Source organism: Perognathus longimembris, chromosome 13 (genome assembly GCF_023159225.1).
Source record: "Perognathus longimembris pacificus isolate PPM17 chromosome 13, ASM2315922v1, whole genome shotgun sequence".
NCBI lineage: Eukaryota > Metazoa > Chordata > Mammalia > Rodentia > Heteromyidae > Perognathus > Perognathus longimembris.
Genome location: NC_063173.1, coordinates 11,323,482 through 11,608,466, shown reverse-complemented (window position 1 = coordinate 11,608,466; position 284,985 = coordinate 11,323,482). Strand labels below are relative to the sequence as shown.

General features: G+C 47.7%; 4 protein-coding genes, 2 long non-coding RNA genes and 1 pseudogene across 14 annotated transcripts; 6 read left to right on the top strand and 1 right to left on the bottom strand.

Moving 5' to 3' along the window:
* The first annotated feature begins 16,307 nt into the window (after positions 1–16,307).
* Positions 16,308–23,998, top strand: LOC125361644 (annotated as a pseudogene).
* A 3,299-nt stretch (positions 23,999–27,297) lies between these two features.
* P2ry6 (pyrimidinergic receptor P2Y6) lies at positions 27,298–38,359 on the top strand. The gene is made up of 3 exons (XM_048360215.1): positions 27,298–27,671; positions 34,548–34,635; positions 36,300–38,359. The coding sequence occupies exons 2-3, from the start codon at positions 34,589–34,591 to the stop codon at positions 37,321–37,323; spliced, it is 1,071 nt and encodes a 356-aa protein (XP_048216172.1). The 5' UTR covers positions 27,298–27,671; positions 34,548–34,588; the 3' UTR covers positions 37,324–38,359.
* A 6,308-nt stretch (positions 38,360–44,667) lies between these two features.
* Positions 44,668–119,960, top strand: Arhgef17 (Rho guanine nucleotide exchange factor 17). 3 transcript variants are annotated; one of them, XM_048359812.1, is made up of 22 exons: positions 44,668–48,327; positions 85,516–85,593; positions 90,497–90,679; positions 92,971–93,087; positions 93,297–93,389; positions 93,599–93,775; positions 94,066–94,116; positions 94,344–94,453; positions 94,559–94,644; positions 96,475–96,593; positions 96,788–97,001; positions 97,530–97,603; positions 98,083–98,282; positions 98,470–98,771; positions 99,211–99,460; positions 99,695–99,781; positions 100,080–100,147; positions 100,385–100,533; positions 101,344–101,614; positions 112,642–112,648; positions 117,708–117,712; positions 119,950–119,960. In XM_048359812.1, coding segments are annotated over exons 1-20 (5,826 nt in total). In that variant the 5' UTR covers positions 44,668–45,132; the 3' UTR covers positions 112,644–112,648; positions 117,708–117,712; positions 119,950–119,960. The 3 variants fall into 3 exon arrangements, with proteins under 3 accessions (XP_048215769.1, XP_048215768.1, XP_048215770.1); XM_048359811.1 differs by lacking the exons at positions 112,642–112,648; positions 117,708–117,712; positions 119,950–119,960 and adding exons at positions 101,628–101,897; positions 104,469–105,238 and having other exon boundaries at positions 101,344–101,518; XM_048359813.1 differs by lacking the exons at positions 100,385–100,533; positions 101,344–101,614; positions 112,642–112,648; positions 117,708–117,712; positions 119,950–119,960 and adding an exon at positions 100,224–100,378 and having other exon boundaries at positions 100,080–100,188.
* Relt (RELT TNF receptor) lies at positions 115,855–133,480 on the top strand. Of its 2 annotated transcripts, none has more exons than XM_048359816.1 (11): positions 115,855–115,974; positions 127,086–127,156; positions 128,489–128,563; positions 128,646–128,812; positions 129,005–129,084; positions 129,626–129,880; positions 130,913–130,993; positions 131,230–131,311; positions 131,470–131,727; positions 132,026–132,224; positions 132,362–133,480. In XM_048359816.1, the coding sequence occupies exons 2-11, from the start codon at positions 127,109–127,111 to the stop codon at positions 132,407–132,409; spliced, it is 1,293 nt and encodes a 430-aa protein (XP_048215773.1). In that variant the 5' UTR covers positions 115,855–115,974; positions 127,086–127,108; the 3' UTR covers positions 132,410–133,480. The 2 variants fall into 2 exon arrangements, with proteins under 2 accessions (XP_048215773.1, XP_048215772.1); XM_048359815.1 differs by lacking the exon at positions 115,855–115,974 and adding an exon at positions 117,677–117,791.
* A 2,815-nt stretch (positions 133,481–136,295) lies between these two features.
* Positions 136,296–267,335, bottom strand: Fam168a (family with sequence similarity 168 member A). 6 transcript variants are annotated; one of them, XM_048359817.1, is made up of 10 exons: positions 267,086–267,332; positions 194,814–194,901; positions 177,461–177,535; positions 163,434–163,514; positions 157,484–157,510; positions 152,714–152,839; positions 145,350–145,492; positions 144,216–144,387; positions 142,181–142,311; positions 136,296–141,625 (listed from the first exon to the last, which is right to left on the bottom strand). In XM_048359817.1, the coding sequence occupies exons 2-9, from the start codon at positions 194,881–194,883 to the stop codon at positions 142,199–142,201; spliced, it is 807 nt and encodes a 268-aa protein (XP_048215774.1). In that variant the 5' UTR covers positions 194,884–194,901; positions 267,086–267,332; the 3' UTR covers positions 136,296–141,625; positions 142,181–142,198. The 6 variants fall into 6 exon arrangements, with proteins under 6 accessions (XP_048215774.1, XP_048215775.1, XP_048215776.1 ...); XM_048359818.1 differs by lacking the exon at positions 157,484–157,510 and having other exon boundaries at positions 267,086–267,327; XM_048359819.1 differs by lacking the exon at positions 177,461–177,535 and having other exon boundaries at positions 267,086–267,325.
* On the top strand, positions 183,693–205,812 carry LOC125361382. Its single transcript, XR_007212942.1, has 3 exons — positions 183,693–183,702; positions 189,198–189,203; positions 204,909–205,812. It is a non-coding gene; the product is annotated as an uncharacterized LOC125361382 (long non-coding RNA).
* LOC125361383 lies at positions 212,084–238,406 on the top strand. The gene is made up of 2 exons (XR_007212943.1): positions 212,084–212,134; positions 238,291–238,406. It is a non-coding gene; the product is annotated as an uncharacterized LOC125361383 (long non-coding RNA).
* Positions 267,336–284,985: the final 17,650 nt, after the last annotated feature.

The window sequence follows — 284,985 nt, the reverse complement described above, 5'->3', positions numbered from 1 at the left end:
TAATCTTTTATGTCCATGTAAAAATACTGCTGTGGTGAATTATCATCCAGTGAGTTGACTCAAGGCCTGGTGGCACACTGGATTGATCCTGTGGTGTAGGGAGCCCCTGCCAGTCTCAGTGACATTCAGTGAAGAGGCAGGAGAGCTGGGCTTCTGACGTGGATACTGACTGTCAATAAGGTTCTCATCTTTACTTCAAGTATCCCAGGGGACCATGGGGAAGGGGCTGCCCCCCAGGATTGTCAAGGTGGCTTTGATATCCCAGAGTAGTTCAGACCCCAGCTCTGGTACTTCATCTACAGGGCCGGGAGTGACGAAGCCCCTGTGTGTTTCAGTCCCTTCCTTTGTAGAATGGGGATGTTGAAGGATTTGCCTTAAAGGTTTATGATGACTTCTTGGGCTTGGTAGCCTCTGGCATGTAAAAATACTTGCATCTTTTTTTTGCCAGTCCTGGGCCTTGAACTCAGGGCCTAAGCACTGTCCTTGGCTTCTTTTTGCTCAAAGCTAGCACTCTCCCAATTGAGCCACAGTGCCACTTCTGGCTATTTCTGTTTATATGGTGCTGAGGAATCGAACCCAGGGCTTCATGTATGCTAGGCAAGCACTTTACCACTAGGCCACATTCTCAGCCCTAAAAATTCTTTAACCATGGGGATATTGAGGGGGAGCCTACATAGATGTGGGTCCTTGCACACCTGAGGAACTCATTTCTCACAGAGCTGGGCAGGTGGAAGTCTGAGAGCCTCCCATTGGGTGGCCTGTCCCCAGAAATGTGTCACTAGGGCTGGGAATATGGCCTAGTGGCAAGTGTGCTTGCCTTGAAATGTGTCACTATTCCATTCTCAATGGCTCTGTGACAACTGGGAAGATGAAGTTGGACAGGGAAAATTTTAAGTCTCCAGCAAAGCCAGGGCGGAGCGTGGGAGAGCAACGAAGGGGGAATGCAGGGCAGCCTGGGCCTTGGGGGGGGGGGGGCTCTTTGTCCTGGTAACCATCAAGGGCACAGAGACACACACTTGAGCCACACGGGTTTAGCCACACTTGGGTTTATGAACTGTCAAAGGCTAGGGCTAGGATCTTTCTGCTTGAATGATGAAAGTCAAGATGAGCAAGATGAGGGATGTTTGGTCTCTGGACACAGGCAAGTCCCAGGAGGGTAAGAGAGAGAGGTTGGAGTTGAGCTGTTGGCCCAAAGTGGGCAGCAGACCCCTCGGGCTAAGCTTTGTTTCTGAGGCTTTAATGTTTGTGTTGGCAGAGCAAGAGCCCCTATTCCCGGTGACTTCATTGGATCAGCTTAGAGAAGGTGCCCGGAGGCCTGGGAGGACAAGGGGACATAAAAGGCAGTGTTGGAGCTGTGGAAACACTGGAGGGGAGGGCACCTAAATATATCTCCTATGGCAGTGTGCTGTGATGGGCAGAAGGAGGCTTGATGGAGCAAGGTCTACCCTTGTCCTTGCTGTCCATTGTCACTAGGTAAGAGTGCTTCTGCACCCTTGAGGCCCCGAAAGGCAACTCTACCAGACTAAAGGATGAGGGATGGATTCCTGCAGGCCAGAGGGGCCTGGCCTAGGCCTGACACGCTAAGTTCTTTTGTGTTGACTATTAAGAAGGGAGACTAAGAGCCGGGCTCTGCACCGGTGGTTCACACCTATAATCCTAGCTACTAAGAAGGCTGAGATCTGAGGATCACGGTTCAAAGCCAGCCCCAGTTGGGGCTGGGAATATGGCCTAGTGGTAAAGTGCTCACCTCGTATACATGAAGCCTTGGGTTCGATTCCTCAGCACCACATATATAGAAAAAAGCCGGAAGTGGCGCTGTGGCTCAAGAGGTAGAATGCTAGCCTTTAGCAAAATGGGATAGTGCCCAGGCCCTAAGTCAAAAAGGGATAGTGCCCAGGCCCTAAGTCCACGCCCCAGGACTGGCAACAAAAACAAAACAAATAAACAAAGCCCTTGAGACTCTTATCTTCAATTAACCACCAAAAAAAAGCCAAACCGGAAGTGGTGCTGAGCCACTAGCCTTGAAGTAAATAGCTCAGGGACAGTGCCCAGGCCCAGAGTTCAAGCCCCACAACCAACAAAAAGTAACAGTGTCATTCCTAGCCCTGATTTCTTTTGATCTATAATTCTGGTAATAATTGTTTATGACTCTAGTACTAGCCCTGAAACTCAACAGCAAGTCAAATATTCTAAAAGTCTATAATCCAAAGTCCAATTTTCTACAGTCCAACTGTAACATTCCGTGATTTCTGCCCAAATGCTCAAGGATTTGGACCCTGGCTTTGGCAATCTGATCCTTTCAAGTTTATAAACCACCAAGGAAGATATACTGGAGGTAACACTGAAAGAATTATTTGAGGAGTCTCAGGGAAGGCCCTTTCACGTTCAGCCAGACCGGAATAAGGCAAAGTCTCTGGAAAAATGGCTGTGTGCTCCAGGGGTAGTGACACTGAGCTCAGATTCCTCCTGTGAGGAAGTAGAAGTGGTCACAGTAGCTGGTGGGTCTCAGGGAAGGAAAAGGTTGAGATACTAGAATAAAGGCACCTCTCAGGATGAGGGAACTATGGGAGCACTGGGTACCTACCGGCACTATTGAGAGGAAGCTTTTTTTCTCCATTGTTAAAAATTATCTTTAAGTAGTTGTACAAAGGTGTTTCAATCAACATGTCAGTTTATGAGTTCAATGCATCTTGATCAATGTTACCCCATCCATGGTTCTCCCCCATCTCTTCCAATATTAATTTTTTTTTTTTTGGTGGTACTAGAGTTTGAACTCAGGGACTTGTGCTTGCTAGGCAGGTGCTTTTACCATTTGAGCCACGAATCAAGAGGAAAAAGAGAGAGAACAAGAAATAAGATTGACAAGGCCTCAAAGGGCAAGCCTCATTCTAAGACACCCTCCTTCTAAGATGCGCAGGCAGACTTGAATTTAGCCAGGGCCCTAGCCAGAGCCAGCTTTAACTGCATGACTTTGAATACACCCCTTCTTTCCTCCAGACCTCGCCGTCCTCACCTGGAAAGCTGACACGCAGGACCAAAGTGGCTTGCCCTGCCTCTCCCATACTGAAGAAGCCAGGAGTGCAGTGACCATAGCTGAATGAGTGACTAGTGAATGAATGAATGAATGATCTGATGAGTAAAGACACTGTAAATAGAGTACTGGTTATGGTCTCTCTCTCCTCACCCTCCTCCAGCCTCAACATAAGAAGCCAGTCTCACAACTAAAAGACTGGCAGGCAGCCTGGAGGGCTTGTCCTGAGGGAGAGCCCAGGACGGATGGAGACTTACCATGGAGGCAGGAACTCTGTGAGCATCACCTCTTGCCCAGCAGCGTGTAGGCCAACCAGCCCTGAGCTTGAAGGAACTGTAGCTTCGGGGGCAGCTGGGGTGGCTGGCAGGCGCCCCCAAAGGTGGTAGAAGAATGGATATGGGAGTGGGCCACATTGAAGCGGGTATTAGGATGGATGGGAAGTGCACGTTCGTCAGGCCTCTACTGAGAGGTGCTGTGCCCAGTCCCCCCTCTGTGTGCTCTGTCCTCACAGCCGCTCAGGCAGGAGGGAGAAATTTGGGCACATCTGGATTTCTTCCTTCATTTCCTCCATTTAGTTACCAAATCCCATTGTACCTGTCTGTCTCCCTCCCGCCCCAATATCTCTCCACTGGTCCCCCGGTCTCCACTCCCGGGCCCTCAGCCCAGCTCTGGAATCTTCCTCAGCCTCCCCTTCTCCGCAGAGTGGCTTCCCCTGTAGAGACCTGTCTGCTCTCTCCCAGCCTCACAGCCATCTCACGGCTCCCCATGACTCCAATTTCCAAGGGTCCAGGGCACCCCCAGGTGACCCAAGTGAACCTCTCCAGCCACTGGTGGCTCTGGCTCCCTCATAGCCATACCTGACTCCCGCTCTTTCCTTCCTTCTGCTCTGCCTTTTAGAAGCAGTGGTACCCCAGCCTCGGCCCTTGTGAGCTTTGGTCATGCTCAGGCCCCTCTCAGACGTGTCAGAGATCCCCGGGGTTCCTCCTGCTATCACACGCGTCCCCCTTCAGCCCTGTGCGAGGGAGTTACAACTGTTTCCCCACCACCTCCTTTCACCGTGGCTCAGCCTCCATTTCCCTCCATACAGTTGGCCTTACCAGAGGTCTGCAGAGCAAGGACGACATACAGAGCTCATGAAAGACAAAATCAGTTTTCACAAAGAGCATCTCCCCCACTCCCAGGGAACCCATTCTGCCCATTCTCTAGTTCTTCCCTTAACTCCTACTAACTGTCAGGTTGCAGGGTCCCCCAAAAGAGTCTCCTCAACCTATCATCCCTGTCCCAGTGCCCAACACCTCAGCCAGAAGGAGGAAAGCACACTGCCCTCGTACTGTCCACCACAGCCGGTTCCAAAGAAGAAAGCCTGTGCAAGTCACCTGACTCTACTTCCTCAGTCACGGAGGCAAGGCCAAAAGATGATGTCTCCTCCACAGGGCTCTGCCCCCAAGGGCGTGAAACGCAAAGGCCTATCAGAGCTTGGCGAAGACAGCTTTTTCTCATGCTCTTCAATGTGCTCTTAGGCTCAAAGCTTCCAACCTACCTCAAACACACATGGCCCTAATGGTGTATGGCTTGTGTGAGGGTCTATACAGCAGGCTCCAAAAGGTCATAGCCTTGTTCTTTTCTGGTACCCTGGGGTGATCTCATTGCTTTTGTTTCTCTCCTCATCTTGAGAGGAAGCCCCTGAAATACCAGAATCACAAAAATTTTAAAACCTGTTATATGTATATTTCCATGTCCCCAGTGCTGTCTGAACACAGTTGGCGCTCACTAATGCGTACTGAACTGGATTGCTCCATCCCCCATTCTCGCTACCAGGGAAGATCAATCAGGATTATCCCTGGAATTGGATCCATTCCCCAGGCAAATATTTGCCCCCTTCTTATCATAGAGAGAGAGCCATAAATCCTCCTCTGCTCTTTTTCAGTTGGCTTTTAGGAAGCTTAGTCATCATCTTAGCCTTGGTTTCTGCACCTGTTTGTATTTATTTCCTGCCCTTTCTCTAATAGGATCGTGTGACATATACGACAATTATCTGAGCTGTCCAGTTCCTGGTGACCTGAGGTGTAAATTCTTAAGCGATCAATGAGTAAATCCCAGTATTTCCTAAGGTCCTGGGGTTCCACTTGCTTCTTGGGATTTCTCTGCTATCTCTTCTGCCACATTGCATAGACATGGAGACACTACTGCTATACCAGGCAGTGTGCTGATCTGAAGCACTGGGTTCAAATCCTGATTTTGCTACTACTGGTTGTGGGAATATCCAACAAGTTTCTTAACCACTAGGAGCCTTGTTTCTCACCTGTAATATGGGAAACTAGGTGTACCTATCTTAGATGATGTGGAATGATAAGTAGAGCTAATCTTAGTGTTCAGAACAAACAGCTCCAGGCTGACAATGAGAACTGTGCAAATGTTTGCCATGTGTAGGACCAACCTTAACAGGCTGGGGCCCTCCTGAGCCGTCCCCTGGGAGGGTTCTGTATCTGAACTCCTCAAACGTGGGTGAGTACAGAAATTGTTGGAGAGCTGATCAGTAGGTCAGGGTGGGGCTCGACCTGCGGTTCTCAAACTCTTCCACTTCCATGTGATGTCCGTGTTCCAGGTACGAAGTGCACACCTCAGTCCAGACTCTGAAGGGTTAGGTGGGGTTGGGGCCAGGAGTGGAGGAGCCAGCCTGGCCTCCTTGCTCCTATGCCCGTGCCAGGAGCGGAGCTGACAATGAGAGCCTTGGTTCTCTTATCACCAGCATCCAGAAGACCCGGGCACAGGGTGAAGGATGCCAAGGCTGAGGATGTGGACAGCGCCCTCTGCCTGGGAATGGCCCTGGTCCCTCGAGGACTCCTCCTAGCCCAGCTTATGCCCTTTCCCAGCAACTAGCCTGAAGCCTCATTTTGAGCTGGTGGCAACTGGGCCTGGTGGCTCATTGGATACACTGGGGGTTACACTCCCAAAGGGACCTCTACCTGCTTTCTTTGAGTGTCCTGGGCTGTGTAAGATGACCCGGGTTGGGGGGGGGGTCGGGGTGGAGGGGGGGGGGTCACCAAACTACTGCAGGGCCTGAATCCTTGGGAAACCCCCTGATTTCTCTGAGAAGGAGCAGGAAGCCCTGCATTTGTCTAAGGACTCTACTAGTCTCTTTCCATCTCTTTAGTGGTTCTGGAAGTTTCTCCCGTGCCCCTTGTGACTGAGGGAAGCTCCGGTGCAGGGGAGATGAACGCCGCTGGTATGGATCAGTGTGTGGAGGTCTGGGTATGGTGTACGAGCCTCTGCGTGGTGACATTCATTCGGGCACATGCTCTTTGCTGGTCTGCCAGGTGTCGAGGGCTCCTCTCTGGCTGGGTTGTTGTTGTTGTTGTTTGAGGAAGAGAGAGAGAGAGAGCAAGAGCGAGAGCAAGAGAGCTTGAACTCAGAGCCTCCCACTGTTGCTTGGCTTTTTTGCTTAAGGCTTGTGTTCTACCACCTCCACTTTCAGATTTTTGGTGTTAATTGGAGATAAGAGTCTCTCAGATTTATCTGCTTTGAACCTTGGTCCTCAGACCTCATCCTCCTGAGAAGCTGGGATTACAGGTGTGCACCACTGGAACTTGGCTCCCTCTGCTTTTCTGTGATGGTCAACAGCTGTCCTCAGACTCTGGCCGGTCCTAGGCTGGTCTCAGCCCTCGTCCCCTGTGAGGGAAAGAGCTCCAGGCTACAGAGGGTGGGTGGGGCTCAGGAAATGAGAGATCCACCACAGGAGGTGCTAGTACTGAACAGTGAGCCCCGCTCCGCTTGGAGGGGTCTCTGAGACAGCTCGCAGTGGCTGCCAGAGGCAGGGTCTTCAGAGGCCAGGTTATGAGGGTGGCCTGGCTGGTATGGGGTGTCATCACCATGACACTTGATTTATTGCTACAGAGACCCTGGAGATCCTGCAAGGGACTGGGGGAAGGGGAGTGGCTGAGGGGGGGCCTGGGCTCACAGGATCTGAGGACAGTGGGGCTTTGACCTTGAGCACCCCTCCCCCCTTCCCTACAGCCTACACCCAGTGCTGAGCTGGGAGGACCCAGTTAATCCGCTAAGCCTTCCTCCTCCTCTTGCATAACTACTTTTGTTGTGGGGAAAGATCAGGAGCCTGCGATGCCCACGAACACAAATCTCCCCTGGTATCCAGGCTGACCTGGGGTTGTGGCAAGGATTGTGGGCTGGGGAAACACAGCTTACGCACTGGAGTGACTGGTGTGCATGACACAAGCAGAGAAGCAGCCATGGATAAGCGTGCACGAGAGAAAGCGTGTGTCCCAGAGCCGCTCGTGTGGACATCATGCTTCACAGCCCCCCCCAATGGTGCACCCCATGAATACCCAGTCACCTTCATGCGCAGGGACCATCCGAGGACCTAACCCTCAGCCACTGGGGGGCTCACGCCTCTTCCTCCCAGGCCTGCCAGTCTGCCCCTCTCCTGTCTTTCTCCCCTCACCTCATCTCAGTGACAGAAGAGGGGTCTCCCTATGAGCAGCCTGGTTGGAAGCAGAGAGGGTTTTGTCTTTTCTGAAGAACAGGCTCTATAGAACTTCCATCGATTTCCCACTGGGCACTGAGCCCATACTAGGGGTTTTCTAAAGCTCCAAAATATAGAGGGGGCTAGTTTTCAACCTCACATATAACAACCTTGATATCTGATGGCACTTCAAAGTGGCAAGCTGCCTTCTTACCACTATCCTGTGCATTCTTCATGACACCCTCAACATAAAGCTGCCTTTGCTTCTTCCATTTGACAGATGAGGAAACTGAGGCCCAGGGAGGGATGAGAACTACCTGAGATCATAGCAAATTAAGAACTAAGCTGATCAGTGGCTTACAATGCCTGTAATCCTAGCAACTCAGGAAGCTGAGAGCTGAGGATCATAGTTCAAAGCCAGCCCCCTCAGAAAAGTCTGTGAGACTCATCTCCAATTAAGCAGAAAGAAGCTACAAACAGAGGTATTGCTCAAGTGGTAGAGCATCAGACTTGAGCAAAAGATCCAAGCAAGAGCGTGAGGCCCTGAGTTCAAGACCCAGTAATGTGCCACACACGCACGCGTGCATGCACACACACACATACACACACAAGAATTGACCAAAACCTTGAGCCTGGGTTAGGAGAAGGTGTTTGGAGGGCTCGGCCTTCTTCTCTCCACAATGGGGTGCCAAGGTTTCTCTGGGTTCCCAGGACCTAGAGCAGAAGGCGGGCTCATGATGCTCCAAACCAAACCCCTGGCAATCTCGAGCTGCTGCTGTCCCATCGGTCCCTGCCCTGCGGCTGCGATTCTGGCAAGGCTGGGCCTGGCACCGAGCTGGGGCTCCGAGCCTGGTGCGGCATTTCCTCCAGGCTGGGTGGGCTTCTCTAGAGAGAGAGCGGAAGCCGTGTGAGGAGGGGGCGAGCTAGCAAGCCCAGATGGGGCCTGTCTCACTGATGTAAGGTTTAGCTCTTATCACTCTCTGTTCTGCTATTTGTTATTTTTTTTTGTTTTTCTTCTGAGACTGAGACTTGGTACCGACCACTTTGTTTTGCTCATTGGCTGTTATTCTACCACCTGAGCCAGGTCTCCGACCCAATGTTGTTCGTTAACAAGTACATTCGTGTCTTCTGCTAGACTGCAGGCAGTTCCAGACCAAAGACTTGGTTTGGGGCCTTTAGGTAGGGTTGACCACCTGAGGACATCGGATGCCCAGTGAGTACTGGTAAAGAAAGGCAGAGGAAGAGATGGAAAGATCTGGGGCCCATTGGGAACACCCCTGCTGCCTTCTCTTCTTCCAGAATAAGCTCAGGAAAGGATTGGGGCTGGAGAAAGCAACCCTTCCCGCCATCTGAGGGCGGGTTGGATCTTCAAAGGGTGTCCGGACCCACAGAGTCGGACCCACAGACAACAGAGCCAACATCCTAGTCTTTCTTACTGGCCGAGAAAAAAGGGTAATTGTCCCTTGTGTCAGTGATGAGAGGGAGCAGGGCTCTGTTCTGATTTGAGAGAGGCCAGAAGAGGACTAGGATAGGACAATGGGCATCGGGTCCATGCTATCCCTCTGCCAAGCCCTGGACCTTTCATTATCCCTTCCTTTCATTCTCCCAGCAGCCCCCATGGCTAACCCATACATGAGGGTGCCCATCTTTGCATGCACACACTTGCAGGGGTCAGTGACTGGTTCCCAGCTGGGTAGTGACTGAGTCAGCTTTGGTGTAGGCACTTGCGCAACAAAGGTTCTCAGGAATCGAGTCCAGGCCCTTCCTTTGGGAGCTGAAGGCTGCAAGGAGTCACTTCCCCTCCTAGGAGAAGTTTCTTCATCTGCCGCGTGTGAGACATGTGCGTGAGGCAGTCTGTGACACTGGACCCCACAGCAGTGGGGGGCTGCTCCGGGGCTCAAGATCTATTCCAGCACTCGCAGTTGGCAAGCGGGGAGCCAGGGGTGAGTTTGCTAGCTGGCCCTCATCTGGAGGCTTCTTCCTTCCCTTTGGCTTGGGTTGCGTAGCATGGAGGTGCAAGGCATACAGGACAGGGAAGGAGGGAGTGGACACGGGGACCTCAGTGGAGGAGTGGAATAGTGAGGTGGGATTTGAAGCCCTGTGGGTCTGAGTTTGAGTCCTGAGTACACAAGGCACATTTTCCCTCCAAGCCTCAGTTTCTTCTTCTTCTGTAAAATGGAAGTAGCAATGATCTTTACTGAGAATTTGTTTTTTTTTTTTTGTTTTTTTGGTTTTTTTTTTTTTGGCCAGTCCTTGGCCTTGGACTCAGGGCCTGAGCACTGTCCCTGGCTTCTTTTTGCTCAAGGCTAGCACTCTGCCATTTGAGCCACAGCGCCACTTCTGGCTGTTTTCTGTATATGTGGTGCTGGGGAATCGAACCCAGGGCCTCATGTATACGAGGCAAGCTCTCTTGCCACTAGGCCATACCCCCAGCCCCTTTACTGAGAATTTGAAAGCTTACAGACAGGTAGGAGACAGAAGTGGGTCCCTCGGGATGGAGGCTGGGCTGGACACTCGGAGCTCCCGGGACACGGGCAGGAAGGACAATGTAACGCAAGACAGCCTGGAGCTGAGCCCATGTGAACAGGGCGAAACCAAGACTCAGAGTCCAGGCACGACTTGTTAAGGGAGGGCAAAGCAATGTTGCTGTTGGACTCTGCTGACCGTCGGGTAAAGACCTGTGGGCTGCAGGGGGATTCACACCTTTTGTCCACTCCCGAGTAGCTGTTTGCTGACTCTGGGGCGATTTGATACCCTCAGTATCAAATGAGATTTAAAAGTAGAGAAGATAAACTTTATAAACTAAGGAACATTGTGCCCGTACGTGTGCGTGTAAGCCCTCTGTGTGTATGAGTAAGAATGTGCAGCTTGTGAGAGTGTGCACACCTGTGTGCACATGTGTGTCTGTCTGCACTTGCTCCGGGACTGGGCGAGCGAACTGACTTATTCCACACTGCCCAAGACCCCCATGCATCTGGGCTGCTGCTCCTTTTTTTCTCTTCTCCTTGCTTTTGGTTTTGTTTTGTTTTGTGCTGGTACTAGGGCTTGAATTTAGGGCCTAGGCCAATGTCGCTTAGCTTTTTTCTCACTCAAGGCTGGTGCTCTACCACTTGAGCCACAGCTCCATTTCCAGCTTTAGTGGTTAATTGGAGATAAGAGTCTTATGGAGGGCCGGTAATACGGCTTAGCAGTAGAGCGCTTACCTAGCATGTATGAAGCCCTGGGTTTGATTCCTCGGTACCGCATACACAGAGAAAGCCAGAAATGGCACTGTAGCTCAAGTGGTAGAGTGCTAGCCTTGAGCAAATGAAGCTCAGGGACAGTGCCCAGGCCCTGAGTTCAAGCCCCATGACTGGCAAAAAGAAAAAAGGAAAAAAGAAAGAAAAAGAGTATTATGGAGGGGGAGGAGGTAACAAACAGTGCAAGAAACGTACCCAAGGCCTAACATATGAAACTGTAACCTCTCTGTACATCACTCTGGCAATAAATAAGAAAAAAAATGTAATTCAAAAAATAAATAAATAAAATGAAAACAAAAGAGAGTATTATGGATTGTCCTAACCTGGCTGGCTTTGAACCTCAGTCCTCAGATCTCAGCCTCCTGAGTAGCTAGGATTACAGGAGTGAGCCACTGGCGGCCCAGCCTGCTTCCCTTTTTAAAAATCCTCACTTTGTTTTTTTTTCTCATTTCCTCACTATTTGTTAGTTTACCAGAAAGGGAGGGGGCACGGGCCCGGAAACTAGCAATTATGTCGGAGCTGTTCTCTGTCTCATTCTGTGACTGTCCTTGGAGACCACTGCCCGGAGACCAGGCACCAGGCCAGGAGCCGGCCAGGCTTTCCTCTGTGTAGACCACCTGCCTCTGCTTTTTCCTCTGAGGCTCTACACAGGCAGTTTTCATTTGCATCATTGTCCTGTTGCCTTTTTTTTTTAAATGATACTAGGGTTTTGAACTCAGGGCTTTGTACTTGCTAAGCAGGTGCGCTATCACTTGAGCCATGCCACAGCGCTATTGGATTTTTTTTCAATAAGGTCCAGACTTTGATCCTCCTGTTTATACTTCCTGCATAGCTGGGATGACAGAGTGTACCATAGTCTCACTAACTTTTTGCCTGAACTAGATTTGAATCCCTATCCTCTCCATCTTTACCTCCTCAGGAGCTGGGATTCCAGACATGAGCCACCATGCCCAGCCTCCTACTGACTCATCATAATATCCCAGTGTCTTCCGGAGAAGCCATATCTTTCCCATTTCCTAGGCAAGGAAATGATGTCTCCGTGAGGAGCAATGGCTTTCCCAAAGGACAGAGGTGCAAGTCAACTGGCAGCAGTGCTGAGAGTTCAACTCCTAACTCTACGACTTTGTTGTTTACCATGGCTGGAGTGTACAAGTGCTGGCTGGTGAGCCGAATGAGCAAACAAATGAAAGAGCAAATGAGCACCTCAGTCACTGAATATTGAAGCAAAAAGAGGTTAAGCAACAGCCACCATGGCTACTGGTATAGAGCACCTGCCTATAACTCCAGACCCAGACCCTAGCTCTCCGCCGGGCTTTCCTGACTCCCTAGAAAAAGAATGAGTCAGGAGAATCTGGTGCCAGGTGGCTGTTCCAGCTGAGGCCACTCGAGATTCTCAGAAAACTGAGGCCCCAGGCCCCTGCTGTACGACACCCCACCATAGCCCCTCCTGCCATGGGGCCATTTCCCCATTTGTCTCTGAAGCAAGTTTCTATTTTGGTTTGGTGATCTGGAGGCTCAGGCTCAAATTCCTCCACTCTCACTGCTATGGAGTCTAATTTGGGCCGGTGACATGGCCCAGGCATATGGAGGCGTCTCCCTGCTCCCCCTGGGCAGGCCGCCAGCAGCAGCAGGTCTGTGGGCACCCATGCACGATGCATCTGCATCTGTGGAGATGGCCCAGGCTCCATCCATGGAGCTGAGAAACGCAGTTTCCTTTAGGAACTCCTCGACTAGGGAGGAAACCTAGATGCAAGAGGTCTTCAGTAGTGAGACAGTGCCAAGCAGCCGGACACCCAGAGCACCCCTGGTTTGATGGGCTGGGATGGAGTAGGGGTTGCTGTGGCCTCTGTGGGGCAGATCTCTGCTCAGGATAAGGGAAATGTTGGTCTATGGAGTCAGATGAATAGGAAGTAGCTATTCAAATCATCCCACAGCTCCTGAGTGCCTTGTGCCACCTGTTTGTGGGTGGGTGGGGGGGTATGAGAAGGAAAGGAGGGGATTCTACTCTCAGGGGTAAGAATCAGTCTCAGAAATCAGAGTTGTGCTTAAAGCCAGGCACTAGCATTTGTGGGCGGTATGGTCTCAGACAAGTTATTGACCTCTTGGAATTTCTGTCTGTAAAATGAGATAATAAAACCTACCTGACCAGCTGCTCATAAAGTAGACAAAATAAGGTCATGTGTATATTATTACTTGTAAGTTCTGAGGCTATCTAATTCTCTCCCCCTCTGTACCCTGAGCACCTGCCTCTGACAGAGGAGAAAGTCCCTTGGGCCACTGACAGCCTGAGGGTTGAAGCGGGAGACAAGACTGGTGAAGTGTTAGAATCTACCCAACAGATTCACCAACACTTGACGTTCTGCTGCTAGTGTCACCCTGAGGGCCTCGCCTTGCCTGCCACCAGGCTCCCGAGGCGGACCGACCACACCACAGAGGAGAAGAGAAGCTGATGTCTAACACGCACAGGTCTCTTGTAAAAAGTTCCTGGGGTGAAGCAGCTCATAGGTTAAGCATGAAACACCCCTAAGCTGGAAATGTTCCTTTCCAGAATCACTGGTGAGATGTTTTTGTTGCTTTGTTTCTCAACTTTTAGGGTTGTGTTTTTTTCAGGGGGGTGAGGAAATTGTTGTTTGAGACAGGGGGTCAACAAGTAATCCAAGCTGGCCTGGAATTCACTAAGTAGCCTAGATTGGCCTCAAAAGTCACAATATTCCTGTCTCTGCCTTCTGAGTGCTGGGATTCTAGGTATGAGCTACGATACCAGTGTCATTGCTGAGATGGCTCACACAAGGGCTTTGTTACAGATTTATCAGCATTAATAGTGGAACTTACATTTAGTCAGTGGAGCCACGAACAGTGCTAAACAACTGGCTCAAGGTTATGCAGCTAATAGAAGTATTAAGAACAGAGAAAAGATTTGAATACAGGACTACCTATGCCCTGAAGCCCAAGACACTCTGTGTGTGTGTGTGTGTGTGTGTGTGTGTGTGTGTGTGTGTGTGTGTGTGTGTCCGTCCTGGTACTGGGGCTTGAACTCAAAGCTCATGCTATACCATTAGAGCCACCCCTCCAGCTCCAGAGTTTTTGCTGGTTAATTAGAGATAAGAATCTCCTGGATTTGTCTATCTGGACTGGCTGCAAACCATGATTTTCAGCTCTCAGCCTCCTAAGTGGTTAGAATGAACAGAACTCTCCTATTCTAAGGAACACTTGTTTGTTTGTTTTTGTTTTTGTTTTGTTTTTTGGCCAGTCCTGGGCCTTGGACTCAGGGCCTGAGCACTGTCCCTGGCTTCTTCCCGCTCAAGGCTAGCACTCTGCCACTTGAGCCACAGCGCCGCTTCTGGCCGTTTTCTGTATATGTGGTGCTGGGGAATCGAACCTAGGGCCTCGTGTATCCGAGGCAGGCACTCTTGCCACTAGGCTATATCCCCAGCCCCAACACTTGTTTCACAAAAGGTGTCAGTCTTCAGAGCAGAAAAACATCCGATCAAATGCCAAAAACAAGGATGACAATACATTCAAAAGACTGATTAGTCGAAACCACAATACACCACTTGAATACGTAGCAGGTTGGCTATAAGCAATTTTTTTTGTTAGTCATGGGCCTTGAACTCTGAGCCTGGGCTCTGGCCCTGAGCTCTTCAGCTCAAGGCTAGCACTCTACCACTTTGAGCCACAGCCCTACTTCTGGTTTTCTGGTGGTTAACTGGAAATAAGAGTCCCACAGCTTTTCTGCCCGGGGTGGCTTTGAACTGTGATCCTCAGATCTCAGCCTCCTGAGTAGGTAGGATTACAGGCCGGCTATAAGCAATTTTTAAAATTGTTGACAAGGATGTGAAGAAATTGGAGTTCCTGTACTGCAGGGAAGATGATGAAATTATACAACCACTTTGTTTTCTGTTTTTGTATTTTAGGGACACTAGATGATTGAACCCAGGGCCTGGAATGCTAGGCACATCCCCAGCCCATTTTGCTCTAATTATTTTTTCAGGAAGATTCTGTCTGTGTTTGCCTGGGCTGGTCTGGGCCACAATTCTCATCCTTATTCCTCCACTATAGCTAGGATAAGGATACATACTGCCAAGATTTTTGGCTGAGATGAGTTCTTGCTAACTTTTTGCCTGTACTGGCCTTAAACTCATGATGCTCTGCTTCTGCTTCCTGAGTAGCTTGGATTATAGTGGTATGCTACCACATCCGTCTTTTGCAGCCGCTCTGGGATACAATTAAGCAGTTCCTCAAAAAGTTAAACATAGAATTACCATATGATCCAGTAGTTCTGCTCTTCAATTTATACCCCCCCCCAAAATGAAAATGTGCAGCAACATCAAAACTTGTATACAATGTTCACAGCAGCATTAGTCATCATGGCCCAAAAGAGAAGATAGCCTAAATATCCATCAATTGATGAATGGATACACAAAACATGGCACAGGCATACAATGAAGTATTATTCAGCTATGAAATTAGAATTCTGGGGTCTGGAAATATTGCCTAGTGGCAAGAGTGCTTGCCTAGTATACATGAAGCCCTGGGTTCAATTCCCCAGCACCACATATGCAGAAAACGGCCAGAAGCGGCGCTGTGGCTCAAGTGGCAGAGTGCTAGCCTTGAGCAAAAAGAAGCCGGGGACAGTGCTCAGGCCCTGAGTCCAAGCCCCAGGACTGGCAAAAAAAGAAATGAAGGAATCTGATCCATGCTACCTAAATAGACCTCAGAGACACTATGTGATATGAAATAAGCCAGACCTAAAAGGATACATTTTATATAATCTCACTTGCATGAAATGTCTAGGCATAATTATAAATACAAAAAAGGGAAATGACTTGTTTTGGGGAGACTAAGGGAGGTGTAGAATAGGGGATAACTGCTAGAAGGTACAGTTCTTTTTGTGGTAATAAAACTATTCTGAAATTAGGTACATAATGCTAGTTGATTTTGAAAGTATGTGAATTACATCTAAACATTTAAAAACCTAGGTGCAGTAATACAGATGTATCTGTCAGCCTTCCATTGCTGTCACAAACGAATTGTAAAAATCATCTTATGAAGAGGAAAGGTTTAGTTTGGTTTCAGAGGCCTTAGTCCATGGCTGCTTGTTTCCTTTGGGCCTGTGACAAGGCCAAGCATTGTGCTGGAAGTCTGTGCTGAAGGAAACTGCTTATCTCATGGAGGAAGGAAAGCAGAGAGGAAGCAGGGGAGAGACCCAAGTTCCAATACAACCCCTCAGGGGCACATCCCAAATGATCTACTTCTTCTAATGAGGCTCTAAAGTTTTCACCACCTCCCAATAATGCCTTCAGCTAAGGACCAAGATTTCAATGCACGAAACTCTGGAGAACATTTAGGATCCAAACTGTAACAACTGATATTCTACAGAAGGTTGAGACTGACATTGGTCCTGTGGTAGGGAAGAAGGAAAACTTGACCAAGTTTCCTGGCATCTGAAGTGAAAAGAGAGAAGCAGCCTTCAAAAGGTCTGGGTTCTTAGAGAAACCAGTTCTTTAGAAGCTTAGCTGGAGGAAGTGGCTTGTGGCTCCTACCTAGACGGCTTCTCTCTTTTGCTCGGGCCCATGGCACCGGCAGGATGGGCAAATGTCGCGGTCTTTGTACGGCCAGAAAGCTCCGCAGTCACCTACAGGACCAGAAGTGGCATGATAAACAATCCAAGAGAGCCCATTTGGGCACAGCCCTGAAGGCCAACCCGTTTGGGGACACTTCCCATGCAAAGGGAATTGTGCTGGAAAAAGTAGGAGTTGAAGCCAAGCAGCCAAGTTCTGCTAATCAGAAAATGTGTCAGGGTGCAGCTGATCAAGTATGGCAAGAAGATCACAGCTTTTGTGCACAATGATGGTTGCTTGAATTTTATTGAAGAAAAATGATGAAGTTCTGGCTGCTGGATTTGGCCGAAAAGGTCATGCAGTGGGTGACATTCCCGGGGTCCGCTTCAAGGTCGTCAAGGTAGCTAATGTGTCGCTTTGGGCTCTATACAAAGGCAAGAAGGAAAGACCAAGATCCTAAATTTTAATGATAAAGACACAATAATAAATTTTCATAGTAAAAAAAAAAAAAAAAGAAGCTTAGCTGGAGGCTAGTTCAAGCCCCAGTACTAGCACAAAATCTTTCCCCAGTAAATAATTCCCTGTTCTCTTGGCACCTGGAACCACCTATCTCTCCCGAATTTGTCTCTTCCACATACCTCTTATAACTGGAATTATTCAGTATCTATCTTTTTGTGTATGGCTTATTTCATAATTCCAAAGCATGTTACCAGAATCTTTATTCCTTTTTAAGGTTGAATAATAATATATTGTGTGCATATCATATTCTATTTATCCATCCATCTGTCAATAGACATTTGGGTAGTTTTTACCTTCTGGCTATTGTAAAAATGACTGCTATGAACACTGCTGTGTAAATATCTGTTTGAGTCCCTTCTTTTAATTCCTTTGATTGGAATTCTAGAAATGGTGATTCTGTGGTTTTTGTTGTGGTGTTCGCTTTCTTTCTTTCTTTCTTTCTTTCTTTCTTTCTTTCTTTCTTTCTTTTTGTTAGTCATGGCCTTGAACTCTGTCTGGGACTAGATGCTGTCCCTAAGCTCTTTTGCTCAAGGCTAGCACTCTACCACAGTGCCATTTCTGGTTTTCTGGTGGTTTATTGAAGATAAGAATCTCATGGACTTTCCTCTCCCGGCTGGCTTTGAACCGCAATCCTCAGATCTCAGCCTCCTGTGTAGCTAGGATTACAGGTGTGAGCCACCAGCACCCAGCTTGTATGTTTGTTTCTCTTTTGTGGTTCTGACTCTCAGCCTCACATCGCGGCTCTTGCTAGGCTAGTGCTCTACCACCTGAGCCACTCCACCAGATGGTCACTGATTTTCAAATTGGTTACCTTCTGTTGTTGCAAAAATGAGTCATCTATTTTGGATAGTAACTCTTCATATGAGACATACGATTTTCAAGTATTAGCTCCCATTCTGTGGACTGTCTTTTCACTTCGATGATAGTGTCCTTTGATGCACAAAGGTTTTAATTTTTACAAAATTGAATTTGTTTATTTGTTGTTGCCTGTATTTTTGTTGTCATAGTGGTCAGGGTTAGGTTTTTTGTTGTTGTTGGATTTTTCTGTTGGTTGTGAAGCTTGAACTCAAGAGTCTGACCATTATCCCTGAGCTTCTTTTTGCTCAAGGCTAGCGCTCTACCCTTTTGAGCCACAGTGCTACTTCTGGTTTTCGGGTGGTTAATTGGAGATAAAGAGTCTCACAAACTTTACTGCCTAGCCTGGCTTTGAGCCATGAACCTCAGATATCAGTCTCCAGAGTAGCTAGGATTATAGGCATGAACCTCTAGAGCCTGGCTAAGGGATGTTTTGATTACAAATGTTAAATGCTATTAGCTTGGGCAAGAAAAAATATATCCGTTCATGCAAATATAGATCCAAGATAGACCTACATCTGACATGGACTACACCTAACAGTTAAAATGATGCCATCACATTCTCCTTTAGTATCCTTTCTCTTGCCTTACTGCTGGGTTTCTCACTTAAGTTCATTCTCACTTAAGGTCTTTCCATAAGTACCAAGCTTTAATAGTCCTCACCTCTAGTAATCTAGGAGAAAAAATAAAATAAATTTTAAAAAAACTTTTCATGCTGATTCCAGCAAAATTTCTGAGACAAACTCTATTAGTTGTCCCAGGACCAATCACTGGTGAGAGGGTCTGGATTGATGTTCTGATTGGTCAATGACCACCTTGAACGAAACAAATGAACAAACCTTAGACAGGTAACCAATTCCTCCCAAGAAGAACTATGGGACTCTGATGGACAGCCAGGGTCAAGAAGCTCTGCTTAAAAGGACATCTCTCGCCTTGGCTTTCCATGAAAGGCCTGAGTGGGGCAAAGAGCATCCTTCTGGTTTGTCTGTGAAGACTTCTTGGTAGCGGTAATGAAATGGTCAAGCATTTATGCAGGCCAAAGAATGAACAGTGAAGCCAGAAGCTGGGTGAGGCCCTGGAAGGTGGTTAGCAGAGCTAGCATTGCCAGTATGCTGGTGACTAGCACTGCAAGGAGTCATGATTGTAAGACAACAATTAAACACTTACTGTATGACAGAGGTGCATGGTCCCTTCCCATCCTCATGAGGACCCTGTGAGGTAGGACTAGGTATTATCTCTATCTTCTACCTCAATGAGGAAACCAAGGCACCGAGAGGTTAGCTCAAGGTGGCACAGGTAGGAGGAATGGCCACTGGGCTACAAGCCCAGAGTCACATTTTTAGCCACTATAGTACACAAGGCTGGCCTGGAGGGCCACCCCTCCCTGCCTGGATGCTTAGCAGACTCAGTCACAGATCCAGGTATTTGTTCCTGTCCAATGAACCCCTGCAGACTGGTCCTGGTTGTCCTCTGTCATTGAGTTTTCAGTGGTAGACTTCCAGCTGCAGATGTTGGGAGAAGACAGGCCAGGATCAGAAACAGTGCCAACCAGAGAGCAAACAAGATCACAGCTGGTCCCAGGAACTGAAAGTAGATCTGGGTCTGGCAGATTGCATGCAAGGAGCAGGGTGTCTGCTAAGAACAAAGAGGTCAACAAAAGCCTTTATCCTTAGACACTGGGAAACTAAAGACGACTTTGAAAGGGGAGAGATGAGATCAGATTCCTCCTGAGCAGAAGTCCTACGGGCTACAGAAAGGGGATGGACTGGCAAAAGATGGGAACAGAGGTAGAACATGGTGGTGAGTGTAAGCAACAGTGATGGTTACATTTTCCCACCAGGGAAAGAGTAGTGTACAAGTCTTGCTCCTCTAGCCTGCCCTGGAGGGATTGGAGGACAGCAGGCCCCTGGCCTGACCTCTTTATAAACAGTAACCCTGTCTACCATATGCTTTCTCAACCCATTCCCACCCTGGGTAGGACCTAGTTCAAGGACAAGAGCAAACACTCGATCTTAGTCAATTCTGCAAGCTTAGCAGTCTAAACTAGGCTTCTCTACCTTGAAAGCCTGAGAGCTTGAGGACCAGGGCATAGCCTGGCTGAGCTGCAACTGGGCTCCCTCAGGCAGGAAGAAGCCTGGCCTCCTCCACCCAGGAAGAGACCAGCCCAGATCCTCAGTATTCCAGAGCAGATGGCACATGATTCCTTCCTGTTACATTCTCTTGAGTTATACCCGGCAGAGACACAGGATGGAATGAAAGAGAAGTGCCCCTTAGGGACAGTGCTGAGCAGGAGGGCCAGGAGGGAGGCAGACACTTGGTCTCATTGGAGCTCCACCCTGCAGCAGCTGAGTGACCTCAGGACTCATGAATCCAGTTGCCTTGACACACACACACACACCAACTTCTGTGCTCAAATAGACGTGCTAGCCCAGGGCCAAATGCCTCTGTTTCATCTATGGCCAAGAAGTATGGGGGGGGAAAAAAGAGTTTTAAGGGCTCCCCTCCCCAGTCCAAATGCAAGGGCCTGTGAGCATCTGGCAGGTGAAGAGAGTCATCTTCAGACTCCTCCACGTTCCCAGCCATCTCAGCCTGGCCTTGCATCTCCAGAAGAGGAAAGCCAGGCAGTTGCACTGAGCTCGAGCATGGGACATGGACATGGAGTCTTCCCAGCAGACACACTGAGGGCCTGCACCTCATCCTGCCTACTCTGAGCCTCAGCTTCCATCTGTAACCCAGAGGCTGGAGTTGGGCATTTCTGACTCCCCTATCTGGTCTGGCTTTCTAAAGTCTCCCTGCCCCTGTCCAGGGTTCCACTTCAGGCTCCATTTTCTCTGACTTGGACTCTACACACACAAGCAGTCCTCCAATCATAGCCCAAGGGACCTCCCAGTTCTCAAATTTGAAGGGCCCTGCACTGCTTCAGAAACTCTCAAGGGCCTTCCTTATCTGACACCCACAATGTGGGGACCAAATGCACAGCCCACTAGTCAGAGGCCTGTTGGGAAATGGATCTGGTGACTCCCCTCCTCTTCTCCTCCTGCCATGCCCTTTACCACCTGAAGACAAAACTCTTGCACTTGCCCGGGCCTCACATCTCCAACAAGCCTTTGCCCAGAACACCTTCCCCTTTCTTGTCCACCTCTACCAAAGCATCATCTCTTCCAAAGAGCCTGTCTTGATATCCCAGGCAGGAACAGGGACCTCTTCTGTCTGCCTGGGGACCTCTATTCCTCCATCTTCACCTATCTTTCCCACCAAGTGGGGGGATCCTCAAAGGACCGAACCAAGATTCCTGAGAAATCCTCATACTCAGGAAGAGACTCCCTGCAAATACACATGAAATGAGTAAATGTAGAACACAGCAAAATAAATGAGAGAGTAAAGGTTGCAAAGGAGGTCACTTCTCGTGAGTCAAGCTAACCACTGACATAACTAAGAGCACTATTAAGTTGTTGGCTGAGTGAATTCTTGCTGTGGGTCCATCCTTTCATTTGAGCCTCAGATAATGCTGTGGTTGTTCATAGGATTTCGTAGTTAGGGACTCTGGCACAGAGAGAGGTAAAGTCACTGCTCATGAACTACTGAGCCAAGCAGAACCAGGTCTGGGAGGCAGAGAGCTTTGCCAAAGCAACCGTGATGTGTGACCAGTGATGGGTAATGAGTGTGATTGATCAATGATGGGTGGCTGATCGATGATTGGTGATCAGTGACGAGTAATAGATCATGGGTGTTGATAACAGGCGACTATGAATACCAGGAACTGATGTTCAATCCAATTGCATCGGCTGGAGTTCTGAGAAGAGACAGCTTCCAGGACCAAATCCTTACATTTTTGTATCCTAGGAAGTTCTGCCAAAGTATTACCCTCTCCTGCCACTCTATGATAGAAATAATTGATGCTTTCCCGATCCAATGTCATATGCTATGCAAAAGTACCACCCAAGCCAGCCCCTCCTACCCCCTTGAGGATCCCCCAGTCCCTCAAAACAGGTTTTCCAGGGGGGCTGCTGCCCCTCCTAGGCCCTGCCCACCTTCCATCCCTTTCCTGGAAGCCACCAAGGCGGCTCCCCTCCTCCAGCCAGGCACCAGCCTTAAGTGGCCTGGGAGTGTCCAGACGGCAGTCACTGCCAGTGGCCCTTCTCCAGGCCTGGATGGCAAGTCGCTTTGGAAATTTCCTTACAATGAAGCTCAGATGGCGGCTGGCTCCTTGGTCCCCTCTTGCCAGCCTCATCCGGGGACAGATGTCTAGAACTCTTTCCTCCGCTGGTTCCAAAGGCTCTCTGCTCTGCCCTGGCTTGAGTTCAAGAGTGTGAGAAGTGGGTGCAGAGAGGAAGTGGAGGACTCTCCCAGAGTTGGGGGGAGATGGAGGAAGAGACACAGCTGGAGAGGCACGAGGGCTCAGGAAAGAGGTTTTGCTGAGATGGGTGAGTGGGCTGAGGGGAAGGAACCAGCTGCCTGGAGCTGAGGAGGAGGGATGCATGGGGGTAGAAACAGAAGGGTTGGTTAGGCAAGAGGAAGTTGAAGGTGCCCTGAAAGGGCTCTGTTCTGAAGAAGCTGAATGAGGTCTCCTGGGGTAAAGGGTGTCGGGTTGACCACAGAAATATGGCCAAGGCATAGAAGACAGAGAAACGAGGCTGACCCAGGCCGGGAAAAGGTTGGGAGCAACCAGGCACTGGTGGCTCATGCATGTAATCCTAGCTTACTCAGGAAGCTGAGATCTGAAGATTGAGGTTCAAAGCCAGGCAGGCACGAAAGTCCAAGAGATTCTTATCTCTAAGAAAGCTGAAAGTGGAGCCATGATGGAGTCCCAGCCCTGAGGAAAAATGAAAAAGCTAAGGGACAGCACCAAGACCCTGAGTTCAAACCCCAGTACTGGCATACACACACAAAAAAGAAAGAAAGAAGGAAAGAAGAGAGGAAGGAAGGAAGGAAGGAAGGAAGGAGGAAGGAAGGAAGGAAGGGAGGAAGGAAGGAAGGAAGGAAGGAAGGAAGGAAGGAAGGAAGGAAGGAAGGAAGGAAGGAAGGAAGGAAAAAGATTAGGAGCAGCCAGTGGGCAAGTAGCCTGTTCAGTGGGACAATAGAACTGTGTAAGTCACTTCCTCCAGCCACACTCTGAGCACAGTGAGGATGGACCAGGGTGATGGCGCCATGTATGGGGACGCGTACGTCCCAGAGGAGTCTGGGGTACTTGGGTAGAGGTGCAGGCTGGCATGGTAGAGGAGAGAAGCCAGGAAGCTTCTAGACCAAGGGAGGCTGAGTGAGAGGGCCTGATACAGAAGGAGTGATTCTGTGCAGGCTGGAAGCCCTAAGCCTCCCACCACTTGTGGATGCTGGGAAATGAAGATGGGATTCGGGAGGAGGGGGACTCAGGGAGGACCTGGGCTATTGCAAGAGGAGAGACAAGCAGTTCAGCCCCACCAAGCTGTCTGTTTATCCCCCCAGGTGGGATCATTCACAGCTCAATTCTCTAAGCATCCAAAGAGCCCCAAGGGGTGACTTTGGCCCTTGAAGTTCCATCTATCTGCTCCCAATCCCCAATAAACACACACTGAGAACAAATTCCATCTTGCTCTACAAACAGCCTCAAGCCAAGTCTTCTATGTTTGCCACTAGTCTTCGATGTTTTTCACCTCTGGGTCTTTCTCTTGAGCCAGCCCAAGGAATCCATTCATTCATTCATTCATTCATTCATTTTTGCCAATCCTGAGGCTTGAACTTTAGGTCTGGGAACTGTCCCTGAGCTTCTTTTTGCTCAAGGCTAGCACTCTACCACTTGAGCCACCGTGCCACTTCCAGCTTTTTCTGTTTATGTGGTGCTGAGGAATTGAACCTAGGGCTTCATGCATGCTAAGCAAGCACTCTACCACTAAGCCACAAACCCAGCCCACTCATTTATTTATTATCTACAATGTATCAGACTCTTCCTAGTCATTAGACATGCCACAGGGGGCTGGGAATATGGCCTAGTGGTAAAGTGCTCACCTCATAGACATGCCACAGTAGGGTAAACATGTAGAAATTGGTGGAGGTTGTGTTCTGGTGGAGGAAGAAAGATAAAACAAACTAGCAATTAGGATATTTGTGAAACGATTATTTTAGCAGGTGCGGGTGGCTCAAATCTGTAATTCTAGCTACTCAGATCTGAGGATTGTGGTTCAAAGCCAGCCCCAGCAGGAAAGTCTGTGAGACTTTTATTTCTATTAAACTACCAAAAAAGATGGAAGTGGAGTTGTGACTCAAGTGGTAGAGTGCTAGCCTTGAACAAAAGGAAGGTCAGGAACAGAGCCCAGGCCCAGAATTCAAGCCCGAAAAGTAGTACATGTGTGTGCGCGCGCGCACGCACATGCGCACACACACACATACATGATTCTTAAGGTCTGTAGATGTGGCTCAAGTGGAGAACATTTGCCTAGCAAGCATGAGGCCCCGAGTTCAAACCCCAGTGCACTTTCTCTCTCACTGTCTTTGTTTCTCTCTCACACACAGAGGCACACATACACAAAGAGAAGTGTGAAGGAGGGGAAAATGGCAAAGAAAAAGAGCTAGGCGTGTGTGTGTGTGTGTGTGTGTGTGTGTGTGTGTGTGTGTGTGTGTGGCTGGGATGGAGTCTCTGTTTTAGGAGGGTGGCAGAGGATGTCTTCACAAGCAGGTGTCATGGACATCAGCCTCCTAGCCTGCACCTGGAAGCCAAAGTTGACCCTGGCTTTGGTCTCCTATTCTCCTCTCAAGCCACGCCTCAGATGCCTAAAAAGCCCCGTTCCTCCCACAATGAGTTGACCGCAAATGAGACCACTATCCCACATGGTTCACCCAGAGGCTTTGAGGTTTGGTAGAAGGTGATCCAGCTCAGTGGAAAGAAGACCATAGGATACTTAATGGTCCTAGCAAGTAAGCTTTGAGTGCTCCCATTTCCTTCTCTCAAAACGGTAAAGAGCTGGGCATCAGTGGCTCACAGATGCAATCTTAGCTACTCATGGGGCTGAGATCTGAGGATCTCTGTTCAAAGCCAGCCTAAGCAGGAAAGTCCTTAGGACTCTTATCTCTAATTAACCAGAAAAAAATAAGCCCAAAGTGGAGCTATGGCTCAAGTGATACAGTACCAGCCTTGAGCAGGAAAAGCTAAGTATCAGTATCTAGGCCCTGAGTTGAAGGCCCAGTAATGGCACAATAATAATAATAATAATAATAATAATAATAATAATAATAATAATAATAAATTCCCTTCTTGCAGGTGTCAGAAAATAAACCAGGACTAGGTAGTCAAGGGTTTGTCTTCAGATTTGAGAGTAGTCAGAACCCTGCCTGCTGACTTGGTATGTATGGGCTCCACTGCCTAGTTTCCTGTAAACATGGCATCGTTCCATGGGAAGTTAATAAACTGATGAAGACAGATGGGACAATGTCCACAGGGACATTGGTCTCTGGCAGGCCCACTTCGGAAGGGAGTCAGCGACTCTTTGCAGATCTTCAGCCCAGCAGGCAGAAGTCCCAGAGAGCTTTCTTGAAGTGACAAACAGCAGCCTGGGAGGGAAGTGAGTGCCCTGTTGTGGGGAGGATGTGAACCCCCCCCCCGGGGGCCTGCCAAGCCATCAGGTGGCTTCATGAAGCTTCCTTCTCTCAGGGGAGAGGATGAGCTCCACGTCCGGGACCTCAGGCCTCTCTAAGCCTTGGGTATCCAGAAGTCAGCCACTGACCATGAGTTGCAGTCCAATGGGATGAATTGTTTCTGCCAGATGAGCTCAGGCCCAGGATGTGTCAGGGATGGCCAGAGACAGGGAGGTGCCTCTTCTAAGAGGTGAGGGGTCCTCTAAGACTCTCTGGCAGACAGAGAGTTGTAGATTTCGCCGGCTACTTGGGACCTTGCCTCTGCCTATGGAATAGGCCATAAACACTTGGGCAGTGCTGGTGCTCCTCCCTTTCTGAGGTCAGAGTTGGGGATGCAGCCAGGCTCAGGGGTGCTTATTCCCTCAGCCATGCCCTTTAATCCTCTGATGATGTCAGTCAGGACAGAGATTTTTGCCTTTTTTTTTTTTTTAAGTGGTATTAGGGTTTCAACTCACATTTGCGCTACTGGTGCCCTGCCTCTTGAGCCATGCTTCTAGCCCTGCTTTTTGCTGGTTATTCTGGAGATAGAGTCTTATGGACTTTTCTGTCAGGGCACAGTCATCTGGATCTCAGCTTCCTGAGTAGCTATGATTATAGGCATGAGCCGTCAGTCCTTGAGCTAAGGCAAAAAAAAAATCTTTAAAAAAAAATTAATTGAATAGGCAGCACCAAGGACAGAGCCTTATGGCTCATCTTTATGGACTGGATCCAATCATTCAACATTTCCCAGTGCTTCTTGGAAGTTGGAGTCTGTGCTGGTCTTTGAAACCCTAAAAGCAGACAAACCCTGTCCCCAGATCCAAAGCAAGCTAGAGAAAGGAAAAAGTTGGTCTGACATGGACTCTTGGCTTGGGCTAGCTTCTCTGTCCTGATTCCTGCCTTCCCTTTTATTTTTTTGTCCTATCTCAGGTCTCTCTGTTCCTGAGAAGCAGGATGTCATAGTGGTTTTGCTGATCTTACTGGCCTCAGTTTTCCTATAAGGATGAGTGTCACCTCTCTTCCCAGCACAGACCGCATTATTATTCAGATCTGCATCTTCCTCTGAGATCACCACTGACTCACCGTGTCACTTTGGGCAACAAGTCACCAGCTTCTGTGTCAGTCAACTATCGCAAACATCTATTATGGTCTGTGGTTTCAGAGGTTTCAATCCAGGGGTCACTTAGCCCCATGGATGAGAGACTGTGGGGAAGCGGAATCTCTTGATGGAAGGACAGGACAGAGGAAAGCTGCTCACCTTATGGCAGACAGGAAGCAGAAAGCAACAGGGCTGGGGGCTATGGGCAAGAACAAGGGTCAGGGGGCAAGAAAGACCCTTCAAAGACATGTTCCCATTAACCCACTTCCAGCCAGGCCCGGCCTCCTGTCAGCCCATTCAGCCATAAAATCATGAGTAGATGAACCCTGATGAAGTTATCCTGCCATTTGGAGAGCAAGCCTTCCACACATGAGACTATTTTTTTTTTTTATTTTAAGGATACTTCATCTCCAAACCAGAGCAGCCTGATTCCTCATGTGTGATGTGGGGACAACACGATCCATCACACAAGGGTCCTAAAGCAAAAGCACTGAGCTCGGGGGTCGGCACCCACTGACTAGGCAAGGAAGTAGTGAGTAGCGTGGGGAAATGAGATGCAGAGAGGCAGAGCCGCCTCCCTAAGTGCAAGCGAGTGAGGAAACTAGGGTTGAGGTCCGGGTTCCCAGCTTCTGTTGCCCTGTCCGAGCGCGGCTGAGATCACACAGTGCTCACTCTGGGAGCATCATGGGAAGTGAACTGGGGTCGTCCACGGCTGTTTCCTGGGGAACCAATCTTAATCTAGCAGTCCCTGTGTCACCAGCTGCTCTCTCTTGACAGTTTTCAGCTGTGTGTCCGGTGCCAGCCTCCCACACAGGGACAGTAGTTCCAGCCAAAGCTGTGAGAAAGGAGGAGGAGGACGGTGCAGATCTACAGGCCAGATACCTGGTTTTGCCTGACCTAAGAGAAAATATCAGCTTCTGCTACTAAAAAAATTCAGCAGGAGGTAAAGCTTCAGGCATGGCCGTGAGCAGGCGATTTCAGCGACCTGTGTGTTCCCATCTCTCTGCTCTGCCTCTGTGTGGCTTTCATTTCGGACATCTTTTCTAGTGCCTAGGACAGTGGCTGGCACACAGGAACCCCAGCATTTCTTTCTGCCATCTTCGTGACCCCCAGGGAGACTGTCTTCTTCCCAACCACCCAGCAAAATCCTCAGCATGAAGCCCCAGGTTCCCAATGGAGGTGGATGTCAGAGCCAGAAGAGTTTACGTTTACTTCTCGCTCACACAGGCCTACCCTCGCAGATCTCAAGACTCCAAAGGAAGGAGCTTCCCCTCTCCACCCCCCACCCACCCCCCCAGGAAACATGGTGAGGGGCTGTCATCATGAGAGGGGTCTGGGAAGAATGAGGAGAGGCAGAACAATGCCTGCAGGGAAGGCCACCAGCTGGACCTGGGCCATCCTTTCCCGCCACTGTCTGGAGCCTGGTTATCAGGGAGGATGGGCGGGCCCTGAAGGCACCAGCAGGCTGAAGCCAACTGTGTTTCTTGAGGCTAAACAGCAGGCTCCTTCTTGAAGGGAGATCTTGACGGGAGTTCCAAGTGGCCTCAGCCAAGGGTTGTGGGAGAGTGTTGGGTGGAGCTGTAGCCCCAGTAAAGGCCTGGAAGCTATCCTGTAACCTCTTTGTCCTGCACCGGCCAGGGCCTCTGTGAGCTCAGAAAACTGTAAAATTGAGACGAACTGTGGAGACTAGACCTGTAATCCCAACTACTTGGGAAGCAGAGACGTGGAGTAGAATAGCAGTCGGAGGCCCACGAGGCAAAATATTAACAAGACTCTATGTCAAGAATCAAAACTGAAAGCCAAGAGCTGGTGGCTCATGCCTGTCATCCTGGCTACTCAGGAGACTGAGATCTGAGGATCACAGTTCAAAGCCAGCCCAGGCAGGAAAGTCCATGGGAATCTTATCTCTGATAAATTACTCAGAAAAAGCTGGAAGTGACGGTGTGGTTCAAGTGGTAGAGCGCTGGCCTTGAGCACAGAAAGGCTCGGGGGCAGCACCCAGGCCCTGAGTTCAAGCCCCAGGACTAGCAAAGAAAAAAGAAACAAACAAAACTGAGCATAGTTGCAGACCTCTGTAATCCCAGCTACATGGGAGGCAGAAGGGGAAAGATTGAAGTCTAAAGGTAGCCTGAGTAAAATACAAAATTATATCTGAAAAAAAATACAGTCCAAAAGGACTTGGAAGCATGGCTCAAGGGGTAGAGAACCTGCCTACCAAGCATTAGGCCCTGAGTTCAAATCCCAGTACTACTAGAGAAAGACAGCATGATGGCATTTTGTGCAATGTTTGGCACATTGTGCTCAGTGAAGCCATGTATCTGGGGGGGGGGGCTGTGTACCCTACTGCTCAATCTGAGGGGACCAAGAGAAGAAGGGAAGCAGCCCCAACTCCCCCCTCCCACCCCCCCAAAGCCCCAAGCTGTAGCTTCCCCTTCCTGGCACTCAGAAGGGATGAGAGTTTCAGTTCCAGCTTCCCTGTTAAGCAGGAGGCATGAAGGGGAAGTCCAAAGTAAGAAGTGAAAAAAGGGGTCTGTACTCCGCATGTCCTCCCCGTGGCCAGCCTGATACCATACAGGTGGGACCCGGAAGCCGACAGGTGGGGCCTTGGGGGCTGCAGGCATCAGAAACCCGGCGTCAGGCTGGGCTGAGGTGGGCTCCAGGCACACCCCAACCCCAGGCCCGATGCCACACAGGATCAGAGCTGGGTGATGCCCGGAGCATGGCGGGCGGGGATAGGTGACACCCCAGGTCACACAGCAAGTTGGCGGCAGAATCTAGCCTGTCTGCCTCTTCACGGGAAGGAAGCTGGGTCTTGACCCCTGCCATCCTGTGCTTTTGATAGCCGCGAAGCTCCCAGGCCAGGGGCCCAGCAAGGGGCTTTCCAGGCTTGGTTTCCCAGCAGGCAGGCAGGTCAAGGTTAGGAAGTGTCTGCCCAGGTCCAGTGTGTCTGCTTGCTTTCTGGCTCCCCGCTGGAAGATAGTGACTCAGGCTTCCAGCTCTGGCCTCTGGCTGACAGGCTCCATATTCCTCCAAACAGGAGTGCTTTGGCCCTGTGGCATATAAAGCTCTCCTGAGACCACAGGATCTAAGTAGCGCAAAGAGCTTGGACCTTGCCAGTTCCCCATTTGCCTATCTTCAGTTGCTTCTGCTACAAAACTGACTTCATGGTTATTCTTGGTCTGCAAATAGAAAACTAGCAAAGGCTGTTGGTGCTGATGGTGTAGATAGGACAGTAGATGCCTGGTGTCAGGGTGTCATTCCCAGGGCTTCTACCTCAGACGGAGTTCACGCTGCTTCTGTGCCTGCTGGCAATGTTCCCTGGCAATGTAACTCGAGCTGCTATTAGCCACACAGGCCAGGGGGAGGGTCTGAGGGCTGGGCCAAGCTTATCTGAGAAAGTAAGTAAGAGAAAGACTGAGGGAGATCCTGAGGTTGCCCAATGAAAGCCCCTCCGGGAAGCCCTAGACTCCCTGTCAAGTCTTCTCTGAAGGTGGCCGGCTCTTCTGGGCTGCTGCCCACTGGCGCCATCTCCTGGCCAAAGTCACTGCGGCAAAGACACCCAGTGGCAGGAACTAGGATGCTCCAAATGTCTGAATCAAGTCCTCGCTAGGCACTGACACCCCAGGAAGCTCTCAAGAGTTGCCCCAATCCTGGGGTAGACAACGATCGTCCTTGTAGGGCTTAGCCACAGGAGATCGTCTTGGGGACTGGTTGCTGGGTGAAAAGCCAGGCCGGCTTGCCCTCCCAGGTCCCACAAGTTTAGCTCAGACAAGGAGGTTTGGCCTCCCCGGGACAGTGAGGAGCCACTTTCACCCCTGGTTGCTCTAAAAGCTCCAAGGCCTGGTTTAATGATGAGGGGGTTCTAGGAAGGGCCTCATCCAGCCAAGAAGACTTTCACTCAGGTGAACTTCTTGGGGCCACATCCTATTGCTCTCCACCCCAATTCATCACTCCTTGTGAGCCTGGCCCTGTGTGTGGAAGAGGTAGTGACTGCTAGTGACGGAAATGAGGGAGGAATTCGTGGCATACAGAAGGTGCTCAATAGATGAAGAGAGAAGAAAAGAAGGGACCGGGCGCTGGTGCCTCATCCCAATCTGAGGACCAGGGTTCAAAGCCAGCCCAGGCAGGAAGGTCTGAGAGACTTTTCTTTGCCGGTCCTGGGACTTGAACTCAGGGCCTGAGCACTGTCCTTCAGCTTCGTTTTGCTCAAGGCTAGCACACTACCCCTTGAGCCATGGCTCCACTTGAAGCTTTTTGGGTAGTTTATTGGAGATAGGAGTCTCACAGACTTTCTGCCTGGGCTGGCTTTGAATCATGATCCTCAGATCTCAGCCTCCAGAGTAGCTAGGATTACAGGTGTGAGCCACCAGCGCCCAGCCTCTGAGAGATTCTTATCTCTAATTAATCATCAAAAAGCCAGAAGTGGCTCAAGTGGTAGAGTGTTAGCTTTGATCACAAAAGCTCAGAGACAGTGCTCAGGCCCTGAGTTCAAGCCCCAGGACCAGCACACATTAACACACACACACACACACACACACACACACACACACACACACGGAAGAAGAGAGGGGACAGCACTAGCTTTGCAGAACAGGGAGAAGAACAGCAAATGAGCTGTTAAGTGAAAAGAAGAAAGGCTGATAGATGAAGGAATGAATGAGCAAGTGGATGGGTTTCCAGTGACTCTGCTGTTAGTTAAAGGATCAGTAAGAATTTTAATCACCCAGGCCATTTGACGAATGAAAAAACGAAGAGAGTACTAGGTAGAAAGAAAACTGATGGGCCTGTGAATCTAGTGACCAGAAGCCTATGGTCCTCCCTTATCTCTCCTTCCTCCTCATCCTCTTCCCAGGGCTGGGGCGGGGGTTCTGGGAAGGATGCCTATTCTCCTCCTCCTGGCTCTTCCCAGGTCTAATTTCCGCCAGGCCAGGCCAAGGTGCTGGGGGTGCTAGTGAGGGGGGCTATTTCAGTCCGAGACAGCCTGCCAGGAAGCAGAGGAAGCTGTCCACAGCCAGTGGTGTGGCCGCTGGGCTGAGCCCTGAGCGGGAGAACTGTGTCTGGCTTCTCTTCGCCCTAGCACCTTTGGGATAACGGTCCTGCTGCCGGGACAGGAGGTCACATGTGAGTGTTGGTGCATGTCGGGCTGCAGAGCAATGCGGGCTGGGGTGGGGTGGGGTGGGGGTGGCTGTTGTCAAGCTACTGTGGTTCTGGCTGGCAGGCTGGGGACAGTGATGACCCAGGAGGCCCACAGAATTGGGGGCTTGGAGTAAGGATTCCCCCTAGGTTGGGGTTCAGAGGAGGAAGCAGTTGAAGGAGTCCAGGAGCTGAGGAATACAAATGTGTCTGAAAGCAGAAGAGTGGATGGCACTTTGTGTGGTGGGAACAAACAAGATCTCCACTGCCAGGGGTTGTGTGGTCATCTCTGTGTCTTGGAACAGCTTGACAAGAGAAGGGCAGGAAGGAGTAGAAAGTAGAATGCATCGGGTCATTCAGGTGGGGCTGCTGGCTGAGCAGAGCCCTGACCATCAGGAGAGGGGCTCAGATGTTTCCCCAAAGGCAGAGGGACATGGGAAGGTTGTAACGAAAGCCACAGTGGGCAACATAGCGAAGAGTCCAGGGAGGGGCTGGGGTTTGAGCTGTGGCATGAGAGTTAGTGACAGAGCCAACGCCAGCTGCTACCGGAAGTAGAACAGGCCCTGCAGGAGGGGGAGAGCAACCAGTCCTCAGTCCTCAGAAAGTTCAGTGAATGGAGATCTGGTGGGTCGTGGCCTGCCACTCCTGGCTCCACCCTCAGAGGCAGGACAGCTCCCTTGATACCCTCCAGGGAGCCAGTCTCCAGCCACCTGCTGTAGGGCAGTGTCTAAGAGTGACAGGGCTTCCCAAAGGAACGTTTATGGACCCAGCATCCTTCCACCCGTGCTAATTCCCTTTAGACTCTGCCTGCTTCACCCTGTCTGCAACTGGGGGTCCTTCTACCCTATTCCACCCATGGAGATCTCCCTCAGGCCAGGGACCTTCATTCTCCCAAGAGAAGTTCCTTTCACCCCGGGGCTCACAATGGTCTCTCCCTCAGACGAGCACCTTGGTAGCTGCACGTGCAACTGTTTGTACACCTACATCTTCATCTACCTACTACTGCACTAGCAAACAGTAAGATGTGTGAGTGAAAGCAATGTATGAATGAAGGGAGTAAATGTAGAGATGAATGAAGGAACTCCTCCGGCCTATACGGATTGATTTGCCTTCCTGGGCCCCTGCTGGCCCTTCCTGCTACTTCCGGCTTCCTTGTATGCCCACCCTGTCTCTAGTACACAGCTCTTGCTCCTTCCACATGGACTGAAGGCTCGGAGGAATCTTCTATAACCAAAGGTGAAATGGTGTGTGGGGTACAGACCAGAGAACCCGAACACTATCATTTTGCCCAGAATTGGGGTAAAATAATTATATTAAAATCAAATTATAAAGCCAGGTGCTGGTGTCTCATGCTTATAAGTCTAGCTATTCAAGAGGCTGAGTCTGAGGATGGAGGTTAAAAGCCAGCCTGGGCAGAAAAGTGCAGAGAAAAACCTTGAGGCTCTTATCTCTAATTAACCAGCAAAAAGCTGTAGGAGGAGCTCAGGTGATAGAGTGCCAGCCTTAAGCAAAAAAGCCAAGTAAGAACAAGAGGCCCTGAGTTCAAACTCCAATACTGTCACAAAACAAGTAAATACCTAAGTAAGATAAAATTTTAAGTTGGGAAAAATATTTGGCTCTGGTATACTGTTTTAAAAATCTATAAGCTAGGTGGGCGCTGGTGTCTCATGCCTGTAATCCTAGCTACTCAGGAGGTTAAGATCTGAGGGTTGTGGTTCAAAGCCAGCCGGAGCAGGAAAGTCCGTGAGACTTGTATCTCCAATTAACCACCAGAAAACCAGAAGTGGCGCTGTGGCTCAAGTGGTAGAACTGAAGAGCTGAGGGACAGCATCCAGGCCCAGAGTTCAAGCCCCACGACCGACCCCCCCCCCAAAAAAAAGAACAGATAACAAGGACTGGGGCATAGATGAAGCCTGGGTTCAAGTCTCAGTACAAGGAAGGAAGGAAGGGAGGGAGGGAGGGAGGGAAGGAGGGAGGGAGGGAGGGAAGGAGGGAGGGAGGGAGGGAGGGAGGGAGGGAGGGAGGGAGGAAGGGAGGGAGGGAAGGAAGGAAAGAAGGGAGGAAGGGAGTACACACCTATTACTCAGCACTCTGAAGTATGAAGAGGAGGAATTTGAGTTTGAGGCTAATCTGGGCTACATAGCAGGACTCTGTCTCAAAACCAACCAACAAGCTAAAAGAATAGCTAACAGCTGGCAGTGTGTCAGGTACTAGCCCTCACAACAACCCTATGAGGCAGATGCCACATTATCATATTTTACAGATGAGGGAAACTGAGGTGCCTGGTTAAGTAGTATGCCCAAGGCTACACAGGTCATACATGGGCCAGAGCTGGGATTTGAACCAACCAGAGTCCATGTACTCAGCCTCAACTCTTTTCTAACCTCTGAGTGCATTTGCGGGACTCAATACTTTGTTCTAGGCCTCAGTTTTTCTCATATGTAAAATGGAGGAAAGGGGGGGGCTGAACTCCCTATCTCAAAGGCATTGCTTTATAGGTCACTGGGTTTGAGCTATAAATTCCCAATAGTCACCAGTAATGTGGAAACACCATGACCCAGGAGTATTTAGAGGACCCAGGAGTCAGACTCCTCCATCACAAATGCCTCACTGAACCAATGAGAGGTGGTATCGAGTACAGGATGCAATCCCATGGCAGGCCTACGTACATTGTACTACTGATGACATAGGGCCAGAAAAGATGAGTGACATCAGTCACTCATGAATATCCCAACCCAAGCCTACCTAGCTCTGAAGCCACACTGTAACCCCTACATCTCATGTCTGTGGACTAAGCATCTCCTCTGAGGGGTTCTGGTTCTAGGTCTGCTTCTAATTCACTAACTGAGTTGACCTTCCTGCCCCTCAAGGTGTCTGGATTTCTAATTCAGGCTTCGCCCATTTGCCTTTGAGGAAGCTGTTTTCTCTATGTCCACGAGGGGGCGCTGTGATATCCACAGCTTTGCTTGAACGGCCTTAGTATCTTCAGGCCAATTGGAAAGAGGTTTAAAGGAACTCCCAAGTCTTCTCTTTTTACCCTATTTTACAGATAACTAGGCTGTGACCAAAAAGCAACCATGGGTGTGGAAGATGAACTTCAGGCTGAGGAAGTTGAAGCTGCTGTCAGTGAGCTCTCGGTATGTGACTGCTATCCTCCTTTGGGTTAACAGTTACTCCAGATCTCAGGCCTGGCTCTAAGACAGAGAAAGAAGCAGAAAATCTAGCTCTCAGGAGGTCCTTGTCTGTTCAGTTTAGGCAGAATCCCCCAGGACTACACAGGTCCCAGGGAGCTCTGGGGAAGCCCTGGGTAGTAGAATTAGTGCTGTTTACCACATAACATTCCTGAGAGGTGACCACAATATTCCCCCATTGGTTGCTCAGATGGGGGGAACCGAGATTCAGAAAGGGTAGATCACTAACCCCAAGATCATATAATAAGTATTGGAGTTGTAATTCAAACACAAGTCCATGAACGTCCACTATCAGAGGAGACATTTTATCAGGATTTTGTTTTGTTTTTGTGCCAGCCCTGGGCTTGGACTCAGGGCCTGAGCACTGTCCCTGGTTTCTTTTTGCTCAAGGCTAGCACTCTGCCACTTGAGCCCCAGCACCACTTCTGGCTTTTTCTGTTTATGTGGTGCTGAGGGATCGAACCCAGGGCTTCGTGCATGCTAGGCAATCAGTCTACCGCTAAACCACATTCCCAGCCCCTTTATCAGGATTTTGAAAGATGACTAGAAATGCTCTAGGAAGGTTTTTTGTTGTTTTTTTTTTTTAATTTTTTGGCCAGTCCTGGGGCTTGGACTCAGGGCCTGAGCACTGTCCCTGACTTCTTTTTGCTCAAGGCTAGCACTCTGCCACTTGAGCCACAGTGCCACTTCTGGCCGTTTTCTATATATGTGGTGCTGGGGAATGGAACCCAGGGCTTCATGTATAGGAGGAGGCAAGCACTCTTGCCACTAGGCCATATCCCCAGCCCCGGAAGGTAAATGTTTTTGTTTTAATTGTATTAATTAATTTACTTATTGTCAGTTGTAGGGCTTGAACTCTGGGCCTGGGAGCTGTCCCTGAGCTCTTTTGCTCACGACTAATGCTCTATCACTTGAGCCACAATGCTACTTCTAGTTTTCTGGTGGTTCATTGGACATAAAATCTCATGGACTTTCTTGCCTGGGCTGGCTTTGAACCATAATCCTCAGATCTCAGTCTTCTGAGTAGCTAGGATTACAGGTGTGAGCCATTGGTGCTTGGCCATAATTTTTTTAATTGTTATTATAAAGGTGATATACAACAAGGGGTTACAGTTACGTAAGTAATGAGTAAATTCCTTTTTTTTTTTTTTTTTTTTTTTTTTGCCAGTCCTAGTCTTGAGCTCTGGGCCTTGGCACTGTTCCTGAGCTCCTTTTTGTTCAAGGCGAGCACTCTACCATTTGAGCCACAGTGCCACTTGGAGCTTTTTCTGTGATTAATTGGAGCTAAGAGTCTCACAGACTTTCCAGCCCAGGCTGGTTTGAGCTGCAATCCTCAGATCTCAGCCTCCTGAGTAGCTAGGATGACAGGTGTGAGCCACTGGCACTCAGCCCGTGAGGACATTCCTTTTTAGACAATGTCACCCTTTCCCGTAGGAAGGTAAATTATTATCTTCCATGTTTCCTTACAGTGAGGGCTGTGTGGGTCATGGGGTGGTGAGTATAGAGGATGACAAAGTTGGTACCCCAACTGTCCAGCTAGAGAGATGGGGGCCCAGAGAGAGATAAGGCCAAGTGGATGTTCAGTGAACACGTGCGTATTGTTTTCCCAGATTCTCTGAGTGTAGAAGGCCCAGTGGGGCAGCCATGGAGTGGGACAATGACACAATCCAGGCCCTGAACTTGCCACCCACGACTTGCGTCTACCGAGAGGACTTCAAATGGCTGCTGCTGCCACCCGTGTACTCAGTGGTGCTGGCGGCCGGCCTGCCCCTGAACGTCTGTGTCATCGCCCAGATCTGTGCATCCCGCCGGGCGCTGACCCGCACAGCCGTGTACACCCTGAACTTGGCCCTGGCTGACCTGCTCTACGCCTGCTCGCTGCCCCTGCTCATCTACAACTACGCCCAGCGGGACCACTGGCCCTTTGGTGACCTCGCCTGCCGCCTGGTGCGCTTCCTCTTCTATGCCAACCTGCACGGCAGCATCCTCTTCCTCACCTGCATCAGCTTCCAGCGCTACCTGGGCATCTGCCACCCCTTGGCCCCCTGGCACAAGCGTGGGGGCCGCCGTGCTGCCTGGCTGGTGTGTGGTGCCGTGTGGCTGGTGGTGACAGCCCAGTGTCTGCCCACGGCTCTATTTGCGGCCACGGGCATCCAGCGGAATCGCACAGTCTGCTATGACCTGAGTCCGCCCGCTCTGTCCACCCGCTACCTGCCGTATGGCATGGCCCTCATGGTCACTGGGTTCTTGCTGCCCTTTGCAGCCTTGCTCGCCTGTTACTGCCTCCTGGCTCGACGCTTGTGTCGCCATGATGGCCCCGCAGGGCCTGTGGCCCGAGAGAGGCGTGGCAAGGCGGCCCGCATGGCTGTGGTGGTGGCAGCTGTCTTTGTTATTAGCTTCTTGCCTTTCCACATCACCAAGACGGCCTACTTGGCGGTGCGCTCTACCCCCGGCGTCTCCTGCCCAGTGCTGGAGGCCTTTGCCGCCGCCTACAAAGGCACACGGCCCTTCGCCAGTGCCAACAGTGTGCTGGACCCCATCCTCTTCTACTTCACCCAGCAGAAGTTCCGCCGGCGGCCTCACGAGCTCATACAGAAACTCACAGCCAAGTGGCAGCGGCGGCCACCGAGCTGAACCCACGGGCGAGGACCCTAGGTCTGGGCAGCTGTGGGTTTGCCACGATGGCCAGGGGACCAGAACTCCCCTCCCCAGCTCCAGCCAGACAGAGAATTAAAACTTAGCTCTCTTGGGCATAAAGTAAGGTCACCCATAGCCTCCCTCTTCCCCCCATCTCATCAGTTATTTATTGAACCCACTCCTCTGGACCAGGGTCTGTACAGATAAAGACCATCAGGCCTGGCCCTGGCCCTCCAGAAGTTCCCAGCAGCCATCAAGTTAACAATACGGTGGTAAGCTGCCCAGAGAAATGCAGTGTGGGTGCACTGTCATGGAGATAGTGTACCTTAGTGTAACATGTGCTGCAGAAGTCACCAGTGAAATGGGTGAGAGAAGATGGGAAAGAGAAGTGCTGGCTTCCAGGAAGGAGCATCTGAGCTCTGCTTTGAGGGTTGCATATGCGCTTCCTGGTGGACAGGAATGATATCCTTACTTAGCAAACCTTAACTAAGATCTGGATGCTCAGGCCTGCGTGTTTGCAGAACCTAAGGAGAAGCAGTCCCAGCCCTGCTCCGTGCAGGCCCCAAATTGCTGCAGCCACTGACACTGACAGAGTAGGATCAGGACTGTGACAGACAGAAGCCAGGAAAGGGCAGTGTACAGAGGGATCAGCAGAAGCAGATGTTGAAGGCTAAGTGGGAGATCAGACAGACAGACAGACAGGTCAGATCAGACAGATGTGCTGCCTGAGACAGTCTCCTGTGTGCCTCTGTCCTGTGTGAAAGTGAGGGAAACAGCTGCTCTTCAGTCACCCTCCAGACAAGGGCAAGGGTTGGCAAGTGCACAGACATGGGAGAGGAAAGAGGAACTTTCTACAAGAGAGGGCTCCAAGAAGGAGGAAGGCACTGAGTGTACAGAAACCCAGAGGGAGAAAGAAGCTATGGCTCACACCTGTAATATCAGCACACCTGTTTGTAATCCCAATATTTGGAAAGTGGAGACAGAAGGATTTCAAATGCAAGACTAGTGTGGGCTACACAGAAACTTTGTATTGGGAAAGATGGAGGGGCTGGGAATGTGGCTTAGTGGTAGAGTGCTGGCCTTGCATGCATGAAGCCCTGGGTTTGATCCCTTGGTACCACATAAACAGAAAAAGCTGGAACTAGCATTGTGGCTCAAGTGGTAGAGTGCTAGCCTTGAGCAAAAAAGGCTCAGGGACAGTGCCCAGGCTCTGAGTTCAAGCCTCAGGACTGGAAAGAAAGAAGGAAGGAAGGGAGGGAGGGAGGGAGGGAGGGAAGGAAGGAAGGAAGGAAGGAAGGAAGGAAGGAAGGAAGGAAGGAAGGAGAAAGAAAGCAAAAAAGAAAGAAGAGGAAGGGAGGGAGGGAGGGAAAGATGGATGCTGGTCGCTCATAACTATAGTCACAACTACTCTGGAGGTTGAGACCGAGAAGATCTCAGTTCAAAGCCATTCTAGGCAGAAAAGTCCTGGAAACTCCATCTCTAACCAATAAAATGTTGGACTAGAGGTATCAGCAAGAAAGCCAGGTGAAAGCTTGAGGCCCTAGCTCAAATTCCAGCACCAGCGTATGTGCGAGTGTGTGCGCACACACAGGAGAAGGAGAAAAGAAAAAGGAAAGAGCTAGGCATGGTTTGGAAGCAGTTAACCCTGGAAGAGGGCTGGTGTGCAGAAGGGCACCCAGAAAAGGAGCTCTAAAGACCAGAGCATCCGATGGTAGGAACCCAGACCCCACCTCTCCTTCACCTGCCTCGTTCTCAGGCCTCCGGCTTTTACCTGAACCATCTCCGGCACTAGAGACAACCTGGCACCCTCCTTCAGCCCCATCCTTCAGGGCCCAACTGCCCTGCTCTATCCTTGGGAAACCTTCTAGAACCCACGCAAGAGTCACTTGAGCCCTCTGCACCCACTTGGTACCCTCGTGCCTCCCCACACTTCCTCATCACCCTGTGTTCCTTTTCTTCACCTGCCACCTCGTGGCCCTAGGGAGGAAAGACAGGGGCAGCTGGATGTCAACCATGGTATCCGTCTTCCCCTTTAGCGGAGCACTGGCTTCAGAAGACAGAAACTTCACTTGCAGAACTCTCTTGCATCTCTTCAGATTTCTTTCTCCTGGTCACAGGGTAACAGCAAAGTGACCTGGGGCACTTTACTACAGAGTGAGAGGAGCATGTCTAGAGCTAGGTGATGTCTTTAGAGATAAGACCCTCTCTATCTCCCTATTATCTGGGCCTAGTTGTACATACTTGTAATCCCAGCCTGAGTTAGGAGGATATCGAGAGTTCAAGGCCAGCCTAGGCTATATAGTGAGACTCTGTATCAAAAATTAATGACTGTCTAGGCAGTGGTGGCTCATACCTGTAATTCTAGCTACTCTGGAGGCTGAGATCTGAGGATCAAGATTCAAAGCCAGCCTGCACAGAAAAGTCTGTGAGACTCTTATCTCCAATGAGCCACCACCAGAAAACCAGAAGTGGAGCTGTGGCTCAAAGTAGGAGAGCACTAGCCTTGAGCAAAGGAGGTCAGGGACAGCGCCCAGGCCCTGAGTTCAAACCCCATGTTACCTACCAAAAAAAAAAAAAAAAGAAACTAATGACTGGCTGGGGCTATAACTCAGTAGTAAAGCACTCGTGTGCAAGGCCCTATCTAGCACTAGGAAACAATAGCAACCAAACATGGCCCTGTGCCTTCTTGTTGCTTCCAAGGCAAAGGGCCAGCTGGAGTACCATCATGGACCATGAGGGCCTGCTTCCTTCTGTGGCTTGTAGAACAAGAAACTGTGAGCAGCTCGGGTCTCTGACCATCTTCGTTTGACCTTTCTGGTATGAGAGAGAAATAAATGTTTGTTTGTTTGTTTTTTAAAGCCATTTGTTTTCTTGGGTCTTTGTTACCCACAGGCGAAACTAATCACCTAGTGAGGTTCCAGCCAACCTGGTGTACCCGGGTGAAGAACTGGGTGGTGACTTGAGTTTGGGTGGAGTCAGGGTCTAGGTCTAGGGGAGTAACAGCTCTGGAGACACCTCTCAAGGCATCTTTAGGGAAAGGGACAGAAGGGGACGTGGCCCGGGGGTGTGGCTTGAGGACAGAAAAGAGCCAAGCATGTGGAGACAGAAGCCTGGAGGGGTCTCTGCATGGAGGAAGGGGAGGAAGGGGAGGTGGTGGGCAAAAGAGGGAAGAGGAGGGCTGGGAATATGGCCTAGTGGCAAGAGTGCTTGCCTCCTACACATGAAGCTCTTGGTTCAATTCCCCAGCACCACATATATGGAAAACGGCCAGAAGGGGCGCTGTGGCTCAGGTGGCAGAGTGCTAGCCTTGAGTGGGAAGAAGCCAGGGACAGTGCTCAGGCCCTGAGTCCAAGGCCCAGGACTGGCCAAAAAAAAAAAAAGAGGGAAGAGGAAAGTTCTGAGGAAGGTCAGTACCAGGGCAGAATCTTCCAGGACAAAGACCTTCAAGTCTTGTCACTTGAGGACAGGAAGTCAGGGTAGTGGGTCAAGAATTATTGAATTAAAGAATCAGGGGGCTGGGAAGGTGGCTTAGCGGCAGAGTACTTGCCTAGCACGCATGAAGCCTTGGATTTGCTTCCTTAGAACCCCATAAACAGAAAAGGCCAGGAGTGGCAAAGTGACTCAAGTGGTATAGGGCTAGCCTTGAGCAAAAGAAGCTCAGGCCTTGAGTTCAAGCCCCAGGAGTGGGAAAAAAAAAAAAATCAGGAAGCAGGGCCCATCTTGGGGATATTTCCATAGCCAAGGGCACTGGGTTTGTCCCAGCTCCTTCCTCTCCAGATCGCTGTGTAGCAGCATAGATTCACACTCCGCCATGAAAATGAATTCAGCTGCTGAGGGGTGCAGCATTCATTCAGCACCTACTGAATGCAGGTATCATGCTGGACAATGGGTCCCTAGGGAGAAAAGCTTAAAGGATGGGAGTGGCTGAAAGATGCTGGGTGTCAGGGTGGTGGTGGTGGTCAGAGGGTGAGAACCTGGCCTAGTCTGAAGGGTGGACAAGGTTCCTTAGCTAAGGCCCAAGGCTCTCAGAAGGGATGAGCTCAGTGCAGAGGGCTGCGCCTCCCTAACCTGGAATACAGGGTAAGGCTTCTAGTCCTCTCATGGGTGACAAGCACTGAGGATGGAAATGTTAGAGGCCTGGACCTCACTAGGTCATCTGAATGGCTGTTTTCATTTCCCCTTCATAACTGGAGAGTCTGCGATCCAAGGGAGTGTGCATATTGGGCAGGTATAGGCCTGGCTTCAAAATCTCAGCAGTCAATGTTCCTCTGTCCACTGAGTCCAATACTCCTAGCTCCTCTCAGCCGAGTTTTCTTTTATAGTCTCATCTGGGACTATAAAGGCTGGGGGTGGGGAGACTCCTGAGGCCTCCTGGGACACATAGGATACCCCGACTGACTTTCTCAGCCTTAAATGCTCTCTTACCCCACCCACGTGGCTGGGGCCCTCCACCAGCTCACTTCAGTGTCCAGCCCACAAGGACTGTGGGAACCTGTGGTGTGAGTCTTCGCTCGTCTCCACCACTTGTGACATGGAATAAGGACCTCTAGCTCCAAAATGATCAGAAAGCAGAATATGGCTAGGTATGGTAGGGTAACCTGTGATGCCAGCATTCTGAAGCTGAGGTAGGAGGATGGAAAGTTTGAGGCCATCCTGGGCTACACAGACACAGTCTAATGAGGAGGAGGAGGAGGAGAAGAAGAAAGAAGATGAGGAAAAGGCAGAATATAAGAGGATGTGAAGGAGCTTTTTCATTATGAGGAAGACAGACTCCTGGCTGAGATTTCCTCCCACCATACTACCAAAACATGCCCCAAAATCAAAGAAAGAAAAGACTTTAAGGAAAGTAAGAGTCTGACTTAAGAGTCAGAGAGATCACCCTTGGAAGTCAGAAAGGAAACCTGGGGCTGGGAATGTGGCTTACCAGTAGAGTACTTGCCTAGCATGCAGTGAAGCCCTGTGTTGGATTCCTCAGCACCACATATACAGAAAAAGCCAGAAGTGGCGCTGTGGCTCAAGTGGTAGAGTGCTAACCTTGAGCAAAAAAGAAGCCAGGGACAGTGCTCAGGCCCTGAGTTCAAGTCCCAGGAATGGCAAAAAAAAAAAAAGAAGAAAAAGAAAAAGAAAGGAAACCCGAGCCACTCCTCACTTTTCAGACAAGGCATCTGAGGCCTGGAGAAGCAGAGATCTACCCAAAGGCACATAACAAGACAGGGCAGAAAGGCATAAGCTCCATCTGAGCTCTTCTAATTTCCCAGCGAAAAGGAATTTACTAGATGAACTCCAAGCTTCCCTGAGGCAGAGTTAAGCCACGGTTGAGTGAGGGTCTCAATAGAACATGTCTCAACTCAGGGGAAGGACCTTTAGCCTGAGAGAGTTCCCACAACCCAAGGCGCTGCCCAGAGAAGAGGGGAGGGGGGTCCACAAGCTCCTTCCCGCGGTCTATGTTGACAGCAAGGGCTTGGGGTACTGGTGGGATTTTTTTTTTGCCCTGCCTCATTCCACAGTCAGACGATCTCTAAGTGTCTACTATCCTGTTCTATCCTCACCCTGACTCTGTCTTCCATATGGAATCTCCCAGCCTAGTCCTGCTTGCTATGGTCCTTTTGGCTAGGACTAGGGTGGCATTAGGGTTGGCTGGGGAAGGCTGATCTAGCTGGCGCTACTGGCTGAGAACCACAAAAGGTTCTGAAGGAGGCTGATGCAGGGCTGAATGGGTAGCAGGCAGTGCAGGCTGTCTTCTAATCCCATGGAGGTGGATGCTGGGGTCTCAAGGAAAGAGAATCTCTCTCTCTCTCTCTTTTTTGTTCTTTTGTCAGTTGTGGGGCTTGAACTTAGGGCACTATCCCTGAGCTTCTTCCCTCAAGGCTTTGAACCACAGCACCACTTCCCGGTTTTCTGGCGGTTCCTTGGAGATCAGAATCTCATGGACTTTCCTGCCTGGGTTGGCTTCAAACCCGGATCCTCGGATCCCTGAGTAGCCAGGATTGCAGGTGTGAGCCACCAGCACCTGCCCTCCCCCCCTTTAAACAAACAAACAAACAACAAAAAAAGCAGGCTCTGGGCTGCGAAAGGCTGTCTGGAGGAGCATGGCATTGGAAGGCCCTGAAATGGGAATCTGAATCACAGCAGGAGCTGCCGATTGCTTCCTGGCTTTGTAATTAAAGTTGCCCCCTCCAAGAATATAGATCTCCAAGGGTGGCTTGAGGATTAAATAAAACCATACCGCAGAGGCACTCCACACAATTTCATTCGCTTAGATGAAGAGTCCAACCCCGCCTGAAGTATGCAAGCAAGGTTGGGAGAAAGGCAGGGGAGGGGGAGGGGGGCGCCTTTCCTGCCCAGGAGGGTGGAGAAGCCGCAGGTGAGGGTATATTTGACCATGAGAAGTCCAAGTTGTTGCGGTCCGAGCGAGATCCTTTTGCGTGTGAGGGGCAGCCCATTGGGGGACAAAATGCAACCCTAAGGGGACAAGGAAATGACGGAAAATAAAGCCTTCCAAACCCTGGACGTCCAAGGGGGGGGGGTGGCTGAGGCTTTGTCCAGGGCTCCGAAGCTTAGGGGATTCTGACCAGCAGAGGGCATAAGAGCCACGTACCCCGGAGCACAGAGGGGGCGGGGGGAAGCGGGGGCCCGGAGCCGGGCGGAGCGCTAGGCAGAGGGCCGCGGGGGACGGCGGAAAGGGGGAGGGGCGGGGGCGTGGCATCTGGGAAGGCGTGTGGGCGGGGCCCGGCCCGGAGGGGCGTGGCTTCTGCGGCGGCGCGGGTGGGTAGGGACCATCAAAGCCGGACCGACCTCCAGGGAGGTGGGACCGGTGGGCGTTTGGAAGGCTGAGGGGCGGGACATGGGCGTGGCGCAGCGGGATTCGCCGCGGAGGTGCGGCCCGAGGCTGCGAGCGCCCGGGCTGGGCTGGGCTGCCCGGCCCACGGCTCCTCCTTTCCCGCCCTCCCTCCGACCCTCCCCCCCCCCGCCGGGTCCCGCCCCTCTCCCCGGCCGGAGCGTCTCTGCGTTGTACCTGGGTACCGGTGTGTACTAGAGTTTGCGGGGCGCTGAGGTTGCCATGTTGGAGCCCCTTTGCGCTAGCGGGGCTGTGGGCGGAGCCGACCATGCTCGGGGCTAGCGAGTCTCTCAGCCAGTCCCTAAGGGGCAGCTAGGCCGAGCTCCCGAGGGACTTCCGAGGGTCGTGGCCGTCTGGAAGGGTTCAAAGCATCTCGTTTCTCCGCCGGCTCCTCCCTAGTTCCCTCCCCCACCCCCACCCCCCACTGTGTTCCCAGCCCCGCGCGCTCCCGGAGCCCACCCCCTCTTTTGCGCGCGAGGCCCCGCCCTCCGCCCCCTTTCCCCCTGCTTCAAAGTTTATTTGCAACAAAAGGGAGCGAGGAGCTAGCAGCTCCGGGGGAGGGAGCGGGAGCGGGAGTGGGAGCGCTCGGGGAGGCTGGCCAGCCGCTGGGGGACGGGTGCCGAGCGGTGGAACCGAGCTCCGGGATCCCCCGCCCCCCCCCACGCCGGGCCGCGATGCCCCAGGCCCCTCGAGTGGAGTCGAGGGCTGGCCCTGGGGGTCGCCACTGAGGCGGGAGAGGCCGCCGGGATGGAGCCGCTGCCCCTGATGGCTGCAGAAACTTGATCCGCGACTGCTGAACCTCCGCTCGAGTCCCGGCGTCCTCCTCCCCACCCCGCGCGCGCGCGCGCGCTGCGGGCGCCAGACCCAGGCCTTCGGACCGCGGCCACTGCGCGCCTTCGGAGCGGGGGTGGAGGGGGGGTTGGCCGCGGCCTCCCGAGGCCGGCCCCCCCGGAGTGAGGGCCACCGCCATGGCGGACGGGTCGCCCCGGCCTCCCCTTTATCGCAGCGTCTCGTTCAAACTGCTGGAGCGCTGGAGCGGCGGCCCCGGGCCGAGAGAGGAGGACGCGGACACCCCCGGCTTGCAGCGCCGGGCCTCGTGTCGGCCGGCCACGGCAGTCCCGGGCCAGCCCTCCCGGCGCGTGTCCAAGCTGGCGTCGGGGCCCCGGGCCGCCCCCGCGCAGCCGCGCCCGCTCCGCAGCCTCTCGCCCTCGGTGCGCCAGCTCTCCCGGCGCTTCGACGCGCCGCGTCCGGACGACGACCCCGCCGGAGCCCGGGACGGGGGCGCCTCCCCCGGGGCCGCGGAAGAAGCGGCCGAAGGCGCCGCTCGTGGGGCCTGGCCGAGCGTCACCGAGATGCGCAAGCTCTTTGGCGGCCCTGGCTCCAGGCGGCCCAGTGTGGACTCGGAGGCCCCGGGGGCACCCAGCCCTGACGGGGCCGCGTGGGAGCCTCTGGCTCGGGAGCCCCCGCGGCAGCCACCGACGCCCCCTCCTCGGACGTGCTTCCCCTTGGCGGGCCTGCGGTCGGCGCGGCCGCTGTCCGGACCGGGGATCGAGGGGAGGCGGCGGCAGCAGCCCGAGCGGGCGCAGCGTCCGGCGGATGGTTTACATTCTTGGCATAGCTTCTCCCAACCGCAGGCCGGGGCCCGGGCCTCCTGCTCCTCCTCCTCCTCCATTGCCTCCTCCTATCCTGTCAGCCGCAGCCGGGCTGCCAGCTCCAGCGAGGAGGAAGAGGAGGGCCCGCCGCCTCAGCCTAGGGCGCCGAGTCCGGCCTACCGCCGCGGCCACTCCTCGGGCAGTGACGAGGACCGAGACGGTGAGGGCGGCCACCGCCGGAGGGGGAGGCCGGGGCTCCGGCCTGGGAGCTCCCGATTGGATCAGGACGGCAGGCCTGACAGTGATGGGTTAAATCTGGACAGCATGGACTCGGCTAGGGAAGCCAGGAGCCCTGAACCTCCAACATCACCGAGAGCTCCTATGGAGGAGGGACCCCGAGAGTGGGACACTGGCCCGCAACCCAGTGTCCCAGGTCCCCCGGAGGGCTCGCGGCCCATGTCCGAAACGGTGGGAGGAGCTTTCCGTGTGGCCAAGGTGAGCTTTCCCGCTTACCTGGCGAGCCCCGCCGGTTCCCGGGGTAGTAGTCGCTATTCTAGCACCGAGACTCTCAAAGACGACGACCTGTGGTCTAGCCGGGGCTCTGGGGGCTGGGGCATTTACCGTTCCCCGAGTTTTGGGGCCGGGGAAGGGCTCCTTCTACGGCCCCAGTCTCGGACTCGCACCAAGGGACAGGTGGTTGCCACCAGGGCACTGAGAGATGGAGGCCTGGAGCTGGACAAGAGCAGGCAGCGAAAGTCACTGTCGAATCCAGATATCGCCTCGGAGACCCTGACACTGCTTAGTTTCCTTCGCTCAGACCTTTCAGAACTGAGGGTCCGCAAGCCCAGTGGTGGCCCTGGGAGCAGTCTCCCGGAAGGCAAAGACCCGTCCTCAGCAGGTAGCCCAATGGAACAACTTGACCCCATGCCCCCCCAAGCCCCAGCATCTGCGGGCATCCGCCCCACACTCAAGGAATTAACTGCTACCCTTCGGAGAGCAAAGTCTTTTACCTGCTCCGAGAAGCCCCTGGTCCGACGACTAAGCCGCACCAATGCTCTGAAGCCCAGCTCCTCTGAGCTGCTCCTGACAGGTCCTGAGGCAGAGGATGAACCCCTGCTGCCCCTGGTGGTCCAGGATCAATATGTGCAGGAGGCTCGTCAGGTTTTTGAGAAGATCCAGCGCATGGGTGCTCAGCAGGAGGATGGAAGTGATGCCCCCCCTAGAAGCCCTGACTGGGCAGGAGACAGAACCCGAGGGCAGCTGTCCCAGGAGGAGCTCTCAGGCCCTGAGTCCAACCTGACCGATGAGGGCATTGGGGCTGACCCAGAGCCTCTTGGTGCAGCCTTTTGTGGCCTGGCTCCCTCAGGGGTAGGGGTATGGCGACCTCCCTCCTCCTCCTCAGCCCAGACGAACCATCATGGCCCTGGGACAGAGGACAGCCTTAGTGGATGGTCCCTGGTGTCCCCTGAGACTCCTCCCACACCAGGTACCCTCCGAAGTAGGAGACGCAAAGTGCCACCTTCAGGCCCTGGTGGGACTGAACTGAGCAATGGGGAGACAAGTGAGGCCTACCGGTCTCTGAGTGACCCGATTCCACAGCGCCACCGGCCTGCGACCTCTGAGGAGCCCTCCGGATTCTCCGTGGACAGCAACCTCCTGGGCTCACTGAGCTCCAAGGCAGGGCTTCCAGCCACCCCGGCTGTGGATGAGGGCTTGACCAGTGGCCACAGTGACTGGTCTGTGGGCAGTGAAGAGAGCAAAGGGTACCAGGAGGTCATCCAGAGCATTGTTCAGGAACCTTGTGCTTTGGGACGTGTGGGGGACGACAGGGCTGCTGGCAAGGCTCCCAAGAAGAAATCTCTGAGTGACCCAAGTCGCCGTGGCCAGTTGACTGGGCCTGGATTTGAGGGTCCTGGAGGGGAACCCATCCGAGAAGTGGAGCCCATGCTGCCCCCTTCCAGCAGTGAACCAATCCTTGCAGAGCAGCGGGCAGAGCCAGAAAACCTTAGTCCTTCCAGGGGTCGAGCACAGTCTGAGAGGGTTCTGCCTGAGGCCCCACCTGCCTCTTCCACTGTCCAGCATGATTTCCACCTTGATCCCAAGCTGGCAAATGTTCTGTCCCCTCGGCTTACCCGCCGAGGCTCTAAGAAGCGCCCGGCCCGGAGCAGTCACCAGGAGCTTCGGAGAGAGCAGGGCAGTCAGGACCAGGCTGATAGTCTGGCTAGAACCCGGACCTCCTCCAAACATGTTAGACATGCCAGTGTGCCTGCCACCTTCACCCCTATTGTGGTGCCTCAGCCTCCAGCTTCTGTTGGACCCCCAGTGGCTGTGCCGGAGCCGATGGGCTTCCCCCCTCGAGCTCACCCCACATTGCAGGCACCATCTCTCGAGGATGTCACCAAGCAATACATGCTGACCCTCCGCTCTGGTGAGGTCCCTGCGCGGGGACCTGTGGACCTGCCCTGCTTGACCCCTGCTGCACCGCCTCCTGCTGAGGTCAAGCCTCCAGAGGCAGCTCGAGCTCCAGAAGAGCCAGTCCCAGCCAGCAAGTGCTGCAGCAAGCCACAGGTGGTAAGTCCTTGGGGGGGAAGGGGGGCTCAGGGTGGGCCACAGGAGTGTTTGGGACACTGCTTGACAGAAGGCTTTTTTCATATACTCAGTTGGGTGCTTAGCTGGTTCTCTAAGTGCCCAGAGGTTGAAAGAGTGTTAATGACACAGGACGGCCCGCTCTTCTGGCCTTGAAAAGGTGTCAGGTTTCTGTGTGTGGTTGCAAAGATTCTTAGGGCATCTTTTGGGACTGCTTTTGGAGACTATCATGGTGTTCTTAGTTGTAAATACACAGGAGGCGTGGGGATAATGGCACCCAGTCTAGTTTTCAGACCTCTTTTCACTGAGGCTTGCTGCCCTCCCTTTGTGAGATTTTTGGGCTCAGGGGCCCACAGTTGACATGTGTTTGCCATTGCTCGCGTGGCTTTCCTCTGGCAGATCAGAGTGTAAGTCAGTTTCCAGGCCTGGGTGATTTAAGGAGCTACAAGGCCTTACTTTACAGAGTTGCAGAGGAGCTCAGGGCTGTCACCCGGCTCCATCCTGTCTGTGACATTCTGTCTTCCTCATAGCTTGGGGAAGAATGGGTGTGGGTTGGAGCCTTGTAAGGCTGAGTTCCACCAGAGCTTCCCCTCTTCAACTAGAGGAGCGAGCTTCTAGCTGGGGACTGCCGGCAAAGAGCGGAGGCAGGGACGGATCTGCTGAGACTGAACTGGTTCCCACATGCTGGAGTGCCTGTGCGGGTCAGGGTTGAGACCCTGTTCCTCTATCCTGCATACTTACACGTGCCCCTTACCTCCCCCTGCCCCCTGCCAGGTTACTGTCATATAGCCCCTGCCCCCTTTCCAGACCCCAGGCAGGGGGTCTCCTACTTCCTAAGTTCCCCACTTGCACCCCTGGCTTCAGCCATTCCTAGGGTTTGGGCTGTAGGTTAAGTCTGGTTCCAGGCAGTGGATTCCCTGGCATGGGAATTGGAAGGGATACTGGAGTTGGAGACAAGATTCAAGGCTCTTGGGTTCAGGGCGGAGCTCAGGGGTAGCCCAGGGATATTTTAGCCTTCATTCCCACTGTGTTCCTGACTATGAGAAGCCAGGAAACCCTAAACCCTGGACTAATTTGGTCACTCCAGTTCCCAGGGCTCTCTGGGGCCCCTCTAAGTCCCTTTCCCTTTGTTTCTCTCTCTCTCTCTCTCTCTCTCTCTCTCTCTCTCTCTCTCTCTCCAACTCTACCCCTACCCCCCCCACCCCTTCCCAGTTCTGGCTCTGCTGTTCATCTAGGAGGCTGCCTAGAGAGTCAGAAGGAAGCGAGGAGGAGGAGGAGGAGGAGGAGGAGGAGGAGGAGGAGGAGGAGGAGGAGGAGGAATTTTGGACCTTCCTAAGACCTGTTTGTTAGTTGAGCCCAAAGCTCCTGGGCCAGTTCTGTCTTTGGAAGGTGGGGGAGGGGGCGCAGAGCAGGAGTCCCTTCTGAGCTTCCTCTCCCTTGCCCTGATGGCTGTGTGTGTAAGGGTGGGGGAGGGGGTCGGGTGAAAGGTGAAAGAGTATTTTGGGAGCCTGGTGGGGGTGCTCCTCCGAGAAGCCTTGAGACCATGGAGGAGGGGCTCCTGCCCCCCCCTTCACATTCTCTGCCGTGCTGTCACACATGTGACACAGGACTGCTTGACAGGCTTCTCCCTGCCCTGAATGAGGCTTTTTCTAACTTCCAGGTCTCTGCCCACTACAGGCCTCCCACTTTTCCTGGCCTAGCTCGCTCTCAGCCTTTAGGGGGAAAGAAACGGGCAAGTCTGTAATTAAAAGAGCAGGATTGGAGCATGGCCCGGTTCCTGCCACATCCCTGTTTTATTCCTCACTTTCCCCTTCTGTAAAGTGGAGATAAGGTCTCTGTGTGGCAGATGGGTACTGGGATGGTGATCTTCCCTTCCAAGGAGGCAAGAGAGAAAAGAACAGGCTCAGCTGCCCCAGCTGCTGCTTGGTGGGAAAGCTCAGCCAGGCCTCCTCCCTGCCTCTCCTCCTCTGGGATCTGAGCACCGGCGCCATGGTGCTAGCTCCCAAGACATTCACTGTCCTTTCATTTCACACCCCCTCAGAAAGTCTGGAAGTTCTTCCATCTGCTAGCCTAAATCCTTCCTGCTGTCCCCTTCCTTCTGGCTTCAGAAAGATGGGGAGCAGCTGGCCACCCCCTCTTGCTGGCCCCCATTGGGCTGACAATGTTCTCTTGTCTGAGGCCTAGGGCTCCAGTCAGGATCTCTGTAGCGTGGGTGGAGATGGTATGGTGGGGGCCCCAGAATAAGAAGGGACACGAGGAGCTGTGATGTTTTGCTTATGGCGTAGAAGCCAGTGTGTACCCTGCCAGAGGCTGACAGGTAAGAGACTGGGGGGCTGAGGAAATCCTGGACCCGATCTTCAACTTCAACTGTGGGGAATCCCTCACCCCTGGCTCTCTTCCAGCGCAGAGTCCGTCCATTGCTAGCTAGGAGGTACCAGGCCCTGCTTAGCTTCTGCCTCCTTTTGCACCTGGATAGGGTCATCTTTGGGCCTTCGTTTTCTCATCTGTACAGCAAGACATTGGATTGGTTTTTAAGGCTCTGTAGGGGAGGCTGGGAAAGGAGAGGGCTCAGAGGTGAGGCTGGAGTGGAGAGAGGCAGGCTGCCCTCTCTGTAGGGATGTAGGACACAGGAATGAGGAGCAGCTCAGAGGTCATGTAGGCTAGAATACCTGTTTGGGAATGTGCTGTCGAGGGCGCTCCCCTGCTCTGCCTCTCGCACCAAAGGTTTCTTCTACCTAGGCTCACAGTAAGCCTGGCTGATCCTTCTTGCCGAGGCGTTCCCTACATGGCCTTACAGAACAGAGTCTTGAAGTCCACTTCTGCCCTCGGGTACCTAATACCCAATTGGCACCCGTAACATCTTCATTCTAGAAACAGGAAATGACTTTTTGCAGAATCATAGATAGATGGGTGAATGCATGCAACGTAAGCATCTTTGGAATGACAGTGGTAGCAGCTTACATTTATTAAGTGCCTGTGTGTGCAAGGCAACCTTAGTGTGCCAGCATCAATTCTCAGACTGTTGGAGCCACCCCAAATCCTAGCATGTCAGTCTCTTAACATATCAGTGTCCTGATGTGAAGGGTTTGAGCCATCCTGGCTTCTCAGTAAGATTGGCTTGCCAACTGAGAAGGAGACATTAGGTAAGGACAATTGGGGGCATTACCTACATTTTCCCTGAACACTTTCATAGTGGTTAGTTGTTTATGTATGTGTTTTTTTTGCCAGTCCTGGGGCTTGCACTCAGGGCCTGAGCACTGTCCCTGAGCTTCTTTCGCTCAAGGCTAGCACTCTACCAGTTGAGCCACGGTGTCACTTCAGGCTTTTTCTGTTGCTGTGGTACTGAGGAATCAAACCCAGGGCTTCATGCAATGCATGCTGGGCAAGCACTCTACTACTAAGCCACCTTCCCAGCTAGTGGTTGGGTATTTAATTTATCAGAGCCTATGGCTGGGGTGGGAAGAGCTTTTAGAACCAGAGAGGGAGAATGCTGAGTTTCAGGTTACATAGCAAGGCCAGACAGGACTAGGCCTAAGCACCAGAGACCTGGCCTTATTCCTCCCTGTACCCCCAGCAGATGTACCCTGCTCCAGCCTCAGCCCCAGCTTGCCCAGCCTTGGGAGGGCCTGGGCTGCCACTCTTTCAACCCTACCACCTTTGTCTCTGGGGCCCTTTGGCAGGGAACCTGCGGGCTGAAGTTCTCTTCCCACTTCTCCTTGGCTTTTTGCTGTGGGGTGTGTGTGTGTGTGTGTGTGTGTGTGTGTGTGTGTGTGTAAAATGGTTGGGGGGGAGGATGAAGCAATTAGGACATTTGGAATTCTGAGTGGTACCAAATATCTGTAATTAAGTGTCTTGTCACCCAGCAGGAGGAGGGTGGGAGGGAGGAGGACAGACAGAAGGGCTGTCCCTTTCCTCTGTTTATTCCCTGTCTCCCCCCCCCCCCCCCCAGCCTACTCTTTCCCGAGGATCCAGGGCCCGCTACAGGGAGTGCAGTCCAAGAATGAAAGGTTGGGGGATGGACTCGAGTTGAATGTGACATTTTCCAGCCCCCTACATTTCCGGGACCAGCTGCGTCTGGGAGGCTGCTGCTAATCCTGTCCCCAGCCTCCCCTCCCAGTATAGGCACTTGCCCCTCCTGCTTGCTTTCCTCCTGTCGGAGATCCTTCCAGCTACACAAGCTGTGGCGGTGGGGCGGAGACACTCTCCGGCTGCCTGGGAGTTGAGACAACACCCAGGAACTTAGAATCTAGAAACAGTCTGGACCGGGCTTCTGATGTTAGCTTGGGGGCTGCTGAGGAGGCCTCTGGGAGGAGGCTCTGCTTGATCTTGGCCTTCAGGACTGGAAGTGAAGCCAGGTGCCAGTGGCTCATGCCTGTAATGCCTGCTACTCTGGAGACTGAGATCTGAGGATCACAGTTCAAAGCTAGCCTGGGCAAGGAAGTCTGTGAGACTCGTATCTCCAATTAATCACAAAAAAAAGAAAGCCAGAAGCGGAGCTGGGGCTCAAGTAGTAGAGCATCAGCCTTGGTGGAAAAAACTAAGCAACAGACTCCAGGTCCTGAGTTCCCCCCAGTATCAGCACACACACAAAAAGAAAGGAGGAAGGGAGGGAGAGAGGGAGGAAGGGAAGGAGGGAGGGAGGAAGAAGGAAGCTGGAAGTAATGGGAAGGTTTTAGGAGGGCATGAGGCACAGCATGAGCAGAGGCTAGGAGTGGGAAAGATGGCAGCAGGTTGTATGCAGTAAGAGTTTGTTTCAGAAGTGGGTGGCCCTTGCTAAGATAATGCATGCTTCAGTGTTTGAACAAAAACTGAGTGCCTACACATTAGGCATGTAAGGAGACAGCGGCTAAAAACCCAGAAGCCTGCCCTTATGGAGCTTTCAGACTAGCGAGGTCACGTGTCTGGAGCAGAAAGGGCAGGGGAGAAAAAGCTGGGTAGAGGAGTTGAGAATGACAGGGTTGGGTGCTGTTTTGCATCAAGGGTCTGGAAAGGCCTATGGGAGGAGGTGATATCTGAGCAGAGGCCTGGACGAAGTCAGGTGGCTGTCTGGGGGAAGCGCATTGTGGACGGAGAGGAACAGCAGTGGCAGAGGCCCAGTGGTGTGTGAAAAACAGACATAGGGGCCGTGTGGATGGAATGGGCTAGTAGGAAACCAGCAGTCAGAGAAGCAAGGGAGGCTCTGGGCCACTTGAGGAGGATCTCAGAACCAGAAGGAGGATTTGTGCATCTCCTCGAAGTAAGGGAACGGGCACTGTGGGCAGCTTCTGAGGAGGACCTGAGCTGACCTGCGTCTGTGCTGGGTGCTGCGTGGGCCTGGCGTGGAAGCAATGAAGTCAGTCAGGGAGCAATCTAGGCAAGTGATGATGGTAGCCAGGGACAGGGCAGAGGTAGGTATTGGGTTGCAGGTTTCTGCTTTGGTGCGAATGTTTGAAGTGGCCAGATTCATAGCACTCAAGTGAACACACGGCTACTTCAGCTCCCATGGCTAGCCAGTGGGGGAGGAATTGCTTAGATTGATGGGCCGGGAGAATGACAAGTCCCCTATAGTGATTGAGACTGCAGAATTCCCTGGCCACCCTGTAGACTTATACCAGCTTGGCTCAAAGGCTGAGACAGCAGAGCCACCATCGTGCCCCAGAGTGGTGGGTGACAGGGCTATATTCTGTGTTTTACCTTAAGTCACTACACATCTATTCAGTTCCAACATGTCTATCTGCCGGGACCAGGAGCTCTGCTACCCACAGCAGGCCTGTCCTTCCATCTGATTCCTGCCTAGGAGGCTTTGCCTGTCTCTGATGTGTGGGTGAAGGACCAGTCTCAGAGCCACACAGGTTTTCCCAAGGCTCCGCAACCGACGGGTAATCTGGCCCCAGGTAGTCCTGACCCCGGGACCACACACTGGCTCCACTGAGGCCCCACTGAGTAGAGTTGGCAGGGATGGGCAGTGGCAGGGTGGGGGAAAGGGAGCCCATGCTTCCCAGAAAGGCTTGTAGCCCTGGCTCACTTGTTGGGAAATGTGCCCAGGCAGCCTGGCGCCTTACTGGCAGGCCATGAAATGGGGGCCCCAGGTCTCCTGGGAATCATGAGCCTATTGGAGCTGAGGTTCCCCTGCGGGAGTTGATCCCTAAGACCCTCCTCCCTCTCCACTTCTCAGCCCCCTCGGGCCTTCTGAGGCATTCCAGAGTGGACAGAGGCAGAGGGGAAGTGCCAGGCTGCCGCAATTTGAGCAGCGCATGACAGCCATAGGCCTGGGGCCCTGACTGGGCTGTTGGAGCCCACTCTAGCAGCTGTGGTTCACTGGGACGGCCTGTGCTGGGAATCAGGACATGTGAGATCCAGCCTGGTCTCTTCATCTCCCTGTGCAGGAGGTCTTGCACCAATCAGTCCCTTCCCTTCATCTCCCTGCTCTGAGACATTGTTCCTTCCCCTGTCGGGCCACAGGTGCTCCAGGCTCCCGGGCATCATCAGGTCTCCTTCCTGGGCTTCTGAGTTGAAGCAGCTGGCTGTCCTGGGTAGGATCTTGCCAGGCCTTAGGCTGCCGAGGAGCCTGGCTTGGTGTAGCACCATCCCTAGGACTATGTCTCTCCCAACACTTGCTGTTGCTTCTCATCGTCTTCAGGGTCTCCCCCTATACATGTGGGAAGCTCTGCTGCCCATTCAGAGGCCTGATCCCAAAAATGGTGCGTTGCTCTTGCACACAGGGCATCAAAACTCCCCCTGGCTTATTTCTGGAAGGGTTGGGGGGGGAAGTCAGTAGGTTCTCAAAGCCTCCCTGGGTAGAGAGAGAGTGAGAAGAGCTGCAGGAGGCACCGAGGTGGGAAGGACATGAACTGACCCCAGAGGCTGCAGAGGAGTGGTGTATTAGTTTCCTATTGCCGTGATGACAAATTATTGTACTTCGTTGGCTTAAAACAACACTGATTGCTTATTTTACAGTTCCTGAGGTCAGAGTCTAAAATGAGTTTCACAGGGCTAAAAGCCAGGTGCTGACAGGCCTGGGTTCCTTCTGGAAGTTAGGGGAAAGTCACTTCCTTTGTCTTTCCAGCTTCTAGTGGCTGCCAACGGATCTTGGTCCATGGGCCCTTCCTTCCTTCCCAAAGCCAGCAGCAGAGTAGCTTCTTAATCTCTCTCACTCTCATCCTCCTGCCTCTCTCTCTCTCTCTTTTCCCCTTGTTGGCTTTTACACTCAGGGCTCAGCTGAGATTCTACCAGTTGAACTACACCTTCATTCAACTTTTTGCTGGTTATTTTAGAGATGGAGTATAAGGACTTTCCTGCCAGGCTGGCTTTGAATCTCCATCCTCCAGATCACAGACTCCGAGTAGCTAAGCTAGAATTATAGACTTGAGCCATCAAGGCTTCTTAAGTACTCTTGTGATTACACTGGGCCCACTAGATAATCCAGAATCCTAATGACATGGGTGAAGTCTCTTTTGCCTTGTAAGGAAACACATTCACAAGTGGTAGAGATTTAGGGGACTGTTACTTTGCCTGCCACACAAGGGCCAGTGTGTTGGCTTCCAAGCTCCAGAGATCCTTATAGCTGCTAGTCCTGGAGCTATCTTGTCTGTGAACCCAGGTTCACTACATTTATCCTGCTTTCCTTTCCTTCAGTGTTGCCTTGTCATCCATTTATGTAGCAGGCAACCTTTACGCCCCTTGATGGCCAATGGGGACACAAGGAAAGCTTGGACACCATCCCTGCTTGCCTCTGGAAGTGGGTGCAGTCCAGAAGGAGGTTAAGTGCAAGCCTCGTGGGGTAGGGACAGAAGTGCCAGTGAATCCCTTGAGAATGGGCCTGGCTTCCGGAGGCAGATGGCCTGAGGTTTGCAGACTAGACATCGGGGTGAAGCAGTTCCCAAGAAGGGCAGCTAAGAGCTCAGAGCCAGGATAAGCAGAGAACGCAGAGGCAGAAACCATGTCTTACCGGACACCAGTGGTTCATGCCTGTATTCCTAGCTACTCAGGAGGCTGAGTTCTGAGGACTGAAGTTCAAAAGCCAGCCTAGGCAGGAAAGTCTGCCAGACTTATGTCCACTTAACTAGCAAAAAGCTGAAACTGGAGCTGTGGCTCAAGTGGTAAGAGTGTAAGAGCTAAGGGACAGTGCCTATACCCTGAGTTCAAGCTCTACTACCAGCACAAAAAAGAAAAAGAAGTTATATATTTGCCAGTCCATCCCTGCCAAGGAAGGAGCTGGTACCTGAGAGGCAGATGAAAGGAACTCTCCCATCCTTGTGTTCGGGGAGCTCCATGTTGGGGATTGGTGACCCCTGGTGAACTGTTAGGTTCCCTTATGCCTGAGAAGCCAATGGCTTCCAAGGAGATGATGTAAGTATAGCACCTACAGACTCCCCCTAGTCTGTACAATGGGAACTGTGTTCCCTCACTCCACGAAGGACTATCGCTAGGTTTAAAAGAAGCCATGTCAAAAAGGCTTGACCAGTGGAAAATGCTCAAGAAGTTCTCTTGTGAACGAGAGGCTACCATATGGTTTCAAGAATCTCAGTTTGCAGCCACAAAGCAGAAGACTAGGTTCCAGACAGCAGGGCAGACTGGAGTTCTGGTTCTACCTCTGTAGGGCTCAGAAGCCTGGGCCTTTGGAGGTGGAGAGGAGGAGACTACAGGGAGGGCCATTGGCCTGCTGGTCTCTCCAGCTTTCTCTCTACTTCTGTTACCACCGGCCCTTCCCAAGATTCATCTGGAATGATGTGGAACAAATGCGCAGAGTCAAAGCCCTGTCTTGTCAACGTCCCAGAGCCCCCAGGCACAAGGATTCTGAAAGTCTGTGCACCTCTCTGACACCAATGCTTGGTGGTATTTAACCTGGCCCTAGGACCTCAGCTCTGAGCCTCAGTTGCCTGCTCTGTAAAATAGGGATGCTAAGGACTTAGGAGGTAATGCTGGCAGAACCCTCATCCTAGGATGCTGAGGCTCATTAATGTAGCTCCTTAGTGGTGCTTTTAAGACTGGCACTCCCAGAGTTTAGAGCCCTGCAGTTTCAACATGAAGGATTCAGGTTTCTTTCCCAAGAGTATATAGCACTCCACTCGATTTTGTTTGTGAATCTGAGATTGTCACGTCTTGGTCTTGACGCCATCTGTCCTGAGATTCTGAGGTTAAGAAGAAGAGAGGCAGGTCCTGGGCCAGTGGGCGAGCCATGGGGGGCTGTGATGAAGGGCCAGCCCAGGGAGCAAGTGCAAGGTTGGTGTCTGTTTCCTGTTTATTGGTTCCCAGGGGTGAGCAGGCCTTGCTCCTCACAGCAATGCAGAGCAGGAGGGAAAGAGGCCGCCCTCCTGGCTGCCAGCCAGCCCTACAGCCGGGCCTCCTGGGATTGCTGAGACCCCACTCTCCAACCCCTGGACAAACAGTCAATCCTTTCCCAGGACAGGGCACTGGAGGTTAAGAAGCAGATGTGGAAGGGAAGGGGTGGATGGATGGGAAGGACCCTCCCCTTCGTTAAAAAGTCTGGCCAGCTCCATCCTTCTTGGCTTCCTGTATCGCTGAAGTCTTGCTGTTGGTTTCTCACCATACCTCCCTCCTTCACCCCCCCCCCCGCCTCTCCCTCCCCCTCCTCCCTCTGGTGGACCTGGTGGTAAGACATCAAATCCCTTGGCAGACCAGGAAAGAAAGGGGAAGAGAGGACCAGGGCCTTGAATACCCTAGAAAAGGGAGGTCCTCCTGGAACAACCTCCACATACCAGCCATCTATTCTAACCACCCCTCACGCCTGCATTGTTAAGATGTGGAAGGGTCTTACCAAGGCCCTGCAATAGTGGACCAGGCCCAGAAGTCTTCCCCATTCCCCTCACCATTGCTCCAGCCTCACACTTGGACTTCTGGGTAAAGGGGCTACTGAGAGTCCTTGAGCAATGGTGACAGGGTTCACCCAGCATTGGAGGGAATTGGTCTGAGCCAGGGAATGAAAAGGAAGCCCCCAAGTGTGTCAGAGGCCAAGAGGATAGGGAGGTCCCTAAGCAGAGCATACAGACATGCTGTGTGTGCTGAGGACTGGTTGAAGGCTGAATCTCATGGCCTGGGCAATGGGAGCCATGAGGTTGAGGAGCTGAGAGGGACCAATATCAGTTATGCATGAAATGGCTTCCTCTGGTGACTCTGATGGTCAGAGTGAAGGGGAATAGGGAGGTAGCAAACCTGAGCCTAGGAGAGCAGGTGATAAGGAGACTGACCGGGACTGGCCAGGGAGAGAATGTGGAGGTAAAGTCAGGTTTGGATGTAGGCTCGGGGAGCCCTGTCAGAACTGGGTGGATGGAGTGGGATCCTCCTTATTTGAGTCAGAGAACGTGGCAATGAGGAACAATTCATGCATCTGCCCCTAGGCAGAATTTTCCCTCTACCTTCTGAAAGGATGGGGGGGAGTGGGGTCTGAGCCCCTTGAGATCCCCCTGTCTAACTTCAATCCTTCCTGCTGGTTGGATCCTCAAGGAACAGCCAACTCCAGGCAGACTCCCAGAGGAGCTGTGGAAGAAGGAAGGCTCAGGCTGTGCCGCACCTCTGGGGTCTTTAAATCAGGACAGTTTGCTCTGCCTTGGTTTCCCCATCTGTGAAGCTGGAGTCACAGCTTATTGGAGCCGCAGAATATTCTGGCTCTGTGGAGCTGGGGGTTGGGGAGAGTGACTGGTAGGCAGGCTAGCAGATAGGCGAGCTTGTCCACTGTGGAGCTGGAGGTGGGAGCTAAGAACCCCTTACTGTGCAGATACCACCACCACCAGTGCCATGCTGGGGGCCCTGAAACCTCAAAGGCCTTCCTAGAGAACAGCACAATAAGCGCTGAAAGGGAGAGGAGTCATTCGGATTTGGGGTCTGATGAGCCTCCGGTTTTCCCTGCAAAGCCCCGTGCTCCTTCTCTCCCCTGCAGCCTGGACTAGTCACTTCCAGGCTTCTTCTCAAGGCCAGCGGGGGTGTTGCCTGGGGTGGGTGAGGAATTTCCGAGGGAATGGCTAAATTCAGCCCCAGCTAAAAATAGTTCAGGGCCTGGCCCCAAGAGTGGAGGAGGCAGAGAAGGCAGCGGAGGTGGCTGCGTCTTGCTAATCCTCTGCGGCCCACCCTCCCACCCTGCTTCATCACCTGGGCCAGGGCCTGCTCTGGCCTCCTGGCCACCTGTTGTATCTCCTCATTCGTCTTTGGCATTTCGGGGGGCTTTTTGCACCTAGGAGCTCCTGGCTTTCTTCTTTCCTTCCCTCTGCCATCCGTTTTGTCCTGCCTTCATTCCCTAAGGGGGAATAGACATTCCAAAGAGAGCTCTGTGGAACATTGTGTCCCCTCAGCCTTCCAGGCCAGGTGGCAGAATATGCCCCGCAGGCCTGGGACACAAATATTGCACCCCTGCTTTGTAGGGTGTACACTTCGAAAGCTCTGGGATACGGAGATGTGGGCTGGAGGAGCCCCTAGGTCACCCTGTGGCCCAGTGCTTGAGTCTGGGCACGTAGCTCCCCCCCTGCCTGTTCCTGACACATTATGGAACTTCAGTACACATTTATTAAATAAGCAGTGTGGAGGGGCAAGAGCTGGTCAGTGGAGCCCTGCCCTGGTTCTACTCTAATAAAGGAAGAATCAGCTCCCACTACCACCTAAACCAACCATGTATTGGATCTGCTGTGGGGACAGGATAGGTGGAAACTGGCCTGTGGGCAAAGGATCTTGACTCAAGTGAGAACTGATAGGAGGAGAATGAGGACCAGACATGTGCCCAGAGATGGTAAGGTGCTTGGCCCAGGTCTCAGAGCCCAGGAGAGAGGTGACATTTGAACCCAGGTTGACTGCACTCCCAAGGCTGGGGAGTAAATATGGTGTAATGCAGAGACCACGAAAGAAAACTGGTGGGGAATGTTAGAAATGCCCCCAGTTCCTGATTGTGGCTGGGGTCGAGATATAGATTGTTCCAGGGAATGGCAGTAAACCTAATTAGGATTTCCGGGATGGCAGGTGGCGGGGGTGGCGGGCAGGCTCAGCTCTATGAGTCCTTTTCACACACACTGGGGCTAGGGATCCAACCCAGGGCCTCATGCATACGAGACAAGCTCTCTACCACTGGGCCACACTCTCAGCCTGGTCTGCACTTTGCTTTGTATTAACTCTTTTCATCCTCACAGTACCTCTGCGGGAGTTACTGTCCTTCTGGGTGACAGACGGGGAGCCTGAGCACGGCTCCACCATGCTAGCTTGTGCAGGTCATGGGAGCTGAGAAACCGGCAGAGCTGAATGGACTTCAGCCTCCCAGCCCAGTTTCAGCTCTGTGGGCACTGCTCAGGTTCCCGGCTCTTGGGACTGCCTGGGTGGGTACCACCACCACTGTGGGCAAAAGAGGAGCCCTGGAAGCCCCACTGGGTTTACAGTTCATGGTAGTTTCAGAAAGTAGCACATTCTCTTGCTACAGCCTTTCTGGGAAATAAGAGGTGACAGGCCTCCAAAAGCAGGGATGACTACTTCCTGCCTTTATGGGCCCAGGAACACTTCTATTGGTGCTGGAGCTCAGCTAAGGTGGTAGAGATTACTCTGGCTCTGGAGGTTGGGAAGATGCGGAGGTGGGGGGCGGGGCAGGCCCAGTGGTGCTGGCTGGCGCAGTCTCTTGCCTGCAGTATCTGGAAAGCAGATCTCTTGGGCCATGGCCGGTGTGAGTCAATTGGAGACAGAAAACCTTCCATATTTGGACAAAGCGCCCAGAGAGGCCCAGACCCACAGCCAGCTCAGGCAGACTCCCCCACCCCGGCCTCCTGCGCCATCTCCCTCCGGGCCCCTAGTCCTGTCTCGTGAGTTTAACTCTTGGGTTCTAGCAGCATTGTTACCCTTCCCCTCAAGTCACCAGGCTTGTGCTGGGCCCTGTGCTGAGGCTGGCGGTGCAGAGAGAAATTCCCGCAGAATCCACAGACAGGAGGGTGGACACACACTAAAACCAACCATTCCCACACCGAGAGGGTAAGCTGACAGTAGACCCTGCCCAACAGGCAAAGCCCGAGATACACGACGCATAGGCATACACACACATACCATACCCCTGCCCCACCCCCGTCCCCATACAATGCCCATTATAATCCTCAGTAGATTTCTGTACCCACAAAGCCATCTGTGCAGGTATTAGATGTGAGGACCTAGCCTGGTTCCGCTCAGATCCTCCCTGGAGCAGGCTTTAGGGTAGATGGAGCAATCTGTTATTGAACATATAACAGGTATCCCTCTGGGGCATGTGAACAGAGCAATCTGACCCTGACAGGAAGCCCCCTGAGTGCCTGCTAAGGAACTAAGTTGGGTAGTGGATTCCAGAGCCTGTGCCTGGGGAGAGTGCCTTGGGCCACTTCCTGTCCAGCCACAGGGCCCCATTCTCACAGAGAAAGCCCAGCAGTGATATCTGTACAGCTACTCTTAACATTTCTCCTTAGTCCTGGGTAATCAACTCTAGGTGGTGGGTCAAGGGGAACCTGCAAAATTCAGTTCTGTTGTCACCCGTGGGTTTCTGTAGATGTACAGCATGGGAATGGAGGATGAGCAAGAAGAGGCTCCCAAAGCCAGATGTAGTTGGCAGAGCTAGTCTGGGCTGAGATGAGACCTTGTCTCAAAATGGGCAGGTGGAGATCCAGGTCCTGGAAATCCATCTAAGAACCAAGGTCACAGGAAGCCAAAGCAGGGCAGGGCAGGGCAGGAGAAACTAACTCCTCGGGGTAGGTAGTGACTGGACCTTTGAGGACCAGCCAGGCCTTGACTGGCTAAGGGAAGTCTGCATCCTTCAAGCAGAGAGAGCTGTGAGGCAGGGGTCTGGAGATGTAGAAGCCGTGCTGTATATACATGCTAGAAAAGCTTCTGTCTCTGGATAGGTGGGTAGATCCTGAGGAGTCTTGATGGCTAGGCCTTGATCCCAGAGCAGTAATTTCTTTTCTTTTCTTTTCTTTTTTTGCTAGCCTGGGGCTTGAACTAAGGGCCTGGGCACTGTCCCTGACCTTCTTTTGCTGAAGGCTAACACTCTACCACTTGACCCACAGTGCCCCTTCCGGCTTTTTCTGTTTAGGTGGTATTGAGGAATTGAACCCAAGGCTTCATGCATGCTAGGCAAGCACTCCACCGCTGAGCCACATTCCCAGCCCAAGAACAGTAATTTCTAAGCTTTCAAAAAATAATGGAAGCCTGTTGCCAGTGGCTCATGTCTGTAATCCTAACTACTCAGGAGACTGAGATTTGGGAATCAAAATTCAAAGCCAGGCCAGGCAGGAAAGTCCATGAGACTCTTTATCTCCGATTAATCACCAAAAAGCCGTAAGTGGAACCACAGTGGCTCAAGTGGTAGAGTGCTAGACTTGAGTATCGAAAGTTCAGAGATAGTACCCATGACTGTCACAAAAAAAGAACCCTTTCTTTAATAGAATCTTGGGCTGGGGATATAGCCTAGTGGCAAGAGTGCCTGCCTCGGATACACGAGGCCCTAGGTTCGATTCCCCAGCACCACATATACGGAAAACGGCCAGAAGCGGCGCTGTGGCTCAAGTGGCGGAGTGCTAGCCTTGAGCGGGAAGAAGCCAGGGACAGTGCTCAGGCCCTGAGTCCAAGGCCCAGGACTGGCAAAAAAAAAAAAAAAAAAATAGAATCTTGACATAGAACTGAGACAGACCATTGATATAAGTGAGGTAGGGTCTATCTGTCTTCTGGACTATGTCCAGGACTCTCTTTGGTCAAGACTTCCCTCTGCCTCCAACAGGCACAGTTGGAAAATGCCTGTTGGAGACAAAGGGAAGTTCTGACCAGGGCATTAGCCAAGGCAGGAAAAACCGTAGGGCCTAGATCCAGAGCAGTCAGGCTGATTGAGCACTGCACTTATCCATGGGGCTTCTAAGAGCAGGTGATGCCTTCCCCAGGGCCTCTGGAGCAAGTCTGGACCCCTTGATCAGAAGGATAGCCTGTGGTGGACCTTGTCTGCCCACTGCTACCACTTGGAAAGATAAGGCCTTTCAAGATGGTTAGGACTAGCCAGCTGTGTGTCCTGCTTTAGCCCCGCTTGGTCACACTGACTGGTCCATGAATTAATTAAATTCCCCTAGCTCCTCTAGGGTAAGGTAGTTAATATCAGAATCAGGAAAGACTTCCTCAGAGTTGAGAGTGAGCAAACAGGATTAGCAGGTGAAAGCCTGAGCCTTGAGACTTACAGATACACAGCCCTCAGCCCTTCCTTGGTCACCTGCCTTGCCTGACTGTGTCAGGCCCTTGCTTAAAAACATAGGATGAAGGCGGAGGCTATAGATAAATGGTAGAGCACTTGCCTCACATGTGCAAGGCCCTTAGTTTAATCTCCAGCATTGCAAAACCAACGAAATAAAGTAAGACAAAACATAAAAATTGGGGAGGATACAAAAGGCCTAGAGAATTAAGAGTGTGACTAGCTGAGCTACTGTAGCCAGGATACTACTGGGCCGGAGAGTGGTACGCCTGGGTATTAATTTGACTCTGGTGTGTCAGCAAAGACCAGGTCACGAAGGGCGTCCAATGTCAGCCTAAGTGCTTAGACTTGATCCCTGTACTTGATGTAATGGTTAGAACAGACTGGAGCCAGGTGGCTTAGGTTCAAATGCTGCTCCTTGTCTTCAACTGTGTGGCCATGAGTAGATGCTTAATCCCTCCACTTTCAGTGTACATACCTGTAAAAGTGGGGTTAATGGTGATGGCAGCTTTATAGGGTTGTTACGAAGATTAAATTTCACCACACCTGGTGACTGGGTGGACCACAAGTCGATGGGGATGAGTGAGAAGCTATACAGCAAGTTGGAAGGGGCAGAGAGTGGCTGAGCCTGGCTGAGGAAGGGTGGCTGGTATGGAGGGAAGTCACTGCCGGCGGCTTCTAGGGTCATCACTGGGAGGAGAATGAGCCAAGGTCCCCAAGGCAGGCTCTGAATGTTCCCCAGGTAGCTGCCCATAGGCAAAAGGCTTAAAGGCTATGCAGAGGAGGGTGGGACCCTGAGAGCTTGGGACTCTGCCACATTTCCCCTGGCAGATCTTCACTAGCTGTAGAGTTGCCCACTCCTTTCTCTAGGTCAGTTGGTCTGTGCTCCTCGATATGCAGACTGTGCCCCTCGAAGGGCAGGATTGCCAGCTCGCCTGTGCATTCTGACCTCAGGGACTTCCTCTAGCCTGGGGACTCATTTCTCACCTTTGGCCTCAAAGAGGCTCAGGGAAGGCCTCCTGAGAGTTGTCACCTCTGTGACTTGAGCCATCGAAGAAGGAACCAAAGTCTAAGAGAAAGGACTAAGACAAAAGCTGCACCCTCGGTTCCCAGAGCACCATCCATCCTTCCTTCCAGGTGCTCTGCCCACCAGGTGCTCTGTCCGCCTTGGGACCTGGTCCTGTGTGTAGGCTAGGAACACAGGGCACAAATAGCGGGGAGTGACCTGGGCTGGGGCGGTGACCCCTGAGGCTGAGAAAGAAGGACCATGATGGATAGCAGGCAGTTTACAGCTGACTCAGTATGCCGGAGTAGGCATCAGAGGCATTAAAAAATGCTTTTAGATAAGCCAGGCGCTGGTGGCTCACGCCTGTAATCCTAGCTATTCAGGAGGCTGAGATCTGAGGATGGAGGTTAGAAGCCAGCCCAGAAGGAAAGTCTGTGAGGTTCTTATCTCAAATTAAGTGGGGAAAGAGCTAGAAGTGGAGCTGTGGCTCCATTGGTGGTGGAACGCTAGCCTTGAGCAACACAAGCTTAGGGACAGTGTCTAAGCCCTGAGTTCAAATCCTAGGGCTTGCGCACACACACACACACACACACACACACACACACACACACACAATCTATCTTTCAGATACAGAATATATTCATGTAGTAAGAAAATATTTTATTTTGTTGGATGTGGGGCTTGAACTCTGGGCCTAGGAGCTGTCCCTGAGCTCTTCATCTCAAGGCTAGTGCTCTACTACTGGAGCCACAGGGCCACTTCTGTTTTTCAGGTGGTTAAGAAAATATTTTAAATGGATTAAAAAAACCTTCCTAGCCAGTCTCTGGTGGCTCGTGTCTATAGCTACCCAGAAGGCTGAGATCTAAGGATCACAGTTCAAAGCCAACCTGGGCAGGAAAGTCTGTGAGACTCTTATCTCCAATTAGCTACCAAAAAAAAAAAAAAAAAAAAAAAAAGCAGCAGAAGGGGAAGAAGGAAGAAGCTGGAAATAGAGCTGTGGTTCAAATGGTAAAGGACAAAAGAAAAAACAAAAAACACCCTCAGGGACATCACCCAAGCCCCACCCAGCTCCCACAAAAAATTTATTCAATCAATCAATCAATCATCTCCTTCCTACTCATCTGCCCCTGTTCTCCAGCAACACACTGGGTACTCTGGTTTGCCCGTTGCTTGTTAGGCTTAATATCCGTGTGCAGAGCTTGGCTCCTCAGCACTTGAGGGCTTCTGTGCTATTCTTTATTACTTTTTGAGACAAGCTCTCACCGAGGCTGTACTTGAACTCAAGATCCTCCTGCTTCCACCTCCCCAGTGCTGAGATCATAAGCACGTGCCACCCCACCCAGCTTCCGGGTGCTTTTTTTTTTTTTTTTTTGGTGTTCTCCACTGTGTGATTACGGAACTGTATGGAGCCACATGTTACAGGTATCTAGGTTATTTTCATTCTTTTTCTGTTACAAACCATGCTGCAGCGAACAAGCATTCCGTACACATGCCATGTTCTAAGTGATGGGGCTGACGTTTGGGGGTAGAATTGCCGAGAGAAAGAATGTTTAGGACTCGGGTTTAGGAGTCTTCCACCAGCAGAGAGAGAGCCGCTTCCCCACACTCACACCCATTTGGACCTTCATTTCTTTCCTTAATCTGGTAAGTGAAAAATGCCATCTCTGTGTATTTTGGTTTGCATTTATCTCTTAGTGGGGTAGGATTGAGCATCCTTTCCTAGGTCCAAAAGACACAGGGTTCCTGTTTAGCCATTCTCCAAATCCTTTAACCATTTTTCTGTTGTTTCATACACACACACACACACACACACACACACACACACACACACACACTGCTGCAGCGCCTTAATTCAAGGCTTTATCTTGGCTTTTTCTTTTTCTTTTTTTGGGGGGCTTAAGACCGTTACTCTACCACTTGAGCCATACCTCCACTTCCAGCTTTTTTTCTGTTGATGTTGTGGGACTTGAACTCAGGGCCTGGCTGCTGACCCAGAGCTCTTTTGCTCAAGGCTGGCACTCTACCACTTTAAGCCACAGCTCCACTTCCGGTTTTCTGATGGTTAATTGAAGATAAGATTCTCACTGACTTTCTTGCCCGCCCCCCCCTCCCAGTCTAAACCAGGATCCTCAGGTCTTAGCCTTCAGAGTAGCTGGGATTACCAGTGTGAGCCACCAGTGGCTCTACTTCCACAGTGGCTTCTACTTCCAGCTTTTTTGATGATTACTTGGATTTGTGTACCCTAGCTGGCTTCAGATTTCCATCCTCAAATCTCAGCCTCTTGAGTATCTAGGATTACAAGTGTAAGCCACTAGTGCCTGGTTGTAAGATGCAGATATATTTTCCTGAGTTGTCTCATGACTTTGTTGATGGGTGTGTTTTTGCTGTTTGGAAGGCATTACTTTTGTGTGGTGTAATTTATCATGCCATTATTTTGCTGCTGCTAGATTTAGAACCACAGTTAGAAAGCCTTTCCCACTCTGAGACTCTACAGCAATTCTTCCATATTTTCTTCTGGCATTTTTTTTTTGTTTGTTTGCTTGCCTTGTTTTTCCATTTCAATCTTTGATCGGCTTGAAATTTATCGTGGCATGTAGAGTGAGTGATGGCTCGAATTCTGTTCTGCGGTGACTCATGGTTTCAACTGAGAGATTTGGCCACAGTCGTGGTTGAGTAGCAGATGAGGCCATGGCTGCTGTGGTGACACCAGAAGAACTTGGTGCCGTTTAGAGGTGAGGGCACAAGCTGGTGCAGCATTCCCAAATTATTTGTGCTGGGTAATCTTGGCCCAGTCCCCCTCCCCCCCCCCCCCCACTCTTAGGACTGCGAGAGGAGAAGTGATACTGGAGGTGAGGCATAGTGGGTGTTTGCTGGAAGTAATGAGTGGCTGGCAGCAGAATTCATTGTTCCTGGACTGGGAAGGTAGGAAGACGGAAACGGGCCATCACCTGCCCTTCAGATCCAAGAAAAGGCCTTAGGGGGATGGGCACATCTCTGTCTCACTACAGTGGACTCAGCCATTTGGGGGTGTCCTCTTTCCCCCCTGTGTAAGCATACACTCATGTCCTCTCCTCCGGAGGTATAGGGACACTAGAAGGGACAGACACTTGTCTAACACTTCCCCTGGCCTTGCTTTGTGACAAGCTAATCCTTGTCCCTTGGGGTATCTGTTCAGCAAAGAGGGCAATTTACCTTGCCCTGACTGTCTCCCTTATCTGTTCACACAGATATCTTGAAGTACATGCCTCAAGGTGGGGAAACTGAGGCCTTGGAGGGGCCCTGGAGCCCTGCCTAGCCTTGCGCTTCCTGGTTTTCCTGGGCCTGTAGACCCTCCTCCCTGCCCCTGGTGTGGCCTGTACCAACTCTTCACCCCCACTCCTGGGCCCCAGTGGTCAAATTCCAGGACTGCCATTGCCATGGTAACAGCCAGCTCACAGGGCCCCTCCTCTGGGGTTCTCTACCAGGCAGTTGTCCAGGGAGGAGGACTGGGGAGCTGGGGGTGGGGTGGGGAGGAGGTCAGATCCAGCTGGCTTCTCATTTGCTTTCCAGAGGAGAAACCGGAAAAGGCACAAAGTACTGCCCCTAAATGCTACTCTGCTATCCCAAGAGTGGGTGAGACAGGTGTCCCATGCCCTTCACATCCCACCTGGAAAGTCACCTGGAGAGGTCCAAGACCCTAGCATTTCAAAGGGGAAGTAGAGGAAGGTCTTCCCCTGGGTCATAGCCATCCAGCCGCTAAGGCCACCCAGAGCCTCCGCTTTCTCCCAAGCAGAGCTGCAATTAACAGCTCTCCTTGTGCAGGAGGGAGAGAACACCTCCACCCCGGGGATACGGGGCCGGGGATACCTGAGACAGCCTGCCTTCTAATGACACGCTCTGAGACTCTTACCCCTAGCCTAGTAACAGTCTTACTCAGGAAAATCCATATCCTTTCTATTCCAGATAATATGCTAATAAGCCTCTTCTACTCTGTGTAGGTGAGGAAACGGAGATGGAGTGTGGGTTACCAGAGGTCAGTTAGCCATCAGTGGAACTCACCACTATTAATGCTCTAGTGTGCTCTCTCTCCCTCTCCCTTTCTCCTCCCCCCTTCCCATTCCCCCTCCCCATTCCCCTCCCCCCTCCCTCACCCTCTGCGATGTTGAGACTTCATTTAATACTGCACCCAAACCCATCTCCGTAACATCTCAAAGACCTCCTATGTGCCCCAGCTCCCTGGGCCCTGTGGTTGGTGAGGGAGAAGGCCACGCGGCCAGAGACTCAGTGCTGCTCCTGGCCAGAAGGAATCCCTTTCCGGGGCCGCGGATAGGTGTGGCTCCTGCTGCATCTTGGGTCCTGGAGAAAGGAATCCTATCTGCTTGAGAGACCTGGAATAAGGCCCTGCCGTCACCACACCTTGTTGCCTTTTCTGAGGCAGGCTAATAACAGGGCCTACTCAGGAGCTTATTTTGAGGTTGAAATCAACACCTGTGAAGCGCTTAGTAAGCAGACATAGGAATCCCTGGATAGATAGAGCTGGGATTTTTAGGCTATTGTGCTCTTCCTATTTGCAGACTCCAAAAAAATTAAACGAATTATCCAAAGTCCCGGCCAGGGGTAGGAAGGGGGATCTAAGCCTCAGCCCACTCTGCGTTGTCTTGGGAGCCTGAAGAAGTTAGGGCTTATCACTGAACTTTGGGGTTCCACACAGACTTGCGTGAGGGTCTCAGGAGTGTCAGTCCTGCAAACATTTTATTCTGTAAGTCCTAAAGCACACTTTAACTGGGAATGAATGCTACTTGCTGTCAACAACCAGGACAGCAAAACAAGAGAGGACCTGCAGTTTGAAGGCTCCAGCTGCACACGCTCTGAGAAGGCAGGGGAGTGCTGGTTGAAGCTGTCAGGATGGCTTCCCGGAGGTGGTGGCTTTGGTCCTGGGGCCTTTAGTAGAGTGCAGCCTCAGCCTGCCTCAGACCTTGAGCTCTGAGTCCGGTTGTCTACTGTGTATTTTCAAATGTGTGGGCCCTACCCCCACCTATGTCTAGGTGGCGGCTCACTGTCCTGGCTTTAGAGCCGGTTACCCATTGTGGTTAAAGTACAGTAAAGGCTAGAAGCCGAAGCTGCCACCGAGGCAGCTCCCAGAGGCTGGGATGGAAGGATCTTTAAGCACGGCCTGGTCACTGTCCCTGGGCGTCAAGACCACTCCTGGCTGGCCTGGTGTGATGGGAGGGAATTGCCCTGAGCTCTGGGTTGGAATAGGGTTGCCAGGGCCAAGGCTAGGGTGACTTCTTGATGGATGACTTTTCTACCCCTATCCAAGGAATGTTCCCTTAGCGCTGGGACAGAGTGGGGAGGACACCGTACATTCCCGTTGATGGGGCCTCTCCAGACAAGGTAGCGTGGAAGAGCCCCAACCACTCTAGGATTCTGAGACCTTTTGGTTAGGTCTCAGGGCCACCGGTAAGTGCAGTGTGAAGGCTGGTCCCTTTTCTGCGGCTCTCCATTCATGGAGGGTTGCATGCAGTGTCAGTGTGCGGTCACTGAGGAAGGAGAGGCCCCTAGGGTCAAGAGGAAAGACCAGTATGGAAGAAGGAGAAGAAGAGCATTCTAGTTAGATGAGACTTGACTGGGCCAAGATCAAGGAGGCAGCCCACATAGGAAACCAGCCTGACCAAGGTATGGGGTGGGATGAGCCTAGTCTGGAGATCAGCCCAGCTGCATGTCAAGGCTAGTAGAGCTCACTCTACCTGGATCTTCGTGACTGCAGCAGCAGAACTTCCGGTGACTGCAGCAGCAGAACTTCTGGCACTTTGGAAATTGGGGAAGATGGCTTCTTTTTAGCTTCAGGGCTTTGAGAGCCTGCAGGACTTATCTACAGCTCAGGCCAGCCCTGCCCCCTGCTTCTTAGCTCCCTGGGGCTCTGGCCTGGCCTTTCCCAGGGCCTGGCTCATAGCCCAGTGAGTCATCATCATCTACCCTAGAGGCAAGACACCCCATTTCACCCAAAAACACAAATGGAGACCCCTCTCCCCTTGTGTCTGAAGGAGGGAAGGAGCAGGAGGGGCTGGAAACTTCCGTTCCCATGACCCCTCACCCTAGCCTTCCTGCCTGCGAGAGAACTGGCCAAAGGGGAGAGAAGGAGACTTCCTTCCCAGAGTGCCCGCGGAATAATAGGTGTTTTTCCACTTTTCAGGTGAGGAAACTGAGGCTGGTGAGCACTGTTCTGTTGCTGAGCAAGGTTTAGGCCATTGTGAATAATATAGCTTTCACAGCTCATGGGGGTCATTCATATCCAGAGGTGCTGAGCCAAGTCCAGGGCATGGGGCAGAGCATATGTGGACAGAAGTGTGTGTAAGCATCTCCTGGGAGCTCAGAAAGTGAAAAGTTCCCAGATTTGGCCAATCCCACCTAAAGCTTCAAGGAATTCCCAGTGTTATCTCCGTTCTCATCCAACACCACCAAGATTGGGCAGCCTGTCTCCTCGCTCCCAAGATAGCTAGCTTACTGTTTCTCTGACAGATGATTAAATCTGCTTAACTAGTTCATCAGATGTTTTTCACATCTGTTAGGGTCTGTGTAACCAAAGACTCCAACCCCCATGCTTCCGGCTATTATCCATGATGTTAAGAAAATTTTCCTTCCCAGCCTAGAAGGTCCAGCTGTATCTTCTTGAAATTAAGGGGGGGGGGGGGAGGGGGCAGGGTGACAGAGAAGAAAGGGAAAAAAGCCACATGAAAAAGCATCAAATTCAAACCACATGCACCACAACGCTCTGCCACGTGGGCCTCTGCTGCCACCTACTGGTGTATAGTGGAAGAGCAGCTACTGGAACATCAGCGTCCTCACTTAAGCCAGAAGATGTAGTCCCCACCTCCGCCTCCTCCACCCCCTCCGACCCTATTCCACTCCCCACCTCCTGAAATCCAAAGGAAGGTCAGGCTGGGCTGTGCATACCCATCTCTGGGCATGACCTCACTCACTGTCCACTTCAGGGAATCTGGTAGAGGACTGAGTCCCCTGTCTGTCCTGAGAGGGGATGAGACTTTGTCTCTGCTTTCATGAGTCATATAGTTCAGGGGGACAGATACTGATATCACCCTCCTATTTCCAACTATCTCCCAGATATCCAGGAAGGAGAACGCAGCCCCTGTGCATACTAATTCAGAGTGCCTTGGGCTTGGCTTGACTCCTTGATTCATGTGTTCGGTGACCCTGATGAAGTCACTCAACTTCTCCGATGTGCAGTTACTTAGGTCAACTCCCTGCTTAAATTGTTTCTTTTTTTTTGGGGGGGGGGTCGATTATGGGGCTTGAACTTAGGGCCTGGGAACTATCCCTGAGCTCTTTCCAAGGCTAGTGCTCTACCACTTTGAGCCACAATTCCATTTCTGGTTTTCTGGTGGTTAATTGGAGATAAGAGTCTCATTGACTTTTTTTTTCTATTTATTGTCAAAGTGATGTACAGAGAGGTTACAGTTTCATATGTTAGGCCTTGGGTACATTTCTTTTTTTTTTTTTTGCCAGTCCTGGGCCTTGGACTCAGGGCCTGAGCACTGTCCCTGACTTGTTTTTGCTCAAGGCTAGCACTCTGCCACTTGAGCCACAGCGCCACTTCTGGCCATTTTCTACATATGTGGTGCTGGGGAATCGAACCCAGGGCTTCATGTATATAAGGCAAGCACTCTTGCCACTAGGTCATATTCCCAGCCCCTTGGGTACATTTCTTGTACTGTTTGATACCTCCTCCCTCATTCCCTCCTCTCCCTCCCCCTTCCCTCTCCCCCCCATGAGTTGTTCAGTTGGTTTACACCAAATGGTTCATTGACTTTTCCTGCCCAGCCTGACTTTGAACTGCAATCCTCAGATTTCAGATTTCTGAGTTGCTGGGATTATAAGTGTGAGCCACCAGTACCTTGTTCACTCCTTAAATCATGTTTCCTTATCTGTAAAATAGTGATAACTCAGGATTAACATTAACACTAAAGGAGATTATACAGAGGGAAAAAAAACCTCATTAAACATTATCTAGCTATAGAAGTGAGTCCTTGCTTACTCACTTGAGTGCACGTCTTACTCAGAGGCCCTGGTGGGGCCAGGAGTACAGCAGCTAAAGGCTTCTCGTCTGGGCTAAGGGCTAGGCCAGCCAGGTTCATCCAACAGAAGCCAGGCTTAGGCCCAACCAGCGCAGGCAGTGAGGCCGGCTGCCTACCCCATCCTCCTATCAGCTAGCAGGGATGGTTTCTGGAATGGGCGGTGAGACTTTCCAGTGCTATCCATGCTGAGGTCCCGGGCAGGGACCCCTGAACCAGCTGGTAGAATATGGCTCCATGCTGAAATCATGCCCTTGCTTCATTTCTCCTGTCTGAATATAAGAGCCCAGCGTTCATCTTCCAGTGCTGCCTCTCATTCACTGTCTGCATGATCCTGGCTCTTTTTTGTGCCTCAAGAATCCTCAGTTTCCTCAGGTAGTGGGTTCTCCCTGCAAGTCTTCTATGCGCGGGCGGGTCAGATGATGACTGGATTGGAGGCCCGTGAAGGGGAAGTGAGTGCTGGCGTTTGGCCAGGACCCCATCAGGGCTGCCAGCCAGGAACGCTACGCCTGCCCTCTGCATGTGGCTGGGCTTCCTCCCGGGCGTGCAAGTTGGACTTGAACTGAGCAAGCCAGGAGAGTGAGGTGAAGTTTTGACATGACATGGAGCTTTCCACAGCATGGCATCTTTACAGCCTAGCTTTGGATGTCATGTAGCAGCATTTCTTCTAATTCAGTGGTCAAGGCCATCACAAAGTTCCACCTGAAACAGCCCGGATGCCTTACGGTACATGAGTGGATCCGAAGAAAACGAGCTACCTATACACAATAGAATTTTACACAGCCATTAGAAAGAATAATGCTGTGTCATTTGCAGGGAAATGGATGGACCTAAAACACATTCTGTTAATCAAGCTCAGAGACACAAACAACACATGTTTTCTCTCATATGCACACTCCGGACATGGTAAATTATACAGGACTCTAGGCATTCACACACACGCAGTGAGACCAAACAAGGTTGCTCATAGGAGAGGAACACAAAGGTGCGCATCACACCTGTGTGCACCTGATCCTATAAAATAATACGTACCAAGATGAACTTCAGGAAATGGAAACAAGAGGTTCTTTTTCTTGTTTGTTTTCTCTTTTTGTCTTGTTCATTTAGCTGTCTTTGGGAGGGTAAAGGGAGGACAGAAGTGGAGGGACAAAGGCACTCACTGGACACGATGCTGAAAATGAACTATACAACTTGTGGGTGGGAACAGGGAGGAAAAACTGGGAGAAAATGAGGGAAGGGGGAGTGACATTGCCCAAAAAGAAATGTCCTCTTTACCTGACTTACATAACTATAACCCCTCTGTACATCACCTTTATAATAGCAATTTTTTTTTCTTTAAAAAAGAAAACAAGTTCCACCTGGTCTTCAGTACCACAGTATAGGAACAGCATGTGGGTTGAACAATTTGGGGGTAGCTTTGAAACCTGTCACCAGGCCACACCCACCCGGGCTGATTGTGAGGAGAAATGAGCCAATGAGAGCAAGGATTCGGTCGTGCCCAGCATGTGGTAAGTGCTCACGGAAGGAGCTGTGGCGGTTTCTGATCACTGTTGACGTGGCCCCTTCACTGTCCATGTCTGCTGTCATCCTCAGACTGCTGTCCCCAGACCACCTCTGCGCCCGCAGACCCATTCATGCAGGGTAGTGCCCCAGAGCAGGAAGGTGCTGAGGCTTCTTAGGGCCCGGAAGCTTTTCTTCCCATTCCCAGAGCACATTCTCCAGTGTTGTGGGGCCCACCCAGAGCAGCCAGTCCCGAGGGAGCCCTGTGGCTTGGACGTTTCCCTTCCAGCTGCCTATGAAGCCTGGGAACTCTTGAGCCTTCCGCGTCTCCCCCAACACACACCCACATGAAGAAAGCAAAGTCTAAAGAGAGCAGGACACGACCTGGAGCACAAAGGGAAAGGACAGATGACGGAAACACAGGGGAGGGGGCGGGTGCCAGCCAGTATCAAACGGGGAGACCCAGTCCCCCACGAGGGAGGTGTCGTCATGCCCAAGGCCTTACCTCCAATGAACAGCAGGGCTAGGAGCTCTGTGGCTCTACTCTTCCCTCTTGGTCTCTGTACTAAAATGTCCCTCTTTGGGAAGTTTCTTCTTGTGTGTAAGCTAAGGGTCCAAGGAAGAAGTAGAGGCCCCACTAGGTTGGAGACATCCAGTACCAACAACTTACATGTGAACATGGGTGGATTCAAGAGTACTAGACGAGCTGTCTGCGCTTTCAGCGAGGGCTGCTCCCTGCAAAGAGGATTCTCCTTAGTCCTAGAATTGTCTGTAGACAGCACTGGGCTTGCCTGGGTCAGGGAGACCTGTTGATGTCTCTTGTCTTGGAACAGAAGAGACTGGGGAAAGGTAACGCAGGCAGCCAGGGGGCTCGGGAGGCAGGCGAAGCCCAGATCGGCTTATCCCACTAGGGAAGAGTGTTTGAGGCTGGAGGCAGCCACCTGGGCCCCTAACCCTTACCAGACAGCTGACCTCTCCAAGCCTGCTTCCTGCTTTGTAAGATGGGAGGATAACAATAAGTAGAGCTGTCGACCCAGGGCTGAAATGGGTCTTCACTGGATTCAAAGCAAAGGTATGGTTCTGGCCCCTTCGTACTTAAGATTATAAAGCTTTCCAGGTCCCAGGTCAGGCAGCGTTGGGGCCCGCCCTGTCGTTTGACATATATTTATAGGTAGCTGGGCAGTTGGGAAGGGCTGGAAATCCTTGGTAAGACCTGCTTTCCAGACAGACCTGCGCCTCTCCGCAGTTGCCTTCCCTTGTCATGGCTTTTTCTTTTTCATCTACATTACTCACCTTAAGTCAAGGAATCCAGCTTTCAGTTATAGTCTACCTTTGAATAACATCATATCCTTCCACGAATAGTAAACCGAATGCAGTATATTTTAACTTTGACCCGTTCTTTCTATTTTAATTTTAACATGTTAATCTACTTTTTTGGGGGGTGGGGAGGGCCGGTCATGGGGCTTGCACTCTGGGTCTGGGCGCTGTCCCTGAGCTCTTCAGTTCGAGGCTAGCGCTCTGCCTCTTGAGCCACAGCGCCATTTCCGCTTTTCTGGTGGTTAATGGGAGAGGAGAGTCTCACGGACTTTCCTGCCCAGGCTGCCTTTGAACTGCAATCCTCAGATATCAGCCTCCTGAGTAGCTAGGATTACAAGCGTGAGCCACCAGTGCCTGGCTGTATTCTACTTTTATAATAAACTCCTTGATTATTACTGTTTTTAGTTGTTTTTTTTTTCTTTTTAGACAAGGCTTCAGTGTATAGGTCAGGCTGGGCTTGCTGTGTTATGTAGTTCATGCTAGTCTGAAACGCCTTGACATCAATTTTTCTCCTCTCCCTTTCTCCCTTCTCCTTTCTTTAAAAACAAAATATTGTTATTATTATTGTTATTTTGCAGTACTAGGGTTTCAGCTCCCCCAGTCCTCACACATGCTAGGCAAGTATGTCACCACTTGAGCTAATCCCCTAGCCCTCCCTTTTTTTCCCCTTTGAGATGGAATTTCACCCCTTTATTGTTTGTTTGTTTGCTGGCTTATAAATCACAGTCCTGCTTTTGCCTTCTGAGTAGTTGGGATTAAAGGCATTTGCCACCATACCTCACTTCTTATTTATTTTCTTTCTTTTCTTTCTGTGCCTAGGGCTTAAACTCTGGGCCTGGGCACTGTCCCTGAGCCTCTCTGTGCTCAAGGCGAGTGCTGTACTGTACCACTTGAGCCACAGCACGACTTCCAGTCTTTTATTGCTATTAGAGGAAGAATTAGTTTGTAGTGGTGCTGAGGAATGGAACCGAAGGCTTCATGCATGCTAGGCAAACACTCTACCACTAAGCCACATTTCCAGCCTCTTTTTCTTTCCTTTTTTTGGTATGATGGTACTGGAGCTTGAACTCAGGGCCTTATGTTTTCACTTAGTTCTTTGACTCAAGCCTTTACCACTTGGGCCACCTCCAATTCAAACTGCAGATCTCTGTCTCCTGGGTAGTTTGAATTACAGGTATAAGCCATCAGCACCTAGTTTGTCCTTCAGTTTCTGTCCTCTTACCCTATATTGTAAGCCCTCAGCAGGATACAGATCTCTTTTTCTAACCTTTAGATCCCTAGCAAATGCTTAGCACCTAGTAGGTGCTCATTAAATGTCTACTGGCCTAATCAGCTGAGGGGTAAAAGAAAAATCAAAGTAGTCACCTATCCACTGAACCCTATATCTCTGCAGCCTATCAGATCCGTAGATCTGTTCATCCATCCACTTATCACCATTCCATCCTTGTATATATTCAGCCATCGCTCATTACCCATCCATTAGTCTACCCTGTGTCCAACCTTTATCATGATTGGTCCCCTGTTTGGTCCAGCACTATCTTCCGGACCCCAAGTGGTCAGTACTCTGATGTAGGAGGTCTTGGCTGGACTCTGAGTGGTCCAGGCTTCAAAGGGGTGGGATTTCAAGTAGGCAGAGTGTGGAAGCTAGAATTCCCACAGAGATGTGGAAGTAGTCAGTAGGTAGGGGTAGGAAGGGCTAGTGGTCTCCCTGGGGTTGGCAGAAGGGTGGTCTCAGATCTAGACTCCTCATCTGACCAACTGTGGAGTGGATGGTGGCTTGTGGCATAGATTCAGCTCTTTCCCCCTTGAGGCCTCTTGCCTTTCCTTGACCAAGGAGCAGTTGAGGGGTCCTCCCTCACCTCGATCCTGCTGGAATCAGTGTGTGAGTGGAAGGAGTTTGTGGTGGTATTTGGGGTATGGAGAGAAGGGCCTGGCAGGCCTTCTGTATCCATTGTACACTTACAAAAACTTCTGGCCCGATGCTGGTAGCCCACGCCTATAATCCTAGCTACTCAGGAGGCTGAGATCTAAGGATCCTGGTTGGAAGCCAGCCTGGGCAGAAAAGTCCCCATGAGACTCCTATCTTCAGTTAACCACTCAAAACCCAGAAGTGGTGCCATGGATAGGGGTAGAGCATTAGCCTTGAACACAAAGAGGCTAAGGGACATCACCCAAGCCCTGATGAGTTCAAGACCCACACCTGACCAAAACAAAAAACAAAAACAACAAACCACCATTCTGAACCAGACCCACTGCAAACAACTGCAGATTCCTAAAGGGAAATGAAATCAGCACCCCAAGCAGGAGCTAAGAGGAACATCCACAGAACCATGCCTGCACGGGGTCCTGATCACACGGAGTACTCCGTTCCACCTCCAGCTGGCCTTGTCTTGAAGGGTCTTGATGCTTCTGTTATTGTGGAGCCTTCCCTGGAGACCCTGACTCAGCCACTGTGCTACTCACCCTTCTCTTAGCTTCCTTTCGTTTCCACCCGCTCTCCCGTTGCTATGACAGCAGGCTTGGATCTAATTAGCCATCAGTAATGAAGCAGCCACAGCAGGCAGTACCTTTGGCACTAAGTCCCACCTCTTCCCAGCAGTGATCTCTAGAGCTCTCTGGTGCCCACATGCCTCTGGATTTCCTGGCCTCTGGATCTGCTCGGACCTGCTCAAACCTTCCCTACTCCAGGAAGCCTTCCTGAATACTATGTCTCTCTGGAAGTGACAGATACCTCAGATGACCCCTGGGAGAGAAGTCTGTGTGTGTTCAAGGGGGGAGGGGTCATCCCTCTCCCTGGTCCTATTGGAATCAATGTGGGAAAAGATGCACCTCTGTTAAAAACCCCCACTCGGGGCTGGGAATATGGCCTAGTGGCAAGAGTGCTTGCCTCCTATACATGAAGCCCTGGGTTCTATTCCTCAGCACCACATATATAGAAAATGGCCAGAAGTGGTGCTGTGGCTCAAGTGGCAGAGTGCTAGCCTTGAGCAAAAAGAAGCCAGGGACAGTGCTCAGGCCCTGAGTCCAAGCCCCAGGACTAGCAAAAAAAAAAAAAAACCCAGTCACTGTCCTTAGAGGACACTAAGGCTCAAGAGAAGGTGGGAAGAGGTGATCTGACTGAAGGCCTCTGCAGGTTAAGTGCAATGATCAAGCCAGAGCCCAGCCAGGATGGGGCCCTCAGGCCACTGGGCTGTGTGCTGTGGGGTGTATCTGGGGATTGTCTACACTGGACACACAGCATACCCATCCTTTCTCCAGCCCCAATTTGGTCAGCAAGTCCTCTCTCCACCTGCCATTCTGAGAGGAGGAAGAGCCATGTGTACCGTTCCCAGGAAAGCCTAAGAGCCTTCCCTTTGGGGAGGGAAAAGACAGGACTCTGTGGGTTTCTGGGCATAAAAAAGACTCTGGGATCCTCCTGGGGGACTTTTGTCTCTCGATCCCTAAGACCTGCTGGCCCAGGACAGGGTTTGGTGGTGAGGAGGCTTCAGACCTTGCAGCTGCCAGTGTGTTAGAGCCACAGGGACGGCTGGGCCTCTTCCACAGTCTCAGATTCATTGGAGAAGGGGGTGAACATAAATTTTAGCACATTGCCAGGAGAGGCCAGAATGGGGCTTTGTGCGTTGTGCCACACGCTCCTGTGTTCATTCTCTCACTCAACAAACTGAACAGTTACTCCAAGCCAGGCCTCGAGGGGGACCCAGTAGACACGTGAGTTCAGAGATGGTTCACTTACCCATATGGCACAAATTTACTGCATACCTGTCAGGTGTCAGCTGCGGCCCTCCCCAGCGCCGGCCCCTGGGCATGCCCGGCCGCTCTGCAGGGCCTACTGCTTGATACGGGCTGCCAGGTGGGGCCTGCTACGCTCCTGGAATTTCCAGTGTCTGTTTTCGTTCTGAGTTTCTTGGGGATTGCCTGTTAGGAGTTAAAACTGACATTTTGAACGTTTTGGACTCTGAGGAGGCCATTGGTGCCAGGAACTCATGGCTGCCCTTTTAGGAGAGGATGAGAAAGAGGTGTACAGTGTGAACTCACCTGGCTGAGGGCTGAATGGGGGTGGGGAGTGGGGGAGGAGGACAGCAGGACAGGAAGTAATAGGGGCCAGCTGGAGGGGTTGCTCCTGTGCGGTGGAGAATACCAAGAAGCCTGCACAGCTGGTTGGAAGAAGGAAGGTTAACTCAGGGCCTGTTTGTCAACTAGCCTGTTATGTGTACAGTACCCTGGATTACAAAGGACATGGACCTTCCCTCAGGGAGCTGACTGTCTCTTAGGAGATGCCAACCCAGTCGCTCAAATGTGTGATAACAAAGTGATATTTGGTTAAAGAAGGAAAACTAGCTGGGTACCGGTGGCTCGTACCTATAATCCCAGCTACTCAGGAGAGTGAGTAGCTAGCTGTTTGAAGCTAGCCCAGACAGGAAAATCCATGAGATTCTTATCTCCAATAAATTAATCAGAAAAGGCTGGAAGTAGCGCTGTGGTTCAAGTGGTAGAGCTCCAGCCTTGAGCACAAAGAAGCTCAGCGCCAGCACCTAGACCCGGAATTCAAGCCCCAGGACTGGCCAAAAAAAAAAAAGAAGGAAAATGGATGATCTTAGTGATAGAGCCTGAGAATCTGGGAGGGCTTCCTTGAGAAGGTGCTATTTCCACTGGGACTGGTTTTAAAGAAAAAGAGAGGGACTGCACCAAAGTGTGTCAGATCCTCTTGCCTCAGCTAAGTGTCAGAGGAAGTTGCTCTGACCCCTCTCCCCTCCCAGTCCTGCTCAAGTGGCTCTCTAGTAGGTTCTGGCCTTGCTCAGGGATGTGAGGATTCTTAGTGGGGACAGGAGGGTTGGGGGTGAGGAGGGACAGGGATGTGTGGGGTTCTAGGACATTGTCCAGCTGGGCGGCGTAGGAAGGGGGGTAGGGATAACTTAAGGTGGGCCCTTTGTGTGGCAGCCCCCCCCCCTCCTCCCCAAATCACATCACCCCCAAGTACTTCCAGTTTCCCAGCCAGTGTTGTTCCTAAGGCTAAGTGCTGTAGGTCTGCACAGGTGCCTGTCCTACCCTGCTATGGCGGTGGGATCGGGGACGCCCGCGTCACTGGGAGGCACGGTTTGTCCCGATCACGGGTGTCAGGGTGCTGGGTATCGATGTGTGTGAGCGCCCAGGACGGGGGCCCAGCCCTGCGCTGGGGCCTGCTGGGTGTCGGCATGTGCGTGCCCGCGTGGCTCCGCTCTGCAGACGGTTCAGTGGCGTCCACGCCGGGTACCACTGGGAACGGAAAGCGCGCACCGCCCTCTCTACCCCTCTGCCCACAAGTACGCGTGATTGCGCCCTGGAGACGGAACGGCACGGCACGCGTGCCCGCCCCGCAGGCGGGGCCCCGGCGGGCGCGGGCGCAGAGGGGGCGGCGCAGAGAGTGGCAGGGACCCCTCCTCCAGCGGCGCGCGCGCGCTTGCGCGGGGCTCCCCCGCCCGCCCGCCCGCCCGCCCGCCCGCCCGGCGCGCACTCCCGGCCGGCGGGCGCGGAGGAGGCCACTGCGCCGCCCGGGCCGCGCGCGCATCCTCGCTGCGGCTAACACTTCCCCGGCCACCGCGGCGGCGGGGCGGACGGAGGCCCCAAGCCAGCCGCGAGGGCCGGAGGGGCCCCCCCCCCGACCCCGCGCCGACCTGCGCGCCCCCGCCCGGGCGGCAGGCCGGCCGCATGCTGCAGATGGTGAAGACCCTGGCCCAGTTCACCATCGCGCTGGAAGATATGCGCGATCTGGGCTCGGCCGCCGCTGCCTCCTCTGGGGAGCCCGCGGGGGGCAGCGGTGGCACTGAAGCCGAGGATCCCGGGGAGGCCCAGGTACTGGAAGGGGAAGGGGCAGCCGGGGACTTGAGCCTTGGCCTGGGAGACGGGGAACCAAGGATCTCGTGGGAGAGGCGTGTGCAGACGCTGTAACGCAGGAACCTAGAACTCCCGTGAAACACCGGGCCACCCGGCCACTGGGCTTAGGGCTGGATGACCGGCACCAGGTCACGGAGGGAGAGGGTAAGGAACCCGGTGTGGTTGGTTGGGTGCTAAGGGTCAAGACCTGGTGTCACTAAGTTGAAATGAGTCATGGTGGAAGCGTCTATGTTGTCAGAGTTACCCTGGGTCACAGGCTCAGGTGGAGGTTTCCAGCCTCCGTCGCGTCGCGGGGGCAGGTGCCCCAAATGTGAGTGCTGGGGAGGGGGTAGCCCGCTCTGCGCGGGCTCTGCTCCAGGGGGAACCATGGTGTCCCCATTCCTCCTTCAGTATGTGTCCCAGCCTCCAGGGCTGTTGCTTTGGCTTTGTGTGCTTCTCTGGTTGTTCCATCTCTCCCCGCCCCCCCCCCACCAGGTGGGGGTTGTGCTTCTGTCCTCTTTGGGTGCTTTTTTGTGTGTGTCTCCCCATGGCCATGAGTAGTCCCTGGGCTGGAGAGTCTAGCTCTCAGCTGGGTGACTGAACTGCATTTCTGTCTCTTGCCTTTATGGCTTCACTGTGCACATGTCTTCATGCGGTGTACATCAGGGTTTCTGTTTGGGGTGTGACAACCCCAATCACATCAGGAAGAGAAGCCCCCTCTGTCTTCCTGCTGTATCCCTCTCCCCTGCCCCCACCGCCCACATCCCCAGGTCAGGATCCTGTGTAGTGAATGTGTAGGGATGGGGCTGGTGAGGGGTGAGGGGCTCTGAAGGGAAGCTGGGCCTACAGGGCTGGCCTGCCCAGAACAGGTGGGCCTGCTGATCTGGTTGACAGCTGCATTGTCTGTCCCCTTCCCGTCCCCGTCATCCCTCCCTCCCTCCCCCCGCACTACTCCCGTGTCCAGGCACGTGCAGAGGGTGCTCCACGCAGTGACGGGGAGCTGGCCTTGTTTTCTGTGCCTTTACCTGACAGCTTGAGTGACGGCTCACTGTGCTTTGCAGTGGGGAGGCTGGGAGAGACAGCATTGCAGCGTCAGCCTCCCTGTGTTACCCCAGCTTGCCGGCCAGCAGGCCCCATGCCAGCCCTGCCTCTCAGGAAGCCTTCCTGCCCATGACCCTCTCTGTACTCACTGGGCTTGGCCAGCCAAGAGGTATGGGTGGGGGGTTGGGGTGGGGGGTTGGCAGCCCGGGGGCCCAGAGCTGAGCCTGAATGACTGTCAGGAAGCTCCCTGCACAGTCTTACTGAAGCGGAATGAAGCCGGATGGAGGGTACCACAGCATGTAGTAGACACTGCCCCACTCCCCATCACTAAACTTTTGTAGCGCCTCGAATGAGAAAACGTTAATTCTGTTTCATAGGCCAAGAGTGTGGAAATGGTAATTAGATGACAGGAAGGGCAGAGCTGGGGATCCTGGGTTCTGAGGCTGCCCAGTCAGGATAAGGGAACACTTAGAATGGTGGAACCCCAAGGCTTAGCGTGAGGGGGCTGAAGAGACTCTGGTCCAGGCTCCGTTAGCCATTAGCTGTATGTGGTTGTAGGCAAGTAATGTCACCTGTCTGTCTGTGTTTTCTCCTGTTCAGTGGGGATGACGCATGTGTCATGGGGCTGTGAGTGAGGCTACCATGAGGCCTCTTGTGTCTGCGAGTGTCCCTGGGCCACAGGATCAGGAATGGGCACCGGGCCTTCCATTAGGAGGCCCTCTAGGCACTGAAGCTATATGCCCCCACGCTGTCCATGCTAAGGCGTGCCCAACTTAAATGCCTCTAGAAGCTGCTTTGATTGGTTGTTGTTATTCTGGTCCTGGGGCTCGAACTCAGGGCCTGGGCACTGTTCCTGAATTTTCTTGCTCCTGACTAGCACTCTTGAGCCACAGCTCCACTTCCAGCTTTTTGGTGGTGATAATTGGAGATAATAGTCTCATAGACTTTCCTGCCTAGGCTAGCTGTGAACTGCCTTCCTCAGATCTCAACCTCGTGAGTAGCTAGAATTATAGACATGAGACAATAGAACTTGGCTGAATTTTTTTTTAAATTTTTTTTTAGGGCCAGGGAAGGATAGATGGTCTGGTTCTCACTGGGGGCACTAAGGTAGGACCTAGGGAGGGCAGCAGAACACAGGGCTGGCAAGGTAGGACAAGCCCGCCTCCTCCTGAGTTCCAGGAGGATGTCACTCATCCTCACCCCTGAGTCCCGGCATGGAAGCACACTTTTCTGAATACGCCTCATTGGAGGACATTAAGGGACTGATCCTGTATCAGAGGGAACAGTACCTGAGATGTGTTTGCTATGAGCAGAAAGACAAGCAGTAGCTGGGTCAGAAAGACCTAGAGCTTGGATCCACTAAGCAGATGGACGCTGAGTGTAGTAGTGACCAGGGTAGTGCCATTACTGAGTCTCTACCCCAGGGGGCTCTTGGGGTAGGAACTGCAGGGAGGCCACAGATGACACCGTCACTCATCTTGGTTTGCCACATGCAAAATGTGCCCCAATGAGCAGACCAGCTGGAGTCCAGGCAGGGCCTGGGCCAAGCTGAGACCTGCGAGAGGATGGAGAAGGGAGACAGCCAAAGATGTGGGCTCCCTGGAAGTTACAGGCCTTGCCTAGGGCCACCTCTTGGACCCGTGTCAGTGAGAAGTCCCTGGAGTAGCATCTGCCTAGGAAAGGGAACCTGTAGAGGGCCAGTGCCCTCTGGTAAGGCACCAAAAGGGGGCAGAAGTGGGCCATAGTCTCGGACTGACAGACTACGCAGCAGAGAGCTCTGTCCTGGCAGAGACCACATTCCCCTGCCGGCTTCCAGCTCAGCCTTTCCATAGCAATGGGCGTACCCTGAGAGGGTAGACAACTTGTCCCTCAGGTACGGGCCGAGGGACTGAGTGCCTCCTTGAGGACTCTAATTTAGGTCCCCAGGAGGGAGGCCTTAGTGGCTGGCTCCTCCTTTCCCCCTCAAAATGGGAAGAGTAGCCAGGTGCTGGTGGCTCAGACCTGTAATCCTAGCCACTCGGGAGGCTGAGATTTGAGAATGGGGGCTTGAAGCCTGCCCAAGCAGGAAAGTCCCTGAGTCTCTTATCTCCACTAAACTACCCAAAAAGCCAGAAATGGAGCTGCAACTTATTTGGTAGCCTTGAGCAAAAAGAAGCTCAGGGATAGTGCCCAAGCTCCAGGACTGGCACAAAAAATAAAAGAGGGAGGGAGTAACAACATCTGCATTGCAGGTGATCAAGAGGGTTAGACAATATAAAGAACAGTGCCTGGCATGCAGGACAGCTCAGGAACTCTCTTGCCTGCCCGCCCTCCCTCCTTCCCTCCCTCCCTCCCTTCCTCCTGTTCTGGGAGTTGAACTCAAGGCTTTGTGCTTATAAGGCAGGCACCCTACCACTTGAGCTTTTTGCATTAGTTATTTTTGAGGTAAGCTCTCTTGTGCCTGGGCCAGCATGGCTGGGTCATCTTTCATGCTTCCCCGTGCTGCTTGTGGTGATAGGCCCACACTAATGATTCCAACTCTTGGTTGAGATGAAGTCACAAACTTTCATGCCCGGGCTGGCTTCTAACTGCAGTCCTCACTCTGTCATCTCTACCTCCCAAGTAGCTAGGACTTACCGGCTTGAGTCACTGTACCTGGCTTCAGTAAACTCTTAAAAGAGAACTGGGACCCAGCACTGTCTGACAGTGGCTGAACCCTGACGCTGCTCAGCTGTGTGACCTCCAATGCCATCCTCGCTGCTCTGATCTGTAGCAAGAGTGTGCCTGTCCCCTAGACAAGTGTGAAGCCCAGCTAGCTGGGGCATGTCCCAGTAGCACTGAGCCCTGGGTGACATTTTCAGAGCTGGCAGCTGCTGTAGCCTGGAAGCATCTTCCTTTGCATATATGAGAGGTTTATGAATTTTTTCAGTCCTTTTTAAGAGCCCATGGAGAGCCAACAAGTACACCAGAGGTGAGGGGAGGCGTGGGCCTGACTCTTTGGAGACACACAGGCCTTTGAGCTGCAGGGGGCATCTCCCATGGGGAAGGGCCTGCGCAAAGAGCTGGCAGTGTGGGACCTAGGAGCCCTTGATGCTGTGGAGCAGCCGGGAGCCTTTGGGGGGCAGGAGGCAGCCCTGGAGGCCAGGGAGTGGGGGTGGGTGGCCTCTCTGGGCCTGCAGATGGACCAGTGTGCGGCTGCAGGTGATGGGGCCGAAGGGGAACAGGACGCTCCTCACTCCTTGCTGTCCCCACAGGACATGCGGAAGCACGTGACCATGACCCTGCTGGACACGGAGCAGTCCTACGTGGAGTCGCTGCGCACTCTGATGCAGGTGAGACGGGTAGCTCGGGCAGAGGACACAGAGCTGGGACCTCCCCTCCCCCCCCCCCCACTGATGTGGCCACTCCAGAGGGGGCAGAAGCCCTCCCTCAGCAGGAGAGAATGGAGGGACCCAGCAAGGCCTCCCAAGTGCATGAGTTCCCACTCTGCTGTTCTTTGGTCCCCCACTGCCCTGGACCCCCGCTCATTGTGCACCCCTTTAGGCGAACCTTTATTTGTTGATGGGAAGATCTTTGTTGGCTGGAATGAGATGTTGATCTCCTTCTGTGAGGCAGCAATATCTGGGTTCCGGGAGTCCAGGGACGAGGGGGAGAGAGAGACAGATGAGCCTCTGGCCAGAAGCTCTCAGTTCTGATGGGGACAGATGGAGAACCTGAATCCTGGAGGGCACCTGCCTGGAATGAGGTCCAGGAAGGCTCCCCAGAGGAGGCGTTGGCTTCCACCACGGAGACCCAGCCGCTTAGCAGCAGATAACATGTGTAGAAGTCCCATCAGGAGAGGACCTGGCACGTGCAAAGGCCCATGTGGCCAGCACAGAGCATGAGCGATTGGTGCTAGAGTGACACTGAGGGGCCAGGAGGACCACACTGTTGGAGCTATGAATACCAAAAGGATATGGACCCTTCTAGGGCCCTGGAGAGCCAGTGAAGGCTTTGAGCAGGGCAGGAGTGTGGCTGGCTGGATGCTTTATGACGTTTGACTGCTGGGAAAGGAGTGGAAGAAAAGGGAGCCAGAGCCACCAAGCTCAGGCATCAGCAGAGCCTTCAGGGAGGATGAGCTGAGGACAGGACCCTGGGCAGTCAGCTATGAGGGTGAGGCCAGGAAGACAGGAGCCTGGGCTCCTGATCTGGGAAAGACACAAGCGAGCTGCACCTTGGGTTGGAGGTTAGAACTGTGGGTTCTGGGGAGGCCCAGAGCCTAGGCGCCTGGACCGAAGTGGGTCTGCAGTTGAGAATCAGTTTGCTCAGGCCACCCAGGCAGAGTGAGAGCAAAGGGTGAAGGTGGAGCCAAGGAAACAGCCAGGATGGTCATTCATCCATTCATGCCACAGATCTGTGTACCAAGCACTCTTCTCTGGCCAAGGCAGGGGGTGCAATTCAAGAGCTCTTGGTTGTCTGGCACCGGTAGCTCACCCCTGTAATCCTAGCTACCCAGGAGGCTGAGATAGAAGATCAAGGGTCAAAGCCAGCCTAGTCAGGCAAGTCTGTGAGACTCTAATTCACCACCGGAAAGCCAGAAGTGGAGCTGTGATTCAAGTGGTAGAGGGCTAGCCTTGAGCAAAAAAAAAGCTCAGAAACAGCACCCAGGCCCTGAGCTCCAGGAGCAGGGTACACACGGACAACATACACGCACACAGAGTTTACAGTCTGTTGCTGAGAGCAGTACTGGGAGCCAGACAACCCAAAAGCTCACGGCTGCAGTGGGCTGTACTGAGCCCTGAGGACCGGGCACCGAGTGAAGCAAGCCCAGCACTGGACACACAGGGTAAGAGTCCATTTACGTGAGGTGGGGGAGTGGCCAAGCTCTTAGAAACAGAAAGCGGGAAGCGGGGAGGGGGGGAAATGAAAGAAGAAGAAAGTAGGGTGGCTGGGCCTAGGGGAGAGAATGTTCAAATTTCAAATTGGGAAGATAAAGAGTTTCGGAGGTGGATAGTGGTGATATGAATGTGAAGAATGTGTATATATTCAACTGTGCTCTTAAAATGGTAAAATTCTTATAATTTCACAAAGATGCATAGATTGGCACACAGAATAGGGCCTGCTTTGCTGTGGGGGCAGCCCGGGGGAGGTTTCTCTGAGGTTGGGTTAGCTTAGACCTGAAGGTGGGTAGGATCTCATCAGGGAGTCCCTGGAGGAATTGCTTTGGGACAGGAGACAGCAGGAGCCATGTCCAAGGAGGCTGGGGGAAGGCTGGAGCCCGGAGGCTGTTGTGGCTGCTAGGAAGGAGGGAAGACTGGGCCTTGCAGGGCCTGCAGGCTGTTAGACAAGGAAGGACTGGGCTCTCCTCCTTTCTCCATAAAGAAGCCCTAGGAGGGACCCCCTAAGATGTCAGGCAGGCCACCTTCCCCAGATGAGAGTTGAGACAGTGGTGTCCTGCTGGGTGATCTTCGTCTACTCACTTCACTTCTCTGAGCTTCAGTGTTACTGCAAACTGTAACTGATCACATCCGTCTCCCACCACAAAAGGGCAGTGCATATCATTTTGCGTTCTACAGCAGGGTGTGTGCGTGTGGCATATAAGTTTGTATAAGGTTGCACTGAGTCGTTGTATTTACCGTGTGGAGATTATGGCTCCTTTTTGTGGGAGGAAATGAAGGCTCCATGTCTCAGAAACATGCCAATGTCCTGTGAGACAGAGTGCCTACTATGTGCAAGGCACCGTTGCAGATGCTTTTACATAAAGCCGCTGTACCACCCTCTCTAAACCCCCATGTTACTGATGATGAAACTGAAACACAGAGAAATAAAAGTATCTTGTCCAAGGTTGTGGGTTAAGAAGGGCCATAGACTGGGTGGAAACTGTCATTCTGACTGGTTCTTCCCTCTTATCCATTGAGCCAGGTGCCAGTGGCTCACACTTGTAATTCTAGCTACTCAGGATGCTGAGATCTGAGGTTTGCAGTTCAAAGACAGCCAGAACAGGAAAGTCTTTGAGATGTGGCTCAAAGTAGGTAGAGGGCTAGCCTTAAGCAAAAACAAACAAACAAACAAAAACCTCAGAAACAGTGCCCAGGCCCTGAGTTCAAGTCCCATGACTGACAAAAAAATTTAAAAAAATTTAAATGGACGCTGGATTTCACAGGCTTAGCCCTAATTTCTGGTGATCACTGCTAACAAAAATAGACCAGAAGTGTTCCTGCAGGCCAGGAGTTTCAAACAAAGGGGTTAAATCCAAGGTCAGCAGCCAGGAGATGGGATTTGAACTCAGGTCCTGAGTCTATACCCTTTCCTAGGTGACAGCCTTATTCTCAGAGCCTGTTGTGAACCTTAACACTCCCAGCTAAGAACCTTCCCCCCTTTTCCTGAGTGCCCTGACCAAGCCCCCTTCCTTCCTTCTGCCACCTGACCTCTTCCACTCTCGTAGCATCCTGTAAAATGATTATTTTTTGTATTTGTTTTCTGGCCCCTTCCACTCAGCTGCCAGCTTACAGATGTGGGGACTCGGTCCCACCTTTGGCTTTGGGGCTCTGCACCCAGTAGTTGCTCAGTGAGCATTTGAGGGAATGTAGGCGTTGGCTTAGCTTCTAAGCCTTAGCAGATTCTGTGTTGGCATCTCTGTTCATTATTTACTTCCGTGGGCTAGTCAAGATTCTGGGTGGCACTGACCAGGGAGCTCTCTGAGAGCCAGGCTGCCTGCTTTCCTCACCGTCACCACGGGCCTTTGCAGAATCTCCAACCAGCCAAGATGATTCTACTGAGTTTGACTTTCCCAGGTTTGTTTAACAAAACAAGCCAGATTTTTTAAATGTTTGATGTAAATGTTATTGCAACATCCGCATGTTCTTTTTCAATAACGCCCTCACTTCCTTGCCTGTAGTTACAATGTAGGCCAGTAGAGGGCAACCTTTCCATGAAAGCTTTTGAACAGTCTCCATTCCCAGGAAATTCCACTGAATACAGATTTGAAGCGGAAAAACAGGAGTGTTAGTCACGGACTCGGTAACACCACGCGACCCCCACCCCCCACCCCCGTAACTTTACAAGTGACCTGTATCCTCCCTGCTTTGTGTTCTTTACAGCAGTAGGAATTCCTCGCACAACTGAATCTTCACTTTTTTCTCTTTTGCTGTGGTACTAGGACTTGAACTCGGGACCTTGTACTCTTTTTCAGCTTTTTTTTTGGCCAGTCCTGGGGCTTGAACTCAGGGCCTGAGCACTGTCCCTGGCTTCTTTTTTGCTCAAGGCTAGCACTTTGCCACTTGAGCCACAGCGCCACTTCTGGCCATTTTCTGTATATGTGGTGCTGGGGAATCGAACCCAGGGCCTCATGTATATGAGGCAGGCACTCTTGCCACTAGGCCATATCCCCAGCCCCTTTTTTCAGCTTTCTTGCTCATGGCTGTCGCTCTACCAAGCTTCCAGCCATGCATTATACTTAGCCTAATTGGAGATGGAGTCTCAAGCACTTGTTTTTTTTCTGCTTTGAACCATGATTCCCTAGGTGTCAGTCTCTTGACTATGTAGGATTATAGGTATGAGCCAACAGTGCTCAGATGCATTTTGGTGTTGAGATAGAATCTGGCTACTTTTGCCTGGGTGGCCCGGGAACTCATAATCCTCCTATCTTCTTTCAGATAACGGATTTATGAGAGCTGTGTACCTGGTTGATCTTTACATTGTAACATCTCAGAAACCAGAGTTCATCCTATAATTGACAGCACATTATGATTTAATTGGCAACAAGTTATTTTTTTCTTTCTTAAAGATAAAAATAACGGTTTCTCTTAGACTGGGTGAAGGGTGAATTGTGATTTGTTGATTGTTTTTCCTTGTCCCTTGTATTTGTGTGTTTCATCTGACTAGCTGTTAGCTCAGTCGGGGCAGGGATTTGGGTCTTTCTTGTTCTCTGCTCTTTTGAAGTACCTAGAACAGTGCCTGGCTCACAGTAAGTGTTCAGTCGTAATTTCCCAGTCAACAACAAACAAGCCTGTTTGTTTGTATATCCCTCAAACTTTCCTGAGCCCCTTCGCCCCGTGCATAAACCACAGTCCGATGAGATAGGGCCCCACCCACCAGCTCCGGGTCACATGAGCGAAGTGTGGGAGGCATTACTGAACAGCAGGCATGGGTGGTCACATGGACACTCACCCAGAGACCTGTGTGGTGACGTGGGATACCATCTGGAGGGGGGGGGCGGGGAAGGGGCATACACTGACCCCATGGATCCATCCCCAGGGCTACATGCAACCACTGAAACAGCCGGAGAACTCTTTGCTGTGTGACCCATCGCTGGTAGATGAGATTTTTGACCAGATCCCAGAGCTCCTGGAGCACCATGAGCAGTTCCTGGAGCAGGTGCGGCACTGTGTCCAGACCTGGCACGCCCAGCAGAAGGTGGGGGCCCTCCTTGTCCAATCGGTGAGTACCCTTGATGCTTCCAGGACTTCCTAGACACTCACAGTGACTTCAGATCTGGCCCCGGCCTCTGGGTGGACTTGAACCTGGAGATTGCCCAACCCCAGAGCATGGCCAGACTCTGGTATGGACCCCAGTCCCAGCCAGACTCTGACTGTGTCCCAGTGCTTAGTCTTAACCTTGAGCTGGTCCTTGACCCAAACCTTATGTGGATTCTGTTAGTGACTTCAACCCGTAATTTATTGTTTGGTTTTGTTTTTTTGCCAGTCCTGGGGCTTGAACTCAGGGCCTGAGCACTGCCCCTGGCTTCTTTTTGCTCAAGGCTAGCACTCTACCACTTGAGCCACAGCGCCCCTTCCGGCTTTTTCTATATACATGGAACACAGGGCTTCATGTATATGAGATGAGCACTTAACACTAGGCCATATTCCTAGCCCCTCAACCCATAATTTAACCAGCACCTGAACTGCTGCTCTCACCTGGACCTAGACCCTGAACATAGGATTGACCTTGACATTGGCCTTGTCCTGATTATCTTTTTTCATCATTAGGCATTTTAGTAATCATAGCTAATGCTCTTTGGCCCATTCTGTGTGAAGGGAATACTTTTGAATATATTAGACATCAGCAGCCCTTGAGAGGAAGGTGAGCTTACTACCCTGACTTTAAGGTTGGTAGCAGAGGGATAGAGGAATATGTCACCTGAACAAGAGTTGAGAGTTGTGAGTGGTAGAGGATTTGGTTCTAGAAAGTGTGACTCCAGGCTCCAGCTCTCTACCTCATGTGACATACTCCTCACCCAGGTAAGCTTTTCAAGGTCTTATAGCCAGGACTCGCTCTAGAAAGATCTGCAAAAACAAGACGAATAAACATTTCAATAAACGTTTGTAGAATATAACACGTCAGGGTCTGGTGGTGTTACATGCCTATAATTCCAGTAAGAGGTAGAAGTAGGAGGACAAAAGTCCAAGGCTAGCTGAAGCAAAACCATGAAACCTTGCCTAAAAAAGTTAACAAAAGCCAAAGAATGTGGCTGAGGTAGCAAGTATGAGACTCAGTTCAATTCCCAGGATCTGCTAAAAACATTTTAAAATAACATGTCGTTGTTTTTTTTTTTCTTGGTTCCATTTAGCGTTTACTTGTAAGGATAGAATTACATTTGAAAATTTTAGTTACATTTTATTTTGCCAGAATTAACCACGAACGAATGAATGATGATGATTAGATACGCCATAGCCAAATGCAAACTAAAATGATAACTCAGAGCCACATAACTTTACAGGCACAGTTGCAGAAAGCTCTTCCAGAAATTCCACAAGCCAATTAAAAATGCCTTATCTGTGTGCTATGACGTGGGAGCCTATTTTAATCCGTTCATTATAATGTGGGGTGGGACCTTGAGCCTACAAAGGCTTTAGCCCGTCCCTGCTGTCCTGGAAACGGATGTGACCAGGCAGGGGGCAGTGGGGAGGATCATGAGGCAGCTTCCCTCGTTCCCTTCAGTGGCACTGGGTTCACCCTCCTGCCTGTGCCAGGGCTATGGCAGGAGCCTGTGCTCCACAGGGAGGGGAGTCCAGCTCAGGACCCGGGGCGTGGGGTGGGGGGCGGGATGTGAAGACAGAGCAGCTTCCGTCTCTATCCTGTCTTAGACGGTTCACCTTAGAGAGGCAGGAACTCCACTCAGCCTGAACTCTACCATGGCTGGGAGACAGAAAAACATCCGGAGAAGCCGAAGGCCAGGTGCATAGCAGAGATGATTCCTGGAGGAGGCCGAAGTGGAGCGTAGCCCCGGAGGGTTGGGGAGAGGGAGGGTGGGAAGAGGCATTTCTGGTGGAGAGGGACAGCGCGAGCAAAGGCTAGGCCGCTGAAATAAGTCTGTGCACTCCGAGGACAGTGCCTGGGCTGTGTGTGGTCAGATCAGAGACCTGGGGACAGAGGCGCTCAGTCAGAACCAGGCCTGCGTGCACAGGACGTGTCAGTGCGTGCACAGGACGTGTCAGGACATGTACTTGCCTCCCCCACAGACACACACAATACACAGCGCAGAGGTACCTGTGTACGTGTGTGTATACATGCGTGGTTCCTGATACTTTTCTCTCTGTGTGTGCTGGTACTGGGGCTTGAGTTTGGGGCCCTGGGCCTGGCTTTTTCACTGCAAGCTAGCCCTCTGTCTTGAGTCGCACCTCCGCGTCCACAGGTGTTTCTAGTTGGAGGACACTGTTGATGCCTAAACTGGAGGAAGGATGAGGTGAGTAGGACCCTCGAGCGTCTCCAACGTGCTTCCTTACCCACAGTTCTCCAAAGACGTCTTGGTAAACATCTATTCTGCCTATATCGATAACTTCCTCAATGCAAAGGATGCCGTGCGCGTGGCTAAGGAGGCGAGGCCTGCCTTCCTCAAGTTCCTGGAGGTATGTGGGCCAAGCCAAGGGGTGGGGGCGACCCTCACCTTGGGCCAGCGGTGAGAGTCCAGGAGCTCCCAGTTGGGGCACATGGCCCTAGCAAGTGGGTCAGCCTCTACTCTCAGGTTGGGCTGTGGGGGTTTTCTGGGATCCCATCCCTGGTACGGTCTTGGCATGTCCTTCCTCACGTGGGGTCTCTCGCCTGCTTCGGGTTTCAGCAAAGCATGCGTGAAAACAAGGAGAAGCAGGCGCTATCTGACCTCATGATCAAGCCCGTGCAACGGATCCCACGCTACGAGCTCCTGGTGAAGGTGGGCACCGGACAGGGTAGACAGGGGGCGATACCCAGAGGCACGGAGGGGTCTAGAGGTCCCGGCAGCCCCTGCCTGGTTGAGCCTCGCATCAGAGTCCTCAGAGATCGAGCAGGAAAGGCAATCCTCCTTGGTCTCTGCCCATAGTCTCTTCGACTCCAGCAGTCGGTCTGAGTCCCTAAGTGTAAGTCCTTGTTTTTTCCCTTCAGGATCTCCTGAAGCACACACCCGAAGACCACCCAGACCACCCGCTCCTGCTGGACGCTCAGCGGAACATCAAGCAGGTGGCGGAACGCATTAACAAGGGCGTGCGGAGTGCTGAGGAGGCAGAGCGGCACGCCCGCGTGCTGCAGGAGATTGAGGCCCACATCGAGGGCATGGAGGATGTGCGTGCCACCTTCCCCCCTCCCCCGCCCCCGTCCCCGTGTCTGTGTCCACCCAGCCTCTGTGTCTTCATCTGTCACCTGGAACCCTGGCCTGTCCACACCCACATCTGTAGTGAGCTTGCACCTGTGATCCATCCATCTCTCTCTCTCCGTGCGTCCCGGGCCTGTCAGCCCGAATGGGGAAGGTGGACAGGATGCTGCTTTCCACGGGCTTGGCCCAGGGAGTGGGCCAAGGGGTCACTGGGATAGGGGTTAATAGCCTTTGTGACACTACATCCCCTGCCCCACAGCTCCAGGCCCCTCTGCGGCGGTTCCTGAGACAGGAGATGGTCATTGAAGTGGTAAGAAGTGTTCTGTTTTCTGCCCACCTGTCCCCAGCTCCCCACCTCCATTCCTCCCTTCACTCTTCCCACACCTGCCGCCCACAGGTCTTCCTGCTGCGGCTGCACAGCTTGGGGAGAGCCCTCGCCCTCCCTGGGCTTCATTGTCTCTTTAGGCACTGAGGTTGGGTATGGGCAGACTTCTGGACTGTGTATACCCATCCTGAATCCTGCCTTGGGCCCCACAGAAGGCAATCGGTGGCAAGAAGGACCGGTCCCTCTTCCTGTTCACGGACCTCATCGTCTGTACCACCCTGAAGCGGAAGTCGGGCTCCTTGCGGCGCAGCTCCATGAGTCTGTGAGTGTCTGGGCCAGACTGGGGTGGTACAGGCAGAGGGAGTCGTCGTCCTGCCCTGGACCCCATCCCTTTTGCCCTCGAGAGCACCCCATTATCTATCCACAGGTACACGGCAGCCAGTGTCATCGACACAGCCAGCAAGTACAAGATGCTGTGGAAGCTGCCGCTGGAAGATACAAACATCATCAAAGGTGGGGCTGACCTACGCCTGCCCCGGAGTTGTGGTGTTGGGGTCTTCCTCTGAGAAGCCTCCTAGAGGTGTGAGCTGAGGCCAGCCCTGCTCCCTGTCCACCTGGATTTCAGATTTTGAGCTTAGTTCTCCATCCAGTACGAGGGAGCTAGAAGGAGCTGGAGCCACTGTGCAGGCAGACTCCTTGCACAGTGGCCGGATCTGGGCTGGCAGGCCGCAGCAGGGGAGGCTGCAGGAAGAGCAGGTGGAACTGTCGTTAGACACAGGTTCACCTGAGCACCTAGTGTTGGATGATGGGGCAGTCTGGCTAAGTGGTGCTACAGTCTGTGCTGTTCTTTGCTCTGACATCCTGCTGTGAGCCATCTTGTTCTCACAACTCCAGTGATATGAGGCCCAATTAATAGGCCCTCGCGAGGGATGAGCCAGTGCCTGTCAGGGTCCTGGGGAGGAACGCGCTGCTGGTGATAATGACTCATCCACCTCATTGCTCCTCACTGGAGACCAGGCCGGCAGACATAATGACCACCTTTGGGTCCTGCTCCATTCAGCCATGGCCAGGAATGGGGCAAAGTCACAGGGAAAGTCAAAGTCAGTGGGACTGGGGCAGGACAGTTTTTTTAAGGAGTAGCAGCAGATTGTCTTAGTCTGTATGGGTAGCTATAACAAAAAGTACCACAAAGCAGGTCATCTTACAATAAAATAGGAACTGATGGCTCGTAGTTCTGGAGGGAGGTCACCCCAGATCAAGAAACCAACATATCTATTGTCCGGTGAGGGGCACTAATTCCACTTATGAAGGCCCCACCCATAGGACCTTGTCCTTTCTGTAAGGCCCTATTGCTTAATAACAACATTGGGGATTAGATTTCAACATAACAACTTTTAGAGAGGCACGATATTGTGACCATAGCCGAGCTCTACCCAGCCTTGACTCTCCTAGTACACACCATGGCTGTCCACCCAGCACACTTTGTCCTTTCTGTAGACACAGACCTCTGTGTCTACCACAAGCTCTCCATTGTCATTCCCCTTTACTCCATGCTCCTCCCCCTCCTCATCAGGCTGTCCGGCACCCCTGCAGGGTCCTTGGCTACAGGGCCATTCCAAACATTGCTTCCTCTAGCGCTGTCATGACCCCATCCAGGTCTTCCTTCTTACCATTCTGCTAGTTGTGACCTACCTACTCCAATAGTACCATTACAGTGTCACCGATACCCTGTGTAAACAAGAGCAGAAGACAGGAAAAAGTGAACAAAAGAAAGCTTTCTGTCCTTTGACTTCAAGGCTTAATGTCCTTTCCAAGGATAGAGAGACAGCCCCACGTGTAGGCCTCTAGTCCAGAGTAGACACACCCAAGCCAGGCAGCAAGCAGTGGGATGCCCAGCCGGCCTGTAGGACCAGCCAGCCACTTGGCAATGGTCAGCTGTGGGGAATGCAGGGCCCCGGCCTGTTGCTCCTCCTTTGTGAGGAGGCGGGTCCCTGGGTCAGCAGAGTGACTGCGTGGCATTTGCCCAGGGAGGCGGCACTGCTGTCATAGATCTGTGACTGCTAGGGTGCACACAACCTGCAGAGCCATCTGCCTTTTCATACTCTGCGCATCTCTGTCAAGTTCTCTAAGGGCCATATGGCTCTCAACCACGTCCCGTCTCCTGTTCTCAGGCCTGGGGTTTCTCTGGAAACTGTCTGTTGCCTGCTCCTGAAAGCTTGGACTCCATTAAGCTCCCAGTTTGCCAAGCCAGTCCTTGTGCCCAGCTATAGGCTGTGCTGTGAGGGAGGAATGTCTGCCCAAGACTGACCTTGTCTGTCCTTGGCCTTCTTCTGTCCCCACCAGGGGCATCCCAAGCCACCAATCGGGAGAGCATCCAGAAAGCCATCAGCCGCCTGGATGAGGACCTGACCACACTGGGCCAAATGAGCAAACTCTCTGAGAGCCTGGGATTCCCCCACCAGGTCTGTGCAGTTTGGAGGCTGGAGACATAGCTGTATCTCATCGGCGGGAAAGGGAGGGCCCATCTGTGGGAGAGACCTGCCTCTGCCGGTCTAGAGAGCAGACAGCTTCCCACTTCCTCTCCTCACACATTCCCAAGGCCAGGTGCCTGCTGTGGGGAGACCTTGGGCCTGAGGTCTGGGCCTCTTCCCTGCAGAGCCTGGATGATGCGCTACGGGACCTCTCAGCCGCCATGCACCGGGACCTGTCAGAGAAGCAGGCGCTATGCTATGCGCTTTCCTTCCCTCCTACTAAGCTGGAGCTATGTGCCACGAGGCCTGAGGGCACGGACTCGTTCATCTTCGAGTTTCCCCACCCTGATGCCCGCCTGGGCTTTGAGCAGGCCTTCGATGAAGCCAAGAGGAAGTTAGGTAAGCCAGGGTCCATGCTGGCAATCGTAGTATCTGACCTCAAAAGCTAGAAATCCCAGCACTACAGTGCTCCATCAGCTGGCAGGGAGGGGAGACTGAGACTTCTGCAGTGAAATCAGATCAGATGCTGGCTTGGTTCTCCCCAGGTTATCCCTGGCAGAGAGGGGACCCCGTGGACAGGACCAGATTAGGACAGAAACCCCACCAAGGGCCTAAATGGCCCAGACCCTCCCTCTCCTCCCCTCTGACCAGTATCCATAGATTATGGAAAGCTATTGATCGGAGTCCATGGCTTACAAACTGCTGAGTCTAACAACTTCATTGTACAGATGGGGAAAAAATTGAGGTCAGGAACAACCAGGTTATAACATACAGCCTTTCTTCTAGCGTAACTGGGATCAGCCACTCCCTAGAGACACCCCAAGGGGAGAAAGGGAAATGGGACAGGACCAGGGTGAGGTGGGTGCTAAAAGCAGGGTCTGTCTACCTCTGCCCTGACCCCTGTCTGTCCATCCATTTCCACTACAGCATCCAGCAAAAGCTGTCTAGACCCCGAGTTCCTGAAAGCCATCCCCATCATGAAAACCCGCAGTGGCATGCAGGTGTGTATGTGCACATGGCCACGTAGACGTGAGGATTCAGTGCTAGCATGTGGCCGTGGATTTCTGTTTTGTGTCCATGTTGCTTATGTGTACTCAGCATTGCACTTGCTCCCTGTGTTTTTGAGTACCCAGCTCTCTGTACATGTGTGTGGATACTGCACACGTGTCGCATGTATATATGGCTGTTACGTGCATACCTGTACATGTGATGTGAACAGAGGCTATAATTACGTGAAACTGTCTTGGCTCATGCATTCCTATGTGTCCGCGTGGGAACCAGCATTAGCAGTGCCTCATGTTGCGTGCACGTAGCTGACTGTGTACGGGATGTGTGCACGTGTCCGTGCAGGTACAGCTGCACCTGATAGGTCAAAGGATCCACACAGGTCCACCCCGCTCCATCCTGCTGGGGTCACCTGGCAGAGTATGTTGCGGGCAGCAGTTTCTCACCTTTCTCTGTCCCTTTCTGCCTCTTCCAGTTTTCCTGTGCGGCCCCCACCCTCAGCAGCTGCCCCGAGCCTTCGCCGGAGGTGTGGGTGTGCAACAGTGATGGCTACGTGGGCCAGGTGTGCCTGCTGAGCCTGCGCGCTGAGCCCGACGTGGAGGCCTGCATCGCTGTCTGCTCGGCCCGCATCCTCTGCATCGGGGCGGTGCCGGGCCTGCAGCGCCGCTGCCACCAGTGAGACCCGGGCCGGGCCCTCGGGCTGGGTGCACAAACCTGTGGGAAACAAACCCCACCCTGTGGTGGGTGGGGCCTAGGGGCTGTGGGCGGGGCCTGTGGTTGGCCTGTTCATGGGCAGGGTCAGGTCAGAGAACTGCTCTGACTCCTCCTAGTGGCTATCATCCCTTTTCCTTTGGCCTGGCAGGGAAAGGCCTGAGTCCCTGAGGACCCCTCCGGAGACAGCTCCTGAGCCCCCGTGTCCAGAGCTGGAGGTCGACACTGCAGGGGACGAGGAAGCGGCCACGCTCGTGGAGCCAGGGACCCAGCCTTGCTTGCACATCTCCATCTCCGGCTCTGCTTTGGAGATGGCTCCAGGTCCTGCCGAGGGTGACTCCCGCCCTGAGCTGGTGCCCTTTGACAGCGACTCGGATGATGAATCTTCACCCAGTCCCTCAGGGACTCTGCAGAGCCAGGCCAGCCGGTCTACCATCTCCTCCAGCTTTGGCAGTGAGTGTGAGAGTTTGGGCTTAACACACTGAGTGACCTGCCAAGAGGGGAGGAGGAGGAGGAGGAGGAGGAGGAAGAGGAGGAGACAAAGGCTGGAACCAGATCTCTGCAGTTAACACGGGAAGGGGGGTGGGGGGGGCAACAAAATGGGCAGAGTCTGTAACACTGAGGACCTGGGGCAGGTGGGCTCCTGAAGAGCCTGGAAGGCCTGGATAAGGAGGGTAAAGGGGTTGGCCCACCTGGCTGAGGTGTGCTAGATGGATGGTCTACACCGTCCGAGTGGAGTAACCCTCAGGCCTGCACAGAGGCTGGATGGCAGCAACTGCTGAAAGAGGAGCACAGCCAGGAGGGACTCAGGAATGGCAGGCTAAGGCTCAGAGAAATGCTAGGTGTGTGCTAGGTAGAGGGGAAGGGAGACACAAACCTTTGTCCCCCTCAGATGAGGAGACTCCAAGCTCTAAGGAAGCCACAGCAGAGACCACCAGCTCCGAGGAAGAACAGGAGCCTGGCTTCCTACCCTTGTCTGGTTCCTTTGGGCCCGGTGGTCCTTGTGGCACCAGCCCAATGGATGGGAGAGCCCTTCGCCGCTCCAGCCGAGGCTCCTTCACCCGGGGAAGCCTTGAAGACCTGCTGAGTGTCGACCCTGAGGCCTACCAGAGCTCCGTGTGGCTGGGCACGGAGGATGGCTGGTAGGAACAGAAGACCTGGAGATACAGTGCTAGACATCCTGGGTGTCCTGAAGCAGAAGCAGGAAGACTTTGGGATCAGGCCTTAGAGGTTCTGCTGCCAAGGATGCCAGAGGGGTTGGCCTCGTGGGGATCTAGTACCCTGCACAGGCACCTGGCGTGGGGAGGTGGGTGGAGGAATGTCTCCAGTGACCCCTCTGCCAAGCATCTGTCACAGTGCTCACCTCTGACCCACAGTGTGCACGTGTACCAGTCCTCTGACAGCATCCGAGATCGCAGGAACAGCATGAAGCTCCAGCATGCAGCCTCTGTGACCTGCATCTTGTAAGGCCCCAGGATATCTGTCCTGCCCTCTTCTTTTCACTGGGCTCTTTTCTACTGGCCCTTCCTTGGGTGTGGGGGGGGTGGGGGGGCAGGCCTGCTGGACAGAGGGAGGCCTAGCCCTTGGCTGGCTGTGCTGTGAATTCTGTCGTGTTGCTGCCTCAGGCTCCCCTCACCTGGAGAATGGAGTGAGAGGAGCTAGTCTCTCAGGAGCCATGGCAATTTGATGTGGGATACATCTGGCTCTAGGCCCTACACTTTGACCTCCTAAAATGCCTGACTCTTATTTTTGCCTGCTTAGGTATCTGAATAACCAGGTGTTTGTGTCTCTGGCCAATGGAGAACTTGTGGTCTACCAAAGAGAAGCAGGTACATTGCCTCCCCGCCCCCACCCCAATGCTTGCCTCATCCCAATCCTTTTGTTGAGAGTGGAGCTATCTTCTAGGCAGGTGGGTGGCCAGACCACCAGTCTGGAAACATGACCGAGTGAGTTCTGGGGCCTCAGTGTCCTAGCTTATAAATGAGAATGTCTAGATCTCTTCAGGGGATGCTGAGGCTTAAATGTGCTAAATTTCCTGTTTTTTTTTTCCCCTCGCCACACTCCAGGCCACTTCTGGGACCCCCAGAACTTCAAATCGGTGACACTGGGCCCTCAGGGGAGCCCCATCACCAAGATGGTGTCTGTGGGTGGGCGGCTATGGTGTGGCTGCCAGAACCGAGTCCTTGTCCTGAACCCTGACACGCTGCAGCTGGAGGTACCAAGGGGGTAGGGAAGCAGAATTGGTATCTGAGGATGAGCTGGGCCAGTATGAGAGGGAGAATGACACCTTGGGAGCAGAGGAGTGTCCGGCTGAGGGGCTGGGACTTTTCTCTGGCCTCTGTGTGACATAGGGCCAGGCCCTGTCCTCTGATCCCCATTTCTCCTGTAGCTGGTGAGAAAGACAGAAAGTGTCCCATACAGGTTAGAAGTCCTTATTCATGCTCCTGCCCTCCATCTCTCTCAATGTAGGCTGGGGGCTAGGAAAAAGGTTCTTCCTAATGTCCTCAGCCCTTACCATTAGACACTTGTCTTCATCCCTGGCTTCATTTCCATACAAGCCAGATATCTCTAGCCTGTGTGGTGTTGAAGGGCCACAGGTTCCCTTGATTTCCCTCTTTCTTGGTGTAGCACCAGCTGGGCTAGAGTCCGAAACCTGGGTTCATGCCCCAGCCCTGGGACTGTCTCTGTGAGTGTTCTTTGGTTCTGAACTTGCCCAGGAGAGGCCACCGACGGAAAACACTCCAAGCCTTAGGTTCTTCTCTGATCTGTGTGTCACTCAGGTTGCATGAGAAAAGGGCACACACTATTCCTTTCTGGGGATTGAGCGGGGAGACACTAGTGCAAGCACGCTTTGGAAGGTTGGTCATCCAGACCTAGGACCCAGCCTTGGCTGTCTTCTGAGGGCCGGGGTGGTCTCTGGAGGGCTTGGGGAAGTCATGGAGGGAGTGTGAACCCTGGCTGTGGTCAGGCAGGAGGAAGGCCTGCTGCTCTCACCAACTGCTCTCTGCCCTCCCTTCCCCCACAGCACACATTTTACGTGGGGCAGGATTCAAGCCGAAGTGTGGCTTGCATGGTGGACTCCAGCCTGGGTGTATGGGTGACATTGAAAGGAAGTGCCCATGTATGTCTCTACCATTCAGACACCTTTGAGCAGCTGGCGGAGGTAGATGTCACCCCCCCTGTGCATAGGATGCTGGCAGGTACCAACCGTTCCCACTGTCCCTTTCCTTGGAGCCTTTCCGCCCCCATGATTGAGGAGGCGGAGCCAGGGCCAGCATGGGGCCCCAGCCTGCTCTGTTTGCCATCTAGGCTCTGATGCCATCATCCGACAGCATAAGGCCGCCTGCCTACGGATCACGGCGCTGCTGGTGTGCGAGGAGCTGTTGTGGGTCGGCACCAGCGCCGGTGTCGTGCTCACCATGCCCACCTCCCCCAGTACTGTCAGCTGCCCGCGGGCGCCTCTCAGCCCTGCCGGCCTCGGCCAGGGCCACACCGGCCACGTCCGCTTCCTGGCTGCAGTCCAGCTCCCTGATGGCTTCAGCCTGCTCTGTCCAACCCCGCCCCCTCCTCCAGACACAGGTGGGTCTGCAGAGCTTGTTTCTGTGTTACGTGTAGTAGGAGTACACTTGGAAAAAAACAGTAGAAGGATTAGTATGGAAATTTATACTGAGGGGCCCTGGGTTTGATTCCCAGCACATACTGTCCTACCTGGACATAAGAGTGCCTGGAGTTTGGGGTTGGTACTCCCTACTGCCCTGCCAGAGAAGGCTTTGCAAGGAAAAGTGTCATAGAGAACTGAGAGTTCTATGTCACAAAAACCCCCCAAATTAAATCTAGGATGTCATGTGAGTAGGATCTTGTCAAAAGAAGTATCACGAGTCAGGCATGGTGGCACACACTTGTAATCCCAGCCACCTGGGGAGTGGATGTAAGTTGAGATCAGCCCAGGCAATGGTAGCAAGACACTGTCCCCAAAACAAACCTTAAAATAAATAAATAAAAGGACTAGATGTGTTGCTCAAGTGGTAGAGCACTTGCCTAGGACATAAGAAGCTCTAGGTTTGGTGCTGAATACTGGGGCGAGCGGGGGGAGGGGGGGTGAGAAAAAGTGTCTATGGGAAACAGGAAGTACTTTATACACTAAAAAATAGACTATACTTGTAGGAAATAGATCCTGTTGTATGTGTTCATTGTACAAAACAGGAAATAAAGCCGGATTGGAAATCATGTAGCGGGCAGGAAGAAGACTCAGGAAGTGATGTGTAGGCAGGAAATAGAAATAGCACCAAAAGAAAAAAAAAAAGAGCATAGAACGGCATATAGGACAGGAAGTGGGCTGGGAGAATCAGAGAGTGAAGCAGTGTGAAATCACAGAGGTCATAATCAGAAAAGACTTCGGCAGGACAAGAATGCCTCTCTCCAAGAGGGAGTAACTGGGAATGAGCACAGTAAAGTCTGAGTTAGTAAAGCAGTAGAGTAAAGCCTGCCAGGAGTTGTCTGAGACTAAAGAAGATGAGCGACCTACCTGAGAAAGGACTGTAGGAAACAGGAATATTGTATAGACTTGTGCATGGCTTACCAATTGGACATGTTCCAAGAAATATATCGCTAGGCAATTCCACTGTTGTGTGGCCATGATAGTGTGTACTTTCACAAATAGATGGTGTAGCCTACTATGCAGCCAGGTTGTATGGTTTAGGCTATTGCTCCTAAGACTACAATGAGCAAAACAACACAAGATTAAATCAAGCACAAGAGGAAATGATGCAATCAACTGATGTACTGCACACAAGTGTGTGGAGTTTACAGAAAACTTTTTTTATATCTAAGTAGTAGGAGTACTTGGAAAAAATAATACAAGGTTTGGTATAAAAATTTATATGAATGATGCACCCTGGGTTTGATTCCCAGCACAGAAAAAAAGACATAAGGTAGCAGCATAGTCATTCATTACTATGCATTATGTACAGTGTATAATTGCACGGGCTCTGCCTTTATATAACTGACAGCGCCATAGATCTATTTACACCAGTATCACTGCAGACACATGAACAGTGTATCAAAGAATGTCACAAATATGGCTACAACACCCCTAGGATGCAGAAATTTTTCAGTTCCGTTATAATCTTAGGGGACCACTGTGGCATGCGTAATCTGTCATATTGGGCAGCAAAAGAAAAAGGCTTTTCTTTTTTTTTTTTCTTCTTTTTCTTTTTGCCAGTCCTGGGGCTTGAACTCTGGGCCTCGGCGCTGTCCCTGAGCCTCTTTAGTGCTCAAGGCTAGCACTGTATCACTTCAGCCACAGGACCACTTCTGGCTTTTTTTTTTTTGGCCAGTCCTGGGCCTTGGACTCAGGGCCTGAGCACTGTCCCTGGCTTCTTCCCACTCAAGGCTAGCACTCTGCCACTTGAGCCACAGTGCCGCTTCTGGCCGTTTTCTGTATATGTGGTGCTGGGGAATCGAACCTAGGGCCTCGTGTATCCGAGGCAGGCACTCTTGCTACTAGGCTATATCCCCAGCCCCACTTCTGGCTTTTTTGAGTTTATTGTAAATAAGAGTCTCACAGGGACTTTTCTGCCTGGGCTGGCTTCGACCTGCGATCCTCAGATCTCAGCCTCCTGAGTAGCTAGGATTACAGGCGTGAGCCACCAGTGTCCTGCGAAGAAGGCATTTTAGATGTAGTAATCCAGAGAGAGGTTTGTCCCTGGGAGGTTCTGACTAGAAAGTACAGATGACGGCTGGGAATATGGCCTAGTGGCAAGAGTGCTTGCCTCCTACACATGAAGCTCTCGGTTCGATTCCCTAGCACCGCATATACAGAAAACGGCCAGAAGGGGCGCTGTGGCTCAGGTGGCAGAGTGCTGGCCTTGAGCGGGAAGAAGCCAGGGACAGTGCTCAGGCCCTGAGTCCAAGGCCCAGGACTGGCCAAAAAAAAAAAAAAAGTACAGATGGGAGATAAGAAGTCTGACTGCCCAGAAATAGGTACTTCTTTCCAAGTAAGAAGTCCTGGGCTAACTGTATGGGATCCCCTATAGGAGATCTGCCAGCCTTGCTATCTTCTGGGGTATGGTCCTGAGGCTGTGGAGATGATGATAAGACTCAATCACCTCAGGCTGACATATCCTCTCTTCTGCCCGTCCCCGCACACAGGCCCTGAGAAGCTACCATCCCTAGAGCACCGGGACTCTCCCCGGCACCGAGGCTCCGCCTCAGCCAGACCAAAAATGCTGGTTATCAGTGGAGGCGACGGCTATGAGGACTTCCGGCTCAGTAGTGGAGGTGGCGGCAGCAGTGAGACGGTGGGCCGAGATGACAGCACAAACCACCTCCTCCTGTGGAGGGTGTGACCCGGTCTGCGGCCCAGGACTCGCCTGCCCGCCTGCCCTCAGCCTGCTTGCCTCTTCCCAGCCCACGTGCAGATCTGGCCAGAGCGCCTGAGCAGGGGGCGCCTGCGCCTGCGTGGACTCTGTCTCACTGTCTCAGAAGCATTCCTGAAGGAACACCTGCTGGCCATCCCGGCCAGGACTTCTCCCAGCCACTGGCTGCTCCGTGCTCCCAGTTGTGGTCAGGTTGGGGGCATGCAGGCTGCCCGGGACCTCTGTCCCTGGAGCTTCTACCAAAGACACGGCTGGACCTGGACCCCATGGGGCTGGGGAGGCCATGTGCAATATTGGGAGGGTGTTCTGGGGCAGCGGGAGGGCTGGGGAACAGCATCCTTTCCCATGTACAGTATTTATGTTCCTTTTTAGATGAGTACTTTCCAAAGCACTTATTTATGCAGTGACTTGGGGCAGGACATGATGTGAGGAAATGACAGGAAGAAAAATGCCCATTTCTGCCTGAGGGGCCACCCTGATACCCTATCCAGACCTTCCCAGAGGGACCAATGTCCACATACCTTCCCCCTGTTACACACACACACACACACACACACACACACACACACACACTATGTCTAAGACACTGAAACATTAACATACGCTTTCAACCCTCCACATACCTTCCTTCCCCTGTTATACTCTCTCTCTCTCTCTCTCTCTCTCTCTCTCTCTCTCTCTCTCTCTCTCTCTCTCTCTCTATGTCCAGGACACAGAAACATGCCCCTTAATATAGGCTTTCACCCCATCCCAATCCAGAGGCCAGGACCAAGTGCCCTTAGCCATCCAAACAAGATGACTGTCAGGTAACTCCATGGGGGGGGCCTTCTCAGGCTTTGGCATTCCCCAGGGTTGGCGGTGCCTTTAATGGTGTCTTAATTTGGGGACACTGGTAGGGCCTTGGGCAGGGCATTCTCTCAGGTAAGAGAAAAGGACCCTGACCCCTCACAGTCCCTTACCCCAGTCCCCACTCCCCCATGTCTCATGCACTGGCACTGTGGTCACCCAGGGGGTTGAACTTAGAAACCCCCTCACCTTGACCACTGCATCCCTCTTCACACCCTGTCCTGCCAGGGGGCGGGGGGAGCCTTCAGAAAGGACCCCCAAAGCAAGGGGTCCTCCCGTTGGGAAGGCCTCTCTGTCGAGGGAAGCCTTTCCTTGCGCCTTGCAGCCTACAGGGAGCCACTCTGACCCTTGGCCCTTGCTTCAGCTATAACTCCAAAGGTCTGGTTTCAGATGGGGTTTGTTCTGTTTGGTTTTGTTTTTGTTTGGGGTGGGTGGGTTATTGTGGTTTTAGATTGTTTCTCTTGCTACCAAACAGTCATGTATTAACTCTCCTTGGATGATGAAATTTAAAGAGTCAATAAATAGAAACGCCAAAATGACTGCTCCCCATTGGCTGTGGGCCAAAGGCCTCCGCCAGCTACCTCAGGACTCTGTCTCCCCAGCCACGAGGGCTTCCCAACACCAGCTCGCTCAGTCAACCCCAAAGAGTGCTGTGTTCCTCTAAGCAGATCATTGCTTCTATCTCAGCTTAGATTTAAGAAGTTGTGCTACTTAAGCTTTGTCAGCAGGTTGCATTTTAAATTCCCAGAAGATTACTTAGGCACATGTAAAACAATGCAGACATCACATAGGTCATCTCCGTGCATCAGTGCATGGCCGTCAGTCCGTGATGGGCTTGAAAGTGGAGCTGACACATGGCAGTCAGGCAAAGAGCCAGTGCACCAAGGAGCCTGTCTAAGGCTCCTCCAGGAAATGATGTCCAGAAAGTATGGCTGGGGCACCCTGACCAAAGCTAAGAAGAATCCAGTCTTTGGAACAGAGGTGACTCCATCTTCATTCTGGTCCCAAAAGGTGTCATTAAATCTGTCACGAAGGAAAAGGCTCAGCAATGGGGCAAAGCGCCTCTCACACACAGCACACCTGCAGGACCTGAGGCCGTGACAGGAAACGGCAGGTCAGACTTTTACATGACGTCTCCAACCAAATCAACTGACTTAGAAGCTCAATTCTGGCGGGTCCCAGAGGTTCACTCCTGCTCCGCTAGCTCCTCAGGAGGCTGAGATCAGAAGATTGTGGTTTGAAACGGGCCCAGGTAGAAAAGGTCTGTTTGACTCCATCTCCAGTTAACCACCAGAAAGCTGGGTTGGAAGCATATCTCAAGTGGTAGAGTGCCAATTATGGGCAAGCGAGCCAACTAGAAGGCCCTGGGTTCAAGCCCTATACTGGTGCGCACACACACACACACACACATTCAGTTCTTAGGCTGAGTAGCAATGTGTGCTTAGTGTGAGTTCAGTCCTCAGATGTGGCACACACATCTCTCAGGTGTGACAGCCTTCAAAGCCACAGGATGTGCTGAGCACATGATCTCACTGGAGAGGATGGGATTGTGTTAAGCACAGCTGTATTGCAGAGTAGAAGGCAATATCCATGTGGGATCTATGATGAGACAAAGCGTTGGGAGAACGGAATTTAAAGCTGGGAACCCCTGGTTTGGGACCTCGACTTCACTACCAGTCACCTATGGGACTGGATGAATGGCGCTGTTGTAAGCCTCCATTTCCTTGTGTGTAAATGAGCTGATGCTTCCTTCCTGCACAAGATGGTTGCTTGGTGTGCACCAGTCTTTGAATTGCAAAGGAGATTTGCTGTGCCCCTGAAATAAAGGGGTGTTCACTCATGGAAACATGAACTGACAGAGGCACGTGAATTGTCAGAGGTACAGCAGCTGAGACATGGGAGTTGCATCTCAGACCTCTGGCTTCCCTGCTGGGTCTCTTGTTTCTTCCACTGCTGCCTGCCTGCTGCAGCCCCTGGTGCCAGCTTCTGCTGCCTCAGGGCTTTGAGCTTTGGCAAAGGCTCAGACTTCAGTTTTAGAACCAGGTCCCTAAGGCAAGATCCACGCTGTTTCTCCAGCTTCAGCATCTCTGTGGACAAGTCGGACACAGTGTACTGTTAATAAGAAGGCCCCCTCCTGGAGCACTGGCCAGCCTGCAGACGGTAGCTGCCCTTGGTCAGGTGCTCAGCCTGAGCCAGTTAGCTGCGGGCAAGAAGGTGATGCATGGGTGGGCAAGCCTCAGGCCCAGGGGAGACTTCTGGAGGAGTTAGCACCTCTTGCAGGGGTGAGGAACGTCCAGTCCTCAGGCCATCTAAGGCCCTCAGGATAATTTGGTACATGAAGGGATGGACACACATGCTTCTCAATTGTTTGTGGCCATCTGCCTTGATGGATAATTTTGTATGGCTTGCCAATGATGTTATGAGTAGCCAATGGTCCTTGGTAGAAGAAAAGGTTCTTCATTTCTGGAAAGCAGTGGCTCAGCCTGGCTTGCATCTTATTTATTTATTTGTTTGCCAGTCCTGGGGCTTGAACTCAGGGCCTGAGCACTGTCCCTGGCCTCATTTCTGCTCAAGGCTAGCACTCTACCACTCAAGCCACAGAACCTCTTTTGGCTTTTATGAGGTGCTGAGGAATTGAACCCAGGGCTTCATGCATGTTAGGCAAGCACTCTACCGCTAAGCCACATTCCCAGCCCCTGGCTTGCATTTTATACCCACCTGAGATCCAACCATCTCGGACCAATTAAGGCAGCACTCAGGTATCAGTATTTCTACAGGAAACTTTATTGAAGTATGTGACATTTATACAAGGAAGTACACAAATCAAGTCGGATGCTGGTAGCTCATGCCTAGTCCTAGTTACTCCAGAGGCTGAGATTTAAGGATCATGGCTCCAAGCCAGCCCAGGCAGAAAAGTCCATGAGATTGTTATCTCCAACTAAACACCAGGAAACGAGGTGGAGCTGTGGCTCCGAGTGGTAGAGCAAAAAGAGTTTAGGGACAGCACCTAGGCCCTGAGTTTAAGCCCATAACTGGAGGAAAAAAATACACAAATGAGTGTAGATCGGTGGATGTGCATAAAAGCCACGACAGAACATGACATCCCTCACCTCTAAAGCTCGCCTTGACCTTCCTAGAGGTAGCTAGCTACACCATCTCCCCTCAGGGAAGATGAAGCAGAAAGGGACAAGGGCTTCCTTGAGGTCACATAGTAAGATGGCGTTTGTGTTGGGGAAGAGTTTCCTGTGGTTAGAGAAGATATCATGGTATGGCCAACAAGGAGAAATGTGGCCAAGCAGGAGAAATTGGACCGGGATTTGATATGAAGAGGGAACAGTTGAACCAAGGCAAGGAAGGGTGCAGGGCCGTGGTGTGATTGGCACTGGCACAGATCAAGTGAGCAGAGGAAGAGGAAAGGGCAGGGGAAGCTAGAAAGGGAGCTTTGAAGGCACCTGCTTCCATGCCCACCACAATAGGTACCTAATACATAGTTCTTGAATTTAGCCTGGAGAGGCCAGTTGAGATCTACAAAACAATAACCCCAGCTTCAGGGTGGCTGTAGGCTGGGAACTGGAATCTTCCAATGGTCCTGGATGTTGCTACTCTTGTTACGCAGTGTGTGTGTGTGTGTGTGTGTGTGTGTGTGTGTGTGTGTGCAGAGGGAGAGAGGAGAGTGGAGAGTACTGGAGCCCGAACTCAGCCAAGTGCTGTTCCTTAGCTTTTTTTTTGCTCAAAGCTGACACTACCTCTTGAGCCACAGCTCCACTTCCGGCTTCTTGGAGATGAGTGTCATGGAATTTCCTGCTCATGCTAAGTTTGGGCCATCATCCTCAGGTCTCGGCCACCTGAATAGCTAAGGTTGCAGCTGTGAGCCACTGGTGTCTGGTTCTTCTTATCCTTTTTCAGAGGAGGAAACAGGCTCCCTGAAGTGAGCTTCCTCAGGGGCATCCATCTTCTAAGAGTTAAGACTTGGGTTCACATTGCTCTGCTATTGTTGCCAGGCCTGGGCAGGGAAGAGAGGAAAGGAGAAAGCGGTGGGGCCAGAGCCACATCTAGTCATTCATGGTGTCCCTGGCTCATGTTCTTCAAGAGCAGTCCTGGAAAGAACTTCCTGACCCCAGAGGAGAGGAGAGGGTCAGAGCCAAAGGCCATCCAGAGGGCAGGGTTCACCTACACCGTCTACCTTCCAGAGAAGGTGGAGCGCACAGGGAGACAGGGACTTATCTGAGGTCACACAGTAAGGCTTAAAGGGTTTCCTGTCATCAGAAAAATAACCCTTAGAAACCAGGGGGAGGCAGAAGACTGGAAAAGCTGGCCCCTGTCACGTGTTTCAAACCATTGTCAAGACACTGGTTTGTGGGTCCTGAGGGTGCCGTGGGGGACATCAAGTTTAGCTGAGAGGTCCTGCCTTCGTTTAAGGAGAGGATGGGGATCCAGACACCTGAAAACTAGCTCCAGCCCTGATTCTCCAATGCTGTGTGCCCAGAGGCAAGTGCCCAGCCTTCTCTGGACCCAGCTGACCTCTGGGAGCCCTTCAGGTCTTTTGCATGCCTGCCAAACACCAAGTTTCTCTGTGTCCTCCCAGACATTAAGCCACGGCCACATTCAGGAAGCTGCACAGGGGAAGTGCTATTTTGGGCCCAATTATGGCCAGTGAGGAGTCCTGACTGGTAAGAGGCAAGTGAGCGGGCACGCCAGGCTGGTCAGGGCTAGACGGCGGGGCTGCGCTGAGAGGAGGACAGTGGGGCCCCTGTGTCAGAGATAAATGGGGGGCAGAACTCTTGGGTGCTGGCCTGTACAAGGATTCGGAATGGAGAATAGGAAGAAGAAGGAGCAAGTTGGGGTGTCAGAGTTCAATGGTCTGGCAGAAGCTGGGGCTCCTGACATGGGTTTTCTGCGTTTCCTCCTCAGTAACACCCTATGTGTGTGAGCTCACGCTGAGAGATAAAGTCACTTTCCTGAGGCCACACAACCTGGCAATAGCAGATCTAGGACTCGACCCTTATCTGTGTGACACCAGAGCATGCATTTCTCATTCTCCCCCCAATTTCTCTTCTCCAGGCTCCTTGATCTCAAATGCTTCCGCAAGCTGCCCGTTCCCTAGGCACGGCTTACACACTCCATGGCTTTTCTTCTGCTCTGTAAACTGAAGTCTGAGCTAGGCTCATGCCTATCATCCTAGCTACCCAGGAGGCCGAGATCTGAGGATTATGGTTCAAAGTCAGCCTGGACAGGAAAGTCTTTTTTTTTTTTTTTTTTTTTGGCCAGTTCTGGGGCTTGGACTCAGGACCTGAGCACTGTCCCTGGCTTCTTTTTGCTCAAGGCTAGCACTCTGCCACTTGAGCCACAGTGCCACTTCTGGCCATTTTCTGTATATGTGGTGCTGGGGAATTGAACCCAGGGCCTCATGTATACGAGGCAAGCACTCTTGCCACTAGGCCATATCCCCAGCTCCAGGAAAGTCTTTGAATTAGCCACCAGAAAACTGGAAGTGGAGCTGTGGCTCAAAGTGGTAGGGCACAAAAGCTCAGGGACAGTGCCCAGGCCCTGAGTTCAAGCCCCACAACAGACAAAAACAAACCTTTAAGTCTGACCTGGGCAGTCCCACCAGCCCCACTGAGTTTCCTCTCTCATATCCATCACTGGACCAAGAGCCTCCCATACTTGCCTTCCTGAACACCAGAGCAGGAGACCAGAAGGGTCCAAGCCCAGGAAAATATAATCGATGTTGGGTTTTCCCATGAAGGGGGCAGTGAGGCCCAGGATGGGATTTGAGAGGCCAGCACCGGGGGATTCCCCTCTAGACCTAAGTGCAGGCTGAGCCTTGTCCTCAGACCCAGGAAGCATGTCTAGCTCCCGGCCCCATGGAGCGAAGGCACTTGTAGATGGCAAGGTGTGCCTGGCTGTACTACTTTTCCTGCTGCCAGTCGGCCTAGGATGAGATATTGAAATTTAAGTCTGAGCCTCTAGCCTTCCCCCCCCACACCCATTTTTCCATTTTTTTTCTTTTTTGGTGGTACTGGAGTTTGGACTCTGGGCTTTTCACTTGTTAAACAAGCACTCTTACCACTTGAGCCACTCCTCCAGCCTCTGCCTATGGTCTTTGTGTTTATTTCTTAGGCTTGAGTTCTGCATCCACATGGTTTGACCGATGTTGGATGGAATTTTTTTTTTTTTTTTTGGCCAGTCCTGGGGCTTGGACTCAGGGCCTGAGCACTGTCCCTGGCTCCCTTTTGCTCAAGGCTAGCACTCTGCCACTTGAGCCACAGCACCACTTCTGGCCATTTTCTGTATATGTGGTGCTGGGGAATTGAACCTAGGGCCTCATGTATACAAGGCAAGCACTCTTGCCACTAGGCCATATCCCCAGCCCTGGATGGAAATTTTAATTAGACTTGTAGTTGCATCTATCCTGAGCATATAGACTTTTTTCCTTTGTCATTAATTGCTAAACAATTCAATATAGCAGTGACATCACATTAGATATTAGATGTAGTCTACAGATGATGTAAAGTGCTGGAGAAGATTGCACAGGACGGCATACATCCAAACACTGAGCCCTTTTATATGTCACTTCAGCCTTTGCAAACGGTGGTGTCCGTGGGCTTCTGGAACCAGGAAACCAAGGTGAATCGCACTTCCACGTGGGAATTCCAGTTCAGCCAGCAGGGGGTGCCATGCCCCCAACGGCAGATCCCTTCTGGCTGTGGTTCTGTGACCCAGGACCCCCGCCCCCCAGGCCGGGCCTTGCTGGGATGTGGAGCCTAAACCGCCTCCGGGTCACTGTCACAGTGCATCTCATCACGGCCCTGTGCTGTGTGCCACGTATGCTCAAGTGCACTGGTGCAGGTCTCGTCTGGGCTTGCTTCCCAAGCTGCCCTGGGTGACACTCGGCAAGATCTTCTCCGGGATTTCCAAGCTCAGATACTGTAATGCCGAGACTCCTCGGGGTCACGTCAGATGCCAGGGTTTTAGAGAGCTTGTGTTTCAGTCTTCTCCTCAGCCAGCCCTCTCTAAACGCCATAAAAGGTCAAGTCCTGTGGCCTCCACCCCTCCTTTCCTGTCTCCTCACTGTGGACAGCCAGCTGCGGCAGACTCAGGAAGAGCGCCATCGTGAAAAGGCTTTGGATTGGGCAGCTGGATGGGGAACTGGCTCATCCGATCGGCAATAAATAATAATAGGCTCTGGGGCTGGGAATGTGACTTAGTGGTAGAGAACTTGCCCAGCATGCATGAAGCCCTGGGTTAGATTCCTCAGTACCACATACACAGAAAAGGCCGGAAGTGGCGCTGTGGCTCAAGTGGTAGAGTGCTAGCCTTGAGTGAAGAAGCTCAGGGACAGTGCCCAGGCCCTGAGTTCAAGCCCCAGGACTAGCAAAATAATAATAATAATCTCCTTCATAACCTCAGGGGTACATGGATAGAAATGTGCAGGCTACGGCTCTGTGGGCCTGCGCTATGGACCCAGAGTTAGGCAGGTGACTTCCTCTTACAGAGAACTAGAATGACCTCAGGCAGCAAGTTTGGCACCCTAGTTTTCAGATGGGGAAACAGTGTGAGTGTAAAGGGGGATTTGATCAATGCCTCGCAGAGGGTTGATAGTAAAGATGAACCTGGGAACTCTATAGAATGCCTGAGTACTTGCCAGTGCTCCTTGACCCAAAATCATTTGGGTTATTAAGGGATACCTGAAATGCCATCATTGGAGCCCAGACCTTGGCATTAGGGTTGAGGGTTGAGGGCATCCTAGGCACCTCTGGCCTTTTGGCTGCCCCCCCACCCCCCAATTCTTTCGTGGGATGGGATGCAGTGTCCCGTCGAAATTCCTGCCCCCAGCTCTGGTGGAGTCGGGGGTAGGGAACACCACTGACACTTGAGGGGGCTGAATCCATGGTTCTGACATCAGTATCAGGGAGCGCCTTCTGCCCTTCCCCCCACAAACTAGACACAGCCAAGAGCAATAGAAACTCTTCCCCTGCACCCTCGCACCCCCCACCCCCACTCAGGTATCCAGTTCTCTTCCTGAAATTTTCTGGACTCTGGGGACCTGACCTTTCCTCTCCCTCATGGCACAGATTCAATGACTCAATTTGTTTAGCATTCCACCCCAGCCCATCTATTCCCAACAGAAGTATTTACCTTCCTCCATCTCCTTCATGGGCTGTGATTATCCTGACCCTGGCCAGGCCTGTTCCCAGCACTAAGCCCTCCCTGCTGTCTGGGTTTCTTCCCAGTTCTGATGTCCTGACCACCTGAGAGCTCCTTAAGGGTACTGAGTGGGAGACGCTCTGGCTACTGAGCTGCTACCTCTGGTTCTGACACATCATGGCCACACAGGGGTACAATTTACAGAATGAATAGTACCCGGGCTTGTGTAACCATACTGTCTTGCTGGATACTCTATTTTTGTTGTTTTAATTTAATTGTGTGTGTGTGTGTGTGTGTGTGTGTGTGTTAGTACTTGAGCTTGAACTCAGACCTTGAGAGCTTACCTTTTTTACTCAAGGTTAATACTTCACCACTTGTGCCACAGCTCTACTTCTGGCTTGTTGGTGGTTAATTGGAGATAAGAGTTTCATGGAAGCCTGGCGCTGGTGGCTCACACCTGTATTCCTAGCTAGTCAGGAGGCTGAGATCTGAGGATCACAGTTCAAAGCCAGCCAGGGCAGGAAAGTCCACGAGACTCTTATCTCCAATTAACCCCTAGAAAACCAGAAGTATTGCTGTGGCACAAAGTGGTAGAATGCTAGCCTTGAGCAAAAGAGCTCAGGGACAGTGCCCAGTTCAAGCTCCACCACTGACAAAACAAACAAACAAACAAAAAAAGAGTCTCATGGACTTTTCTGCTCTGGCTGGCTACAGACGTGAGCTACCAGCACCTAGCTTAATTAAATTTTAAGACAGGGCCTCAGTTTCCTGAAAGCTGGGATTATAGGGATGTATCACCATGTCCAACTGCTGGGCACTCTGATTTCTGGCATTGGTAATTGGCAGGGACAGCTGGTAGTGAGGTAAGAAAAGAGCATATTGCCTGTCCTGATGGAGAGGCGGACTAAACCTCTGGCAGATGCAGGGGGAATTTGGAGCAGGCTAGAAGACTGTGCAAGAGCCCATGTGGGCCTCTTATAATAGACCTCCATGCCTGTATTTTGTTTTATTTATTTGATTTTTTTTTTGTCAGTCCTGGGGCTTGGACTCAGGGCCTGAGCACTGTTCCTGGCTTCTTTTTGCTCAAGGCTAGCACTCTACCACTTGAGTCATAGCACCACTTCCGTTTTTGTTTTTTTTTTTCCCCCTGTTTATGTAGTGCTGAAGAATCAAACCCAGGGCTTTATGCATGTGAGGCAAGCACTCTACCTCTAAGCCATATTCCCAATTTGGCCTGTATTTTCTTACCAAGCAGATGAGGGATTCTAGGGATGGGCCTGGGTTTCTCCACCAAGACAAAGTGAGGTTGTTCTTTTATTTTTAAGTTATATAAATAATAATGATTATTTTTGTTATTATTTAGGTCACGGGGCTTGAACTCTGGGCCTGGGTGCTGTCCCTGAGCTCCTTTGCTCAAGGCTAGTGGCCTACCATTTGAAGCCACAGCACCACTTCTGGTTTTCTGGTGGTTAATTGGAGATAAAGAGTCTCATGGACTTTCCTGCCCTGGCTGGCTTTGAACTGCGATCCTCAGAGCTCAGCCTCCTGAGTAGCTAGGATGACAGGCGTGAGCCACCGGTGCCCGGCGTGTGTGTGTGTGTGTGTGTGTGTGTGTGTGTGTGTGTGTCCTGGAGTTTGGACTGGGAGTGGGGGGGAATCCCACAAAAACCCCAGCTAGCTTCACAGCGGGGTCCTGAGACCTCAGCCTCCGGATAGTAGTTAGGATGACAGGTGTGGGCCACCAGCTGCCCAGCTTTATTATCTTCAGACCAAAGCGGTTATGAGTACAATGCATCTCGGTCAATGTCACCGTGAGGTCGTTCTTGTTGGCCACTGACATCTAGGAGGAAGAGAAGGCCCGGGGAAGGAGCAACCGTGGCCCCAGTCCCGAGGCCAATGGTCACAGGACCTAAGCAGCATCCAAGTCTCCATCATCTGTTTCGGGGTGGGGGTGCCCTGCCGCCCATTCCCGCGCAGGTCCTGCAGTTCCACAGGGTCTCGAAAGATGGCGACGTAGCGTAGCGCCGCGGGGGCCCGAGAGTCGCAGGACCCTCGGAGCCTCGGGGGCCGGGGGCCGGCGGCCACGAGCCGCAGCTCTGACGTCGGGGGCGGGGCCGGCGGGCGTGACGCGGGGGGCGGGGCCGCGCAGCTTCCCTGCTCGGCCGGCGATTCATTCAAAAGGCGCGCAGGCAGCGCGGCCGGCCGGGCGCTCGCCGAGCCGAGCCGAGCCGAGCCGGGCCGTGTCGCTGAGGTGGACGCGGCGCCCAGCGGGAGCTGCCGGCCAGGTAAGGAGGGCGCGCGGGGCCCCCGCAGCCTGGCTCCCCGCGTCTCGGAGGAAGTTCGCTGGCGTGGCGGATGCGGCATCCCCGCTTCCCGCAATCCCCGTCCCGTCCCGGCGCCTTCCGCGCACCGGCCTCGGAGCCCCCCTGCGCGGGACTGCGCGTCCTCCCGCCGCGACTCGTGGGCCCGGCCGGGTCCTGCGTAGCGCCGGTCACAAGGTGTGTGAGGGAAGCCGTGGGACTTGGGGAGAGGGGCCGGCAGCACCCCCAAGCCGCCGTCCCTGGCCCCCGGGGGTGGCCTGGACAGTGTCAGCCCGTGGCGGTGCGGGACGCGGCTCGCGAGGCGGCCTGGCCCAGGCGAACGTGTGGCCGGGACCCTGGCTGGTGACGCCGAGCCTGGCGGGTGACAGAGGGGACTCTGGGTGTCGGACGCCGGCAGCGCGTGTGCGCCACTGTATGTGAGGGACCCAGGTCACTGGGGTCACCGAACGTGGGTGGCCCTCCGTGTGGCCAGCGCAGCGCTAGCACCAGGCGAGTGTAAGAACCCCAAGTAACACCGGGGAGCCCTGAATCACTCGGGTCTTAGCGTGCATGTGGGGTCAGAGAGAGAGAGAGTCGTTGGGAGTGTGTGTCTGACTGTCAGGTACTTTCTGGCTAATGTGGAGGAGGGGTAAGTAAGTTAGGGGGCCGGAGGAAGTGGGTTGCCCCGAGTCTGCCTCTCGGGAGATCATTGTCGTGAGGGGGGTGGAGTGGGGGGGGGTGAACCCGGAGGGACTGGGCCTGGCAGACGAAGAGGGACCCCAGCCGAGTGGCATCTGGTGAAGTAGCACTATACCATCGCACACACTCACCCAAGTCCCCACACCTGGCAGAGCTGGGCCTCTAGGTAAACTTTATCATCTCCGTGGGCCAGCTTTGTCTGTCTTACTCTCAGACTTTACCCCTGCTGGGCCTCAGTCTCCCAGTCTACACACAGAGGTGTCAGGCTGTGAATGGACTGTGAATCATCACTTTGGGATCCTCTATTGTTTTTGGGTCAACTGCCTCGGTTCTCCCTTCCCTTCAGGCAGAAGACTGCAGCCAGCGGGGGCCCTGGGGCCTGGCTCCTGCTGGGGAAGCTGGAAACCTGGGGCTGTACCCAGGTGCTCATCAGTGTTAGGGGCACAGCCCTATCCACAATTGGTTAAGGAAACATCAGACTCCCGCCCAAAGGCTGCCTTGTCCTCCATTCCAAAATGGATCCATAGACCACATAGGCCCTAATCCATAGACTTTCTTGACTCATGTCTACCTTCTTCAGCTTCCCAGTCAGAGGACAAAGGAGGCACAAAATTGTTTCCCAGGAATGGCCTTTGGTCTGGCAAGCTATATTCTCCCTGGATTGCTGGAATAGGGCCCCTTTTCCATCTGGGCAAGACCCCCTCCAAGGACCCCTACTCCAGGAGCAGGGTCGGTAGGGTTTGTCAAAGTGGGTGGATATTGGGCTCCCTAGCCCAGGAGGTATCAGTGGGGGTACGTACTGTACCTACTTTATGTAGGATGTGGAAGTTCTGTTTGCTTCTGTCATCTTCTGAAAATGTTGATTGTATTGGTGGCAGGGGCAGGACCCAGGCTCTTTTTTTTTAAACACTATAATGTGCTGTCTGATTAAATCTCCCCCCCGCCCCCCGCCCCGGTGAATCTTTCTCTGTTTCAGAGAAATAAATTGTGGCTCAGAGAAGCAAAGTGGCTTGCCCAAGGTCGTGTAAAATTAGGATAGTGCCAGGACTGGAATTCAAGTCTTCTGACACTGTGAGGTACTTAAAGAGGACCACACCTTCCTGGTAACTACTTGTGGCTTTCTTGAGCTTCCAGGCCTGATCTTGCTAGGGCGTCCCACTGTGAATTCTCAGTATGATGTATGTGCACATGTTTCATACATTGTAGGTGGGTGGGTTACATGATCTGCTTGTTCTTCCTCTTTCCCTCAGCTCTCACTCCATTCAGAGGTCACCAGAAAGGTCTGTTTCTTGCCTTCTAAGAGCTGGCACTCAGCTTTGGGAGTGAGTATCCATTTGGCTTTGGAGTATCTTGAGCTGTCAGCACAGCCTAGGGTGGCAGTTAAAATTGTCCTTATCCAGGTGGTTCCCCCCCCCCCGCCCCGTTTGCTGTTGTTCTAGAAGTACTTTCCCAAGTCTACCCATTTGCCATGAAGGGGAGCAGATGGAGTGAGTGACCTGGAGCTGGTGCATCCTCCCTGGGCCTGTTTCTCCATTCTCCCCAGATACCCTCTTCTAGATCTGACCACTCCTGTGGCCTGGCATAGAGCTGGCCTTACCGATCAAGGCATCCCTCAGTCTTCCCTGGAACGACTGGAGCTGTGCTTCTTGGGGCTGATGAAAATAGCTGTGTCTTGGTCTCCAGGGGCTGAGCCCAAGTTATTTCCATCCCTAGCAAAGAGGTGGAAATAGCTCACAGCCTGGGAGGGAGAGAAAGAGAAGGAGGGCTAACCAAGGGTTAACCTCTCCTGTCCCTGCCTTTGTGGAAGGCCCCCAGCTCCACCCTCTGCCCTGTTCCAGCTAGACCTTTCTGGGAACGTGGGCCTCTAGGGATGCTAGAGGGCCAGGCTGGGTTTTTACTGTGGCCCCAGTTGGAACTGGCATAATAGTTGTAGGAGAGTTGTATCTGTGTTCGGCCGTGGATGGGAGATGTTGAGGGGCCGTCAGTGTGCCCTACACATAGGGTCATGAGTCAGATCCAGCAAGCCCAGCTCAGTCCTTCAGAGGGAGGGACTGAGGCTCTGAAAATCCTAGGGACTTACCAAGCCCCCAGAGCCCTGCTGTTCTGGCTGTCCCCTCCAGACAGGGTACTTATCTTTTAACCTACCACTTGTTACTTGGCCTGCTGGACATGGGCCAGTATAGGAAGCAGAAAAGACACCCCCAAAAACAAACAAACAACAAAAACCCAAGCTGCTCTTATGAACCTGCTCAGGCCCTGCTCTTGTGCCCAGACTCCTATCCCAGCTTCTCTACTCCCTTTCCAGCCTTCCACACACTATCAGTGACCTCCCTGAAGTCTTGCCTGTTGCTGGTAGAATAGAATGCATACTCTATTTCTGACCTGAGGCCATTTTCTCCAAGATCTTGTAACTTTCATTTTCACTCGCATCTCTCCCTGCCAGATGCCTCCAATGCTGCCTTATTGCTCCCCTTTTTAGAACCCTGTGGGCTGGCTAGTCTGTTTCACCCAAGAAACCCTCTGAGCCTGTCAGTTCACCTTCACAATCACAGTCCACCTGCTGTACATCCTTCTTGCTGCTAGGGTACAGGCACAGGTGGAGCTACCCATGGGCACTGCTTCTCCAGTGGTCTGACCAGCAGACTGGCCCTCTGACACTGGGGAGGCATGTAGTAAGGAAGGGCAACCACCTGGGATCCCAGTGCCCGCTTCTCAGGAGGCACAGGGAGGTTTGCACCCAGGTGAGGTTCACCATGGCCTGAGTCTGAGTTTATGCTAGGGGTGAGACAAAGGCCCAAGGCCACTCCTGTGTGTCGGGTAGATTTGGTGCTTGCCATAGCCCTCCGCAGACTGTCATTCTGGGCCAGCAGGGAGACTGTCCCTGCCGAGGCCTTGCTGTGTACCAGGCCCAGCTTAGCATCTCCCATAGCAGAACTTGATGGAGACCCCTTACTTTTTAAGTTCTTATGCGGGGGAGCTAAAACTCAGAGCACAGGGAATAGTCCCAGTTTGTTGCACACAGCTCTTCCCCATACAGCTCTGGCCTGGGCTCAAGTGGGAGGGGAGGGCTGGGTGCTGTGTGGCAATGCTGGAGTCAGTTTCCAGGGAAGGAGGAGGCTAGCCTGGCTAAAACAGCGGCAGGAATTATTGATGGGATGGATATTCAGCACCAGGCCTAGCCTGCCCTTTTATGGAACCAGGTAGATAAGGGGGTGGGACCAGGGAGGAGCCTTCTGCCACGTGGATACTGAGGTGGACCAGGGAGGGAAAGACTTTGTCTGAGATCACCCAGCAGGTCCTGATTATTTTCACCCTACCCCCCTTCCCCCTTCCCACCCAGGTTTGGGCTAGGTTCTGGTATCTGGGCAGATCTAGTAACTACATTGTGCTGAGCCGCGGGCTAGATTTGGTGCTGCTGGGTGTGGGGCTGAGGGAGCCTGGGACAGGAGTTAGTGCTGTGTCCCCGCTGAGCCCTCAGCCCTGACATTAGGTCCCTGGGGCTATGGAATCTCAGCCTCCTGCTTCTGAGTGTCATCAGTGCCTCCAGTTACAGGCAAGAAATGGAAGGCTGACAGGGAAAGATACTTGCAAAACCCTGCTGTCACAAAGACAGTCTGTCCGACTTGAAGTCCACAGTTCTTTCCTGAGCCACCCTGGGAAAGATGAACGCTCTATAAATAAACTGCCCATGTGTCTGTGAGAGTGTGCCCTGGCTACTCGGTATACACAGAGGGGGATGGACAGGGGTGTCTACAGCCAGTTAGAGGCAGGGTCTGAAGGCGGTGGAAAGAAAGGCAAAGGGCTTACGGAAGCTGCTAAACTTGGCTTTGTTTGCTCATGGCAAGAAGGAAAGGAGAGAGCAGAGGGTCCTCCTGCAGTGTGCCCACCTCTTACACACCCTGCTCACCCTGCTCAAGGAGCCCCCCTGCTCAGGGGGCCTTTGTGCTTCTGGGATGGGCCATAAGGCACTGTGAGCCAGTGGTTGAGGACTCCCGCAACAGGGAGGCTTCCTGCAGAGAGGATACGTGGGCTTCAGCCTGGTTGTTAGAAGCGGTGCTGCTCAGGTTTGCCCTCTGGGCTTTCTGCCACACCGTGAGTTTGGCTGGATAGGCACAGATGCCTATTACTGAGAGGAAACAGAGGCTTGGACTGTTGAACTGTCCCTGTTCGGTACTTCTCCAGACTTCCTGACTGTGGCCTAGCCTGGCATAGAGGCAGGTGGGCCCGAAGCTTGGCTAGGAATGGACACGAATTTCCACCTATGCTGTTGGGTAAGCCTGGCTTTGGTGCTTAGTTTAGGTTCCTGTTGTAGCCTTCATAAGACTGGTGAGAACTGCCACTCCCAGTCTAGCACTGCTTACAGCGCTCCAGAATCCTCTCGGCATCCCACCTCCACTGGCAGGGAAGGACCTGAAGCTCAGAAAGAGAAAGTGACCCACCGGAGTGTGAGCCCAGACGAATTGCTCAGAGCCCAGCCTCATCCCTCCCAAACCTGCCATCAAACACACTTGCTCAGCCTGTGTCTGAGCACGGCTTGGTCTGTAGGGCCTCAGGAGGAACTTCCCTCCTCAGCACCCAAGCTTGGGGAATTAGAGAGAGCATGATGGCCGGTGATCTCTGCTCAGTCTCTCTCAAAACTTTTGCCCCAGTCACCTAGGTAGGGATCTTGGGGACAGAACCTGAGCCGAGCAGGCTCTGGCCTACCCAGGCTCGTTAGTGATTTAGTGCCAGGTGTACATCTGGGGTAGGAGGTTGCAGTGGAGTGTCCCCTAGCCCATCCCAGGCCCCTTGCTGTTGTGTCTTGGGATGGGATAATGTGGCCCAGGGCTGACCCATGGTGCTGATAGTACCAGGTTGATGGTGATGCTTTTGCAGGCTGGGGTGGGGCGGGCATGCCAGACTTGGGGTCACAAGCCAGGACTTCCTACTGCCCACCCCCACCCCAGAGGGAGTAGCCTGTCTTCTTTGAGACTATGCCATTACAAGTTACTACTCAACTTCCCTGAGCTTCAGTCTCCTCCAGTGTGGAGCATGAAACCTTGTCTTTGAGAGGTTCTATTAGCAACCAATCTGGAGAGGAAATGGGGCATGCAGTAGGTGCTTAGTGAAAGGATTATTGGGGAACCCCAGATCTGGCTCAGAGATGATCGATCAGAGACATCCTCTTCTGTAGCTTAGTCTCAGCACAGGAAGGAGAGAGATTGCATTCATACACTACCCAGACGGGGAGGAGCTTCAAGAGCCAGGTTTGGCTACCTCAGCCCTTTTCTGGGCCTCAAGGAGCAAATTACCTCCTCAGCCTCTCCTGCCCACTTCACCCACCTGAGCCATGGTAGTATAGACACAGTGGCAGCAAGGAGATCTGAAGGGCAGAACCATGCCTAGCTCTTGGGCAGCTGTTTCCTGGCAGCATGATGGTACAGGACTAGGAGACCAGTAATTGAGAGGTACCCATTCGACTTGGTGACCCGGGAGACCATGACTGTTCGAGGCTGTGTGGAGGGTTGTGAGCAGCGACCTCCTCACTGAGTGGCCCTGAGCCAGCATCCGGACCTCTCTGGGTCTACCCTACTCTTTCTCTCTCCCTACCCTAGGACCTCTTCCTCCTCCTGGGATTTCCCAGGCTTTCCCAGTCTTCCTCTTTCCTATAGTTCTCAGCACTTTTTCCTGCCAGAGCTGGCACTGATTGACATAATAGACAAGTGAGCATGGGCGCAGGCAAATCCTGGAGGTCCCTGGACTGCTAGATGGGAACCTTGCCTAGGTCTTTGTAATCGACCCTCAGTGGAACAGCCTTGTATGTGCTCTACTTCTGCTCTGTGAACATCCACCTGCCAGGCCAGGTTTGAAGCTTATGGTGGGAGAGGCAGAGATGAGGCCCTCCTGGGCTCCAGCCCTAGCTATGTGGCCTCTGCTGATCTCAGTTTTCCCAGGTATGAAACAAAATTGTGCACCTTTCCCATGAGAAGTGAGCCAGGCCTGGGGTGGTGAGTCCTTTTCCCTCTGTTATGGGAGAAGGGAAAACAGGCCCATGTTTAGCTGCCTCACTGCTGCCCAGTGTGGGCACTGCCCTACTTCAGCCCCAGTTGCCAGGGAACCACTGGGTCCCTTGCTAACCTGGATCTCTCTATTGATGGGTAGTCTTTGTATTCCTGCCTAGTGTGGCCACCATTGAGGGAGGCCTGTGTCCAGCTGTGTTTCCAGGCAACCCTCCTCTTGAGGTTGGAAGGAGGTCCGCACAAGCAGTGTCTGCCTTCTCTCCTTACCTTGCCCCAGGTGGGCCTGGTACCTGCCTACCTCCAGCTCCCTCTGCCCCCTCACTTGGCAGGCAGCTGGGCTGCCTGCTGAGAAGCAAATCATTTACTGCCTCTCCTTCTTCTGTGTAACCCTTCAGGGACCCTAGAGACCCTGGGGGGAAATGCAGACTTGTGGGCTTGCAGCTGAGGTTGGGTAGCGTGGCACTGTCTGTCCACACTCCACACTATCTGTCCTGACTCTTCTCCCATACCTTCCTTCCCTGGAGGGGCTGAGGGAGTATCTGCGGTAAGTCTGAGTCTGTGCTGGGCATTGGACATAGAGATAAAGAACCTCACCTGTGCTTTTCACTTGCTGTCATGGACATGTCCCTTCCCTCATCACAGTTTCCGCGGAGGGAAAATGGGGCATGCTGAATACTGTTTGAGGGCTTACTCTGTTCGTCCTGTACCAATAATTAAATGTGAGTTCTAACATTACACTCCCATGACAGTCCTCTGCAGGGGAGAGTCCACAGCCAGAAAGCCAGGGAAGAGCAGAGTTGGCTTTTGTCCCAGATCTGTTCACACCTTAGCCTAGGGCCTCAGGTCTAGTGTTTGACCCACAACCTCACCTGGCTTCCTTTGTCTTCAGCTTGCTCTCTGTCCCCTTCCCTGACAAAGCTGAGCCATCCACTGAGGACTTTTCAGCCTCCTATCCCTTGTGCAGCCCACTTACCTAGCCACGCATGCCCTGTGGAGGCCAGGCGGTGGTGGGGGAGGCTTCCAGGAGGAAGTGACTTTGAACGGAGCGCTGGAGGAAGTGGAGGTGTTGACCAAGTGATGGGAGGGGTTTCTGAGCTGAGGAAACAGCAAGTAGTGTGTGTGTCTCTGAGAGAAGCTCCAAGTGGCTGGTGTGTGCGTATGTTAGGGGCTTGGCAGAGGGCAGGGCCTCAGAACGCCATTCTGAGGGTGATGGGAACTAGCCCCAAGCCAGGCCAGAGTTAGGCTGCAGGATGGGAAATCTTGGGAAGTGAGTTGGAGGGGAGGGCCTGCTGGGGGAGGAGGAGGGGCTGGAGTGGCCCCCGGGGTTCAGTTCTAAGAAAGGGGAAGCTCCCTCAGGCCTAGGCCTGGGCTGGTGCATAGCTTCCTCTTTCTGAGAGGCCTCCAGGGAGGCTCTTTCCTGAGCCTCTGACACCTCCAGTGTTGACTGCAGCTTGAGGGCCTGGTGTGGCTGTGCGTGTGGGCTTTCATCTGGGGGAGTTTCTGGTTCTGATCACTTGGGCGCTGTTTTCTAGTATTTTGTAGGTCTGAGGAAGCCCTCCTTGCCCTCATGAGCCCATTTGGTGGAGGCCACTGCTCCAGACCTAGGCTGGGGGTCGGGCTTTGTGCTGAATAAAGCAGACACCCTGTCCTTGCTTGTTGTCTGCTTGGGGGCAGGCAATAAACAAGTAAGCAGACAAATGCTTAATTACAAACCTGTAGCCTCTAGAGAGGAGGGCAGCTGGGGAGGAAATCCCGTGACTTGAAGCTCATGACAGCCTTTTTCCCTGGGGGATACATACCCCATCTTGCAGATGAGAAAACTGAGCCCGGAAAGAAGAGGTTCCGGTCCAACAGGGAGTTGGCGGCAATGGGACAGGCAATGGGACAGGGACTTGGAGGAAAGGTGGCCTGTGAGCTACGAACTTCCTTCTCTGCTAGATAGAACCCAGAGCCCTCCTCCTTCATCCAGGGTGGCTGGAGGTGGCTCCTCTCTTGGGCCATTAGAGGTCCTTGGACCTCAGTCTCCCCCTCTCTGCTAGCTGTCCTCTAGGTGGCCCTTAGGAGGTGCTGGGCTTTGGGACATTGACTGTGCAGGTTTTCTGGACAAGGTGGCATGGTGGGGGGGGTGGTATTCACAAATCCCCCTCTCAGCTGGGGAGCTGAGCTTCTCCCTTTGAACTTGTTTTCGGGTCTCTGGCTCTAGGGGCAGGGGTCTGAAGAGCCTTGGTGCACACATGCGTGCTTGGGCCTTTCTGCCTGACCAGGCAGATCTGGCAGGGGGCTCAGTCTGGCAGAGTGTAGGGGCTGGGCAGCCAGACTGGAGTAAGTGCTGGTTTGGGGTAATTAGAAGGTGCATAATTAGAAGGCAGGAGGGCACTAGTCGGCGGATGTCTGTGAATGCACCTGAGTGGACGCTCTCTGGCTTTGAGTCTGGGCCCCCGACCCTCACTTTCTTTCTGGAAATCTCCAGATTACACCACTTCACACTTGTCTGTGGGTGAGCAGCCACACAGCTCCTCCTGAGAGCTCAGGTCACCCAGCAGGTTTCACCAGGGTTGGGTGGCCCTGGGGCTCTCTCTTCTGCAGCCCTGTGCTCTGGACTGGCCTAGGGACTGGGAGGCCTAGGCTGTGGGCTGCCAGGTGGGCCCGTGGTGGCCTTGTGTTCAGGCCTGTGAGCTCGAGCCCTTTTGAAGGATTGGGAGATGAATTTGAGCCTGGTGCGGGGCCTGTGCAAGTTTTGTGTGACCGAATCTGAAGGCTTGGGACCTAATGTGAGGACGGGCAGGTCAGGGGATGAGTCAGGGGTGCCATCTGTTGAGTATTGACTGCCAGATGTGCCCTTTACCTACTCTATGGCCTGGAATTCCCTGTGCCTGGTTTTCCCCTCAGCTGGCCTGGGGCCCGGAGCCACAGGCTGCCAGTGACCTGGAGAGTCCCACGGATGATGTGACCACTGCCCCTCCCCCCCGCCCCATGTAACTCAAATCCCTGGCTCTGCTGAGGTCTGTGCCCAGCCAGGCCCAGGTCAGGCAGGTGGATCCGTTTCCTTGGCTCCTTTTCTAGGCGGGAAGCAGGACTGCTCACCTGAGAGGGGCTCTGGCATGATCGGGAACCTTCTGCAGGCATTGTGCCTCCTGTCAGGCTTGGGGCCCTTCCCCAGGCCAGTGGCTGGGCTCTGTGAAGCCTAGGAGCAACCTGGGGTTTGGGAGGCTGCGTGTATCCTGTGCCCAGGCCTGGCGCACTGCTTACTCAGCCTCCTGACACTGAAGCCAGGCCTCGGAGAAAGGCATCAGGAATTTCCTCATTCCGGGATGGTCCCTTCTGTTGTCTGAACTGAATCCTTCTGCCTGTTGTCCCCTCAGCCTATCTACTGACTGGAGTAGTCTGGGCCTGAGGAACCAGGACTGGGGTGGTAAGCTGGGGCGCTATAACACAGGTTTTCTAGATTTTACACTTTGTACAAACCCCTGTGGATCTATTATGTGTCTTCCCACATCCCAAAAACTAACAGTTGGAACCACTCTCTCTCTTAGTCTGCCTGCCATTCAGATGTCCCTGCCACCGAACTCCCCAGGGACAGGGCATCCTCTGTCTTGTTCATTATTCTTTCCCTAGTGACAAGGCCATGCCCAGCCCACGGGAGGCAGGGGAGATGAGGGGAGGCCGCCACGCCCACCCCAGCCTTACACGTCTGTTCAGGGACTGGGCAGGCAGAGATGCAGACCGACATGATTCAGCCTTCCCTGGGGGAGGCACAGAGAAGTGGGTCTCTGATGGAATGGCAGGGGAGAGAAGGCTTGTAGAAACGCCTCCAGAAAGAGGCCATTGCATTGGCTTTGAAAGGTGAGGGCCGGGCTTTCCTTAGAATTAAAGCAACAAGAGTGAAGGCAGAGGAGTGAATGTGGCAGGTTTGCTGACCTGGCAGAGTTCTGGCTGCTTGGATGCGGCCAACGAGAGTAGAGAGATGGGGGGGGGGGGGGGAGGAGGGAGAAAGACGGCGTTACCATCCCCTCGGTGCCTGGCCCAGGCTTCCCCTGTGCTTCCTTCCTCCTTCCTCGCTTCCCTGTGTTGCTGTGCCCCTGGGCACCTGGCTGTTTATGGGAGGGGAAGGAAGCCCTTCCTCCTGGAAAGCCTCCCCAGCCTACAGAGGTCTGTGTCAGCCCTTGCAGCCTAGCCAGGCTGGGGAGGCTGGTCCCAGACAGGCAGCCCCACCTCTGCTCACGCTTGCACCTGGGGGTGTGAGCAAGCTGGCCACGGGCCAGTGTTCTGCCCGCCCAGCAGCGCTGTGCCAACTCCTTGTCAAGTCCTGTCATCCTGAAAGTTGCTTAGGGGCGGGGCTGACGGGACGGCAGCTGCCAGCCTGGCCAGGCCCCTGAGCCTCCCTTCCATCTGCTTCAGGCCGGTGATCCCTCCCAGGCCTGATGATGAAGCTGAGCCAGCCGTGCCCGCCCGTGTCCTGCCTCCTCGTGGTGAGTCTGAGATGGGACTGGGCTGGGGAAAAGTGAGAGGGACTGATCCTGAGCCCTGCACCTCAGCCCTCCAGGGAAGAGGGTACAGCTGCTGCCCAGGTCCCTTGTGCGGTGGGAGGCTGCGATCTTCAGCTCTTCTTCAGACCGTAGGAAATACCTCCTGGCCCACCCAGACATGAGAGGGCAACCCAGCTGGGGTAGCCACAGCCTGCCTCATGCATGCCAATCAAGAAGAACGCAGCTGTCCCAAGCCAAGCCCGCCCAGGCCAGGCGATGGGCTTACTGGCAGTTGCAGGCATGGTGGAGGCCATACTGGCCAGCGGGTGGGTGTAGGCACAGAACCAAGTGGGGAGGGTGGGCTGGAGACCTGGAGGACATTCGAGCCCCAGGATTTGGAGACCTTATATGCTGGAGCTGAGATCTCTCCTGGTCTAGGGACCTAGATTCCAGGTATGGAATCTGAGAACCAGGCTCCCTACCCCTACCAACTTGGAGGAAGTGTCCTGGACTCTGGTCTAAGTTATCTTCTTGCTGTAACACTGGAAGCTCAGGGAGGGCAAGACTTGGCCTTCGCCAGGAGGCCTTCAGGCCATTGCAGGGGCTGGCAGCCAGGTCTAGGGAGTGAGGAGATCCTGAGACACTCTACCTCTAGGGTGACCGGCTGTGCTCTGTGCCTGGCACCCCACCAACCTGCTTGGGCCAAATTGGAGGACCGAGACTCCCCAGCAAGAGGAGTTCTGGGATTGGGAAGCAGGGAGGTCACTGTGGCAGGGGTGGGGACAGGTATTTGTGTTGAAAAGACCTTTCACTTGGAATGTGGCTTGTTCTGTTTGGGTGCAGGGGTGTGAATGGGTGCTTGCTGCAGAGAGAGGTCACAGAGGAGGATGCCTGGGGCTCAGAATAGTAAGCACCAGCTGCAGACTTGGCTCCAGGGATGATAAACAGAGGCTGGTTAATGACATGCCCAGCTGTGGGGGAGGGTGGAGGAGGTGGCAGGAAGGGGACAGAACTCAGAGGAATTCGGAAGCATTTCCTCATTTTTCTGCTGAGCTAGAAGAGATGTAACTCCTGACACCCGAGTGTTGGAGGCTGCAGTTCACTTTCCATCACTAGGTATGCTCCGCTCCTTCCCCAGCACGGACGGTACAACCCGTCTGGGACAGGGAAGGCTTTCTTTGCAGTATTAGAAGAGTGCCACTTAAGCCTGGGCGATGTGCTCAGTGATCCCCATTCCCAGAGCCGCAGGAAGTCAGCAGTAGGCGCATGACCCCATGGGACCCCATGCCTGGTACCTCCTGCCTTTCACCATGCTCCCGACCTGTGTTCTTCCAGCTGCTGCTCTGGCCCCTGGCCCCTCTGACAGCAACGACGGCCTGGCTGTGTCCGCCTGGGGAAGAGCCTAACCCTGTAAGTGTTGAGGCCATCGCTCTGTCTCCCAGGGGCCTCGGGCCTGGCTGCTGGTCTTGTTCTCACCCTTTCTCTCCGACAGGACCCAGGTGAGGACTCGTTATGTAGGTCCTGCCCCCCAGGCACCTTCTCAGCCTCCTGGGGTTCCCACCCGTGCCAGCCCCATGATCGCTGCAGCCTTCGAAGGAGGCTGGAGGCCCAGGCCGGCACCGCGACTCAGGATGCCCTGTGTGGAAGCTGCCAGCCTGGGTGAGCCTGGGGTTTGGAGTGGAGCTCATGCCTGGGACACCAGAGCTCCAGATCGTGGTCCTCGCCTCAGCCTTCCCGCCTGTGGAATGGAGGGGGCAGGACCGGGGGTACCTGGTAGGAAGGAAGCCAGCTTCTCTGGGGGACAGCTGTTTGGAGACGGGTGGGTCTCAATGACATCTTCTCTTCCTGCAGGTGGTTTGGGCCTCTGGGGTCCCCCAGGGTTCCCTGTCAGCCATGTTCCTGGGCACCTCCGAGTGCTCAGGGTTGTGATGGTGAGTAGGGACTGGGTCGAGGGTTGTCGGGGTTGGGGACTCAGCAGCGGAGGGGGTCTGGAAGCATGCCAGCAGTTGCCCATTTGCAGCAGGAGGTGGCCACAGTTAAAGGCTTGAGGGGTTCACATCCTACCCAGTCCCCTGTCCCTGCCCCGAGAGCCCTGCTGATGGACACAGCACCCGTACACACCTCCTCACCGCCGAGCCCGGCATCTGAGGCCGAGTTCGCCGACCACGCGTGGGAGGGTGGGATCCTGAGCCCCAGTGCCCAGGCACGAGCCGCGTGTGCCCATCCGCTCGCTCTTCACCCCCCAGCACCAGGGGCACATGGAAGCTAATGGCCAGGCCCGGGCCTGAGGAAGCCGCCTTTCGGGGTGATGGGTTGAGTGGGTGGCCAAAAGCGGAAAATAGGAAGGGGCGGGAGCTGGTGTTGGTCTTCCCAGCTGCAGAGCAGCCGCCCATGCGCACACTAACTCGGGCTCTGGCCCGCCGGGATGTGTTTCTGTCTCTCTATCCCGCTTCCCTTCTCCACGGTGCTCAGAGTGGGGGCGACGGGCCCGGCGTGGCGTGGAGGTGGCAGCAGGGTCCGGCAGCGGTGGCGAGGCCCGGCCGCCGGGGAACAGCACGCGGGCGGGTGGTCCCGAGGACTCGGCCGCCCAGTACGCGGTGATTGCCATCGTGCCCGTCTTCTGCCTCATGGGGCTGCTGGGCATCCTGGTGTGCAACCTGCTCAAGCGGAAGGGCTACCACTGCACGGCCCACAAGGAGGTCGGGCCCGGCCCCGGAGGCGGCACTGGTGAGGCCCGGCGTGGGGGCCTCCTGGTCGGGGGTGAGGGAGAGGGGGTGCCTCTGGGGTAGAGGCTGAGGCATGGAGGTGGGTAGAGGTGCGACAGGACAGCTGCCCAGCGGAGGGTTCTGGACTTCTTAGAGACCGACAGAGACTTAGTTCAAGGGTTGGGTGACCTTTGAAATATTCAATGTGACTTCTGACCTTTGGCCTGGAACCAAAAGAATGCCTGTGTCAGGCTCCGGGCAGCTGCCCTGAATGGACACGACTAGGCACTCGGGTTTCAGCTCCAGGCTGTGGTTCAGGTTACAGTTCCTGGAACCAGGAGAGACACGTTCTCCTATCCCACCCCGGGGCCCGAACCCCTTTTTTCATTTTCCCTACCTGGCCAAAACCTCGTGAGGGAAACGAGCCTGTATGCCCTCCTGGTCCCTCAGGGCCTCTTGGCCAAATCTAGAGTGACATGGCACCCCAGCGCAGTGCCCCGGGCTGCCTGGGGCTGGCCGGAGCCCCTTCTACCTGCGTGAGGTCGGGAGGGGCGAGCAGGTAGGCAGGCGCTGACTCCGGGCTGTTTCGCCTGGACTGCACTTGGTTTCCTAACCCAGTACTTTCTGAAATTGTTGGCTGCTGCCTGGGTGCAAGTCGGCCGGGCCCCAAGCCCGTCACAGTGGCCCATTCTCAGACCTTCGGGCCCAAGGTGTTTAGCAGTCACCCGGACAGGGAAAAAATGGGGGGACTTTACTGGAGAGGTTGGGCGTTCTGGGCAGGGGAAGCTCCCCCGGCCTGATGTCCCTGGAGGCTGACACGGTCTGCAGAGACTGGGATTCAGGTGGCCCTGAAGCCATTGGGCACGTGGGGCTGTCCTGGCGGAAGGTGATGCTGGGCTTCTTGGAGTCACAGCTGTAACCCGGGTCGGCAGGAGCCGGGCTCCGAGCTCGGTCACCTCGCGTCGCGTGCGACGGCCTGGGGCGCCCTCTGCTGGCACAGCTCGGGAGCTCAACATTGCCTTCCCTAGGTTAATGGTTCTTTCTCCTTCCCCAGGGATCAACCCTGCCTATCAGAACGAGGAAGCCAATGAGGACACGATTGGGGTCCTGGTACGCTTGATCACCGAGAAGAAAGGTGAGGAGAGGCGTGACCTGCCCGGTGCCTGGGCGCGGAGGGTCTCCTCCCAGTGCCCGTCAGGTGGCATGTGGCGCGGTCCTGCCCAGCTCTGCCTGCTTCATGAGGGCTGGAGGAGAAACTGCACAGCCCAGGGTGGGGATGAGAGCGGTGGTCGTTCCAAGGGTGTCTGATGGGGTGGGGACGGGTGGCCCCCTTCATCGTTGGAGCTGGGTTCTGACTACAGCTGCCCACAGAGAACGCGGCGGCCCTGGAGGAGCTGCTGAAAGAATACCACAGCAAACAGCTGGTGCAGACAAGCCACATGCCCGTGCCCAGGTGAGGGGAGCAGGACCCTCCAGTCGCCCGCCACCAGGGGCTTCCCGCGCGGGTCTGGTCCGGCTCCTGTCACCTCTGCCCCTCGTCTACCTGCTGTGGTGTCCCGGCCCTGGGCCCGACCCGCCGCAGTGACCAGTCCTCCCCATGTCCTCCCGCAGGCTGCCGCCAGCCTCGCCCGGCGCGCCGCACAGCTGCCCGCATCGCCACCACCTGCACACGGTGCAGGGCCTCGCGTCGCTCTCCGGCCCCTGCTGTTCCCGCTGCAGCCAGAAGAAGTGGCCGGAGGTGCTGCTGTCTCCCGAGGCTGCAGCCGCTACCACCCCTGCTCCCAGCCTCCTGCCCAACCCGGCCAGAGCTCCCAAGGCCGGGGCCAAGGCGGGACGCCAGGGCGAGATCACCATCTTGTCGGTGGGCAGGTAAGGGGGAAGACACAGGAGCGCTGGGGAGAAACGCAACAGCAGCCAGTGGGCGGGGTGGGCAGGGTGCCGGGTCACCGGGGCCCCTGCTCGCTGGCGCCTGCGTGGCCTGGCCTTGCTGAGCAGCAGGGGGGGCAGAGAGATCGGCAGTTCCCAGCCGGCCTGAGTCTGAGTCGTTGAGGCGCAGCGTTGGGAAGGGCTCAGGCACCATGTCCACAGGCTCGGGCGCTGACCCTGGAGCCTGCCCTCCTCCCCCGCCTGCCTCTCATGGGGGACGCCCTGCCTCTTCTCCCCCTAGGTTCCGTGTGGCGCGGATTCCTGAGCAGCGGGCCAGTTCAGTAATATCTGAGGTGACGACCATCACAGAAGCTGGGCCTTCAGGGGGCGACCTCCCCGACTCCCCACAACCTGGCCTCTTTCCTGAGCAGCGGGCCTTGCTGGGATGTGGCGGGAGTCACACGACGTGGTTGAAGGCCCCACTGGAGAACAAGGCCGGGGTGAGGTCCTGCTCCAGTGGGTTTCTGATAGCACCTGGCCAACCCCGACTAAAGTAGGGGTGGTGGTACAGGAGCTCCTTTCCTGGAGCCCAGGAGTCCTGCGACTTAGCTCCGAACCCCTCTGCCCCTGTCCTCAGGAGAACCGCTATGTGGTCCGGCTGAGTGAGAGCAACCTGGTCATCTGAGGGTTGTGTGGTCCGAGCCACCTGGCCCGGCCCTGGGAGGTTCCGAAGGCTTCTTCCCTCACGAGGCCAAGCTGCTGCTGGACTCGAGGACCGAGATGGAGGGGCCCAGCGGACACGACAGCCGAGGCCGTGGACTGGAGGTGGGACTGTTCGCCCGGCGCGGAGGTGGGCAGCCCGAGGGCGCCACAGCGAGTGCAGGAGCAGATCAAGAAAGAGCCCCGCCCTGTCCCTGCCACCCCAGACCCTCCCCTGCAGGATACCCCAGCCCTGTGCCTGCCCCGGCCATGTTCTAGAGCCCATCGGCTCATCTTGTCCCCCCGGGTCTGGGCTTGGCGGAGGCGTGGCACCTGTACCTGGTGTCTAGCCTGCACCAGGGGACCAGCCAGCCTGCTTGTCTGGGGCCGGGAGCAGCTGTGCCTCCCCCTCCTCTTCTGGTGGGGCCTGCAAAGGGAATGGCAGCAAAGAGCCTGGAGCCGGCACCCCTGGATTCGAACCCAGCACGTTCTCGGCCTTCATTGGCTTCCAGCCTTTCTGACTGAGATGGAGAGAGAGCAGCAGCTCACGCGTGGGTCCTCTCCAGTGCCCCGTAGGTTCCGGGCCGGGTCCTGCCAGGGAGAGCTCGACTCTGCCCCGCCCCCCCTTCCTAGCTTTATCTGGCCCATTCTGTGCGCTTCCAGGGCCCCCGTGGGGCTGTCCACCGTGGCTCTGCCTGCAGAGGGGGCTGCAATGCATGTGCCTGCCCCTCCCTGCTGTTTTTAACGGAACTGAAAGCCCCAGCAGGGCTGTGGTGCAGAGGCCCAGCCAGTCCTGCCCCTCTCCCGGTCTCCGGAGCTGTGGGGACGAAGTGCTGGCGGGAACCGAGTGCTCCCGGCCTCAGTGGTTTGCGCCGGTCCCCAGCCCGGGCGGCCCGTGTCTCCTCTCCGGCTTAGCACCTGGTTATTTATGTGGACCGCGCAGGCGCGGGCCCACCGCCCACCCCATTTATCTTATTTATTAAAAGCCGCTGCCACCCCGCTCCCCGCATCTCCATCCCGTCCACGTGTTAAGTAATAAAAGGTGGAAATGGTGTCACGAGGAGGTTCCTTTCCCCCGTGCCTTGCTCAGCTCGGCTCCTGAAGCCCAGCTCTGCGTCCTTCCTCGTGCCAAGCCGGCCCCTGTGCCAGGGCAACCGGGGGCGCCCCTCCCGCCATCGGGGTGCCACTGTGCTCCCCGGAGGCCAGGCTGCCAGTGCGAGCCACGAGCATGACCTAAAGCTCTCACAACCACATTCCAAACCGGAGAGAAACAGGTGAACTTAGTTTGAACGATATTAATATTTTTAACTCCTAAGTTATTTTCATTGCAATATAAAGTCAATATAAAAATTATGAACGAGCCTTTTGTTTTTGCTTTAGAATCTGACGTGTATTTTTGCACACCTTGGCGTGCACTAGTATTTCACGAGCTGGAGCAGCAGTCGTGTGAGCCCGGGAGAGAAATGGGGGTGAGGAAGGCACAGTGGGGGGCTGGAGAGGGCAGGAAGAGGGGGCGCGGGCAGAGGCCGGAGCAGGCACGGGGGGCGCTGAAGCAGTGCCGGGCTCATGCTTTTAATCCTGGCTAGTAGAGAGGCCGACATCAGGAGGCTCATACTGTGAGGCCAGCTGGGGGCACACAAGACCGCTTCTCAAGCACGAAGCCGCGAGGCCCAGGGCGGGGCATGCCTGTTAGCCCCGCTGTCTGGAAAGCCCCAGACAGGCAGATCAGGGCCCCCGAGTGCCCACTCAGGAAGCCAGACCCTAACTCAACCACGGGCACTGTTCAGAGGGCTGGAGATGTGGATCAGTGGTAGAGTTCCTGCCTCCTATGGTGAGGTCTTGAGTTCAAGCCCTGGTACCACCATTAGGAGAAAAAAGAAGGCTGAAGGCCCACCGGCCAAGTCCGAGGAGCCTCCGGGCGGGAAGGAAGAATCTCGCTGGCCTCTCCCGTCCACTGGCCAGCGTGCAGCGGACCAGCCGGAGCAGGGCCCTGGAGGAACTGTCATGGCTGTCCAGGCACAGAGGGATCCTTCAGGGTGTGGGATTGGGGCGTGCCGGATGGGGCCCCAGGAGGCAGCCCAGGTGCTGCCGTGTGAGCCCTAGCAGGTCTGCACCCCCAGCCTAGGAAAAGGCACGCTCACATGCTAGCCAGGACGGAGACCGGCTGCTGCCAGCTGCCAGGCGGCAAGGCCCCTCCATCACGCCCTGGCGTCCTCCATTACCCCTTGGTCTTGGCTCGGCAGGGTGAAGAGCTGGGCGGGGAATCAGGTGCAGCGTCTTGGTCTTGTCCCCATAGGTCCCTGCACACTCGCAAGCATCCCTGGCCCTTCCAGGCCAGGTGGAGTGGGAACTGGAGGGCAGAGTGGGGCTCCGCTTGTCACTGCGTGACTTCCTTCCATGTATCCCCTCCCCACCTGCTCCCCTCCCCACACGAGGCCCCTCCCACTGGGACCTGGAGTGAGCCACGGAACTGCCGTTCTGCCCTGGTGCAAATGGACTGTGGCGGCAGCACCCGAGCCAAAGGTGTCCTCCTGCACCCCTCGCCAGCTCCCATGTCGGGCAGGCCAGGAGGTCCTGCGGTATGCTTTTGTTTGGGGCAGTAGTGGGGCTTGAACTCAGGGTCTGGGCACTGTTCTCGAGCTTTTTTTTGTTCAAGGCTAGTGTTCTAGCCCTTGAGCCACAGTACCACTTCTGGTTTCCTGGTGGTTAACTGGAATAAGAGTCTCTCAGACTTTTCACCTGGGCTGGCTCTGAACTGTGATCGTCAGTCCCTCAGATATCAGTAGCTGGGATTAGGATTATAGGCGTGAGCCACCAGTGCTTGGCTTTAAAAAAAAAAAAAATTAGGAGCCTTGAGTTATTTTAACTACAGCTTGCAATGTGATCTTCTGTGCCCTCCATAACACCCCAAAACCGTGTGCTCACTATGTTGTTAGTCCTGGAGTTGGACACAGGGACTCGCATAAGCCAGGCAAGTGCTCTACGGCTGCGTTACACCCCCAGCCCATGAAAACTAAAATGGTATTGAATGCTGCATGGCTTGAAGAGTGACAAATGCCTGGCTTGCAGCCTTCCAGTTACTGCTCTTTGGGCCCATTTTCTCACCAGCAGGCTAAACTCTATGGGGCCCTGGGGAGCATTTTGGGGGTTTTGCCCTGTCTTTCTGATGTAGAGATCTATCCCAAGTGCTTTACTGAGCTACAGCCCATCCTTGATAGATGACAGCTTTCTTTTGTGTATTAAGATGTAAACTCAGAACCTCTGGCTTGCTAGGTAGACACTTTACCGTTGAAACTATACACCCAGTCCCTTTCAAGTCATCTCATGTTTTTGCCCAAGGCCAGCCTCAGCTCTTCCTACCTATCTGGGACAAAAGTATGATCACCACTCCTGGCTTATTGAGATAGGGTCTCACCGTTTGTTCCTGACTGGCCTTAAATTGCTATGGCCCTGATCTCGATGTCAGTTCTTCATGCCGTTACTGTGCTATTATTACCAACCGGCCCAGATGCCGCAGTGGACGCGACAGCTCCCATCTCTGTGGGGTGCTGTCCAGACCCCGTGAGGCCTGCTAGGAGGAACAGCACAGGGTGGTGGTTTTCTTTTTTCCCCAGTGCCTGGCAATATAAATCCCAAGCCAGCCTGGAATTACCTACGTAGCCCAAGCTGGTCGTGAACTCTTCCTGCTTCAGCCTCCAGAGTGCTGGGATTACAGGTGGGCACCACTATACCAAGTTCGGAGAGCGGTTATTTCTTAACTTTATTTAAAAGAACGAGTTTCAAATCTACCTGGGGGGAAGCCCAGAGACTCGTGATGCGGGGCGGCCAGCTGTGCCTCCCTCCCCCAAGAAGCACTCAGTCTGCTCACCTAGGACTTTTTTTTTCTTTTTTGGGAAACTTTTTTTTTTAATAGTTATTGAATGTTCTACAGCTTACAGTAAATATCATAGTTACAAACTCTTGGCTTCAGTCTTTCAGAGTGATCACTATCTGATCTTCAAAACAAAACTAAACAAAACCCAAAGGAATCCAAAACAATAAAACCAAACCAGATTTACACTTCATACACACAAGCGAGGCCACAAGGCTTTCCAGTCATCACTCCAGGCTGTGTTTTGAAAACACCTCTAAATTCTTTGATCAAACTACTTGGAGGACACTGTTCAAAGGTTATTATTATTATTATCATTTTTAAACATTTTTATTTTTAAAATGTGAGTTCCAATAAAATTTAAAAATTAGATTCCAACCTGTAGATTAAAATGAATTAAAAATACAAAATCATATACAACGCTCTCTTCACAGGGATGTTACATGCCATGAGAACAGCTTCTCTGCTGTGTGATATGAAAGAGGGTTGCAGATGCCTTGAAGTCAGGAGGAGACAGGCCCTGGGCCTTCAGAGACCATCAGACTTCAGGTGCCAGAAGCCCTGCCAGCCTCTTTTGGGTGAAGAGACACAAGTCACAACCCAGATCCAGACAATCCAACTGACCCAAGGAGGTCTCTGGGCCAGTTCCACTTTCCCTGACTTCTAGGCATGAGGAAGAAGGCTGGAGCCCGAGGACGGCTGTACCCACAGGCAAAGCTGTTCTGTTCTCTTCAGGAAGAAAATCCCTATCAGGACCGCGTTGGGACTCATGACCACAGCCAGGATACCTGGGCTATTGATGCAGCTAGGGAGGCATGTGCTGTTGGGTCCCACTCAGCTTTGTGGCAGCCAGTCTCCACCCCTGTGTTTCTTGGCTGGCCCCGACAGCATGCAAGGTAGGATGAGGGAACGGGACCTAGGTCAGGCTCAGGCAAGACTGGCCATGGAATGTTGAAGTTGGCCTGTCGGGAATTTTGAAGGTCAGGTCTTGGAACCCTGTAATGCCAAATTTCAGACGTTTCCTAGAAGTGGACATGGATGGGTAAAGGACAGACTCTGATGTCAGTCTGGCAGGCTTCGAAAGCCTGGCTAGGTTTCCTCCACTAACCCTGCTTCCACAGGTAGGGTTGGCCTAACCGGCAGGAGGCTGCACACCGGCAAGGAGCCTGCCTCCCTTCTGTCCACTCTCCTCCTGCTGCCTCTCTAGATCCCCAGACTTGCGACATGCAGGGGGCTGCACACCGGCAGCGATGGGGCCACAAGATGGAGAAGCCGAGCTCACCCGGAATGCAGTGACGGTGACTGATTCAGCCAGAATGCGGCAAAGATGACAGAGCCCAGAGCGGGGCCTGTCCCCCTCTGGGCAGAAAGCAGAGCTAAGGACTTTGATAGGCAGGGCGCGGGGCCTGGCTCAGCCTGGATAACAAGGATGCCAGAACGTGGTGACCAAAGGGCTTGTCCTACTTTTAAGTTCCATATGATTCATTTCTGAAGGCTAAACAGGAAAACCTTCCGAAGAAGGGCCCCCAGGTCTATGGGAGGAAAATATTTCAAATTTGGAACAATTTTGGTAGCCAGGGGAAAAAGATTGCTCCGTGTCTCTCTAGGACCTGGTTCTCACCATGAAAAAGCAATCTGAGGAATTGCAGTTGGGATGTTTTCGGGACACTCGGGACCTCTTTGCTATGCATCTTGCTAGATCTGGAGAGGGGTCAGAAAGCGAGTGTGTGCTGGCCTCCTGAAGATGCTTGGCACCGTCCTTGAACACATCTTCAGTACTAGGCACTGTCACCTCTAAGCGTTTTGTTCCAGTGAGGTCTTTAGTTGCAAATTCTCATGCCCTGTGCTGCCACTTGATATGCTTCTGGGTCCCCGGGGCCATCATGGGCCTTGGCCCAACGCAGAAGTCCATGGAAGTCTGCTCAGCCAAGAAAACTGAACTTCCCGCGTCTCCAGTCTTCCCAGCGTGGAGGCAGACGGCCCCTCCCTCCTCCCGCTTACCACCTGGACGCCAGCAGGGGGCAGCACGCGGCTTTACTTGGGAGGACCCCTAGCCCTTTGGAGAATTAGCTTTTTGTAAAATGGGAGTTTGGCAACCTACAGTACTGCTACAGTCCTTTGCATATGAAAAGAGGTCTGGCCACCTTTCGAGGAGGACAGCGCATGTCGGGGCCACTGCAAAAAATGAGGAGCAGCACACTTGCTAGCTCATGGGGACAAATCCATTTTTGTTTTTTGTTTATCCTTTTCTAAAACATGGAAAAGTTATGTTTCAGACTTTCACAAGTCAGGGCAATCCAGTTTCCAGACTCAATTCCCGGGCCCCAGGCTGCTGAGGGCAAGGTCAGGTGGCAGTGAGGGGAACTGGCAGAGTTGCCCGGTGAGTGGAATATTTATCCCTGGCCTCAATCACTAAGACGCTGAGCTGGGAGAGGCAGGGGCCTGGGAAGGAGGTGTGCTCGCTGGCAAGCGCGCATATCCCTTGTCTGGGGACGGGAGGCCCTTCCAGCTCTGAGCAGCCCGGGGTCATCCAGTCTTTGGATGACCTAGGACTTCCGCTCCTGTCAGTGCCTGGGACCTTGCTGGGAGCCATGCTCACCTCACTGGATGGGAACACTGCCTGGATTTCCTGGCTCAGTCCCTCTGCAGTGACTCCCCAAGCTTGGCCAGGCTTGTGGATCTTTGTCAAATACGAGGGTGAAGCCAGCTGTGCCAGGGTTCCCGTGCTGGGTCTGGCTCCGCAGATGACAGCATCGCAATGCCTTCTCACCTTGGGCCTCCCTTCGATCTTGAACAATCTACAAGGGCTAAGTGAGGGTGCGAAGCGACGCCTTGGGGAGGGCCGGCGGCCAGCCCCGGCTTCGCTTCTCGGTCAGGGATAAACCATACACTGGAGGGTGAACTCGGTGAGCTGCGAGGTACAAGTATTAGTTTTTAGTTACTGGTGTGGAAAGAACGAAAGTGACAAGGTCATCCCTATGTTTCCTTTTCCTCTTCAGTCCCACAGTCCCTCGGGAGGCAGCGGGGTGAGAGCCCTGTCAGGATTCCAGCACTCGGTTCAATTTGGGGCCATTTCCTATCCTGTTTCTCCTTTCCCAAATGGGTGGAGCAGCTAATCCTGTCATCTCCCAGGACGAGTAAATTAAAGGCTGTGAAGTGCTTTGAAATCTATGAAGCACCTGACAAATGCAAAGATTTCCTGTTATTACTCATTATTATTTTGGCATTTTTTTCAAACACATATGACATAATCTAGAACAACTGTACCCACCTGTACAAAACCAAAGCAGGTGGGGGGGGGCACTGCAAAAAAAAATGGATGAACACTGGAAACTTTGTTGTGATACAATGAAACCCTGTCCGCACACCTCCAGCAGAGCCCTCGCACAGCGGGGTCTTCTCTTACTGGTCCTCAAGTTTCCCTGCGGGGCTGGGAAGGCCGCCGCCAGGCTCCTGTGCTAGGCCAAGGATGCTGATAGCCTTTCCCTCCTGCGAACAGCCAGAGAGCCTTGGAGGTCCTAGCCCGAGGCTTCCTGATTGTGCTCCTCCTTTGGGGGGACACTGGAAGTTTACATGAATTTAAAATGAAAAGTTATTTGAAAGTCCCAAGTGTTGTTAATGATCCCATTTTGTACAGTAATGTTCCTGCTCTACCCCGGAGGGGCTGCCGGCTCAGCGAGCGGTGGCGAGAGGAAGGCGGCTGGCGCTGGGCAATCCAGGCTCCCGGATGAGACTAGCGGGGGCCTCTGCTCCCCAGGCAAGCCCATCCTGCCGGGCCTCACACTCGTCCTTCCCTCCTGATGGCTCCCACTCTCCTCTCTTCTCAGGGTGAGGGCCTACTGTCCTGAAAGCACGGCCTCTCCTCTCCAGCCAGCCCACCTGCTCCTCTTCCTAAGGGGAGAATCAGGAACAGGACGCAAGTTCCAGATGTCTTCACAGAATTTCCAAATGCTATTTCTTCATTTGCAATTTGTTCCTGCCCCTGCCCCCATGTGGCCGCTGTCCCCATCTTCGGCCCCCACCTTTGGGATCCTTAGGGGAAAGAGCAGAAGCGGACCCAGAGATCACTGCAGAGCTTGCCGGGTATGGGTGCTGCTGACTTAATTTTTACAGAACCAAGCCAATCCAATCCTAGCTAAATTTTTGTAGGCAACATGCCACTAGGCAGGAAGGCTGCCAGGAAAGTCCTTTCCTCTTCTCGTGGCCTCAGTTTCCTCACCTGTCAAATAGGGGAATGGATGAGATGATTGCTAAGGTCTCTTCAGTTCCATGAGTCTATGAAATGATTATTGCTATTACATTTCCTTCACTATCCTGACCTTCAGAGCCACCAGCACCCACCTGGAATGTGGTTCCTTTACTCTGGCCATGAATGGCACAAGGTAACCAAGAGCTTGGCCTACCTGCCAGCCTCACAGACAGACAGGTGAGCCCCGGCACTTGGAAGGACAGAAGGGCAAGGGAGAGAAATGCCACAGGTTCCCGCTCTAGTCAGGAGGAAGCTCCTCACTGGAGTGGGTCCAGGAAGGCTCAGAGGCCGAGGTCCGGGTTACGCCAGGCATCCGGCCTCCCCCAGGCTGCAGACTCTGGGCTCCCACCAGCCTGCAGCTGCTTGGCAAGTCTGAGGTGGAAACTATCTGTTGAGGAAGTGCCAGGTCGGTTAACATCGCTGTGCAAATCGGAAGGTCCAGGCCCAGACGACATAGCCAGAGACCTTTCAAAGCAAAGCATCCGCCGAGCACCTCCCTCCCTGCTTTCCTTCCCCAAAGACTGCGTTCCCCAGGTTCCCAGCCCGGGGTGTGAAGCTGCTAATAACAAACACGTCTACAGAATCGCGTGGTTTTGTTCTTGGTCTGTTGCCATGACTCTCCGAAGACATTTCTTTGGTCAGGACGTGGTAAGGTCCTGAACTCTTAAGAACAGGAACAAGTCGCTCAAGAGCTCCGGGTTCTCACCTCAGACCTGTTCATGCTTTTCAAATAAAATCGAGCCTCAACCCCCCCTCTGCGTGCCACTGGGCTGGGATCCAGGGGACAGGACACTTGGGGAAGAAAACAAGTGCAGAGGACAGGGCTGGGTTGGGGTGGGGGAGGGGAGGTGTGCTGGAAGGGCAGTGGCTAAGAGGGGGTCGGGACCACGGGGAGAGAGGCAGGAGATTAGAAAAAGCAGCTTTTACAAAAACCAAAAATAAAAACCAAAACCATTAAAGATGCATAAAGTGACCCTTGCACTTCCGTTGTCTCTTCTTGCGAATCGAGGTGGTGCTGCTAGGGGACTGCTCCAGCACCGGTGTAAGACTTGAGGAGTTGCATACAATGTGTGACTCCAGACCTGGAGGGGGAAGCAACAGAGACACTGATGTCCCCAGCCACCGCGGGCGCCCGCGTGCCCGCCTCCAGCCATGGAGCGGGAGCTGTGCCCTGGCCTCCACAGCCCCGAAGGGGAGGGATGGCAAGGGGGACACTGCCAAGGGGCACAGGCTTGCCGGGAGACTGTCCTGGAGCCCCGCGGGGCAGAGCCTGCCTGCCTCAGGAGGTGCTGGGGGTGGTGAGGGGGGCGGGAGGAGACCCCAGGGTCTCCACCTGGCTCTCACCGGAGCCGAGTGGCTTAGGTTGAGGTTGCATTTGTCGTCTGAAGACCGCATAGGAAAGAGCACAGAACTGGGCGGTACAGGACAGAAGTGCACGGCCCGGCTTCATTGTTGCCAGGTGCTGTTCAACGCAGCCTTTATCTGTGTGGATTGTGAAGGCGCTGGGATGCGCAGCCGAGGGGATTACAGGGAGCGAGAGAGCAGCCCAGCTCCAGACGGAGCCGAGGGCTTTGAGTGGTCCCTCTACCGACCCCTGCCCCTCCCCCTCCATCCCCCCCCCCCCCCGCCTTACTCACGTGGACGGGCTGCAGGCTTTACCAGTGCGGGGGCACATAGCTGTACGCCGGGGTTCCTTGGGCCCTGTATGTGGGCATGGACACAGGGTGAGCCCCGATCGCAGTGTGCTGGGGTGTAGTCAGCAAGGTACCTGACCAGCCAGAGGAAAGAGAAAAGCTGATGAGGCTGCCCCAGGGTGCAAGGCAAGGGCTCCACCACTTGAGCCACAACTCCAGCCCTTCGGTTTTGTTTTTAGATTGTTTTCCACTTTTGCCCAGGGCTGGCCTCCTAGGATTCTCCTACTGCTGCCTGTCTAGTAGCTGGGATCACCGGTTGCACCGCTATGTCTGCCTCCTTTGTAACACAAAAACAAAGAGCAGGGCTGGGAATGTGGCTTAGTGGTAGAGTGCTTGCCTAGCATGCATGAAGCCCTGGGTTCCATTCCTATGTGCCACATAAACAGAAAAGGCCAGAAGTGGGGCTGTGGCTCAAGTGGTACTCAGGGACAGTGTCTAGGCCCTGAGTTCAAGCCTCAGGACTGGCAAAACAAAAAACAAAAACCAGGAAAAGAAAAAAACCAACAAAAAACAAGGAGCACTAATTAGTGGTGTCTGATTCTATCTCCTATGCTGGCCTGGTGTTCTTTAAGGACAGGACTTTGGTCAAACCCATGAAGATCTGGTCCTAGGACCTAAACAGTAGGGATGGCACTGAGCAAGTATCTGGCAGCTTGCTAATGTAAGGGACAAAATAAAATCCAAATGCCCACTTAACCCTTGGTACTTTCTTCCCTCAGTTGGAGACTTAGCTCTGCAAGCTAGTCTTCTTCGATGCTTTAATGGAACACCCTTGTTTCCCTCTAGTTTTCTAACCCATGCAAAGACCTTCCTTCCCAAACCTCTGCTCCCCACTTGCATCCTCAAGGTTTCGCCCGGTTTTGCTCTGGGCTGACTTGCAGCATGCAGAAGGGTCTGCAGGGACGCCTGCTTCTCTCCTCCCTCAGAATTCATTGTGGGACACAGCCTTGAGCTCCTGCTGGCTGAGTAACACAGTCCTTGTGCTCACTTTCCTGGGCACCCTGCTGCTGCCAGAAACCTGGTGTTATTTCCCACCCTGCCCGCCCCCCAACTTCCCTATAGCTTCCTCACTGGCTGCCTTGCTTTCAACCTTCCCAGGTCTCATCTTGCCACCAGCCTGCAGCCGATGATCACACTCAAACCCAACCTTGTACTTGCCCTGCTTAAAGACCTTTGCTAACAGCCTTACCTAAAGGTATTCAAGTCTTTATACCACCATATCCTTGCCAGGGGTACCAGCCTCCCTCCACCTCTATGCCCCTAGTTCTGAAGTGCCTTAGTCCCTCTCCCCGTCCTGTCACACCTGTGTTCTTCTGCTTATATTCCCCTTCCCTCTTGTTTTGGTATTGTTGTTGTTGGTCATGGGGCTTGAACTCGGGGCCTGGATCCTAGCACTCTACTACTTTGGGCCACAGCACCACTTCTGGTTTTTGGGTGGTTAACTGGAGAGAAGAGCCTTGTGAACTTTCCTGCCAGGGTTGACTCTGAATTGTGATCTCAGATCCAGCCTCCTGAGAAGCCACCAGTGCCCAGCTTCCTTCTCTCTTCCACCTCTCTGCTTAAGCCTTTGCTCACTACTTAAGGCTTTCCCTCCCTCCCTTCCTTCATTTCCTTTTGCCAGTCCTGGGGCTTGAACCCAGGGCCTGAGCACTGTCCCTGGCTTCTTTTTGCTCAAGGCTAGCACTCTACCACTTGAGCCACAGCGCCACTTCTGGCCTTTTCTGTTTATGTGGTACAAAGGAATCGAACCCAGGCCTTCATGCATGTGAGGCAGGCACTCTAGCACTGAGCCACATTCCCAGCCCCATAAGGCTTCAGAGTGAGTTTTTTTTTCACTCTGAGACAGATTCAGAGGTTCTTTCTTCTCGATTCCCAGACCTGCCCCTCAGTGGAGGATTTCTCCTGCAGTGCTACAGCCGGCTTCATGACTGCTCCCCTCTCTGCCAGGAGTGAACACTGAGGCAGACACTGCCCTCACCTGACATCGCCATGGTGGTGCCTGCCACCATGCCCATGGCCACGCCATTGGTCCTCGGGGCAGCAACGGGCGCCGGGTAGATAGCAGAGGGAATGCTGTTGGGCTGGACGACCGTGGTGTGGTGGATGACGTGGGGCTGAGCAGCGTACACTGGCTGTGTATAGTAGGCTCCCTAGGAGAAAGAGGCTCAGGTCACAGGGGCTCTTGGAGAGGGGTGGCTGGGTGTAGAGCAAAGAGGGCCACTATTTTCCCCAGACCCAAGAAAGCATGGGTTTAGGGACACAAGGTCTAGGCACTAGCTGGCGCTATGTGGCTGTGCTTAGTTCAGTGCTGGCTCAGCCTGGTCTGAAAAGCCTCTTCCCATCTTGCCTTGCTCCCAAGGCTTCTGTGAAGACCTACTGGAGTACAAGCTTTTCTCTTTTAACCCCATATTCAACATTTTATGTGTGGATCTTATTGCAATATATTTTGATAAGCCACTTCAAATTTAAAGGCAAGGGAATACGGCCAATCAGATTCTAAGCTTGTGAAGAGGGCTGGGAAGTGCAGAGCACCAAGCGCACGTGCTGACCGAAAAACTCATTACCGAAATATGTGTCATAGCTAGGCTAAGTCACGTCAGTTTCCCGAGTGCTCACATTTTCCAGCCAAGGGAACCTGCATGGGGTACTATGACACACTAAGAGTTAAGAGTAACGCCACCCAAGGCCACATAGGGTGCTGGTGCCAGGGCCTGCGCACTTTTTCCTTCCTACCTGCTCACCTACTTAAGTCAAGGAAGGATGCATGCAGGGGTGAGAGAAGACCAAGACATAGAGGGCCTTATCCTGACTCAACAATGCTACCCTGGGCAAGCCTTTTCACTCTCTGCTCTTTCCCCACTTTATAAACAAAGGAGTCGAGCTAAATAATCCCCAAGTGCCTGTGCGCCTTTTGCCATGTGAGCTCTGCTCATCTAAATGGTTTAGTGCTGCATCGCTTCAGGGGCTGAGGTAGAGTGAGGAACGGGCAGACTCTAGGGTGCTTGCTTCATGCCTCCACAGACCCACACGCTCTTCTTGGACCGGACCCCACCCCACTACGATACGGAAACTCTTGCAGAAGAGGCTGGCCCGGGCCACCATGTGCACCTACCTGGGCATACAGGTTCTGCTGGGGATAGGCACTTCTGATTGGATACATGGCCGTCTGATAGGGGTTGGGTGACGGGGAGTAGGGGGGTGGAGCAGTATTACTCTGGGTTGGTGGGACCTTGTATGGTGTCCCTGCAGTATATCCTGTGTCAAGGTAAGAAAAGACACGTCATTAGTTGGTACAAGAGCACTGTGAGAAGGCATCAGGACCCCGTCACAACTCCCCAGACAAAGGGGCTGAATGAAGCAGAAACACAGATGAGGACAAACGAGAGCAGGGCTGTCCCCACGGGGCCTTGGCCTCCAGAGGCTGCTTCCCTCAGCCCTTGTGCGCAGGGCTGCAGGCCTGACTTAGGCTCTCAGCTCATACAGTACAACAAGAGAGAAGACCCGGGTGGCCTCTTCCAGGACCCTTTCTGCTGACGGCCTGGGATTCTGAGCTGGCCATCTGAGAAACACAGGGGCACAGACAGGAGCCCCTCAGCCTCTTCCTTTACTGCCACTGTCTTCTCACTCTTCTGTCTCTTCTCTTTGGACCTCAGGTTTCTTCTGTTGCATGTAGTCTTGCTCCCACTAACTTTTGCTCTTTTTTCCCTTATCTCTCCCTCCTCCTTTATGAACTCTCATTGACCACGGTCCTCTTCTTCCTACCAAGTATGAAGGTAAAGCCAATTTAAGGCACCATTTTCTGGATGGTGAACTTTGCTCCATAGAGCTAGTGCTTCCTTCTTCTTCTCTCAGGCTACATCAGGTATCACAAAGACTCACGCTGACCCAGAACCCAGGCCATACCTGCACCTCAGCAGGATGGAAAAAAAGCTGGGGCTGAGTAGTCCCAAGAAGCTCCCAAGCAGACATATGAGCTGCTTGCTGCCTGTGAGTCTGCCGGAAGAGTCAGACTTTCTGCTCGCCGGAAACCTGAGACACGGGCCACCCAGACGCAAGACTTCATCCTCAGAGAATCACCGGTGGAAGCCAGGTGCTCCTGAATCGACCCTCTCCCTTTCCCTTCCCACAGGTATCCTGAGGCTCAGGCAGGAAGTGTTTTCTAGTGTAGCGTCTAAGGACTCTGTAAACTCTTCTTTCTGAGTCAAAGGGCCAATAGCAGAGAAGCTTGGCTTTCAAGTCCCGGTGGGAAGGTGCTGGCGTAGCCTGCACAGATCTGGCTGACACTGCTCAATCTCTATGCTCACTGTTTTGCCTAAAAGATGCTATGCTCACCAAGGACCCTTTCGGCTCGGGGGGACTGTTTCTGCACAAAGGGCCTGGAGGCAGAGATCTAGGTTTTAGTGTTGCTTTCCTCCTAACTGGGATGATGAATGACAAATCTCTAGGCTTTAGTTTCTTATTTAGGTGGGGAAGAGAGGAAAGGAAAGACGGAGGGAGGGAAGAGCCACACAGTGAACTGGGAATCTCTAAGGTGATATACTTGAGATGATTCCCCAAATTTCTTTTACCACAGATTCTTTTATTCATACTATTAACATGAAAGACATGCAAACTCTTGCCTATGGTTTTCTGTAATTGCACCGTTTTGGTAAATAAAGCTTTCATGTAACACAGCCATGCTTACCCATTTATGTATTAGCTGTTACTACTTTGCTAGTTTGAAAGACCATATTGTCCTATGGCTTGAAAAGCTTTAAGTATCTATGATCTATCTCTTAAACAGGAAAATTTATTACCTCCCAATTTAAAGGAATAGAACAAGGGGAGGCTCACTGAAATGTAGCTCAGTAGTAGAGCGTGCTAACAGGAGTGATCCCCAGCACCACAAAAATAGCAAGACCAGAAAACCAAGATGCACAAAGTCTGTCAGAATGGACAGGGCCTCTTTTCTGTGCAGGATAGTGGGGTATTCTGAGTCACAAGGTGCCTGTCCTGGAATGCATTGCAGCACAGAAGAGTGGAGACCAGCAGCCTGGAGGCAGACAGCCTGGGTCTAAACCCCAGCTTTACTACCCAGTAGTAGAGTCTACACCATGAGGGACCTTCCCTAGAGTTCCTGTGATAAATATATTGCCTGACAGATTATGAGCACTTCAGATAGGTTAGCTATTATTATTGTTTCTTTCTCTCATTACAGAGATAGTAAACTTCCTTCCTGCCCTGGTGATATGTTAGTGGAAACTGGTCTGGAAGACTACAGGACACAAGACAGTTAAATCCCGACTACCATCATCTGTTATAACTTGGATCACGGACTCTAAGATTTTGTACAATTTTATGGCTAAAATGCTTTGTGTTTTGTGCTGGCATGGGGCTCGAACTAAGGGAATAGGTGTTGTCGTGTTTTATTTTTGCTCTGTCACTTTATTCACAGCTGTACTTCCAGCATTTTGGTTCTTAACTGAGGATAACCATGCCACGGTTGACTCAAGTTGCCATGTTGAGTTTCAGCCTTTTAAGTAGCCAGGATTACAGGCATGAGCCACAAGTCAGCGGTGCAGAGGACTTCCCCTCCAGCTCCTGAGAATGGACTCTGGAAATTCCATCTTCCCCAGGACAGGCACACCAAGACACCTACGCTACAAGGGGGAAACCATATTACCAAGTGTTGGGACTATCCCTCTGAGGAAATTCAAAGGTTCCAAGAGACTGCAGTGGAAACCGGTTTCCACGTCTAAGAATAACCTTGTCTGAGCGCCTCTTTCTGCATGTTTTGAAATAGGACACGCACATACTTAGAATACAAATCAGTAGCTAAAGCACCCTTGGCGACCAAAGACACTGCTGCAGATGAAGAGCTGGCTTGCTTTGCAGATGGTTTGGGGTGGGGGCAGCAGAACTGTAGAGCTAGAAGAGAGCTTGAGAGATCTCCCACAGATGAGAGAAGGAACACATAGTAAAGGACAGTGGTTGCTCCCAGAGGCACTTCCTCCAAGTAACTGAGGTTACTTTGTATCAGCAGTATCTTACCTGTGGTTTCAGAAACCAGCCACCTTCCTCCCTTAGGGATGGGCTTGCTGGCACTGACATACTAGAGGGCTTTTTTTTTTTTTTTTGCCAGTCCTGGAGTTTGAACTCAGCGCCCAGGCACTGTCCCTGAGCTTCTTTTGCTCAAGGGCAGCATTGTACTGCTTGAGCCACAGCGCCGCTTCCTACTTTTTGCTGGTTAATTGAGTTGAGTCTCATAGATTTTCCTGCCTAGACTGCCTTCCAAAGACCTTGGCCTCCTAAGTAGTTAGTGTTACAGATGTGAGCTACCAATGCTCCGCCTCCTAAGTCGCTACTGTTACACGATGTGAGCTACCAATGCTTGGCCTCCTAAAAGTAGCTACTGTTACTGATATGAGCTACAGATGCTCCGCCTCCTAAGTAGCAAAGGTAACAGATGTGAGCTACCAATGCTCAGCAGGATTTTTTTGTTTGTGTGTGCCAGTCTTGAAGCTTGAACTCCGGGCCTGGATGCTGTCTCTGAGCTTTTGGGCTCAAGGTTCTGGTATTACAACCTGAGCCACAGCTCTACTTCTGGTTCTTTGGTGGTTACTTGGAGATAAGAGTCTCAAGTGCTTTCCTGCCGTGATAGCTTTGAAGCAAACTGCAATCTTGAAGTCTCAGCCTTCTGAGTAGCTAGGATTCTAGGCATGAGCTCCCAGCCCCCAGCTCAATAGGACTTTTATGAGAGCACCACAGAGGATTTTCCCTAACAGACTGGTGGTCCTGTCAGTTGGGTAACTCTTGAGGAACAATGAAAACTTGGGGGGTTGTAGCCAGGGATGCCTTGGTAAGACAAAAGTCAAGGTATATTACTTTGTGCATTTAAGTCTGTTTGTTTTTGTTTTTTAAGCAGTTAGGTTCCTAAAATTTAAGAAACAAAAAAAATAGTTCTGGGCTGGAGTTGTGGCTGGAGTGTCTGCCTAGTAAGACAAGGTCCTGAGTTCAAAGCCCAAGATCACCCAAACAAGAAACAACCTTATGGATTTTTATTCGTTTTGTTTTTGTTGCCAGTCCTGGGGCGTGGACTCAGGGCCTGAGCACTGTCCCTGTCTTCTTTTTGCTCAAGGCTAGCACTCTGCCACTTGAGCCACAGCGCCACTTCTGGCTTTTATCTATATATGAGGTGCTGAAGAATCGAACCCAGAGCTTCCTGTATACGAGGCGAGCACTCTACCATTAGGCCATATCCCCAGCCCCAACCTTATGGATTTTTACACAAACCGACTCAAGTTCACTCACGGGGGACATGGCGGCCCTGAAAGGAATTCTGAATTTGAAGGTTATAGAATTAGGCCTTTGGAATGCTATGCCTCAGGACATTAGAGGCTTATTACATTTATCACTCTTTTTCCAAGGAAGAACCTGAAGCCCAGAAGGGCAGCAATCTTACCAAAATTGCACAGCAAATCAATGTAGAGCTGAGTCCAAAGTTCAGGGCTTATTATGCCCTGGGCAGAGCTCTTTCTAAGTTAATGGTCTCTGCTGTGCAATCCTGGACATTTAGTATATTGGCCTCTGTATCCCTGTTTCACTAAAAGCAGCATAAAGAGAGAGGAAGAAAATCTGATCACTAGAAGTCTCAGTTCTGCCTTAATAAAAAAGGCACTGTATATGATGTCAGTTGTTTGTCTCAGGTTCCTAACCATAGTTTTAGGGGTCCATCAAACAGGATTATAAAGAGAATGTGCATTAGCAAAATAAAACCTTTACAGCCCTCTCTTCAATTGCTCTTCCCTGCCATAAATCTTTCTCAGTTGTAGAGTCCCTACCACCTTCAAAGACATTGATCTTCACATCACGGACGCCTTTTAGACTAATCGGTTTATTGATCATCAGATTTATATGTCTGGACAAAACAAAGCTCTCTGTCTGAATCTTGCCTTGACCCCTAACTCTCCTTGTTGGTAGCTGAACAAGGGAGCGTTGAGTAAGTAGGCGGGAGACCTAATTACAAACAGGCTTAACAAGTGTTGGCGAGACTGAACTGAAACTGTCAAAGTGCCCTGACTGTTCTGTGGCAGGAGAAGCAATGAAAGTCTGAATGCTGGGAGGAGCTTTGTGTGTACGAGTGGGCCAGTCAATCCCAACTGTATTTAAAAACTACACAGGCTTATATACTACTTGCTTAAAGGGGAAGGATACATTTTAGTCCTTTCCAAGGTGGGTGGAAGGGTAGGATGTGGCTTCTGGACATTTTAGTGGGACTTCAGGAAGATGTGAACACAGTAGAAGGCAAGGTCTACAGGTACTCAGGCCGCCTAGCTGCACAAAGGCTTGTTCTGGGAGAACAAGCACCCATCCCTGGAGTATGTAAGCAAAGTCTTGGCCAGCTACCATGGGGGCAGCTAGAGAGGAAGGCCTTGCTGGTTGGAGGACACTGGTACACAGCTCCAAGGTGAATCAACTAAGAGTCTAATAGCTAGAGAGAACCTTGGCCATCATCTTGTCCAGACTTTCATTTTACAACTCAAAACATCAAGGTTCAAGGCATGGACAGAATGGTCCAAGGTGACAAAGGACCAGGACTAGAATCCAATGCTGGGTTTCAACTCCAGGCCCCTTTCTGCAACACTATAGTAGATTGCCTTCACAGAGCTACAGCCATAGGTGTAGATGTACAGGGAATATTACATACCAGTTTACAACACACATAGTCTCAAAAAACGTTCATTCAATTCTACTTGAGGCATCTGGAAAAGCTCCCTATGGCTGCCATCTTTCTCTCAAAGAATAAAATCAAAGTCATGAAAAAGTAATAGAATCTTAATCTGGGTGTTACCTTTTCCCTGTTGTGTTGTATACTAGCCAGGCAGTACTGAAATATTATCTTTCTGAGCTTCACTTTCCAAGTGGGATAAAAATCTACCCGTATAACTTAGGACAATAAATAGTACTGGTTAAATGAGAGAGTGATTGTGAAAATATGTTCTCCAAAAGGTGAGCTATGACTGACATCTGGAGCAACGATAAGGAGAAAAGGACACTGGGCTTTTTGTTTTGTTTTGCTGGTCCTGGGGCTTAAACTTGGCATCTGGGCTCTGTCCCTGAGCCTCTCTATGCTCAAGGCTACTGTTCTACCACTTGACCCTCAGCACCACTTTTTTTTCAGTAGTTTATTGGAGATAAGTGACTCATGGACTTTCCTGCCTGGGCTAGCTTTGAACTGCAATCCTCAGATCTCAGCCTCCTGAGTAGCTAGGCATGAGCTTTTGGTGCCTGGCTGACACTGGTATGTGTTAAAAGAAAAAGAAAAAAAGTATATATAACACAATGCTTGGGGGCTGGGAATACGGCTTAGTGGTAAAGTGCTCGCCTTGTATACATGAAGCCCTGGGTTTGACTCCTCAGCACCACATATATAGAAAAAGCCGGCAGTGGCGCTGTGGCTCAAGTGGTAGAGTGCTGGCCTTAAGCAAAAAGAAGCCAGGGACAGTGCTCAAGCCCTGAATTCAAGCCCCAAGACTGGCAAAAAAAACCCCAAAACAAACACACACAATGCTTGGTAGACTAATAATCCCCTATCACATCCTATGGAGCACTTGTGTGGTTCCTGCTGACATAACTTCACAAACAAGTGCTTCCCACATCCAAAGCCAGCTAGGGGTCTATTGGACAGTTCCCACAGGCAACAAGTTCTTCCTTATATGGAGTCAAACTGGCATTCAGTATTTCTAAACCATGGTCCTCATTTCCTCACTGACGCCATTCATGTTAAAAATCAGCTGTGAAGGTAACAGCTCCAGTTACCCCGCCCCTCAGCTCCAAGGTGAATATGATCAATCTGACTGCCTATGGCTTCTATCCATGTATGGTACATACCTTGCTCCAGTAGTGTAGCTTCCACCAGAACAGTGTTTCTTCTACAAGAGGCAATTTTGCCACCCTCAACCCCGCATGCCCCAGCTCATTTAGCCATGTTTTGAGATGTGGGCTGCCACATGGTACTTTGCTATTGCATCTAATGGGTAGAGGCCATAGTTGCTGCTAAACATTTTATAATGTCTAGGACAGCCCCACTCCCCCCCCCCCCATAAAAAGAATTATCTGACCAAGAGGTCAACAGCACTAAGGTTAAGAAACTCTGTGTTAAGGGAAAAGCCCACTCTGTCCAAAGACACACAGCCTTCAAAAACATGTTCCTTGTCTTTCCCCCTGAAATTCAGTTAACAGTCTTCCCCAAATCAAACTTCTTAGCCAGGATACTTCCTTCTCTCTTCCACACTCCTTAACGGTGAATGTATGATCAAAGAGAATCTTTCCTAAATGAGGAAGGCCAAATTTTTGCATGAGTATGAGAACCCTCTTAGACAGTATTTATATTACTATAAATGAGATGGGTTTTTAAAATTTCCTTTCCTTTCTTCCTAAGAAAAAAAATCAATCCCAACAAGGGAACAAGGAAAGGAAGAGACAGGCTGTATTTACTGAAAGCTGCAGAAGATGCTTGGTAAGTTCGGTTCTCAGTCCCGGTGTCCACTGGAAGGTGGAAGGTGCCTTCAGTGCCACAGGAAGACGAGTTCTGTGGCCAGGCCTGTTTCATCAGCAGAGTGGCTTAAGGAAAGACACAAGAATGGCATTAGGCAGAAATAAGTAGGTACTACCTTTACAGACACAAAGCAAGGGCGGGGACTTGTGCTGGACAGAAACACACAGAATGATTCAGCTTTTCTGAGATGCGTTAGCGGCTGGGAGGAGTGCTCAACTTAGCTTCCAAATGACTTAAAATATATATTGTCTTAAAACCCAGGAAGCCTGCCATTATAGTAACAGAATCAGGATTTCCTACTCATGCACTTAGCATCCTTCCATGTGACTTCTTGTCTAAGCCTCCAGTATATTCTCCACAGCTGCTTTTTCATTAACAAGGAAGCAACTTGGGAGCCTATGAATGTGTAATGAGCCAGATCAGCTACATTCCTCACATTCTTTTTTTTTTTTTTGGTGTAAAATCTCATCAGGAGGTATATTTAATAAATTGCAAGTTGCTGTCAGAGAAATTCACAAGTAATTATCATATTACATGAACCTTAATGAAATACCACCTCCTCTAATGGGATTGAGCTGTGGCCATGAAAGCTTAAACAGCACAGGGCCAACCCCTTCTCCAGGATACCTGGGCAGGGCCAGACAAACATGCCTCTTGCATTCCCCTAGATATCTCCTGCTGACGCCCCTCCTGACTCAGATGAATTGGAGATGATCCTTTGGGCCATCACAAAAGTAAATGTCAAACAACCAGGCCCAGACTGAGATCTTAAGAGATTTCCCAAGCCGACTCAAAGCTCTGCTCTAGAAATGGGGAGTGGCTAAGAAAAACTTACCATCATGGTATCCTGAGGGGAAAGAAGAGGAAATAGGGCTTCAAAAAGGGGAAATGCCTACACTTTACTGTTACTTTCAAACATTAGACCCAAATTTCTACTATGGCTCCACTCAAATAAGGATTGGGAGTCTGGTGGTATGGGCTGTTTTAAAATACATTAGCAGGAGGTAGGGCTGATACATGTGAAACATTTTAGCATGGGGCTATGGTAAGATGGGGTGATGTAAGAAGCAAGTTGGTCTATATACTCTCTAATTCCATACGTCCTCTGCCTGACTGAGGACCAGCTAATGTCTCTGTTTTCTTCCATCAGAGGTATTACTGTTCTTGCCGAACCAGGGTTAGAAAGGTATAGCTCTAACTTGTGCTTGCATCAGTGCCCCACAATGTATACAGGGGATGTTGAGGAATGAGAAGGAAATCATGGGCAGGAAAAGTAACACTAAAAGGAGAATTCTGGTCTGAGAAAGAGGCCCCGCAGAACTTCATGAAGAGCCCAGGGCCTTGCTGGATGTCCAGACACAGCTCTGCAGACTGTGCAGGAAGAGGCGGGTGCCTGTTTTAAAAAAATTAACTTGGGTGTCTTTTCCAGGAGTGGGGTACTGGTATGAAGGGGATTCATAAAGGATCCAAATTAGTGCTGATAAATCTTACTAAGATATATATCCAAATTTAGAACCCAATGCATCATGTGGCTAGAAAAACCATGGCCACCCAAAACTTCCTAGGAAGTTAAATATGCAGCTTTGAGAAGTCAAGATAGAGCAAACTCATGCTTACAAGACCTCACTGGGGCTCCAGCCAGGAGCAGAAGGCCTACACTGGAATGTAGGAGTCTGGAGAATTTAGATGTCCTGATTCATTCAACTTTTCCTTCTAGTGGCATATACTTTAATACAATTTTCATCATAAGCCAAAAATCTGACATTAGCTTGAAGGACTGTGTGACAAAATAAGTAAGAATTAGCTAAAGTGTACTGAGGTCTAACTGTACTCCGCACTGCCAGGGGTGGCACAGTGGACAGGAACACACGCTGGTCACACTGCACACAAAGAGCTTACACTCTAGCTAGGGATGCAACACAGCTACACGCCAACCAGGGAGTGAACAAGACAGCGTGATACACAGTAAAATAATGTTCCAGACCAACCAAGAAAGCAAAAGCGTGACTATGCCTTGGTTGTCTTTCCTAAGTGACCGTGTGAGTTATGTGACTTCCTGAACAAAGGAATCATTTCTTCTGGTTTTATGATACAAAGAAAACATAGTATTTTCTGTGACTTCTTTTTATATTTGAATACTTGATGATTTGAATGATCGGCTAAATATGAAAACTAAAGACAAAACCCAAATATTAGCTGTCGACTTGGCCTCGTCATTAGTTGGCTATGCCTTGGGACCTTGCTCTCCCACATACAACACTAACCCATTCTGCTGGCGACAGCGATTCAGAGCCTGGCTGCTGCTGAAGCCAATCCCAGCCCGAGTCGGTTTTAGAGGCATGGTGCAGGAAGAGGGTATTCTGACAGCTAGGGTTGCTCCTGGGTGCCAGAAAGGAGCCATTTCCTTGACTTGAGTAATAGGATAGTGAAGTATAGGGATGTCATATAAGAAATTATTAAGTTGTACATTTAAACCAGTGTACGTGCATCTGTATTGTCAGGGAAAAAGGACAAGCAGCACAACAGAGAAACCCTTTCCGGTGAAGGGCCATGGGCCCAGTCACAGAAGGGTCCACATCCAGCTGCTGGGCTGTTCACTCCCTGGATAGGGGACCTTCACACCTTCTGACATTCAAACAATCTGTTAAGCACACTTACAAAGAAGAGAGGCAGCAAGGGACCATTATCCAAAACAATGTACCAAGTCAGGAAATCTGAATTCAAGCCTGGGCTCTGCCACTTATTAGCTGTGGGACCTTGGGCAAGTCACTTAATCTAAGCTTCAGTTTTGTTGTCTCATAAAATGGCAGTAATAATCATTTCCTGATTACTTCATAGTATAGTACTGATGTGAGGGTAAAAAATAAAGTGTCATCCAGTTTTCTCATTTCTAGTTCAGGTAGCTACTATGCTACTCTTCCATCTCCACAGTTGTAGACATATCCAATTCAAACTCTTATCATCGCACCTGGTCTACTACAAATGTGTCCTATTTTATTAGTTCTTCAACCTGTCCCCTCTATAGTCTCCAAGCTGTAGTCACAGAGGTCTTTAAGGTTGAAAGCTCATCACCAAACTCTCTTTCTTAAGAAACTTCCACGGTTTTCCACTGCCCATGGGCTGCAGTTGGAACTCCTGGTAAGAATTCAAGGCTCCCATAGTCTAGTCCAGATGGTCCCTCTCGACTCATCATTCTCACTCTCCAAACTACCACTGTACACAATCGGCTTACCATTCCCAGATTCTGCCAAGGAGCTTCCTAGCTCCATGGTTTTGTTCACACTGCTGGTTCTCCCAGCTATCTCTCCTTCCACTCCACCTGGCAAACTCTTACTCATCCATCAATCACAACCTGAAGACTTGTATCAACTACGAAGTCTTGTCTCCTTACTCTCAATCCACAGGCCCTATAGGCATCCCAGACAGCTGGCTATCCTAGCTCCTGTGATTCTTAGAAAATTCTGTACTAGGCTAGTTTCTCTGTCCCCTCAATAAACTATGAGCTCTTTGGGAATGGGGACTTTTTCTTACACATCTTTGTATCTCTCAGGGGCCAACTTAGGCCTGACAGAATACTCTATGACGTAGAGTTCCATCTGTATTCCTTAAGCTCCTCTCCTCACTTCAGATGGATTTTTAGCTTTTTTTCCCCCCTCGCTTTTTATGGATCCTTCTGAGTTCATGTATCCTGAGACAAACAAAAAAGGACTCCTCATAAATGATAAGTGAAAGAGGTCTGTGGCTAGCAATATTGAAATACTGAAATTTTAAGAGAACAGGATATTGCCACGTAAAGAGTCCTCAGTGTGAACTAAGACACTTTATTTATGGCCTGGAGATGTTAGCACATTGCCCAAGACCACACAGCCCATAGTAGTGGCAAGAATAAATTTCTTAGCTCATCTTTTGGAAGATGTGCTACACCAAACTTCAATTTCCAATATTGAATTAATCAAAGTAAAAGTTGAGAAAATATGAAGAGATTTTTTCCAAAACAGCTGTCCTTCATAGCCCAGGTGAGGGTGAAAGCAGTAAGTCCTCCCATGGTCCCTTCCTGTCTTAAGACAAAAAGGACCTCACCAAGTTACACTGCGGGGACCCTCACAGGTGCCCAGCAGTTCCCGTGGTGCCTCGGGCCTGGAGTCCACACCTCCCCAAGTTCTGATCCCTCACTCATTACAAACTTGGCCCCTACCTTTCATCATCCAGGAAAAAGTCCTGGAAATGAGCCCAGAGTTCAAGATTTGGGCTAAGGGAACTGTATCTTGAGTCAACCAGGTCTTCAAACATGTCAGACTGCTGATGAAGATAGAAAATCGGATCCTGGGGCCAACTGATGTTTTGGGTTCTAATAGGCATAATCTATGTAATTCCTTCAGCAAGGCTGCCACAAAGCCAACAGAGGGGCCGCATATGGGTCCTGTCATTTTGGTTCATTTGAATTTGCAGCCAGGTTAGGGTAAGAGACGCCTTTTGGTACCATGATCTTTCATTGCTACCCAAGGGGAATGGTTCATGTGTGTCTCCAACCCATGATTTTGCACCATCAGACATGTTCCTGCATGCTTTAGGAACTGCTACTGAGCCACCTGGGGGAGCCCAAGCCTAGGGGATGGGATTTGGGGAGGAGGGAGGAAGGGGAGCTACTATTGTTACAAGGTAACACATTTATAGGCCATAATACAGATGAGGAAAAATAGCTCTCCTACCATAAGCTGAATGCAGGAACTGAAACTCTGTTGGACAGAAATGTTAGTTGAAATTACCACTAAGAATTTGTGCAAAGTTGTACATATTTCAGTTACATAACAGACTTTTGTCTCAAGACATCAGTTTTCCCCATGCTGTTCAACAAACAGTGAACACAGAGCTGCAAAGCATCTCTCCCCAGAGAGGGCGACAGACTTGCCATCCAGGAACATGCACGCAACGTGCAGGGGCAGCACTGTGGAAGCCTTTCAGGCAACGGACCCAACTGCCTGGATGTGAACAAGCCCAAGCTCTTGCTCTTCACTTGTCCATAGTAAGAACACCTGGAATTTCACACATGTACGAGGAAATGAAGGTTCAGGGACAATTATTGCTATCACAGGCCTTTCAAGAGCTGCTGATAAAACCCCAGAGCGCTGGACCCAATGCAGCGGTGCTCCGCCATTGAATCCTCGGGGAAACTGGAGTGCTGGAGGCTAAGGGTCAGACAAATGGGTTTGAATCTCAGCTCTGTATCCGTATAGCTTTGGATAATTATTTAACCTTTCTAGGCCAAACTAGAGGCAAGAGGCTCTAATTTACAAAAAGGTAAAAAAAAAAAAAATGAGGCAAGGCAGGTGTTTAGAAAACACAATTTCTTACCCCCTACTATTCCCTAAGTTTTCCATATGAAAAATGGGAATAATGTAGTTTTACTTGATAGGGCATCATAAAATCAAGTGAGACAATACATGAAAATACTTTTATAAACAGACTCTGTGAGAAAGTGTTTAATTTTTAATCCATACCCTTTTAAAAAGAGATTTTAAATGTGTTCCTGTTTGCCTTCTTTTCATTTTCAGGTTTGATTATCATTAATATGAATCCTTTCTGGATTCTGATACTGAGTCTTAGCGTGTTCTTGACTTCTGAGAGGGCCAATAGTTCTTATATAAGATCCCTGAAGCCATTAAAGCACTTGGGGGGAAAAAAGAGCTCCAAGAGCCTACAATGCTGTTAGAACCAATGAAAGAATGAAGTTTCCTTACATCCTGGACAAGTGACATGCTCGGGCGTTCAGAGTGGCTAAAAATAGCTATCTCGCAGCAGCTTCTTGGTCTCTTAGAAGCAATTGGAAGAAATTTAAACCTAAGAGCCTGATTCCTTGCAGACATCCACTTCTGCATCATAAACAGCTGGCTCTGCAAAGAAGCGAAGGATAACCTGCACTGTTCTCTCTGACCTTGAGCCAGCTCTCTTCTGTGGCTGGAACCTCACTGCCATCAGGAAATCCGTGCGGGTATAGAGCAGCATCCCACAATACAAAATGCATTCAGTTGTGCATAACTCAAAAATGGAAAAGAGGGCTCTCTCCAAGGTCACATCAAAATCAGAAGCAGTCTTCAAGTCTGGGCTTTTGAACATAACACACTAGTCCCACCCTCTTGTGGATTTTGTCTGTTTCTTAGCACATGGTCTGGGTTACTTTAGTCATGGCTTAGAAATACACTGACTTTAAAAAACAATAATATTGGGGAAAATCAGGATAGAAAAGGGCATTTTTGTTTTAAAATTTAGAAATGTTACGTCCTGTCCGTGCTGGCAGCTTTCCAGGCTGTCCATGACTCTCAGTCTCAGGCTCCTCCCTTTCTGTACTACCTTGCCTCTCTTGCCCGCACTGGTCTAACCCCAATTTCTCTGCCTGCTGCCGTAAAGACAACATAGTACTTAAGGGTTCCTGTGGTTTTGTGGCAAGAGTCTAGGATGCGAATCTTGGAGCAAATCATCAAACTTCTCTAGGTTTCGTTTTTCCCATTTGGACAATTAAGTAACAAACAGTACTGACAGGAGTCTGATATGATTAATATAAAACAAACTAGGCAATAGGCACCAGTGACTTATGCTTATAATCCTAGCAACTCAGAAGGCTGAGATCATGGTCTGAAACCAGCAGGGGCAGGAAAGTTCATGAGACTCTTACCTCCAGTTAATCACCAAAAAGCCAGAAATGGAACTGTGGCTCAACTGGTGGAACACTTAGCACAGCACCCTGAGTTCAAGTCCCAGGACTGGTACCTCCCCCCAAAAATATATCCATAAAGAGTTTAAATTAGTCTTGGCACATAGGAGTCATTCAAGAGCTAGAAGATGCATCTGCTATTAGGGACAATTTGCCTTCCTTGTTCCTGTTTATCTTCTATTTTCTTTTCTTACCTAATTTTTCTGACTAAAAATTGAATGGGAGTGATGACTACAGACATTCTTCACTTGTTTCAAACCTTTCAAGATATGCTTTCAGCTTATCCTTCCAATTTCTTGCCAAATTTTACCTAAAACAACCATAAAAGCACACCAGAAGTTCTCCTCACCCACCTCAGTCCTGGGGCTTGAAGTCAGGGCCTGGGCACTGTCCCTGAGCTTCTTTTGCTCAAGGCTAGCACTGTACCACTTGCTCCACAGCCCTACTTCCTGCTTTTTCTGTGTATGTGGTGCTGAGGGATCAAACCTAGGGCTTCTTGCATGCTAGACAAGCACTCTACCACTGAGCCCATTTCCAGCCCCAGAAGTTCTTAATATTGTGAAAAAGCAGCTCAGTGCTTAGAGCCTTCACCAGCCAACCTCCAAAGTTACCCTGCTGTGTTATCCTATGGTAGTTCCCACTCCCACTGCTGCCTGCAAGGCTCTCACAGCTGGGCCTCTGTCCTCAAGAGCCCTCCCTCAACCTGTGCTAGCAAGTCAAGGGCAGTGGCTAAGAATGCTCTGCTTTCCACTCAATTTACTCTAAGTATATCCACCTGTGACCCTTCCCTGGCTGGAGAGGAAGAGCTGCCCTCCAGAGTGAGATACCCCACCTCGCCCTACTTAACTCCCCCAAACAAGGAAGGGAACTGTGCTGTGGAGGGCTGGCTGTGTGTGGCCCAGCTTCTCCATCACTGACGCACCCCTCCACTGCTGCTTCCCGCCAGCGCTTGTTCAACTACACTCAGACCTTCCAGGTCTGTCATCTGCACATTCCCTCCCTCCCGCCTTTCTTCCTCTTATTTTTTCTTTCTTTCTTGTCAGTGTAGTCTGTTTGCTAAAAATACTTCTTTCCTCCCTGGCTCACTGCATTCTGCTTTAAAGCTCACCACCTCCCTGACTGCTGCCAGTGAGGCCACTGAGCCTCCCGACTAGGAAGACAATGACTCTGCCTCACGCCTGACCTCAGCTGAACTGCCGTGGCTCACCTCCCTTGGCTCAGATCTCACAGCACTTTAACATATGGTATGTATGACAATCAAAGCCTCTTCTTAGTTTTCAAGATAGAACTTAGCAAATTTCATCAAGAATTTAATCAGAGAGAATTTCTGTAGATTTTATTGTTACTACCTCCTATTATAGATCTTTCAGTCTACTGATTGGCTTAATCAGTCACTTTATTGATTAAAGATAAATACTGGTGGCAGGGATGATGGAAGGGCAACTTTGATCAAGAAAATCAATACTGAAGTGTCATAGATTTTTAGCCCATAAACATCTATAGTTTCACTCCTCTAACAAACTCTTCAGAGTCAGTGATGGTAGCTTACTCAAGTGTCAATCCACTTTGTCTTCTAATGCCTCAGCCTTACATAACAGGGCCAAAATAAATGCCTGCAGTGATGGTTCATTTTGTCAACCTGATTGGCTGAGGAAACACCTAGGAGATTAGTAAAGCATACCTCAAGGTGCGTCAGAAAGGTATTTTCAGAGCTGATTAGATCATGAGGGCTCTGATATAATAATTTAATCCACTGCTGGATAAAAAATGGGAGTAGGTTGAGCGGTGGAAGAACTTTCTGCCTGTTTGGAAGAACTAGGTCCCTGGGTATACATCCTTGAGAGCAGCATCTTGCCATGGTTCCTTCCTGTTGCAGCTTTCTGGCTTCTGTCTGCTACAAGGTGAACAGCTCTCCTACCACACCACCAGGTGTTCTGTCCAAGCGCATGGGGCCAAGTGACCGTGGGCTAAACCCTTGATAGCCGTATGCTAACATAAATCTTCTCAAGGTCTTCTGAGCACAGCTATGTACCTATGGAAAATGCTTACATCTATATAAGAACCTTAGAGATTCTTTTTTTGGGGGGGGGGCCAGTCCTGGGCCGTGAACTCAGGGCCTGAGCACTGTCCCTGGCTTCTTTTTTGCTCAAGGCTAGCACTCTGCCACTTGAGCCACAGCGCCACTTCTGGCCATTTTCTGTATATGTGGTGCTGAGGAATCGAACCCAGGGCCTCATGTATACGAGGCGAGCACTCTTGCCACTAGGCCATATTCCCAGCCCAGAACTTTAGAAATTCTAATTTATTTGCATAAAATAGTCCTTGTTTGCAAAAAAAAAAAAAAGGAGCTAGCTGTCTTGACAACTTCATGGTGTGTGTGTATATGTGTGTGTGTATAATTTGATGTGACTCATGGTGTGTGTGTGTGAGAGAGAGAGAGAGAAAGAGAGAGAGAGAGAGAGAGAAAGAGAGAGAGAGAGAGAGATTTGCTGTGATTGCAGGTTTCAAAATGTAGGTCTCTGGGCACTTCTAGTTTAAATGTCCCCGAACAAAGGGAGCAGTAACGGTAGCATGGCTTCTGGGCTGGCATAGAAGAATATGGGACAGGGGATCTGCCATGGGTTCTAGTCCATAAGCTGTTGGTTGTTCACTGGGAACTGTGGGACAAAACTGCCTGTCTGGATCTCTATTGTCAAGAGGAGAGGTTGAACTGGAGAATCTGAGGTCTTTGTAAGTTTTCAAATTCTATAATAACCACTAAACAAGAAACGGTCTATGATGTGACATTTAAGGTCTTTCCAAATTTGTAGGCCCTTGCAACCTATAGTTTCCATTCATCCAGCCCTCCACCCATCTGACTCCATGTTTCAACCATTCCCACTACTTTTAGGTTCCTAGCAGTGGTGTGTTCCACATCTAAATGCCTCTGCTATATTTCCCTGAAATGACCACTCTTCCTTTGAGTGCTTTAAAAACAAAACAGTCTAGTTTTCCTTCAAGTCTCTGTTGAAAGCTCCTGTGTGAACCTTTCCCTATACTTTCACTCCAGGCACACTGTGGCTCCCTTCTCTCTTCTAATATGTGTTTCTTCTATAGTACTTATTGTATTGTACTGCAGTGAATTTGCTTATATGCCAGGCCCCCAAATGAACTCTAAGCTACCTGAGGCAAAGATGACATTTAAATTTTTCAATCCCAGTATGGAAGACACTCAACAAATATTTATTGAGTTAATGAAGAGCTTACATAAAACCACCTACAACCCTGAGGTAAGTAATTACATGGAACTCTCAGAGGTGAGGTGATTTCCTCAAGGCTTTACAACTAGTGGGATGGGGAATCAGGATTCAAACTCAAGACTTTCTAACAGCAGTGCCTTTCTTCCTTTTGCCGTTGAGTGTTACAATACTGGCTGAGTTGGGAGGTTAGAACCAGAAGTGCTGCAATGCTACTGGCCCAAACACAAAACAAGTATTTTCAAACCCATTTTAACCTCTATCCAAGTGTCATGCCCTTGTTATTTTTGAAAAACAAATAGCTCATCTTACCCTGAAAAATCATCTTTTTTTACCCTCTGGTGGCAAGTCTCTCACTCTCCCAAATCCACACCCAGGAATCTGCTATGTGTGTATGTGCGTGCATGCATGTGCACACACACATTTGGGTTTCCCAATGGCTGCCTCAGGGAAACAGCAAAGAATGGATTTACACATTGCTTGAGAAGACCAAAAAGGTTCTGTGAGGAGGCTGAATGTTTCATTCCAGCACAGGAGGGATGAGCCAATTTTTAAGTCCCCAGGAAAATGAAAGAGACTCTACTCCCACTCCCACCCTGAGGTTGATCTGCCCCAGTTCCCAGAGCAGCAGGGCCAAGAGGTGGGTTTGTTTTTTCAAACAGAGCTCTACTTTTTGCACCACCTTCTGAACTGCTGCTCTAACTCTCTGCTTACCTGGAGCATAACTGGGGCTATTGGCTGGGTAGAGGCTGGGATTGTAGGCAGGGGCCGCTGCTGGGTAGGCTGTAGGGTAACCTAGAAAGAAACAAGACACACTTTACTCAGGCGGAAGATAAAAAGCAGATTTCTGAGGATACAGAATCCATATTAACAGACTTGGATTCTCTTGAATCAAGAGAAAAGTCATTAATATCATACCATCAGTACATGCAGATTTTAAAATCTATTTTAAAAAAGTAATACATGTGATATGTCTGTATCCTTACTGTTTTGTTTTTTAAAGGGAAACTCAAGCTGTAAGTATGGTTCAAGTAGAGAGCCAGTGGACAAGCAAGCTGGGCAATTGTGAGCCCTGAGTTTAAGCCCAGGTACTCAAAAAAGAAGAGGAGGAACAGGGAGGAGGGGAGGGGGGGAGGGGTGGGGGTGAAGACAAGGGGAAGGGGAAGAGAGGAAGAGGAGGAAGGAGGAGGAGGAAAAACAATATATATAATGTGTATATAATGAAAAGTGTAAGCTTATTTTCACATCCTTGCCAGCCACACTTCTCTCCTCCCCAGAGGTAACCCCATTAACATTTTTCCAGACAGCTTTCTATATGGAAAAGAGACCAAGTCTCTTTTGTAACATCTGTCAATTGTCATGGTGTTAGTACTCTCACATGCCAATATGAAGCTGTTGATATCACTGAGTACATATACACACATATACATGTATGCACATATGTATGTATACATAGGCATGTCTACAGATCTCAGGTAGCTTACTTGTCACTTCATTAGCAGTCTAGAGGTGTGGCACTTCTCAAGAAGATACTCAAGGGGTCTTGACTTTATATGAACATACATGTACAAACATATGGTAAGTAAAATACAAGGAAATATGTACATAAAATTTTTTTGTTGAGGGTTCAAACATAGGGCCTCATGGCAAGCACTTCTACTAAATACTGTACTCCCAGCTCTATATCTCGTTTTGCTTTTTTGAAATTTTCTATTGTGGCAAATTAAGTATAAAGATCTGCCATTTCAATCACGTAAGTGTACGATTCAAAGACATTACATTTGCAATGTTGGTGCAAGTATCACCAATATCTGTTTTCTACAGCCTTTCAATCATCTCCAACAAAAATCTCTGTCACTTTAATAACAAGAAAAGCACAGGATTTAAAGGGAAGGTTATGGCAAGCGTTTGGCAATTAGAAGATAATGGGGCTCAGACCAGGGCAACAGCAGAGGATGATAAGACTTCAAATATGTTGCCATACTGCTTTCTAGAAAAGACTATTAATTTGAACTTGTACTAGCAGTGCATAAGTGCCTGTCTCACTAGTTCCTGCAGCTTTTAAATGCTCATTGGTATTCTCACTAACAATGGAAAGCTGGTTTCAAAAGTCAAAGATTAAATCCCTAAATCCCTAAAAGCTTCTTTGGGATTTGTAAATTTTGAAACTTTAATAATGTATCTTTGTTAATATGCTGTTCCATAAATCCTTTCCAACTCCAAAGAAAATTTGTTTCTCTTTACACTCTTCCCCCATTTTCTGATTTTAGAACTGAGGTAGCCAACTTGTCACTTAATTAGCAATCTAGAGGTGTGGCACTTCTCAAGAAGAAAGTCAAGGGGCCTAATCTGTAAAGCTAAGTAATTCAGTTTTATGGCTGAAACCTCTACTCATCAGCTTCATGTAAGAAAACTGCAGCCAGCTGGGCCCTGGTGGCTCAGGCCTGTAATCCTAGCTACTCAGGGGACTGAGATCTGAGGATGGAAGTTAAAAGCCAGCCCAGGCAGAAAAGGCCCTGTGAAACTCTTATCTCCAATTAACCACTCAAAAACTAGAAGTGGAGCTGTGGCTCAAAGTGGTAGAGTGCTAGCCTTGAGTAAAAGAGCTCAGGGATGAGTTCAAGCCCCACAATGGAAGCAGGGAGGGAGGGAGGGAGGAGGGAGGGGGAAGGGGGAAGGGAGAGGGAAGGGGGGAAGGAAGGAAGGGAGGGAGGGAGGGAGGGAGGGAGGGAGGGAGGGAGGGAGGGAGGGAGGGACTGCAGCCACTCTGTCATTTCAGATGGTTTTACTTTAGGGATTATAGACCATTCTTTAACATTTACAAGTAGAATGACCATATGTATACAGAGTGACTCAAACTCATGATTTTTGTGCCTCAGCTTTCAGAGAGCAGCAGCAGCAGAGGTGGTAATAAGAAACATGCTAAGAGTCTTCACATATTTTGCAACACTATTTTTTGAAAGATTAATTTGAGCTTGCACTGCAATTTTAAAATGTTCACTGGTGCTTTGATTTGGTATTTGGAAGCCCAAGTGTTAGGACTGCAGGTGTACACTTTTAGATCTGACTTAGAGTAAGGTTTTGTGTTTTTTTTGTGGCTGTAGCATAAGAGCTTAAACTTGGGGCCTCAAGCTATCACCTGGCTTTTTTGTCTTCTGTTGGCACTCTATACTTGGAGCCATACCTTCAGCCATACATCATTTAGAACAAGGAAGAGTTAAAAGGGTTTCTGCTATGATCCGCAACACTCATGTTTGTCTACTCTCCCTGTGTTTATTCAGCATAGTATTGTGTTAGAAGTCTTTTTTTTTTGTTGTTGTTGTTGTTTTGGCCAGTCCTGGGCTTGGACTCAGGGCCTGAGCACTGTCTCTGGCTTCTTTTTGCTCAAGGCTAGCACTCTGCCACTTGAGCCACAGCACCACTTCTGGCCATTTTCTATATATGTGGTGCTGGGGAATAGAACCCAGGGCTTCATGTATACGAGGCGAGCACTCTTGCCACTAGGCCATATTCCCAGCCCTGTGTTGGAAGTCTTAATCAGAGCACTGAAGCAAGAGAAATAAAGGTATCTAAATAGAAAGGAAGGAATCAACTTACCCTGTTTATCGCAGGCATAATTACAAGTAGAAAAATTTTAAAACTCCACCAAAAATTGGTAGAAACAACTTTCTGAATTCAGTAAAAATCAAGAAGGCAATCTCAAGTTATAAAAAAAGTTTTAAAACATTGAAGTCACCTAAGTTGCCAGAAGTATCAAATTAAAATTAATTTTACTTAAATTCATAATATATTAGGGCCCAAATATTCAGTTAAGCCTTTTAAAAGCTAGCTATTATCACTTCAAACATAAGAAAGAAAAATCATATTTTACTTCTGAATCCTTCCCAAACAACTTCTCTACAGATTTTTTTTCCATATTAGTAGATGATAACTCATTTTTCTAACTCTAAGGTTAAAAACCTTGGTCAGTTTTTGCTTATTCTCTTTAAACTATCCACAACTATCAGCAATCCTTCCAATTCCATTTTTAAAACATACTCAGAATCTGGCCATCTCTCAATTACTCCACATTTTCCATCCAGGCCCAAGTCATAATGGATCTCACCCAGATTATTATAAACACCTCAAACATGGTCTCTCTGCTTGTACTGTTGATCTCATATAGTCTATTTTCTACAGTAGTCAGAGTGGTATTGTTATAACAGTAAGTCAGAACATACCCTGAAGTAGCTTACAATGACAAGGAGAGCTAAATCCTTTTAATGATTCATCTGGGGCCCTGCTACCTATCTGATATCCTCTCTTGTTATTTGCCTCCAGCCACAATGGCCTCCTCAATGTTCCTCAAATATGTCAACCATTTGTCCATCTCAGTCTTTGCCCCTTGCTGACCGCACACTCCAAAGACTCTCCCCACAGGCTGTAATTCCAGGCCCCAATCCTCTACCTCCAAGACTTGGCTGGATCTCCTGAAGCTCTTTTGTCAATGACATACCCACATATATATTTCACCACTGCTCATAAAATAGTTTCTCAGAACTGTATCTATATTTTTTTGAAGGTCAAGACTACAGAGAATAAATGTGTGAGCTTTACTCCTTTATAGTTCAAAGGTTGTAGTAGTGATTAGCTTTCCTGGAATTGTGATGTGTACATTTTAAACTGCTTTATAGATGTCAATACAATCTAATCCCCTTTCCTTGTTCTTACTAGGATTAGGGCTCAAGAAATGCAAAGCTATTTTTATTAATATGGAAATTAGAAATTATTTCAAAATAAATCAAGGGACTATTCTTGAAACTGCCTGATCTTTAGAAACTGTAAACAGTAGAGTATCAAAGGGCTGGTGGAGAACGAACTCTCTGGCTTAGGAAGACTAAGAGGATTAGTTCTTTGTGGAGAAGGGGACACTTAGGCAATAAAGATATTTTAGATCTGAAGTTCATTATTAAAATGAAAAGTACTGTTGCATTTCCAGTTTGGTCATAAGTCCAGAGTGATTTTTTTAAAAAAGGTCTTTATTTTCTCAAAATAAAAGGGAAGAGGGAAAACAAAAAAGATGCTATTTAGAATGTGTACTATGTTCTTGGCACTGTGCTAGGCACTTTTTTAATCTGAGTTAATTTTCACCTTAAGGACAAAATAAATCATTAGCTTCATTTTAGAGATGGGGATATTGAGATATATCTTACACAGCTAGTGAGTAAAGAGAGTGGAGTCAGAACTCAGGCCGAAGGAAAATAAAGGCCATTACAACCAACCTCACTATCTCTGCTAAAACCTGAGTCTAGTCAGTCTAAATGTTCATATTTGACTGCCATTGGCCAAGATTCTTTTATTTCATCTTCAACACTGGCAAAAATAAGATATTATTTTGGAATTAATTTGGTCAAAGAAGCTTCTACTTAAAACAAACAAAAACTATTTTCACTCAGTATCTTTTTGTTTATTTGTTTTGTTTTTGTTGCCAGTCCTGGGACTTGGACTCAGGGCCTGAGCACTGTCCCTGGCTTCTTTTTGCTCAAGGCTAGTACTCTACCTCTTGAGCCACAGCTCCACTTCTGGCTTTTTTCTATATATGTGGTGCTGAGGAATCGAACCCAGGGCTTCCTGTATACGAGGTGAGCACTTTACCACTAGGCCATATTCCCAGCCCATCACTCAGTATCTTAATATAGGTCATGTTGATTTTCCTGAAAAGTATCACAACGACACTGAATTATAGTTACAGGAAGTACTGGAGTAACTGGGCTCAATTTGCAACCCTGTGCAGGAATGCCCTTTCTAGTGGCCAAACTGGTGGGCGGCACAGCTTCTGCCGGCACCCTTTCTAATGACAGTATGGTCGGAACCTCTTGAGTCATTCAAGGTTCCTGCTGGAGGGCAGCTGGAACTCTGCCTTACCCCTAAATACCTCTTAAGCCACTGAACACAAACCTCATAGAACACAAATCTGTTCCCTCTGTTAAAGATGCCTTTGTTTCTCTAGTAGAGAGAAATAGCACAGATAGATTTCTCATAAATTATTTTTCCTGAATTTTTTTCTTGTAAAAATCCAAAACACCAAATTCTTTCAGCCCTTTCATCCTCTTTTGGGTGCTCACTTTTATCATATTTTAATTTGCAAATTCCCTTCCAAGTTCAATTTTTCTTTCTGTGATCTTCACTCCTTTGCTGATATTTCCCCCTTAACTTAGTCTGGCAACAGTAGCTCATGACTAATCCTAGCTACTCAGGAGAATGAGATTTGAGGACTGTGGTTTGAAAAAAAAGCAACAAAATTAAGGAACAGCATCTTAGCCCCAGGATGGGCACATAAAAAGCAAATTTTTAATTGAACTCACATAACAAGGTTTTGATGGTGGTGGGAGTGACACATAAACTGATTTATTCGGGATTTCTTCTTCATCAGAATAGTTACCAGCTAGCAAATGCTTATTCTGTGTCAGCATGGCACAAGTACCTTCTTTACACAGAGGTTTGTCTATAGGTCACTTAAATTTTTATCTACATATATATTCAGAATGTTGGGAATTGAAGAAGCAGTTTGAGAAGGATTAAGAATGTCAGGGGGCTGGGAATATGGCCTAGTGATAAAAGTGCTCGCCTCGTATACATGAAGCCCTGGGTTCGATTCCTCAGCACCACATATATAGAAAAAGCCAGAAGTGGTACTGTGGCTCAAGTGGTAGAGTGCTAGCCTTGATTAAAAAGAAGCCAGGGACAGTGCTCAGGCCCTGAGTCCAAGCCCCAGGACTGGCAACAAAAACAAAACAAAACAAAAAAGAAATGTACTTGCCTTACATATGAAACTGTAACCCCTCTGTACTTCACCTTGACAATAAAGAAGAAGAAGAAAAAAAAGAATGTCTACTCAGGGCTGGGAATATGGCCTAGTGGCAAGGGTGCTTGCCTCCTATATATAAAGCCCTGGGTTCGATTCCTCAGCACCACATATATAGAAAACGGCCAGAAGTGGCACTGTGGCTCAAGTGGCAAAGTGCTAGCCTTGAGCAAAAAGAAGCCAGGGATAGTGCTCAGGCCCTGAGTGCAAGCCCCAGGACTGGAAAAAAAAAAAAAAAAAAAAAAAAAGAATGTCTACTCAAAGGAAGAAACATTTTAGTTGGCCTTGAAATATGAGTAGAAGTTTATTAGTTATATGAAATGGGGACAGAAATATACATTCATTCTACACATGAAGGCATGAGGATATATGTGACATTAGTAACGTATGTAAATAGTTCAGTATGCTTGGAGTACACATTGTACAGTGGCAGTAAATTAGGACAAAAAGGTAATCTGATTTAGGGACAGGGATAGGGAGCAAACATATATGAATCCCTGATAAAGGGATGGAACTTGCTACCAAATAGTAGGAAGCCTTTGGGAAGGATTTTTTTTTTTTTGGGGGGGGGGGGTGGTCGGTCGTGACTCTTTAACTCTGGGCCTGGGCACTGTCCCTCAGCTCTTCAGCTCAAGGCTAGAGCTCTCTGCCACTTGAGCCACAGCACCACTTCCGGTTTTCTGGTGGTTAACTGGAGATAAGAGTCTCACTGAGCTGGCTTTGAACTGAGATCCTCAGATTTCAGCCTCCTGAGTAGCTAGGATTACAGGCGTGAGTCACTAATGTCCAGCTTGAGAAGGATTTTTAACTAGGGCGTTTCAAGTTTGTGTTTTAGAAAATGACTCTACTGACCATGTGGAAAATGATTCAGAACATGCAAGATCAGAGGAGAGATTTGATAGGATGTTATTCCAGCAGCTCAAAAGAAAAGCAAAACAATGGGATAGAAAAACGGGAAAAAACTACAAAGGTATTTAAAAGGGTATTTAGGAAACAGTCTACAAAATTTGATTCTGAGAATAAAATCCTACTTTAAGGGATGTGAGCTGAGAAGCTGCAAAGCAAGGAGAGATATTCTAATTGTGGGGTTTACAGCAGCCCCTCTTCTGTAATAGGAAGAAAAAAAGCAAACTAAATGGACCCTGGAATCTGTTAGTGTATCCCTGACTTGAAGATGCTCTTACTAGCTGGGAGGCTTGACTATTGAGAGTGCTAGACTGTTGAGAATGCAAGTCAACCCTAGCAGGCAAGGGGCTAAAGTGCTGGCTTTGGTCCTGCTCACCAAACCTGAAGCTTAGCCAGCCAGTATTGGATTCAGGGGCCACCCATGAAGCCTCCTGCTTGTAGTGATGGAACTTTAGGGTATGAACTATGAGTGAGGCAACTATTCTCAGGACAGCCACTTAACAAGAAAGGGTGGCTACCAGAACTCAGCTGTGCTATGACTCTGCTAATCTTCAGGGAATGCATGCCTACTCAACTCAGGGCAAGGGCCGGCTATCTCCAGATCATTCACCTTTGCTAAGCCCTAACAGATAAGGCCAAACCCTGAGCAGGCTTAACTTACCAAGTCATAAATACACACACACACACACACACACACACACACACACACACACACACACACAGTTTGCTAAGATGCTCATTAACACAACTGCTCTAGGTAAGAACATAAGGCCAAATGTGTGCCATTCCTCAGAGGGAAAAATTCTTCAATAAATCTAAAAATATCTCTGCAGTTTCTTATCTACTAGAACAGGAGACATTTTAATGGAAAGCAGATGGCCTATTCTGCTTCAATCTCCAATCCAGAGTGTGTTTGCAACTTTTTGCTTGGTGCTTGGGAACACTCAACACATTCCACGTTGTTGTTGTATGGCCTGACTGCTGTGCATTTATATTCTAAATATAGATAAAAGAGCAGGGTAAAATTTTCAAATTGACTATTGGGTCCATGATTTTTTTTTTCCTCCAGGACAGTTCATTCTCTCACTATATTTTCTTTTTAAAGAGATATTATTTAAATTCAATAAGATATAATAGGACACCTATTTTCCATGTAAAAGATACAATTAGCTCCCCCATTCACAATCTCAGTCTAAAGAAATCAAACATATAAAATAAAACTTTAAGTTGGGAGTTTACGCTTGGCACAATGGTTCATGCATGTAATTGAGAGGCAATGTTTGGGAGAACTGAATTTCCAGCTTGAGCAGGAAGTTTCAGGAACTCCATCTCAACCAATTAAGCACCAGGCATGGGAACATGTGTCCATCACCCTTATTCACATGGGAGTAGAAATAGAGGAGGATCATGGCCCAGGCTGCTCCAGATATAAATGTGAGAACCACTTTGAAAAATAACTAATGCAGAAAAAGCTCAAGTGGTAGCCTCTCCCCCATCTCCTCAAACTGGGTGTGATGGTGAATGTCTGTCATACCAGCACTCAGGAGGCTGAGGCAGGAGGTAGGGAGTTTGAGGCTAGCCAGGGCTACATAGCAAATTCTAAGCCATCCTGGATTATAAAACAAGAAAGACCCTGTCTCAAAAAACAAAACAAAACAAACAAAAAACTACCCTAAAAATTTCCAACTATGAGAAAAGAAGACAAGAAATGTACTCACTGCCTTACATATGAATTTGTAATCCCTCTGTACCATACTTTGACAATAAAGAAAGAAGTTTAATAAAAAAAAGAGAAAAAGACAACAAAAACAGCAAAAAAAAAAAAAAGAAAGGAATATGAAAAAGCATCAGTATGAATTTAGGATTAGAAGTATTTCTTAGATAAGATCAAAAGATAAGATCAACAGTGGTTAAAGCTTTACATGACAAAGGATTCCATAAACAAAGCAAAAAGAGAGAAAAAAAACCCCACTTGCAACACATATAACACATGGTTGAATAAAAAGAAACTTACATGAGCTGGGGATATGGCCTAGTGGCTAGAGTGCCTGCCTCGTATTCATGAGGCCCAGGGTTCAATTCCCCAGCACCACATATACAGAAAATGGCCAGAAGTGGCGCTGTGGCTCAAGTGGCAGAGTGTTAGCCTTGAGCAAAAAGAAGCCAGGGACAGTGCTCAGGCCCTGAGTCCAAGCCCCAGGACTGGCCAAAAAAAAAGAAAAGAAACTTACATTATTCAATAGAAACCAAAGACTGGCTTTTTTTTTTTTTTTTTTTTTTTTGGCCAGTCCTGGGGCTTGAACTCAAGGCCTGAGCACTGTCCCTGGTTTCCTTTTGCTCAAGGCTAGCACTCTACCACTGGAGCCACAGCGCCACTTCTGGCTTTTTCTGTATATGTGGTGCTAAGGGCACCACATGAGCTTCATGTATGTGAGGCAAGCACTCTACCACTAAGCCATATTCCCAGCTCTCAAAGGCTGGCTTCTGTGGCCCTCAGGTCCCACCCTCCTGAGGAGCTAGGATTGCAGGAATGAGCCACTGGTACCTGGCTAGGCAAACACTCTTACAACCAAGGTATAGCCTCAGGTGGTTCCACGTGTTCAGAATTACCTTCTATTACTGGAGTCTCCTACAGGTATAAAGTGTATATTGTTCAAAGCTATTTATTTTCTACTTAGCCTATCAATTATTCAAAGTGAAGTTTTTTTTTATCGTATGTGAGTGTAATAGTTCTGGGACTGGGCCTTGCTCTCTTGCTTAGTTTTCTCCACTCAAAGCTGGTGCTCTACCACCTGAGTCACATCTCCACTCTCAGCACTTCGCTAGGTAATTGGAGATAAGAGTCTCTTGCATTTATCTTGCATTTATCTGCCCAAGCTGGCTTCAAACTATGATCCTCAGATCTCAGCCTCCTGAGTAGTCAGGATTATAGGTGTCAGCCACAGGCACTCAGCCAACAGTGAAGGTACTGAAGCCTCCAACTATTATTGTTGAATTGGCTCTTTTTAAATATTTATTTTATTTTATTGTATAGGTGATATATAGAGGGGTTACAGTTATGTAAGTAAGGTAATGAGTACATTTCTTGTCTAACATTGTTACCCCTCCCTCATTTTTCTCCCACTTTCCCTCCCCCCAATGCCCCTTTTAATATTTTGGTTGGTTGTTGTTTTTTTTTACATTTTTATTGTTACTGTAAAGGTGATGTACAGAGGGGTTACAGTTATATAAGTTAGAGTACATTTCTTTTTGAACAGTGTCACTCACCCCTTCCCTCACTTTCTCCCAGTTTTCTCCTCTCCCCCACAAGTTGTATATTTCATTTTCAACATAGTATCTACTATCACTGCTGCCTTTGTTCACCCTTTGTCTCACCATTTGTGTTCCTCTTATCCTCCAAAACAGATAAATTTACAACAAGGCAAAAGGCACAGAAAACAAAAACAGCAACAAAGGAGGAAAAGAAAAGCCCTGTTTCCATTTCTTGGAGCTCATTTTGATAAATATAATTTTATATAACCATGTACACCAGCTATTGAGCCTTTGTGATCCTCTCCTAAGAATATCCTCCTTTGGTCTCACTGTGTGAATGTCTAGAGACCTGTATAATTAATCATGTCCACATGTATTTGTCTTTTAATTTTCATTGTGTTCACTTGTAGATTTATAGGGACATTCTAGTTATGACAAATGAGAGAAAAGATGAAATCTATGTTTCTCTGACTCTGGCTTACTTAGAACTATAGACCCATTTCTGATGAACATTGATGCAAAATTTCTCAATGAAATTCTGGCAACTGAACTGGCTCTTTCACACTTCATTAGTGACAGTTCTTGTTTTATGTATTTTGGGGCCCTATCATTAGGTACAAGTATGTTCATAAATTTTATGTCTTCAATTGAATACACTTTTCTCATAATAAAATACCACCTTTTATCTCTCTCAATATCCTTTTTGTTTTAAATGTTTTAAATTTGTTTTTGTCATATGTGTCTTATATTCTGATGTTTGCTGTTTATATGATCTTTTCCCATCATTTTTCTTTCAAAGAATCTTATCTTCTAAAGTATGTCTCTTATGTATCACATATAGTTGAATCTTGGTTGTTGTTTTTATAGAATCTAATATTATTTGTCTTTGGATTCCACTCAGAAAAGACCGTAAGCAATGGAAGACTGTGTTAAAAGTAAGATGTTGACAGTAAAAGAAGAGAAGGGACAGGTTGAAGCGATGGGAAAGTCTAGAGAAATTTTTCTTTTATTAATGGAAACAAGGCTTTTTCCCCATTAAAAATCAAAGGGAAATAAAGTATAAATCTAAATGTTCTGGCTGTCAGTACTCACTTTTTTTGGCGAGTACTGGGGCTTGAACTCGGGGGCCTGGGCACTGTCCCTGGCGTCTTTTTGCTCAAGGCTAGCACTCTACCACTTGAGCCACAGCACCACTTCTGGCTTTTTCTATATTTGTGGTGCTGAGGAATCGAACCCAGGGCTTCATGTAATGAGGCAAGCACTCTACCACTAGGCCATATTATTCCCAGCTCCCAGTACTCACTTTTATACTCATGAAGTCTGTTTCTTAGCATCTTTCTTAGCTAACGTTTTTCCTAGTGATAGAACTTATTGTAGCTAGAAGGCCAGAAATCCATGCTTTTTAGAACTGTGCATATGTCAAATAGTAACATATGACTGACTGCCTTTTAAAAGTGAGTCAAAGGCCTAGAATTCGAACCCCAGTATCACCAGAAGAGAATCAAGTACACAGTTTGGTGAGTTCAATTAAATAAATGCTTGAACACGTTTGTGCTAGATGCTATGATGACTCAAAAAGGAAAAGATACAATCTGTTTCCTCTGTGAACTCACTTTCTATTGGGAGGGAAAAGCAAATGTGAGAAACCCTGGTATGAAACAGCCTGAGATAAAGGTCCTCATAGAGGCCTTAGTGTTGTGGGGGAACAGGGAAGAAAGACAAGTTTGTGTAAGGTCTGGCTTCTAGCTACACAGAGGCTGCTGCAACTCAAACTAGAGACAGGAGTCCTGAACTTGCGTTTTGGAGATCCATCTAAATATTCCTTTTCTTTTCTTTCTTTCCTAGGTCTGAGACCGGGACTCAAACTCAGTACCTGGCTAGTGCTCTACTAACTGAGCCATGTCTCCAATTCTTAAATATTCTCTTTATGAGTCAGCAAAAGGAGTTTCCTGCTGTAGCTGTCCTAAAGGAGCCATCACAGTCTACTGGGAAGAAGAAGGGCTCTGAAAGTATGTGGATTCAAAAGCCAGCAAGCTAAAAGATGTGAAGGCAAATGTCTGTGACAAATGTCACAGCACTGACCACAGAGGTTGATTCAGCTGATGTGGCTGGCCAGACGGGTGGCCCCTTCCTCCCTCACTACTCTATATGTGTCCCTCCCAAAGACATGTGCTCACTTGAAAAGGATGACCTTCCCCAACAGAAAAGGACTATTTTTCAATTAAGGATAGCTGAGTAGCTGTACTTTCTTGATAGAACCTCTAGAAAAAGTCAAATGTCCCATTTATGTCTCAAATATGAGACTGTAACAACGTTTCCCTGGTCTCCCAAAGCACTGCAATATCCTCTATTGTGTGCTAGAAAATTAAACTACTTGGAATTCTAAATACTTTGTGCAAAATATCTCACATACATGGCAAAGAGTGGTGTATTTCAATAAATGTCACTCCCCACACATTATTTTTCATTACAAGTTCTCTGTTGAAATGGTATGTATGATTGTCCATGCTGTGTTGTGTGAGTGTGTGTTTGTGTGTGTGTACATACAGGAACTAGGGTCTTGAAGTCAGGTTCTTATAATCTCATTGGCTTTTTCTGCTCACAGTTGGCACTCTACCATTTGAGTCATGCCTTCAGTTCCAACTTTTTTTTTTGCAGGTAAGAGTCTCATAGATGTCTACTCTGGCTGGCTTCAAACTGAGATCTCAGCCTCCTTAGTAGCTAGGATAAGTCCACAGCTTAAAAAAGACTAAAATGCCTTTCCATCATTCGAGGTACTTGGTCAACCGTAAACTAGACAAAAGGAAAGCTTTTAGTCAGCTTGGCTTTCTGTGGAAACACTGAATCAGTCATCATATTCTGAATATAAGTAGTTTTTTTGTGTATTGTTGTGTGCCTATGTGTGTGTATTTACAATCTGTTGTGCATTTGGCAGGGGTATAAGATGCAAAAGTAGTGGTTCTGGGGACTGAATCTGAGGCCTTGAGTGCTCTATCACTGAGCCATTTTTGTGCATCTTAAAGCACTTTTGTCCCTCCTAAGAAATGCATAAATGAAGGTGTCCTCACACTCCTGCAGCTTTCTTTCTTTCTTTCTTTCTTTTGGTAATGATATTTCATTTGTTTTATGGTTAAGTGAAAGGATTAATCTGAGGATCTATCAATGCCAATAAACACATTACATTAAAATGCATTTGAAATTCAAGAAAACATAGAGGAGCTCCATTTTTTTAGGAGCTCTATTTTTAATACATGAATTGTTATTTTATAGAGGATGTGCTGTCAATCCAATTTGTGTAGCTCAGACTGTTATTTAACCTGTCTATTCACAGGATTCTCGAGAGCACAGTGGCAGGACTATATCAGTAGAGTTATGACTGCCCTTCTTAATTAGTTCACAACTTGCTCACTAGTTTGGGGTAATTGGAACAAATCCCTTCTGCAGTTTTATTTCTAACTAAATTCAGTCACTCATTTCTGCTTTGTGCTGCTGGCTAATCATGATACAAATCTAAATGATCAAACTAGACTTCCTTAGATAAACTAAGGTGAGTTACATAATAGTACATAGCATATAATTTTTGCTGAAAAACAATGCACTTTTGAGCTGAGCATAGTAGCTCACACATGTAATCCTAGATTACTTGGGAAAATGAGATCCAGAGTTTGAGGCCAGCTTAAGTAAAAAGTTTACAAGATCCCATCCCAACCAATAAAATGCTAGAGGTGGTGGTACGCACCTGTTATCTCAGCTTCAAGGGAGGAATAAGTAGGAGGATTGTGGTTCAGGCTGGCCCAGGCATAAACGTGAGACCCTATTTGAGAAATAACAAAAGCAAAAGGGCTAGGGGCATGTCTCAAGTGGTAGAGCACCTGTCTGTAAAGTACACAATCCTGAATTCAAAGACCAGGACCTCAAAGGAAAAAAAAAGAAAGAAAGAAAGAAAAACGAGATAAATGGACACAACCAGTATTAACAGTGATACAGAGAATTATCATGGGTATATTTCTTATTTTCCTCATACATGAACATTTTCTTTTTGAGATAGTCTCTGGATGTAGCCCAGGCTGGCCTCAAACTGTGATACTCTTACAGGGAAGCAAAGACTTCCTGAGTGCTTTAATAAAAGGCATGCACTATCAAGCCTGATCAAACTTTTTAAAATATCTTTTTCTAAAATTAAAAAAAAATCACTTCACTTGGAAATGAGAAAAAAACAAGATAAACTATACGATGATTATACTTTTGGACACTTGGGTAGGTTCACTTAATCTCCTGTAGTTACACCTTTAAGGTGTTCTAAGTGCCACTTATCTTTTACATAGCGCCAAGCCTAGAATGTGAGTACCTAGACTTTCCAGATACATATAAAAATGTCTTAAAATCCTACTGGACTCTACAAATTTAAAGGGTTCATTTCAGGTGTGTGTGTCAGTCTTGGGGCTTGAACTCAGAGCCTGGGCACTGTCCCTGAGCTCCTTTACTCAAAGCTAGTGCTCTGCCACTTTGAGCCACATAGCCATTTCCAATTTTCTGGTGGTTAATTGGAGATAAGAGTCTCATGGACTTTCCTGCCTGGGCTGGCTTGAACCACAATCTTTGAATCTTAGCCTCCTGAGGAGCTAGGATTACAGGTGTGAGCAACCAGCACCAGGCTGTGAATTTTTTTAATTTAATTTTTTATTGTTATTATAAAGGTGATATACAAAGGGACTGTGGTTACATAAGTTGGATAAAGGGTATGTTCCTTTTTGGACAATGTCTCCCCTTCCCTCACTCTAAAGGATTAATATTCCTAGGGACTTGGTCCTAAGGACTAGTAGGTGGCATGCATGCCAAGCTTGGATTTTGCAATAAAGTGAAACATGGAATGTGTAAGTCATAAATGCTTGGAAAATATTGTCATTTCAACATTTTTGAGGGGGGAGGAGTTCAGAGCTATCACTAGGTTACCATGTGACCTGGGTAAGAACCATATGGTCCTTACCAAATTTAAATCTGCTTCCTTGTCTGGGGGGAAAAAACTATTAAACAAACATTTCCTATGAAAAAACTCTGATCTTGAGAAGTTAGGTAATTTTTTTTGTAGTTATATAAGTGACAGTTAAGATAGACTGAAATCCTATTTATCTGACAAAGAGAATAAATTGGAAAGGGAAATGTTTGACTCTATTTTTGAGTTATTTGTGTTTATTCCCCTTTTAACCTGGAGGCATCAGTAGAGCTTTCTAAGTACAACATGAATGATACTATGTACTCTGCTGAATTGAATTAGAAAGTGCAGTGAATTGCGATAACTCAGGGCCTCATCTTAACAACTGAGCAATTAGTTCAATCTAGTCCTCTGAATTTTATTGCTTAGTTGATTATGGCTTATAATCAGTGAAAATTGTAACAGGAAGTCCAAAAGTATTACACAAAAGCAACATACTATAAAGAAAACAACATTTCCTAACTCTGGACAGCTCAATGATCCCAGGCAAGTTACTTAGCTACTTTGCACCTCAGTTTCCAATCTGTAAGATGTGAATGGCAATAATTTACTCTCCAATTACCAAGCTACATTAAGCATAGGAAAACCCAATTCTAGGGGGGAAAAGGATTCCTAAAAGGTTATGAAAAAGTTACCTAAGAAACATCTAAAGAGAAAATTTCCTGGTAATACTAACTGCCCTCAGGACTTCCTGAGAACTCAGTGAAAACTTATGACCACTGAACAATCACCTAAGGCAAAGAAAGCATACAGTAAGTCCAGATTCTTCCTAACTCCTCAAATCAAACTTAAAGTCCTAACTTATTCATTCATATTCCGAAAATACCGAATATCTACTGTATGTCAGACACTGTTCTCTCTAAAAATGTCACAAACACACTCTCTTCCCCATCCCAAATACTACTCTTAGTTCATCTCCAAATGCCTTGACTAGTGGGGTTTGAACTCAACACTCAGGGTGTTCCCCCCATGCCCCCCGCCCCCCCCACCGTCTCTCTCTCATGATCATTGGGCTTGCTGAAACTCAGGGCTTGGGTGCTGAGCTTTTCTTCTCATTCAAGGCTAGCATTCTATCACTTTAAGCCACAGTGCCACTTTTGGTTTTCTGGGGGTTAATTAGAGATGAGTGTCTCTTGGAGTTGGGTACCCGTGGCTCACGCCTGTAATCCTAACTACTCAGGAGGTTGAGATCTGAGGCTCTTGGTTCAAAGCCAGCAGGGCAGAAAAGTGCCTGTGCGACTCATCTCCAATTAATCACTCAAAAACCAGAAGTGAAGCCATGGCTCAAAGTGGTAGAGTATTAGCTTTGAGGAAAAAAAAAAAAAAAAAGCCCCATAGCACCCCCCCCCCCACCTCTCAATAGAAGAGTCTCACAGACTTTCCTGCCTAGGCTGGCTTCAAATCTTGATCCTCAGTTCTCAGCCTCCTGAGTAGCTAGGACTACAGGAGTGAGCTACCAAGCACCCAGCAGGTCCTGTTTTTTTGAATGGTTATTTTTAAATTGGGGCTCAAAAACTTTTCTGTCTGGGCTGGCCTTTAATTTTGATCCTTCTGCTCTCAGCCTCCAGAGTAGTTAGGATTATAAGTGTGACTCACTGGCACCTGTCTTTTGATTGAAATGTTTAAGAACTTCCTACCAGGTCATCTCATCTTCATTTCATATTCCGTCTCCCTCTCTCTCTTTCCCCTTCCTTCAACCTATCCTTACTGCATCCAAAAGGGAGTTTTCGAAATAGATAATCCATCTACCACATCTGAAACACTCTGATGGCTCCCCACTGTCAATCATATAGTTCTAAACTTTTTTGCAGGGCACAAGGACTTTTGAAGTCTAGCTTTACTTCTACATGTTTTAGTTCCTTTGTAGAGCCTGTCCTGAGATTATTCCCACTGTCCTCAGTGGTCCAACAGTCCTTCTCTTGTCCTTTGCTTCCTTCCCTGCCCCCCCCCCCTTCTAAAAGTCTTTCTTGACCTTTTTCTTTCCAGAGCAGAAGAGTCTTTTTCAGGCTAGTGCCATAACTAATTTTTCTTATAGTCTTATCAAATACAGACAGGCATGATGGTGCACACATTGGTAATCCCAACTACTGAAGAGACTGAGGAAGAAAGGTGAAGAGGTTCAGACTAGCTTGGGTTTATGGTGCACAAATGTAATCCCAGATGAGAGAGGGGGACAGAGGAAGAAGAGTAATGAGTTTGAGGACAACTTGAGCAACATCAGGGAGACCCTCCCCCTCTCAAAAAATTACATTTCCTGGGGCTGGGGATATAGCCTAGTGGCAAGAGTGCCTGCCTCGGATACACGAGGCCCTAGGTTCGATTCCCCAGCACCACATATACAGAAAACGGCCAGAAGCGGCGCTGTGGCTCAAGTGGCAGAGTGCTAGCCTTGAGCGGGAAGAAGCCAGGGACAGTGCTCAGGCCCTGAGTCCAAGGCCCAGGACTGGCCAAAAAAAAAACAAAAAAATTACATTTCCCTTTTTCTTACTGACACCCCCCAAAATTTGGTGGATTCAGCATCAGTCTAGTGATGACCCCCTAACACGAACTTATATGTTAGAGATGAGCCCTTTTACTTGAGTGCTTATGACCTACTCTTTTCAATCTCCCTTGTTCCTTAATTGCTAAGGCTTAACAATGGCTGCCTTGGGTGTAAGAGTCATTAGCTAGGCCTTATATGCTAGGGAAGTACTCTACTGCTCAGCCATACCCCAGCCCAAGCCTCTTATAAAGTAGGACAAGGACTACTTTGCAGAGTTGAGATGATAGGAATTCTAACAACAAAAATCAACCAATATTACATATATATATATATATCAAGTATTTATATTAACCCCAATTAATCATTATTTTCTACTGGTATTTATTTTATAATAGAAGGTACCAAATAGAGGAGCTAATTTACTTGTCCAGACACTGGTGGATATTTTGAGTTAGATAACGCAACACACTCCTGTCTTTGCCCTTACCTGTCTCTATTACTAAGACTAAAATATTCATTTTGCAGCCTTCTGCTAGAAGGAATAGATGGCTTAGTTCTGGTCAATGATTGTATAAAAAAGTCTGCTAAGTGAATTCTAGTAAAGTCTTTGCTTCTTTAGTAAAAGGATATACATTACTGATGGCCCCTTAAACCTCATTTTTTCCTCAACTTCAACCTTAGATACCTAGGCCTATGTCACAGCAGGTGTTTCAGACCAAAAGGAAGGCCCAAAGTTGTGGGGATATTGATTTTGAAATTACTGATTTAATAAACCAATGCCACTGTCCTCTAGACTTCTTTTAAAGTAAAGCAGGCATACTTTCTACTTTCCTGTTTAAGATATGCTAGTCAAATCTTTCAGGAACATTTTCTGTATTTATTTGTTTTGGTTTGGTTTTTGTGCTGGTCTTGGGGCTTGGACTCCAAGTCTGGGCACTATCCCTGAACTTCTTTTGCATAAGGCTAGCAAAACTTGAGCCACAGTGCCACTTCTGGCTTATTATGTGATTAATTCAAGTTAAGAGTCTCAGACTTTTCTGCCCAGGCTGACTTTAAACTTTGATCCTCAGATCTCAGCCTTCTGAGTAACTGTGTGAGCCACTAGCACCTGGCCATTCTTTGGTATTTATAAATGACACATTAACTAGATGATGAAGATGAGATGTAAACTTAAGAAGTTCTAACAACATAAGAAACATCTGGTATTAGACTGAATAGGAAATAGGTACTCATATGATGAAAATTATTATATTATCATATCTCCACAAGATGTCAAGCCCTCTGAAAACTCAAGATAGTGTCAGAAACCTAAACCACAACAGAACTGCTCAGGCAATTCATACTCCTGTGCCCAGTTTTCTTGTATGAATTTCAATTTAGTTCTTCCAGCTCAGGTTACAAGAAGGACTAAGAAATCTGATCTTGGCTCTTTGCCAATCCCTTCCCCCCACACCAATCTCAAGGTACTACAAAGATTCTAGGCTTTCTGCCATGTAGATGTGCTTGGTAAACATACATTTTACTCTTGGTGCTGGCTGGGGCTTGAAATCAGGGCCCAGGTGCTTTCCCTGAGCTGTTTTGCTCAAGGCTAGCACTGTATCACTTGAGTTAGCTTTTTTGTAATTAACTGGAGTTAAGACTCTCACTGATTTTCCTGCCTGTGCTACAGTTATCAGATCTCAGCCTCCTGAGTAGCTAGGATTACAGACATTGAGCCACTGTAGCCTGGTTTAGAGATTCGTTTTTCAGTGTGGAAATGTAACAATGTAAGCTAACTTAAAAGTGTGGGGGGGAGGGCGGAGATAGGTTTATCAAAGTGCTTCCTTAAAATCTGTGACAGTACTGTGACAGTGGAGGCCAAAGTTTCTGTCTGGCAGATGGAAGCCTTTAGAAGCAACATGAAGTGTGGTTTTGTAGCTTAAACAAGACCAAAGACTATTGATCTTTTTCTGCTTCTCCTGCTGAGAACAGTAATAGCAAAAATCTGATTTAGACACTTAAATTCAAGTACCTCCCCACCAGCTGAGCAATTTTCAAGTAATCACACTTTTAACCTTCCCTAACAAGAATCATTTTAAATCCAATTTGGGGGGGGGCAGTTATTTAGTTTTTCAAACACGTACACGGAACAAGATGGAACTGTTGGCTATCCTGCTGGAGACTATAGCATCCATTCCTGTGTCCAGGGTTGGGGGCTGCCTGCTCATAGACCTTTCAATTTGTCTGAGATGGGGCTGCCATCCCTTCTTTCATGGCTGACATGTGACCTGTTTCTACAGCTGTCTTGTTTTTGTTTTTGTTTTTTTGGCCCGTCCTGAGCCTTGGACTCCGGGCCTGAGCACTGTCCCTGGCTTCTTTTTTTGCTCAAGGCTAGCACTCTGCCACTTGAGCCACAGCACCACTTCTGGCCATTTTCTGTATATGTGGTGCTGGGGAATTGAACCCAGGGCTTCATGTATAGGAGGCAAGCACTCTTGCCACTAGGCCATATCCCCAGCCCTCTAAAGTTGTTTTGAACTGGGAGAAATTATGACTTTCATAATGGCAAGATTCCTAGGCAAGCTCACAGAACTTGTAGAGGAAAAAAATAATATTAAACACTAACTAAATAGCAGATTTGTATAATCAGAACATCTACAGTGCTTATAAAAAAAAAAACAGATTTACTGGAAACCACCTTCAAAGTTTTGATTCAGTATTGCTGGGGTGGAGCCCAAGAATGTGCACTTCTAACAACTTTCTATGCCCAGAGATTACACTGAGAAAGCTATGCTATAAAGTATAAATCAAATATCAGTCACAGAGATTTTTGGATACTCACAATTAGGTACCTCCAGATGCTGGAAAATTAATTCCATCTCTAACAAGAAGCTCACTAAAGGGGCTGGGGATATGGCCTAGTGGCAAGAGTGCTTGCCTTGTATACATGAGGCCCTGGGTTTGATTCCCCAGCACCACATATACAGAAAATGGCCAGAAGTGGTGCTGTGGCTCAAGTGGCAGAGTGCTAGCCTTGAGCAAGAAGAAGCCAGGGACAGTGCTCAGGCCCTGAGTCCAAGCCCAGGACTGGCCAAAAAAAAAAAGAAGCTCACTAAAACGGGATATTTACCTTCTTAGAGCCTTTTTGTTTTGCTTTGAGTGAAAACAAAATACACTCAAATACACACAGACACACAGACACACACACACACACACACACACACACACACACACACACACCATCTGAAAGCCAATAGTGAGTGGTTTCTTTAAGGATCAGATAGATCCTACATATCAGGAACTTGGACAATGTCGATAGGTTTTCATAAGGCAAAGCTTTCTCTTTAAAAAAAAAAAAAAAAAGATACTGTGTTGTGGCTCAAAATGGTAGAATCTTAAGCAAAAGAGCTCAGGAATAGCACCCAGGCTCTGAGTCCAAGCCCCAGGACCAAAAAGAAGGAAAAAAAAAAAAAAAAGATACTGTTTGGCATGGTGGTTCACATCTGTAACCCTAGCACTCAGGACTGTGGCACAGCACATAGCAGGAGCAAGGCCCTATGTCCATTTCAAGGAAAGAGGCGGGGGGGGGGGGGGGGGGGGGAGGGTAAGGAAGGAGGGATACTTTGAGTTGTGAAGAGTATTCTCCTAGAAACGCCAGACAATAAAGCCTGTAATTTTCCAAAGTGTACACATACTGCTGCCAGCTGTTACTAAGAAAAAAAAATTAGCTTTTCCCACAATATATCCATGCTTACCATAGTACTGATCAGGAAGAGATTCACTCAAGAATGGAGAAGTATGTGAATAGAATATATACCGGGGCAGGGGCAGGGGAAGGTAGATACACAGACAATTGAGACTGTGTAGTTTTGGAGCTATAAATGGGTTATTGTGATATTGATTACTAAACTAAAAGAGTCTAGGAAGAGGTGGAGCATAGGCGTTCCTGGGGAGCTTTGTATATTTGTTCAGAGTTCCCTATAAATATCTTTCTTGGCCTTTTCTGGGCCTCAGCCTGTGCAAAAACCTATCCTTCAAGATTAGAACAGATTGGATCTATATCTTAATGCCAATTACCACTTAAAGAGAAGAGCTCAGGGGCTGGGGATATGGCCTAGTGGCAAGAGTGCTTGCCTCGTTATACATGAGGCCCTGGGTTCGATTCCTCAGCACCACGTATACAGAAAATGGCCAGAAGTGAGGCTGTGGCTCAAGTGGCAGAGTGCTAGCCTTGAGCAAAAAAGAAGCCAGGGACAGTGCTCAGGCCCTGAGTTCACGGCCTAGGACTGGCAAAACAAACAAACAAACAAACAAACAAACACAGAGAAGAGCTCAGAAGACGCCTATCCTAACTCTGAGGTCAATTTGCCAGATTTACCAATCTCTAAAAGGCTTCTTTAGAAGCTTGATCATTCAGGGTTTTTTGTTGTTGTTGTTTTGCCAGTCCTGGCACTTGAATCCTGGGCCTGAGCGCTCTGTCCCTGAGCCATTTTGTGCTCAAGGTTAGTGCTCTACCACATAGTGCCACTTCTGGATTTTTCTGAGTAGTTTATTGGAGATAAGAGTCTTACAGACTTTTCTGCCTGGGTTGGCTTCCAACTGCAATCCTCAGATCTCAGCCTCCTGAGTAGCTAGGATTACAGGCGTGAGCCACTGGTGCCCAGATACCATTCATTTACTCACTCAACCAATCTCTATTCATTAAGAGTTTAGTTTGTGGGCTGGGAATGTTGATTAGTTGGTAGAGTGCTTGCCTAGCATGCATGAAGCCCTAAATTTGATTCTTCAGTACCAAATAAATAGAAAAAGCCAAAGCAGCACTGTGGCTCAAGCAGTACAGTGCTAGCCTTGAGTAAAAAGTAGCTCAGGGACAGTGCTCAGGCCCTGGGTTCAAGCCCCAGGACTGGCCAAAAAAAAAAGGGGAAGGGGTTACTTTGTGTTAGGCACTATGTCAAGCATAAAGGACACACTGATTTCCTGCAAAAAGCAATATCTATTATACAAAGATACTTAACTGTAAGGTGGTAAATAATATAGAGATAGCAGGTAGCTCAGTGGTTAAGAGCACAAAGAATCCCAATTTTGGCTTGAGTTTGGCTTCACTATTTTCTAGTTCTATTTCAGAGTCAAATCTCTTCAACTTTCCCGACTTGTATCTACTACTATTAAAATTTGGATAATAATTAAATAATTTTAGCTACTCAGAAGGCTGAGACCTAAGGACTGAAGTTTGAAGCCAGTTTAGGCAGGAAAAGTCTATGAGACTCTTACCTCCAACTAATGGTCAAAAAAAGCCAGAAGTGGGGGCTGGGGATATGGCCTAGTGGCAAGAGTGCCTGCCTCATATACATGAGGCCCTGGGTTCGATTCCCCAGCACCACATATACAGAAAATGGCCAGAAGTGGCACTGTGGCTCAAGTGGCAGAGTGCTAGCCTTGAGCAAAAAGAAGCCAGGGACAGTGCTCAGGCCCTGAGTCCAAGGCCCAGGACTGGCCAAAAAAAAAAAAAAAAGCCAGAAGTGGAGCTGTGGCTCAAGTGGTAAAGCACTATATCCTTCCACAAAAAAGTTAAGAGGCAGCACCCAGGCCCTAAGTTAAAGCCCCAGTACCAGCACCCAAAAATACTTGGAAGTAAAATAACTATTTAGGCTAGAGGCAGAATCACATCTTCTGACTTTAAGCATAAGCTCTCCTTGCATCAAGCAATAGAAATCATTCTAATGAGTATCTATGTAACTCAACAAAAAGCCCTTCAAGTCTCTTGTTAATATCCCACTGATTTGAGCTGTAATCCAGGGCCATAAAAAAACTGTATTACTATCGACTAACAACCATAAATAACAGAAAACTAAATCAAATTGAGTAAGTATAATGAGCAAGTAAAAGGAACTCACTCACTAGTGGTAGCTGTACCTACACCTGACCACAAGATTCTTGTGAGAAGGCTCTCATGTTTTCCTATCACTTTTGCCCAAGAACCAGGAGCTCTGTGGAAAGAAACCCTGGGATGTCAGAAACTCTGTCACTGTAGGAGGGGGCTGAGTAAGGATGCTGAACTTACTTCACCACACCCATTTCTGAATCCTTTACTGATATCAAGGATCTCAAGAAAAGGCACAAAAACTTGCCTTTACAAAGAGACAAAAGAGGGCTGGGAATGTGGCCTAGTGGTAAAAGTGCTTGTCTCGTATACATGAAGCCCTGGGTTCGATTCCTCAGTACCACATATATAGAAAAAGCCAGAGGTGGTGCTGTGGCTCAAGTGGCAGAGTGCTAGCCTTGAGCAAAAAGAGGCCAGGAACAGTGCTCAGGCCCTGAGTTCAAGCCCCATTACTGGCAAAAAAAAAAAAAAAAAAAAAGATAGAGAGACAAAAGAAATAGGTTTTTTCATTGTGACTCTTCGCACCATTAACCTAACAAAAATTTAAAGATCACTGGCCAGAATTTTAGAAATAGAAGATAAACTGCTAAATAATTCATAAGCCTCATTACCCTGGATAGAAAATGACAACAAGAGAAGTGACTTGACCAGTGTCTCACAGTCATTCCACAGAACCAGCCTTGGAACTCAGAACTCGTTACGCTTCAAGATCTAGTTCCATGTTTGTCAGAAACCTTTCCTTTTTCTTTTTTTTTTTTGCCAGTCTTGGGCCTTGGACTCAGGGCCTGAGCACTGTCCCTGGCTTCTTCCCACTCAAGGCTAGCACTCTGCCACTTGAGCCATAGCGCCGCTTCTGGCCGTTTTCTGTATATGTGGTGCTGGGGAATCGAACCTAGGGCCTCGTGTATCCGAGGCAGGCACTCTTGCCACTAGGCTATATCCCCAGCCCCTTTTTCTTTTTTTTAAATTTTTATTTCTTTGAAAGGGAGGGCACTAAGGATTGAGTGCAGCAAAGCACATATAGTAAACAATCATTCTATCCCTTGTGCCATGTCCCCAGCCCCAGACATCTTTCCTGATACCAGTCTCTGACTCCTACACATCCCTTGCTTTCATGGCACTTTGCACAACTATTTGTTATGTTAGGCTTTTAGAATATAGTGAAACATCTCTCTGAAATAGCATTTGTCTCTATGTAATATAATTGTCTCTTTACATACCTATGCCTTTCCATTTTTTTTACAAATCTAAGTTAACAAGTAGTCTATAGAGAGACCACTTAGTACACACAAAGAGCACATAGTCACTGTGTATGTTGTGTCTTCATAAAATAGATAATTATACAATTTGAGGAATTGAGCAGACAACAAAATCAGAAGGGTAGAATTCATCCAACTAGTCCATTTAGGTCCCCTCATGAGGCAAAAGACCTCATGAAAGAAATCCTCCTCCCCTGGAAACCTAAAAAGGAAATTAGGCATGAGAAGATTTCTACTGGAAGGAAAGGGAGTACTTTGGCTACCTTTGCTCATTCATTTATTGCCAGTCCTGGGGCTTGAATTCACGGCCTGGGCACTGTCCCTGAGCTTCTTTTGCTTAAGGCTAGCACTGTACCACTAGAGCCATAGCGACACTTCTGGCTTTTTCTGTTTACATGTTACTGAGGAACTGAACCCAGGACTTTATGCATGGTAGGCAAGCACTCTACCACTAACCCACATTCCCGGCCATTATTATTAATTATTGTACTTTTTTATTTCTTTTATTATATACATTTTTTTTTTTGCCAGTTCTGGGGCTTGAACTCTGGGCCTGGGTGCTATCCCTGAGGTTCTTTTGCTCAAGGCTAATGCTCTACCACTTGAGCCACAGCGCCATTTTCAGCTTTTTTGAGTAGTTTATTGGAGATAAGAGTCTCACAGGGACATTTCTGCATTGGCTGGCTTCGAACCATGATCCTTAGATCTCAGCCTCCTGAGTAGCTAGGACTACAGGTGTGAGCCACCTGTGTCCAGCTCCTTATTCTTTTAATACCTTATACATCTTTTTTTCCCATTTTTTTGGTTTTTATGTATTTTTAATTTTTTGCCAGTCCTGGGGCTTAGACTCAGGGCTAAGCTTCTTAAGTGATGTACAGAGAGGTTACAGTTTCATACGTTAGGCCTTGGGTACATTTCTTGTACTGTTTGTTGCCTCCTCCCTCATTCCCCCCTCTTCCCTCCCCCACCTTATACATCTTAAGGAAAAAAAATTCTCATTTTCTGAATGAGGAAACAAAATTAAGGAACATTTAAATTCTAGGACTTCCTTCCACTTGGCATGGGACAGAGAAAGTTGAACCACTAGAATATAATAAACCAGAAGGAAATCCTCTATGACCTTGAAAAGGTCATTTAACCTCCTCTTTCAGTCTTTACATTTACAAAACTCAGTAATGTCTATTTTCTGTTATGAGGATTGAGTAAGATGAAATAGATAAAGGTTCTAGCTCCTATTTGGTACAACCTGGTGCCCAGTAAATACTCAGTAAAAATTTACAGTGGTGATAACATGGTGTTCCTCACAGCAAGCCTGCCACCATTAAAGAATGGCCTTCTGGGGAAAAAATATGACCACTAGCATCCTGGAGAGTGGCAAGCATGTTTGAAACACCTCCCAAGCAAGGCTTTAAATGAAATCTCCCCAGACATCTCAGCATGGTAATGACTGATTATTTTTCTCCTACCAGGGCAAAAACATGTAACAAAGTAAGTTACAGGACAATATCATAGAACTATGAATCAGAATAAAGTAATTATGTCAAACCCTAACAAAATGAATCCAAGAGGCCATGATGAAAGAGACTTTATGGACATATGCCTGTAATAGATCTTATCACAAGAAATCCCTGCACATATGCCTCTTGTAGGATTTACTGAAAGACATTGTTCAAGACTACAATAGTCCAGATAAGCCATGTGGCTTGCAAGTATTTCCACCAATGAGCTCATGCTGTTTCCTGCAACAAGTCGGTGTAACACAATGGCCTTGGTTTAAAAATATTTCATATAGGGTTCTTTTTTCCTTATAACTATCCCCTTTGCTCTTCACCATCTGATATACTCATGGTCTACTGGAGCATATGTATCCTGAATTACAATTCTTGTACATTTCCAAATAAACTCTTTGCTTGGAGCATTGTCTATGTTTTTTATTTCAGGTTGACATCCCAGAACCTGTCTTCTGCCCACAACACATACCAGAACTCCAGAAGATGTTAGGATACTGACAACAGAACTTCTTAAGAAAAGGCAAGACAAAGAAAAGAACAATATCCTAATCTGTCAAGAGCCCACTTTTAAGGTAAATGTAGATGAAGAACATTCAGGTGTTTTCTGTACTTATCATCTCTCTCATGTAACTTGGGCTGCCATAACAAAGTATCGTATGCCAGGTAGTTTAAATAATACAGGTATTGCTCACAGTTCTGGAGGCTGAAGGTCCCTGATTATATGTCAGCAGGGCCATTCTAATGAGGATTTTTCCTGGCTTGCAGATATTACATAAAGTTCTGTTGTCTCTTCCTCTTTAAAAAAAAAAAAAAACCAAAAAACAAGAGCACAATCTCATCATGAAAGTCCTCATGATCTCATCTAAATCTACATAGATAGGCCCATGTTCACTTGCCATCCTAGTAGGAATCAATGCTTCAACCTATGAGCTCTGGAGGGACAATAACATTCAGTCTAACACTATCTATACGTAAGCATGTTACCATCCATGACACATTCATTCTCTAAATTTACTCTTCCAAGATATAAGAGAGCTTGGAATAACAATGCTACAGGACTGTTGCAAGTGCAAAAATATACTTAGTTTCTAAATATACTTAGTTTTAGAAAGTAGGAAAAGAACATTTAAAAAAGTGGTGGGGGTGAACCATTGTTTACTGACTATATAGGGTAGCAGTTCATTGGAACATACTATATCATAAAACTATTTCATACTTCTGAGAGAATTTCAAATCAGAAGTGTTTCCTTCCATTCCCTTTGGTCACAACCCCATCATTTCTGAAACATTACACCATAATGAGCCAACCTCCTTCATTTTTGCCCCAAACTTCTGGCCAACAGTAGACTACTAGGGTCTCTAAGATAGGCTCCCTAGACCTAGAAACTGAACCCCCGCCCCCCTTTAGCTTATCCCTGGGTACAGGAAAGGAGCATGTACTTTAGGACAAAGCAGCTTACTATACCACAAAAAAATTCACTTTGAAAATAAAAAAAATCTTCCCTTATCTATAAACACTAGCTAAGTCTAACAACATGAATTAAACTGTCACAGTTTCTTCACTTGTAAAGAAGACCCTGAGGTTTATGATTAATAAGATTATACATAATATATGCAGTCCCTAGCATGTGCTTGCCAAATGGCAATTAGTACTTTTTAACACAGCCATTACTGGTAGCAACAGTAAGTATTTAGTGTACTATATACGGTATTTGTTTACAAATTATCTTTACTGGGATCTTCTTTCTATTCCTAGCAATGTGGAGGAAAGATATAACCTGAAAATCTGTATAATACTAGAATAGATGGATACAGTATAGTAAATATATTTTTTATTATTATTATAGCATCTAAGGGCCAGGCACCAGGGGCTCACACCTATAATCCTAGCTATTCAGAAGGCTGAGATAGGGGCTGGGGATTTATTAGGTCCTCAGCTCTGGGGGGGGGGGGGGGGAACACAAAAAAAACCCACAAAAAACTATAAAAGACAACAACAACAACAAAAACCCAAGGCAAAGAAGGCTGTGATCTGAGGATCATGGTTCAAAGCCAGCCCAGGCAGGAACTCAAGAGACTCTTTTATCTACAGTCAGAGAACCAGAAGTCGAGCTGTTGCTCCAAGTGGTGGAGTGCTAGCCTTGAGCAAAAGAGCTCAAGGTCAGCTCTCAGGCCTGGAATTCAACCCTACACACACACACACACACACACACACACACACACACACACCTTACACACCTTACCCACCTTAGGCAAAGTTGAGATTTTTTAGGGAAGAAATCTCCACGGATCAAAAATGATGAAAAAAATAGGAAGTGTAAGTAGTGAGTTGATATCAGGCTGCTCTGAGAAAATTTATGGGTCCTGGTAATCAAAAGGACTGCTTCTTAGAGCCATCAGGGAAAGGAGATAGGGGGATAGGCCCTGGAGAGAAAGGCTCTCTGAGCTAGGAAGATGTAGGATATTGTCCTGTGTGTACTAGTTAATGCAATTAATCCTATTAATTAATCCTAAATAAATATATAGGGACTGGGAATATGGCCTAGTGGCAGAGTGCTTGCCTCATATACATGAAACACTGGGTTCGATTCCTCAGCACCACATATATAGAAAAATCCAGAAGTGGCGCTGTAGCTCAAGTGGTAGAGTGCTAGCCTTGAGCAAAAAGAAGCCATGGCCAGTGCTCAGGCCCTGAGTTCAAGCCCCAAGCCTGGCATGCATGAATGAATGAATGAATGAATGAATATATAAAAGAAGTTTCAGCGGGGTGCTGGTGCCTCCACCTGTAATTTTAGCTATTGAGGAAGCTGAAATCTGAGACTGTGGTTCAAAGCCAGCCTGGCAGGAAAGTCCATGAGACTCTTATCTCCAATAAACCATTCAGAAAAAGCCAGGAAAAAAAAGAAGACTGAAAGATACCAGAAATTACTCAAAAAAAAAAAAAAAAAAAAAAAAGAAAAAGCCAGAAGTGGAGCTGTGGCTCAGGTAGTAGAGCACCAGCCTTGAGCAAAAGAAACTCAGGGACAGTGCCCAAGCCCTGAGTTCAAGCCCCAGGGCTAGCAAAAAAAAAAAAAGTTGTTTCAAATAGAAAATATTATTCTTAAGGTTAATAAAGTTGTAATAAATACAAACATGTAAAATTCAAAGTTAAAGTAATAGTAACACATCAATCTCAATTCATAATATAGTTCAGGATATTATTTTAGTTGTACAGTGAGACAATCCTGATTTTAAAACATAAGAAGTTGGGGTTGAGGTGCAGCTTTGTGGTAGAGTGCTTACCTAGAATACACAAGGCCTAGGGTTCAATCCCCGGTACCACAAAAAAAAAAAAAAAAAGCTATGAAGAGCTGCAAATAACAGTGTTTTGAAATTTTAACTTGTGTTCTTAGAAGCTTAGGTCAGCAATCACCAAACATGTTTGCATGCTTTATACAAGTAGTTCTCCATATTTAATATAAAATATCAGATTTTTTTGAGGACACTCTAAAACATCCTCCTAAGTTTGTAAACAATTCTTCTCTACACTTCCCCCATAGACAGTATTATAGATGTGAACCACCACATCTGACTTGTTGTTTGCTGACATGGGGCTCTTGCTAACAGTTTCTAAAATACAATCCTCCCAATCTCCAACTCTAGAGTAGCTAGGATTACAGGCATGTTACAATCATGTCCTATCAGACCATACCTTCCTTATTCCATGCATTTGTTTATACTGTTACTGCCATCTTGACTTACTTCTTGAAGAAGTTTTATAACAAGCCAAATGCCATACTGGACAATCTACATTTTCTTATTCACTTCATCTGTCAGATGTCCTACCTGCTTTTGTTTGTAAATAATAACCATCATTAAGCTCTTTATGTTCTGTGCCCTATACTGGCTCATGTAATATAACTTGGTATTTTCACATCTAAAATGGGGGCAGTAATATTACTAAATTTCCTAGGGATGCCACAGCAGTACTGTCATTGACTCAATTTTATTTTATTTTATTTTTGCCAGTCCTGGAGCTTGGACTCAGGGCCTGAGCACTGTCCCTGGCTTCTTTTTGCTCAAGGCTAGCTCTCTACAGCTAAGCCATAGTCCCAGCCCCATTGACTCCCATTTCAGACAGGAAAGTACCAAGTTAGAAAGTTTGACAACTTGCCTAAAGTTGACTGCATGGTCCAGTTCATATTAATTTCTATTTTTTCTTTTTTTTCAGATTAATTTCTTAAGGAATAAAGTGAAGCAGTCAGGGAACAATCTCACTGCAGACAGAGGGGCAACAAACATTAAAGTGGAAAAGTACATTGATATGGAGCTGTTCAAGAAAAAGACCAACTTTCAGAATCAACTGGCCTGGGTTCAAATATTTCATCTTTTGTTTTGTGACCTCTTTCTTAGACCATGATTTTCTTCTCTGTTAAACTGTGCTGAGGAAGATGGGCACAGGTGGCTCATGCCTATAATCCTACCAACTCAGGAGACTGAGATCTGAGGATCGCAGTTAAAGCCAGCCCAGGCAAAAACGTCCCCATGAATTAACACAAACAAAAACAGAAGTAATGCTGTGGCTCAGTGGTAAGTGGCAGAGCATTATCCCTGCACACAAAGAAGCTCAGGGACAGCATCCAGGCCCTAAGTTCAAGCCCCACAACCAACCAAAAAAAAAAAAAAAATGGCACTAGGAAGCTACACTCCGTAGAATGTGTTTTCAGATAAAAGCAAAGTAAGTTATGTAGAAGTGCACAGCACAGGCCAGGCCTATGACAGGAGTACAAGTAAGCAAGTATTGCCTCCCTCTCATTCTACTTGTTGGCAATCAATAATCCTTACATCCCTATGTCCATTCTACCACCCCTGGACTTCAGATATATCCTCTCCATGTTCCTAAGCTCTACCAAGACTTTCTGTAGTACATCAAAGTGATTCAGCAAAATACCTGGTAATGTCCTTAACCACCATTTCTTAAGATGAGACTCATTCTCTAACCACTCACCCGTGTAGGCCATGTTCTTAGGGTTGCCATAAGGAGCCCCAGGCTGCACGGGGCTGTAAACAGGATTCATTCTGGAAGACTGAGGATCCTACAGAGAAGACAAAGAAACAACATTAATTATTGATTGCTCGTTCTCCTTGATACCAGCTTCTTTAAATTATTCAGTTTATCTACTTGGGAGACAAGAGACAGGAAGACTGTAGCAAAAGTTAGTGAGTCTCTATTTTAACAAACAAGACAGGCATGGTCATACACATCTAGAATTCCAGCTCTATTAGAGACCAAAGAAGGAGGACAAAGATCTGAGCCCAGCCTGAGAAAAAAATCTGAGACCCCATCTGAAAAATAACTGAAGCGCAGGGGGTACAACACTTGCCGGGCCCGGATAAGGGCAACTTTAAATCCCAGCACCATTTAAAAAACCAACCTACCAACCAAACAACCAACCTACCTCCAATTTATGCTCAAAGGGAAGCATTACATAGGAAAAAGGACTATACACAGAGTATCTATGCTATTTGTGTCTTCTTAATAGATGACAGTACTCAGGAGCACAGAGGAAGACACAGTGATATAACTTGTACAATGTTGACCCACAGTCCCACAGATAGCTCTGCCTTGAGTGTGGCACTGGCCAAGTCACTTTCCCTCTCTGGGCTTCGATGGCCTGATATAAAATGAATCAGTGGTTCACTCAGGAAACCCAGTGCCTAAATGAACACACAGCCTGCTGGAGGAAGGGAACAAGCACCCTGCCTGCCTCTTGCACCTGCAGAGGGCGAGGTTATCAGTCACTAGCAGCTTTCAAGAACAAAAAGGTAATTTACTGCCATTATATATCTTAATGCACACAAGGAAATACAGGCAAGATTTCTTTCCAAATTCATTCAAGGGAAAGAAATAAACTTGGAAATCTGTACATAATAAGTATCACCTGCCTAAGTGTGCCACTAATTATCTTAATGAAGCACATTCTCCATTTGAATTAATGGAAAAATCTGTCATTAAGGTCTATTAGCTGGCCAATTTGTCCCACCTTTTCTAGCCATTTCTTACGCACAGGCTGACATGTGTTTGAAAACGTGTCTCCAAATATATTAGTTATACTTCACAAAAATCAAACAATTCCCTCCTAACTAGGTTCTCACGATGAGTGGGCATTTTTTAGGCCATTATCTTCCCTGCAGCACCTCAGGATAGAAAACAAATCCAATGCTGAAGGCAAGCAGTGAACAGCTGGCTTGAGGACAAGCACTCTGATTAATTAGCAGGCCCAGGGTTCTGGAATGAAAGGTGGAGAAAGGATGGGTTCCCAAGGAGAGGATACCCAGGTCATCAATCAAGCAGAAGGGAAAATGCCACCGGTTAATTTCAAAATCTAGAACTTCCCTCAATGTACCCAACATGCAGCCTTGACAAACCATCTAAGGGCAACAGGCTACAAACTGAAATGACAACTTGAGGATGGGAGTTAAAGAAGGCATATAGATTTCAGTTGAACCTTAGGAAAAAATATTTTCACAATCAGAGTTAAGAAGTGAGAGAAGGGTTGGGGATATGGCCTAGTGGCAAGAGTGCTTGTCTTATATACATGAAGCCCTGGGTTCAATTCCACAGCACCACATATACAGAAAACAGCCAGAAGTGGCGCTGTGGCTCAAGTGGCAGAGTGCTAGCCTTGAGCAAAAAAAGAAGCCAGGGACAGTGCTCAGGCCCTGAGTCCAAGCCCCATGACTGGCCAAAAAAAAAGAAGTGAGAGAAAACACCAAATGAAAATAAGTTGCCAACTATACACACATGTAAGCAATGATAGTGGGACAATGGTGCTGATGGGAGGACCTCATACAGACCACCATTCACTCTCCCTGCCATGGGTCTCTCTTTTGCTCAACCAACTGTCTGCCCATTTCAATAAGCCAGTGAGAGCAGTGCTCCCCAACTGCTTCTACACAGAAACCATAAGCAGTAAAATGAATGGCCACTGTAACAGCACTGAGGTGGGATGCTAAGTTGAGAGGTGATTTAGCCACAAGGAATCTGCTTTCCTGACGCTGTTATTCTGGAAATGGGTTCCTTATAAAAGGCCCAGACTGGCTCTCCCTTGTTCTATTTTTTTGCCCCTCTGCTCTTCTACCTCGGGATGACACATCAAGAAGGTCCTTGCCAGATGCCAACACCTCAATGCTGAACTTCTCAGCCTCCAAAGCAATAAGAAATCAACCTCTCTTCATTATAAATTACCCAGTCTGTGATATTCTGTAAGTGCAGCACAAAACAGACTAAGACAAGTGCTAGGCAGCACGACTGACTGGCCCTGTAAACACGCGAGCACTACCCCACTGAGAAGGCACTCTGTGTTGCTGATTGGACAAAATGCAAAATTGCTTTTCATAATCAAAAAACTCATCAGCTCTGAAGCAGGTCTCCTGCTGCTCCAAAATGAGGGCCACAGACACATGAGGCCACCATGCCTGGGGCAGCTAATGCCTGACAGAAATGACATCTGTCAAGGGCTCAACTTTTAGGAGACTATGACAGCTACTCTGACAAGCTAGTGAGGGCAGACAGGGCTCTCAGCTTTGAAAGGTCAGCCTTTTACAATAGCCTGCATACTGTTTCATAGTTTCAGGGAAAGGGTAGCAGCCAGGAAGAGCATGAGCTCTGGAGTCAGGCAGATTTAGCTTAAGTGGTAGAACTGCCTCATATCAACTGAAGAACCACAGGCAAGTCCTTTAACTTTTCTAAGCCAGTTTCCTCTAACCTCTAAATGAAAAACAATAATACATTCTTTGTAAAGGTGTGGTGTTTTTTAATGATGGGTTTTTGAGCCATAACTTACAAATGTTTATCCTTTTAATATATTCAGTTATGAGCCCTGAAAGTTTTTTTCAACACAATTCCATAATCAACTTCTCTTATACCTCTATACTCAATGCTTTCCTCTAATCCCATTTTCTAGCAGTCACCTCTGTTGTTACAAAAATTTTCTTTATACATTAGCTACAGATATAAAATGGAGCTTCATAAAAATAGGTGAATGTTTGGCACTATTCTTGAGAAAAAACATGCTAATCATAAAAACCAAGCTAGCCCATTGCTGGTGGCTCACATCTATAATCCTAGCTACTCAGGAGGCTGAGATCTGAGGATCGTAATTCAAAGCCAGCTCGGGAAGAAAAGTCCATGCGACTCTTATCACCAATAAATTACTCAGAAAAATCCAGAAGTGGTTCTGTGGCTCAAGTGGGAGAGTGCTAACCTTAAGCCCAAAGAGGCTCATGGACAGCACCCAAATTCTGAGTTCAAGACCAGCCCCCCCACCCAAAATAAACCAAGCTGCACATTTCCTGTATCCTCATCTCTTTCCAGATGTCAAGTCCTGTCCACCAGAACTTTCTGTAATGATAGGAATGGTAAATATTGTCTGGGGATGGGGCTCACTAGAACAGCACTTGCCTAGCAGAGTTTGGAAAAGGAGGGAAGGAGAGGGGAATTTTATACTTGTGTTGTCCTATGTAATGGTAGACATTTGCTTCATGTAACTATTAAACTCATAAAATGTAATTTGTAGCTGAGCACCAGTGGCACACGCCTGTAATCCTAGCTACTAGGGAGTATGAGAAGCCAGCCCAGTAGGAGACTTTTACGTCCAATTAAGCACCAGGCTGGAAGTGGATCTGTGGCTTAAATGGTAGAGTGCTAGCCTTGAGCAAAAAGAGCTCAGAGGCAGCACCCATGTCCCAAGCCCCAGGACCAGCACCCCCCCCCCAAAAAAAAAGTAGCTTGTGCTGCTAAGAAACTGAATTTTCAATTTTATTTCATTTTAATACAGATATATGCATTCACTCAGAAGAGTATTTTAGGCTGAGATAGGAATACACAGGAATAACCCAGATCTGTGGAAGGAGCTACAATTTAAAGAAGGAACAACTTAAAGAAGAGGGGGGGGGGGTTGGCAGAATGCCCTGAATGCCAACAGGTAGCAATGCTCTGCTAAAAAATTTCCTCTCTCCCTCCCTTAACTCTCAATCTCTTTCCTTTCCTCCCCTCCCCTCATGGTTTTTCTTTTTTTAAATAGGGTCTTAAACAGGATTTTAAAACAGAGAGCTAGGCTCAAGCTCACAATCCTCTTGCCTCAGCTTTCAGAGTACTGCAATTTCAAGCATGAGCCACCATGCCTTTTTTGTTGTTCTTTTTCATAGGAGTCTCACTATGTAATGCATGCTAGGTAAAACTTGGTAGGTGACTGAAACTGGCTTTGACCTCAAGATTCACCTGCCTCAGCCTCCTAAGTTTTACAGGTATGTGCCACTACTCCAGGCTCAGTTAAAGTGTTCTATTTCCCAACCTCTCCAGTAGTTAGGTGTAGCTACCTGATTAGCTCTGTTAAATACGATGTAACTGAAACACTATGTAGAAATTCTGGGAAGGAAGCTTAAGGAGAATTTTGACAGCTTGAGAATGTGTCCTTCCTTTCTGCTTTCTTTCTCTCCTGAGTCTTCCCTGTCATCTGGAATTAGGACATGATACATTCTTTTCCATGAAGTGACCTTGAGAACAGAAGCTTTAAAATGAGGATGGAAGAAGGGACCAAGATTTCATTAAATAACAGAGTCAATGCTGAAAAAGAAAAACCTTGTACTCTTAGACATTATTATAGATTTATCTTATGTAGCTGAACATAACCTTAATTAGTGGTTTGGGGGAGAGTGGGTTCTTTTACAAGTGTCTATAATTTGTTCTGTTTTGAAGGAAGACAAATTCTGCAGAGTAGAAGAAAAGAGAATTCATAAAATTATGCCACAAGAGAGCAAAACATTCAGATAATAACAAGTAGTTTTAAAAGGCAAAAAACAGAATTTGGCACACCCATCCCCATTTCTCAGTTGTGTCCACTCAGCTCTTACAAAGTATATAAAAAGGCCAGATAGGTACAGATCATTTTGTGATCCCATAGTTTTCTGGACTTTTGTTACAAAAACTGCAGGTGTACCTGCACTAGCTACTTAGATGCTGAGATCTGAGAATCGCCTGTTTGAAGCCAGCCAGGTGTAAAAGTCTGTGAGACTCTCATCTCCAGTTAAGCACTAGAAAAGCCAGAAGTAGAGGGGTGGCTCAAGTGGTATAGAATGCTAGTCTTGAGCAAAAAAAGCTCAGGGACAGTGATCAGCCCTGAGTTCAAGCCACAGGAAACACACACACACACACACACACACACACACACACACACACACACACACACACACACACCATTCACAGCACCAAAAAAAAAAAAAATCCCTGCAGCTATAATTTGTTTGCCTATTTTTCTTCCTGCCACATTTTAAACATAAAGTCAAAGAACTGTTTTACTTACTACCAAATTCTTAGAAAAGGCCCTTGGTACAAAGGCAAAGAACTGAACAAACTATTGGGTGAATGAATGAACAAGAGAGTAAAAGAAACATTAATTTGAACGGGTTAATTTCATTTTAGAAATTCATTTTCTTACCAAGTTTAAGAAAACTCAGTTACAGTGGATATTCTCTCTCTCTCAGTCCTGGACCTTGGACTCAGGGCCTGAGCACTGTCCCTGGCTTCTTTTTGCTCAAGGCTAGCACTCTGCCACTTGAGCCACAGCACCACTTCTGGCCTTTTTGTATATATGTGGTGCTGAGGAATCGAACCCAAAGCTTCATGTATATGAGGCAAGCACTCTTGCCTCTAGGCCATATTCCTAGCCCCTGGATTTTCTCTTAATTCCATCAGTATAAGAGAAGCCCAGTTGGTTTTATTATGATATATTAATTGTAAAAATAATGGCTTTCATTATGACATTTTATACATGAATATAATGTACTTTATCTTTTCATCAAATGTAGACTCTACATATTAAAGAAAACATGCAATAATTGTCTGTGCATATGTACCACATTTGCTTTATCCATTCATCTGATGGGCATTTTAAGCAGATTACAATGGAGCTTGCTATTGTGAGCAGTGCTGTGATAAACACAGTGTGTGGTTGTCATTATTTTATGGTGAGTTAAGACTCCTTAGAGCTTAAACCCACAAGTGGAATAGCGGGATTATATGGTAATTTTTTTGAGGACCTCTGTACTGGTTTCCCAAGTGGATGGACTAATTTACAATCCCAATAACATCGGATAAGAGTTGGCTTCCTTCCCTTCCACTCCCCTGCTGTTTTCTTGATGACAGGCATTTTGACAGAGGTGAAATAGAATCTCAGTGCTGTTTAGATTTGCATTTCCCTGATGGCTAAAAATGCTGAACATTTTTCAGGCATTTATTGACCATTTCAACTTCTTTTGAGAACTGTCTATTCATGTCTGTCTATTGACTTATTTGGCATTTAAAGTTTTTGAGATCTTTATATATTCTGGGTATTAACTCACTGTTGTCTGTCAGAACTGGATGGCAGTAACTACATGGGTTTACTTCTAGGTCCTCTACCCTAACTAACTGGCCTGTATCTAGTTCTCAAGCTAGACCCATGTGAGTTTTGTTACTATGAGTCTGCAGTATAATTTCAAGTTAGGCATTATATCATCTCTAGTTTGGCTTTTTGTTCAGGATTGCTATGCTATGGATTGTTTTTGCTTCCATATGAATTTTAGGATTGTATTTTCTAGTTCTGTGAAGAATGTCATTGGATTTCTCATAGGTACTGCATTGACTCTAGAATTCTTTTGGCAATATAACCCCTTTTATAACACTAATTCTGCCAATCCAGGAATATAGGAGGTCTTTCCACTTAATGGCTTCAATTTTCTTTTTTTGTTGTTGTTGGTCGGTTGTGGGGGCTTGAACTCAGGACCTGTGCACTGTCCTTGAGCTTCTTTTGCTCAAGGCTAGCACTCTATCACTTGAGCCACAGTGCCATTTCTGGCTATTTCTGTTTATGTGGTACTGAGGAATTGAACCCCGGGGTTCATGCCTGCTAGGCAGGCACTCTACCACTAAGCCATATTCCCAAGCCCCAGAAGTATCACATTTTTTGATCCACTCACATACTGTAGGGAATCTGGGTTGTTTCTACAATTTTAGACTATTCTCTTTAAACTTTCTTTTTCCTCTTAATAGTTCCTTTACTTGGCTTCCAGATACTGCACTCATACCTGAGTTCTGAGGCATCTGTGGGCTCCCCTCTCCCATTGTTGTGGCAGCTGTTCTCAATTTCTAGACTTTGCAATGACCCAGGTTCAAGTCTTGAAGGTTTGTTTTTTTTTATCTACCTTTGTGCGTTCTCAGAGCTCATCTAATCTCGTGACTATTTATTTACCTTCTCTCATTCTCCTGAAATATTTTTCCTAACAACTTTTCCAGTTCAAGTAATTGTCCAATTTGGGGGGAAGTAAGGTTTAAACAGCCCTCACATGAACCATAACCCCTCCACACCCCCCTGTTTTTTTGCTTACGTTATTTTTCAGATAGGATCTTGTGTGTTGTTCTGTTTGGGGTCTGGCCTGGCCTGGAAAGCAATCTTCCAACTTACACTTTCAGTGTGCTGGGGTTACAGCTCGAGCTCTCCCCCACTCCACTTACCCCACGTGTGTGTGTGTGTGTGTGTGTGTGTGTGTGTGTGTGTGTGTGTGTGTGTGTGTGTGTGTGTGTGTGTGTTGGCAATACTGGGGTTTAGATCTCAGGGCCTCACACTTGCTAGGCTGGTACTCTACCACTTGAGCCATGCCCCCCAGCCCCATTTTTTTTTTTGGCCAGTCCTGGGCCTTGGACTCAGGGCCTGAGCACTGTCCCTGGCTTCTTCCCGCTCAAGGCTAGCACTCTGCCACTTGAGCCACAGCGCCGCTTCTGGCCATTTTCTGTATATGTGGTGCTGGGGAATCGAACCTAGGGCCTCGTGTATCCGAGGCAGGCACTCTTGCCACTAGGCTATATCCCCAGCCCTCCCAGCCCCATTTTTTGCTGGTTATTTTTTAGATAGTCTCACTTCTTTCCCCAACATTCATTTGAGCCACAATCCACATACTTTGGGCTTTTGTTGTTGCTGGGATAGCAGGCACACACCAGAGCATTCAGCTTCCTTCTACTGAGATGGAGTCCAGTGGACTTGTCTGCCCACAATGGTCTATAACCACAATCTTCCCAATCTCAGCCTTCCATATAGTTTAGGATGATAGGAGTGTCCCACTGTGCCAAGGTATGGGTTAAGAATGGCGGTTCCAGCTTTTCTGTCTGGGCTGGACTCCAACAATGACACACTTGTTTTGTTTTGTGTTGGTACTGGAGTTTGAACTTGCAGTGCCTGGGCATTTTACCTTAACTTTTTACAGTCAAGGCTAATGTCTACCATTCAAGCCACAGCTCTACTTCTGGCTTTTGGTGGTTAACTGGAGATCAGAGTCTCATGGACTTTCCTCCCTAGAATGGCTTCAAACTCTGATCTTCAGATATCAGTCTCCTTAGTAGCTAGGAATACAAATATGAGCCCCTAGTGCCCAGCACTGATCTTCCTGTTCCCAGACAGGGTTATTAACAGGCATGAGCCACCAGCATCTGGTATCAGACTTAGTGTCATTCTTTACTACTTTTCTTATTCCTAACACCAAGCCAATCAGTAAGGTTTTACTTTTAATTTTTCAGTTCTACTTCTAAAATATACCCAGAATTAAATACATTCTCATTCTCCTCCTTCTACCATTTTAACCTAAACCACCACCAACTCTAATGAAGATTAATTCAAGTTTTCCCAACTCACTTTGTTTTTGCACTTACTCCTATGGACTCTCCACCCAGCAGTCACAATGGTCTATCAAAACATTAAGTCACATCAAGTCACTGCTCTAATCAATACTCTTAATGACTTCCCTCCACTTCACTCAATGGAAAAGCCAAGTTTCTACAAGGATCTAGGGCATCAACAAAATTACTCTCCTCCGGCTCTATCTCTCAACTTCAGCTCTCCTGTCCTCTGCCATTCCCTGGACCTAACCAGTTCTGGCCTCAGGGCTCTGGAACCTCCCTGTCCCTCTCACCCTTACTGCTCTTTCATTGACTCTCCTACTTACTTTAGGTTTTGATACAAAGTAACCTTTATTCAACAAGATTTTCCTTGGCTCTGTTCTAAAAGTTTAAACCTTCAACTCCAACTTTACAGGCCTCTTTTCCTCACCTTACTGTTCTTTCCCGTTTATGTATCATAGTATTTTTATTTTTGCCAGTCCTGGGGCTTGAACTCAGGGCCTGGGCACTGTCCCTGGCTTCTTTTTGCTCAAAGCTAGCACTCTACCTCTTGAGCCACAGCGCCACTTCTGGCTTTTTCTGTTTATGTGGTGCTGAGGAACTGGACCCAGGGCTTCGTGCATGTTAGGCAAGCACTCTACCACTAAGCCACATTCTCAGCCCCAGTATTTTATTTTTTATCTTGTTAATTGTATCTTTCCCAATAAATGTAAACTGCAGTAACAGGAATTTTCATCTGATTTGTCATTTATCCCTTGAGCTAGAAGAGTGCCCAGAACATAACTTCAGGGATTCCTTTGTTCCATGACACAGATGACACACAGATCATGGATAATGAAAGCTCCCATTAGTCACTGCTCTATGTCACATGTTAATCCCAGCTGACCTCACTGACACTATTGCATTTACTCATAATAGTCCTTAGCCTTCAGGGACCAGCTGCTGAGAAAGCACACACATGCCTGCACATGAACACGCACACTCTCTCCCTCTCTCTCACCAAATACCTGGGAGGAAAGGGAGGACAGAGGGTACTGCAAGATGAACATGGCTCAGCGAGGGAAAGGGCCCAACAGAAAGTAGGATGGTCAGAGTAGGAAGCAGGCTGAATATTTATTTGGTCATCCACGACCATGTTAGTCTGAAGTTTATAAACGACTCATAGTCAATGGATGCCTGGCAAGAGGCTTCTATTTCACGCTCATATGGCACAATTCTTCCCAATGAACTGAGTTTGTCCTTTCACTTTGTAGCCTTTGAATCCACCTCGAACAGAGAAAATCTCACTGAATATTTGCTAAGCTGAACTGAGTACTTCAGTTGTTTCTTCCATTTTTAGGAGAAAACTGAACGTTCAACATTATACAACATGTTCGAGGATATATGTCCTCTTAGGACCAGGAATGTGAACTTGAGTTTTCTGTTCTTTGTCCCCTACCACACTGTTGTTGTATAAAATGCTATATTAAAATGAGAATCAGCAGATGAACACAGATCCTTTCTCTGGCTTCATCTCAGAAGTAGAGTCCAGATCATTAACCCCAGTTATACTTCCAAGAAAAGATATTTGACATCATGGAAGGACCTTCACAAGGTAAGCCAGGTCTCGAAATGGAACCCCATAAGCTGGCAAGTCCATCATTCCTTTTCTTTCCACTCCCTAGCTGTTTGCATTCACACCTGTCTGACAAACTAGTATGTAAAGTCTTTGGGATGTAAAGGTCAGGTTCCATTTTTCCTTCTATTCATACTGCACAAAATTTAGTATACTACACTTTGTTTTTATTAAGTTTAAAATGCTAAAAGTTACAAATAAATAGCCTTTTAAGTGAACTGGAATTAGCTTCTACTTTACAAATGAGGATAGCCTAAAGGAAGAAAAGCAGTTTGCCCCGACTTTCCGGCCCCTCACACTGCAAGCCAATGTTCTTTCCAACTTTCACTCTGTTTCTTAGAGGTAAAAAGAATAAAAGAATGAATCAGGATTAATAAAAACAATGACTCAGAAAACAAAACTGGCAGGACTGTTATTTTATGCAAACCCTTCAGAACTGGGCAGTGGGACAGGAATCCTTTCATTGTGATAACAGTAGAGGAAAGAGTAGGAGAAAAAAAGATGGGCTGAACCTGATGGTGCATACCTTTAAACCCAGCGCTCAGAAGATTGAGGCAGGAGGATCAAAAGTTCAAGATAAGCCCAGGAAGCTGAGCGCCGGTGGCTCACATCTATAATCCTAGCTACTCAGGAGGCTGAGATCTGAGGACCAAAGTTCAAAGCCAGCCCAGGCAGAACAGTCTGTGTGAGACTCTTACCTACAATTATCAGAAAACTAAAAGGGGTGCTATGGTTCAAAGTGGCAGAACACTAGCCTTGAGCAAAAGAGCTCAAGGACAGAGCCCAGGCCCTGAGTTCATCAACCAACCAACCAAAAAAAAAAAAAAAAATCAGCCAGGTTATACCTGTGATGTCGATAGGTCTTCAAAAACAGAGGCTGGGGATATGGCCTAGTGGCACGAGTACTTGCCTCGTATACATGAAGCCCTGGGTTCAATTCCCCAGCACCACATATATAGCAAACGGCCAGAAGTGGTGCTGTGGCTCAAGTGGTAGAGTGCTAGCCTTGAGCAAAAGGAAGCCAGGGACAGTGCTCAGGCCCTGAGTCCAAGGCCCAGGACTGGCCAAACAAACAAACAAAACAAAACAAAACAAAAAAACAGAGTAAGTTTCTGAGTAAGAGTAAGTTTTCTTTCAAAGAAAGTACATGGTAGAAAGAAAAGAGACTTATAAGAAAGTAAAGGGTCAGGACATGGAAGACTCCCCAGAACACTTGTCTAATGTTATGCTTCATTTACATTCGTATAACCACCAAGAAGTCCAAGTGGAGAGTGTGTTGTGTCAAGAAGCCAGCAGAGAAAAGTAGAGCCCAAGAGCCCTACTCTCCTTCCTTGCTGTGCACTATCACTAGCTCACTCAGCTGTCCCGGGAGCACTGAGTTACAAAGTCTTTGTGCTTGAACTCTTGGCATCAAACAAGCTAGAGTGGTGTTCCACTACTTGAACCATGCCCCCAGCAATCTGATCACTTATTTGAAACAGAGTTTTACAAATAGACTAATTTACAAATGGACAAAGGACTTGAACAGGCATCTCACCAAAAAATTACAGAAATCGGGCTGGGAATATGGCTTAGTGGCAAGAGTGCTTGCCTCCTATACATGAAGCCCAGGGTTCCATTCCCCAGCACCACATATATAGAAAACAGCCAGAAGTGGCGCTGTGGCTCAAGTGGCAGAGTGCTAGCCTTGAGCAAAAAGAAGCCAGGGACAGTGCTCAGGCCCTGAGTCCAAGGCCCAGGACTGGCAAAAAAAAAAATTACCAAAATAGCTGGCAATTGCATAAAAAAATGACTGATATCACAAATCAACAGGCAAGTCAAATGCAATCAAATCAAATGCAAGTCAAATCAAAATGCAAGTCAAAACTACACTGCAACCATTTCATTATGATGGTCACTACTGAAAAATCAGAAAATAGCAAACTTTGGTGAAAATGCAGACAACTAGAATTCCCTTGCAGTTGGTAGGAAGGCAAAATAGTACAGACACTATGAAAATAGCATGGACTTTCAACAAAAGATTAAAAATATAAAGCCAGGTTCAGCGATATACAGATGTAATCCCAGAGATCTAAACCATCTTGGACTACCTACTGAGACCCTGTCTCAAAAACAAAACCAAGCCTGGTAGTTGGTTCAAGCCTGTGGTTCCAGCTACGTGGGAGGCAAAAATCAGGTGGAGGGCTGGGGATATGGCCTCGTGGCAAGAGCGCTTACCTCGTATACATGAAGCCCTTGGTTCGATTCCCCAGCACCACATATACAGAAAATGGCCAGAAGTGGCGCTGTGGCTCAAGTGGCAGAGTGCTAGCCTTGAGCGGGAAGAAGCCAGGGACAGTGCTCAGGCCCTGAGTCCAAGGCCCAGGACTGGCAAAAAAAAAATCAGGTGGAAAGATGTTAGAGTAGCCAAGGCAAAAAGGAAAAAGGACAGCAAAACCTCAAGCAAGGTATGGTGAAACATTCCTGCAGTCCTAGCTATACAGGAAACATGGACAAGAGGATCAGGTCCAAGGTCAGTCTCAGGTAAAAGGGCAAATCTCTACCTGAAAAGAAAACTTAAAAAAAAAAAAGTCTAGAGGTCCATGGCCCTAGATGTAAAGCACTTGACTAGCAAGTTTTTAGGCCCTGAGTTCAAATGTCAGTGCTGCCACCTGCAAAAGTTAAAAAATTTATAGTCAGTATATGAACAGCAATCCCAATAACTGAAAACAGAATCTTGATGAGGTATTTGTTCAGCCATGTTTACTGTAGCATTCTTTGTAGTAGCCAGGATATGCAAACAAACTAAATGTCTGCTCATGGATAAAGGAATTGTGGTGTAGGACAGGTATGTAGGCACATATCTATAATCTTAGCAATCAGGAGCCTGAGGCAGGAAAATCACAAGTGCAAATCTAGTTTGGCCTATATAGTGAATTCCAGGCTAGGCTAAGGCACATAGTGAGACCCTGTCTGCTTTAAAAAGAAAAAAAAAGTGGTATACATTTATGTACATATATACACAGGAACATTATTGTGCCTTAAGAACAGCATCTGCCATATGCTACAATGTGCATGAACCTTGAGGATATTATGCTGAATGAGGTCCAGTCACAAACAAATACTGCATGATTCCACTTACATGATGTATTTGGAAGATATAAAACTGGACACAGTTTCAATTTCACAAGCTCAAAAAGTTCTGTTGCACATAAGAGTAAATCAAATTTATTGTACTATACACTTACAAATGATTAGGTTGGTGGCAACTTTTAGCATAAGCTAAGAGTTAGTGGTGACTTTTATGTTACCATTATATTGGATACACGTACACCTATGCATGCAAGTGCATGCACATTTCAGGCCCATATAAAAGTGCTGGATTACAGGTATACATTACCATATCCAAATGTGTAAATTAGAACTTTAAACAAACTCTCAAGGTATTTCTGATAATTCAGAATCTCTAGGCTTCAAAATAAAGTACAGACTATTTTGGCATCCAAAGCTCTCCATGGCCCATCTCTATCTAGTTATCCATTCTCTCACTTGGCATGCTTGAGGCCTTACACCCTGCCTGCCCTCCCAGAACTCCAGGAGATAGATACTGACTGACTCAACTCATATGATGATGAAAGTTTTTTTATATCTGTGCTATCTATAATAACAGCATTAGCAGCACAGAGCAACTGAGCATTTGAAATGTGACTACTGGTTACAGTATTGAACAGCAGAAGACTAATCTCTGAAAAAAAGAGATGGCATATGTAAGGGCCACCCCACCCCCACCCCCAGAGGGCTCCATGCAGATGCCCCCCTCCTGTTTAAGTCTGAGCCCAGGACCTGAGTTACCTAGGTAACTGGTGTACCTGGAGGCAGTTACCTCCTCCTTCTCTGAGGTCACATCCAATCCACCTGGCCATACCTCCCACTTTTTCCTATATAATCCAGCTCAACACAGTCCCCGCTCTCTTTCCTTTTCTCTCTTACGCTCTCTTGCTCTTTTTTCTCTTTTTCCCTTCTTCCTCCCCCTCTGTCTCCCTACATTTCCATCTTGTGTGGGCTGGCAGTTTGATTTCCCCCAATAAACTCCTTTCTGCCTAAACCATGTGGTGGGTTTCCTTTCTGGAGAACCTTACAGCACAGTTAACTCCATGTAACTTTTTTCTCACATATTTTTGATATGCATTCATTCACTTAATATCATTATGTACCAAGAATGTACTATTTTCATTACTAAAAGCAGTGACCAAAACAAGCATCCTTGCCTTCAGAAGCTTCTGTTTTAATGAGTCAAAATAGTACAGAGGTTAAGAGAAAAGCCCCTGAAGCCAATTGCTTAAGGTTCAGACTATGGCTCTAATGATTATGACCTAACTTTTTTTCTTTAATAAAGTTAGCCAGCCTCAGGCTTTTCATTGTGGTAATGCAAAACAGACTAATAATATGCCTGATCTCTTTGTCTATAAAAGACAAGTAATGATAGCCTCAGCCAACAATTTCTGTAACCATGAGGTAAGACACAAAGAACAGTGACCAAAATATAAAACTGGTAACATTTCGGTTTATTTTGTTATTATGAGCAAAACTGGTAAATAGCAAAAAGAATGAACAATTAGTGGTATGGGAAGACCATAAAGAAGAGAAGGCCCAGAGAGATAATAACTTTTAAGAGGTCTGTCAAAGCCTTACTTAGAAGATGTACCTTAGAAAAGACCTGAAGGAAAGAGAACAAGTCACACATATCTGGGGAAAAGAACTTAATCCCATGTGAACTACTTTGTATTAATGCCACAGCATAAATGGGAGAACTAAAAAAACTGTCTAAAGTCACAGGGCTAATAAATGACTGAGCCTGTAGCTGAATCCAGGACTATCTGACTACAATCTTTTCTCCATTATAGGACCCTGTTTGATATCTACTCCTTGCAGTGAAACAAGATCAACAGGCCCTTTCATACAAGCTACTTTTGATACTGAGATTAATAGACTTATAATGAGTCCACAAGCTGTCTGGGTTAATGTGCTAACCAAAGTAGCTAAAGGCACAGACCATTAGCCCAGCTGCACACTTCCACATACACTCCGCTTGCTAAATTCTATACCAAGACCGCCATGTTAACTACAGTTGTCCATAGAAAACAGGCATTTATCAAAGCCAACAAGCCTCCAACACCAGGAACAAGAGGTAAATTATACATCAGAAATGAAGGCCATTGCTTCCAACCAGGCCTTTGAGGAGAAATGCTCTGCTAGATATGCACTGTGGGGAAACTATGATCAAAAGTTAGGTTCAACCTCCTGAATTTGTTCTATTCTAACCTTGGTACACAAGATCTAGAACAATAAGGAAAACAAAAATAAAGCAAAATTCCCTATCTTTACTTCAATTCTGATGTAGTCAGTAATTCAAATACTTTTGACAATATTTTTCTATACCTATATGTTTTGCCTGTGCTAATGAAATCCCTATGGTAATACTGGCAATCTACTCCAAAAATCATTAGCATTAACTGTAGCAGTGGATTTTTATCATTGCTTCATGATTCACTAGAAAAGTCTTTCAGCTTTCCAGGACCCTGTTCCCTCATGAGCTACAGGCTAGACTCAATATTCTTTAAAGGTCTATATCTCAATAATGAAATGGTGCCCCTGTATTTGCAACTCAGACACCAAATTCTTTCGTTCAAAAGACACTCCTAGGGGGCTGGGAATATGGCCTAGTGGTAAAGTGCTCACCTCGTATACATGAAGCCCCGGGTTCGATTCCTCAGCACCACATATACAGAAAAAAGCCAGAAGTAACACTGTGGCTCAAGAGGTAGAGTGCTAGCCTTGAGCAAAAAGAAGCCAGGGACAGTGCTAAGGCACTGAGTCCACATCCCAGGACTGGCAACAAAAACAAAAACATAAACAAAAGACACTCCTAAGATCAGGCTAAGCATAGAAGACCACAAGTATACCAAATGACAAATTATTGAAAAGTTTTACATATATTGTTTTTTCACCACATATAAGCATTTCAGAGCTGTATTCCTACTGAATACAAAAGTTGGCCCCAAAGTATTACTAATCATACTTAAAAGGATCTTTTATTATATGCTATATTTGAAAATCCTAAAACAAAAACAAAAACCAGATATAAAGTGTGAGCCATAGGCACCCAGCCCATAAGACTTTTATCTCTAGTTAACTATCAAAAAGCCAGACATAGGGCTGGGGATATGGCCTTGTGGCAAGAGTGCTTGCCTCGTATACATGAGGCCCTGGGTTCAATTCCCCAGCACCACATATACAGAAAACGTCCAGAAGTGGCGCTGTGGCTCAAGTGGCAGAGTGCTAGCCTTGAGCAAAAAGAAGCCAGGGACAGTGCTCAGGCCCTGAGTCCAAGCCCAGGACTGGCCAAAAAAAAAAAAAAAAAAAAGCCAGACATAGAGCTGTGACAGAAGTAGCAGAGTGCCAGCCAAAGCTTGCTAAGCAAGTGCTAGGCACTGGTTGCTCACACCTGTAATCCAAACTATTCAGAGGCTGAAGCCTGAAAATCATGGTTCAAAGGCAGCCTGGGCAGAAAAATCTGTGAGACCTTTATCTCCAGTAAACCACCAAAAGCTGGAAGTACAGCTGTGGCTCAAGTGGTAGAGCACTAGCCTTGAGCAAAAAAAACTCAGGACCAGCACAGCAGAAACAAACAAACAAATAAAACCATAGACCACATTGGTTGGTACTTATCTTTCAATCATCCACAACCTAAACTTCTTTAGGCTCCCTTCCCCACAGAGTCTATATGGTGAGATTCTCTAATTATGCACATGTCCTTTTATTACAATCAAACATTCATTAGTTCCTTGAAAACAGGCCCCACATCAACATATTTTTCTTTGCCTCTGCAGAAAGACCTTTTTACAATCTATGTATAATCCATACCAAAACTAATCCAAAAAGATGTGAAGTGTTCATCTGTTAAGATATAAGACAGTTAAAAATAAAAAAATGGGGGCTGGGAATATGGCCTAGTGGTAAAGTGCTCGTCTTGTATACATGAAGCCCTGGGTTCGATTCCTCAGCACCACATATATAGAAAAAGCCAGAAGTGGCGCTGTGGCTCAAGTCACCGAGTGCTAGCCTTGAGCAAAAAGAAGCCAGGGACAGTGCTCAGGCCCTGAGTCCAAGGTCCAGGACTGCCAAAAAAAATAAAAAATAAAATAAATAAAAAATAAAAAAATGACATAGCAAATTATAAATCTAATTATCAAAACTCAGGAGTATGACACAGGAGGAGCATAAATTTGAGGTCAGCTTGATAAGAATCTCAAAAAAAAATAAAAATTTAGGTCCTGTATCTATCATACAAATTCCAATGGTTATTGGTAATTACTCATCTGTTTGTGCTATGGAAATCACAGTGATAACAAAATGGCTGTGAAGACAGGCACTGTGGAATTCAAATCACAGCTTAGAAATCAAGCTAGGTATAGTGACACACACTGGAAGAATGCCTGGAGCCCAGGAGTTTGAAATGAACCTGGGCAAACAACAAGACCTATCTTTAAAAAGAAAGAAGTCACACTTTTACCATATATTAATTGAGTGATCTTGAGTGTGCTACTTAACCTCTTTGTACCTTTGTGTCTTCATCCTTTTAAAATGATCCTATTAACACTCTTACAGCTGATGTAAGAGTGAAATGAAATAATACAAGGATAGTGTCTGGCATGGTAAGCACTCAGTAAAATGTAGCATCATCTTCAGGTTGTTAATGTCAGAGGAAAAAAGGCTGTGCAGTTTAAAGTGGTATAACATGTCTAGAATGTTTATTATTGTTATCTATATCCAAAACTTTGGAACAAACTAATAAAATGAAGAAAAAACATCCAAAGATAGTTGTCATAAACAACCTTTCTCTAAATACAGTTTCTTTTATTTATCTTTTGCATTCCTAGCTTCTTTCCAAACATCATTAATACTACAGTGAAGCAGGCATGGAAATGCAAACTATGTCTATGTATTTGCTACTGACAAAGGTGAGGTGGGGGAGGGGAGTGTTCCCCTCAAATTGGATTAAAGTTACTATGCTTCTCCCTCCCAACCAAGCAGCAATTAGTCATCTGTAGCTGCCAAGGAAGGCCAGTTTATTTATTTATTTTTTTGAAGGCCAGTTTAAACTCAAGCAGCTGGCTGTGTTTTAGTTTTAGGAACCTTTCTTCTGATACTCTTAGAACACAGTGTATCCCTGGGTCTACTGTACACTTAACACAATACTAGAAGGTATAGACAGAACATGAGAACTATAGAGGATACAAAAAGGATAGCAGAAAAACACTCAAAATTATCATCAATGGGTGATAAATGCATATGCTGAATAAGCCATGATGTATTCATTGATATAATTAGCTTATTGCATTACTGTTCCATATAGAGTCCTAACTACCAAAACCAGAAGAGTCTTCAGAGATTATCCTGCACAGTTTTATTATCATTGTAAGAACAGAGAGGGAAAGGAGCTCATCATAATCACAGGCAAACCAAAGAGTAGAGTGGAGATCAGAACTAAGGACAAGGCTGGTGGTAGACTTCAATATTAAGTGTGCAGAAAGCAAATCTGTGGAAAATTTTATCATTTGTGAACAAATCTCCAGAGATGGCTTAAGAATCCCAACATCTACAAATGCCACTGACTCTAGGTAGGAAGCAATCCTTGCTCATCTCAAAGGGGGGGGGGGGAGATTATGACAGGTCATAGAACTTTGAAGCTTTTCAAGAATGGCCAACGCAGTAATAGTAAGTTCATCAGTGAATATCTAAAATAAAGCCTTAATTTGTAAAAAGCAGAAATGCAGTTTATCAACCCACTACTGTCCAGGGTTCCCACAGTTCACCTTTATAAAAATAGATTTGCAGTGGTACTATCAGAAGTAAAAAAGAAATCCTCAAATCTAGAACTATTTTTTAAGTAAATTTTAGGCTTATTTTTAAAATCTAGCCCCAACTTCCACTCTTCAGCATTCCCTATACTCAACAATGCCCTCAGCAATCTAAACATATGCTTAGTTGGCATGTGTTTAAAAAGCAAGAGAAGTGTGTGTTCACTACCTCCACATACCTGTGACATCTCAGTAATTCATATCATAACCATCCTTTAAAACCAGCTCAAGACTCCCACTCATCTCCAGGAGCCATTCTCTTAAAATAAATAAACACACACACAGTATATATGTATGTGTATGTATATATATATATATATATATATATATATAGAGAGAGAGAGAGAGAGAGAGAGAGAGAGAGAGAAATGTGTCCTCTTCTGCTCTGAAACCTCTGTTTCCCACAACCTTTTTCATTGCCTTTCCCCCACTTCCTTCACTTAATTCAACCTGTGTTTTGGCCACCACATCAGCCTAGTTGCTTCTCTCCAGTGCAGCTAACACTATGTCTGTGAAGCCTGGCTTGTGGGTACAATTTCCCCTGTCAAAATCATACCAATTCAATTATAGTGTACTAGAAGGAAAAGTGGACAACTTGGACTCAGAATATCTAAGTTGGAAGCTTGGCTCCATCACTTCCCTACCAAGTTCCTATCCACATCTATCAGTTCTTTCTATGAAGCAGCTCATCCCCCATAAAGCTAGATAACCATGGATTTAATAAACCTAAGAGCTTACTAAGCCTACCTAATAATTTAAGTCCTCTGAGAGATAAAAAGATACATAGGGGGCTAGCAATATAGCCTAGTGGTAGAGTGCTTGCCTTGTATATACATGAAGCCCTGGGTTCAATTCCTCAGCACTACATATATTGAAAAGGCCAGGAGTGGCACTGTAGTTCAAGTGGTAGAGTGCTAGCCTTGAGCAAAAAGAAGCCAGGGTCAGTGCTCAGGCCCTGAGTTAAAGCCCCAGGACTAGCAAAAATAAAAAAAAAAAAAGATACATAAGGTATGGCCTTCTGATCTCTCAAAAATTATCTTATATGAATAGGAAAACAGAAGGTAGCAGAGTCTGACAGGGGAAAAACTAGCCTGCAGTCAAGGCATCTAGGTCCTGGTCTCAAGTCTGCCACCCAATCTGTGGGACCTGTTAAGTACTTTACCTTACAAGGTCTCAACTTTCTTCCTGTGTAAAGTGAGCAGGGATTAGAGTCAGTGATTTCTAAGAGCCCTCTCAGCTTTGATAATCTGTGGAAAATAACTTCAGTACCAGCCTGTTCAACAGTCAAGCCAAGAGGGTGCACAAGGTAACCAGAACAAGCTGCTGGATTCAATGGAAGCTGCTCTGTGACCAGGAGAGCCAATGGAAACTGAAAAGGGGGTGGGAAAGTTAAAGCCAGATGATGAATGCATCTGCTGCCAGGAGGGCATGGCTCATCACAGGGACACTTCTCATTTACAGGAAGCTTTGCACAAACCCTCCATTCAGGTCCCAAGGTCCCTTTCCACACAAAGAAGCCTCATGGCCCAGAAAAGGAGAGGGACCAGTGAGAAGTCTGGGCACAGAGACCATGGACAAAGCTAGTGTGGGGCACAGCTCATCTCACCAGAGCTGGGGCCACAGTTTGGGCTCTTTTCTTACCTGAGAAGATAAAGGAAGCAGTAAGCTCCAAGGCAGCTAAGTCTTTCATAATATGTAATGAATCCCAAGATGTTTTTTTAGCCAGAAACACAGATTTTGCTTTGTAGGACTTACAAATTTCAGAAAAATGCCAGCACACTATTTCTATAAACATTGGAAATAAGGTTTTGCTTCTAGTAAGTTTTGTTTTTAATGCCAATCCAATCACTTATCCCCCACAAGATCCTGAGCAAGTCATTCACCATCTCTTGAGTCTGTCTTCACTTATTATGATATAAATTAAGAATTCCCACCTTGTAGAATTAGCCTGAGAATTAGCCTTCCTGCTCCCCTACCACCCAGTATTTCCTAACTCTATTGTTCTTCTCTCTCTATATATAAAATACTAGATATAGATAAGTGCTAACTCATCTTCTGGCACATCTATATACTTTTTATATATCTACCTCTGCCATGAAATTGTGGACAGCTTGAGAACAAGCACAATATTCTAATCCATACTTAAACCCCCCTAAAACAACACCTGGCACATAGCAGGGGTCATAGGAAGTCGGATGAGTACAGCTATCATGCGTTCAATCCAATGCTAGGTGCTATACATGAGACAAAATAATGACCACAATTGCATTGAATATAGTAAAAAAAAACAACAAAAAAAAAACAACCTATAACACCAAACAACATTTTCTGTATAAGGCACAATTCTAAGCCCTTTAAAACATATCAGCACGTTAAGTAGGTATTATTACTCCTACGTGGTTGATAACAGACAACCAAGTCTACCATGGACAAATCCATTAAAAAAAAAAAAGGAGCCAGGCATCTGGCTCACGCCTGTAATCCTAGCTACTCAGGAGGCTGAGATCTGAGGATTGTGGTTCAAAGCCAGCCTGAGCAGGAAAGTCTATGAGACTCTTATCTCCTATTAACCACCGAAAAACTGGAAGTGGCACTGTGGCTCAAAGTGGTAGAGCACTAACCTTGGGCAAGAAGAAGCTCAAGGACAGTGCCCAGGCCCTGAGTTCAAACCCCACAACCAAGGAAGGACAGAGGATGGAGGACAGAGGACAGAGGGGAGGGGAGAAGAGGGGAGGGGAGAAGAGGGGAGGGGAGGGGAGGGGAGAGAGGAGCTCATGGTTTCCTGGAGCTAGGAGGAAGGGAAGGCAGAATTAAGTGACTGGTTTCTAGAAGTGATTAAAACACTTAAAATTAAATGGTGCTATTTGTACAAGCCTGTAAATATACTATATACCACGTAGACTTTATGATACATAAATTTTAACTTAATAAAAAATCTTCCCAGTCAGAGAGCTTGAAAGTGACAGACTCAGAACTCTGGCATTTAAATTGTGTCCTTTGTATGGCTGGAAGTATATCTCAAGTGGTGGAGCATTTGCCTAAGGGAGCTACGTTTAATATCTAGTAACACACACAGACACACACAGACACAGACATACACACAAAGACACACACACACACACACACACAGAGGCACCAGTACAACGTTGTTTTTTTGTTGTTGGGGTTTTTTTTCGGTGGGTTGTCGGGAGCTGTTCTTGAGTTGTTTTGCTCAAGGCTAGCACTCTACCACTTTTGGCCACAGCACCACTTCCACTTTTCTGGTAGTTAATTGGAAGTAAGAGTCTCACAGACTTTCCTGCCTTGGCTGACTTTGAACTGTGATCCTCAGATTTCAGCCTCCGAAGTAGCTAGGATCACAGGTGTGAGCCACTGGTGGCTGGGTAGCACGAAAGTTTTAACCACTATTCTGTACTGGTCTGAGGGATTCAAAATCTATAATATTCTCTAATATTCTCTCTCTCTCTCTCTCTCTCTCTCTCTCTCTCTCTCTCTCTCTCTCTCTTTGCCAGTCCTGGGCTTGAACTCTGGGCCTGAGCACTGTCCCTGGCTTCTTTTTGCTCAAAGTTAGCACACCACTTGAGCTATAGTGCCATTTCTGGCTTTTTCTATGTATGCAGTGCTGAGGAATTTGAACCCAGGTTTTCACGTATACGAGGCAAGCACTCTACCACTAAGCCATATTCCCAGTCCTCAAAATCTATAATATCATCTAATTATAATTACATTACTTAATTTTGTTTGTCTAAAAACAGACATTGAAGAGCTAGGGACCCAGCTAAGTGGAAGAGTATATACTAAGCATCTGAAATTGCAGGTGTTAGATAAATGTTTACTTGAAAAAAAGTTCATTAATTTAATTCCTGGCACTCAATATAAAAGAACCCAGCCATGTTAGCAAACTAAATGTAATAAAAGCTAGACAGAAACATGTACTACGTAAAAGTATCCATAGGAAAGCATCCCTTGTAAGGTAATCTGGCAGAAACATTCAGTACTCACTGACTATCCATAAGAAAGTTCTCTCCTGGTTCTCAGACCTATTATAGTTTTACGCAGTTCCATGTGACTACTTTTGGCCAATGTTCTGTAGCAGAAATGACATGTCTGCACTATGTGCAGAAGTATTTAAGAGCCAGTATATATGAGTCTCCAGCTCCCTTCTGCATAGACATCATGGGAGTCTCATGTTGAAATGATGGCATCACAAGACTTAAGCAGTCACATACTAGATGACAAATGCCCACCAGTTACCTGACCTGCACCTGCTCTGGAATTTATGAGCAAGATTCCAACAAATCTTTGTTGTGTTGAGCCCCTGAAATCTTGGGTGCAGGGGACAAATTCATCATCATAACATCCTGACAGACAGAAGAAGAAATAAACTGTTGGGTGCCACTGGCTCACACCTGTAATCCTAGTTACTCAGGAGGCTGAGATTTGAAGATGGTGGTTCAAAGCCAGCCCGGGCAGGAAAGTCAATGAGACTCTTATCTCCAAGTAACTACCAGAAAACTGAAGTGGGACTATGGCTCAAAGTGGCAAAGTGCTAGCCTTGAGCAAAAAGAGCTCATAACAGCACCAGGCTCTGAGTTCAATGACTCACCAAAAAACAAAATTTTAAAAATTCAGAATATATAGGTATTACATTTAGTACTTTGTGTAATCTACCACTCAGTATCTTGACTAGATCATTACCCTTTAAAAATGGAGATTGTAAAGCTTGTTGAAATTTTATTAGGAAGCAGGAGGGGTGAGGGAGAGCGTGCTAGAGAGGAGGACCTTGATTTAAGCATGTTGTACATATGTGTGGAAATGTCACAATGAAATTCCCTCTCTATAACTAGGATATGCTAATTTAAAAAAATAGATCTGTTACTATTCTCACAGAGTTGTTCTGAAAATTAAAATACAGAAAAGCATCTGGCTAAATCCATTTACCTTTGGGGGAAATATAAGATTGAATCTGATGCTCAATTAATGAATTCTAATTGGAAACTACATAGCTTTTCAACATACTATAGGAAACATGTGCCATTTATGTTAGGATCAATTACAGAAGTAGAAAATTTGGAATCATTCCATTCAGCTAGATCACAACTTAATATAAACAATGAAGTAGAGGGGGAAGAATAGGGAGTCATAGTGACTCCATTTACTGAGTGTGTGACTTAGAAGGAGCAAGGGCTATCTAGTCCCAGCACCTCATGGTGTTGGGAGGCAGGGAGGGAGAGGGGGAGGCAGGCAGAGGGAGGAAACCACACATAACTATGGTATTGTTTCCTCTCTGAGTTTTTTCACAAGGTACATTCCTGTTTCTTCTCTTCCAAGTTGCTTCCTAGTGGAGAACAAAGTATAGTACGTACAAAGGCTAAGTTTTATTTAAAGCCTCCAGTACTTTGAATTTCTGGGCCAGGTCTTCTGTACACAATACTAAGAAGCATCTGTCACATGCCTATTTAAGGAGGTGTGGCTTGCTATTTTTCTATTTCTTTGGTACAAGCCATGAAAGAGGACTAGCCAATAAAAATGTTCACAGACCAGTAAACTGAATGTCTCTGTAAACTTTGGCTTATAATAAGATCAGAGAACCTGACAAGTTGAAATTCCAACTGTTTGTGTTCAAGAGTTGGATTTCTCTTTCTCCTAACCCACTTATAGGCAGATCTTTAAAAGTCTTCAGAGGGAAAAACAGAGATTAGAAGACTTCCTTAAAGTCATCTGGTGACAACAGAACCAATTTCATCCCCTTTACTTCTCTGGGGAAATTAGCTTTTTCTTTTGTAACAGGTTTAGCAGAATGTTCTCCTGTGTTCACTCTTAGACACAGGACTGGCACAATGTGCCTTTAATAAAGCTTTCACCTGTAGAACACAAAGCAGTTGCTAGGGAGGATGCAATGTCTTCCTCCCAAGAAGAACCAGGATTAAACCAACTGTTCTTCACTTAACCATACTTGCTAAGCAACTCTTTAATATCAAACCTCATTTTAGGATCAACACAGACTTATGAGATACTATTCAGCCACTACTGAGCTTAGAGTGCAATGGAGATAACAGATATCAAAACAGACTAGCTGGGTAACAGAGGCTCATGCCTGTAATACTAACTATGAGGAGGAGACTAAAATCCAGAGGACTGAGATTAAAGGCCAGCCCAATTAGAAGAGCCCATTTCTGAAAAAGAGAAAGAAAGCAAAACAGCAAGGCTGGATGCAGGGCTGAAGTGGTAGAGTGTCAGTCAAATAATTAAGCCAACCAAGTACAAGATCCTAAGTTCAAACTCTAGTAGCATACATACACAAAGACAATATAAAAATTTTTAATTTCTTCTTAATGGTGCTGGGAGTCTCACACTTATTAGGCAAGCACTCTACAGTGAACCACAACTCTAGCCCCCTTTTGATGCTATTTTTGAGATAGGGTTTCACTTCCTGCCTGGGCACAATCTACCTGTTTTAGGACCCATGTTATAGCTAGGATGACAGGCTCACACAATCACCCTCAACTTCTGCCACTGAGATGGCATATCAAGGGACTTTTCTGTTCAGGCTTGCCTGGAGCCAAAATCCTCCCAACCTTAGCCATCCAGGTAGCTAGGATTACAAGTATGAGCCACCTACTCATAAGTTATTAATATAGTGTCTTAGGGCTCTAAACCAATTACTAATTGTCCTGTGGTACCCAACTACACCTTAGAGACATTTCTCCTTTTCCATGAGTACCTGCCAAGGGAGAGTGCTGGAGACTACAAGGCTACGAGAAAAAGGAACCTTTCTTTTCAAGGTTCCATTTTCTACAGGGCAACAAGTAGGTCTGTGTGCAGAGGGTTCTAAGGTATCAAGGTAGTGACTCTCTTAAGTTTGAAGGCAAGCACTCACAGCCCACAAGCCAGTTTCTTCTGGATCATAGCAATAAGTAGCATATAGCCATATCGGTCACATACTGTTCAGAGGTCTGAAGCTCAGCTCCGTGAAGTAGTTCTTTTTCTGTTTGGCCCTGAGGATGGCATTCATTTTCTATAGTTATTACCTCTATTATGAAAGGATATGTCCCAGCCATCCCAGGGGACCAAGCAGAGATAGTCATAGACAGGAGAAGAAGGTTTATTAGTGGGGCCATAGCTCCCACAGGAGAGGGAACAACATGGCGTCTGTACCTTATCCAGGTGGCAGCTTCTCTCTGGGGCTAAAGGGGAAGTAGGTAGATCTTATCGGTGAGTGGGAGTGGCCCATTAGGTATGGGTGGATCTGGGGGCTAATGGGAGGAGCTGAGGACTGAGGCAGGGGAAATGCTAACATATTATACCTTAGAGTTCTCTAACATCCCTTTGAGTAGTCATTCAACTTTCACTTCTCTATATTAAATTTAATCTGTTTTAAATGCCAATGTGATTTTTGTCTCATCATGTAGATCAGGACAGATACAAGTAGCATAAATGCTATGACAGTGGCCATGGAGCCCATTCTCCTATATAAACTAGAATTCTGAAGATTGAAAATCACCTGCTCAAAGTCACACAGAAACTAGTTAGCAATCCTTTTATTGTCAAACAAACCAATGAGATAATTATCTCTAACTAGAAAAAAACAGAAGTGGATGTGTGGCTCCAGTGGAAGAGCACTAGCCTTGAGCAAAAAAAGCCAAAGGACAGTGCTCTGGCCCTGAGTTCAAGCCCCAGAGCCAGCACTATCTTATAAAAAGAAAGTACAGAAACATGCATTTCAACAAGCTCTTCAGGGCCCCAGGCAAGAATTCAAATAATAAAAATGCATGTTGATAGACCTCCATTACAGAATTTTATCTCCTCTGCCAGCCCAGCAGAGTCATGGTAAAATACTGCCTAGTCAGGATAACACATCACAAATGAATTCCAATAAGCAGATGTGATTTCTCCCTGCAGCTTCCCACTCCTATAAAACCATCAGGAAGCAAAGAAAGCTTTTGTTCTCCATCTGAACTGCCTGTAGGTCCTTGCTAGTAAAGGGAAATTAGGTTTTGAGAAGCAGATGGCTTGTCACAGAGCCTAAAACCCTAAGGTAAAAGGGAAGCAATTCACTAAAACCGACCATTTCACCTCTTTGAGGTGATAAGTGTGTCTAGTAATAAGCAAACCTCCAAACAGGTGCTCCCAAAGCACGTGTGTGAGCACACACATGCATGTGTGGCTATGCGTATGTGCATGTACGCACACTGTCCTGGAGCTTGTCAGGACCTAGGCACTGTCCCTGAGCTTTTGTGGTCAAGGCGAGTTCTCTACCACTGGAGCCACAGCTCCACTTCCAGCTTTTTGGTGATTAACTAGAGATGAAAGTCTCATGGACTTTTCTGGCTGGTCTGGTTTCAAATTGCAGTCCTCAGATCTCATCTTCTTTAGTAGCTAGGATTAAAGGCATGAACCACCAGTGCCTGGCTCCAAAGCACTTTTTAAGACAGGTAGATGCTGGGCTGGGAAGGTGGCTTAGTGGTAGACTGCTTGCCTAGTATGCGTGAGGTCCTAGGTTTGATTCCTTGGTATCACAAAACAGTAAATAAATAAGTAGGTGCTAAGTCTCAGTCTAGCTTCAGCTACATTCATCCATAGCTATCACCACAAATTCACACTAATATTTGAGATTTTTCTGAAACTAAGCATCACTTTTTCACAGCAATTTCTTACTATGGATATTTTACTATGGGAGATTTCTATGAAGGAAAAATACTACCACAGTAAGACCCTCAATATAATAACAAGAGACAGGAACTTACAGGCCAAATAAGAGCCTATAAAGTGAACTAGAACAAAGTAAAAGGTAAAACAGTGTTTGCTCAATTGAGCTGAGAGAAGGAATGTTTGTTTAGTACCCTATGGTCATCAAACTTGACCTAAGCTGCTTTTCTATATTGTATCTCATTTAATCACCAAAACAATTCAGAATGAGTGTTTCATATAAGAGAGTTTCAAAAAATTACAGCTTTCTTAGTTCAGTTAAGGGACAAAAGGTAATTTGTTAAAAAAATCAGCAAGTTACCAACTAAGCAAAGGACAATGACAAAATAATATCTTTTATTTGGATATTGCTTTAAAGTTTTTCAGAGTACAGCAAAAGAGGGGGAAGTGAGCACTAGCTAGGCAAGAAATCAGAATACCCAAGTTCTAGTTTGACTGTGTATTTCAAACCGAAACTAAATCCCTTCCCTTTTGGGGATCTTAATTGCTTCACCTAATACAACAATGGTTCGTTCAGTTTAATCAGTTGAGCCCAGGTGGTGTTGTGCACCACCATAATCCTAGCACTGGAAACCTGAGGCAGGAAGTTCAAGTTCAAGGCCAGCCTGTGTTTTATTCTGTCTCAGAAAACAAGGACTGGGGGCTGGAAATGTGACTTAGTGGTAGAGTGCTTGCCTAGCATGTATGAAGCCCTGGGTTTGATTCCTCAGTACCACATAAACAGAAAAAGCCGGAAATGGCGTTGTGGCTGAAGTGGTAGAGCAAAAAAGGTAGAGCCTTGAGCAAAAAAAAAGCTCAGGGACAGTGCCCAGGCCTTGAGTTCAAACCCAAGGACTGGGCAAAAAAACAAGGACTGGCTATATAGCTCAGGGATACAGTGCCAGCCTAGCATCTGCAACCCCCTGGGTTGGATTCCAGCACTGATGGGGGAGGGAGGGGAGAAAACAGTGATTTAAATGATCTCAAATACCCCCATCTTCAAGACATGGAGCTCTTGTTGTCAGGGTCTGTTTGCATCTTCTAGCTGTAATTCAAGATTAACAGCTTACCTCCACTTGTCCATTAGCTGTTTCTAAACCAGAAGCATCCTTTTCAGCACAGCTTACCACCTGTGCTGGATGTATCATTAAGTGTAAAGCTGATAGCATACTTTGCTGGAAGGCTGGTACACAAATGTTACCTGGAGATGAATAAATCATTCCAGTTGTGTTAGGTTGCAACTGTAAGGGCAGCATCTGTGGTTCTAAAAAACAGATGGTCTTATAAGGATACAGGACTTGGCTCTGATCTGACTTCCCTAAAGCCAAGCAGGTTTGGACCAGCAGGACGTCTTGCTGGAAGTGACTGAGTAGAGCTAGTATCCAGTGATGAGGAAAGATGATAGAAATGCACATGCAGGTTTTTTTTCCATAATAAATGAACTTATCAGGTGTTCCAATTACCAGAATCCCAAGCTCTTATTTTTTTACTTACTCATCAACTTCTTTTTTGCCCAATACTTCCTTTCCTGATTATAACAAAAGGTAAGCTCAGGAAGACCCCCTAATACAGCGCTGGCACAAAATAAGGACTTTAAGATCTGTTGACTAAAATAAATTTGAAAAACAGAAAACCAAATTAAACTTTTTTGACACCTAGCTCAGTGTTACTAATAGTAGATATATAGTAAATGTATTTAATGAGTAAAGTAATATGCCAAGCACCATTCTAGGTGTTTTATATATTCTCTCATTTAACTCTCAAAACAGCTTTTATTTTTATTACCTAAATTTTTTGGCTAAGTTAAAGCTCAGAAAGTTTGGTACTCTGCCTACAGTCGTGCATGAAATTAACTAATGGAAGTCAGAATTGACTCGCCAAAGTTCTATAAATGTTTCCTGTTAAGTCTCCTGTCTTACCCATACACCTGATTTATTCCTACTTTTAGATCTCTGTACTTACCATTTTTCTGCTCTGAATTCCTTTCTAGATTTTTCTTTCATGGTGTTCTACTTTGCTTTAGATTATTCAAGTGGACGCTTTAATGCAATCTAATCTCTTCAGAGAAGCTGTTCCGGATCATCTTCCCAACGTTCACTGTCTCTAGTCTCTTCAGTCATATAAAAGCCTGTAAGGGCCAAGACTCTGTCTTGGTCACAGTTGTGCCCCCAGCACTTAGAAGAGTGACTGGTCTAACAGGCATTCATCACTGAATTGAATGAGTGACTTCTATGTGCCTAGAGACTCTCTATGTGCCTAGACTCACAGAGCTCTAAGAGTATTAATGTGATAACTTATATTTCATAAAGAACACAGAGTCTTTCCTTATATATTATAAAAAGTTTGCCTGGTCTCACTGACAATGATGGTATGACTTTGGAAAGTCTCACTTTTCAAAGCATGTATAAGACATATAAGTTTGTCATGGTAAGCAAGTAAACCCATGAAAACGCTTTGTACAAACTATAAATTACTAAAACATGTATATTATAATGATGGAAAAAAGAACTTAAAGACAAAGGTCAAAGTCTTTACTTCACCTATCACCCTAAGGCCCAAACAGGTGAAATTTATTATCCAATCATGATTAGACTCTGGAACTCCAGGTAACTACACTAGAACACTTAGCAACATCCTGCACAGACTGCCCAGCCTTTGGTACTCCACTTTCTCTTGGTCCTTCTACCTCACTGACTGTTGCTTACTAATCTCAACTTACCAGAAATAGTCCAGGCTCAATAATCACATCTCTCCTCTGCTGTTACCTACACATATTTTCTAGGTGATCACAATTTCATGGCTTTACATATGCTAATGACTCCTGCTAGGGTATCCAAAATGTCTATATGTATGAACTTGATTATGAGAATATGGGGTACCAGCTTCATTCTCCCCCTCTGATTCCTAGTTCAAGATGTAAGTTGTTTACTTTGCCACATGTTCCAGTCTTATTGTGCCACCCTTGCCAGAGGCTGAAAGCCATTGGGACCACAAAAGCTTAGACTAGAAACTGGCATTATGAGCCAAAATAAATCTTAATGTCTTCATAAGTTAACTGCCTCAGGTATTTCACTATAGTAATATGCAACTATATACAATTTGAAATTTGTATCTCCGATATGTACCTTTCTGAATTTCAGACTTACATGTCTAATTGCTTACCCGACACATCCTTTTGGTTGTCTAATAGCCATCTTAAGATGTAATACAGTCACATATTGTTTAACAAGGACACATTCTGAGAAAAGTTATCATTAGGTGATATCATCACTGTGCAAACATCAGAGCATATTTACACAAACTAAAATAGCTACATCATAAGTCTATATTGCAGAACCACATTGTATATGAGATCTATCACTGAAGGAAATATCATTAAGTAGATAGATGACTTATGTTCAAAACCAAAAGGATGGTCCCTACCCTACAAACCTGTCCCTCCCAGTCTTTTTTATGGTAGAGGAAGGCCAAAATAAAAAGTCAGTCATCTCACTATTGTCATAATCCTCAATAAATCAAAAAATTCTGTCAGCTCTACCTTCAGTCCTGATTCTAACTATTTCTTACTATTTTTACCACTAACACACTCAAGCCTCTATTATTGCTCTTTATTATAACAGCCTCCTATCTGATACCCTCTGCTTCTGCCCTATCCATTTGTCTATTTCCCTCTTTCCAGAAGCCAAAAGGTTACTTTTAAATTCAATTCAGAGTACGCTATTCCACTTTGTTCAAAACCCTACAATGACTTCTCATCTCACTCAGAGTAAAATACAAGATCACTACCATGACGTCCAAGATACCCTATATTTAGCTTGCTTCTACCAATCTGATCTTACTTCTTAAAATTCTCCTTATGCATTACATTTACCCTGGCTCTCTTTACTCCATACTGCTGCAAAATTAAAATTGGGCATCAACATCTGTGTTATTGGGAAAGCATTCTGAGATGGCTAAAAGCAGATGAAGAAAAATGTGCAAGTCTCAGATCCCTCAATATGAACAGCAAAGACATTGTCTGATAAACCAAGCACAGTGTCATCACAAAAACTTAGCACTTATAGTTCTCTCCACCTAAAGTATTCTTCTCTCAAATGATCAATATGATATGCTCTTTTATTTCATTCAGATCTCTATTTGAATTTCAGCTCAACAGAGCAGCCTAGGTTAACTATTATATCTAAGACTGAAAGGAGAAACTTTACTTACTACTGTATCCTCAATGCCAAAGTAATACTCAATAATCAATATCAGTAATCAATTTCAGCCATTGTTCTTAATTCTTCAATCTGTCTTTCTATAGACATTTTTAATGTCTCTTTTCTAGATATCCTCAGTGAGTACTTAATAGAAGTAACTGAAAGAGAAAAAAAAAAGATGGAGCCATATTTTCTCTGAGACTTTCTCATAAATCAGCTAACAAATTAGTATTAATAAGCACCTTCGGGTGCAGAGTACCATCCTAAAGAAAGACATTACCAAGCTATGTAGTGTAAAGCGATATATAAAAAGAGTAACAAGATGGGCAGTGAGCTCATGAGAGATGCTCAGCATCATTAGCCATCAGGGAAATGTCAAGCAAACGACAATGAGGTACCAGCAGTGTGGGGAAGATAAAAAATACAAATAGCAGATGGGCACTGGGGGCTCAGACCTGAACTCTTAGCTATTCAGGAGGCTGAGATTAGAGGATTGAGTTCAGTGCCAGTCCAAGCAGGAAAGTCCGTGAGACTACCTCCAATAAACTATAGTATTAATCCCCTTTCCCTGGCCTCCCCCTACCCCCAAAAAAAGCTGCAAGTATAACTCTGGCTCAAGTGAGTGTTGTTAGGCTTGAACTTCAAAAGAAACTCCTTCCCAGGCCCTGAGTTCAAGCCACAGGACAGGCACCAAACAAACAAATAACAAGTGGTTGTAAGGGGGAAAAAAAATTGGAACTCTTATGCACAGCTAATGGAAAAGTGCAATGGTGCAGCCACTATGTAAGCTAGAATTCCTCAAAAGGTTAAGTATACAATCATCAATTACAATTGCTTTGATCTGGCAATTCCACACCTAGGCGTATACCCCAAAGAAATAAAAACCTCTGTCCACATAAAAACTTGCTGGGAATATGGCCTAGTGGCAAGAGTGCTCACCTCATATACATGAAGCCCTGGGTTCGATTCCTCAGCACTACATATATACAAAATGGCCAGAAGTGGCGCTGTGGCTCAAGTGGCAGAGTGCTCGCCTTGAGCAAAAAGAAGCTAGGGACAGTGCTCAGGTCTTGAGTTCAAGGCCCAGGACTGGCCAAAAAAAAAAAAAAAACTTGTATTAGAGTTTTATAGCAATATTACAGCTAAGGAAAATCTACCCAAGTAATCACTCATTGACTGATGAGTGAGCAAACACAAAGAAGCATATCCAAACTATAGAATATTCAGAAATAAAAAAGAATGAAGAGCCAGGCCCCAGTGGCTCACACCTATAATGCTAGTTACTCAGGAGACTGATATCTGAGATCAAGGTTTAAAACCAGCCAGGCAGGAAAGTCTTTTATCTCCAATTAACCACCAAAAAGGTAAAAAAAAAAAAAAAAAAAAAAAGAATTGTGACTCAAGTGGCAGAGCACTAGTCTTGAACAACAACAACAAAAAGCTCAAAAACACTAACCAGGCCCTGAGTTCAAGTCCCAGGACTGCAACAAGGGGGAAAAAAGAATGAAGTACAGATATGTTCTACAATATGGATAAGCCATGAAAACATTAAGGGTAAATGAAAAAAAAAAAAGACAATTGTAAAAGGTCATCTTGTTCTATGAGTCCATTTATATTAAATGTCAGAAAAGGCAAATCTACTGTAGAAAACATTAGTGTTTGCTTAGGATTGGTGGAGAGAGGGAAAAGAGTAAGTGATTGCTAAAGGGTATAGTTTCTTTATGGAATAATATGAATATTCTAAAATTGATTACAGTAATAGATGTGCACACATACAAAAAGCCACTGAACTGTACCCTACAAATGATGTATTATATGGTATGTAAATTACATCTCAAAATAAAGATCATATATATATACATATATACATACATGCACACACACGTGCGCGCACACCTTTTTTTGCCAGTCCTGGGGCTTGAACTCAGGGCCTGGGCAATGTCCCTGGCTTCTTTTTGCTCAAGGCTAGCACTTTACTGCTTGAGCCATACCACCACTTCTGGCTTTTTCTATATACATGGTGCTGGGGAATCGAACCCAGGGTATGAGGCAAGCAGCTTCTTCACCACTAGGCCTATTCCCAGCCCAAAGATCCTATTTTTATAGTCTTTAAGCCTACAACACAGGACTGTCAACACATTTATTATGAGACAATAATATCTCAAGGAAATTAAGTGATCCAAAGTTTTTAGTCTTGAGCATATATCCAAAGAAGTGTAAGTCAACATACAATAGAGATTCTTGTACATCCATGTTTATAGCATCCCTATTCATAATAACCATGCTATGAAACTAGCCTAGGAATTTATCAACTGATGAATACAGAAAATGTAGTATACAGTGGAGTATTATTCAGCCATAAAAAATAAATGAAATTATATCATTTCCAAGAAAATGGATGGAACTGGAGATCATTGAGCAAAACAGCCAAGCCCACAAACTAAAATGATGCAGTAACTACTGAAAATACTATGAAGGATACTAAAAATTTAACAGAATTCCAATTGAATCCAGCAATTCTACTTTTGGATACATATATAAAGGAGCTAAAGTAGTTCTGTGGCTCAAGTGGTAGAGCACTAACCTTGAGCTGAAGAGCTCAAGGACTGTGGCCAGGCCCAGAGTTCAAGCCCCATGACTGACAAAAACAAACAAAAATAAAAGAGCTAAAAGCTGGGTGCTGGTGATTCACGCCTCAAGGCTAGCACTCTACCACTTGAGCCACAGCACCACTTCCAGTTTTTTCTGTTTATGTGGTTTTGTGTAATCGAACCCAGGGCTTCATGAATGCTAGTCAAGCACTCTACTGCTAAGCCACATTCCCAGCCCTAGAGAGTATTCTTATAGAAAGCTTACAACTAAAGCTACTCAGGAGGCTGAGATCTGAGGATCGTGTGAGATTCTTTATCTCCAATTAACCACAAGAAAACCCGAAGTGGCGCTGTGGTTCTAGTTGTAGAGTGTTAGCCTCGAGCTGAAGACCTCAGGGACAGTGCCCAGGTGGAGTTCAAGCTCCACTACCAAAAAAAAAAAAACTAAATACAAAAAAAAAAAAAAAAAAAAAGAGCTAAAGGCAGAATTTCCAAGAGTTAATACTCATGTTCATTACAGTTTTTCACAATAGCCAAGAGGTCAAAGGAGGCCAGTGTCCATCAATGGATGGAAGAAATAAACTGTGGCATATTCATAAAATGAGATATTAATTAGCCTTTAAAGGAAATCCTGTCCACATTAGTACAATGCAGATGAACCTTAAAGATACTAGCTAAGTGAAATAAGCCATTTACAGAAAGACATTCTATATATAGATATATAGATGAGGACCCAAAAGTAGTGAAAGTCATAATAACAGAAAGTAAAACTGTGAATTCCAGAAAGTGAGAAGAGGGAGAAGTGGAGAGTTATTTGGAGTTTGGAGTTTCAATTTTACAAGAAGAAAAAGTTCTAGGGACCTATTATACAACAATGTTAATACTACTAAACTGTGTACTTAAAAATAGTTAAGAAGGAAGTGGTACTGTAGCTCAAGTGGTAGAGCACCAGCCTTGAGCTGAAGAGCTCAAGGATAACACCCAAGCCTAGAGTTCAAGTCCCATGACCAACAACAAAAAAGGTTAAGATGGATTTTAGGTTATTTTTTAATGACAATTTGTAAATAATTTGGGTATGCACGGTAATGTGCCCAAAGATGAAATCTCCAATGATGTTAATTTCTTTCTATGATAAAGCACCTTATCCCAACCTACTGTGCTCATCATCCTATAATCTCTTTTACAAGCAAGAGGTCTAAACCGAGAAAGGGCAAGTCACTTACTCAAAGCACATGGCTAAGCAACTGAAACTGAGCGATCTGGTTCTAAAGCTCAGGTGCTTAACCACTAAACTATACTACAAAATACTACAGGCAGAAATATACATGGATAACATTCAGGACAGTCCTGATAACCTAAGCTTTCTATTGAAGACAGCCATAGAAATAGACACACTGTATATTCAATGTAGCATATTAGAAGCACTGTGGAAACATACAGGGTATTTTTGTTTTCAGTCCTGGGGCTTGGGACTCAGGGCCTGAGCACTGTCCCTGGCTTCTTTATGCTCAAGGCTAGCACTCTACCACTTGAGCCACAGCACCACTTCCAGCTTTTTCTATTTATGTGGTGCTATGGCATCAAACCCAGGGCTTCATGCATGCTAGTCAAGCACTCTACTGCTAAGCCACATTCCCAACTCGAGAAAGTATTCTTATAGAAAGCTTACAACTAAATTTAGTTTGCTTTCCAGAATCTCCCTTTGGAACCATGCCCCAAGCCAACTCATAAAAGAACAAACTAGACTAGATGTACAGTGGCTCATGTCTATACTCCTAGTTTCTTGGAAGGCTGAGATCAGGAGAATCATAGTTCAAAGCTAGCCTAGGCAAAAATTTCATGAGACTCCATCTCAATAAGAAGCTAGACACAGTGGCACACACCTGTCATCCCAGCAATGTGGGAATTATAAATAGGACTGTCATCCAGGCTGACAAGGCTACTAAGACCCCAACTTCAGAATCACAATATCGCCTCTAATACTGCCAGGCATTAAGTGCCACCAGATTCCTTGCTGGCAGCGTGTATCTCTGAATAGTTCACATACTTTCTCTTCAGCCCTGCAGAAACAAACATCATCCTCTGTATGCCATCCCACACACAAATGGATGCCAGAACTTCTCCATTTGCAATACTACACAAACCTCTTGTTTCTATTTAGGTTCTCGTGTGTGTGTGTGTGTGTGTGTGTGTGTGTGTGTGTGTGTGTGTGTGTGTGTGTGTGTGTGTTCACGTGCATGCAACGGCTTGAACTCAGGACCTGGGCACTGTTCCTGAGCGATGTTGCTCAAGGCTAGCATGCTGCCATTTAAGCCACAGCTATACTTCTAGCCTTTTTGGTAACTTATTTCCAATTAACCACCCAAAATCTGGAAGTAGAGCTGTGGCTCAAGTGGTAGACCACTAACCATTAACACAAAAGCTCAAGGACAGTGCCCAGGCCCTGAGTGCAAGCCCCAAGACCAGCATACACACACAACTTAATTTCATTATAGGATTTTCAAACATGTATTTAATGTGCTTTGTTCATATTCAGTCACCATTGCCCTTGTTTGTGTTCTCTAACCCTTCTCCATGGTCCCTTTTCCTCTTCCCTAATAGTCTCCCTTCTACTTTCATATGTTGTTTTAAAAAAAAAATCTGGAGGGCTGGGGATATGGCCTAGTGGCAAGAGTGCTTGCCTCGTATACATGAGGCCCTAGGTTCAATTCCCCAGCACCACATATACAGAAAATGGCCAGAAGGGGAGCTGTGGCTCAAGTGGCAGAGTGCTAGCCTTGAGCAAAAAGAAGCCAGGGACAGTGCTCAGGCCGAGTCCAAGCCCCAGGACTGGCCAAAAAAAAAATCTGGAGGGGCTGGGAATAATGCCTAGTGGCAAGAGTGCTTGCCTCATATACATGAGGCCCTGGGTTCGATTCCTCAGCACCACATATACAGAAAATGGCCAGAAGTGGCGCTGTGGCTCAAGTGGCAGAGTGCTAGCCTTGAGCAAAAAAGAAGCCAGGGACAGTGCTCAGGTCCTGAGTTTACGGCCTAGGACTGGCCAAAAAAAAAATTCTGGATCCGCATGAGTTTGACTTATTTTGCTTAACATGATGATCTTCAATAAAATGCATTTATGTTACTCTATTACTCTACTGGTCTATCTTAGTAAATGCTCTTTGCTTGTGGGGGGGGGGGGGGGGGAAACAAACTTTTTTGCCATTTTTTTTTTTTTTGACCAGTCCTGGGGCTTGGACTCAGGGCCTGAGCACTGTCCCTGGCTGCTTCTTGCTCAAGGCTAGCACTCTGCCACTTGGGCCACAGAGCCACTTCTGGCCATTTTCTGTATATGTGGTGCTGGGGAATCGAACCTAGGGCCTCATGTATACGAGGCAAGCACTCTTGCCACTAGGCCATATCCCCAGCCCTTTTTTGCCATTTTAAGCTACAAGTCCCAACTACTGTCTACATTTTATACACACACACACACAACACACACACACACACGCACACACACACTAAAAGACTAGAAAAACATTCACATATCTACATTTACTGTGGCATTATGTTTTCAATAGCCAAATGATGGAATCAGCTAAGTGTGTGACCACAGATGAACAGATTAAAAAAAGTGCTCTACCACAGAGCTATACACTCAGCCTTTTACACTTAAATGTATTGTCTTATTTACATACCTGAGTCATCATTGACTTGACATTCTAGATCTGTGCTTTCTGATACAAATGCTAATAGCTAATAGCTATTCTAACTATTGAAATTCTAATTTTAGTGAACTGAAACTACAAATAAATTTCAGCTCAAAGGCTCACTACTGGAACCTTTTTGGTAAATGCATGTCCTTTACAGGATGGAATCAATGTAATGATGAACCAATGTTCATCATTTCCATAAGGCCTTATGGAAAAAGGTAGAAAGCACAATTCTAGTAAAGGTAATCAGAACATCTTGGTTCAGCTTCCCTCCCCAAACCAAAACACTACTTACTATGAAATTTAATTAAGAAGGAAATTTATTTATTTCATATTAGCATGCAATGAAAATTACAGGTGAGTCTGAAATTATTCTTTTGAAATATTAGAATAAAATCCCAACTCTGCAGAAATAAAAACAGGAAAACATTGGTTAAAATTTCTTTGGAGTTCGTGAATGGAAATACAATCAGCATTCTCTTTGTATAAAATGTTAAGTCGGGCTGGGAATATGGCCTAGTGGCAAGAGTGCTTGCCTCATATACATGAAGCCCTGGGTTCGATTCCCCAGCACCGCAGATATAGAAAATGGCCAGAAGTGGTGCTGTGGCTCAAGTGGCAGAGTGCTAGCCTTGAGCAAAAAGAAGCCAGGGACAGTGCTGAGGCCCTGAGTCCAAGCCTAGGACTGGCATTTGTATGTACCAGTGCTCAGAGAAAAGCGCTAAGAAGATACATTTGGGAGAGGTAAGATTATAGGTAGACAAACCAGTCAGGAAGTTCCTATAAAAAGTGATTAAACAAGTTGGGAATATGGCCTAGTGTTAAAATCCTTGACTTGCATACATGAAGCTCTGGGTTCAATTCCTCAGCACCACATATATAAAAGTGGTGCTATGGCTCAAGTGGTAGAGTACAGAGTACTACCCTTGAGCAAAAGGAAGCCAGGGACAGTGCTCAGGCCCTGAGTTCAAGCCCCAGGACTGGCAAAAAAAAAAAAAAAAAAGTAATGAAACAGGGTTAGTGTGTTGCAAATCATTTTAAATATAGCCTTGATTCTCACAGTTAAAAATGCTATCATTTAATTATACAGCACAACTACAGAAACAACTGTTAAAAGTCAATTCCATAAAACTAAAGCCTTCACAGCAGTTCTTCATTTAACAGCCATTTTAAACTTCAAACTAAAACTGCTCATTTTTCTGTTCTCCACTGTAAACAATTTTAGAAAAGTTATTTCAGCCAGATGAGTACATCTGTGCAGCACACAAGTGTAAACAATTAAACGAAACATTCCCTATTCTTTATTGGGGAAAATTCTCACACAGCAATATCAGGTTGCAAATTGACATTTTTAAATTAGTTCATTTATAAAAATATGAACATGCCCATTTCAAATCCCATTTGGTTGCATGGTACAGCTGCCTGGAATGAATCTCAGTTTATCAGGCACATGGCAAAGGCATTCGGAACTGCCACATGCCATCATTAGGAACAATAGCCAAAAATACAATACTTAGGAAGTTCTTGCATGAAAGGATTGTTCTAGTCTGTTCTAGATGGGAAGGAACATGCAGATAAAGGGAAAGAATAAATTCCTATTTTTAAATATACATCTCAGTTTTACCTCTTCTCTGAAAACACAATGGACTCCTGCCTAACAAGCACAAAGACCCAGGTTCAAATTTCAGTATGGTGCTCCCCAACAAAAACAACAACAAAAGCTATGAACTATCACAGCTTTGATTGCATACTTTCTTAGCTTAGAATTTTGCTTACCCTCCTTGCCCATACTAACAAATTCTGAAACAAAGATCATGGAATTCAACTAATGCCGAGCTCAATTCAAGCTCTAAGGCGAGGTATGTAGTCCATGACTATAATCCTGTAACTCAGGAAGCTGAAACAAGAGGATCAAAAGTTCCAGGTCAGCCTGGGCTACATAGTAAGAGCCTGTCTCAAAAATAAAAAAATATGGGCTAGGCTGGGAACATGGCCTAGTGGCAAGAGTGCTTGACTCGTATACATGAAGTCCTGGGTTCGATTCCCTAGCATCACATACATAGAAAACAACCATAAGTGGCGCTGTGGCTCAAGTGGCAGAGTGCTGGCCTTGAGCAAAAAGAAGCCAGGGACAGTGCTCAGGCCGAGTCTAAGGCCCAGGACTAGCCAAAAAAAAAAAAAAAAAAGCAATAAAATCTATATCTGTATCTATATATATATATATATGGGCTAGAGATTATAATTCAGTGGTAGGACTTTTGCCTCACATGTCATAAGCCCTCAGATCCTCAGCTTTATGCATACACACACATTAATTCCCAATTCTGCCTATTCTAAACTGTGTGAACTTGGATACATTTCTTAATCTTGAGACTTTATTTTTTCAAATATAAAATGAAAATATCCAACCTTGCACAGATGTGGTAACAATGAAACCAAGTGAACATAAAGTCTGTCTGGCTCCTATCAACATTCAATAAATGGTACCTAGTCTAACACACTTTCCTTTGTCCCCAATATAATTTGCACATACTGGTAATTACACACCAAAATTTAAAAGCTTGTTTTAAAGATTAAATGAATTAATTTAAATAAATGACTTAGAAAAGCTGGCACAGGTAGGTGATAGTTTTAATTACTGTTATTACTACCATCATAGCATGTTCCATATGCTTGAGACCAGCTTTGAGCTCTTCAATGAGATCCTGTCTTTAAAACACAGACCAAAATTCAGAGCCAAAGATGCTTATCACAATAGTATTGGTAATAAAAAAAAAACCTGTCTAGCAATAAAGTTATGATTAACCATATGTGTTTGCACATACCTGTAATTCCTGCACATGGGAAACTGAAGCAAGAAGTTTACCAGTTCAATGCTAGCCTGCGCTACAAATGAGATTCTTTTAATCAATCAAATGAAGTTATCAATCATGTCATGAAATGTAATAACATCTAGCCATAAAGACTGATAGTGTGCCAGGCACCAATGGCTCATGTCTATAATCCTAAGTACTCAAGAGACTGAGATCTGAGGATCATGGTTCGAAGCCAGCTAGGGCAGGAAGTCCGTGAGACACTATCTCCAAATCACCACCAAAAAGGTAGAAGTGGAACTATGGCTCAAGTGGTAAGAATACTGGCCTTGAGCAAAAAAGCTCAACGACACTGTGCCAGACCTGAGTTCAAGCCCCAGGACTGACACAAAACAATAAAGACAGTGTTAAATATATATCTTAACTATTCAGAAAACAGAGATCAGGGACTCCATTTCAATAAATGGTTGGGTAAAGTGACTTACACCTACCATAGCAACACAAAAGAGAACAAATAGGAAGACCACAGCCCTGGCCAGCCCAGGCAAAAAAGCAAGGCCCTACACTTGGGAGCAGGGGTAACCAAAACAAAAAGGGGCTCAATAGGTCAGCATGTGCCTATCAGCTTGAGGCCTTGAGTTCAAACCTCAATACTACCAGAAAAAAATTCTGATAGTATTAAATGTAAAAGCACTCTATAAAAACTGAGTGATGTTTAGCTATATAAAGTAAGTAGAAATCAACTTTATTTAAAAAGCTAAAATACTAAAAGTTTTTAATTGATCTCTATTTGGAGATTTGCCAAATTTTCACATTTTTTCATAATAAGCATTTTTTTCAAATCACAGGACAGAGATTAAAAAAGAAAAATAAGGATATAATATTCCATCAGGATTAAGATGGTTAGAATCTCTGCTAGGTGACAGGGATATAAAAAGCACATTACTTTTTATACAAAGGATTATGTCAATCCTAGAGAGACTGACACAAAGGCAAGTGTGGAACACAATGGAAGAGAGCAATAAAGGGAAAATCCCATCAGATTTTCCCAGGTGGTCACTTTCATCTCAGAAAGTCTGTTATCAGCAAAGCCAAGTTCAGTGAGTGGGGTAAGAAATGAATTTGATGAGTGAAAATGATGGCAGAAATCTAGCTAAGACCAAATACTAAAAATCTGCAGGTTTCTCGAGAACATGGAACCCATCAAATACCACACAATATAATAAAGGTCCTAATGGAAAGTAGTAGCAGAAATGTGGTCAGTCTACAGGGGTCAAGAAAGGCTTAGTGGAAGATGACCTATTTAAAAACAAAAGATATTAACCTGGAGAAAGGAGACTATGGCATTCGAAGAAAAAAGGAACATCCCAGCAAACAGAAACAGCTTAACATGCCTGGAAAGTGACATTTATTTCAAGGTTGCTAGAAAGCAAAGTTCAAGGCAGACAGTAGTTAGCAGGGGCCTGTTCCAGGAACACTGAATATCTGCTCTACTTATCAGGCAAGCAGCTACACATGAGCCAATTAAGAAGGGCACCAGACCAAAAGGAGCTCAGGCCAGCAAAAGAGACAGTTGGGGAGCATTATGGTAAAAATAACTGCTGAGTGGCTATAATGGAGGAATACCCAGCCAGCAGCCTGGAGTCTGAGAAGGCTTCTGAGAGAGAGTGCTAAAAATGGTGCATACAGGAAAAACAGGGCTAAAGGGAGTAACATCCAAGATGGTAACAACTACCCGATACATGGATTAATCAAAATCACCACTAATCAGGAAATCAGTCCTAGCAAGACTTCCAAAAAATAAAACTATTCTTATCACCAGATTGTATCCTCCAAGAACCTTATTTACCTTGTCCACTGCTACATCTCCAATACTGAAAATTAGTACACAAAAAAAGCTACTCTAGGGCTGGGGATATAGCCTAGTGGCAAGAGTGCCTGCCTCGGATACACGAGGCCCTAGGTTCGATTCCCCAGCACCACATATACAGAAAAAACGGCCAGAAGCGGCGCTGTGGCTCAAGTGGCAGAGTGCTAGCCTTGAGCGGGAAGAAGCCAGGGACAGTGCTCAGGCCCTGAGTCCAAGGCCCAGGACTGGCCAAAAAAAAAAAAAAAAAAAATTAAAAAAAAAAAAAAGCTACTCTATAAATACTTGTAAAGAAAATAAAAATGGTATATGGGGAAGGCATGCTGTTACAATTTTTTTAAGTGAGTATGCTAAATGAAATAAGCCCATCACAAAAAATTTATGGGGGCTGAGAATAAGGCCTGGTGGCAAGAGTGCTTGCCTCGTATACATGAAGCCCTGGGTTCGATTCCCCAGCACCACATATATAGAAAATGGCCACAAGTGGCACTGTGGCTCAAGTGGCAGAGTGCTAGCCTTGAGCAAAAAGAAGCCAGGAACAGCGCTCAGGCCCTGAGTCTAAGGCCCAGGACTGGCAAAAGAAAAAAAAATTATGATTCCAATTTTATGAGGTACTTGATTAGTCAAAATCAAGTATAAAAAGGTCCATGCAACTCCACTTCCAATAAATCAGCAAAACGCCAGAGTAGAGGAGTGGCTTAAGTGGTAGAGTATCAGCCATGAGCAAGAAAGCTGATCATAGGGTTGGGAAAGACATACAATGGAAGGGGTGATACTGATCAAGATATAGCATATTTATAAACTGATTTGTTGAACTACTTAAAAAAAAAAAATAAGCCAGGCACCACTGGCTTATACCTTACACCTGTAAGCTACTCAGAGGAGTCTGAGATCTTAGGATGGACTTACCCTGGGCAGGAAAGTACATCAGATTCTTATCTTCAATTAACCAGCAAGAAGCAGAAGAGGAGTTGTAGCTCAAGTGGTAGAGTGTTAGCCTTGAACAAAATTTTCAAAAAGCTCAGGGACAGCGAGTATGCCCTGAGTTCAAGATCTAGTATCAGCGCGCACGCACACACACACACACACACACGCACACACACACACACACACACACACACACACACACACACACACACACCACAAGCAAACAAACAACAACAAAAACAGATTCTCCCGGAAGGTGGGTGGGAGGAGAAGCATGAGGAACTGAGTTCAGGACCTCATACTAGCACAAAAAAGAAAAAAACTCAACTCTATAAAGAAACTGAAATGTAAGCATTGCAATGCAGTTTCATAGGCTTGTCTTAAGCTAGATTTATCTGATTACAAAACTATTTGAGGAATGATAAATCATTATCCCAGAGAACTACCTTCTTCCTCAACCAGGTACATCTAGGCTACTACCCAGGTGTAAGTCCCATGACTTGTCCTGTCCAGCTCTGCAGAAAGTTATCAACTGCAAGTAACATGATTGAGCCATTATCAAATACCATATTAGGCAGTCTCCAAGGGTCAGATGAGGATACATGGAGCCACTAGGGAAGAGAAGAAAGAGGTGACCCAGGTTTTCCAGACCCCAAACTTACCAAGACATAGATACATTTCTAACTGTTTCTTCCAGGAGGCCAAATACTCCCCTGGCAGTGCCAACAATATTACAGTTGCCCAACAATGCTTCACTAAATAATAGCCCTCATTCCCTCTCCTCCTCCAGACCAGCTCTAAACTTCATTTTCAACTTATAACCATTTAGCCCAATTTCTCTCCACCTCTAGAACTCCCATCTACACAGTCCAAGACTGTGTAGATTACAATCTTTTTCTTTTTTCATTTCTCTCTCAAAACATACCAATATTGTAGCAGGTTCATTAACCTAGCCCTATACCTAACAGCAATGTCTATTTGTCATCAGCAAATGAAGAAATACTATACAGTTCTCAGATATTTCTACCCACATTAAGCCAACTGGATCAGTTTAGTCCAATGAAAATAAGAATATCTCTCAAACTTGTTGAAAGGAATAAATAGCTGATAGCATACTTCTCATGTCTCACTATCCAGGCTTGGAGCACATACTTATTTATACATCATTCACTGACAGGGGATTAGCATAGGCCTACCCAAGTAACTGAGTTACATTCTTTGGAGAAGAATGGCCGGCAACCACACAACTACCACAGTGCACAGCAGACTGCCTCCAGAGTGAGACATTTCCTTCATGATACCTGAACCAAAACTAAGGATTCAAAACTGCTAACCTGGGAAAGAGAGGACAGACATTCTATAGACATTCTCCAGAATCTGTAGAAAACACGCAGGAAGGGCATCTAGAGACCTTAGTTCGACTAGTTCAAAACCTCAAGCTTGTTATATGTAGGTCATGCTGCTGCAGAAGACTTGTATTGGCCAGCATTTGCCACCACTGAAAATCAGCAGTCATGTAGGTCTGGGAGTGAAGTGCTTCAAGGATATCCACCACTATCCAAGGAACCATCATCCTACTCAAGCTGGCCATTTTCCCTGTGCAGAGAGGGCTACTGAAACAAAACAGTCAACAAAGTGCAAGCTGTCCCTTGTAAGGCTACTTGCACTTAACCCAATCCCCAAGAGGAGATAAATATGGAAAGTCACCGTTGGTAACCATGACTACAGCTATAAACCTATCATGTGCTAATAACAAGCAAAAAAAAAAAAAAAACCCAAAACTAAGAGGTATGCAATAAGTACTTATTAAGACAGTGAAGATGAAACAGTAAAAAATATTAAATACTGGCAAGGATGAAAAGCAGCTAAATATTCATAAATATATCTCATTCCCATGGGTAGGAATACAAAACAGTATAGTCACTCTACAGAATAGTCCAGCAGTTTCTTATAAAACTAAACATGAGGGGCTGGGAATAAGGCCTAGTGGTAAAGGGTTTGCCTTGTATACATGAAGCCCTGGGTTCGATTCCTCAGCACCACATATATAGAAAAGGCCGGAAGTGGTGCTGTGGCTCAAGTGGCAGAGTGCTAGCCTTGAGCAAAAAGAAGCCAGGGACAGTGCTCAGGCCCTGAGTTCAAGTACCAGAACTGGCACAAAAAAAAAACAAAAAACACAAAACAACATGAATTTGCCATATACCCAACAAATACATTTTCAGATATTTGTCCCTGAGAAATAAAAAACACAAAAAGCTACTCACAGAAGCTTTACTTGTTATAAGAAAAAAAAATTTAAGATAAAGATACTAAAGATATATGTAACACTCTAGGTGGATCTAAGGGACTTGCTTAGAGAAACCAGTCCCAAAAAGTTATATTCTGTATGATTCCAGTTATGCATCAGTTTCAAAAAATGACAAAACTTATAGATGACAAACAGACTGTTGGATATAGAAGATGGGAAGGGAGACTGGAGAAGAAAGTGCATGCACAAATCAAGAAAATGTAATGCCATAAAAGAATTCCTGTGTGGTCATGGAACAGGTGGTATCTTAATTATGGCTGTGGGTACTGTATAGAACTACACACACACGCTCCCACGCATGCACGCACACACTCATACATATACTCACCCAAATGCCTGTAAACAAAACATGGTGAGAGTGAATAGGGACTAAGATCTGGCCTGGTAATCAGTATTTTACATATGTCAGACATCTGGTTTTGATCAATTCTACCACATTTATGATATCACCATTGAAGAAAGCTGGGAAGAGGATACACAGGACTCTATGTACTTTGTGTGGGTGTGTGGTGGCCCTGGGACTTCAACTCAGGATTACAGGTGGGAGCCACAGTGCCCAGCTATACTTTTATTTTTTTTTTAAGTGCTGGAGATTGAGCTCATGGCCTTATGCATGCTAAGCAGGCAGTCTATTTTCTATTAGTGAGCTAAACCTCTAGCCCTTCTTGTGTGTGTATTGGGAGGGGTGGGGGGTTGAACTCAGTGCCTGGGTGCTGTCCCTGAGCTTTTTTCCACTCAAGGCTAGCACTCTACCACTTTGGGCCACAATGCCGCCTCCAGTTTTCTGGTGGTTAACTGAAGACTTTTCTGCCTGGTCTGGCTTCGAACTAGGATTTCAGATCTCAACCTCCTGAAGAGCTAGGATCACAAGTGTGAGTCACCAGCACCTGGCTATCTACACTCCTAGCCTTTCTAATGTCTATGTCTGGAGCCTCATTTGAGTCTATAATTATTCAAATAAAAAGGGTTTCTTTTAGATGGGGCATTGGTGGCTCACACTTACAATCCTAGCTACTCAGGAGGCAGGGAGATGAGGACAGCAGTTGAAAGCAAGCCCAGGCAGGAAAATACATGAAACTCTTACCTCCAATTAACTACCAAAAAGCCAGAAATGGAGCTGTTTCTCAAAGTCATAGAGTGCTAGCCTTGAACACAAAGACTCAGGGACAGCCAGGCACTTGTGGCTCAAGCCTGTAATCCTAGCTACTCAGGAGGCTAAGATCTGGACACTGTGGTTCAAAGCCAACCAAGCAGAAATCTCCATGAGACCACCAAAAAACTGGAAGTGGCACTATGGCTCAAAGTGGTAGAGTGCTAGCCTTGACCAAAAGAGCTCAAGGACAGTGCCCAGGCCCAGAATTCAAGCCCCACCACCAACAAAGAAAAAAAGCTCAGAGACAATGCCAGGACCAGCATAAAAAAAAACTTTTTAAAAGTATGTAATTCAACCAATATTTCCCAAATATTCCCAAATATCAACAGTATATCAGGGCTGGGATATAGCTCAGTGGCAAAGTACTTGGCACTAAGCTACAAAATCCTGGGTTCGAGCCCTAGTACCAAAAAAGAAAAGTATCTCAAGCACATTTCATAATTAAATGCCATTCATACTATATATATATATACTATTTAAATCCCTGGTTTATCTATTTTTAAAATTAAGATACTTTTTGCTAAGGTTAATCTATTTCTTTCTCTCATATGGCAACTATTATAATCTTATTAACAACACCCTTAAGAGCACTGTTACTCATGTGAATAAGCCTGTGGACTGTATGTAAATACACAGACTTAACAGAGATTTACAGATACATAGACTGTATTATGCAACTATGTATGTATGTACATTTGTATGTAGAAACAGACTGATATAGCTAGGACAATGGCATTTCCCAGAACTTTAGCCTCTTTTCCCCTGCTACCCAACTGCCTTTCCCCTTACATACTGTATAAGGGTTGACAGTTCAAATAGAACAGTACCAAATATGATAAGCTAAATTCAGTCACTGTGACAGCAAAAGAAAATCCTAGTAAACTGACATTTCCACACAGGTAGCTTATGCTCATTGAGTCAGTATGATATACAAAGAGGGCTTGGAGACTTCACTAGCTTAGTAACTGAATAACCTTAAACAAGGATCTTTTTGACCCCGTTTCCTCACCTACAAAATAGAAAATATGATTACAATATCTTTCTTGGAGCTATTACAGTAATCAAGATAATGGACAAGTATGTGGTCAAATCATAAAGCATAATGCACGTTAGTCTTTATGTTCTGTAACACTTTAAGAAATGCTTCACAGAAATATATGGTACTGCTTTTACACAGAGCAGAATCCTCAATGCTCCAAAACAGAGACACATTATCTGTTGGACCTGAAGCAGGCTAAACTATTCACAGGAAAGGCTTATAAAAAAAACAATGCCACATTAAACATTGGTGATTTATTTTAAAACTTGGAATGCAATTAAGAGTATTCATTCCACTGTTTCACCAGGCTCTTGTGGCATCCAATTAAGTAATAACGTGAGAAAGGAGCTCTTAATTACGGAAGAAAACTTCCACAAGCAAGGGACAGGTGTGCAGGGCTCAAGCTGAGACCAAAATGGTTGACTATAACATTAATTCCCCCTTTTCCTGTTTCCTAAAGGCACTTAAGTTTGCGTGCAATTAGTCGAAATGTAAACCAGAGCAAATGACTGCCATATTTCAAGCTTTATTACCTTTTATCACATTAACATCCACCAATTGAGTTTTAAAGGATTAACACCAAAACAGATGGCTTAAACCCACAATAAGTGAGTCCCAGTGATCAGAAATGATAATGGCCAGATTGAATTTATACTTATCACTGAGATATTACTATGTTCCTCTAAATAGTGCCTACTGTAATCTGAAATCATTTCTTTTCATTTTCATGTGCTTTGTAAATAACCTTAATAATAAAAGCCACCTGAAAGAGGATGCATTTTTTATAATTTACCTACCTTTCCTTCAAAATGTAAAAATTAATTTCTTAATAGGTAATCATAAAAATTAAAGCCAAATATCCAACAATTTTTCACTTTGTAAATTATAGACTATGGTTTTAACAGCATCTTCATAAAAAGCCAAATAAAGCACACACCCAAAATTCAAATGAAAAACAATTTTCCCATTAAGTGTGATTACCCTAGAGTCTATGTCTGACCTTTCAAAGAGATGGACTCTTCAGCCAGGGCAGAAATGTTCATCTTATCTCCAAATAATCCCAAAGGCCAGGAGTGGAACTGTGGCTCAAAAGCTAGACTTGAACAAAAGAAGCTCACGGACAATGCCTAGGTCCTGGGTTAAAGCCCCAAGACTGACCAAAAAAAAAAAAAAGTCAATTAAATTGTTCATGTCATAGGCTGGAAATGTGGCTTAGTGGTAGAGTGCTTGCCTGGCATGCATGAGGCCCTGGGTTTGATTCCACAGTAACACATAAACAGAAAAGCCAGGAGTGGCACTGTGGCTCAAGTGGTAGAGTGCTAGCCTTGAGCACAAACAGCTCAGGGACAGTGCCAAGGCCCTCAGTTCAAGCCCCAGGAGAGGCAAAAAATAAATAGATAGCCAGCCAGACAGGTTGTTCTTGTCAACTTGAAACAGAACATCAATGATGCCATCTAAGTTTCTATTGGGTGAAATAGCCATTTTCAAGCAAAGTTACTCTTAACTGCTAAGGAAAAACCTCCTACAAGATCAGATCTCCAAATTTGGTGTTGGAAGAAACTATTGAGAAGTATGTACATACTTACACATGATGAATCATTGTAAGGGGAAAAAAAAATCAAGATTTGGATTCTAGGACCAGTCTGCATTCAAGTTACTGAGTAGCTGCTCTTTATCAAGTATTGAGTGCTGATAAGAGGACATGCAATAAAAATATTACAGATTCTATGACAGGCATCAGCACAGGAGGAGCAAGAAGAGAACAGTCAATTCCACCTAGAGAAGAGAGCAACAGCTTTTAGAAGAAATGTTGTTGTTGTTATTTTAAAAATAAAGTTAGGCCACATTTGTCAGGTTGAAAGGGAAATGGGCCTTTGAGCAAAAGCAAAGGCGTAACTAAAAAATTTGGAAGTATAAGAGCATATAGTAAATTCTGAGATTGCTAGTGGTTTGGCAGACTTACGCTGAGAAAATGGTGTTAGGTGTTGCTACAGGTGATCCTAGCAGCAGGAATAAGAATGGAAGCTGCTGTCCAAACAAAGGAAGCTGAGAGTCAGCTCAGGCAACAGCTGTGAGGATTGAGAAAATTAGAGATTTCAGAAATGTTAAAGTGACACTATCTACACAGATTAGTGACTGAAGAAGTATAAGAGATGATAAGGAAATCCCAAATTTCTGGCTTGGTTGGCAGAGAAAATGGTGGTGTCACTCACTGAGATAAACACAAAGAGAATGTTTGGGGAAGATAAAGTAGAATTTTAATGCTATCAATATCTCATATTTAGCTTCTCAGTTGGCAAATGGTTATAACCCCTACCTCAAGGGCTGTGGTGAGAACTAAGTAAGATAATGGATGGGAGAAAGGTTATAAAATCATTACCCTCCACCAATGGCTTGGAGGAAGAGAACTGCTGATGTATCCATTTTCCCTCTCTGAGCAGACACTCCTCAACCCTTACCACTGCCAAGATTAAACTAAGTACATGCGACTCTATTGGAAACTACATTTACCAGGGTCATTTACAACAAGGTATGCCATGTTTCTAAATATAATAAATGAGATGACAGGTAAATTGAAACGTATAAATTCTGGCTTTTTTGTTTTAGGGGTATGAGGAAGGCCTGGAGATTGAACCTAGGACTTCATGAATGCTAAGCCACTCTTCCATTGAGCTACACCCCAAACCTATTTTTTATGGCAACTGCATGCCCTCTTCTCACAGACTAGAAAGTGGATATATTACTAAGTTATACTTGAGTATGCAAATGTAGACATCATTCTGGTATAGCAATGGAATAAAAGAACCTCTGATATGGTGGACATAGCAAATCTATCTCCAGGATGTTATATAAAAGATAAATGTCCAAATTGTACTCATTACCTGATTTATGGAATTATAACCTGTTCAGCACCTTAGTAATAATAAAATTATATATTTTTTAAAGTATAAATGCAGTCAGGTGCTGGTGGCTCACACCTGTAATCCTAGCTATTCAGAAGGCAGAGATCTGAGGTTAGCAATTGGAAGCCAGCTCGGGCAGGAAAGTACATGAGACTCTTCTCTCTAATAAACTACTAAGAAAAAAACAAAAGTGGTGCTGTGGCTCAAATAGTAGAGCACTAGCCTTGAGCACAAAGGGGCTCAGGAATAGAACCCAGGCCCTGAGTTCAAGCCCCAGAACCAACAAAAAAAAAAAAAAAAAAGAAGAAGAAAGAAAAGAAAAGATAAATGTCCATATTGTTTGAGCTATTAAATATTTGGGTCTGTTTCAGCTTAACTATATACTCTCAAAATTTGTAAAACAGGCAAGAAAAACAAACAAGACACATCTTAGGGCCCAAAAAAATCTACATGTTGGTAGTACCTTCGAGACTGGAGATGGAAACATTCATGAGTACATAGTACATATACACAAGTGCACTCAAAGACCTAAAATGAGAATAGCTGCCAACGTATGCCAAGCAACAGAGCAAGACAAGGACTGTAGACAAATAATCAAGACTGAAAGTCCTAATCTTCCATCTCATGCAGATTTCACATAAAAACAACTCTTGAAAGATATAGTAATATGTACAAACATGCATACATACACATTTCCTGGCTAGAAATGTGACTCAATTGTTAGAACACATGCCTAGCAAGCATGAGGATCTGATTTCAAATCCCAGTACAGAAGGAAGGAGACACTACAACTAGGATTACTGTAATTCTAAAACAAAATCCAATATTGACCAAGAAAAAAAAATCAAGGGAAAAAACACAGGATACAAAAGTAACTAGCAGGCTCTAATTCTTGATTCAGCATTGACTTTTTCAATCATATATTCTCTCAACAATCTTCACAGAAAATACTAAAAAGAGAGGCACATGGGAAGATTTTTCTTTGTAAGACTGACACTTACCTTCAGTTAGCCTAGATGAAAAAAAATATATTTTCCATATCAATAAAGATCATGGTACATTTCTAAGGAAACAAATATGAATCTAAAATCAATCGCTAAAAGTATGGTAGAGGAGAAAAAAATCTGGTATTTGAAGTCCAGATTCTGGGAGTTCTGGGATTTGGAATCCAGATTCTGCCACTCACCAAATGTATAATCTTGTGTAATTAATTCACTTCTCCTGACCTACAGAATGGGTGCAAAAAGAAAAAATATTTCATATATACCTATAGGCAGATAAGTTGTTCTAAGAGATAGACAGAGAGACAGAGAGAGAGAGAGAGAGAGAGAGAGAGAGAGAGAGAGAGAGAGAGAGGACGGTTAAGTATGGAGGCTCTGAGATCAGGCTAGGTTGTAATCAAAGCTGCATTCCTTCATCATTTGTGAGATGAGTAATGATTTTTATCCTTAGAGACTTGGCTTTCTCTTCTACAAAATGGGGATAATGAGGAGTGACTAATGAGGATAATGGTGGCTCACATCTGTAATCCTAGCTACTTAGGAAGCTGAGATCTGAGGATGGTAGTTCAAAGCCAGCCCATCCAGGAAAGCCCATGGGACTTTTATCTCCAATTAACCCAAAAACTGGAAGTAGAACTGGCTCAAGTCATAAAGCACCAGCTTTGAGCAAAAACGCTAAGGAAAGTGCCTTGGCCCCAAGTTCAAGTCCCACCACCAGCACACACACATATACAAAAAAAATCAAATATTGTCCTTGGCACAATGCCTAGTATATAGCACAGTGGTTAAAATTATCATTAATATCATTGTCATCCTTAGTTCTGTGCTGAGTACAGTAAATATAAAGGTAGGAAGGAAAATAAGATGGTCTTGCCCCAACAGCTATCAACTGGTACAATAAACAGATTAGTTTTTTTTTTAAGAACTTACAAAGACATTATGTAAATGTCAGTCTAGATTATTATGATTGATATGATAAGCAACCCAAACTAATTCAAGCAAGGCCTATGGAAATTTGCATGCTTACTGAATCATTGCACAGACTTCATACAAAGGGGGTAAAAGAAAAACCAAAATGCATTCCTAACTGGATATATATGGCTCAAGAGGTAGAGTGCCTGTCTAGCAAGCAAAAAGCCCTGAGTTCAAACTCCAATAACTAAACAACAACAACAAAATTCTTACAGTCATACAAAATGCAAGTTAATACTCTCCTAGAAATCAATACTCTACCCAAATACTCCACAGTGAAGACAATAATAAAGACAACATAACACAGCCACATATAGTAAAGACAAACCAACACTGGGCTGAAGTATTTGGTACTGATGCAGTACCAAAATTTACAGCCAGAAAGAAGGCTTTTTTCATATGGAAAAGATGCTTTAACCAAACTCACTGCAGCACTGAAATATATCAATAATTAAACACAATGAAAATTTAGGTTGATGTTCCACTGAGGAAAAATATCATCTGCATTACTGAAATACTAAACAGAATCAATTTTCAGGAAGAAACAACCTGAATGTAACCATAAAATTAAGTTTTCTAATCCCGGGAAACAGATCCCCCACTTGCCAGCCACCTGCGCCTCTTTAAATGAAGATGTGGCAATGTGTTCTCCACAGAATTCATGTATGGGGGCGGGGGGGGGGGGGAACCTCACTCTGCCAGGTGCTGGTGACGTATGCTTGTAATCCTAGCCACTGAAAAGGCTGAGATCTTAGATTCCCAATTCGAAGTCAGTCCAGGTAGGAAAGTCTATGAGACTCTAATTAACCACCAAAAAGCCAAAAGTGGAGCTATACTCAACTAGTAGAGCATCAGCCTTGAGCAAGGTAGCTAAAGGAGAGTGGTGTGGCCCTGAGTGCAAACCCCAGATCTGGCACACATAAACACAAAAAATTCAGGATCAATTACTGTAATACCTAAACGTTTAACAGAAACTTAAATGTGCCTTCAGAGTGCCTTATAATGTAATTGAAAACCTAAGAGCTTTGAATCTGGTAAATGGCCTTTCACTAATTAGCCGAGATGTCTTAATTTAGTTACTTCTTTGAACTTAAATGTTTGGAAAGAATACCTACCTCTCAGCATTCTCATTAGGACTTACAGATAATATATGTAAAACACCCAGGGCAATGTTCAACACACAGTAGCTGTGATCATCCCTTGCCCTCTGTGGATTTTCCTAATGAAAGCACACAGATGAAAATTTAAAGCACAAACATACAACACTCCAAACAGAATGGGTAACTAGTAACATGGAAAATTTTTCAATGGCTAAAATTTTTATTTTTCTTCAAATTGTTTTGGCTTTGCTATGTTTTTTGAACCTACATAATCAGAATAAACCTGGCATCTGTCTTGAATCCTTAAGCAGAATTTTCTTTCCCTTCAGAAGATTCTCTAGTTACCTAGTAACCACCTGCCAGCCCCCAACTAAAGAAAATTGGCTCTGCACTAATTATCCAGCCAGCCTGAGAAATCTAAAAGGAAGTCTGGAATAAAAGGAATTGTCAGCCAGAATGTTAGTGAAATTATCCACAACAGGAGACCTGAGAATCCAAATACCACCAGGCAGTTATTTCCATGAGAATAAAATCACAATTTATGAGCCCTGCAAATTATACCATTATTAAAACAAACATCCCATTGAGGCTACAGCTATCAGATAAATGGCTTTATTGTCCCCATTGTTTCAACCACTGCAGCAAAGAGGTGCAAACTGAATGAGCAGTTACCAGAAGCAGTCATTTCTAGGAAATTACAATGCAGACCTCCATCTTAAAGCTCCCTTTGTGTTGGAGTGTGCATGCTCCAGGGGAGAAAGGGGAAATGAAGAATCAACTGCTTTCCACCTGCCCCTAAACTCAAAGATCCTGACAACTTGACAAGCAGAATTCACCAGTTTTCTTTGCTTTTTCCCATTTGTTTACTCCCCAGAAGGCCATTCCTTACTCCCCAGTAGGTCATTCCTAGGTTTACTCAGGAGGAAGAATTTGAACTCGGCAAACCCACTTCATTCACTAGAAGCCTTCAGACAATCCTCCAATACAAATAAACACAGAAAAGACAAGAAAATGGCCCCCTGATTTCCTTGGCTCTCAACAAGACAAAGTAGCTCCAGCTAGAGTCATAAGAATTAATGAGAAAACACAAAAGCATAGCATAGGCTCCTCTCATTAAAGAAGAGAGGGAAATAATCCTCTTTACAATAACTGTTAGCATTATAAACCCTAAACTATTTTCAGATTTAGATGAGAAACCTGAGGCTCACTACCTAACAGTTATTCTGTACTGAACTCTACCATGGAGGGAAAGGTAAAGTCACCCTTCAGAACAGCTAAATTAATGCACAGTTTTTGGAAATGGAAGGAATGAAAACTAGCTGGCATCACTGGGCACCTATTACATGTCAACCACTGTACACACAGTGATTCTTCCTCTCACAACAGCCTTCTGAGGTGAAACAGATATCTCTTATTGACAAGTAAGAATTTAAGGCTTAAGAGAAATTACTTAACTAAAGTTATACAGCTTCTAAAACTAAGATATGAATTAAAGGTTCTCTGACTTTAATGTCTTAGTGGATTTTTTTTGTTTTTTGCTTTTTGTTCTACCTAGTAAACCCAGTAAAATACTTTTTAAAAGACACTATAAGCAGGCCTGTGCCAGTGGCTCATGCCTGTAATCCTAGCTACTGGGAGGCTAAGATCTGGGATCACATTTCAAAGCCAGCCTGCTGGGCAGGAAAGTCCTTGAGACACTTTCTCCAATTAACTGGCAAAATACCCGACTGGAGAAATGGTTCAAGTGATAGAGCACCAGCCATGAGCAAGAAAGCTGAAGGAGATTCTGAATTCAAGCCCAAGAACTGGTGGGGGGTGGGGGGGAATCCTACAAGTTATTAAATCTGAATTTTACCAGAACTCTTTATGAAATTCTAACACTACAAAGCAGTCATTGGGGCTGGGAATATGGCCTAGTGGCAAGAGTGCTTGCTTCATATACATGAAGCCCTGGGTTCGATTCCCCAGCACCACATATACAGAAAATGGCTAGAAGTGGCGCTATGGCTCAAGTGGCAGAGTGCTAACCTTGAGCAAAAAGAAGCCAGGGACAGTGCTCATGCCCTGAGTCCAAGGCCCAGGACTGGCAAAAAAACAAACAAACAAACAAAAAATACCTTGTTCCATGAAGAGGATAGCAATTTTCATTTCTCAGTCAGCCCTACAGGAGTTATCTCTCACAATGACTGCGTTGACAGGAGATGAGATGTTGAATATTCAATCAATATTCAAAAAAAAAAAGCAGTCATTGAATAATGTAGGTAAAGTATAAGGTCATTACAAAATATACTTTCAAATTTCTCTTTTTATCCTATCAACAAATGTATAAAGTAAGTGATGATCTCAAATGTGAGAAAACTGGTTCAGATTTTATGATATGCTCAAGGCAGAATGGAAACTGAAACCCAGAACTCTGACTACAAGCTCATTGTTTATGCAGCTTTCACAATGCCAGGCTTAAGCATAGATATAAAAAACTTCAAAATCTGCTTGGGGTTTTTATTTATGAGAAACATCTATTTGTAATTAATAACATGTGAACCTTTGGGCCACTAAGGTAAGGCACTTAAATCTAAACATTGCTGTTTCAAAAACACTATACGTAAGTTCAAGTGAAAGAGAACATGAACTCTAGATTACAGAAAAGTATTTTGTAACTATAAACTCCTAAATGCACTAAGGACCACCAACTGAACACATGAGTGGTATACTGACTTCTAAGACTGATTTCCATTATATATGAGGCACTATGATAGGTTCTTTTTATCCCTATGGGTCTTTGGGTAGGAGATAGGACCCTTATTTTACAAGTGAGTGAACCAAGTCTGAGACATGGAGTGACCAAATCCTGATTGACATGATTCCAAAACCACTGTTAATTTCAAAGGAGTGCCAAGAAATTCTTTTTTTTTTTTTTTTTTTGGCCAGTCCTGGGGCTTGGACTCAGGGTCTGAGCACTGTCCCTGGCTTCTTTTTGCTCAAGGCTAGCACTCTGCCGCTTGAGCCACAGCGCCACTTCTGGCCATTTTCTGTATATGTGGTGATGGGGAATTGAACCCATGGCCTCATGTATACGAGGCAAGCGCTCTTGACACTAGGCCATATCCCCAGCCCCCAAGAAATTCTTAGTAGGTGATGGATATGTTCACCATCTGAATGGCAGTGATAGTTTCATGGTATGTACAAATGTATGTCAAAATTCAGTGACATTAAGTTCATATCATTTACTGTATGTCTATTTAACACACACATATATACTTTTAACTAACCACTGACCATAACTCTAGAGTATCAAACCTGAAACTGCGTTTGATTACCTGGAAGCCAGGCCAAAGAGTTCTTCCCTTAACCAATTTAGTTTCAAGTTTATAGAAACTAATAGTAAAACATCAATGAAAGTTTTTTTTGTTTTTTGTTTTTTGTTTTTTGCCAGTCCTGGGCCTTGGACTCAGGGCATGAGCACTGTACCTGGCTTCTTTTTGCTCAAGGCTAGCACTCTGCCACTTGAGCCACAGCGCCACTTCTGGCCATTTTCTGTATATGTGGTGCTGGGGAATCAAACCCAGGGCTTCATGTATAGGAGGCAAGCGCTCTTGCCACTAGGCCATATCCCCAGCCCTCAATGAAAGTTTTAAATACCAAAGAATAACAAGTTATTTCCAAATTCACTACCATTTCAGAATGCATTTTTATACAAATGAAAGGTTATAAAATGTAAGCCAGTAATGATGGCACTAATCTGTAATCTCAACACATGGGAAACTAAGGCAGAAGAGGATCATGAGTTCAAAGCCAGCTTAGCTACTTAGGAAGTTCAGTACCAACCTGGCTCCACAGTGAAACTCTTTCTTTAATAGTATACACATACATACACACACATGTATTTGTCCGTGTGTGAACATGTATATAATATACACATACACATGTACACTCATATACAAATATATGGTATATATGGATATGGGTAAGTGTGTAGCTTGATGAAAGGATAATAAAAGGTTTGTGCATCATACAAACCTGGAATGAATCACTCCCTAGTAGTGAATCAAATCAGGTTTCTAAATCTGTGTCGAGTTCCTCATTTTAAAAGTGAAAGTATGGAGCTGGGAATATAGCCTAGTAGTAGAGTGCTTGCCTCGTATGCACAAAGTCCTGGGTTCGATTCCTCAGCACCACATATATAGAAAAAGCCAGGAGAGGCACTGTGGCTCAAGAGGTAGAGTGCTATCCTTGAGCAAAAAGAAGCCAAGGACAGTGCTCAGGCCCTGAGTTCAAGCTCCAGGACTGGCAAAAAAAAAAAAAAAGTGAAAGTATGTAATATACCAACCACATTATTAGAGCCAAAAACAAGAATCACATGATCATCTCAAAAAGTGTAGGAAAAAAAAACCTTTAAACTCCAACATCCTCTTATGATAAAAACAAAACAAAAAGCTCTGGAGAAGCTAGGAATAGAAGGTACATACCTCAATGTAATGAAGGCAATATATAAGATCTACAGCCAACACCATACTAAATGGCAAAAACTTAAACCATTTTCTCTAAATTCAGGAGCAAGGCAAGGATGTCTACTCTCTCTACTCCTTTTCAAAATACTACAATTCCTAGCCAGAGTAATAAAACAAGAGAAAGACATAAAAGGGATTCAAATAGAAAAAGGAGAAGTCAAACTATCCCTATTTGGGGCTGGGAATGTGGCTTAGTGGTAGAGTGCTTGCCTAGTATGCAAAAAAACCTGGTTCAGTTCTTCAGTACCACATAAACAGAAAAAGACAGAAGTGGTGCTATGGCTCAAGAGGGAAAGTGCTAGCCTTGAGCAAAAAGAAAAAGAAGCTCACGGACAGTGCCCAGGCCCAGTGTTCAAGCCCCAAGACTGGCAAAAAAAAAAACAAAAAAAAACAAAAAAACAACTATCCCAATTTGCAGATGACATGATCCTTTATCTAAAGAACCCTAGCAACTCCACACCCAACCTTCTAGAGCTTATCAATAACTTTGGCAAGGTAGCAGACTCAAAATTAACCCATAAAAATCGGTAACTTTTTTTTTTTTTTGCCAGTCCTGGGGCCTGAGCACAAGCACTCTACCACTAAGCCACATTCCCAGCCCCTCTTCTTTCTTTCTTTCTTTCATTTTTGTTGTTGTTTTGTTGTTTTTTTTTTTTTTTGAGCCACTTCCACTTCTGGTTTTCTGGTGGTTAATTGGAGATAAGAGTCTCACAGACTTTCCTGCCTGGGCTGGCTTTGAACCACAATCCTCAGATCTCAGCCTCCTGAGTAGCTAGGATTACAGGCGTGAGCCACAGGCACCCGGAAATAACATAGTTACTAAAAAAATAAAAAGCAACCAAGTAGGAGATCTTAACCAGTTATACATCTGACCAGGCCTAATACCCAAAATATACATGGAACTCAAAAACTAAACTCCAAAATTAATGACCCAATCAACAGGCAAAGGAACTAGACTTCTCAAAAGAATATGAATGGACACATGAGGAAATGCTCAACATCCCTGATCATAAAGGTGAGATTCCATCTCACCCCAGTAAGACTTCCCAGCATCAAGAATTCCAACAATAACCAATGTCAGCAGGGATGTAGAAGAAAAAGAAACCCTATTGCACTGTTGGTGGGAATGTAAACTTATAACCACTCTGGAAGGTAGGTTGGAGATTCCTCCAAAAACTAAACACAGAACTACCTTATGAGCCAATGATACCACTCTTGGGTATCTACCCAGAGCATTAATAGGATATGGTGAAGACACTTGCATATCATACGCATTGCTGCACTATTCACAACAGTCAAATTATGGGAACAGCCCGGACACTTTACAACAGATGAGTGGATCAAGAAAATGTGGTACATATACACAATGGAATTTTACTCATCCATTAGAAAGAATAATATTAGGTCATTTGCAGGGAAATGGATGGACTTAGAACAAATCATGTTAAGTAAGCCTGGCTCAGAGATAAATGGGTACATGTTTTCTCTAAATGCTATTGCATTTAGAGAATGCTACTGCAAGTAGTGTCATGTGCTAAACCTTGAACTAAATACTTTATCTCATTTAATCCTCCCAACAACTATACAATGTAAACACCCACCTATTATAGCCCCACTTAAGAGGGAGAAAAAAAAGTTACAGAAATAGTAAATAGCTTTAGCGGCACACAGAAAGTAAGTAAGTAAGTAAGACAACTGGGATGTAAACTCACATTGCAAATTATACTAAGGAATAAACTAGAAAAATGTAAAATGACTGCTAGTACCATATAATAGAGTTCCCTCTCCACCCTCCTTTTTTGGCAGTGCTAAGGGTCAAATCCAAGAATTCATGTATGCTAGGTAACTGCACTTACCAGTGAGCTAGCTACACTCCAAGCCATAAACTCATCCTTGGGGGGTCAGTTGTGGGACTTGAACTCAGGGTCTGAGGAATGTTCCTAAGCTCTCTTGCTCAAGACTCGCATTCTACTACTTTGAGCCACAGCTCCACTTCTGGTTTTCTGATAGTTAATTGGAGATAAGTCTCACAGACTTTCCTGCCCAGGCTAGCTTTGAACCACGATCCTCATATCTCAGCCTCCTGAGGAGGTAGGATTAAAGATGTGAGCCACCAGCACCTGAGACTCAATCTCATTCTTTTGGTCTATTTTGTTTTGAAGGATGGTCCTGGGAATTGAACTCAGGACCTGGGCACTGTCACTGAGCTTTTTTGCTCAAAGCTAGTGCTTTACCAGTTGTGCCACTGATCCATTCCAGCTTTTTGGTGGTTAATTGGAGATAAACATCTCAGGGATTGTTCTGTCCAGGCTGGCTCAAACTGTGATCCTCAGATCTCAGCCTTCTGAGTAGTTAGGATTACAGCTAGGATTACTGAGTCAGAGTAGTTAGGTCATAGCCTATGCTGTGAAATCTGCTTCGTCATTTAGCAATGACTTAATTATTCAACAAAATACACTTGCTAGGTTCATACATATAAAATAATCAGTAAGAAACTGTCCCTAAGCCAGGCACTGGTGGCACATGCCTGTAATCCTAGCTACTTATGAGACTGAGATCTGGGGATCATAGTTCAAAGCCAGCCTGTGCAGGAAAGTCCAAGACTCTTATCTCCAATTAACCATCAGAAAACCAGAAGTGGAGCTGTGGCTCAAAATGATAAGAGTGCTAGCCTTGAGCACAAAAGCTCAGGGACAGTATCCAGGCCCTGAGTTCAACAAGCCCCATGACTGAAAAACTGTCTCTAGGCAAGGCAGCATGTATACACTTAAGCACATTTTATAAGCTCAGGACAAAGAAAATCTGGGGGTAATCTCATCCTAGCCACTTACTAGTTTATGAGCCTGCAAAGAACCAACATCTCTGAGCCAAAGTTTTCTCATACGTGAATTAATTTCAACCACCCTATAATATGCAATGAATATTAATTCCCTACTACCAGTATCAAGGTTTCAGGTTGTATAAGAATGCAAGCCAGAAAATCATGCTCAGCACTAACATTATCTAGTCTACCTCCTTCTGTACTCTATAGTTAATAAGTTATTACATAATAACATTAGTTGGCTATGATTTCACCTGTATCTTTTTCTTTTTCTAATGTAAATGCTCCAGGGTAAGAGTAAGGGAGAGGGTATATGGCTGAAGAGCGACTATTAGGCAGTTATGCTCAGCTCTCTGTTTATTTGTTTTGTTTTTGTTGCCAGTCCTGGGGCGTGGACTCAGGGCCTGAGCACTGTCCCTGGCTTCTTTTTGCTCAAGGCTAGCACTCTATCTCTTGAGCCACAGCACCACTTCCGGTTTTTTTTTCTATATATGTGGTGCTGAGGAATCGAACCCAAGGCTTCATGTATACAAGGCAAGCACTTTACCACTAAGCCATATTCCTAGCCTGCACAGCTCTCTTAACGGTCACTTTATACTTTCCCCTCACAACCTAGAGAACAAAAGAGAAGCCAAATGATATTCTAACATGCAGAAAAGGTTGTGAAATTGCTCAGCTCTATAATGTTCTTTGGTTCTAGCAAACCAAGGAAAAAACTTCATTTATTCTGGCTTTCAAAACAGTTTTTGTTTGTTACTGGAGCTTGAACTAGGGCCTGGGCACTATCTCTGAGCTTTTTCACTAAAGGCTGGCATCCTACCACTTGAACATAGCTCTACTTCCAGCTTTTTGGTAGTTAGAGATTAGTCTCACAGATTTTCCTGCCCTGACTCACTTCCTCAGATCTCAGCCTCCTGAGTAGCTAACAAGCATGAGTCAAAAACACCCAATGTCAAAATCTTTTTTTAAGTCCTGATATAACCACCTACTCCCCCAATAAGACATAGACCTAGAACTAGACACGTTGCTGTAATCCCAGCACTCAGGAGGCTGAAGCAGGAAGATCATAAGTTCAAGGCCAATATAAGCTACATGATAAGATGATGTTTTAAAAAGAGAAGAATGAGGAAAAAGTGAAGAGGAGGAGGAAGAGAAAATGGAAGCTTTAAGTGAAAATGTATCAACTTGCATTCAATTAAGGCAGTGACATCAAACTACAATAGTATATTTTCTCAGTTTCAATAAGGAACACTTGAGCTGGGAATGTGGCTTAGTGGTAGAGTGCTTGCCTGGCATACATGAAGCTCTGGGTTCAATTCCTCAGCACCACATATATAGAAAAAGCCAGAAGTGGCACTGTGGCACAAGTGGTAGAGTGCTAGCCTTGAGCAAAAAGAAGCCAGGGACAGTGCTCAGGCCCTGCTGTTCAAGCCCCAGGACTGGCAAAACAAAACAAATAAGGAATCCTTTAGATGAAGCTGCAAAGATTATACATTTTATTGAATCTAATCCTTAACTATGTATCTTTTGAATACCCTGTGTGATAGAACAAGATACAAAGCAGTTCTGCTACATATCAAAGGAAAAGAACTGTGGCAAGAAAAAGCATTTAAAACACTTAAGTGATTGAGTTGCAAGCTGAACTAGCTCTTTTCATGAAACACCAGTTTTACTTCAAAGAACAACTGGCAGACAAACTATATTCAGATTTGGATGTCTGGCAGAAATTTTTTCAAAAATGAACAATATAAGACTGTCACTTCAAGGAAAACAACTGTCAGTATTTGCTGCCAATGATAAAAATTTGAGCTTTCAAGAGAAAATTAGAAAAGACTTGTCTGAAAAGATCAGTGGTGATATTAACAAATGTGATTTTTTTTTTTACATTATTCAATAGAAAATGTCAACATTTAGATGATCTGCTTAAGTCAGTTCCATTGACTGAATTGTCCCCCTCCCCCAAATTCATCTTAAAATCCTACCCCACAATGTGACAATATTGGAGATAGAGCTTTGGGAAGATATTTAGGCTTATATTCTTTTTACTTAGGTTTAGATGAGATCATGATTAATGCCCTTAATAAGAAACACCAAGTCAGGTGTGATAGTACAGGCACACCTGTAATCCTAGCAATCTCAGTATTTGAGGCAGAGGCAGAAGGATCCTTAGTTTGAGGCCAGTCTACATTCAAAAACCCAAAATAAATAAACAAGCAAACAAGAAGGGAGGAACAGGAGGAGAGAAAAAAGAAAAAAGGGAAGAGAAATGGAAAAGGAAATACAAGAAAATTTGAATGAAAGCAATCCCACTCATGTGCTCCCCCAAAACAACACCCCATCCCACAAATGACATGGCCAGAAGGTAGCTATCTACAAGCTGGAAAGCCCTCACCAAAAATGGACCATGCTAGCACTTTATCTACAATCCAGAACTATGAGACACTAAATTTCTGTTATTTAAACTACCTCTTTTATGATGTTTTTGCTACAGTAAAACTCACAAATGACCAGTGAATGATACTAACAAAATCATGCATGAATGAAAGATCTATTCAAATTTCTGAATGTATCAATGGCTTTTAATATAGTGTGAAAAGTTCATTACTATAGCTTCAAATTCCACAAGGCAATGGACTTTTAAGAAACCACAGTTGTCAAGCTCTGGTGCAGACTCAAAGAATAGCCACAATTATTTTAAAAAGCAATTACATACTTCCTTTCCAATCATCTATGTGGTATTGGGTGTTTTTTTGTGTTTTTTTCTTTTTTATCTACTTCAAGCAAAACAATCAACTGCAAAAGAGTGAATGCAGCAGTAAAGAATACAGACAGACATTAAAGAGATCTGGGGAAAAAATGTAAAGTACTATTATTCTAATATTTTCGTTTGAGATAATATACTTATTTTCACTTTTTTAATGCTACCAGTGGTCATAAGTGGTTCACACCTGTAATCCTTGCTACTCAGGAGACAGATTGAAGACTCTCAGAAGTAAAGTCCATAATACTATCTTCAATTAGTAAAAACCAGGCTGAGGCTGGGAATGTGGCCTAGTGGCAAGAGTGCTTGCCTCATATACATGAAGCCCTGAGTTCCATTCCCCAGCACCACATATATAGAAAACGGCCAGAAGTGGCGCTGTGGCTCAAGAGATAGAATGCTCGCCTTGGGCAAAAAGAAGCCAGGGACAGTGCTCAGGCCCTGAGTCCAAGACCCAGGACTGTCAAGGAAGGGAGGGAGAAAGAAGGGAGAAAAGAAGGAGGGAGGGAGAGAGGATGAATTAAGGGGCTGGGAATGTGGCTCAGTGGTAGAGTGCTTGCCTAGCATGCAGGAAGCCCTGGGTTCGATTCCTCAGTCCCATATCAACAGAAAAAGCTGGAAGTGGCATTGGGGCTCAATTGGTAGAGTGCAAGCCTTGAGCAAAAGAAGCTCAGAGACAGTGCCCAGGTCCTGAGTTCAAGGCCCAGGACTGGCAAAAAAAAAAAAAGAGAGAGAGAGAGAGAAAGAAAGAAGGGAGGGAGGGAGGGAGGGAGGAGGCAGGCAGGCAGGCAGGCAAGCAAAAGAAAAAAAGGAATAGGGACAAGGCTCAGGTGGTATGGCACCTACCTGGCAAGTGCAAGGACGAGAGCCTAAACTCCTATAACCCTCCTACATCCAAAAATTCTCTTAATACAAACATTCTAAAATTACACATATAATCTGAGCACTCAAGAGGTTGAGGTCAACCTAGGCTACAAGTTCAAAGCCAGTCTGAATTGGGGGGGGGGGGAGGGAATTCTTCTTGCTTGGTATGGTGGTACACTACTATAATCCCTGGGGTACATCGTAAGACCTTGTCTCAGAAGAAAGAAAAATCTTTCTGATAAAGAATCACAGTTTATAAAACCCATAAACTATGTTCAATAGCAGAGCTCTGATGATCATTGGTAGTAGCTCACACCTGTAATCCCAGCTACTCAGGAAGCAGAGCCTGTTTGTGGTTCAAAGACAGCCAGAGCAAGAAAGTCATTCTGTTGAGACTTTTAACCTCCAACTAACCAGAAAAAAAAGTTGGAAGTGGAGCTGTGGCTCAAGAGATAAGAGTGCCAACCTTGGGGGAAAAAAGATCAGGGACAGCGCCCAGGCCCTGACTTCAAGCCCCAGCAAAGGAGCAAAAAAGTTATTATTATACCTATGTAAATTTACATTCCAAATATAACCTGGAAAGATTTAGCCCAGGAAAATGCTGAGTAACAAAAAGAGCATGTTGGAAGAAAAGTTAGTCCTAAATAACTCACAAGTAAAATAAAAAATATTTGTAACAACAGTAACAGCTACTGTATTAAGGGCCAACAATGCAGGTGTCAATCAGTCCATGTTCCAGGTATTCTGTCCTTATCTCACTTAATCCATCCATTGCCTGAATAATGGCAAGAAAACAATGTAGCTACATTCCTTACTTCAATAAAACTTCAACTGTTTCATTTTCAGCTAGCCCACACAGTTAATATGAAATCAGGTCCCAAAAATTCCCTATGAGGAAGTCCTTTGGCACTGCCTCCAGCCTACTCTATCCAACCACCTTGAGTTTCAAGATTGAAATTTTAACCCCATGACAAGCAATAAACCAAATAAGCCAAATATGACCAGCTTTTTTACTTATATGTAGGGTGCTGTGATTTTAGTTTGATAAACTGGAAGGGGAAAAAACATTTCTATAGTTCTTTACAATTTAAAATGTACTTTCAGGTTGGGAATGTGACTTAGTGGTAGAGTGCTGGCCTAGCATGCATGAAGCCCTGGGCTCAATTCCTCAGTAGCACAAAAACAGAAAAAGCCAGAAGTAGCACCATGGCTCAAGGGGCAGAGCAGCACCCAGGCCCAGAGTTCAAGCCCCAGGACTGGCAAAAAATAAAAATAAAAATAAATAGAAAGTAGAAAGTCAGGTGCTGTGACTCACGCCTATAATCCTAGTTTCTCAGGAGGCTGAAATCTGAGGATTGCAGTTTGAAGCTATGCAGGCAGAAAGTCTGAAACTCTTACCTCAATTAATCACCAAAAGAAAGGGGGGAAAAAAGCCCAAGTGGAGCTGTGGCTCAAGTGGTAGAGCACTAGCCTTGGGGGGAGAGGGGAGGAACAAAACACCTCAAACACCTCAGTGCATAGGCCCCAAGTAAGCCCGAGGAACACACACACACACACACACACACACACACACACACAATGTAGGAATAAATCAAGTGCCAGAACAATATTCACTTATTGCTGTTTTTTAAAACTGTAAATGTACTAGTAATTTGGCTCAGTTATAGCTAGCACTATGAAAAAGTTGCAAATATATAAAATATATTTTTCAGAGATAAACAAATATCTGGTAAAACTATGAAGAACAGAATGGTTCAGAAAAGTGTTACCTCTGAGAAAGAGATCATCAGGCAGACCTAAGAGATTTTAAAAATACAACATTAGGGGGGAGGGAGGAATGAGGGAGGAGGTAACAAACAGTACAAGAAATGTATCCAATGCCTAATATATGAAACTGTAACCTCTCTGTACATCAGTTTGACAATAAAAAAAAAATTTTAGGGCTGGGGATATAGCCTAGTGGCAAGAGTGCCTGCCTCGGATACACGAGGCCCTAGGTTCGATTCCCCAGCACCACATATACAGAAAACGGCCAGAAGCGGCGCTGTGGCTCAGGTGGCAGAGTGCTAGCCTTGAGCGGGAAGAAGCCAGGATCAGTGCTCAGGCCCTGAGTCCAAGGCCCAGGACTGGCCAAAAAAAATAATAATAAATAAATAAATAAAAATTTTAAAAAAATTTTTAATAAAATATATAAATTCAAAAAAAATACATTAAGCGGTCCTGAATTCAAATCCCAGTACTTCAAGCCAGGTAGCAAGTATATAGGTCTTCAATTTATTATGTAAATTGATGATTCATGCTGTACACTTGTGTACGTGAATTACTGCACCCTTTTTTTAAAAGGATGTAAAAGAGGGTTGGAGAATCAATTCTGCACTATAACCCAGACTCTTCCACTTACTGGCTGTATAACCTTAAATCATTTAATCTTCAGCAGCAGTTTTTCTTATTTTATAGAGGAGGACGCTCACAGCCAACACCTGTTTAGTACTTCTCTTAGGATTTGAAGAATTGTTCAAAGTTCCTCAACAAGCTGGGTGCTAGTGGTTCAAGCAGGAGGCTGAGAACTCAGGATCACAGTTCGAAGTCAGCTTGGGCAGGAAAGCCCTAGAAACTCTTATCTCCAACTAACCACCAAAAAAGCCAGAAGTGGAGCTGTGATTCAAGTAATAGAGTGCTAACCTTGAGCAAAAAAAAAGCTCAGGGACAGCACCCAGGCCCAGAGTTCAAGCTCCAGGACCACACACACACACACACACACACACACACACACACTCTCTCACACTTCCCAAACAACAAACATACAAAATTCAGATAAATTACAGTATCATAATACAAAAAAGTAGCTCTGTGGCTCAAAGTGGTAGAGCACTACTAGTCTTGAGCAGAAAGGCTCAGGGATAGTGACCCAGCCCTGAGTTCAAGCCCCAAAACAAACAAAATAATGCCACCTCCATAATAAGTAATAGAATACCCTAATCCTAAAAACTCAGGAGGCCATACAAGGCTACTTACCATGATAGTCTCTGCCTAGCTCTCTAATAATAATGACAACAGATATTGTTTTAATGTACACTGTGACAACTTGCGTTAAATACTTCTTGGGGTATTTTGTTTAATCCAGAAAACAACCCCATGAGGTTGGTTCTATACCCCCCCCACTTTACAGATGAGCTCGCTGTGACCAAGGTCACACAGCTCATGGTGGTGAGGTTTCAGAATCCACATTCATTTTTGCCTCACTTCTTTGGCTACATTTAAACTGTCTTTCTGTCCCATGACACTGGAAGCTCCTTGACAACTGCTTTTTGCTCATTTTCATTTTCCCTTGGCACTTAGCAAGGGGACAGTCAACAAACACCGAACAGACATTTCATATATGCACAACATTTTTGGAACAGGAACTAATTTGTTCCCCTTGACAGCCCCGTGAAGATAAATGTGTTTTGCTTTGTCTTGCCACTTTAAGCTTATTAAATACAATGACAATATTGTGCAATCATCATCACTAAGTATAAAAGGGTTTTAAACCAAAGTCACACAGCTTTCAAGAAGTGGAACTAAGATTCGAAGACAGGACCCCTGACTTCATTCTACCCAGGCTTCAGTCTACTTCCACCTGCTCTCTCCTTTCCCTCAGCTTCTTCTGGAAGGCCAAATAAGATACTAAAAATACTTTACAGACATTACTATTACACACTTTGACTATGACTATAGGGGAACAAAAAAGAGATTAAAGGGCTGGGGATATAGCCTAGTGACAAGAGTGCCTGCCTCGGATACACGAGGCCCTAAGTTCGATTCCCCAGCACCACATATACAGAAAACGGCCAGAAGCGGCGCTGTGGCTCAAGTGGCAGAGTGCTAGCCTTGAGCGGGAAGAAGCCAGGGACAGTGCTCAGGCCCTGAGTCCAAGGCCCACGACTGGCCAAAAAATAAAAAAAGAGATTAAAAAGAGTCCACCAACACAATTTCTCCCAGGTGATTAATTTCATTTTAGGCTTGCAAAAGCCAGGGCTTCAAATACACCCTATCTCTATACTATTCCTTCAGATCCACAAAAGCAATGCTTGGACCCCAGAGTAAAGTTTTAAGGAGAAATGCTTGCATTAAGTAGATTATACTCTCATCAAGTTACAAGTAACTACTCGATCCTGACTTTTTTTCTGTAATACAGAAAGCTTCCTCAAAACACTCTCAAGTCTAAGGGTAAGACCAAACTTCTACCATTTTGCCCACTGGAACTACAAAAAAACAAGAAAGATTTTAAATGGCTATTTTTATGTGCTCAACTGTGAAAGACAGGGAAAATGGCTTGTTTTCTAGCTGAACTCTTGAGCTTTAGCAAAAACAAAAAAGAATTCTTTTTATTTCACTGGTGTCAATTTTATCCTTTATATCTCTCCTCATTTTCCCCCAGTCTAAGCTCTAATCAACAGCCACTTCATGTTTAACATATCATAGTTAATGCAATTAAGTCCAGAAAACTGTTCCACTAAAGATGCTCACTCCATTTACATTCCTTTACCTTCTGTCATAAGCACATTTTCGGGGCAGAATGCTAATCTCTAAGTTTTAAATCAAATTTCTGATAAATAGATGGAGACATTGTTTCTGTAGTTAATGCAATGTCCCTACATCAACTTCATCCATTAAAAATAAAAATGACTATATATTTCATTTACCCACATCTGGCAAAATTCTGATCACTTGCATTCCTTCAGAAGAAAATTCTATAGGAATAGTCCAATTATTTAAAATCTTATCAAGCAATGTAAAAAAAAAAGAATCAAATGAAAAACTCCATCAGTACCAAACCATCTCACCAATGAATATTTATGACATTTCCATATTTCCTGTCTTCTCTGTTTACATAAAGCGGTTGTGCCAAGACTCATCTCAGGATTATTAGCCTGCAATACAATGATGGGCCTAATTGCCTTGCAAACCAGGACACCAATAAATGGAGTCTTCAAGCAATCAATTTTAAGAGGGGGAGAAAGGCCGAATCTCTTTCTGCATACATGCACGTTGCCTGCCTAGAAAATAAATTCTGCCTCTTATTTTTCGGTCTCATTTCATCAGTTCTCAAGGAAGGAATACACCCTTAACAGCCTCCAGCTCATCAAGTCTATTTAAATTCCAAATTCCGGAACTAGTTTTAAGAGCAGTGGGGAAGGAGAAAGGAGAAGGCAGGGACAGCATACGAAAAGATTATATCACATTCCATTTTCATCTTCTCCCACCCACCTTTGCGAGTAGGTTTTCCCTTCAATTTCCTCCTTATGACATATGAATAATAGAAGATACCTCCCCCTTCCTTAATTCTGCCTTAAGCCCCTCTCAACTTTACCCTTTGGGCTGACCTCTTCCAAATGCTACAAATATAAATAAAACAAGAAGGTCAAACTGACAGCTTAAGATGTCCTCTAGGCGGTCTGTACTGTGCCTTCCCCAAACAGCCACCAAAGCTGTCCATTTAAGGGTTCCAACCCCTAAACCTCCAGCATCTCTTGGAGGACATCCCAATCCTTCCTCTCCAGAATAACCCAATGCATTCCCTTCTCACAGATCCTCTCCATCCTCTCTGCCCTATTCTTCCCCCCAACTCCGGCTCTCCCATACCTTGCATTTCTCCGGTGTCACCTCACCACCGGCCACCATCTCACAGACCTTACTTATCCAAAACTCCCCTCTGCCGAGGTGGCAGGGGGACATTTTCGTCAAGATACCATCCCCCAACCTTGCTCACCACCTGCCGCTATTCTTTCAGTGAGTCCAACCTAGCGATCTTAAGTGTTCCCTGCCTCCAACTTACACCTAGGGTGCCACTGCACCCCTGCCGGTGATTCTAAGATCACCCTAAATCCTATCCCGCCGTGGCCCACCCCCAATTTCAATCCTTGTCCCTCCCATGGGGGGGGGGGGGCGACCCAACTTCCAATTTATCCTCCTCTCCCATCAGCTAACCACCCCGGTCTTCTCGATGAAAAGTCTCATGTCTACCAGCTCCCCATTCCAACCTCCATCCGCCCACTCCAGGAAAAAAAAAAAAAAAACACAATTCTACCAACCCCCTTTTGCTCTCTCCCAACTCGCGCTATTTCCCTAAGTCTCCACGAATTCCAACACCGCCCCCACCCCCCCCCCCCGGCGCCCCCGAATGACAACCGCCCACTTGAAGCACAGGTCTCAATCCATGCCGTGCCCCTCCCCCTCCCCCGCGCCTGTCCCAGGTCCCCCCAAATTCCACCTTCCTGAATTAACACTCCCCAGGGTTCCATCCAAACGTCTGCAAACCACCACCCCCACCACCCCCTCTCACCCCCTCTCACCCCCTCTCACCCCCTCGGTACTGAGATCACCCACTGCCTCCCCACCCCGGCTCCGAACCCAAGCTGTCAAGTGCTCCAGGCCAACCCCGAAGCACCACCACCTCGGCTCGGTCCCCTCCCCCATGAGAAGCCACCCCATCCCAGCCTCCTCTTCACCCCCCCCCCCCGCCCCAAGACATCCCAAATTCCACTCCGACTCCCCCCCACCACCACCACACCCCGCGTTCCGGTCCCAGGCCCGGCTCTCCCTTCGTGAAGTCCCCCCCACCCCACCCCCGGAGCCCCGCGCGGGTCCCGCCCGCACCCCCACCCCACCCCCAGCTCGCGCCGGGACGCGCCTCCCTCGCCGGCCCGCCGTTCCACCGCGTCCCCGGCCCCCTCCCCCCGCCGCGCGGCGGCTCCGCAGCTCCAGCACACCCCCCCCCCCCCCGCCCCGGCCCGGGCTCGGGACGAGAGCCGGGGAGGGGGCGGCGGGGTAGGGGGGAGGGGGAGGGGGAGGGGGAGGGTCGCCTTACCCGGGAGCTACAGCTGGAGAAAACCGCGGTAGCGGCTGAGGCGGCGGCGGTGCCCTTGTCTTCTCTGGAGGCGACAGTGGCGACGTTCTCGCTCCCTCGCCCGTGTCCAGTAGGGCGGCGGATGGCGCGCGGGGACCGGAGCCTCCTCCTCCTCCACCTCCTCCACCTCCTCCTCCTCCTCCTCCTCAGCGGCTAGGCTCGGGATCCGCTGCAGTCGCAGCCTCGGAGCCCGACGGTGGGGGAGGGGACGCTCGGCTGCGGGCGAGCGCGGGGGAGGCGGAGGGAGAAGGCGGCGGAGGGAGGGGGCGGGGACCGCCGGGAAGGGCGGGGGAGGAGGAGCCCGCGAGGCGTCGCGACACGTCCCACGGCCCCAGCGCGCCTAGACCACAACTCCCGGCATGCCCTGCTCCGGCCGGCACGGCCCGCGCCTCGGGCTGCGCGCGCGTGCCCCTGACCCGCGCCCTCCTCCCTCCCCCTCCCCGCCCGCCCGCGTCACGAATAATGGGATGAAAGCCCTTAGTCTTTGGGCGGCTTTTGTAGACTCAAAGCCCCTCTACCAGGCAAGTGAGGCCATCCTGCAGTCCCACAGCCAGGTGGCAAAGCTAGAAGGACGTTCAGGTTACAAGAAAGCCCGTCGCCTCTCGAAAGACTACATATCCCATCATGCCCCACCGCCCCTACCCGCATCCTTCCGGCTCCCTCTCAAAGCCCCGTACTACAGTTCCCAGAGAGTACGGTTCCTACGCGAAATGCTGCGAGATGCGGTTCTGGCTCCTTCCTCCATGTTAAGAAAAAGTGAAAAAGCGTGGGGGAGTGGGGGGTGGGGGGGTAGGGAAGAAATATTCCAACCCACCCACCGCAGGCCTCGGCGGGTAGGTCACCTGTGATTCCCTATCCTCTGTGGCCACCATCTCACTCACACCGGAGTGGATGTAACGACGGCTGTTTCACTTCTCCCTGCAAATTTGTGGACAACTAAGCAACTTGAATCCAAATGTCTAAAAAGAAAAAAAATAAAAAGCATTTTATATTTACACCCCATCTCTTTTAAGAGTATGCCTTGAAAAGATAATAGAACAATTGAACAATGTAGAATGTTGTGGAAGGTACCCGAGGAACAAGCAAGCAGCACTGGGAGAGTTGGAGAATTCTCCGGAGGAACTCGGACTCCAGACTCTCAGAATGGTCTGACAGGAGGACAACCCCTTTTATCCAGTACACCAAGGGTGCTTTGAGGGTCCGTGTACCCCGACGGGTATAGTTTCCTGAAGTTAATTGCAAACTGGTTCTGGCAATAACGGGTTGAGGTAGTTTTGATAATGGCAGGTCTCCCTTATTCCCTCCTTTGATTATAGATATAGATATATACAATGTATAATGAGAGAGAGAGAGACTGACAGAGAGAGAGAGAGAGAGAGAGAGAGAGAATCATCTTTCAGAGAACTGTGAGGAGCAGTACACACAGAATGATTAAGCACCCTACTGTTATGGATTAGACTAAGTCTGTAAGGTCTGGAGCTCACCTAGTCTTGAGAACCATCTTTGGCTCCCCGACAAGTGGGTCTGGGGAAACTGCTAGCAGAGGTCTCCCACTTCCCCTGGTCCTCAGTTCCAACCACCAGAACATAGTTTCATCTTTTAACTTACAGACTAAGGAAAGTCGTTCATTACACTGGCATCAGATTGTTTTCACAGGACAAGAATAGTATATACAGAGTCCTGACATCCGTCCTCAGATGTTACAGTTTTTATACACAGTCCAGACACAGCAACTATAACCAATATTCTGATCCCAAAGGTCACCTTCAAGTTCCTGCTGTGTGAGGATTGGTCAGCCCAGGAATGACCAAAGTCAGGCTGTTGTCTCACTCAAGATTATTGGCAGCAAGTCTTCCTGATGAGCTTTTACTTTCCAGGTTCCTGACCTCTCTGGGACAGTTGCTCTCTGACTTCTAGTGATGTTTCCTTCATTCCCACCCAAGTTTTTCTTGGCTTCTGTAGGGACATGGGGGATTTGAGCTCTGCTCTGGCTGCTGCCTGCTAAATGGGGGGCAAGAAAGGAAGCCCATGACAGCTGCTAGAGGAGACTCAGGGGGAACTGTGGGACCTTTAAACCCTTGTAGTGATACCATCCAAAGTTTTTAGTTTGAATTGATCTGATAAAGGGCATCTGAGTTTTTCCTGGTGCTACAGAAATAGCAAGTGACGAAAAGGCACTGCAAATACTACAGGGGATCAAATCTACAATGATATAAAAGACAAGAGTGGTCGTGGTGAAAGTTTGAAACAATGATTAAACAATTTACTTATTTCCATTGCACATAGCATTAAGATACCAAAATATTGGCAGCGTTTCTGATTACAAGAAGTAACAAGATTAGCTGAGCGCTGGTGGTTCATGCCTATAATCCTAGCTGCCTCAGGAGGCTGAGATCTCAGGATCACAATTCACAGCCAGCCTGGGCAGGAAAATCTGTGAGACTCTTATCTCCATTTAGCCACCAGAAAACCAGAAATGGCGGATGTGGCTCAAAGTGGTAGAGTGCTAGCCTTAAACAAAAAAGCTCAGAGACAGTGCCCAGACCCTGAATTCATGCCCCACAAGTGATTTTTTAAAAATGGGGGGGGGGGATACAAGTACATAAACCTCCTTGGTTTCCTTTCCAACCCACATCCAAGGTGGCCTACATAGTTTGAGAACAAATATTAGACAGCAGCGAACTTAGAACAGGGCAGGTGGATTGGCAATCACCTCATCTTAACTGACCTCAGGTTTCTGCTGCTGAAATTTTACAAGTCTCCGCCTGAGCAACCTTGAGACAAGGAACTATCAGACCACCTGGTACCAACTCTGACTCCCTCTGACCTGTCTGGAAATACTTTGCAGAAGGAAACCCACTGGTCAGAAAACCATCTTCAAAGACTGTTAATCCCCCCTATTTAACCCAAGGCCAAGCTTCACAACTTGTGTGAAGCCAGAAGAGGCATCCATACCATGTGCTTGTTCTCTGCCTTATTGATTTAACAACCTGCCCTGTCACACGTAGGCAGCCCCTCTTGAACTGTGCTGTCTGGGCCAATTTGCTGAGGGGCAAATTGCAACACTGAGTCTGCTGGGCAGGCCTGAGGCTCCAGTCCACAGGTTCCAGGGCTGGCTCCACCAGTTGAGCTGATACTGATGGTGACAGGCTTTTAGGGAACAGCCCAAGCCCCTCTACCCGCTGCAGAAGAGCAGTTGGGACATATGGCAGAGGCATGGGTACCCCTTCCTCAGGGTCCCCCTGAGAAATGAGCTTATTTTGAGGCCCTGATGGTTTTAGTAATAGGACCTTACACTGGCCCTGTAGAACGAAGGAAATTAAGGCAATCTGCAACCACGTGTCTACATAGGGGAACTAGTCTGCATGACCAGCCTCCCCCATCACCAGATGGGAGACTTCCCTAGTAGTGCGGACATGAAGAAGGTCTTCTGGGGGCCAATCTACGCCAAAAGTATACAGAACAGAAGGTCGAAAGATGCCCAGGAGTCATCTTGATTCCTTAATTCCCAAAATAGCCTGAGTGGGCAAGGTCAACAGGTGGCCTTGGGCTTGAGCCCCATACCATTAGCCTAGTAGATGATGGGATCACAAAGGTGGCCACCACACCTGCTTCTAAGTACAATCTGGCTGTTGGTTTTGTTTTGTTTTGCCAGTCCTGGGGCTTGGACTCAGGGCCTGAGCACTCTCCCTGGCTTCCTTTTTGCTCAAGGCTAGTACTCTGCCACTTGAGCCACAGCGCCACTTCTGGCCGTTTTTTGTCTATGTGGTGCTGGAGAATCGAACCCAGGGCTTCCTGTATACGAGGCGAGCTCTCTTGCCACTAGGCCATATTCCCAGCCCCTGGCTGTTGGTTTTGAATGACTCCCATCCATGTTCCTCCCTGCTTCAGTATTGCAAGGACAGACAAGGGAAAGTCACTCATGTCGTCCTCCTGGCCACATTCCTCACAGGAGTTGAGGTTGCACAAACCCCAGCTCTGCTGAGAGATCCTCCTACAGGATGTGAATCACTGTGATGCCATAGAAAGTCACCATGGAACCGCAGGTTAAGACTCACTCCAACTCTGGAGGCTTGGGCCATGGATCCACAGTGCTTTCACATATACTCACACATCCATACAAGAGCGTAAAACAATCTTTCCCCACTTTGGGAGTGCCCTAAACAGGGGGCCCTCTGTAAAGAGAAGCCCCCAACTGATGACTTCTTCTAAAAGAAGGGCCCTAAACTGGTGCTCTCTTTAGAAAGGGCCACAGGAGGTGACCAAGCTCCTCCTCTGTCCACTGGTTGGGCCAGAGAGACCTGGGCCCTTACTTGATTCAGAAGCAGTTGTTGAGCGTTGGCCTGTCTCTCCGCTGAGCCCAGGAGCCTGGCATTTTCTCAGAGCCAGGCCCCCAGGAAAAGAAGGACCCGAATAACTGTTTAGTGGTGCAGCCTCATTCAAACCTAGCAGCACCTTGTGGCTCCATGAAAGCAAAGGCCTGCACCAGTGGCTCAAAGGCCCGGCATGATTGTCTCTTCCTGGTCAGGGAATCAAAACATTGCAGAAAATACTCAGGGAACGAACTCAGGTTGATGACGCCAGCAGGACAAGAGGAGTTCCCACTCCAAATTCTGAGCCCTGACACTGCAGCGCAATTCTTTTTATCAGGTAGAGCACAGGTGTTATGAGGGTTGGTGGACCACATGCTGTTTCTGGCAATGTCTTTTTGTTTTTTTGGCCAGTCCTGGGCCTTGGACTCAGGGCCTGAGCACTGTCCCTGGCTTCCTTTTGCTCAAGGCTAGCACTCTGCCACTTGAGCCACAGCGCCACTCTGGCCATTTTCTGTATATGTGGTGCTGGGGAATCGAACCCAGGGCCTCATGTATACGAGGCAAGCTCTCTTGCCACTAGGCCATATCCCCAGCCCCTCTGGCAATGTCAAGTTGAGCTACTTGCACATTTTCCTTATCAAGTAAAGATGAATGCCCTTAGGTTTTATGAGGCTGGAGGCGGGAACTTATTAAATAAATGGTTTGTACTTATATACAATGCAGGCACCAAGCAGGAATTTTAAATGATGTTAAAGATCTACTGACTTGATAAGCTAGTCACAATCTCTTGTAGAAGGGGGAAAATTGAACATGTTTAGATAGGTTTGATTTACATGAAGTTTGAGACAATATTCTATAAGCATAGATTTCAGGAGAGACGTTTCTAAAAATACTAGCACTGATTATTTAGCAGGAAAGAGTGTCAAATTTCAAGTCACTTTATTTCATATTGTCTAAATTGTGATCACATATTTTTAAACTATAAGGCTATTTCCAAAAGTATAATTTCCAAATCCAACTATTTCTCTTTCCTGCCCAAGAACATTCAATGGCTCTTATTGGTTCAACAGTGTATTTGGACTCTGATTCTGATTTTTCTGTGAGCTCCAGTCTCAGGATTAACAATGATAGTTCCAATTCATAAAAAAATGAAGGTGGCAAGGAAACTTTTCTCCCTCCCCCTCTTTTTTTTTTTTGGCAGTAGGGGCTTGAACTCAGGACCTAGGTGCTGTCCCTAAGCTTTTTTCACAAGAGGCTAGTGCTCTAAAACTTGGAGCCACAGCACCACTTCCAGTTTTCTGGTGGCTAAATGGAGATAAGAGTCGCACAGATTTTCCTGCTTGGGCTGGCTTTGAATTGTGATCTTCAGATCTCAGCCTCCTGAGTAGCTAGGATTACAGGCCTGCGCCACTGGCGCCCAGCTTTTTTCTCCCATGTCAATTCCTCGTCTCAAATTTTTTATTTCTACCACACACAGCATATTTCCTTTACTCTTATTCAGTCTTCAAACTCAAGCCAAAGGCCAAACTTCTCTAGAGGGTATTTTAGGCATATTGGTTTGCCTTAATTCTTTTTTTTTTTTTCCTCTTTCATTTGCTCCCCTCCCCACCCACTTTTTTTTTTGCCCGTCCTGGGGCTTGAACTCAGGACCTGGGCACTGTCTCTGAGCTTCTTTTACTCAAGGCTAGCACTCTACCACTTGAGCCACAGTGCCATTTCCAGCTTTTTCTGTTGATATGGTACTGAGGAATCAAACCCAGGGCTTCCTGCATGCTAGGCAAGCACTCTACCACTGAGCCACATTCCCAGCCCCTTTGCCTTGATTCTTACAGCAATAGTTTCTAGCCCTGTAGGCCAGGGATCCTTGTGAGGAGGAGGAGTAAAGATAAAAGACCAGAACTTTTGTAAATAATCTACAATGTTTTACTTAAACAAAGTATTATCTATAGAATGACTAACTAGGCATTGGCAGCTTATACCTTTAATCCTAGCTACTCAGGAGCCTGAGATGATCATAGTTGAAGCCAGCCTGGGCAGGAAAATTCACGAGACTCTTATTTCCAACTAACCACCAAAAAAGCTGGGAGTGGAACTGTGGCAAAAATGGTAGAGTACCCAGGCCCTGAGTTCAAGCTCAAGGAGACACACACACACACACACATATTCATCATCCAGGTGCTGGTGGCACATGCCTGGAATCCTAGCTACTCAGGAGGCTGAGATCTAAGAATCCTGTTCAAAACCAGCCTCAGTCCTTATCTCTAATTAACTAGCAAAAAGCTGGAAGTGGAGGTGTGGCTCAAGAGGTAGAATGCCAGCCTTGAGTTCAACAAAGCTAAGCAAGAATGTGAGGCCCCAAGTTCATGCCTCAGCACCAGCACAATAACAACAGAGAGAGAGAGAGAGAAACACACCATGCCTTGTCTTGTCTCCTGGCTCTCCTCCAGTCACCATAGTGTCCCACTTCAGCTCTCCATTGGAGTTGATCTGGGTTGTTGGTATTGTTTTTCTGCTCTTTCTTTCTTCTCCTACTCTTTTGGCTCAGTTTTCTAACAGTGTGAAGTGTAGTCAAGGGACTGCATGTCTCTGGGATAGGAGTCCACCTGCAGTCTAATAAATACTCTCGATTCGACATATCAAAAGAAAGAAAGGAAGGAAGGAAGGGTGGGAGGGAGGGAGGGAAAGAAAAGAGAGAGAAAAGAAAAAAGAAAGAAACATTTATCGTCTTTCTTTTATACTGATATATATCCTTTGGACCTATGCCCGACAGTGGTATGATGGGGCACAGGGACAATCTATTTTTAGTTTTATGAGCAGCATCCATGCGGATTTCCCCAGTGGTTGCACTGGTCCCTTTCCCCCACCCCACATCCTCTCCAGCATTTGTTACTGTTTTTCTTTTTTCTTCATGGTTGCCATTCTGACTGAGATGAGATAGGAGTCAGTGTGGTTTGGATATGCATTTCCTTTTTGGCTAAGGATCTTGAACATTTCTTTATGCATTTATTAGCCATTTGAATTTCTTTTTCTGAGAATTGTCTGTTAAATTCACTGGCCCATTTACTAATTGGATTATTTGATCTCTTGTTTAATTTTGATGTTCGTTGTATATTTTGGATATTAATTCTCTCTCTGTTGGACAGCTGATAAAGATGTCCTCCCATTCAGACGGTTCTTTCGTTTGCTGTGCAGAAACTCCTTAATTTAATGTAATCTAATGTGTCAATTCTTGCTCCCAATTTCTGAGCAACTAGAATCCAATTCAGAAAGTATTTACCTGAGCCTATTACTGTTAAATTTCCCCCTATGTTTCCTGTAATAGATTTAAAGTCACAGGTTTTCCTTCAAGCCCTTTGACCCATTTGAAATTGATTTGTGGACAGGGTAAGAGACAGAGGAGCCACATTTCAGCAAACAGATGCCTAATTTTCACAGCACCATTTGTTAAAGAGACTGTCTTCTCTCCAGTGTATGTATGTTTTTGGTACCTTTGTTGAAAATTGGTTGTGGTTGTGTGATTTTATTCCTGATTCTTCTATACCCTTCTATTGGTCTTATTTTAGTTTTGTACTATCAAGCTGTTTTGTGTCTTTTTTGTGTTTTTGTTTGTTTGTTTTTGGCTAGTCCTGGGGCTTGAATCAAGGGCCTAGGCACTGTCTCTGAGCTTTTTTTGCTAAAGGCTAGTGCTCTACCACTTAAGCCACAACTTTACTCCCAGCTTTTGGGTTGTTAATTATAAGAAGAAACTCATGGACTTTTCTGCCCAGGCTGGCTATGAACTGTGATCCTCAAATTTTAGCTAGGTGCCAGTGGCTCACACCTGTAAACCTAGCAACTCAGGAGGCTAAGATACAAGGATCGTGGTTCATAGCCAAACTCAGCAGGAAAGTACCTAAGACTCTTACCTCCACTTAACCACCAGAAAACTAGAAGTGGTACTGTGGCTCAGTAGAGAGCTAGCATAAGCAGAAAAGCTCAGGAACAGAGCCCAGGCCCTGAGTTCAAGCCCTGTGACCAAATAAAGAAAACCTAGACAGTATATTTTGGCCTAAAAATGTTCATTTATAAGCAGAACACAAGAGCTGGGGTCAAAGCTCATGTGGTAGATAAAGCACCTGCCCAGCAGGTGTGAGGCCTTGGGTTCAAATTCCTGTACCACAAGCAAACAAAGGAAAATAGAAACATCCTTACAGGACATCAGAAGAAGAGATTATAACTCCTGATCCTGGGCTGTCGTTTGGGGGGAAACAGGATTGGAGACCTTCCTCAAGCATTTGCTCACCTACATTTTGTGAAGGGAAACTTACTTGATTCTTCAATTTCTCATCAATATGAAAGTTCATAATGGACTTCTCTTTGAAATAGTCTAGATGGAGGTGTAGCCAGCACTGGTTTAATGGCTGAGCAGAGTAGCACCCGTTAGTGCTGGGCTGGGCCTTGTGACTTGTTTGGCCTGCGGATCATCGGTCTGTAGACTTGACTGGAGCCATGGCCGTGAGTGGCTTGGGCAGTTTGACTTGGCTCCCACACCTCAGCGAGCTGCCAGGTAGACTCCGGTCCAGATCAACGGAGTGGCCCTGCCTCCCATTCGCCCCATGGCCAGCCCGGCTGCGCAGCAGGTGACCTCCAGACCAAAAGCCTGAGCTAAATGCTCACTGAGTTTTGAGGCCATCTGTTTTCTGGCAACTAATAACTAAAACAATAAGCAACGAAGACAGCCAACAACGAATAGGGCAGGAGGAGATGGAATTAGGGAAGCACACTATTAACTGCTGCTCCATTTCTTTTCAAACTGAGTATTGAACTCACAAGTGTTTATGACTTCATTATTATTTCTTTCTTTTTTTTTTTTTTGCCAGTCCTCGACTTGAACTCAGGACCTGGGCACTGTCCCTGAGCTTCTGTTGCTCAAGGCTAGCACTCTCACATGAGCCACAGCACCAGTTCTGGCTTCTTCTATATAAGTGGTATGAGGAATCGAACCCAGTGCTTCATGTATGCCAGGCAAGCACTGTACCACTAAGCTAGCTATATTCCCAGCCCTAGGTGCTATTCTTGAGCTTTGTTGGTCAAGGCCACCACTCTACCACTTGAGACACAGCTCTGCTTTTGGATTTTTTGTGATTAATACATTTCTGCCCAGGCTGGCTTTGAACAACAATCCTCAAATATCAGACTCCTGAGTAACTAGGGTTAGAGGTGTGAACCACGGACACCCGGTTCTCACAGACTTTTCTCCCAGATTGAACTGTGGCCCTCCAGGTCTCAACTAGGATTATAGGCATGAGCCACAGACACCTCACCCATGCTAACCTTTACGCATGCTAACCTTTTTCATGTTCTGCATAGAAAGTGGTTTGACCAGTTGAAATCGTTTAAGAAGAGAGGAGAAAGAAGACAAGAGATAATAGGGTGAGTTAGATCAAGGCACATGGTATGAATGAATGAAAACATTATAATGAAATCATTCCTTCCCCCAATGAATATATACTAATCTATATCTATATCTATATACATATATATTATATGTTTAAGGAAGTGAATGTCAGATACCATGAGCTGGTGCAGAATGAGAATGGAGGAGGAGAGGAAGTAGTATATAGAGATAGGTAAATGTGGCACGAGATGATAAGACAATGGTTGGAGCTAAATGAAGGGATGTGATGTGGTTTTGGTTCTTTTTTTCCTGATTTTTCCAAATATCCTAAAATAAACAGGACTTTCATCATCAAAATAAAAAACAAGAAATATTCTGGCAGACACAGTCTTTTATCACTCCCAACAGACATGTGTGTGTGTGTGTGTGTGTGTGTGTGTGTGTGTGCACGTGCATGCATGTGTTCACAGCACTGGAGTTTGAACTCGGGGCTTTGTGCTTGCTAAGCAAGCGTGCTACTCCCACTGAGCCGCCTCTCCAGCTTTTTCTTGCTTTATTTTTCAGGTAGCGTCTTGGGTTTTGTGCCCAGCTAAGCCTTGCACTGTGATCCTCCAACCTTTATCTTTTGAATAGCTGTGACAACAGGTACACACTACTGCTTCCAACGTTTATTGATTAGCATGAGGGTCTCACTAATATTTTGCAGGTCTCAAACCTCCATCCTCTTAATCTCCACCTCCAAGTAGCTGGGATTATAGGCATGAACCATGTGGTCCCATCTCACACATTCTTTGTTCTCAAGCTGACAGCAAAAATCTTGATTGGCCCAAGCCATCCCTGCTAATAGTCCCCTTCCCCCTGGGCTCCACTGAGTGGAGCCAAGACCAGAAGAGACAAGTGTGCTGGGGGGTAGGGGGGAAGATTTTAAGAAAAAATGCCCTACCTGATAAACAAAGGAAGAAAGGTGAGAAACCAGATAGGAAACGCTTGATAATTTCAGACAATGTCCTGTAATATGATATTTGGTTCCCCGGCAGCCATCTTACAACCTTGAGGGAAGATGTTGGCCAAGGTGGATAGTTAAGGAAAAAGCAGCAAGGACTCTGGTTGTGTTTTTTTGGAGGGTGGGGGTGTGATGGGGTTGTTGCTGGTGGTGGTAGGTTGCGGGGCTTGAACTCAGGGTCTGGGCACTGTCCCTGAGCCTCTTTGTGCTCAAGGCTAGTGCTCTACTACTTGAGCCACAGCGCCACTTCTGGTTTTTGAATGGTTCATTGGAGATAGGAGTCTCACAGGGACATTTCTGCCTGGGCTGGCTTCAATCTGCAATCCTCAGATTTCAGCCTCCTGAGTAGCCAAGGTTAGGGGCTGGGAAGATGGCCTAGAGGCAAGAGTGCTTGCCTCGTATACATGAAGCCCTGGGTTCGATTCCTCAGCACCACATATATAGAAAGCGGCCAGGGGTGGCACTGTGGCTCAAGTGGCAGAGTGCCAGCCTTGAGCAAGAAGAAGCCAGGGACAGTGCTCAGGCCCTGAGTCCAAGCCCCAGGATTGGCAAAAACAAAAACAAGATTATAGGTGTGAGCCACCAATACCCCTGGCTGGGGTGACAGGTTGAGCCACTGAGTCAGCCCAAGAGATATTCTGCTAAGTGAGGTATAAATCGTCTATGGCTCAAGTTAAGATAGAAAAAAACATCCTAGGGGCTGGGGATATGGCCTAGTGGCAAGAGTGCCTGCCTCATATACATGAGGCCCTGGGTTCGATTCCCCAGCACCACATATACAGAAAATGGCCAGAAGTGGTGCTGTGGCTCAAGTGGCAGAGTGCTAGCCTTGAGCAAAAAGAAGCCAGGGACAGTGCTCAGGCCCTGAGTCCAAGCCCCAGGACTGGCCAAAAAAAAAAAAAGATTTTTTTTACAGGTTGGTTTGTTTGTTGTGGCACAGATACTGGGGCTTGAACTCAGGGCCTTGCACTCTCCTTTGCCTTTTCCTCTCAAGGCTGGCACTCTACCACTTAAGCCATGCCTCCACGTCTGGCTTTTTGCTGGTTAAATGGAGAGAACAGTCTCTTAGATGAGTCTTCCCAGGCTGTCTCGGATCTCAGTCTTCTGCATAGCGAGGATGGCAGGAGGCAGGAGCTGCTGGCGCCTGGCCTCTCCACAGTATCAAAAGGACAGACATTTAGGGCCCCAGATGGCTAGCTCAGCATATCTGCATTAGCCCAGGGCAGAGCTGCCTGGCATTGCCAGCACACCGTCCCAGGGTTTCCCTTAACTAACAAAGGTGCTTCCTCTATGAAGAGCCTCCAGTGACTGTCACAGAACTTTTCTCTTTACTCGTCCACCACGATCGTTTTTTCAAAAAGTTCCTTTTCAAGACCAGCACTAGGAGGTTCACACACCTGTAATCCTAGTAACTCAAAAGGCTGAGATCTGAGGACAAGCTGGGGAGACAATTCAATGAGACTTTAATTCCTAGTTAGCCACCCAAAAGCCAGAATTGGAGGCATGGCTTCAGTGTTTAGAGTGCCAGCTTTGAGCAAAAAGACAAAGCAAGAGCACCAGGCTCTGAGTTCAAGTCCTAGTACCCCGCCACACACATGCAAAAGTACCTTTTTTTGGACTAGTAGATTGGCTTAAGAGGTAGAGTACCTGTCTAGCAAGGATAAGTCCCTGACTTCAAACCTCATCGCTGCCCCACAATAGTTCCTTTTTCCGTCATTTATGTCAGCAAAATAAGTTTCTTCCCCATTTCATTATTACTGGAATGGGGCCTATTTTGTACCAGAACCTAGCCCCACTGCAGGGGGTAATGAGAGTTCAGAAATTGCTCTGCCTTGCTTCTTGGCTTGGGCATTTTGTGTCTGTACCACTGGGTGGTGCCAGTGACAATGTTATACAAAGAAGAAACCTTGATATGGAAACAATAAAATAGACATAAGCCAGGACTAAGTGTAGTCAATATCTACCATTTGCAAGGGATTCTGAATTGTTAATCAGAGGCTACCTTCACTTTTGTCTGCCCAGAGGTAGGGAAGATGGTGAGCCACAGCAGTCAACAGCGCCATCTAGTGGCATGGTCATCCCCATGCTGCCACTCCATAGCTTAATCTATCAGCGGTTCTTAAGAAATTGCCAGTCAATGGGGTTGGGGATATGGCCTAGTGGCAAGAGTGCTTGCTTCGTATACATGAGGCCCTGGGTTCAATTCCCCAGCACCACATATACAGAAAATGGCCAGAAGTGGTGTTGTGGCTCAAGTGGCAGAGTGCTAGCCTTGAGCAAAAAAAAAAAAAAAAAAGAAGCCAGGAACAGTGCTCAGGCCCTGAATCCAAGCCCAGGACTGGCCAAAAAAAAAAAAAAAAAGAAATTGCCAGTCAATCCCTGCCTTTCCCTCCAAAAACTGAAGTTGTTTCTTTTTCTTTGTTTGTTATATTTTTATTTTGTGATCCTAGGGACCAAACTCAAGGCCTCGTACATGCTATCAGCCACATATCCAGCCTGGCTTTATTTTTCTTCCAAACTTAAATCACATCACTTCAAGCTCTCTAAAGCCTGTGTCCTCAACATGTTTGCTCCTGTCCTCTCCTCTCTATGCCCGTTCATGGTGGTCACATCCGGGGTATCTGTGGCTGTCTACCCTGGCTTTGACCACAGAAGAGGGAAAGCTTTGGAGAAGCTAGGCTAGAAGTCCTCGTTCAGATGACTACATCCAAGGTCCTGCAAATATTATATTTTGAAAATACCAATGTGGGCACCTCTAATAGCCTCACAAGTGACACAACCCCCTTCCCCATGGGTCCTAAGCCATTTCCTTGCTTTGAGAGACAAGCTGCTGGTTGAGATCCCCTACTAGCTACAGGGGTAGCATTGGGGGCTATTAAGGCTGAAGACTTTCAGGTCATCTCAGCCAGAAGTGTAGCTACAAAATGACAGTCAAATCAATGTTGTGTGTGTGTGTGTGTGTGTGTGTGTGTGTGTGTGTGTGTGTGTGTTGGTCCTGGTGTTGTGCCAAGTCGCAAGACCCACCCCCAAGAAGACCACCGAGATTCAGACACTCCGAAATGCAAAAGCAAGGCAAAGCTTTATTTAACGAGCTGCCAACTCGGGCCTCGTCCTACCCACCGACACAGCGGAGGTTAGGAGGGAGCCCCGAGCTGTGATTACACAGGGCTTATAAAGGCAAAGAACAAGGTTACAACAATCAGCTGTGCAAGCAAGATTAGAACACAGGTACAAATCTGATTGGCTCAGGGTTCGATTCTAAAATGGGGTTCACGGGCTGGGGATATGGCCTAGTGGCAAGAGTGCCTGCCTCGTATACATGAGGCCCTGAGTTCGATTCCCCAGCACCACATATACAAAAAACGGCCAGAAGTGGCGCTGTGGCTCAAGTGGCAGAGTGCTAGCTTTGAGCAAAAAGAAGCCAGGGACAGTGCTCAGGCCCTGAGTCCAAGCCCCAGGACTGGCCAAAAAACAAAAAAAAAAAATAAAAAAAAAAATAAAAAAAAATAAATAAAATGGGGTTCACGTGGTGGGGCCTGACTTCAAAGTCTGGCACCTCACTGGGTTTGAGCTCAGGACCTAGGTGCTGTCCCCGAGCTTCCTTTGATCAAGTCTAGATCTCTACCATTGAAGCCACAACTCTGCTTTTGGACTTTTTGTAGTTAATTGGAGATAGGAAAGAGTCTTACCGACTTTTCTGCCCAATGTTTCCTTGAATGTTGATCCTCAGATCTCAGCCTCCTGAGTAGCTAGGATTACAGGCAAGAGCCACTGGAGACCTGCTAGTTGTATTTTTTTTAATAAAGAAAACTGTTTGGGGGGGCTGGGGATATGGCCTAGTGGCAAGAGTGCTTGCCTCGTATATATGAGGCCTGGGTTCAATTCCCCAGCACCACATATACAGAAAATGGCCAGAAGTGGCACTGTGGCTCAAGTGGCAGAGTACTAGCCTTGAGCAAAAAGAAGCCAGGGACAATGCTCAGGCCCTGAGTCCAAGCCCCAGGACTGGCCAAAAAAAAAACTGTTTGGGTTGGGAATGTGGCTTAGTGGTAGAGTGCTTGCCTAGCATGTATGAAGACCTGGGTTCGATTCCTCAGTACCACATAAACAGAAAAAGCCAAAGTGGTGCTGTGGCTCAAATGTTAGTACAGAGAGACTCCGGAACAGAGCCCAGGCCCTGAGTTCAAGCCCCAGGACTGGCAAAAGAAAAAATAAAATAAAATTGTGTTTACATACATACAGAATGTCAGCAAACCAGCTGCAACTTTTTTTTTTTTAATTACAGAGTGGTTTTCGGTTAACACAACAAGAATTCTTTCATATAAGCAGCCTCAGAGAGAGTTGAGGATGAAAAGCTACCATCCTCATATATAACTAATTTGTGCTGTGCACTAAGAACTTGCTTTTAATTTCCATGCAAGTTTAGAACCCCCATACTGTACCAGGCAAAGGATATATAGTGCTTCAACTTGTCTAGAGCATTGGAAAGTCCTGTCCTGACCAGAGTGCCAGGCTGGGGTGCAGAAAGCAAATATGGCCACAAGGGGGCATTAACACCTCTCACCATTGGCAAGGGTTTGTTTGGCTTCAATGAGGAACAGCTCAAGGTATTTTTATCCTGTTAAAGCAGAAGGGCCAGATGGAGACAGATCTGTGGGTGAAGGCAGATAACTTGATGTGCCTTTAAAATGACATTCTTTAAATACACCTAGTGGAGCTGAGATGAATCTGTGTTTCTGTCAGTCCATGTCATGTAAGCAAGAACTACAAATACCCGCGGCTGTAGAACTCAGCACTCTCCGTTGCTGGCTCCTATGTTTTCAGACTCTGTGCAGAAGTAAACCATCCTCTGGGACATGGCTAGCTGCAGAAATTGAGCGATCCTCCAGACTTGGGCTCAGAACTCTCACTCCATCCCTAGCAACTAACTATTTTAGATAGGAAGAAGAAATCCCCTACCCTTGGGCTTGGAGCTCCATTTCTGAGATAATGTACAGGGTGGGACATTGGGCTCAGTCCTCACAACAGAGGGTGAGGCCAGTGGCCACCTCCTCCTCCACCCTCCAAGTCCCTGCTGCCTGAACTTCTCCACTGGGCCAGGTTCCACCCCTCCTTCCCCTCTTGTGATTGCCTCTCAGGGCCTCTCAACACCAGGCTCTGTGGGAGGTGTCTCCGGGCTCCCTGACTTTCATTGCTCCTTATTTCCAGATACTCTACAGTAGCTCAATCTCAACACAGCAGGCCTCCTGTAAGGAGGCATCTGACTTTAGCACTTACCTGTAGAGTGATGTGATCAATGTTGTCTCCAATACTAGCTTGTCATCCGTACGTCCAATACCAGGCCTGTGAGATCTGTGAGTTTTCCCTGGGCTAGCACTGCCCATCTGTTGTCTCCACGGCAGCCTGGCTTTCCCTGTGGTTTTGATTCCTCCAGCCCCCAACTGGTTTGGAACTGTGGACTGTTTCCTGCTTTTCTCTTGGTTGCTTTTCTAGTGCTTCATGCTTTTTAGCTGCCCAGTCACCTCCTTGATTCCGAGTGTTCTTCCTCTTTATCTCTCTTGGACTATTGTCTTCACTCTGGCTCTTCTCATTCACAGAAGTGCATGGAGGGTCCTTCTAATCCACCTTCCTTTGCCAAACCCTTCCTGAGCATTGCTTGTGGAATTTCTTTTGTACATATTTAAACACACACACGCCTCCAATTTAAGCCAGAAACCTTGGAGTCTTTCCCAACTTTTTTTTTTTTCTTCTCCTCAAGATCATTTTGCAGGGCTTTTCTCTGTGGAGACTGTGTGCAGGAAAAGTGGAGAACTGTGGATGTGTGTGTGATATTTCTAGAACTTCTGGACTCTCAAGAGCTTCTCCTCCTTTACACCTGTATCCCAGCCCTAACCCCCTACTGGCACATGAAAGCATCCGGTGAACCTTTTAAATTACTATTTTATTAGCGTGTGTGTGTGTGTGTGTGCACACGCAGGTGTCAGTCCTGGGGTCTGTATTCAGGGGCTGTGTGCTGTCCCTGAGCTATTTTTTGCTCAAGGCTAGCATTCTACCTCTTGAACCACAACTCCACTTCCGGCTTTTTGATGGTTAATTGGATATAAGTGTCTCCTGGGCTTTCCTGCCTGGCTGGCTTTGAACTGCCATCCTCAGGTCTCAGCCTCCTGAGTAGCTAGGATTCCAGATGTCAGCCACTGGCACCTGGCCATTCAGTGCAGTTTAGTTAAATGAGTGAACAGGCTACCAGTCCCCTCAATTCCTACTTCTATTACATAGAAGCAGAGCACAGCCCAAGGCTGATGGCTGCATCAACAGATGTCAGAGATCCCAAGAAATTCGTATTATCCAATCCATTTCCTGCAGGGATGGGCTCCAGGGCCCCAGTGTTTTGAAGGTTGAACAGTCAGAAACCCTCAGGCAGGATTTGGGGTTTCGTTTAAGAGCATAATTTCTCCAAATATACCCTAGACTTTTGATCTATTTGATTCTAGACAATCCCAGAGCCAAAGATTGTGTCAGAAGACTCTGACCTTTGACTTACTGGCCAATCCTTCAACTTAATGATGGCTTTCTTCAGGGCATTGAAACACAACCTGGCTTGAGTGGTGAGTACTGCCTTTAATTCCTTCTTGGCCAACAGGTCTGTGGCTTTTCCAAAGAAGGCTTTGGCCTTAAGTCCTACTAAAGCTGCTACTTGTAACCACTTCAGTGCGGAAGCAAAACTTTGTCATCTCTGTCAAATTCCAAATGACAGAGAGTCTCATCATCCCAGATTACAGGTTATAGCAAAGATTTCACCCCTGAACTACACTGCAGGGTAGGTATCGCCAGCTCAATTTTTTGTCTTCTTTTACTTAGGACTTTGCTAAAAGTAGCAAGAAGCAGGGAGAAAAAAGAACATGTTGAATGTTCTCATTACTTCTGTTTTCTTAGTGTGTGTGTGTGTGTGTGTGTGTGTGTGTGTGTGTGTGTGTCCGTGTCCGTACGGAGGCTTAAACTCAGGGCCTAGGTGCTGTCCCTTAGCTTTTTGACTTAAAACTGATGTTTTACCACTTGAGCCACTTCTATCTTTGTGTGTGTGTATGTGCCAGGCCTGGGTCTTGAACTCAGGGCCTGGGTGCTATCCCTGGGCTTTCTTTTTCCCCCATCCAGTCTAGTGCTGTACTAC

Bases quoted from the DNA above. Each gene is read 5' to 3' on its own strand.
- P2ry6 (XM_048360215.1), top strand. From the start codon at position 34,589: ATGAACTTCAGGCTGAGGAAGTTGAAGCTGCTGTCAGTGAGCTCTCG. The intron at 34,636-36,299 runs GTATGTGACTGC...TTGTTTTCCCAG, and splicing joins CTGCTGTCAGTGAGCTCTCG to ATTCTCTGAGTGTAGAAGGC.
- Arhgef17 (XM_048359811.1), top strand. From the start codon at position 45,133: ATGGCGGACGGGTCGCCCCGGCCTCCCCTTTATCGCAGCGTCTCGTTC. The intron at 94,454-94,558 runs GTGAGTGTCTGG...ATCTATCCACAG, and splicing joins CGGCGCAGCTCCATGAGTCT to GTACACGGCAGCCAGTGTCA. The intron at 100,534-101,343 runs GTACCAAGGGGG...CTTCCCCCACAG, and splicing joins CTGACACGCTGCAGCTGGAG to CACACATTTTACGTGGGGCA.
- Relt (XM_048359816.1), top strand. From the start codon at position 127,109: ATGATGAAGCTGAGCCAGCCGTGCCCGCCCGTGTCCTGCCTCCTCGTG. The intron at 127,157-128,488 runs GTGAGTCTGAGA...GTGTTCTTCCAG, and splicing joins CCGTGTCCTGCCTCCTCGTG to CTGCTGCTCTGGCCCCTGGC. The intron at 128,564-128,645 runs GTAAGTGTTGAG...TCTCTCCGACAG, and splicing joins CTGGGGAAGAGCCTAACCCT to GACCCAGGTGAGGACTCGTT.
- Fam168a (XM_048359817.1), bottom strand. From the start codon at position 194,883: ATGAATCCTGTTTACAGCCCCGTGCAGCCTGGGGCTCCTTATGGCAAC. The intron at 157,511-163,433 runs GTAAGCAGAGAG...TCTGTCCAACAG, and splicing joins TAGCCCCAGTTATGCTCCAG to AGTTTCAGTTCCTGCATTCA. The intron at 152,840-157,483 runs GTAGGAGAGCTA...TCTTTCCTTAAG, and splicing joins GTTCCTGCATTCAGCTTATG to CCACTCTGCTGATGAAACAG.